Source organism: Meriones unguiculatus, chromosome 10 (assembly GCF_030254825.1).
Source record: "Meriones unguiculatus strain TT.TT164.6M chromosome 10, Bangor_MerUng_6.1, whole genome shotgun sequence".
Taxonomy (NCBI): domain Eukaryota; kingdom Metazoa; phylum Chordata; class Mammalia; order Rodentia; family Muridae; genus Meriones; species Meriones unguiculatus.
Window position 1 is genome coordinate 97,573,145 of NC_083358.1, and position 259,492 is coordinate 97,832,636.

At 45.2% G+C, this 259,492-nt stretch overlaps 4 protein-coding genes and 3 long non-coding RNA genes across 15 annotated transcripts; 5 read left to right on the forward strand and 2 right to left on the reverse strand.

Moving 5' to 3' along the window:
* Window positions 1–22,291: 22,291 nt before the first annotated feature.
* LOC132657063 (uncharacterized) lies at window positions 22,292–24,107 on the forward strand. Its single transcript, XR_009594906.1, has 2 exons — window positions 22,292–22,702; window positions 23,381–24,107. It is a non-coding gene; the product is annotated as an uncharacterized LOC132657063 (long non-coding RNA).
* A 4,332-nt stretch (window positions 24,108–28,439) lies between these two features.
* On the reverse strand, window positions 28,440–58,056 carry LOC132656933 (uncharacterized). 2 transcript variants are annotated; one of them, XR_009594757.1, is made up of 3 exons: window positions 57,927–58,056; window positions 36,637–37,926; window positions 28,440–33,098 (listed from the first exon to the last, which is right to left on the reverse strand). It is a non-coding gene; the product is annotated as an uncharacterized LOC132656933 (long non-coding RNA). The 2 variants fall into 2 exon arrangements; XR_009594756.1 differs by lacking the exon at window positions 57,927–58,056 and having other exon boundaries at window positions 36,637–36,723; window positions 37,608–39,378.
* Window positions 58,057–95,923: 37,867 nt separating this feature from the next.
* On the reverse strand, window positions 95,924–175,856 carry LOC110545506 (uncharacterized). 4 transcript variants are annotated; one of them, XR_009594760.1, is made up of 7 exons: window positions 175,693–175,856; window positions 158,655–158,790; window positions 157,168–157,304; window positions 109,007–109,311; window positions 100,108–100,215; window positions 99,753–99,929; window positions 95,924–96,855 (listed from the first exon to the last, which is right to left on the reverse strand). It is a non-coding gene; the product is annotated as an uncharacterized LOC110545506 (long non-coding RNA). The 4 variants fall into 4 exon arrangements; XR_009594761.1 differs by lacking the exon at window positions 100,108–100,215 and having other exon boundaries at window positions 95,926–96,855; window positions 157,178–157,304; XR_009594759.1 differs by lacking the exon at window positions 95,924–96,855 and having other exon boundaries at window positions 96,889–99,929; window positions 157,178–157,304.
* On the forward strand, window positions 110,788–130,295 carry Csf1 (colony stimulating factor 1). Of its 4 annotated transcripts, none has more exons than XM_060392907.1 (9): window positions 110,789–111,607; window positions 114,691–114,813; window positions 116,027–116,089; window positions 117,539–117,709; window positions 121,212–121,359; window positions 122,510–123,531; window positions 124,204–124,256; window positions 124,577–124,635; window positions 125,470–125,711. In XM_060392907.1, exons 1-8 carry the CDS (start codon window positions 111,569–111,571, stop codon window positions 124,620–124,622), a joined length of 1,665 nt encoding a protein of 554 aa, XP_060248890.1. In that variant the 5' UTR covers window positions 110,789–111,568; the 3' UTR covers window positions 124,623–124,635; window positions 125,470–125,711. The 4 variants fall into 4 exon arrangements, with proteins under 4 accessions (XP_021487342.1, XP_060248890.1, XP_021487341.1 ...); XM_021631666.2 differs by lacking the exon at window positions 125,470–125,711 and adding an exon at window positions 128,214–130,295 and having other exon boundaries at window positions 110,790–111,607; XM_021631668.2 differs by lacking the exon at window positions 125,470–125,711 and adding an exon at window positions 128,214–130,295 and having other exon boundaries at window positions 110,793–111,607; window positions 123,398–123,531.
* Window positions 175,857–176,143: 287 nt separating the features above from the next.
* On the forward strand, window positions 176,144–208,541 carry Ahcyl1 (adenosylhomocysteinase like 1). 2 transcript variants are annotated; one of them, XM_021631664.2, is made up of 17 exons: window positions 176,144–176,277; window positions 194,197–194,308; window positions 196,633–196,776; window positions 197,748–197,848; window positions 198,266–198,368; window positions 199,506–199,600; window positions 200,418–200,524; window positions 201,326–201,442; window positions 201,696–201,759; window positions 202,380–202,468; window positions 202,862–202,932; window positions 203,262–203,356; window positions 203,433–203,531; window positions 203,904–203,972; window positions 204,394–204,472; window positions 206,014–206,134; window positions 206,562–208,541. In XM_021631664.2, exons 1-17 carry the CDS (start codon window positions 176,158–176,160, stop codon window positions 206,566–206,568), a joined length of 1,593 nt encoding a protein of 530 aa, XP_021487339.1. In that variant the 5' UTR covers window positions 176,144–176,157; the 3' UTR covers window positions 206,569–208,541. The 2 variants fall into 2 exon arrangements, with proteins under 2 accessions (XP_021487339.1, XP_060248891.1); XM_060392908.1 differs by lacking the exons at window positions 176,144–176,277; window positions 194,197–194,308; window positions 196,633–196,776; ... (2 more) ...; window positions 200,418–200,524; window positions 206,562–208,541 and having other exon boundaries at window positions 199,542–199,600; window positions 206,014–206,138.
* A 1,238-nt stretch (window positions 208,542–209,779) lies between these two features.
* Window positions 209,780–217,804, forward strand: LOC132656934 (large ribosomal subunit protein eL27-like). The gene is made up of 2 exons (XM_060392909.1): window positions 209,780–212,557; window positions 217,551–217,804. The coding sequence occupies exon 1, from the start codon at window positions 210,376–210,378 to the stop codon at window positions 210,784–210,786; it is 411 nt and encodes a 136-aa protein (XP_060248892.1). The 5' UTR covers window positions 209,780–210,375; the 3' UTR covers window positions 210,787–212,557; window positions 217,551–217,804.
* A 19,816-nt stretch (window positions 217,805–237,620) lies between these two features.
* Strip1 (striatin interacting protein 1) lies at window positions 237,621–256,988 on the forward strand. The gene is made up of 21 exons (XM_021631663.2): window positions 237,621–237,833; window positions 241,159–241,228; window positions 241,823–241,897; window positions 242,227–242,361; window positions 242,459–242,579; window positions 243,575–243,643; window positions 244,653–244,759; window positions 244,868–244,995; window positions 247,537–247,719; window positions 248,107–248,324; window positions 249,173–249,238; window positions 249,344–249,407; window positions 250,314–250,385; window positions 250,912–250,986; window positions 251,169–251,266; window positions 252,392–252,518; window positions 252,731–252,831; window positions 253,547–253,613; window positions 254,054–254,158; window positions 254,703–254,907; window positions 256,072–256,988. Exons 1-21 carry the CDS (start codon window positions 237,654–237,656, stop codon window positions 256,317–256,319), a joined length of 2,514 nt encoding a protein of 837 aa, XP_021487338.1. The 5' UTR covers window positions 237,621–237,653; the 3' UTR covers window positions 256,320–256,988.
* Window positions 256,989–259,492: the final 2,504 nt, after the last annotated feature.

Below are 259,492 nucleotides of genomic sequence, written 5' to 3' on the forward strand. Positions count from 1 at the left end.
AAGCAGAAGTCTGACAGAATCCTCCTGGAATTACAAGGCTACAGAGACTGGAGGAATTCACTTTATTCGTCCATTAATTCATCTGTTCCTCAGCTTTCTGCCATGCACCGTGCCAGGTGTTTGAACACACCTGGAAGGCCACAGCCACCTCATAATGCAGCCTGAGTCCATCACCTCCCTCCAAACATCCCGGTCCCCTTCTGCCATGGTGTCACTTCTGTGTGTCCCAGTGGGGAACAGGAGTCAGTCCTTAGTCCTCCTTCAGGACTCTTGTGTGGGTCGTACCTCCCCAGTGCATGGCAGATCATCCTTCCTCGCCCATTCTGTGACCCTGTCAGACTTTTCTGCCTCTGCCAACAGCAGTCCGATAACTTGGCATTTCGCCTCCACCCTTGTTCTTATTCATTCTCCCTCTTGGCTGTGGAAGGATGAGGATTGCCCCTGAGTGGGAATTTGATTTTTCGTTTTTTTGAATAATCAAACCACTTCAGCTTTAGGATGAAACCTCAGCACCTCACAGCAGGTGAGGCTCTTCCTGAAGGCCCAGGCTCCTGCTGTAGATATGGCTTATCTCCCACTGCCCGCTGCCCCTTGCACTTTACCCTCCACTTGGAGGACATCTTGTAATCCCATTTGAGTCATGTCTCTGCACCTGACTGGGTGCTCTCAGCCTGACTGGGATGTTTACCGGAAACAACTGCTGTACTTCGAGTCTTCAGGTGACTCTTGCCTTCTGAGAAGCCTCCTTCTCCCTGCTGCTCTGAGCTGTGATGATTCTGGCCTTTGGCTCCTAGATGCCTTCGACATGTGTCATTCGATGACTGCTTGCATCACATCCAGGGCCACGCCCCCATATCTGGACCTCTAGGAAGACCCGGAGAAGAGGAGGACTCCAAAACAAATGTTGCATGTTGGTATGGGAGGCACCCATGGCCATGCTCTGTTTGGGTGTGTCAGAAAGACAATTTAAAGACACTGATGGGGTCAACCCTTCAGGTCAGATAGGAATCCAGCAAAAAGAGGAAATGGGAAGGGAATGCCAGGCAGAGGCTGTAACAATTCTTTTTCATGGAGGGGTGAAATGCCTGGTGAAAAGCTGGGTGTGACCTCATCCTAAAGCTACCCCGTGTGTGTGTGTGTGTGTGTGCTTGGGTTTGTGTGCGCGCACACACACACATCCAGTAGCCAATGACAAGATGATGTCTTCATCACTTATTAGTGATAGACTCTTGAAGAGATTTTGCAGAAGTAGATGATGAGGTGACATCTGCTGTAGCTCTGGAAGGCTTTGCCATTTGTGGGTGCTCATTATACAGAGAGGCTGCCGATGGCAACTTCAGCATGCTACACGGGTTTTCAGAATGAAAGGACCAAGAAGCCCCTCTGAGCCATCTTAGCTTTACCCAGGAAGGAAACCTGGTCTCATAGAAGTGCCAGAAGAGACTCTCCTCAGAGGTGGAAAACTCCAAGGGCTCTGGAGGAAAGAGATCTTTGCTACGGGGTGCGGCAGGGGTGGGGGGTGGGTAAGGGCAAGTCACTGCTCTGAACAAAGGAGTGGACAAGAGAGATGACGTTCCTTCCCCAGGATCCTACATTTCTGAGGTAGAAGAGACAAATCCACACAATGACAATGACCAGGGTCCTGACAAGTGATGGAAGGCAACAACGGAGCAGACAGGATGAGAGTGTGAGGGGGTGAAGGTTGGGAAGTGGCTGGGGCATGTGACCTCAGAGAAGAACCCTGGGAAGAGAGGTTTGAGCTTCGTGAGACAGAGCAGTGGGCAAGAGCCAGAAAAGGGAATCAGAGGCAAAGGTCGTGTGGCTAGGAAGGAAGCCAGGGCTGTTGTTAGACTGGGCAATGGGAGTAGCAGCCTGAGGTGGTAAGCAGTGGCCAGAGCATGTGGCCCGTGGGTCTTGAAGGAGTCAGGGTTCCGTTCAGGATTGTCAGAAGACTCTGAAGTTTGAAGGGGAGAGGTGGCATGTTCTGATCTGTGTCTCATGCAGACTTTGCCTTTGCCTGGGTTGGGGACAATGGGTTGTCATGAGGCGGGAGGGTGGACCAAGGCAAAGCATCAGCAGCTGGGACCTGGATGGTCAGTGGGACGTGAAGGCGGAGATTGGATCCAAGTGCACTGTAGACAAACATGCTGTGGTGGACTAGAGGACTGGGAGAGGGGAGTCTGGGGAACTGAGGTTTGGACCGGAAACACTGGGTTGTTATGGCCCTTTTGGTGCAGAAGTTTGGAAGATGGTCCAGCAGAGAGGCTCAGGCTCATCTCAGTGGCACTCACTTCCTTTTACGGGTTTCTTGGATCTCCAAACGGAAGCCTGAGGATGGCAGGGGCAAGATTAAATTGGGAGCTCAGCAGCAGGGATGTGCACAACACAGACATCCCAAATCACCAGGTAACCGCAGGTACTGATGGCCTGACTTCAGCCCTTGGAACCCAGACGGTGAAAGGACAGAGTTTGTTCCCGTAAGTTGTCCTCTGGCCTCCCACATGCCTGCACACACCACACCACACCACACCACACTAAACCAACAGCAACAAAAATGTGTGAAGATGTAATAAAAACATTTTAAAGGCTGTTTCAGACAAACAAATGAGAGCAAAACAAAACCCGGAAAACAAATAATAATAATAAAAAAATTACTAATATTCGTTAGAGGTCATGCTGCTGAGAAATAGATTCTGTCTCACACTAGCATTGCTGTGGATAGTGCCTCTGCCATGAGGGTTGGGATGATGGCCTTTGCCTTGGTTAGTTTCAGCAACTTGAAGGCAACTTCTGTCAAAAGAATGGGCCAGGGCTGGAGATGGCACAGTGGGTAAGAGCACTGTGGTCTCCAGAGGACCCAGGTTTAATACCTAGCACCCGTTTGACAGCTCACAGCCATCTCTAACTCCAGGTCCAAGGGAATCTGAAGCCCTCTGAGGGTAGTGTGCTCTCATGTAGTGCACAGGCACACACGCAGGAAAACACCCACCCACAGAAATAAATAAATAAATCATTTAAGAGAAGCATTGACTGTCCACCGGGGCTGGCAGATATTGACAAGATAATGAAGTGGGGTAAAAGGGTTGGCATCTCCATCTTCATATCACCTCTGAGTCATTTATTACCTGAGCATTGGTGTTTAGTTAGTTTCTATTGCTTTGATGAAACATCGTGACCAAAAAGGAAGCTGGGGAGGAAAGGGTTTATTTGGATTATGTTGCCATATCTACTCATCATCAAAGAAAGACAAGACAGGAACTCAAACAGGACAGGAGCCTGGAGTCAGGAGCTGAAACGGGCCATCAAGGAGTGCTGTTTACTGGCTTGCTCTTCATGGCTTGCCCAGCCTCCTTTCTTATAGAACCCAGGACCACCAGCCAGGGGTGACCCCACACAATGGACTGGGCCCTCCCTTATCAATTACTAAGAAAATGCCCTGCAGCCTTGCCTACAGCCATATCTTGAGGAAGCATTTCTTTTTTCAGTTGAGGTTTCCTCCTCTCTGGCGGCTCTGGCTTGTGTCAAACTGAAGCAAAACGAACCAACACAGTCATCAGGTTGGTTCTGCTCAACTTTGCCCAAAGCCATGTTCATCCTTAGGGAATGTTGGCCCAGAACTATATAACCCAAGGTCCTTCTGGATCTCTCCCCCCTCCTTGATTTATATGAGATATGTTAATATATTTTATTATTCCCTCTTATATTACATCCCAATTGCAGTTTACCGTCTCTCCCCTCCGAGAGGTCCCTCCTTGAACTTCCCCTCTCTCCAGATCCATACCCCCCCCCACACACACCTAAGAAAAGAGCAGAACTCCCAGGGACAACAGCCAAACATGGTGGCATAAGAAGCTACGATAAGACCAGGCACATACCATCCCAGCCAGGCTGGATAAGACAACCCAGTAGGAGGAGACGGGCCCCACAAGCAGGAAAAGAATCAGAGACGGCTCCTTCCAGCCCCACCCCACCCTGTTCCCACCATTAGGAATCCCATAAGAACACCACTCTACTCAGCCACAACATATATCCCTAGGTCAGACCCCTACAGGCTGCCTGATCTCTGTGCGCCCCAAGAGTTGATTCTGTGGGCTGTGTTCTTGTGGTGTCTCTAACCCCTCCACTTCCTCTAATCCTTCCTCCTCCTCCACGGCAGGACTCCCCAAGCTCAGCCTAATGTTTGGCTGTGGCAAACAAGTGTCTGGTCATCTGTCTTCTTCTTAACCTAAACTCCTCTCCTCATCGCCTAAGAGCAAAAGCAAAATTGCAGCAGGCTTAATGAAGACAGGCCTCAGGTGTAGACCTCCATCTTTTCTTTTGCCAGTGTAGGACTACATCTTTTTCCTTGCTCTTGACAATCTGTCCTTTTTGGACAATAGGTAAATAGAGTTAGGCTTAGAAACAGGCCTTGGGGTGTTCTTGGAAGCCACTGTCTAGGGATGGGAAATAGTGTCAGGATTCCCCCCCCCCAATTTCCTAGTTCACCCCAGGTCTCTGAGTCTCTAAAGCCCCCTAGCCAGAAGCCATAGCTGGGAACTAGCTCTCTTGCCATGTGGATCATGGGTGGCATGTCTGGGCCTCCCTTATCCTAACATGTAACTCCCGAGGGTGCCTCTCTCCTGCTTCCCAAGGCTCCGTGTCCCAGCTCTTATCTACACAGGGAATGCCTGAGTTCAGAATTCCCCAGACTCCCTCAAGCTGGCAGCCCTGGAGTTTCCAGGCCTCAGAGGCCTGGACCTTGGACTGTGATTCAAGGCAGACGTCTTAGGAGGCCCAGCAGGAGAGGAGGTCCAGCTGGGAAAGGGCCACTTCCGGAAACAAAATGTTCTCCGCGATCCTTGGGGGGAGGTGGTGCCTATGCCACCCCCACCTGTGTGGGAGAAGGGGAGAGGGATGATCCCATTATCATGTGGGCAGAGTGACCTGGCTGTCTGGTCAGAGCTAGTGACAACGAGGTGGCTCCCTCGTGACCTCTCCCTGGGCCTAGTCAGTTGTCGTGGGTATGGAGGGGTCCAGGTTTGGTCAGGCTGTATCCACACCTCTGTGCTGCCTTGCGTGTCATCCCCACACTGCAAACTGGCCAAGTCCATACAATGCAGCTCTATATCCCTGTGGTAAAAGAACACTCAAAGATGTAAGGAAAAGTTCACCTGTGACAACAGAAGGGAAAGGCAGGCTGTAAACCTAAGAACGGACTTTTGTAAAACAAACACTCAAGCAAAAGAACTGGAATCATATACAATTGAACATAAAAAAAATCGAAAGAAACCTCATAATCAAATAAACGTAAATTTAAAACATTGCAGTTATACAAACCTAAACAGAAAATATCTCTGAGATAGCATGAGGTGGAAAACAAGATTGCCACAAAATGGTCAGACTCAGTTTTGAAAATCTAAACGAAAAAAAAAAAAAGCCACATGCATCTGAGTTTTATTTGGTGTCTATATTCCCATCTATACGCTTCACAGTGGCCCTTTGAAACAGGTTCTGTGAATTTCATCTTCAATTTACAAATGAAGAAACTGAGGCATAGAGGGGTTAGTGATGTGCCCCAGTCCCATCCAGTATGTATCTGGAGCACAATTTGACCCTATTGGAATTATCACGCCCAGCTAAGGATGTTTTTACTTTGTTTTGTTTTAAAATAATTCATGCTTCTTTACTTCCATCCCACCCCACACAAAAGAAATAAATCTTAAAGTAGCAAAATAACTGTGTGCAGTGTGTATGTTCGTGTGTGCGTGTGTGCATGTGTGTGTGTGTGTATGTGCGTGTGTGTGTGTGTATGTGCGTGTGTGTGTGTGTGTGTGTGTGTGTGTGTGTCTACAGTCCCCACGGAGAAGCCTAGAAGGTTTTCGTGGTTGCTTGGTTCCTCCACGATTCCTATCTCATTTCCATGCAGAACAGTGTGTGCCCTGCAGCCCCAGCTGCTGCTGGAGCCCTCTCAGCGGAAACTCACCCTCCTTCCCCAAGCAAGGAGGCTTGGGGGGACACCACCGCAGTGCTCAGTGGGAGCCCTGGCTCTGGCTTCAGCTCTCTCACCTTGGAACTTCAGTTCTTTGAGGTTCACCATTGTTGAAAGGGCTGATGTAGGTCAGAGTCTGGAGCAGAAGAAGGGGCTCCAGAAATACCTCCCCAAAGCCAGCCTCAGGAGTCAGCTGACCTGCTGACCTGCTGCCAGCTCTGTGGGGAGCCGCTTAGGGCAGATCCTTTCACCCTGTGCCTCTCCTCCAGGCAGTCTCTCCCCAGCTCCCTCAGCTGCCCCACGGACCCCCGCAGGCTACTATGCCCTGGAGCTGTTTCTCACCGCACCACTGGACTCCCCAGGAAGCCTGCAGCTCCCCCACCCCGCAGGATCTGCCTGGGGATAAGGAAGGGTTCCCACAGTCTAGATTTCTGTAACTCCCCAAAGGGTTTTGATTATTGCGGGTGCTCTGTCACATAGACCCTCACCCCAAACTTCTCCTCAGAAGCCACGTTACAGACAGCCTGAAGAGCTCAGCTCTGAGAGGCGCTCTGACTTCTCAGTCTCCCAGCTGTGTCTCCCGCGGTTTGTTGGTACCACAGACATGTGGTCACTGTGGTGGGCCCTGGCCGTCCCAACTTGATCCTCGGTGACTTTTTCGTCCTTGACATCCACCTTGCAGGCCTCTTAGAAGGAGTATGACAAGCATGCCCTGTGGCTGTTCCTCCGTAGTCTGGTGTTATAGATCTCAAAAAAGAACACAGAATCCTGGTCATTGAAAACCCTGAACCATGGGCTCTATGCAGGATTCCCAGACAAGGCCTCATGGAAGAGAACAGCTGTGGAACACGGGGGTGGAGTGCCTCTTGGGCTGTGACTATCAAGAGGTCTGCAGAACTACCCTGGTGTTTATCTCTCGGAAGCTGACCATCCTAAGGATAGAATGGGCAGCTGTGACCCCCGAGCAGAGCCCAGCTGCTGCCAGGGTCCTGGCCTCTGTGACACAAGGCAGACTGTGCTGGCTCATCAGTTATTACTACATGTGGTCATCTGGGCTGGAGGGGGCCTTCGGGAGACCACTACTCTTCTACTTCTGACTGCCCATGACAGTCTCTCAGATGGAGTACTTAGTATAACCAAGGTGAGACCCTGGGTTCAAACGAGCCCATATCCTCATCCACAAAACACCGACAGGCACAGCTACTGTTTAGTGAATATGTGCCCTGGGTAGGCTCTTCAACTAAGCCGGCCTGTCACACCTGCACAGCCCTGGTAGCTTAAGGTTCTTTAGACCCTGGGTCCCTAAGACATGGCGCCTCTGCTTGTTTGAGGAGGTGTATGAGCTCCCTCTGCTGGAACGCAGGTGAATTGTAGCAAAGGAAGGCAAGGCAGAGGAAGAGCAGCAGGCCGTCGGGGTGGGCGGGGTTGTGGAGGTGCCTGCTCCTCCTGGCATTCAACAGAGGAGAAAACTAGGACCAAGCCACCTCACTGGAAGACCCTTTCAGGACTGCCTGCTGAAGAAGAGGTCCTCTGTGGCTTAGGACCTCCCGTTTGCAGGCAGGGCAGCCACACAGTCCAGTTCTAATGGCTTGTCCCCAAGCCCCATGCAGAGACCATCCCATCCCTTCCCTCTAGCACAGCCCTTTAGAACTGCCTGTTCCCCATGACCCCGCTTTTCAATTTTGATTCTACAGAGGATTGCAGTGAGACTCAGGGGAGACTTTGGACTTTTAAACAGAATTGACACTTTTTATAGACTATGGAGACTTTAGAAGTTAGACGGAATGCTTTTTTTTTTTTTATGATATGGCTACAAGCCTATGGGAGGCCAGGGAGTGAATTGTATTGGTTTGAATAGGAATGGCCTCCCTAGGTTCATATCTTTAATGCTTGGTCGTTAGGGTGTGGCAGTATGAGGAGGTTGAGGTAGGTGTGGCCTTGTTGGAGGAAGTGTGTCACTAGGGGCTGGCTTTGGGGTTTCAAATGCTCAAGCCAGACCCAGTCTCTCTCTCGCTCTCTGCCTTCTGCCTGCAGATATGCATGTAGAACTCTCAGCTACTCTCCAACACCATGTCTGCCGACATGTCAGCACACTTCCCTCTGGAAGGCTCCCGGGACCTCCCCATCCCTTAGCTGGATCAGGGGCTGTGATTTGAGACACTGTGTGTCTTCTGGCCCAGACCTTTTTGTGGGAGTATTGGTAAAATCTTAAGCGGTGAACTACTGTGAAGACAGGATCTGACGTCTTTTCTGGGTAATGCCTGTAGCTAAGCCAGTGTTTAGTGTCTACTGAGTGGTCACTGAGGGAAAGAAGGAAGGGAGGGAAGGAGGGACGGAGGGAGGAAGGGAGGGAGAAAGGGAGGAAGGAGGGAGGGAGGCAGGCAAAGGAGGAGAAAAGTAGGGAAGGTGAGAAGGAGGGAGGCTACATATCAGGGGATTCATCCCTGCCTTTCTTGGACAGCCAGTAACTATTCTTGTAAGGTCAAGAGGTCTAGGTATGACCAGAACAACCATACTACCTCTCTTGGAAGGACTCCATCAGGCTGCACAATGAAGCCACTTAGGGGCCAATGGGGGTGGGGCTGGGAATGGGGAAAGCTGGAATATGCTTTCCTTTCACAACTAGGCCACTAGGTCCTTTCACAACTAGGTCTGAGTGTGCCCAGACCCTGAGTCTATCTATACACACACCTGTTGCAGAATATTTATTAGACTCTAGAGGGTTTCTCTAGTTCCCAAATAATAAGACAGAGAACTTTTAGAGTTATGAGAAGCTTTAAAACGCAATAACTGGGCAGATATCAACCCTCTAAGCTATTTTGTTCTTTCCCAGCTACACACTCCAAGTTACTTGACATAATTGTTCCTTCTTGGGCTGTTTCCATTCCATCAGGCCAGCCCTCGTGGCCACGTGCTCACGGTCCACACTGCCCCATAGTGACTTCCTTTTCTCTGGCTTTCTCTCCTGCTTCTCTCCCTCTCCTCGTGGTCCCCATCTGACCCCAAGCTCAGGAACCTAAGCTCCATCTACTTCTCTTCTGCCCAGTTACAGGTTTGTAGCTATTTTTATTGGCCAATCAACCTTAAATTTGGGAACAAGGATTATACAACATCACCGGATGTACCAGATCTTGGAGACCAGCAACTAGCATTTGAACACATAGCACTAGACCAACCCCCAACACACTCCAACGCAACACGTATCTTTTAATATAGTTGAAATCAAGGCTGGAGAGGAGGTGAAATCTGAACCAGTCTTCAACATGGAGTAAAGACCAGCACAGTGTTGGCAGAAAGCTAGTGCATACAGGCTGGGTTCAGGCTCCATGAATCAGCATGTGAAGAAGTAGGGAATGATTGGTAAAGGACATTGGATCTAGACCCTGAAAGATTTTTCCATGCCAGAGGGTTTAAACTCGATCCAAAAGGTCAAAATGAGAGTCATGGATGTTGTGAGTGGGTTAACTTGTAAGAATGCTGGACAATACAGCCACTTTTGATGTGAACTGACAGACTAAGAACAGAAAGGAGAGGAGAACCTCCCCTATTAGTGGACTTGGGGAGTGGCATGCAAGCAGAGGGAGGAGGGAGGGTGGGATTGGGATGGGAGGAGGGAGGGGCTTATAGGGGGATGCAGAATGAATAAAGTGTAATTGATGAAAAAAAAAAAAAAAGAGACTCCAAAAGACAAAAAAAAAAAAAAAAAAAAAAAGAGAATGCTGCTTTCCAGCACCAGGGAAAGGGTAGTTCCCAGAAGTGGCCAGTAGAGGGCAGCTCCAACCCACATTTCCTTAGCCCCAAACCTGTTCACCAAGCATCTAAGGTCCTGTGAGAGGCCTGGCTCTTTGAGAGCGAAGAAAAGTACCGGTGGCAAAGGAAATAGGCCAGCTGTGCACAGCTGGAGAAGAGGGATGCTGGCCACTTATGGCTGGTGAAGTGAGGTCAGGTGATTGATACACCCCCACAGCCTGCTTCCTTCCCAGCTGTGCCTTTGATATTCTCAGCTGCTCTTTCCCAGTTGGGACCCTCAGCATCCCACTGGTGTCTGAACGGAGCTTCTGGGGGGCCTCCAGCCTCTTTGTAATCAAACCAAACAGAAGAATGCGTGTGGCTTAGGAGAAAGAAATGCAGGGCCCTGAATCTCTCCTTCCCTAAGAAGGCTGGGGGAATTGAATTGTCAGGGTGAGGGAAGGTGCTCTATCCTGTGGGCATTTCACAGATGTTTATCCAGCCAGCTCTGTGCTAGGGACAGAGAAGTAGAATGCCCACCTGCCAGTCTACAGAGCAAACACCTTCTGACCCAGCTGGTAAGGGCGGGAGGTGCCTCAGAGGCAATCAAGGGGAGAAAGGGCTGTCTCTCCTCTGGTCAGGAAGGGAGCGTTTTTAGATAGAGGAATCAGCACTGGAGGGAGGCCTTGGAATGTGTGTAGAGTTTTACCAGCTGGAGGAGGAAGGCCACCCCTGATAGGGACCCGCAGGAGCGGAGGCACCAGGCTGACGCTGCCTGTGGAGGACACTGATGATCGTGAGGGAATACGGTTAGAAGTGCTTTTAAATAACCTTTGGGCCTACGGCCAATATTAGTTCTCATTCTCAAACCACCTTGAAGTATCATCATCCCCACTTCACAGATGACGAGTCTGAGGGTCAGAGAGAAAAAGGGGCAGTCCGAGTAAGGAGCCCAGTAGCCCAGTAAGGAGCTGATGTCCCTATCCTGGCCCATGTGACCCCATGGCACATCTGCCGGTCTGAAGTTAGGGGTATACGGATGTGTACAGAGAACAAAGGTGGGAGTCTTGCTGTCCTGGGGCGTGGGGGGTGTCTTCCTTGTGTGAATTGTGTTCTCATGGGCCAGAGTGTTGTCTGGCCCCTCCTCCCCACCCAGGTAATGTCAGTTGAGGAATGTCCCCCATCAGATCGACCTGCAGGCAAGTCTGTGGGGGCATTTGGTTCATTAATATCTGATGTGGAAAGGAGGGCCCATCCTGTTATGGGCAACGGCATTCCCTAGGCAGGTGGTCCTGGACTGTAAAAGAAGCAAGCTGTGGGAGTCACGAGCCATGGAGAACAAGCCAGGAATCGGCTCCACAGTTCCTGCCTCTGTTCTTGCTTTGAGTTCCTGCCCTGACTTCCTCTGATGATGGATTCTAATCTGTAAGCCAAATAAACAAACCCTTTCCTCTCCAAGTTGCTTTAGATCATGGTGTTTATCAAAGCAAAAGAAAGCAAATGAATACAGTCTCCTTCCCCAGGAGGTATGTCTGACTGTTTGTCTGTTGGTCCATCTGTCCACCTGTCTGTCTGCCTGTCTGCCGAGAATGAAAGTGCTGAGAGGACATAGCCCTACATGACTTCTCGTCCAGGCTTGTTCCTCTGGCATTTCTCGCCCCTGCAGAACTCCTTCTGGGTCCTTCGGTTGTAAGCGAAGCCTTAGTCTTTACATGCTGAACCATCTTTCTACGCCCCTTCTGGGATTTGGTGTAGCACCCCCGTGCCTTCCCACAATCCCAGCTTGGTCTAGTCAGGCTTCCACAGCCCAGGCAGCCCGTGAAGAGGAGAGAGAGATGTATTCCTTTAGATTTGGAAACTGAGACATCTGTAACCCAGGTGTCAGCAAATTTACTGTCCCACGAGGGCTGCTCTCTAGTTCAGGTGCGGTGTCTTCGTGCTGTGTCCACACAGGGCTGAAGGTCCCTGGGGTCTCTTTTATAATACTCATGGTCACCTCACCAAAAAAAAAAAAAAAACAAAACAAAAAAAACAAAAAAAAAAAAAACAAAAAAACACTTCCTGATGCCACCACCTCTGGGGTTAGAGTTTTAGGATGTTTTGAGTTTTAGTAAATTTTTGGATAGTGAAAATAATCAAGCCAAAGCATTTTGTTCCCCAAGAACCCCTAAATTTATGTCGTTCTCATGTACAAAATACATTCATTTTAGCCTAATAACCTGGAACATTTTAACTAATTCCAGTAACAACTTTAAAGTCTAAGTCCCAAGCTTTACCTAATCGGATAAAAGTGACACACATACACACACACCTACACACACACAGTGTAAAACAAGACTATCATCTGTGGTTTGGCGGTCTGCTCCTAAACTCATTGGTCTCAATTGCTCTCCCAACTCTTCCTTCAAGCTTGCTGGGCACTGCCCATGCTGTGTTTCTAATGAGGAGGTTGGCTCTCTTGGGCTTAAACTGCATCTTGGTAACTCACTGGTCTGAGATCTCGAGTGTTGCCTCTAACCCTAAGGCTCCATTAGACATTCCCTAGTAAAGACGTCTGGGTAAACAAAAATGATTACAATCATGGTAAACAATGCAACAGCAGAGAGGCGTATGTAAAAATGCAGAGCTTTCTACCCACTCTTTGCCTTTATCCTATCCCATTTCTCACAGGATCACACCTCAAAATTTGTTTATCCCAAGAGACGTCTCTACAAAAACAAGTATATACAGCTATATGTCAGTATATATCACTGAACACACACACATAATCACTGAAGACACCCTATTTGGCAGCTTGTCACAGTTAATGTCAGGCCGTGACTGTGTTGATATAAGTAAAGCTACACATTCTTTGTGGTGACTTTGAAGTCTACTGTGGAGACACGAATGAGCCCAGCTTTTGTTTGGTTTTGATGGACATTTAGGTTGTTTATGATTGTTGTCACTGCAAACAGTGTTGAGATGACTAACCACATTTTCGAATTAGCTATCGTCTGACTAATAGTGTTCGGGTCCAAAATGTAAATACATGTTCTCAAATTTTCTTCCAAAGGCAGCATGGCAGTTCTAGTGCCAACAGAGTGGATACAAATACCGTGTCCTTATATTTGTGCCAACACCAGTATCATCGCCTTTTAAAATGTTTTGCTCATTTTGCTAGGTAAGACTGTGTAATTTTAAAATGTCAAAGGGCTTTGAATGCAAGGCTGAGCACTTTTCTACACAGCTGCTCCCCTTAGGCCAAGCAATTAGGTTCCAAGATCCCAGCGACTGCATGAAACTACAGATACCACCAAGCTCTATACACATACATATGTCCACAAATGAACGTCATTTCTAGCTCCTGATTCTAAGGATTGAACCCGGGGTCTTGAACACACTGAGAGAGGTCTGCCTACCAGTGAGCCCCACTCCGGGCCTGCCTTTTCCACCGTAAGCCAGCCCTTACTCCGCTGCTGTGGTTTCTGCTACTTAGGATGCAACAGCAAAACCACACAAATTCCTTTTCCCTTCTTTGCAAAGCCTCGTATGAAAGATTTGTCCTTCCCATGGGCCTCAGCAACCTCAACCAACGGCTGTTTTCTTGGTAGGTTGACACATCTCACCTTTCGGTTAAAGAGATCGATTTAACTTGAAGACTTCCCTTCCCCTTCCCTCCCCCCCGCCACACCCAAACTGCCAGCGCCACTGCTTGGGGGAATCTGTGGCCATTATCAGTAAACTAGGTAACTGAAACACAAAGGTTGTTAGCATCATAGCTCTTGATTACCAAGATGGCCTCTAAGTGATTAGCAGGGGAGTATCAGCCACAACATGGACATGTTACACAAAGGGGTGACTCACGTGCTGGTCAGTCTGGCTTGGGGGCATTGGGCGTCATTGAACAGCTCAGGACAGTATATGATTTAAGACTTCCAGATAGTGTTTATTTGTGGAATTCTCCATTTAATACTCTTAGATTGCGGCTCGCCACAGGTAACTAAAACCTTGGAAAGCAAAAAACCACAGATAAGACTACTGTATTTGTGGACAATCTGAACTCTTTCCCTGCTTCTCCGTGAATCCCACATGGTTGACCATTTCGGGGTATGTTAGCCTTTTCCTTTTCTATTCATAGGGGTTTTAAGATTAAGCAAATAAGCTTCTAAAATTGACTTTACTATTTCCGTCACTACCGAGTCCATGTTTGGAACGATTTTGTTAAACTGCAGTTTAAGTTATTACTGCTTTCTTCATTTTCTCCATCGGATCCACAATACTTCCTTCCAATGTTTATTAGCACAAGATGGCCAGCGTTTCTGCTCTGAGTTGTATAAGAATTCCAGCCAAAAGCAAAGGCTGGAATTTCTGTTAATCCCAGAAAACTTGCCCTGACTGAATACAGAACAGCCATTGGCTTTCTCAGAATTTTAAGTGGCTTGAGAAACCGCAGTGATCTGGGGCCATTGAGTGGGAGCTGGGGTCTTGGATTTGACCTTTGGGCTGGGGCCGCCTTTGTCCAGCCCAGCTCATGCAAACCGGCCGTGTGGCCTGCACCTGTGTGCACCCCTTCGTCCAGCTGTGGCTCTTTCTGCTCTGGAGAGTGGGCCAAGTGTTTACATAGTTTCCCCCTCTGTTTATAGGCCCATGTGGGTGTGGGTCCCTCTTGCTTGCTGCAGCTCGGTGGGGCTTAATGGAGTTTTGGGCCCTGGGAGCCACAAGAGATACAAATGGAGAGGGTCAGAAAGCCACTCACTCAGGGAGCCATGAACTGGCCCCAAGCCCTTCTGCTCCCCTACTGTGGCCTTCCTTGGTGGATCTCCAGGACTGTTTCAGTCCCCTTAGACAGTGGCCAATGGCTTTGAAGTAAGACCGGTTTGCAGAATCCCGGACTGGGAAGAAGGAGCTTGACCATAGAAATGGACCTGAGTGTTCAAAGCAGGGGTACAGTGGGAGGAGGAGTGGTTTCAGGTTTCTGAGCGACCTCTTCTCATTTAGGAGGCAATTCAAGTAACTACTAAATTAAGCTTAACCATTAAATTAAGATCAAACAGGAAGAGCTGCAGTCCAGACTTGGCTATTGGCAGGTGACTTCTGCCTGTGGGAGGAGGGGAGGAATCCGTAGGTCCTGAGTTGGGGCTCACTGGGTCACAAATTGCCACTGTGGTGGCACTCTAGGGATGCCAGAGGCAGGAGAGATGAGGAGAGTGGTTAGGAAACTGGTAGACAAGCTACATTCTTTATCCACTGGTTTGGTAAATATTTATTAAGCGCACGCTGTGTGCCAGGCACTATTCTAGGAAGGCTCTATTTTAGGAAGCTCTTCCTCATTGGCCCTACCTCCAGGACAAGGTCCAGGCTCACTCAGCTGTTCCTTCCCAGCATCCTTGGCCATTCACTGTATTCTGACACCACACCTTATGGTACCAGTTCAGACCATCCCCCCACCACCAGGATCCCCTGAACCCTGCTGCTGCCTCTTCTCTGAAATTTGCTTTTTTCAGTTCACATCCCTTTCTCCTTTCTTTTCTCTTTCTTCCTTCCTTGCTTGCTTTCTCTCGTTCCTTTTTTTTTTTTTAAACTGGTGTCCCACACACTTACCTCCAGGTCCTGGGACACAGCTCTAGGCTTTGCTGGTCTTGTCACCAGTAGGAAATCAGCAGAGCTTTTGTTCTGGTCTAAGCATTTGCCTAGGAGCACTGGGGGATGGATACGAGGGTTCTTATTCTTAAAGAAACCATAGGTCAAAAGGAATAAACACCGCCCGCTTCCTGTTGTCCAGAAGATGGTCCCCATGAACCAATGGAGACCCTGGGAATGCACAGCCTGGTGCTTGGCACTAGACACTCTTTTTGGAAGCCTCACCATAGCCAGCCACGTTCATTTCTGTTATTGTCCATGCTCAGATAAGCCCCGTGGCTCAGAATGGCACACACCTGTCTGCCTGCCTAGCCATCATGGCAGCACTTGGGTGTGTCCCCAGGATGGTTGGCTGCAAAGCATGCTCCTCTCAGGGAGGAGAAACACTTCTCCCAGACGTGGAGGACCCCGCTGGAGGTGGTGGCACATGAGGCAATTCCCCTTCTCTTCCCTTTTCTCCATGTTCATACGTGTTCATTTCATGAGTAAGGTGTGAGAGCCGGGGAATACTAGAATAGTGGACACAAACAGTATGAAGTTATATCAGTTCTGAACTACAGGGCTGGGGATGCATCTCAGTGGTAGAACACGAATGAGCAAAGCCCTGGGTTCAATTCCCAACACCAGAAAACAACAACAAACCCCCAATTAACTACTAAGCCCACTCGCATCTAGCAAGACTGTTTAACAGAGAATGAAGACCAGGTCCGGAGATGAAGTAGGATCAAGGCCGAAACATGAGGGTTAGTTGGGTGCAGCAGAGAAAGAGCTGCTAGGGTGAGGGTACCAAGTCCTCAAGGGGTGGCAAGCCGGAGGCTTGCAGCAGGGCAGGGGCAGGAGGAGGCTGGGGGCTTGGCTGGAGCTGCCTTAGTCAGCTTTCTATCTCTGCACCAAACCCGTGGTAGAACTGGTCTTGACTCAGACCAACTGTTTTAGAGGCCTTGATCCTTTACGACCCCAATTACTGTGGACCTGTGGCGGAGTATAAAGGAGAGGGTAGTGGAGAGAAAACATTTGTCACATCACCCTCGAGGGTGCAAAAACAAAAACAAACAAACAAACAAACAAAAAAAACAAAGAGGGGGTGGCTCTAGGAGATTGCTGGGGTCCCACACTCCCTCATGATCTAAAGCTGTCCCATCAGACCCACCCTTAAAGGGGTACCACTTCACATTAGCACCTCACTGGGGATCAGGCTTTAAGGGCAGGGCTGGACTGGCTGTCACATGGCATAAGTAAGTTGGGTTGAAGTGACTCCACAAGCCTCTTTCAGGTCCTTTGCTCTTGGAACTGGTCCCTGGAGCATCTCCCTGCCTTCTTTACCCTCGGCATCCATTCTGTGTGAAAGGAAGCTGGGCCTGGCGAAGATGTCTTCCCACCCACTTCCAGGGCTGAGGAGCAGCTGATTGGAAGCAGATGGCATGCCCTGGTGGGGCTCCATGGGAGTGGCAAGGCCGTGGTGAGGCCTGGCTCCCCTGTGTTGACCTCAGACCTGCACCGCTGGCATGTCCAGGCCGCAGACTCTCAGTCAGCAAAGCCGCTTCCGTCCTGCAGAGAGATGGTCACTGTGGCTGCCCACACCCTGACCCGGCAATTTCCCTGCCATGGTGAGAAACCTCCTGCATTCCAACTGGGTCTTCAGCCTGGCTTGGGGAGGAGGAGATGCCAACTAGGTTCTTGGAAAGTCGCAAGGCTGGTAGAGGTCTCTGTCATCTTACCTGATTCTTCACGTCTCTGTGCCAGTGCAGTGCTAGGTAAAGCCACTGGAGTCCCCCTGGCCCTGCAACAGCCTGTGCTGACTGAGCTTGGAGTCTTCCCACTTGCTCCTCACTAATGGCTCCATGAGCTCCAGCTGTTAGGAAGACGTGTGACTGTGGCTCAGAGGGCACACCTTGTCATGTTACTGCTGAATACAGGAGTGGGAGCTGGTCCTCTGTGGTGTATGTTGCATCTGTCTCTCTCTGGTGCTCCCTGTAAACATTGGTCCTGGGGGAACTCAGGCTTCGCATGCCCTGGGGACCCCTGGGAATCTGTGAACAGTGCACCGTAGTGGATGCAGAGCATGGAACAGTCTCTAGGGGCTGAGCAGGACAGAGAGTTCTGTGCAGTGTGCTTGTGGGCTGGTTTCCTTTGGCCCTAGCCACAGCTGTCCACAGAGGGAGTTACATTCCGATTGCAGTTTCTGGATACCCTGGGAAGCCAGTGCCCACATGTCACCCCATCATGAACCATGTTTGCACAAGGCCCTGTCTTCCCAGCCCCAAGCCCCACAGGTACCTGGAAAGCCCAACAGGCTCCGGGGTTCACCCAGCAATCTCTCCTGTGTCCTTCTGCAGTCCCTGAGGCCACTTCCCTGACCACCATTTCTTGGGCCATCCATCCTCTACCCTGGACTCCTCTAGAAGCATCCAGTGCTTCTAGAGCACAAAGAGAAAGGGCAGCTCTCAAGTGTTGCCCCCTCTCCCTGCCTTGCCTTCTCCCTGCTATCTAGTTATCAGAAGGAAAATCACAACAGGGTGCACCCCCTTGGAGACCACCTCTTCTCTGCTCGGAGCCAGGGTTGCTTTGGTAATCCGTGGGCAGGTGGATGGACACTGAGGCTGACCATCAAGAGCAGCATCTGGAGGAGCAGGTGAGGGCAGCTGTCTAGGGACGATGAGGCCATTGTGTTGTAGCATCTAGAAAGGAGATGCAGCCCCACCTCAGCATGAGGGATGAAAAGGGACCAAAGCTCTATCGCAGTCTGAAGGACAGAGCAGGAGCTCAGCCCCGGAGGAATGGCCACAGTTGGTCCTGGGCAGTCTTGAGTGTGAGTGACAGCCTGGGAGTGGCTGAGAAAATGGGAAGCCTCTGTCGTCCTTGGCCATCTTTGGCGCCATCTGCAAGGTTCCCATGGCAGTGCTGTGCACTGGTTGGTGCAGGGCCCAGTTCCTCTTCTGACCACACTCAACTCCCTCAGTAAGGTCTTCACTCTGGTTCTCTAAGCGAGGTACCAAAGTTGGGATTTCCACCTCCCTATGTGCACATAGCCCTAGGTATTCTTGAACAGTCAAAGAGAGAAGCAGCGTTGAGAAGGTAAATCCTTTTGAATACATAGATACCTCTTGACTCCAATAAGTTGGTTCTTATAAGTTTGTCCTACATTGAAAATATCATTGAAGAGGCACCCAGCCTCCCCCAAATCATGGCTTAGCAATTCAGTACACTGTAGGGTCTCACTGTTACCCCACCCCCCAGTATCACATGGGAGGTGTGGCTGACTGTCACCACCTAGCCTCCTGAGAAAGGGCCAGGCTACATACCCAGAGCCACAGAAAAGACCCCAATTCAAAGTGTGTTTTCTGTTGAATACATATTGCTTTCACGGCACTAAGCCATACAGCCGTTGTAAGTATGGAACCATCTGTAGCAGACTGGATAGTTTTTAATTAAATTACAAGTCAAAGACATACAAGAATATCTACTTCTCATATTTCTTCTCATGGTTGCTGAGACAACTGGCCCTGTTGAGAGCATACTGTGTGCCAGGTACCTTAAAAAAATCTCCCGTCTCTGTTACTCTTAATGTTCACGATGCAAGTGTTTTTGTTTGTTTGTTTGTTTGTTTGTTTGTTTGGGTCACCATTTTAAAGGCAATAAAACCAGAACACAGAGAGGCACCTCTCTCAAAGTCAATCATGGAGCCAGCAAAGCTGGGAAAGGTGACTTCCAGCCATACCTTCCTCCTTCCAAAGGCCTTCAGCGACAGATTCTGCTTTTTTGCAGCATCTGGAATCTACACATGCAGAGCCCAGGACCCAGGCTTACAGGGAGGAGTTGTGGAAGGCCCAGGCCTCAGGAGATGCTAGCCTCCATCAAGTACCTTCTCCTGCCCCAGCTGGGTCCCATGGCAGTATGGATGGATTCTAGGGCAACAAGTGAGCAGGGTGACCACAGCCCACGAACCCTAGTTGCCCGTGAGTTTCCACTGCCCACCAGCAGGTTTCACAAGCCTACTGACGTTGACAGGGCGTCCTAAGTGGAGAGAGCAGGAAGCTCAGGGCCCTGTGGTCTGCCAGCATTGCTCAGAGTTTCCTGGGCTGAGACTCTCTGTGGGGCTTCCTCGGGGCTCTGCCAGCACCCCCATCCTGAGGCATTGTGGATCCCATCTGGCTCTGAGAGACTCACTCCACCGTCTCCAAGCCAGCAGGCCCTTTATCTGGGTGCTAATCCTTGGCAGCCCCTGAGACTGCCAGTGGTCTCGGTGTGTCTGACAGTTTACAGGAACCAGTTTTAGCAGGTGGAGAGGGACTTGGAGTCAACAGACGGGAATCTTTCTCTCAGATTCAATGTGACTGGCATTGCACTCAAGGGCAGCGGTCTTACCCCCCGACCCCAGTCTCCTGCCCTCATCCACTTTCCAGGACAGTTGTAGAACACTCAGCAACAAAGAAATGCCTCAAGAGCTCATGGCTCTCTCAGAATCCTGGCCTGCCCCCCGAAAACTGTCCCCGAGTTGGTCTTCCCTCTGAAAACTTCTAAAAGTCTAGATTTCTAGGTCTCTGCAGAAGAGAGGAAAGGCATGCGAGGGGAGGCTGGAGGCAAGCCATAGGGAGTGTTTCAGTCTCTCTGAGGTAGGGCTCCTTACCTCTACTCTATAGCAGCCGAGGCCCAGAGCTCAGTGTTACATTGCTAGACAGTCTGAATGTAGGCAATCTGGGATGAGAGGGTAAGAGGAGGCAGGGGTGGTAACACTGGAAAAGATGGGAGAGGTACCAGAAGCTGGGCACATCCATCCAGGGCGGCGCCCAGGGCAGGGCCTGGCACACACTGGGTTCTCTACACGTGTTCCTGAGGTGTTTACCCTGCAGAAGGTGTGTCTCCATTACTGGTCTGCGGCCACATTTCCCTCAGGAAAGAGATGCTGGAAGTCGTTGGGTTAGAGGTCAGTATGGGACTAGGGATGAGGCTATCTGCACTGCAGTCCTGAGGCAGCGAGGCTCCTTTTCACTGGGGCTTCTGATCCCACAGCTAGGGCCCAGTGGGAAGTCGGGGCTGTTCTGTTTTTGTGTCTTGGGTATGTATGTGGTGTGTGTGGATTATGTGTGTGTGTTCATGCAGATGGGAGCCCGTGCACACGTGTGTAGCTGTGGGTGGAGACCACATATGTCTGTGTCTTCCTCGACCATGCTCCACCTTTTTGAGACAGTCTGTCATTGCACCAGAAGACCATTGGTTTGACAAGACTAGCCAGTGACCTCCAGGGACCCTCCTGCCTCTGCTTCCTCAGTTCCGGGGCTACAGGTAGACACCATCACTCTTATTCACCAGATGCTGGGAATCCGAACTCATGTCCTCACGCTTGCACAGAAAGCCTTTCATGGACCAAGCCATCTCTCCAGCCCCAGGCAGGCTTTTGGTTTTATGTTTCTGTAGGTATGTGTGCACACACGTGTAGGCCATGACACACATGTGGAGGTCAGTGGACAACTTTCAGGAGTCGGTCCTCTCCTTCCACTGTGTGGGTTCCCAGGATTAAACTCAGGTTGGCAGTTTTCATAGCAAGTGCTCTTTCTAGCTGAGTCATCTCTCACCTCCAACCCTGCAGGGTTGTAAACAGTCTCTATATCTCCCTGGGACCCTGCTCCCAATAGGTCATCCCCTCCTCCCACAACACTGCCTGACTACCTCCCTGCACCGGAGGTCTGGGTGCACGGAGGGCCAGAGTCTACAGAACCTGGACAAAGTGGGAGGCGACTGCCTTACCGCCAGTGGAGGCTACTGGGAAACCATCTTGTCCCAGAGCTGCGGTGCTGGGGGTGGGTAAGACAGGATGCTTCCGGTCCCTGCCGCATTCAGACCCCACCAGGAATGTGGCTTTGGGCCAGAATCCCTCTGGACAAGAAAGGATGACTCTGCAGAAACCGTGTCCTGGCCCCGGGGATGAGTGGAGCCGCTGTGCTGGAGGCTGGAGCCAACTGGCCTTGGAAGAATTAATGACCCTCCACCCCTGCCTCTAGCCCCACCCTCCCTTCCCAGCAGTCCCCCCCACCCCCCGTAGAAGAGTCCTCTGGGCTGAGGTTTTAAGACCCTTTGTAGCAAGAGCTGGTCTCCTTCATCAAGTTTGAGACATCTAGAAGGGGTTCTGGGGAGGGCTGGCATTGATAACAGTGGGGGAGAAGCTGGCAGCCTTTCAGGCTTCCGGGCCTGGGCCCAGGGAGTGCAGATCCCAGCTTGACTGCAGGGGGTGGAGGCCACAGGGGGAGTGAGCCTCTGTAGGCTGCTCTTGGGGAATTCCAGCCTTGGCCAGCCACTTGGCAGCCCGTGTGTTTAACCAGGCACAGAAACCCACAAAGCTGCTTCTTCATCCTTCCAGGCCTGCTTCTGAAAAGTAGGGATGGGGAACCTTGGGCAATCTTTGTCACCAGAAGTACCTCCTATAAGGCACAGGCCAGTCACACACACACCCCGGGGCTGTGATGCCCCTGCAGTAGCTCCAGCCTTCTGCACACCTGTAGATGACTGCACAGATGCCGATGATGATGATGATGATGGGGGTGTGACCGTCTCATCGAAGGGATGTCGATGGCTGCTGTCGTTTGTTGAGCGTTCCCCACGCGCCCTCCTAACCACTGTGACTAATGTCAAGCCATCCTCCCAACAGTCCCATCATGGAAGTCTTCTTGTCTAGCGAAAAAAAAACCCTTAACAGCAGGTAAAGTACTCTGCCCAAGGTCACCCAAATGATGAAGGGCTGAGTAAATTCTAAGGCTGCTTGGCACACGCCCTCCTGCCCCTAGCCTAGGAGGAGGGAAGGATAGCGTCCCTCCAGCCTTGCCTCCTCCTCTGTGTATCACACAGTGATTAAAGGTCACCAGGGTCAGTCTATGGAAACTCTGACCCCTTCCTAGGAAACATTGCAACATCCTGAGTTCGCTGTGTCACACATCACAGGATGCTTGGAGCTCTCAAACAGAAAAAGACTGCGACCTAAGGCTAGGTGACCTGAGCAGGTCTCCTGACTTACTGCGGGTGTGACTTGGACTCCTCCGGGTCTCTCTTCCCAGTTCTCAGTCCCACATCTGCCGAATGGGAGAGAGGACTGGGTGACTGTGCTCTGTCACCTCCAAGATGGAAATGGCACATGAGGTCACTGCAGCCAGGGACCTGGCCAGAAAAGACAGCAGAGGGGCAGCCTGGGGGGCGAACTCAGCAAGTCTGGGGCTGGCATCATGCTGCTAGGATGCCAGCTCAGGAAAGAGGCCAGCACAGGGGAGGGGACAGGTGCGTGACACTAGTCAACCTGTATGACTGAGGCCACCTGAAAGCCTTTCTTTGGTGAGGCCAAAAGCAGATCTTCCTGTGTCTTTCCAGGAAGATCCCATGTGCAAAAAGTGTGGTAGACAGGTATGTGTGTGGCGGACGGGTGAGGAGGGGAGGGGGACAGCGGGACAGCCCTGCAAGTGTCCTGTTTGCCGACTTCCTTCTGTTTTGCTCTAACCTGGTTTCTGTTGGTTGACTGCTTCCTGTTGCCGCAGCAACAGAGCAATCGTGGGGGTGGCTGGGAATGGCTGTGCGAGGTCACTTAATTATCACAGACAGGCACTGTGCCAAGCAAGGGTGGTTATAGCTGTGGTAGACTTAGTCACTCCTGCAAGCAACCGTGGCCCCGAGATGGTCATAAACATGCAGGAAACAATAGGCATCTGAAGGATGCACCTTGGTTAACTGAGGGACCTTTGAAGTGATGAAGGCATTATATCATTCTACCACCGAGTCGATTTTATTATATTCTGCTGGCAAACCAGTGGCAGTCTCCCAGCTGCTCCATTCCCGAACTCTTTATACAGATTTATCAACAACAGCAAGTCCATTCTGTTTAGGTTGTGATTAGGGCCCGAATCTGGAACATCCTGTGGTGGTTTTTCCTTTTGGAAAGACTGTCTGTCTCGTAACCTCTTAGTAACTGGACTTGGAGGGCTAACGGCCGATGCGCTATCCCAGCAAATTATTATGACTCGTGGGTAAGCGAGCCCACAGCAGCCAAGCCGCGGCACCCTCTGATTATGGGTTTATTTATTTTAGGTCATTGGACGTCACCAGAAGCCACCACGGGCCACACTTGCTTTGTTAGATGCCTGCTGCAGCCACACACCCAAGGCCTGGGGAGACTTTCAGAATCATCCAGTACTCAAGGTTCTCAAAATATCGTTTCCTTTTCTCAGGCAGCCCCTGGAGGGTTCGTTGGCTTTTTTTTTTTTTTTTTTTTTTTCCCCCTGCTCTACAGGACCCTTCAGATCTGCCTTGGAGAGCACTGATCAGGCTATCATCCTGTCAGGCTGCAAGTGAGGTACCAGCAGCTCAGATGGTGGAACCCTCGGTTGTAGTTCCACGCCTGCTGGAAGCCTGCAGCCTCTGCTCTTCATGCTGGTTGCATCCAAGCGTTGGTGCCTGAGAGGCAATTGCATCCTGAAGGGATGTTTGGTCTCCTTAAAGCTCTGCTTCAGAGGGTCATTGACACAGGCTAATTCTTCGGGTCAAAAGCCGCAGAGACAGTATATACATCCGGTGCCACTAAGCCCAGCACCCACAGGCCGTGTGGGGCTTGCCTGTCATCCAGGACCAAAACGCTCTTTTTCCCTCCCTCAAGTGCTGGGGATAGAACCCTGGGCCTCACAAATGTTAAGCTCTACCCTGGAGCCATATGTTCTGACTCATTTTTGGATTCTAGTTCTTTCTGGTCCTTTCCAGAAGAGGAGATTGCTGGTTCTCCTTCTGTGTGGGGTAGGAATAAAATGTTTAAAAATCGGTATCATTTATTCCTGAGACTTGGCCAAGCACTTTACTTCTATGTCTTTATTCGTCCTTTAAAACCATAGAAAGACACGCTAATACTCCCATCTACAGATCGGGAAATGGCTGGCCGGCCGGCATAATGGCTTCTTGCTCTTTGTCACACAGTTTCTTACTATGGCACATGCCTACCCTCTACTTCCCACAGTTTATTGCTCACGAGGGACTCTGCAGTCTGTGCTGGGAATCACCAACTGGCTGACACCGGCTCCTTCTAACGGAGATTTCTTCAGAATGTAACCCCTTTGTAAAATTTGCAAGAATATGATTTTTTAAAATACTCTTTTTCCAAAGAGGAGCTCGCTCAGCCTGAATAAACCTACGATGCCTCTGAGAATCTTGATCCAACTTGCTTGGATGAATGCCCTACCTACAAATGACTGTTCTCTTCTATGACCTCCTAACTCTCGTTTCTTTCTCCTTAGATTCTCCACTAATCCACCGCACACCTTATGTAATAACTTATCTATTATACTTTGCAAGCATTGCTCAACGTTTTTTGTCTGTGTGAATAGATATAGCCGTTATCTGTACTCTTACACCATCCTGTGTAGAAATGGAGCTGTGGACCTGTGCTGTGCTCAAAGGAACCCACAACTTTCTATGCTCTATGCTTGAACTTGGCCCTGGCCATGCTTCTCTAGACATAACATTATTATTTACTCACGGAGTAGACATCATCCATTGGTGCCTCATCTTTGACTCTTCTGCCCCTCAGCCAGCTTCCCTGGTCACTCAGACCTTACCTGTCCCCTTCCAAATATTTCCCCAAATTAATCACTTCCACCAGAGACTAGATCTTTACAAGTGCCCTGCCCCAATCCCATTACATCAATCTCCTGCTGGAAGTGGGCTTGGCTCTTCACTTCCCACAGATCTGAAGTCTTCAGACTAGCCCACAGTGGCCTCTTTTTTGTGTACCCCTCAGCCTTCCTAACTCAACCTTCCCAACTCAAGCCTTTACACTTATTACACCCCTCTGGTTCCAGAACATTCTTTCCCTCCCTCCCTCCCATCCTTCTTGATTTTCACTCATCCCTCCGGTGTGAAAGCAAGCATCGTTTCTTTGGGTTCACCTTTCATGTCTACCTGGTTTGCACCAGAACCTGAGACAAACTCCGTCTGTGGCTTCTCAGGGGCAGAGAGAAATCCTCCCTTCCTTGTCAAGGCGTACAATTAGATTTATTTACAAAAAAGGAAAGTTCACTACACTTTCATTGAAAAGGATACCTAGCCCACTCAGCATCTAGACTTGATTCCTGATGAACCAAAGATTCAACTGTTAAAAAAAAAAGAAAAGAAAATATAAAATTCTGGTGAGAAAGCATAGAAACCAACAGTTCACAGAAAATAAACAAAAGGCCAACAGCGGTACAAGTAGCTGGTTCTTGAAGACGTGAGGAGACAAAAGCTCCCCTGTGATCTAAGTAGGTGTTCAAGTTGCTCACTTTTAGAAGACAAGTTGACAATTTTTTTCAAGATGGCAAATGTTCAGTATACTTTCCTCCAGAACCTGCACTTCTCGGTAAAATGTTTTACAGCAAGCAGGATTCCCACAAGTGACCAGAATGCTGTGGCAGAAGTGTTGTGTAGGCTTGTTTAGAATAACACAGCAACTGGAAACCACCTAAGTGCCTGCCTGTGGGAAACAGGACATAGAACGGAGCCTCCGACAGATGTGTAAGAGAATACTGTACATTTACAAGTATTCACATGGTGAGATGTAAAAACAACAGCAACGAAAACACTGATAAGTTGCAGAAAATGTCAAGTTGAAGAACAGTATGTGTAGAGCAGTTCTGTTAAGGAAGCAAGGTAGCTTGATTAATTAAGTTTGAAGTCAGCCTGGGATACAGGAGGAGAGGAAGGGTGAGGGGGAGAAGGAAGAACTAAAAGTTCTAGAGAGCAGGTGATGACATTTCCTATCAATTTCTGAATATTTGAGACATTCCACAACTTCCAAAGATTTTTCAGAAAGAAGGATATATTCAACATAACAAGATAAAACAAATAAAGATGAAATCAATGGAAACTGCAGATAGTAAAATAAACAGCTTCAAGTCCACCCCACATCACATGCAGTAGATAACCATCTCGCAAGCCACTCAGAGCATTTCATCGCAGTCTCGTTGGAGATAGGGAAATGTGATGTTTCCCATTTTCAGCTCTAGAAGGCACCTCAGATGGACCAGAGCAGATATGACTGTCCACAGAACAACCCTGCTCAGAGGCTGTATGGTGGTGTGGCCAGCCTGAGGGAGGAAAGGTGGGGAAATGAGGCCAGCATTCTGTACCTAAGCAGTTCAGGGACAGGGGGCTCAACCACACTGGCTTCAAGTCCTTTCAGTCTCTCTAGGCAAAGAGGCCACCAGACAAGGGGAAGGTATTAGTTACAGGGCAGGACAGGCCTCATCAAATATCTCCATGCCAATATAAACACATACCCTTTGACCTTTCTGCTTCTGAGTAAGGAGGCTGGGGAGAAGGTGTCCCTTTGGTGCCCACACCCTTTGCTCAAGCCCTTCCCTCCATAACTAATGCCTTAGCCTGCTGCACCTGCGCTTCTTCCTGTTCTTCTGGTTTCCTTTCTCTTGAAAAAAAAAAAATGCTAACCTCAGTGCAGCTTTGACTCTGAGGTTTTGAAACCCTCTTCCTGTAAACTCTGATGTGGGTGATAAGAAGTAAAGGAAAGAGGCCTGTGGGTCTCACCAGGAACCTTTGTTTTGGGCACTGGTAGATTAGGGGTGGGGCAGATCTGATGAGACTCTGGGGGTATTGAACCTCTCTTCGCATTGGAGACCCCGGGAGATCCAAGGCAGGCTGTTGCTTTCTAATAACCAGCTGTCTAGCTGCCTTGGGTACCTGTGAAGCTGTGGGCTCCTTATTTATACATGCCCAAATCTAGAATACAGAAGTGTGGGAGCCTGGGAGGGACTCTATCCTGCCAATAGTCCTTAGAGCTGGACCCATGCTGATCTCCATTCCTCCATCCAACTCACTCATTCGCTAAGGGCCAGCCCTGGAGTTCTGAGGGACCAGGAAACAAGGCACCCTCCTTCTGCTGCTGCAGGTCTGGGCACACATGTGGAGAGAGGCTCTAAGGCACAAGTCCTGGCAAGGATGCTGAGGCTTCTGAGCCAGGCTGTCATTATTGTACGCAGTGGGTTCCCTCATTTAGAGCTCACTTTACAGCTGATATCTGGCTTCTCAGCAGGCCAGCGCTTGCTTTTCTTTTAAGATTTTAAGGTTGTGGATACATAAAATTAGTTGGGTGTCATATGTTGTTGAAAATAAAATGGTGTTGGGCTATATAGTGTTGTTATTATTATTATTTGCCCTATAATTATTACAGTGGTATTATTTAACCCACTACCACAATCAAATAAAACATAGACACCTGCTAGATTTTATAATTGCCTTAAAATCCCTTGGGCTGGGCAGATAATTCCTATCTCAATATCTCAATAACTTCACCATCCACCGTCCAGTCCCCATTCAATGCTATCCTACCTTCCATCCATAATCTTATAAATACTTGCTTGTACTCTGCGTCTGGGCCTTTCCACACCGTTATTGGAGTCCTTCCTCCCAGTCCACATGATTTCTTCTCCACACTAACCCATCATGGAGTCCTCCTTCCTCCTCTCTTCCTGTCTCTGTTTCCTATCTGTCTGTCTGTTTTTCCCATGATTCTTCTATCCCCCAAGGCCTGAGGACCTTAACCACACCTACTCCATTCTGCACTGCCCAGGTTTTAGGCTTTTTAATCAACCAATCAGGAATAATGCCTCACACAACAAGGATAGGTGTAGCCAGGTAGTACTAGATCTTGAGGGCCAGAAATTAACATCAAAATACAAGACCAACCCCCAACACTTAGAGCTTTGTGGCTGGTATCTATCTGGCTTTTCAAAGGTCCAGAGCTTGCTTTTCTTGTTGCTGACTCTTAGCATATGCTAGCAGTCAGTCCTATGTGTTCCAGAGTCCAATCAGGGACCCATAAGCATGTGAAATTATTTCAAAGGATACTCACCATTCCTTTAACAGAGAAAGGAACTGAGGCCTGAAAAAGTTGAATGGGTTGTCCAGAATTCTCAAGTCAGAAGGGTGAAGTTAAGAGTGGATCCCTCCTTCTCCTCCTCCTTCTTTTTCCGTAATAAATCACAAATAAATATCGTTTAAAATAATTTTATATACGTATGATTTTCCATTTATTAGCGATAAAAAGAAAATTTGTATATTAATGAGACAGTTGTATCTGGTTGTTTTTACATTAAAATGTAAATCTTGGACTAATATTTGTTCTTGCAGGATATAAAGCATGTTGAATGTTTTTCAGAGTTGACTAATATTTTATCAGTGCTGAGAATGCCTCTTCACATGACTGTGTAGTAGTGCAAAGTGGCCGAGGGATGTTTAAGGCTTTTTTTGAATTTGTTGGGAAATCTGTCTTATCTTACAACAGGGTCTGTGTGCACTGGTGTCCACCAACAATGATTTTCAATCTTCCTAATGCTGAAACCCTTTATTCCAGTTCTTCATGTTGGGGGACCTGCAACCTAAAAATTATTTTCATTGCTACATCATGACTGTAAGTTTGCTACCATTATGAATTGTAATGTAAATAGTTTTGGAGGTAGAGGTTTGCGAAATGAGCTGTTAATCATAGTTTAAGAGGTGCTGATCATGAGCATGGAAGAACACTGCCAAAAAAAACCAGGCGTTTTTCCTGCCTCTGGGTAGTGTTTGACTACTACCTTGCCACAGTAAGCCTCAATCTTTGCTCTGCCCTGTTCCACAGGAGGTGCCCTGAGGGAGCTGTGCCAGCAGGTGCCTCTCACTGTCCTGACACTCTCAGTCTGTGGGAGGGAGGCAGAGACAGGGCAAGGTTAGGACATACAACGCTTCCTTCAGGGTGCCACAGCCTGGCTGTACACCCAAGTGGAACCACCTTCATGCCTGATGCCCTCTCCACTCAGCTCAAGCTCCCTGCTGCTCTGATAATATCCTGTGGCTCGTGAGGCTGGCAGTGGGATGGGTTACCAATCTTGGTCCAGGTTCTTACAAGCTTTTGTATATCCCCCAGGACTTAGTGTCTTCATGGAATGCTCTTCAAATGCCCAATTTGTGTGTGCTGTCTGCTTCCTGCTAGGAACCTGTCTGATGTATACTAGCCAGCCAGCTCACTGGCAAAGACCTGTGGAGCTGCTGAGTCATCATAGGCTAAAACTTGGCACATGGAGGTCCCCTTGTCATGCCTGCCCTCTGCTCTGTTCATTTCCTCCCTGCTAAATGTCTGGAGAATAAGATCCCAGCTACCCAGTCCCATGCCAATCATAGCCACCTGTGACAAACGCAGTATGGTCTCCAATGAAGTCTAATGTCTTTGAGCATCACTAGTTAGAGGCCCTGGATCCTTGCAGCAGGCGTTTTAGAAGCCAAACACTTGGAAGTGGGGTAATCTCACATTGCCTGACTGCTAGCAAGACTAGGTCTTTGATAATATAAAATAGTAATGGCACTGACAACCCCCACTTTTTTCCTTATTCTATTGGCTAGAAGGGATGCGTGGGTCCACTTTTACCACACTGAAGGGGAGTAGTCACAAAAATGTGAGAATGCAGGCTAATGGGAGCCAACTTAAATCTGTCTCTGGAAAGCTGACTTTTGACCCAAATGGCTCATAAGGGGCTGAGGTATGAGATGGAAGAATACTCTTGCATCTAGCACTCAGTAAAGACTCCAGAAATGTCACAGAAGGCAGCAAGGAGCAGCTGTCTTTCTTTGGCCCATTTTGAGATGTTGGCCAGTAGTTGGTCCTCAGGACCCACTCACTATACACAATCGCTTCTACTAACCTAGTCCTGTCATTTCTACTACTTTTTTGGACATTGATGTCAGTGGGGTTTTTCATGTGGCATTGAGCAGGGTGATCAATAGACATTCTTCCTGTTGTAACTGACTGCTTTTAGAAAATAAGACCAGTGGTGTCTTGATAAATATCAAGCCTCTCTGTTGACCTCCCCATGGGGAGGATGCTGGTTTGGTTCAGATAGTCTATGAATGTTGAACTGTAATGCTTACCAGGTGTTTTTAACTAAAGCCAAAACTGCAGCCCCAGGGGACCTGAGGTAGTTGAACAGCAGTGGGGAGGAGGGATGGGCTGGGAGGAGAGGATAACTTAGATGACAGAGCTGGGAGGAGTGAGAAAAGTCTTGTTAGGTACTAGCGTCTAAGAGCTGACATGGGAGGCACCACAGTCCTGGCGGTCATGTTCACCTTCACACTTCCCCCCATGGACTTTCTTCAGTCTTTCCTGCCCAGCTCTTTCTCCATCCTTTCTAAGTAGAGTCTCCATGGGCTCTTCTGAAGGGGTAAGAGAAGAGTAACCCTTCCAGAAATGTAGACCGTCTAGGCCGGGAAAGACCTTGGACTTGGAGTCAAAATTGTCTTCAGGTTGCTGGTGGAAGCCATCAAGCGCTTCACATATTTCACTTCCATGATCTTTTTTTCAGTCTTTGAGGTGGCTAAACTGAAGCCCAGGGAATGAAATTAGCCTTCGCTATTCACACAGCTTTGGGACAGGGAGTTAGGATACCGCTGGTCTAGGAACTGCTTTTCCAGGAGCCCCCCCCCATCTGTGAGTTCACTGGTGTTGGCAAGGCAGGCATGCCCTGACTCCAGTCCAGCCCTTCATACCGAGTACTCTGACTCCTGACCCTGGGTTTCTTTGTTCCTGCCCTTCCTCTCCTCAAGGTACTGAAGACTCCTGTTCACCCTGTTCTCAATCTGTCCAGCATCCACACGAGGATTTTTTTCTCAGCAGGGACAGAAGCAGTGTGGGGCTTGCATACCCACACAGCTGGGAGCTACAGAAAATAAATCAGATGAATAAGTCCTGTCATTTCTGGACAAGGTCACAGTCCTGTGAGTCTTCTCAGAGAAGCAGAGGAGGCCGTAGCTACAAGAGGGGCTGGTGGGGAGTTGCTTGGAGCTGAGGCTGTGGCTCCCCTGTACGGAGGAGGGAACAGGCCTGGAAGCTCTTAGGTGAAAAGGTCCCTCCACCAAAGGTTCTAATGAAGTAGCCTGGCAGTCAAAAATGTAAGCATGCAGACATGGAAAGCATTGTATAGTCCTTGCTGGGGAGGTTTTCGTCATCCCTGAAAGAGTTAGTGGTCAACTCCTGGAAAGTCTGTCTTCAGGGCTGTGAGGTGGGGAACTAGGCACCTATATTTCTTCTGCAGCCAGATGAAGGGTAGAGAGAAATGACCACGGGTGGCCAGGCTGAGAGATGAAGGCCATCTCTGCAGGGCTGGGAAGCAGCCTGGGCCAGGGTGGAGTCTATACCGTGACATTGTGAGCCTGGGGTCAGCTGTTGTGAGAGCTCAGCTGGGCTGGCATTACTCGGAAGCTCAGCGTGACTTCCAAGAAAACACTCTAAAAATGGTCAGTGACCCAGGGGAAGAGCATCCTGCAGCCTGTTCTGAGTCCTTTCATTAAGTGGAGGCTTTTGGCCTCCTCAGGGATAGGAATTAGGAGAGAACATACAAAACTCTCTCCCTCTCTCTCTCCCCCTCTCCCTCTCTCTCTCAGACACACACACACACCCCACCTCCTCTCCCTACCATAGCATACAGGCTGCAGACCAGTGATCTCTTTGGGCCTAGGCCTTGGGACACACATGGATATATGAAGGATCACACAAAGCCCCACCCACCTACACACAGCTACTTATTGGCACATCCACCACATACTGTACTCGGCAGCACGAAGCTACTTGGAACACGTGTAACCACAGGCAAGCAAGCACCCACGGGCTGCAGCACACCATCGCACAAATGAACACAGTAAGATGTAACCACATGCAAGCACAAGCAACCATTTCTTCTGTGTGTAATCAGAGCCAGCTGCACGCAATTACACAGTGATTCTGAGTCACTCATGGACTGGCACCATTGTACTTGACCACACTTGTTGGCACATTGTAGCACACTCACAGGCAATCACACTAGATTATCACAGCTGGGAACATAGGTAATGATCAGGCCAGCTGTGGAGGGGCTTTAACTCAGGAGCAGGGGCTAGAGGGAGCTGGTTCTCTGAGTGGGAGGTGGTGAGGCCTGGCTGAGTCAGGGATGGAGAAGAAGTCCACTTTGGCCTCCAGGAAGTCCACTTCCTGATCACCCCTTCAAAACAGCAGAAACAGGAAGGTGCCTCTCTCTCCTGACAGAATCCTTGATCCTGTGCTTTTCACCCTGTTCTCCTCTGGCTCCTGCTGGCCTCCTGCCCGAAGCTAGATCAATCATGTTGTAGTGAGTCAGCAGGAATAGGGTCAGGAATGTCAGGCAGTGGGGAACCATAGAGCCTGTCATTGCTGGGGCTGTTCACTGGAGGTTGCCCATCCGGGGGCAAGAGGGAGACACAGTAGTGGCCATTTCTCAGCCAACATGTGTTCTCCAGGCCTCTGCTTTTGGCATACTCTTAGGAATGGGAGGGGCTGTCCTATGTGGTCCCCAGCTAGACGTGAGAAGATCAGTCCTGTTTCCCAGACCCCTGGCACATGCATTTAGGTGGCCCTCATGGAATATCTACCACACAAGGTGCACGTCCATGCCTTCCGGTAGTTCTAGAATATGAACATGTAGGATCAGGTGAGTTCACGCTGCTGCCATGCTGAGCAGCGAGGGGCAGCTGTTTCGTGGGCCCTCCGCATCCAGCCCCTGCTGTGGGGCTCAGCTATTGTCCCCAAGCTGCATCCACTTCTCTGGAGTCCAGGATTACTTTTTCGGCTCTGAAGATGTTAAATTAGATGTGTGAAAAGAATCTTTTAAAAATGATAGCTTTCTGGCATCTGCAGCAGAGCAGATTCTCCTGCTGTCTCGGGGTCAGGCTGGCTTCCATTATCACTGAACCAGGATGTGGTGGTCCTTTCCAGGGCTCAAAAATCCTTCTGCAATAAACACATGCACACTAATGAAGCCACCCTGTTAGGTGGGGAAAACAATGCTCCCTTGTAAATAGAACTTTTACTCTCCTGTTTCAATTGTTATCTGGGAGGCTTCCTGTCTCCTTCTGCTAACCTAGGCCTAGTCCTGGAAGCTTCTAGCCTCCATACAATCTAACCTAAGTCTAGAATGTTTTCAGCCTCTGAGACTTACTGCTTAATAAGCTTACCCTTTCTTGTTCTTACTGAGCTCTGGGCTGCCTGGTTCAACTCAACTGTTGTGGCTCAAACTCCACTCCCAGCTTACTTGTTCAATTTGGCTCTTCTCTCAGCCTCTGAATTGTTCTGTTTGGCCTCAAACTAACTCCAGCAGTATTTTCTAATCTTCTGGCTCCTTCTCGTTCTCTGGTTTGTTCTGTCTTCACCTGAATTCTCTCTCTCTCTGCAATCTGTCTTTCTATTGCTGTCTTGGTAAAACTTCCTCGCTTTCTTATTGTCCCTCTACGTAGCTTCCCTTTCCTCTATCTTCTCATGAGAGTTGGGCGTATCCTGTTCTGTCGAATCTTTCACTTTTTTCTGACATTCAATTAGGCAGCACTTTCAAACACGGTGCTTCCTTTTAAAATTTCACCTTCATTATTTGGGATTAAAGGCATGTGGCACCACACCTAGGTCTAAACTTTTCTTTACTTGAAACTTGCTCTATACCAGGCTGGCCTTGAACTCAGATCTGCTTGGCTCTGTCTCCTGGATTAAAGGTGTGTCTGTATCCCAGCTGGATTTACACAGGCCTAGAAGGTCTTTGGAGGTGATTTTTTGCCAGAACAGCCACGTTCTGAATTAAAATTCCTCTATACTTCCTGGTGTCCCATCCTTTAGATGGACTCCCCCGCATCCCTGTCAAGATTCTTCCTAAGATGAAGGTAGCTTTTTCACCATCCTTTCTTCTTTGCTGCAGGGCTAAGCCTGTCTCTGGAGTACCTACATCAGAAGTTGCTTCCTGTTCCCATTTGATTCCTTTTCTGGCTGTCTCTGAAATTAAAGAAGCATCAGCTTTCCTTCTAATCCCTCTAGTTGCTTCTTGGAAAGAAGATGCTAACAAAAGACATCTCTGTAGGAAAAAGCTGCAGAGGTTCTGCAATGCACAAAGTTATTCTGTCCTACCCATTAGTTAGTCTGCCTCCAACTATAATGCAGTAACTCCCAGATAGAGAAGGTGTTAAACTATAAAAACCCACAGAAAATATGAAAGAAAACAGGGGACATTGTGTCCATCGTTGTTATTATTATTGATTTTTCAATTTTTCTGTGTAGCTCTGTTGTCTCTGAACTCACTCTGTTGATCAGGCTGGCTTTGAACTCAGAGGTCTGACTGCCTCTGCCTCTCAAGTGCTGAAATTAAAGGTGTTAAGCACAACTGACTGGCTCATATTGGTTTTTAATTTAGAGCAGAGAAGACAGATCTTTCTAAGCAGAAACCCATGGAAGCCTGACATATTTAAGTACATGAGATTAGCCCAGTTTAGGAAACAAAAGTACTCTCTCTACAAAATTAAAACATAAAAGACAAGCTGGGGAAAATGTCTGTGACAGATGAAACAAAGAGTCTGTATCCATGTATTACAAAGAGCTTTCACAAGTCACCAAGAAAAAGGAAAAGATAAACAAACCAATACAGAGCTGAACAAAGGACCAGGGCAAGTGATTCCTAGATTTATGATTGTCTGATAAGTAGGAGAAGAGATGCTAGCCCTTGTAATTTCAAAAAGCCAGATCAGATCAGTGAGGGCAGAAAGTATGAAAAAGATGAAGAGTGTTTACATGCTAGGAGATACTAGACATTTCCAGAGCTTACAAACAGCACCGTCTCTTTAAAGTTGGAAATGTGTAAGCCCTTTGACCCAGTGATTCTATTTCTAGGAATTTATTCTAGAATAAAGACAGACTATCAGATCTCAATATTCATAGTGCTTTTGGGAAGGCACCGGGTTGTTGTTGGGATTTAGGTGGTGGAACTGTGCAGCAGAATCCAAAAGGTCATGTGGGAGGTTTTTTAAGGGAGGGGACACAGAGGATGTCTGTGGGTGAGGGTGGAGTAAGGAAACAGGTCCTTTTTTTTTTTTTTTTTTAAATAAAGGGGAGGACATGTGGCTCGCTTCTTGGCAGCAAAGTGATGCTGCGTCCTGCTGACGCTAAGTCCCTGGGGCTGCCCAATTGCAAACAGTTGTATTGGGTTCTCTCTACTCCCTTGGGGTTCTATAGGACCCCAGGCATGGGGTTTCATGGTCCAGAGCTTCTGCTTGGTTCTCCTTGAACCCACATACCCTTCCACTCTCTTGTAGGTCCCTACCTACCTACTTACCCTTTCCCAACAAGTCAGGTTTCTTTGGAAAATACCCCTAACTTTGGGAAAGCCATCTACTCCTCAACTCCAAATTGAGGTTGACATGAACCCAGTCCTTCAGGACTTTCTGTTTTCCCTGGCAACAGTTGGCCTGAATGTGGGCACGTGATCTAAACCTATGCTTTCATGATGTACCTCCAGAGTTTGGAAATCCCAGGTCGGATTTCTTTTTCCCCTGTAGTGTAGATAAATGTATGCCTCTGACTGCTTTAGCTATTTTTAATACAAGAATGAAGAAGGCTGAGCCAAAAGGATCTTTGGATCAAATTACACTCAAATTCCATGCAGTCCCCAGGCTTTGTGATGCAGGAGGCGATGTATGTTCTCTGATATCTGAACTGGTTTGGGAGTGGTGTTTTGTGGGCTTGCCATGGAAGCTTCTCTGCAAGTACATAATCTCTCCCTCTGACAGACTCTTGTCTCTAAGAGGCTCAGCCACAGAGAACAAAGTTCTCTCATTTCTGAGGAGCTAGGGAAGACCAGACTTCCTTCACCCAAGACTTGGTTGCTTTGGAGTAGGTTTGATGTGAAGAGACAGAAGAATGCCTCTTCAAGCCTCCTGTAGCAAAGTGAACGAGCCAGACAGGACTACATTACTTCACCATAGTGGTTTCGGTTGAAATCCATTGGCAGAGTAATCTATCCATGTGGAGGATTCTCTGAAGCCTTGAAAAAAAAGATGGAGATTGGACACAGGAGCACATCTGGAATCCCAGCACTCCTAGTACCACAAAGACAGAGGTAGGAGGATTGCTGTAAATTTAAGGCTAGCCTAGGCGACATAGAGAAAGTTCCAGGACAGCCCAGGCTTCAATAGCAAGACCTGTCTCAAAAAATAAAACAAACCAAAAAAAAAAAAAAAAAAAAAAAAAAATGAAGAAAATGCCCTTACATACTGGCAAGAAAACTAGCCCCAACTACCCTGAAGTTATCACTGAGGCCCTTGACTTCACCTCCTAAAAAGGTATTTCAGGGCAGGACAAGCCAGTATGAAGCACAGTTGGGGGGTTATTAAAGGAATTTTAAACCGTAATAGAAAGAGAGGCACCCAGGGAAAGCAACCGATACACCTAAGGGCACTAACTACAGGATGGAGCTTACTGCCTTAAAGAAGGTTTTGGTGAGTTTTGAAGTAATTACCTCCAAGGGTTGCTAAGCCATTGTGCTGAGACCGCAGGGTGGTTCTTGGAGTGCGCTGGTCAGAATTAGTGTTGATAAGGTTAAAGCCTGCATCACAGGAATGTGGGGAGTTAGGATGTTTTTACTATAAACAATTAACAGTCTCTTGTGAGATTCCTAGAAAGTATTCAGGAGGAGTGAGGCCACACTGAAGGCCACTGGTCTTAAGCATGGCTCACTGCTATTTTAACATTACTATTTGAAAACAAAACAAAAAAACAACTCTACATTAAAAAAAAAAAAATTGTCTCTCCAGAGGCAGTCTTCACAGCAAATGCTAATCGTGCTGGAATTTTTGACTATGCAGAGGCTATGCAGAGACTTCAAGCAGACTCTGGAGTGCGAGGCTCCTTTCCTTTCCCAGATCATTTAATTTTCCTTGTTTTTCCCATCTGTCATCTTTTATTTCATTAAAATTAAAATTCTGATTCCAGGGCTGCAGAGATAGCTCAGTCAGTAAAATGCTGAGGCCACAGGTTCAGACCCCAGCATCCATGTTAAAAAAAAAAAAGAAAAAAAGAATAAAAACAAAACAAACAAACAACATAAACAGGCATGACCCTATCCTCCTATAGCCCTCAGCGCTGGGAGACAGAGACAGGAGGATTCTGGGGGCTCACTGGCTTCCTCATGTGCCCACACACTTGAGCACACATGCATACACATGCACACACATTTACACACACACACACACACACACACACACACACATACACACACACAAACTGTGCTTCTACCGCTGAAGAACAAGATCTAGAAGGAAGGAAACTTTATACAACAATTCTTCTTCTAGCTCTGGAGGCTTCTGAAGGATTTCTATTTTCTACCTCCTTCATGTATTTACTGATTTATTTATCTTTCTGTGTTACTCTTATTCGAGCATTTGTGTGCATGTGGAGGCTAAAGAACAACTTGTGCGGGTGAGTTCTTACCTTCTACCGTGTGTATCCATGGGACTGAGGTCATTGGGCCGATCAGTGAGGGTCATTACCTGATGAGACACCTCGATGCCCCGGAAGAGAAGTTACTACAGTCCAGGACCCCAGTCTGTAACATCCTGCTTCTTTTCGTGACGGTAACTAGAGGTTTTGAGGGAGTGCTTAGGGGTATCCCCACACCCCTGCCTCTGTGGAATGCAGGTCCCAGTTGTTCAGAGGTCCATGCGCGGAGACTTCAGGATGGGTGGCTATGTGCGCAGTCAGGTTGGGCTGATGAATGATGCCCAGTGCTCGGTGACGATCCACTGGTGAACTTTGTTAGAAGAAAACAGTTGGGGAACTGGAGAGATGTGTCAGCACTTAAGAGCATTTACTGCTTCTGCAGAGAACCAAAGGTTGGGTCCTAGCACCCACATGGTAGGTCACAACCACCTGTAACTCCAGTTCTAGGGGGTCTGAAGTCCTCTTCTGACCTCTATATGCAGCAGGCACACTTACCATGTATGTATATACTTCCTGGAAAATGCATTGTTGTATAGCAGTTGCCTCCTAGAACAAAACATTTCACCCTGCCCTGGTGCTAGCTCCTTAAGGTAGAAGGCAAACAACTCAAAATAGCTTCAGGAAGTCCCTGAAATTGAGCAGATTCACTAGGCCCCTCCTGCCCAAAGGGAAAGGTTCTTCAGACTCACTTTAAGACAAGCCTAGCTGCTTGGAAGAAGCAAAGGTCAGCAAAGTAGACTAAAAGGAAACAAAACATCAAGCTTCCTGAAAGAGGCTTAGTTCAATTGAGCCATATGAAAATGATACTCCTTACCCTGTGGAGCTGCCTACCGTCTTTGAGTCATTTCTGCTCTTATAATTCCCCCTTGGGCTGGAGAGATGGCACAGAGGTTAAGAATACACTGGTTGTTCTTCCAAAGGACCTGAGTTAAATTCCCAGCAAACCACATGGTGGCTCATAACCATCTACAGTGAGATCTGGTGCCCTCTTCTGGTGTGTAGGCAGAACGTTGTATAAATAATAAATAAATGTTGTATAAATAAATACATTCTTTTTAAAAAAAAATGCACATAAGAAACCCCTCCCCCCAATTCCTTAAAAGTTTAATCCCACTATGACTAATTGGTTCACTGAGCTGGACTTTAATGGTGTCTGGGCTTTGGTCTGTTGTGGTAGGATCCCTATCTGGGGGAGCAGTTGTGTTGCATCTCTGCTGGAAATGTCTACCACACAACACACATACATGAAATGAAAATAAATCTTATGAAGAAAAAGAGGAGAACAACAATGAAGACAGTGGCTAGGGCAGTAGGCTAAATAATGACTCCCAAAGATAGGATCTCCTGAAATCTTGGCACCCAAGTAGCAGATATAACCAAGCTAAGGCTCTGTGAGGTATTGAGACTATTGAATTATCACAGCAGGACTGCAAGAGGAAGGCCTAGGGCTATCTGACATGGATGCCAGGACTTGAGGAGTTCAGCTGCTAGCCAAAGGAGGCCAGCAGCCAGTAGAACTTAAAATAGGCATCAGTGAATTGTCCCCTACCTAGGGGGCAGCTTAATTTTAACCAGCACTTATGCACTTATGCCCTTTAGAAAGCATGCTGGCAGCTGGGCTCGGTGGAGCACTCCTGTAATCCCACACTCTGGGAGGCAGAGGCAGGTGAATCTCTGTGAGTTCAAGGCCAGCCTGGTCTATGAGGTGAGTCCAGGACAGGCAAAGCTACACAGAGAAACCCTATCTTGAAAAAAAAATAAGAAAGAAAGAGAGGAGAGAAGAGGAGAGGAGAGGAGAGGAGAGGGGAGGGGAGGGGAGGGGGGGAGGGGAGGGGAGGGGGGAGGGGAGGGGAGGGAAGGGAAGGGAAGGGAAGGGAAGGGAAGGGAAGGGAAGGGAAGGGAAGGGAAGGGAAGAGAAGGCAAGTCTGCAAAAGCCAGGCACGGGAGCAAGCATCTTTAATCTCAACACAGGGAAGAGAAGAGAAGAGAAGAGAAGAGAAGAGAAGAGAAGAGAAGAGAAGAGAAGAGAAGAGAAGAGAAGAGAAGAGAAGAGAAGAGAAAGAGAAGAGAAAGAGAAGAGAAAGAGAAGAGAAGAGAAGAGAAAGAGAAGAGAAAGAGAAGAGAAGAGAAGAGAAGAGAAGAGAAAGAGAAGAGAAAGAGAAGAGAAAGAGAAGAGAAAGAGAAGAGAAGAGAAAGAGAAGAGAAAGAGAAGAGAAGAGAAGAGAAGAGAAGAGAAGAGAAGAGAAGAGAAGAGAAGAGAAGAGAAGAGAAGGCATGTCTGCAAAAGCCAGGCACGGGAGCAAGCATCTTTAATCTCAACACTTGGAAGGTAGAGGTAGTGTATCTCTGTAAGTTGGAGGCCAGCCTGGTCTACATAGAGTGTTCTAGGACAGCCAAGGATGCATTGAGAGACACTCTCTTGTTTCAAATTAAAACCAAACCAAACCAAAACAGAAACAGAAAGCATGCCAGCAGCTGTACAGAAGGTGTTTGATGGCTTTTGGGTCCCACATTGTCAAGGCTGAGAAGAAATTACAGTTCCTTTCCCTGGATACTTCTGAGAGGGACTTTGAGCTGGCTAATGAGCTCTGGCACCTAGGGTGGGTAGAGGCATGGCGCCTACCCTGGCTCTAGCCCAGCTGGGGAAGGGGAGAATGTTGCCTAGCAACCTGGATGTCTGATGAGGCTTCCTACTGTGCCCTGATTTCCCTGCAATGGGGCATGCATGCGGGAGATTGTTAGAATGCTGGAGGCTATGTAAAAGAGACCAGAAAACACCACGCCTCCATTCAGAATAACTTTCTGGGTTCTAAAAATGGAACCTGCCCCAGTAGTCAAATTTGCCTCTCCAACAGTAGTAAAATTTCTCATTCCCTCAGGCTCTGTAGGTTTCTGCCTGGCTGTAGGGGAAATTGCTATTAATGGTTATTGCTACCTGAGATAACCCCCTTGGTAAGCTGCTTGAGAGGAGAATGGCAACCCCTCCTTGCTCAACAGGCTTGGCTGTGTGGAGAGTAACAGTCCCTCCTTGCACAACACGCTTGCTGTGTCTCACTGACCTTCCTCGAGGAAGTGAAGATTTTGCCGGCCCTGATATTCATAGTCTGTTGGCTAACAAAATAATTATTATAAGTATTATAATAATTATCATTAAGTAACAATTATATATATATATATATATATATATATATATATGTCAGACGTCCTATCTATGTATGAACACTTATAACAATCATCTAACAGGGTAGGTACTAGTACTATCATGACCTACTTTTGATATTTGGGTTAAGGCACTCTATAGCCCAGGCTGGCTTCAAGCTTGGCATGTAGCCCTTGCTGGTCTCAAACTTGTGGTCCTCCTGTTTCAATCTCCTGAGTGCTGAGTTTACAGGAGTGGGCCTGTCAACTCAGTGCCTGGCCACTGCCTACATTTTACAGCTATCCAAGGCAAGGAGGTCAAGAACTTCCTCAGACACAGATTTAAACCCAGCCTGCAGGGCTCCGGGATCTGTGTTCTTACCTCCTGCACTATCTTGGTTACTTACTTGTAGTGGGTGTTGGGGAGGCTTTTTCTCTATCCAAAGTCAGGGACCTAGAAGAGACTTGGATTTTGATAGTGAATGGTCCCCACAGAAATCTTGTGATCAGGGTTGTGGGAGCCTAGAAGTTTATGTCCAGCCTTAGTCCCTTCGCTGATTGTCAGGGCCTTTGCAAGTCTGTCAGAGTGAGCTGCAGGCTGCGGAAAATTCTTCAGTTTCTGCAGTGACTTCAGGTATGTCAGTGGGAAAGGTATATGAAGTCCCCTATGTCCATCCATCGCAGGTAGGAAAGGTCAGTGGCCCTGAATCTCAGGGCAGCTCGGGTGCAAAGCCGTGGGGTAACCAAAGAGCCTCAGCCTCCTCTTTCCTGAGGGTGGAAGAGGGGGAGGAAGGGTACCCCCTGGGCTGTGGGTGAAATACACAGGTACCTCTGCTGTCTCTGCATTTGCAGGTTGGTGTTCTGAGGTGAGTGCTGAGGTGAAAGGGGCGTGCCACATGTTACAAGAGCACAGAAAAGGTGGTTTGTTGAGTTTCCTCTGCACAGGGAGTTGAACAAAGGCCCTGACAGCTTCGTGGCCTTGTCAACTTGCTTGCCCTTGCCAGTGAAGGAGGTTTAAAAACACACTTCTCTCAGAGACAGAAAGGCTCGCTGGGGGAAGTTCTTCTTTGCCCCTGAAGGGCTTACCAGTGAAGATTCAGAGGAGCAGATACTGGGAGCCTTCACCTGTGAAGGGCTTGTTGCCAGCAGATAACTCTGATCTGGACAGGCTCATGCCGCCTCCGCCCCCTCCAAACCTCAGCAAAAAAAAAAAAAAAAAAAAAAAAAAGCACACTTAGAAAACATACTGTGTGCTGGGGATGAGAAAGAACGGCTCTGCTCTCCACCCTCCGTCAGAGCCCACCCTCTCCATTATCTTGCGCATTGCTAGGTATGCCAGGCTTGTGAGCTGTCTCATTCTGCCTTCAAATAGTCTGGATCAGTAGTAAGTCTGGGTGTCCCCAAGAGCCAGGATGGTTTCAGCTTCCAAGCCCTCCCCCTCCCAAGTCGCACCAAGCCTGAGTAGAGACCCTGGGGGAGGGGTCAAAAGTGATCTGCACCTGCCTTACCTGTTCCCAGAGATGGGAACTCCAGGTTTAGCCCCGCCCGATGCTATCACCCTTCTGTCCTGGTGTCCCCAAACATTTCTTTCACCAGAGAGGGTCAAGGCAGAGGGAGGCAGTGAATGAAACTTCTGGCCTCTGCAGAAGGCTGAGAGCTGGGTGTACCCTGGCTAGCAGCCCAGCCAAGCTGGAGCGTGTCATGCAAAGATAATATCTGCTCTCCTCTGCCTCTTGGACAAAGGCTCCTGGTGTTGTCCTCGCCCTGTGACCTCTGCCTGGGCACTGTGTCCCCTGGATCTGCTCTCTCTTCAGGTCTGTTCTGAACTGAGACCCGGCGACAGCCCTCCACAGGGTGATGGCTGGACCTTCCCTTCACAGACCCCATCTCTGTGGGACAGCAGAGTGGAATCCATCCTTTGGATAGTGACCTAGTTTCATGTGGTGAGCAAGCCTCGGGCACACAACTGCTGTGGGTGAAACCATGTGCTCCCCTACACCTAGTCTGTCTTCCTCCACAGAAAGGGCCATGGGAGCTTGCCATTGAGAGACAGGCAGTGAGACACAGCTCAGCCTGGAGAGAAATCCCTCCCCTCTGTGCCTGCTAGACTGTGGGTTCAGGGAACCCAAACAGTTAGGGCATACTTTGGCCTTTACAAGTGAGTCCAGAACACAGGGACACTGGTCACTCCGGGCCACCTCATGAGTAACAAGCAGCCTTACTAGACAGAAGGAAATGAAGCAGACAAGCATACTCAGAAGAGAACACCAGATTCTGGACACCAAGAAGGCAGAGGTCAAGGGTCAAGAGCCTGGGTGTCTGGGCAGTGGGAAACATGCTCAGGTTGACTATGGTAAGCCGTCTTTCCTCTTCTCTGTGGCTGACAGTGGGTACAGAGGCTAAGTGGGGGTTAGGGAGCCCCAGCCTAGGATTTCTGTTCTAGTCCTTGGGAGAAGGGGTATGTGACATCATCTTACCACCTAGGCTTGATGGCTGCAGCCTGAGGAGACAGTCTGGTCTTGGTCTTCCATGCTGAGGAAGAAGAAGTGACTCTTTCATGGAACACTTCTTTCCCTAGCTACGTGCTGGGAACTTTGGGAGCATCATTGTTAGTGCGGCTTACAGATGTGAAGACCAAGATTCTGGGAAAAGGCTTCATTCAAGGCCAGTGTCAGGAGCCAAATGGAGCCAGAGAACCTGCTTTTCCCAGCATTTGGGTGATTCTTACTTTTTGGCCCTATGGACTATTAGGCCGCTTTTAACCTCTTGATCACAGGACTCCTTCTAGAACGAAGCCATAAGCCTCAGTCACTCAATCTCCATGCCTCAAGACTTCTATAGCCTTCTCTCTGCCACTTCGTACTCAGGCCTCCAGTGGCTGGCCCCGTGGCCTGCCTGGATCTTACAGTGTAAGACCTTCTGGCCTCTTGAAATCATGACGGGATGCAAGTGTCCCGCCTTCCCAAGAGTGGCCTTGCCCTTTGAGGAGTCCTGGAGAAAACATGACTTGCTAGAAGGTCATGGAGGGCCTAGAGAGAACATCCTAGGGAGTAGGAGTGAGTGCAATGTATTATGGGAATGCAGATAGGACTGGACAATGGCATCCAGGTTCCAGTGAGCATTCTGGGGGACAGAACAGATAAAAAGTAGGGAAGGGGTAGATCATGTCACAACCATCTGAATATAGACTACATACAAAACATGGGCTCCATGCCAGGGCAAAGAGGACGAGCGAAAGTGGGAGCAACCTGAGCGTGGTGGTACATACCCAAGAGGATAAGACAGGAGGATTGATGAAGTTCTAGTCCAGCCAGACCCTTTCTTGGTATGTGTGGGAGGGTGAAGACTGTGGCCACCCTTCAGGATTAGCGCCGGGGGAGCAGCTGTGAGGCACCAGTTGGTGCACACAGCGCCCACGGCACTGTGGAGGAATTCTGTGATGAGCACCCTGAGCAGCTGTGTCCTGTGGGGCAATAGGTCTGGCCTGGACATAGTAGTCATCTTCCCGCAGCTGGAGTGAGGCCCGCTGGCTGGAGAAGTGAGCAGGACGGACACAAGGGATGCACACATGTGAGTGCGGTTACAGAGGCTGCTGCCGCCGCCGCCACTGATGAGTCAGTGGTCTGTGTCCCGTGCCAGCACTGCTTCCTGGGATTGGGATTCAGGGAAAGGCAGGGTGTGAGGGAGCAGGCGGGGTGATGCTCCAGCTTTTTGGAGGCTGCAGGGGAGAAGCCTCGGCCAGCTTTTCTTCCTGCATCAACTTACACCCAGAGGAGCAGCTCCCAAAGCTGCTATAAGCCTGACAGCCAGCTTAGCATCCCACAGGCACATAGCCTCGTGCCCAGTCCTCCGTGGCCCATGCCCTCTTACTTCAAACCTTAGCACCCAGGGGTGACTTGGAGGGATAAGGAGATCATGGAGGGATTAGGAGATGAAAGTCTGTGTTTCCTTTCTCTCTGAGGTGAATGGGCCGTTGTCTTCCAGCTGTTTTTGCTTAAAGATCCTAAAGCCCTCTTGGTCCTAATGCCCTGCCCTGAAGCCAGAGCCCTCCTGTAACCTGCATATTCTAGAAGACTCCTTCACTGCCACAGGCTCTTCTGAGAAATGTCAGGGATTGATCAATGCTAGTGGTCCTTCTGCTAAAGACCTGGGACTTCCTCGAAGAAAGGACCACTGGGTAGGGGAGTCAAATATGCAGATAAGGACCAACTGAGGTTCCTCAGAAGACAGCTCTGAAATCCCCCACAGGTCCAGATCCCAGCAAGGGAACCTTCCTTTGGAGAATCCTTTGACTCTATTCCAGGAGCCTTTGTGGAGTGGGTGGGCTGCTTCTGTGGAAGGGAAGGCCCGGCATTGACTCAGTTCTAGAGAGTGAGGGCTATTGACCCCATGGCCCTTATCCTACCCAGGCCCCCAGCACAGCATGGATCACAAGGTCAGGCATGTTGCACCCCCATCCCTAGCTGAAGTTTATGGGAGGTCTGCAGGAAATGCAAGGGCAGGCTCCTTGGGGACACTGATGAGGGGACAGTGGTGAGATAGTAGGCACCTCTAGGGAAATTCCAGACAGAGGAACAAAGGACAGAGGCAGGCAGGAATGGTTATCCCATGAGTTGTCCCTCCCCAAAGAGAGTGGGTGGAGCTGAAGAGTCTGAGTAATATCCTCAAGGAACTGCCAAAATGAGGAGAATGTGTGGCCCTTGATGGGCTCAAAGGCCACCAATGAAATCACTCTCCTTGTCTCAGCTTCTCTAGGGGTCCGTTCGTTCCTGCATTCATTCACAGGCAGTTGGATGCAGTTCTTGGGGAGCCTGGAGGTGAGGACAGCACTGACACATAACATCATCCAATCATGTGTCAGCATGCAGACATGGGACACAGACAGGATCTGGCCCTGCTGGTTTCTGAAAGGGAGGATAGCACAGAGAAGGTGGTCTTTCTTGAAGAGAGAATGAGAAAGGACATTCCATGCAAAGGCCAGGTGACACTGCAGGGCAACTGAAAGAGACAGATGGAGACAGGACCTGCAAATGAGGTGCAGCCTATGACACACAGGCTTTGCCAGCCCTTTTGATGTTGGGTGAAGAGGAAGGAGGAACCTTAGTCTCCTGTGGCGAGTGAAAGCCTGAGTCATGCAGGGCTGGGCTCATACCTCAGTTTCCTCATCTGTGTAATGGGGTGACCGTGGTCCTGGAGTTTCTGTGAGAACATGGTGTGACAGTGCTTTGTAAACTGTAAGTAGCTTTACGAACTGGCAGCAGCCACTGGGTAACACTTCGGCAAGCAGCCTTAGCACCTAGGCGCCCTCACCATTGACCTTTCTGAACGCTATTTCCTGAGGAAAGGCCATGTGAGGCCACGCTCACCCAGCCATGTTAGTTCTCAGGCACTGGATGACGTTGTTGCTTTGACATTTTGCATTCGCTCTTTGGGGTTCTTTTGTTTGAAACTAGGTACCACCAACGTGAGGTCTTAGAACCTGTTTGGGGGAAAAGTCAGGGGCAAGAGGCAGAGACTAAACTGACTCTGCAGGCTTGGTGCAGAGGGGTGCAAGAGTCGGGTTAGCCTGCTCACAGTGGGGCAAAGAGGGACCTGTGGCAAAGCAGGAGAGTGAGTAGCCAGTGAGCGAGGCCAGGAGCAGTTAACGACACAGTCAGACCATAAGGATGTGGAGAAAAGGGCAAGAGAAATTAGAATCAGGAAGAAGTCTTCCTCCCCAAGCTCAGCATCTTCAGCAATGGCACTGAATGCAGAGTAGAGATTTAAAGTGTGGTGGTTGCACTCCTTTAACCCCAGCACTTGGGAGGCAGAGGCATACCTGGTCTATAGAGTGAGTTCCAGGACAGCTAGGGCTACACAGAGAAACCCTGCCCCTCACCCCCACCCCCCACAAACAAACCAGGAAGGAAGGAAGGAAGGGAGGAAGGGAGGGAGAAGGAAAGGGCCCATGCCTCCACATGACTGTTGAAGCCTCGTTTCAGACCAGCTTGCCCCACACCATAGTTATTAGAGCAGATTTTGTTCTCTCTTAGCTCCGGGAGTCACTGGGCATGTCCCCAGTGGTCAGTGACTCAGCCACCATTTTTTTTTCCTCTCATTTTTTGTTAGAGGGCTGGGTCTACTTTCTGTTGGACTCTAGTTCCCAGGGGGTCATCCCTCTACATGTGACCAGGTCCTTGGTACCTAGTCGGGCTCCTGCAGTCTTCCTTGCCTGTAGCACCGGCCCCAAATTTCCTTTGTTAGTAGCACCACAGCACCACGACAGACCTGGACCCAGTGACTCTTTGCACTGAGTAGGGGCCATAAATATTTGTTGAATGAAATTCTTGCCTCTGGTTGGAATTTTCCACTGTAGCCGAAAGGCTGCCGCAGCCTTGCCATTCCAGGACTGTTTTGGAGTCCACCTTAGATGTATGTTCACCATTACTTCTTACCACACCCATCCTTCCTCACAGACATCACTTCAGAATGCTCCTCGGAGCCACAGGCTCCCTGTGGGCCCAAAGCTGTCTGAGAACTGTCGCCCCACCCACCGTGGGCTTCTTGACCTCTGTCTTCTGTTTATTCCTTGTTTTTCCTTTTCTGCACATGCTTCAGTGGCAGTGGCTGAAGAAAACAGGCCCAAAGCATAAGCTACCAGAGCCCCACCGAACCCGGGCACAGAGAGATGAGAGATCTCACCAATGCCGTGGCTAGTTTTCAAGCCCCAGTGATCTGGCTCTCCGTGCTTTTAACCCTTATGGTTTCCTACATCCAACGTTTGAGGAACGCCTCCACAGAGATTTGGTGAGGCCTCAAAACTATAAAAATGCCGCGTAAGCATTAATTGGTGCTAAAATACTTCAGAAATAGCCCAATTGTGCTAGTTGATAAGGGACTTGCAAGCTAACAATGAACTGATTTGCCTTTCTTTTTCTCCTTTTCAGTTGACTTTGGCTTGGTGGTCAAGCTCCTGGCTTATCACAGTGATCATCATTGCCACACCCATTCTCCTCTGCCTACACGGTGTCTTCCCTGGAGCCCCTCCTTTCTGTTTTCTAGGCTCTCACACCACGTGATGGCTTCTCAGCCGCACCACGCTGCTTCTCGCCACCTTTTATTTCACATCCCTCCTTCCCAAAGCTGCTAGAAAACTGTTTGGTGATCGCCATTCCATCGAGTGCCCGAGAGCCTCTATCATAGCCAACGGGATTCAGCAGGAAGTAAAAATAGGAAGTGGGATTACGGGAAGAAAAACTGCCAAATCCGTTGTTATTCACCGATGATACAATCGCATACCTAGCAAACCCCGGGAGAATTCACTGAAAGGCAAATATAGCTCATGACTTTTTTACTTGGCTGCAGAATAACAATTGACACTTATGTAGAATGGAACTCTTGCCAGCCCTGTCCTAAGAGCTCCCTCGCTGCTCCCTCATCCCACTCTCACTGTCTTCATTTTGCAGCAGTTGGGAGGCTGGGCCCAGACCAAGCGGTCTGGCTGTTCTGCCTGTGTGCTCTGTTGCTCTGCCATCAACAAATGAGCTGTGCGCCAGCAATTCTTCCTCACAAAACACCAATGTTAGGAGGGAAAGATGTGGTCACTGCAGTCGTCAGAGAGGCTGGCATTTCAGCAGGTGCCTCATTGTAACCTATGTTCCCAGGCAGCTGTGCTGTTCCTACCCCCTTACCACCCTGCCCCCCACCCCAGTCAAGTGAAGCTTCACTTTTGCAGAGTTGTTATCAATTTCTGACCTTTGTACCACTAACAATGAGGGTCCTAGATTCTATTGGGTCCTAGTGGTTCCTCAATAGAAAGGAACGCTACAATAATCTCCAAACCCCATCTCTTTCTTCCAGGATCAAATTTTGTGCAGAGCAGTCTGTTTTACAGAGGTCAGCTCTGCCTTCAACAGCCTTTGACTTACACTTTCATGTGGAAAGTCCCGCCCCTAACTGAGGAATTATTGGCAACCGATAGCTGATGAGAGAGAGATGGTCCATTTGTTTTTAAGTTTTTGGCTCCTGGGAGGTTGGCCACACTACAGTAGGTAGGCCCACAGGAGTAGCCCAAATTAGAGCAGGTTTTTGTTTTGGTTTTTAAAGAGGACTCAAAATTGGGTGCGTGTGGAAGAGGGTTGTGGATCTGGAAAGAGTTGGGTGAATTTTACACTGTGTAAAATTCTCTGAGAACAAAACTCATTTTAAAAAACATAAAATATTTAAAAAGACTTCTTAAAGCTAGATGTTGCAGGCAAAGAGCAGCAGCAGAGACTGGCCAATGTCTGCTGGGTTCCAGGGTGACCCTGATGGCACCATTTTGGGTTGCCAATGGAGCACATTTTGTGTTTTCCTCACCATCTGAGAATTTCTCTGGGGGTACCATCTCAGTAAGGTACCTCTCCTCCCCCTAGTCAATTTTAGGGCATGAATAGCATACTGAAAGAAGTAGGTCACTTATTGCCTAAGTGATTAGATTCTGGCCTGTGACTTTTCTGTCCAGGAGACATGGAGGAAACATTTCTCAAGAGCGTTGAACATGTGCCCAGAGCATTAGGAAGCTCCCTCTGTAAGTCATCTTACTTAATCCCTGCTATAACCTTATAGAATAACTGCTATCAAACCCACTCTGATGGGAGGAAATTGAGGTTTCCAGGCTCCAGGAGCTCTTGGCAGATCAAATGTTGGGCTAGAACACACACAGTCTGTTGGCTCCAAAGCTCATGGTCTTTGTTTTGCATCACACTTCCCCAAGGTGGAATACCATCGCTGCAGTCTAAATCTGGATGGGGATTGGAGTAAGGTGTCTCCTCAAAAATAACAGAAAAGTGGCTGGGGTGGGATGCTAATGGGGTTGGAGGATTCTGGGGCATGGGTTAGGGAAAGAGTCAGGACCTCTAACGAATACTGTCATCCTCTAGGATGTCACGAGCCTACTAATAGCAGCATACTGAATCCCCATCAGACTGAGCAGTTATAGAACGCCTCTGTTCAGGGCCCATCTGCAGCATGGCTTGGCCCACTGGGACCCAGACCAGTGGCTTCCCTGGCTAAGAGCCTTTGCTGCATCTGAGGACTAAAGCTGAACATCAGCACCTGTCTCTTGGGCCAAGTTAGATGGCAGGGATACCGATGAAATAAACAGAGAAGAGGAAGTTTGGATTTGGTCCCTGATGCTGGCCTTGTCTTCCGTGAGGCACAGAGGTGGTAGGGAATGGCCTAGCTATCTCTGATTCACAAGTAAATCCCAGTGGCCTCTTCAAGAATGGAAGCTGGGCCAGAGCAGGACTGGGTGAGAAAAGAAGCTGGAGAGAGACATACAGTAGGACTGGAGACATGAGTTATGACAGTGACGCAGAGAAGGGCTTAACTAGCCAGCACAACATTTATGGGAATGGTATACAGAGCACCTTTTTTTGTTTTTTCTGTTTAAGTGATAGGTGTGTATGCACCCATACATGTGTGTGTGCTCATGTATCCATTGGTATGTGTACATGTGAGTTCATATGCCTACTGAGTCCAGAAAAGGGTGTTGGATTCCCCTGGAACTGAAGTTACAGCCTGATGTGGGTGCTGGGAACTGAACTTGGTCCTTTATAAGTGCAGTATGGGCTCTTAACTGCTGAGTCACCTCTGCAGTCCCAGGGTGTTAAGTATCTTAGGAGCATTCTTATTCTGAATCCTCACCACTACTTCAGTGCACTGATGAAGAACCAAAGGCTTATCAGAAACTTAAGCCTGTATCTTCTGGCCCCTAAACCAGTGTGTCTGCTACATCACAGACTCACAGTCCAGTGACATCAGGCAGGGCAGACGGGCTATTTCAGGACTGAGATCACCTAGCTCTGTGTTCCTCCATTCCTGTACTGATTCATTCAACCTGCCATTCACAGCTGCGCACACCGCTGTTGGCTGGGCCTGTCCCTTGTGGACAGTCTCCTGCAATGCTCTTTTCTCTGCTTTCTGGAAGAGAGCTGGTGTTTCACCCTGAGATGAAAATGACTCAGGAAGGACCTGAGATGCTCAGGTCCCTACATGCAAGCTCCAGTTCCTGATTGCCTGGGTCACTTAGTAGATGGAAGAAGGCAACCGGTGAAAGAGTCTAGATTAGTGATGTGCTTGGTGAGACGCTGGCCTCCTTAAAAGTCCTCCCCCAGGCTCACGTGTTAAAGGTTTGGTCCCCAGGTGATGTGATGGTGCCAATGGGACCTGGTGGAGGGAAGTTAATTCAGCGTGGGTATATTCTTGACAGAGCCATTGGATCTTGATTCTTCCTTCTTTGCTTCCTGGCTACCACAGAGTAAGCAGCTTTCCTCGGCCATGTGTGTTCACCATGATGTGTTTTCTTACCAAGGGTCCAGTGGCAGTAGGGCAAAACGGCCATGGACTGAAACCGCGAGGCAAAACAATTTTTTTTTCCTTCTTGTAAGTCAGTCTCAGGTATTTTCTTATAGTGACAGAAAATGTTCACTGACTGAAAAGGCTCATGATCATAACCTCAACACTCCCATTTTGCTAAAGTTGAATGTTGTGTTTTTTTTTTGGTTTTTTTTTGATGTGGAAGTTCTTAGGAAATAGTAAGGTTATTTAATTATAAGAGTATTCGTATGATTTCAGGAATGTGTGTTTTATGAGAGAACAAAGCCTTGAGCCAAGGGATGAGGCTTTAGCTAGCAAGGGCGTCTTCCTGGGCACAAAAAGTCCCTACTGCTTTTCCAGAAAAATACCTAACATCCCACAGCTGGCCTCTGGATGCCTCCCACGAGGCTAGAAACCACAATGATCTGCTAAAAGACCCTTGTGAGGAACCTCAAAGGCTGGGCCCTGGCGCTCCAGAGGATTGTTTCAGAGCAGTAAATCCTGTCTTCAGAGACTGTGACTGAACCTGTAGTGGAGGCTGTCTCCTAAGAGGGGCTTCCTGCGATTGACAGAACACTCAGTCCATGTCACCACAGCTGTACAAGCTGGTCTCTGCAGACCAGTGGGCAGACAGATGGACTACAACAGGAAAGGGCTGAACTACACCTGAAAGGAACAGCTTTCTGCTTTCCCTGAATGCCCAGGGGCCCATCCTGGCAGCACAGAGACCACGTAGCTCTCAAATAGGCACAGTGGGTCTTTATATCCAGCTTTGTCAGGGCCAGCACACATCTGCATGTGTGTGCATGCACATACAAAAAAAAAAAGAACACATTCAACCGTGTGCATATACATACCCACCAAGAGTAGAATAGCCTGCCTTTGGGTGTGTCTCTTCATCTTCTTATCTATCTATCTATCTATCTAATTTGTTTTATTTTCGCTTTGTTCATTTGAGGAAAGGTCTGGCTAATAGCCTTGGCTCACTCTGTAGACCAGGGTGGCCTCAAACTCACAGAGTTTTGGGAGTAACATCTGTGTCACTGTACCCAGTATCATTTTGCTCTTAAGGCAGGGTATTACTACACAGACACAAACTTGTAATTTTCCTGCCTCAGCCTCTCCTGAGTGCTGGGATTACACGTGTGTCCTGCCATGCCTGGAAAAGTATAGAGGTATTTTATTTTTAATGAGCGAGTTGCTTGCATGTATATATGTGCTCCATGTCGTCCCTATTTCCTGAAGATGACAGAAGAGGGCATTAGATTGCCTGAAACTGTGAATGGTTGTGAACCACCATGTGAGTTCTAGAAGTCAAACCTGGATCTTGTGTCAGAACAACAGATGCTCTTAAACCCTAAACCATCTCCGCAGTCCCAAATTGACTATTTTAAATAACCCTGTTTTCATGAAACAATGTAAGATTAAAAAAAATAGTTTATCAGACCAAGTGTCAAAATATAATGAAAATATTTTAAAGCTTATTATTATTATTAATTATTACTATATTATTATTTTACCAAGTCCCAAATAAGCTGTTGCATTAATTAAACTGGCTTGGGACTTAGGTATATTTAAAAATTAGGTTCATTTTTGGAGCTCCCAGGCAGTTTTCTTCAGGGCTTACTTAGCCCGTGGTCCTTTGCTATAAGACTGGCTTTTACCGTAGATGTGTTTGTTTGGTAGGACAATGTCTCTCTTCAAGGATGCTTTGTTCTATTCTGACCAATGATGGATGTCAGGGGAGCTTTAGGCCAGAGGCTTGCAGTAGTAAGAATACAAATGTTTTTACATTACAATCCAGGACACATGAACACATGCATCCAACTGCTATGGTTTGGATCTAGCATGTTTCCCACAGGTCCCTGTGCTCAGGCTTCTAGGTTGCCACAGCGGCAACTTGAAGAGGTTGGTCCTAGCGAGAAGCCTTCATGTCATTGGAAAGTGACCTCCAAGGGAGTTTTAGGACCGCAGACTGCTTCTGTGGTGATGCACTGTTATGAAAATCATTCTGACATTCAAAGGGACTGGAACTTTCACTGGACTTCACAGTTAGTGCAAGGAACACACCTAGAAGTCATTTGATGCTTCAGGCTCTATCCTACTATGGTCTTGTTTGGTTAACCTGCCTTGAAGAGAGCAGTGTAACAACCAATTTTACTTGCCTGGGATTTCCCACGTGATGAACACTTACAACCTAAGCTAATGCTTAGCTGTAATCTTAAGCTATATACTCTCCCATGTGACCCAGAGAGCCATGTGTGTGTTTGTATGTGTGCTATGCTAGCTATTTGTTGAAAACAACATATAGGTTGAAAAGCAACCTTATAAAAGAAATATCCTCCCCCACAAATGCTAGATGCAGCATTTGAATATTTTGTGACAGTGTTTGTTCGCTTGGTGTTAGTTATCTGGGTCGGTTGGAAGTCACTGTTGGCAGTGACTTAATTCCTTGCTAAACTCTGTTAAAGATTTCTATAAAGTACCACATTCCTTCCCCATGAGATGCTTTATATGCTGTTCAAGAAACACAGAGCAAAGCCCTTTGTTGGAGCTAGACACAGACAGACACAAAGACAGACAGATCCACAAGACACATTCAGGCAGGCACAGATTCCGACCCATACAACAGACAGACTGGAGAGAGAAGAAGACACAGGGGAGACAAGTAGAGGATCCAAATCCAGCTTCGCTCTTGGTTAAGTGAGTCCAAGTGTAAGTGCTTTTAATTTCAATATATTATCAGTGGCTCTGCGTTTATGATGAACCCCTTTAAGCCAATGTACCTTTCTCTCTCTTTTCCTGGCTGTAAGGTAGGTGCTCTCATTTTACCACATACTTGCATTGTGGTATGCTGCCTCACGATAAGCCTGAAGACAGTGGGGCCCCATCAGCAACAAACAAGAGATTTTCAAAGTGTCAGTCAGTGTATTCACAGGGTCATGCAGCCATCAGCACAGTGAATTCCAGAACACTTTTATCCTTCCTAAAGCAAACTTTCTACCCATTGGCAATGCATATTTTTTTTCCCTCCAGGACACCCCTTCCATTTCTAAAGAATCAGCATTCTATTTTCTATTTCCATGTTTGTCACAGGGCAAATAAGTTCTTTCTCTTTCTAAGTGACTTATTCCCAGTATTTGCTGCAGTGGTAGGAAGCCAACTCACATACCAGCTGAAGCAAATGCTCATGAACTGACACTCAGCCCTCCTCTGTGTGACACAGTCATACTTTCCAGCTACTCAAATGATGGCAGCTGAACCGCTTACTACCAGGCAGGGAACAGATAAGTCAGAAATGAAGAGTGGGGGTATAGCACATGAATCGTTAATCACAGGGGGAATGGAAACCCAAACCACACTACAGGAAAAGCACTGATAGTAACAAGTGTTGACAAGAATACAGAGAAGCCAGAAAGTCTGTCCTGCTGATGGAATGGGATGGTTGCAGATTCTGTGGAAACCGGCCTAGCAGTTCCTCAAAAAGATAAACATAGAGTTATCATATGACCTGTAAGTTCCACTCCTGAGTGGACACCCTGGAGAAGTCACTCTTTATTTTCACTTCAGACCCAATGTGTGAGTATTCATAGGAGCATTACTCATAAAGCCAGCAAGAGAAAACATATTACATGTCCATCAACCAGATAAACAAAATGTGGTATGTCTACACAGTGGAATACTAGTCGGCAATAAAAATCTATGACCGACTCATTTCAAGGTTGGGGAGCTTTGAAAATGATGCCACCAAGGCTGCAAAAGGTGGACCACATGGATGGCGCTGTAAGTGGTCTGTGGGCCAGGGAGCCATGGAGGCAGAGGAGACCCTGGGCTATAGGGGAATAGGGGGCCAGTAATCAAAGGAGACAGTTACTCATTAGAAAGATCAATGGACATCTACATCTGCAGACTTCTTTCTGAGTCCCTGCTCAGAAAAGAAAAACTGGAGCACCTGCTTAGCCACTGGAAACAAATGCTGTTACCTTGGAGACACAGAACAGGGCATGACCCTTGCTATGGACAGATGCACATTTGGGGGTGTTGTCATCACAAGCACCATGGAGAGTTTTCCCCGGTCTTGGTGTAAATGGCTATCCAGCCATGGGCCTTCTAGGGTGCTGAGACTCAGGGTGAGCTCTAAGAGAATGGGGCTCCTGGGAGCCCAGGCTGCAATGCTTCTCCAGCTCATGAGGAACATGACTTTCAACCAGAAGCTCATAACAAATGTTTGCTGCCTCCTTCCTGGTCCCCTGCTGAGCCTTATTGACAGTGTGGACATTGTCTCTTCTACAGCCCATTCAAGAGCTCCCTCTGTCCCGTTGTCTACAGAGTTCTGTGCTTAGCAGATGTCAGAATTCTTCAGCCCTGCCTCCTCCAGTCAGGAACTTGCTTCATCACCCATCCACCCCTATCCCAAGAGTCAGACTCAACTTCCCTTCTCCATCCAGGACTTGCCTCTGCCATCCTTATGGATGCGAATACCAGCTCCTTCTCCATCCTTTGCTCCCATCCAGATCTCCCCTACCTTCTTTCCTGCAGGTCAGTTGCCTGTGCCATTTCCATGCAGCAATAAAGCAATGCTTTTAGTGTTCATTTCCTGAGAGCTGCCTGAAGAGTCTGGGCCCAGCCTCTGAGAATGTGTGCTGATGTCCACAAACTGGCTTGACCTACAGATAGTGCTCTTTGCCTTGCACGCTCTGTACTTCATTTATATCATTTTTTAAAAAGAAAAAAAAAACCCATCTCATTTTGGGGGATAGTGAGCCAGCCCAGAAAGCCATCCTAAAGAATCTGGTAAGGACTGTGTGGCTGACCTGGGGCTCGCGAGTTACACTTGTCACTTCTGTCTGACTTCTTTTCTGCCTTCCTTCTGATGGGGAGAAGCAAGGCAGCCAGTCTTCATTTGTAAGACAGGGGTGGGAGGGGACAGAAGGCTAGGAGGGGAGGCAGTTCCTCAGGATTACTTGGGAGCAAGACAGGCATTTGGCATATGGTGTTCTTCCTGTGTCTTGGCTGCAGCAGAAGCCCAGGTTGCTTGTTACCAAGGACACCACTGAGGCTGAGATGCAGAAAGAGCTGTGTGAAGGGAATCCCAAGGGGATTCAAGTTGTCTACTGTAGAGCTCTGGCCCACAGGAAATCACCATGTGTGCTAGGAACTGAGGGAAAGATGTGTAAGGAAGGGTCTTTTTCTCTTGCCTCCCTGTGGGAAGGTAGTGGACAGTTCAAATGCACCCAGGATGTCAGTGACAAACTGCACTGCATAGAGACCACTGAAGGCACACTGGAAATAAACTGCATAGAGACAACACTGCATAGAGACCACTGGAGGCACACTGGAAATAAAGCAGGGTCCTCACTACATATGCTTCTTCGGGAAGTGGAGAGACTTGGGGAAGTCCTGTGCATTCAATGCAATTTAGATTTTACAGTTTCAGTAGCTATTTCCAGGCAAGAGAGACCTTCAATCCATCCCTGGTGACTTGGGGATGAGGTATGCCAGGAATTTGGTGGTATGGGTGCCAAGCAGTATGATGGACTTGTCTAATGCTCGCTACTCACCCACCCTTATGGTGGCAATAATTGACTATGCTCTCTTGTTGAGCTTTAAGATAACTCTGAGCAGTTCCACTGAGGCCTTTGGAAATGGCCCTTACTTGGAATTCACTGGAATCTCTTTCAAGTGCTAACAAGAATTTACTTGAAATTAAAAATTATGTTTAAAAAGAAAATTCACTCACAAAAGGCCACACCTTGAGCCAGCCCAGTTCTATGAAGTGCCCAGAATGGACAATTCTATAGAAACAGAAAGTAGGTTAGTGACTGCCTCAAGCTTGGGGGTTGGGAGCCTGGAGGAAAGGGGAGAATGACGGAGAATGGGTAGGAAGTTTGTTTCTAGAGGACTAGAATCATTCTAGAATTGACTGTAGTGTAGTGTATGCATGACTATATATATATACCAAGAATCATTGACTCATACACACTAGATGGGTGAGTACAGTATGTGAACTTTCTCCCAAGAAAACTGTTAGAAAACAAATACTTTAGCAACTTACAGAAGTCTAACGTGACTGTAACATCTAAGCATGCGATCTTTTTCTTTAGTTCACTGTTGCTGTTTATTGTATTTTTACCAAAGGATCCAGTCCACAGCAGAGTGAAAAAGACAAAAACCAGATCCCCAAGACCACCAAGGCAGCGCTCAAGTATATTTAGCTATTGAAAAATGTGAATTTTTCATCACTTAGAAAGAATCTAGTCTTCAAAAACAAAATTGATTTTGTTACCTGCTAATGGGTTGTGATCTGGATTTTGACAAATATGGTAGCAACCATATCTATGGTTCTATTCTATAGAGTTAACCAATTGTGAATAAGAGGAAAAAAATACATCTGTGCTGAATACACGCAGACTTTCATTCTTTTCTCAGCTCCCTAAATAGTACAATGTAACAATTATCTACTTAGCATTTACACCGTATTGGATATTATGGGTAATTGAGAGAAGAATAAAAGCATCTGGGAGGATGCGCAAATGCAAAATGCAAATTCTGTGTCACTCAGTGTAAGGAACGTGAGTGACCTGTAGTATTCACTGGGAGGTCGTGGAACCTATGACCCTCAGAGGCTGGGAGGACCATAGATAGTGGAAAACACTGCCCTGGAGCATAGCACCCCAACAAGAGATCTTTACAAATCATCAGAGGCAAGTAGAGCCTTCAGGATACACTAAATCCTTAACTGGACTCCTGCGATGCTGTACTTCCTCCATCACATGTCCCCACTGAGGTCCTCCACTCCAGCTATGCCAACAGCGCTTTACCAAACGCACCTACCCAGCATTCTGATTCAGCATTCTGCAAATAGAGCCTGCTCTGTCCAGAAGTGATAGCACTCCATCGCCATCCGCCTGAGAAACACCAAGCTCTTCTCCAAGCTGTAGCCTGCGCCTTCCTGCTACTGCACCAGCTTCCTCTTTGTTGCTTCAACCCACGCTCCAGCCAAGTCTATAAAAAAAGTCATTAGGCAGCATGGCAATCACATGCCCGTCAGTCTGTCCCAGGGGACCCATGAACTTCCTGAGACAGCTGTGACTTCACCCCTGCATCCCAGAGATGCACGGCCATTGGTTGAAGCACAAGTGTGGTGTAGCTCACCGCAGTCTGAGTGACAACTTGGATGCATCTCATCAGCCAAGCAGGGCCAGCTCTCCAGGTAAAATCTGCCCATCTACGTCCTTGGCCTGGACGTCCCCATTCCACTTTTGTTTCTGAACCACATCACCCAACACGGTAGGCTTCCAGGGCAACCCCCATTTCCATGCAACTCAGAACTTCAACCGTCCACTTTGGTACCAGCTGTTACCTCATTTAAAATTTAACAGCCATCCTATCATTTCTAAGCTCCTTTGACTTATAAAAATTCTCATTTTAGGGGCGAAATGCTAGCTTCCAAACCTTGTACTCTAAAAGGATCTCCCATCCTCTGCCATATTTGGCCTAAAACATTTGTATCAAGCTGAACCCAAGCTAAAACCCATCTATGTATTAACTAGTAACACAGTACTATGTTAATCTGGTCACACACAACCCTTTCTTGCACACACATCCATTTAGCGATATCAAATTAAAAGATTAAATTACCTGTGACTTGAAAAGCAGATGGAACTATGCCCCATTTGGCCACAATTTTGCCCTACATTTCAAAATTACCGTTACTCAATTTCAGGCCGAGTGGGGGTTGGGTTTGTTTCCATAGAGGTATGGTTCTATATGGTAGAACGCTTAGGAGCAGGGCCTTCTGGGGTCGAGCACGTGAGTTAGGGATTGACATTCCCAGCTGTGTGAGCCTGCGCACTTCTACTCTTTGGGCTTTCTCATTTTTTGCAAATAGTGACAGTATTTGTACACACGCCGGGGAGCTTCTGTAAGGATTGAGTGAATCAACTCACCACCACCAAAATGAAAAGGACCCCGGCCACGTGGTGCCTGATTAAAACCAAGTTCCCAGTAAACTTAAGCTGTACCCCAGCTGTGTCCAATACCTCCCCTGCATGAGATCCCTAAAGATCTGAGGAAGGCAAGCAGAAATTGATTTCTTGGACCAGGCCTTGCTTTTTGGTGATACCTGCTACCTCATTTAATTTTTATAGCCATCCTATGAGGTGCGTTTTCCTACCCATTTTATAGGATTTCTTTTTTTTTTTTTTTTTTTTTTGGTTTGTTTCTATCTTGTTTTTGAGACAAGGTCACACGCATGTTAACCCAGGTTGGCTTTAAACTTGCAGAGATCCTCCTGCCTCGGCCTCCTGAGTGCTGGGATGATAGGGGTGAGCCACCATACGAGATCCTGTTTTGTAGTTTTAAGCTTAGAAACATTAGTTAGAAACAAATATCAAAGAATGCCATTGTCTAATGTAGGACAAAACAATTGATGACAGACAGTTCTGCCAAGTTTCTCCCACCTAAGAACAAAGAGCCAGCAAGTAGGGGATGATGCTTGGCTGCCCTCGGCTACCCACCAGAGGCCCTGAAAGCGCTGGCTGGTGTGGCCTCCTGAGTTGGCTCTCTCCATTTACAGAGACTCTTGTCCTGTGTCTGCTCACTTTAGCCTTTAAACCTCTAGAAAGCCCTGCTGAGAAAGCAATTTTAATGCCTCCAAATTATAACCAGGGACCTCCACCAAGCCAGTTAACCAGTAAATGATTCCTGGAACTCAGGTCCTCTGCGGTCATTGCTGTTGACCCCAGGTAGTCCCTTCCGGCCCTCTGCAGCCTGGTACCACACGGCAGACCTGTGTGGACCTTGGTGATTTTCCAAGGGAAGGCGCTGCCAGGGTGCAGTGCTGAGCTCAGCCCGGAAAGCTCCAGCCACGCATCTGCATACTTTGTTACGGGAGCTGGGCTGAGCGATCCCAAAATTCACCCCTTCATATTCTCATACTCTCTTTATATGGGTGAGGTGGTGTTCATAGTTATTCCCAGATATTTTACTAGACTGAGGCAGAAAGAGTGTAAGTTCAACGCCTGCCTGGGCTATATAGCAAGTTCGGAGCTACCATGTATTTCTTAAAATTATATATCACAATGCAATGTCCGGATTGAAACCAGATAGTGGGGTAGAGAAATCAGCATTTGAATGAACAAGGGCAAATTGTGTACATTCCACAAGAACATTATGCCAATATCACAGTCTTTCTTCTCCCATCTTCTGCAATGTTCCTTGAGCCTTAAGTATGGGAATGTTTTGTAGATGCATCCATTGGATATGGGCTTCACAGCTTTCATATTGATTGGTTGTGGTTTTCTGTAGTGGTCTCTGATGCAAAGAGAAGTTTCCTTGATGAGGGATGAAGACTGCCTATCTGTGGGTATTAGGACAAATGTGTATAGATTGTTGTTAGGGACTCTGCTTGTTTAGTGAAATGGTGGCTATAGATTCTCCTCCAATAACCATGAAATATGAGCACTTAATAGTAAGGATTCCAGTATCAGGCAATGTATCCCTCTTGTTGAGCAGGTCTTAAGGCCAGTGAGCCATTGGTTACTGCTAAGATCTGTGTGGCACTGTTGCACCTGAGTAGGGCTTTTTGACCATGCTGGTGGTTGATATGGTTCATAGGCATCGTGGCTGAGACACACTGTTAGTTGCCTCTCTCCTATGGAAGCTTGCACGGCACCTTCAGAAAGCTAGTCTGAAGGGAGGGGGCATTCACGTCAGTTCCAGCAGAGGGGCCTCTGGGCCTGTTTCTGAAGTGCATCGTCTCTTTAGTAATAGGGACTTACCGTCCACCTTTAGAGGACGGGAGTGACCAAGTACAACAAAAATAGGTTGTGTGTTTGGGAAGCAAATACAAGCGACTTCAGCAGAGGTGGCTCACTATTTCAGATGTATCAATCTGCCCATGGTTATTTGGTATGTTATTCTTGGGCCTGCGGCAAGGTAGCACATCATGGGAAAAGCACAGGGCAGAAGGAGTCACTTTAGCAACCAACCTGTTAGAAGAGGTGTCCCCTGCCCTAGCTGCTGGCTTTCTAACCTTCTCCAAGAGAGAGTCTGAATCTTCTATTCTCTGCCCTGTGCTAGAAATCCCCAAGTCATGTGACACTGAACAGATGCCGTACCACTGGCCTGCCTCTACCTGGCTTCTTTCTTACTACGAAAGTCTGTCTGTCTGTCTGTCTGTCCAGTCGATCCAGTGTCCTGTCTTGTACCAAGCTGAATGCTTCCTAGGCTACACCTACTTATTTCTTATGCGTCCAACCACTGGGGAAGCACAGAGTGAGTCTTCTTGGTCATAAAACCACCCAGTGTTGAAGTTGCTTTGAATGCAATGAATGTGTCCCTCTAAGCCTTTTCTCTAGGCTGGCAGAGCCAACAGCGGCTCCTCCTGTCTGTGCAGACTCACTACTCAAGAGACATTTACTTGTTATTTACTCATGAAGAGTTTTTTTGTTTTGCTTTTTTGATTCTTCAAGAAGAGAAATGTTGCAGAAGCCTAAAAAGATCTGAAAACAAAATGCTACATAAGTGTGTAAGATTCTGAACCAAAAAAAAAAAAAAAAAAAAAGTGTGATTACTGGGACAATGGACTTAATTTGAATTCAATCTATAAGTGTGCTAAAAGCATTCAAGGTCAAGTTGCTGGATTGCACTACAGTTTTGTCAGACATTAATATCTGAGAAACTAAGTGAAAGATCTAAGGAAAAGGTTTGTGCAAATTTTTAAAATCTAACATTTAAAAGTGAAAATTCCATCTGGGTGTGGTGGCACACACCTGTAATCACAGGACTTGAGGAGGCAGAGGCAGGTGGATTTCTGTGAGTTTGAAGCTAGCCCAGTCTACAAAGTGAGACCAGGACAGCCAAGGCTACACAGAGAAACCCTGTCTCAAAAAACTTAAAAAAAAACCCAAACAAACAAAACAAAACAAAATCCTTCTTTGGTATGTGTGTGTCTGGGGAACAAACTCATGCAAAACATTCACCCTGTTGCTAAACTACGCACCCTGCAGCATAATGAGAACTAGTCTTACAGGTGCTTTATGCAACTTCTCTGCTGGTTCACCTTGAAGCAAAGGCCCATGGCCACTGCATCTGCTGATCCATTTCTGTCTCGCCATCTCCTCCAACAGCGCATACTTAGCGCTTTCTGTGAGGAAAGGCACTCCTGGGAAGGAGCAGTTTGGAAACTTGAGGCTCTGCAGCCATATTTAATATGAGTCAGGCATTCCCCCGGAAACTTCTCTTAGTATATTGGGCATCTCCCCTGCATATCACTTAGTACTCATCAGATGATTTTCCCATTAAAAACTTTGGGGGCCTGCGCTGTTTTCTACGGTAGGGGCCTTGATTAGTGAGCTGTGTCACCAGCGCATCTTTGTCCACAGTTGCCTTGGTTGCCTTTTTGAATCACCACAACTTATTGGATTCAGCATCAGCGTCAAAACTCCCAACCTTTCCCCATTGGGAGCTGCTCTCAAGCCAAATCCTCCAGTTCATTCTTAGGATGGTTTTTGCAGCCGAAGCTTTAACTTCACATTCCTCTTGATGATAGTTCATCTTTGGGTTTCTGGGTTCATTGTGCCATCTGTCCTGGTGACCTTGAACATGGGACTTGATTCCTAAAAGACGAGATGTCTCCACCCAGTTGGCGTCATTTGTACATTTGACAAACAAACAAAACAATGTTCAGTGACTAACTCAGATTGGTGTGACGGACAGACTCCTGTAACTTTCCCCTAGGCCAGCACTTTATGTCTAACTAGACATAAAGCTACCTGGAGACCCTCACACTTTAACTGTAGACAAGGTCACAGTTTTTCAGCTGGAGCCAGAGAAATATGGTTAGGTTCCATCAGTGTACCATTTTCCTGACTCATCACAAGAAACGAGACACCTGTGTAGTGAACCTAACCGGTGTAACTTGCCTTACAAGTTCCGGATTCCCATCAGAGTCCCATAATTTATCTTCCAGATTAATCTCTTAAACCCAAGCATGCTCACATCAAGTAGTTGTTTGGCGGCTGCTATACAAAAACATCACAAGCTTGACAAAAACAAAAACAAACAAAAAACCATGAACACATGATCCTGAAGTTCTGGAGCCTGGGTGTAGGCAGCTCGCTTCCTTCTGGAGGCTTCAAGCAACACCTGTCCTCGGCCCCTGCCTTGCTCTGGGCTGCTGGCAGCCCTTGGCATTCCTTGGCCTGCAACTCTTCGCAATCAGTATCTCTGCCTCTGCTCGGAAGGTCTTCTTTTGACAGAGAAAGTGCTGAGCCTCCGTCCGGGTAGTGGTGCAGCTGCCATCCCTCACCCTGCTGAAGAAGGCTGTCAGTTCAACTGTTTTGGGGACGAACTTCCTCCAAAGGAACTAACTGGCTGTCTTCATCTTGCTTGCTGGCAACTTTGAAATGGAAGCTTATTAAGGCAGAAAAAGTTTAAAAATTCCACTTTCTAGGCACTCTGTCACAAATCTAGTCCAGATTCCCAGCATTAATTAACTTCAAGCTTGGAAGTCAGAGGTCATTAGATTTACCCCATTTGCTCAGTCTTGCTTTTTGAAAGCTGACAAACATTTCACACATCCTGGGTATTGGGCCTCTTGCCCAAGGTTCTCAGAAATTGTGGATGATGGCTCTGCAGTCGTGTTCCCAAGTTCTAATGAGATTCATGTGAAGCTGGAGTGTAATCAGTCTGACCAGAGCCTCCCCCTCACCCCACCTCGGTGCTGACCTCCAGTCTGATGTCCTCCCTCTGGAATTGCCTTTACTGCCTCCAGTTGGAGAATTACTCCTCTTGAGCGAAAACAAGCCGATGCAGTAAAAACGCTGCCTCCTCTAATACGTGTGGGGCCTGGCTTGTCCTGGCTGTTTTCTTGCTTCAGATAATTTCCAAAAGAAAAAAAAAAAAAAAAAAGCTTTTCTATCATTTGTTTATGTCTCGGCTCAGCTTACACATTAGTATTCCTGACACTGGTCTGTGGCTTTGGTTGTACTGCTTTGGTAATCACTGTTGGCCCTCCGCCCCTCACACTGTCTTTGGACTCTCCCTGTACTGGAGGTGTTCGCTGCAAGAGGACCTCTCTCCCCTAGTCCCAGCCTCACCCTAGGTGAGGTTAATAGGTACCCTGCCTTCTGTCAGTGGAGTTCCTGCTGTGTGTTAGGGCCAGCACTGGCCTTCTCGGAAGTTAGTCCAGGAAACGAGGCTGGATGTGCTGCCTGCTCTTACAGACTCAAGAACAACAGACCATTATTCAAATTGTTATATGAATATGTATAAGATCACAGTTCCAGACATGTGCAGGCGCAGTTATCACCCTAAGAGCTCATAAAAGGGAAAAATAACTGGGATCTAAGAGATGAATGGAGTATTTACTGAAGTCATAAAAGGAAAGGAAACAACCCGGTTAAAAAAAAAAAAAGGGGGCTTTGGATGTCAACGGAACACACATCAAAGAAGATGAATTGATGGCCAATAAGGGTAAAAAGGTGTTTATGTGAAATCCTTAGGAATTTGCTAATTAAAACAGTAATGGTGGGGCTGGAAGTGTAGCTTAGTGACAGAGAACTTGCCTAGCATGCAAGATTCTATTTCTAGACACAAAACCCACAATGTTATACACCAAGTAGAACCGCTAAAACCCCAAATGCTGACAACGCCAATGCGGAGAGGTGAGGCAGCGACACTCCGGCTTTCTGTTGGGGAGAATGAAAAATGGCACAGCCACTTGGAGAGACAGTTTGGTCTCTTACAAAACCAAACACACTCTTGCCAAATGACCTGACCCAGCAGGCTTGCTCCTTGGTATTTACTCAAGGGAGTTGAAAACTTACATCCGTAAAAAAAAAAACCTACACACAGATGTTTACAGCAGCTGTGTTTATAATAGTTAAGACCTGAAAGCAGCCGAAATGTCCTTTAATAGGAGGAAAAAATAAACAAATGTACCAACTATTATTCAGATGACAAAGGAATGAGTTACCAAGTCATAGAGATAAGAAGGAATCTTAAAGACATACTGCTCAGTGCCAACCTGGAAAGCTATATAGTATATTATTCCAATGATGAATGCTTTAGAAAAAGCAAAAACTTTGGAGATAGTAAAAAGATCACTACTCATCAGTGTTCTGAGGAGAAGGAAGAGTACAGATGTGGAGAGCAAAGAACTTTTAGAACAGTGAAAGATTCTGTACTAGACCACGGTTCTTGACCTGTGTCTTGTGACCCCTTTGGTGGGGTCGGCTAAGCCCATCCCACATCTCAGGTATTTGCATTATGAGTCATAACAGTAGCAAAATTTCTGTCATGAAGTAGCAACAAAAATAATTTTATGGTTGGGGGTCACCACAACATGAGGAACTGTATTAAGGGGTCAAAGGATTAGGAAGGTTGAGAACCACCACTATAGGGTGTGTGCCGTAGTCCAGTTGTTAAACCCACAGAATGTAAATACAGTCAGCATTGTAAATTAAACTGTGTTTGGTTGGTGTTTAGGTGGTAAGCAATGTGGTAACATGAGCTCACTGACTGTAACAAACGGCAGTGTTTTTTAGTTTTGGTGGAGGTAGAGGTTGTGTATGGAATAGGAGTGGGCGAGAAGATTTCATTTTGTGTTTGTGTGTGTATGTGTGTGAAACTTCTCTGAAAAAATTAAATCTATTAACTTTTTTAAGTGGGCAAAGGAAGGAGAGAACAAGGTGCAGAAAGAGATTAATACATACAGAGGCCCTCTGGCCTGGGGAAGTTCGTCGTTACACAGGACTGAAGGAAAGCATCATGAGTGAAACAGGTTAAGACGGGGCTTGGTGGGGATAGAGACACAAGTGTGGCCCAGCCTCTGCAGGATCTGGTGAGATGCAAAGACTTATTTCATTCTGAAAGTGATGAGACCCTCCTGAGTAGTATTAAGGTTATGGCCATAGGATATCAATTGTGAGAATACAATTAGATTTGCATCTCAGATTTGTAGCATGTATTTATTTATTGTGGGTGGGGCGTTGTGCGAACCACCAATGCACGTGTGGAGGTTAGGAAACACCGTGGGAGTTGTTTCTGTCCTTCTGTCTGTCATGTGGGACACACAGACTGAACTCATCACACTCAGTGACAGATACCTTTGCCTGCTGAGTCATCTCGCTGGCCTGCATATATACCCCTGGCTACTGTGTGGAGAGGGGAGAAGGCACTGGGTTACTGAAGAGACCAGAGCAGACAGGAGAGCGAGCGCAGCTGAGGAGCTGCTGCCATGGCTCAGTGGGAAAAGGATGGATGGTAGCCTGAATGGAAGTGGGTATTGCAGGAATGGAAAGAAGAAATAAGACAAAGTCAAAGTGTTTACTGAGACATAAATTGAAGGAAATGGGGAGGAGGAAGTCGCCAGGACTGTTTCCTTGGTGAATCTATGATTGTCCAATGAGAATTTCATGTTTTGGAAATTTCTCTCCCTTTTTAGCCATATTCTTTTTTCAGGTTTTCGACTCATGCAAATTTCTTACCTTCTTATAATCTCTTTCCAGTAAAAGCAGCGAGTCCCTTCTGAACTACAAAGAACTCTAGTCACTATAATTGCTTTCATAAAGCAAATTAAGTATTTCTGTGACATCTGCAGGATGGGGAACTGCCACCCTTACCATATAGTCTAGCTCTGTGTATCTGGGATGGAGTTGGTTCCATAACCCCACCTACCGACCCCAATCCATGGGTGTGCATGTCCCTTATACTAAAGAGCACAGATAACCCATGTAAAGGCTCCTGCAAACTTTATATCATCTCTAGATAAATTAGGATCCCTGTGATTGTTAATATTGTGGACTTGACAGGACCCAAGACTGTCATGGAGACAAATCTCTGGGCATGTCTGTGGGGGATTACCATGATTAGGTTAACTGAGGTGGAAAGACTCGCCTCAAATATGGGCAGCACCATTCCCTAGGTTTGGGTCCTTGACTGAATACAGGAGAAAGCTGGCTGAGCACCACATTCTTTGCCTCCTTACTGTGGATGTAATGTCATCGGCTGAGCTTGAGCCCCTACACCAGGATTACCCCCACCATGATGGAACTTTGAGTCCAGAGAAACCCCCTCTCCATTATGTTGCTTCTGTTGGGGTATTTTATCAAAACAACAGAAAAATAACTAATTAGATACCTTATTCAATGTAAATGCTATGTGGAGTTGTTATCCTGCATTGCTTAGTAAATAGCAAGAAGGTTTGTGTATCACTGTTGAGTGTAGCTTCAATTTAGAAACTATTCATGATGAGTTTGGAGATGGCTCAACAGTGAAAGTGCCTCCCTGAAAGCATGAGGATCTGAGTTCAGATCTCCAGCAATCACCAAAAAGCCAGGTGTAAGAATGCACATCTGTAACCTCAGCACTGGGGGGGAGGGAGGGAGGGAAGAGGCAGGCAGATCTTTGGAGCTCATTGGCTAACCAGTCAAGGCAAATTGGTGAGCTCCAGGTTCGGTGAAACCCGGGTTCAGTGAAATCCTGCCTCAAAAAAAAATAAGATGGACAATTATAGAAGAAAAGATTCAACATTGCCCTCAGGCTCCTACATGCACTCACCCACAGGGACACATATGTACATACTACATGCATACATACAAATACTTTCAAGCCAAGGTTGGTTGAGTCCATGGACATGGAACCCATAGCTCTGGCCCAAGTACTGTCCTGAACTGATCATCATCCTCCCTGACAAGCAAGAAACTGAGGCACAGAAATAATATGATTTACCTATGATCACTCAGCCAGGATCTGAACTCTCACTCTGTAATCCTGGCTCCTGGCCATTGTGCTCATTATCTCTTAAATATGTTCTTTCTTTAAGATTTTTTCTAATTGATCTTGAAGACAAAACTTCTTTTAATCTAGTGGGTCTCAAAAGTGGATGGATATAACCTGCATAATCCAAGAGAACCATGCATAAACCAGTGGCTAATTGCAAAGGGGAAAAGAGAAGAAATGAGCAAAGCTGCCCCGTGGGCTCATCTGAATAGGATGCAGAGGAAATGGAGAGAAAAAGACAAAAACACAGAAGGAAGCGATCTAACGTAGCTGCGGGGGTTGCTGAAATCCAGCCGATGCCAGCAGCTCTCAAGGGCATCTGGCTATTTTTTAAGAAGAGGAGTGCCAATCTACTGGGAAGCATGATAAAACAAGACATGAACACTTGGTTCCTGACACAGAATGCCAAAAAGAATCTGGAGAGAACCAAGATAGGGGTGGGCCCTGGCCAGACTTCTGATGCTGTGATTCTGAATGGAGAGAGCTTGTGGTGTTTCAAGGGATTGTTTTAACTTGCCTGACACAGCCTTATGGAATCTCCTGGGGGGGTGGGGGTGGGGGTGACCAGACCCTAGGCATCTGCATTTTAATAAAATTCCTCTAATGAATTCTGGCAGGTATCTTCAGAAGGAAGACTGGTCCAGGGTCAGACAGCTTAGAGCATCCTTCTGGTGGTGATGTGTTAGTATAAGTGTGTGTGTGTACACATGCATGAATATTTGTATGTGTGAATGCATTTACACGGAGGTCAGAAGACAATCTCAGCTGTCAGTCTCACCTTCTACCCTGTTCAGACAGCTCTTTTTGTGTGCACAGACTGGATGTTTCACGAGCTTCTGAAGAGTCTGTCTTCCATATCTCTCCCCAGGAGCACTGCAATTACAAGCCCTCGCTATCAAGCTGGGTGGTGGTGGCACGTGGGCAGAGGCAGGTGGAACCCTGAGTTCGAAGCCAGCCTGGCCTACAGAGTGAGCTCCAGGACAGCCAGAACTGCACAGAGAAACCCTGTCTCTCAAAAACCCAAAACCAAACCAACTAACCAACAACAACAAAAAACCCACAAAAACAAAAAAAAGCCCCAAACCAAAAAAAAAAAACCATCCAAAACAAAACAAAACAAAAACAAATTCACATCCAACTTTACATGAACTTCAGGCCCTAACACCTAACCTCCCCAGCTCTGACCTAGTGAAAGGTTTACCTAGTGTTTAAGAAATAAGAAAACATGCAAACACAAAGGTCAACCTGGAATTCCTAGAATTCTTAGGCCCAGATGAAGCTAGTGCTAGACGGCCTGACTTTTCTCTTCTAGGCTCCAGGTAGGACTACTGAGTCCTACAAGGAAGATACTTCAGACAGAAGAGAGATTAGGAAGGCCAGCACCACTCCATTCCCCTTACCAAGACACCTCTGGAACCAACTGTGGAGAATATCAAAATGAGCGTAGTCGGCGTGATAATTAATCTTCACTGTCAGCTTGACTGGATTGGGAACCACCTCTGTGAGACACTTCTGGGCATGTCTGTGATGGTGTTTTCCAGAGAGGTTTAGCTGAGTCTGGAGGCCCTCTATAGGTGGGAGGCACCAGTCCATGGACTGGAAAGTTGAGCTGAATAAGGAGGAAAAAGAGGAGGAAGCCAACTGAGTGTTAGTGTATCTCCTCTTGCTGCTTACTGACACAGAGGGAGCAGCTCCCTTACATTCCTGGAAGTCATGCCTTCCTCACCATGATGGACTGTGCCCGAAAGCTATAAGCCAAAATAAACCCTTCTGTCTTAGGTTGTTTTCTGTTTTGTCACAGTAATTAGAAACAAACAAAAAAAAAAAAAAACCAAAAACCAAAACAAAACAACAACAACTAAAAAACCCCAGCTAATATAGATAAATTTTTGGTGTTCCAATCACTATGATACCAACATTAAGAATTCCTTCAGTCTAGCATTGAAAACCCTTTCCTCACACCATTCCCTCCTCACATAACCCTCAGGAAAACGTAAGATGAGAGGACTTTACAAGGTTTATATAGTATATATTCTTGTGACACACACAATGGAGCTATTTAGAAAGAAAAATCGAAGGAATTAGACCCACCATGTCATAGTTTTATCTTGACTGCAGAAAGCTATGGGGTTAGAACAGGGATGAACATATGGAAGGGAATGGGGTTCTGGGTACTTTATTCCATGATCAAAAATACCTAGCAAAGTATCTAACCAATAAATGCACATGCCACACTGGAAAGGACTGGAAGTGTGCCAGGAGGTGAGCATGACAAACACAACTTGAAAATAATTAAAATTATATAAAAAGTACATATATAGAGAGGGAAAAATTACCCATAAATAATCCCACCAGTCATAGCTAACCTCCATGGCTAATCACATTTTCCTTCCCAAGCTTTTCTTTGTAATCTATTTTTACATATAGTTGAACTCATACTGAGTCTATGATTATTTTATGTCCCTTTCTGCCTTTCATAAAATTTATTTTATTTTTTGTATCTGTCCACAACAAAATTAAGTTAGACTTAATATTAAAACATACACATATTTTTATTTCATAAAAAGCTGCATGAATATAATTTTTACTGTCAGGCTGCTGTGTCTGTACATGGACACAGTAGCCTTTCTACCACTGGACAGTAAGGTTATTTCCAGTTTGGGGGGAAAAACGGTAATGAGTAAAGCAATGATGAGCAGGACAGTGCGTAACTGAGCACACACCCACACGCATTTGCAAGCACATAGTTAGCATTACTTCTTGAGAAGTGAACCCAAACCACCAATTTGCTTTATAGAAGCTTCATGAAATTTACATCCTTCCTGAGAACTTGAGAGGTTCCACACAATATACTCCTACTAATTGTGGTAGAGAGAGCACTTGCTCCCTCTTTCTATCCATCCCCTCAAAGACACTGTGTCAGTAAGTTTTCCATTACTGTGACAAAATACTCAAAGCTGTGTTTGTTTTTGTTTTAAGAGAGAGGTTTATTTAGCTAACAGTTTTAGAGTCTAGAAGTCTAGAGGTCCAACACTGGGTGACTATATTGATTTGGCCTCTGGTAGGGGCTCTTTGACAGGGTCACATCATGAATAATATCATGGTGGGAGTTTATGTAACAGATAGAGACCAACAGTGAGGCAAGAAACCAGTCCTATGGTCCTTATAAGAACTATATAATTCCTCAATGAAGGCACAACCCAAGGCTTCACTCCTCTCATCGGGTTTCACAGCCTAACAGGCCCACCGTGTCTCAGCTTTGACACTGGAGGTCAAGCTTCTAACATATGGGGTCATAATTAAAGGTCTTTCAAAGGAGAAGACAGAGTCTGAAGAGACCCATTGAGATAGAGCTTAGAAAACTTTCAACTGGGTAGCTGGTTATAAAGATGAACAAAAGGGCCAGGAGCCAAGGGATGTGGAAAAGCTTCAAAAACTAGAAATAGGAAGTAGATTCTGCCCAGGAGCCTCCAAAAAAAGTACCTGGGCACATGAGACCTCTATTGGATTTCTGATCACAGAGCTGGAAGATATTAAGTTTGTGTTGTTTGAAACCAGTAAATTGGTGATAACTTGTTACCGCAGGAACAGAACAACAGAGCAATATGCCAACATTGGGAGTTTTTATTTCATTTCATTCTAATAGTATCTATTGTCATTTTACTGTGTATTTTTGACTGGGGATAGAATATATTTATTGTTTGTTTACTCAGAAAGTATCTCTTCCTAGGAAATGCTTCTTCTAAACATGTGGGCAAAATAGAGCTAAATAAAGAGCCACGGTGGTGCACACCTGTAATCCCAGCACTCGGATAGACAGAGGCAGGCAGATCTCTGTGAGTTCAAGGCCAGGATGGTCTACAAAGCAAGTCCAAGACAACCAAGGCTACACAGAGAAACCCTGTCTCGAAAAACCAAAACAATAATAATAACTAAATAAGGATCCCAACTCAGCCCTGCAGAGCATTTCCTTGTCATTTAAAATCCTGCAAGTAGAGGAGGAAAAGTCCCCAGTCAGGTAGCCCTGCTGGTGCACAGGGAAGAGGTGAGTCAGCGCACCTTCCAGAAGGGTCACAGTCCTGCTCTCTGAACCAAGCCTGTCCGAGAACTGGGTGGGGAGAACAGAAGGAAGCAAGGATGGAGGTGGGAGACTGCTTTTCTGGCTGTCGCCCTTCCACTGAACATCTTTCGCCAAAAGCATTTCGGTTCTGTTTCTACCACTTACCACTAAGAGGCGTTTTTGTTTTTGTTCTTCGGCAGTCTCCTGTAGCCTAGACTAGCCTCAAATTCCACGTGTAGCTAAAGATGACCTTAGACTTTTGATCCTCCTGCTTGCACGTTCCAATGCTGGGATTGCAAGTGTGAGCCATCATGCCAAGCGCTGGAGTATACAGTGTAGAGTGCTGGAGAAGGCCGAGTAAGCAAGCAAGCTCTGTACCCGCTGAGCCACAGCCAGAGGTCCTTCTAACGCAGTGCTTTTAAAGGAAAGATCTATCTATCTAGCTATCTAGCTATCTATCTACTTACTTGTGTATGTGAGAGAGAGAGACAGACACAGAGACAGACAAGGGTGAGGGAGAGGAAGAGACATGTACCTTTTGAGGCCCGAGGGGTCCAATCCTCTGGAACTGGGTTTACAGGCAGTTGTGACCCATCCATTGCAAGTGCAGGGAGCTGGAGTTGGGTCCTCTGGAAGAGAGCAAGAGCTCCTAATCTCTGATCTGCATCTCCAGCCCACTGCCCTCGTACTGACCCACTGCCCCTCGTACTGGTGTAGCCTTAATACAGAAACAGGATCTTATTATGGAGTGTGAAAATCGACAAGCCCCACATGACTGAATCATGATAGGGAAAAAGGGCTAGCCATGACCATCCCCACATCCTGAATTATGTGCCTTAGCAGACCTGGTATGAAAATAAAGGGAGAAAGAAGGATCACTCCCAAAGAAGCAAGAGTCAGTTACCCTCTGGACAAATACAGTTTTAAGAAAGGTCTTTTTGTTAGCAGCTAACAGCCATAAATGACTAAGTCCTGTCATTGGTTTATAGCCACATCTTCTACTGAATAGCCAAGTTCTAATTCCCTCCATACGTTGCAAATCTGCACCCATGAAGATGCCACAGAATCCTGGAACTTGGGGTAATGATACCTAGGAAAGAGTGCAACCAGACACAATGCTGTACCCTCCCTTTCCTCCAGGGAATTACCGTCCTGTTCCCACCCCCACTGCAGTGAGCAAAAGTCCCAGTCCTGGCGACAGCCCTGCCTTTCCTTGACACTATTTCCTGCTGATCCCCAGAGGATGGGTGCAACCCCTAAAGCCACTCTCACTGGCCGGTGCAGATATGGCTCTCAGGTCAACTATTTGTAGAGCTGGTTACCGGCCAGGAGCTCACCCCATCACCACCACAAATAAAATCCACAGCCACACGGCGAAAGATTTAAGGGTTTAAATCCCAAGGCTGCCAAACTGAAGTGTGTGGTGCTCAGCTACGGAGGTGGTTATTTCCTAAACTTTCCCAGATCATCATTAAAAATGCAGATGTCAAGGCACCTCCCTCGAAGTGTCGGTGGATCTGGAGTCTGATTGGAAATCTGTATTTTTATCAGATTCCTTCCCCCCCCCCCCAGGAGATTTCTATTATGAAGCAAATTTGGAAAACTCCATCCTGAGGGAATTTAAAAGTACCCAGACCAACAGGGAGTGGTTTTGGTTTGTGAGGGAGGGCAGCCCTGGACAAGGGAGCTTTCACCGTCAAACACATGAGAGGTCTTCTAGATATGAGCGAAGGAAATTATCTCAGTAAGAGACACCTGGAGGGCCCTTCTGGCTGACCTAAGGAATCACTCCTTGCCTGGGATACTGTAATGCTCAGACTATGGCTGGATCTCTCCTTCCCAACCCAGCTGGGTGTACTTAAAGGTTGGACGGAGAGCCGCTGACAGTAGTTTTCTTCTCACGAATTGTAAAGGCTGGCACGTGTGACAACTTCCTGGCTCTCACCAGCATTGTACCCATGTGTTAAGAGGAAGTTGGTGGTTGTAATGATCTTACAATGAATGAAGTCAAGTCATGAGAAGCCACACAAAAACTGACCCAGAGACACAAGCATACCCAGGGAACATGGACTTGAGCTTGTTACCAAATGATCCTCTGTGCTCATGCCTTAAGCACTACTTCCATATACACCAAAACTCACTCATTTCTCCCATCCTCTTATTTCATTCACTTCCCCCAACAGAAATATATCCAGTAGGTGTTTAGATAAGGAAACTAAGGCCCAAACAGATGAAGAAAACTGCCAAGAGATAGGTACAATGCTGCACACCTGTAATCCCAGTACTCAAGAGGCTGAGATGGGCAGGAAGATCTCAAGTTCAATGCCAGGCAGAGCTACTTAGTGAATTTCAGGTCAGCCTGGCCTAAGTAGTGAGATTATGTCAATGCCTGCATGCGCTCGTGTGCACGCATGTACACACACACACACACACACACACACACACACACGCTTAGTCTATTTAGTCAGAAGTCACAAAGCCAAAATTTGAGCATGGAGCTGTTGTAGCTCTGGAACCAGAGCTCCAAACCATCACTCCAAACCACTTCCCTAATGAAAGAGAAAAGAATCACACGGCCACATTTCACTTCAAAAGAAACAAACATCTCCATGGAAAAGAAACAGGAAAATGTGAAACCTGCCAACAAAAGCAACAAGACAGCTCCCTCCAGATGAAAGGAAAGTTGTAGAACAACTTGAAAATGGTTATAAAACAACCAAGAGCTGAACAAAGGAGTTAAGGAAAATATGTGAACAGAAAGAGAACCATACAGAAGCCTTGACGTAAGGACTGCAGGAGCTGATGGGAACAGACGGAAAGGCCCTGGGCAGAAAACAGTTGAGCAGATCATTCATGCTTTGGAAAGTGGAACTGAGGAATTTTCTCAGAATACAGCGCAAAAGGTTAAAAAAAATTATGAAACTCTAAGCTCACGATTCACATACAGGCTCCATTCTGTCCCTAGAGCCTTTATATTAATATTGGCTAAAAGAAGGATACACAGTGAGCAACCTTCACAGCTCACCCTCTGGCAACAGCTGATTGACAGGGGTTGATCAGAGCCTTTCCCTGAGATTTCTGACCTTCAGTACAAAAATAGGTTTTAGTAGCTGTGCTGGCTAGTTTTATGTTAACTTGACAAAAGCTAGAGTAGTCCCAGAAGGGGAACCTCAATTAAGAAAAACACTCCCACCACACCGGCCAATAGGAAAACCTGTGAAACATTTTTTTGATTGATGTTAATGTAAGAAAGCCCAGCTTTCTGTGGGTGGTGCCACTCCCGGGCTGGTGGTCCTGGATGCTGTAAGAAAGCAAGTTGAGCAAGCCATGGGGAGCAAGCCAGGAGGCAGCATTCCTCTGTGGCTTTTGCTCCACTTCCTGCCTCCCGGTTCCTGCCCTGACTTCCTTCGATGGTGGATTGTTGTGTGGAACCATTAGCTGAAATAAACAGACCGTTTTCTCCCCAAGTTGCTTTAGGTCATGGTGTTTTATCACAGCACCAGAAACCCTAACTAAGGCACTAACCCTTTTGAAAGGTGAGTCATAAGCTATTAAGCCTGTTTCCTACCATATGACAATGCCGTAGAATAAAGTGATTTGTAGAGGGGAAAAAAAGAAATGAAAAGACAAGATGAGACTGTTGTCAGAAGATAAGGCTCTCTTCCACATCTCTGTCCTTCCAGGCTTTATATGACTCACTCCCGAGTCCTCTCTTTAAAGTTGTAAAAATTTTGAATTCTATGATTTTCTTCCAGTGGAATGAATGAAATGCTGGAACTGACATTTGGTTATTCTTTAACTATTTGCAGGTTTTCTTCAGAGAAAAAAAAAATTTGTGTGTATTTATCCACTGGGTCCTACGTGGGGTTTTGTTTGCTCTGAATGTGCAATATTTCCAAGCCCAGTTTCTAGCCTCCTGATCTCAAGCCCCCTTTTCCCTTTTTTAACAGCTAAAAACTTTTCTGTCTCAACTAAGCTGGGTTCAGAGATGCGCTCTTGAAATCTCAGTACCCAGGAAGGTAAAGCAAGGGATCAAGGGTTTCAGGCCAGTTTAGGCTATCCGGTGAGACCCTGGGCCTAGGGATGCAGCACGTGTGGACCACGTAGCAAAAGTCTGATCCATTCTCTACACTAAAGCTCTGCACCCATGAAGACACTAAAAAATCCTGGAACCTGAACTAGTGATAGCTGGAGAGGATACAGCCAGGCAAGCATCCCATAATGTTGTACCTTCCTTTTCTGTCAAGAAATTCTCCACCTCCTCCTCCCTCTTCCCTCTCCCTCTTCTTCTTCCTTCCCTCTCTCTCCCTCTTCCATTCCCCCCTCATACCACCACCGTCAACCAACCAAAAATACAAAATGTTGCAGTAATGGCATGCTTCAAAATATTTGGAGCTGAAGAAATGGAGCAACAGGTAAAGTGCTTGCTCTATAGGCATGAGGGCCTGATATCAAATCCTCAGACCTGTATAAAAATCCAGGCATGGTGGTGAATGCTCTGTTAACCCCAAAACTAGAAAGTAGAGATGGGGGAGACAGGGGTCTCCTGCAAGCCAGACTAACGAAAACAATGAACTTCAGGTTCATTGAGAAACTCTGTCTCAAGATAGTAAGATGATTCCTCCTTGTTACTTAGCTTCTTTAGGTCTGTGGGTTGTAGCATGGTTATCCTGTATTTTTTTTTGGCTAATATCCGCTTATAAGTGAGTATAGACCATATGCTTCTTTCTGAGTCTGGGTTACCTCAATGAGGATGATCTTTTTCAGGTTTATCCTTTTGCTTGCAAATTTCATGATGTCCTTGTTTTTTATAGCTGAATAGTATTCCATCGTGTAGGTATACCACAGTATCGTCATTCATTCTTCGGTTGAGGGATATCTGGGTTGTTTTCGGTTTCTGGCTGTTACAAATAAAGCTGCTATGAACATAGTTGAGCAAATATCCTTGTTGAATGGTAGAACATCTTTTGGGTATATGCCCAAGAGTGTATAGCTGGGTCTTGAGCTAGAGCTGTTCTCATTTTCTAAGAAAGTGCCAGATTGATTTCTAATCTGGTTGTACAAGTTTGCCCATCAGCAATGGAGGGGTGTTTCTGTTTCCCTTTCTCTACATCCTTGCCAGCATGTGCTGTCACTTGAGTTTTTTATCTTGGCCATTCTGATAGGTGGGACTAGGAGGAAATGAGGGAGGGGACTACGATTGCAATGTAAAATGAATAAATTAATTTTTAAAAAGATAATAATATGGAGAAGCAATTGTGGATGACACCTGATATCACCCACACAAAAACACACACACACAAAGAAAGTGATTAATGGAGAGTTGCTTTAGATAGCATCAAAGAAGAAAAGACATATATAATATTTAAGTTCATTAAAAGTATGTGTAAAATATGCTGAGTGTGTAAAATTAGACCTACTGTTCCCCTGCCTTCACTCTCAGAGCAGCCAGGGCTCTCCCTTCCTGAGAGCCAGGTGGGTGAGGTTAGGAAGAGACAGCTCTGTTGTCATTGGGGGACTTCTCCCCATTTAGTACAGAGTTCTAAGTGTGTGTCATCAGACTCTCCACAACTACATCAAAACCGCCAACACCATCACCTTAAGAGGAAAGATTTCTCATAGCTCACAGTTTCATAGTCTTCGGTCCACAGTCTTTGATTCTGTTGGTGCTGAGCTGTGGTGAGTGAGAGCCACCACTGTTTTTAGCGTGGGAGGCTGCTAGCTGTGGCAAACAGGAAACAGAGAGGGAAGGATGGAGTGGGGACCAAGTTAAGGCATGTCTCCTTAACTTCTTTCCAGAAGCCTGCTTTTTCCTGTTAGATCTCTCCTCCTAAGGTACTTGGAACCTCCCAGAATACAACAGACAAAGCACTGAACATATAACCCTCTGGAAACATTTCATTTTCAGGCTAACCCGTTGTGAAATGTTCAGTGTCTCTGTATCATACTCTTCATGATAATACAGCCTTACACCTACGCTCTAAAGGCTGTTTTCTCTTCCATGATGCTATGACCTCCACATTTAATCCAGCTGACTAGTTATCTCCACACATCACATATTGGAGGATCTTACTATACTATATATAGTCTACACAGAAAATAAGCAAACACTAAAACAGTGATAGTGGCTAGTAGGGATTTGCTAATTTAAATATTTCTTATCTTTTAGTGTTTTTGAAAATGAAACTGCCAGTAGCGTTCTGACATGTGGAGCATGAGGGTGCACTCTCACTTATTGAATAAATTTTTGTTCTTCAACATGTATATAATTTGCCATTTTCCTCTGCTTTAAACAATGCTGCAGTGAACAACTTGGTATCTGGATCTCTTGCCAGCTGGACCCTGCTAGATTCTTCAGATATGGACCAAAAAGGATCCTACTTTCCCTTCTTGTCTGATAGAAGGCAGACATTTCTAGAAACAGCAACACGTGAGTTATAATGTAAGTGCCTACAGGTGCTGACAGGTGGATTTCAACCCAGGCAGGGAGCTGGCTTCCTGGAGGAGGTGGCATATCAGCCAGTATCTGCCAGAATCAAGCAGGGATGGCGGCGGGGGATGGGGGTTATCTCCTTGGCAACCACAGAAGTCTAGAAGGGAGTGAGATACTCCCGTTCCTCCTGACAACTGTGGAAAAAAGGGGGGGAGGGCTGTGCACAGAGACAGAGAGTTTGGGTTCCCAGGCTCTGACTGGCTTAGAAACATGGCAGCTCCCCCGTTGGGGAGGGCAAGAACTTCAAACCCCTACCCTATCCCTCATCCCCCAAGGGAGTAGGGCAGAGGGGCTAACCCCTCCCCCCTGGCTGTGCTGGCCTTACTGCAGGACACACCCACAGGCTCCCATTCCTTCGGGCTTTCACTGGCTGCTGCCAAACTCCCGCTCCTGGAGTCAAAGGAATGTTGAGCAATCTTTGGAATTTTTTCTGCTGAGAAACAAGTACTTTCGAATTCCGAGTCCCATTCAGGCCTCCTGAGCCGGCACATAGTCTGCAGGAGTCTGCAAAACCCTGGGCTTCCTCAGCAAGCTCGGAAAGTACAGGGAGACTTTTCCCTGTTTGTATTCTTCTCCTGCTGGCAGGGCTGTAAGACACCATAGCGATGAGGTCATGGGGCCCTGCCCTGCTGCGTCCACGGGTGGCTGAGCTGCCAGAACCTTGCTGTCCTGTCCCAGTGGCTCAGTGTGTTCAAGGGTATGCTGGGGGGGTGGGCGGGGGGGTCAAAGGGCAGCCCTCAGATTGCTGAAGCCCCCCCCTCCCCGCCTCAGCTGCACTCCCAGGACATCCCACCCCCATGCCTGCCCCTTCCTTGTAGCCCTATGTAACCTAGGGATTGCAGGCCACGCTGTCCAGTTTCCTGGGTATTGCATGTGTGTGGGGCACCCACTTGGCATCTGGGAATTTTTAGTTAATCAATGCCTTGCCAATAGTTCTCAGCTCGAATGCACCTCCTCAGAGAAGCCCTGTGTGATGCCCCTCCAGTAAGCCACATTCTGCTGATGTGTGTCCTTGTGGTACCCTAGGCTTCTCCCCCTAAGCATTGCCTTGTTATTAATAACTGGCTGTGACCTTGCTTAACATGTTTTCCTCCTTGGGCCTTGCTTTCAGACAATGTTCCAGCTTCTTTGGTCCCTATTTCTTTTACCTGGTAGGTAAAAGACCAATTAAAGATCAATGTTTAACACAGACAGTTTAAGAACCGTAGAGCTGGGGCTGGAGAGATGACTCAAAAGTTAATAGCCTATGCTGCTCTTCCAAAGGACCCAAGTTCATTGCAAGCTTATATTTACGTCATGTGGTTCACAATCACCTGTAACTCCAGTTCCAGAGGATCTGACACGTTCTTCTAGAATGCGTGTGTAGTGTACACGCTCTCTGTCTCTGTCTCTGACTCTGTCTCTGTCTCTGTCTCTCTCTCTCTCTTTCACACACACACACACACATGAGTAGATACACAGATACATACACATAAGTAAAAATGAATCTTAGATGATATCCTAGTGCTGTCTGGTAGATAAAGTGGAGGTTTCTGATCCGCTCTGGTCAGATTGCAAGTCCCTAAGAAAAGTGACCTTTCCACATACTGGTCAGGTTAACTACCCCTTTGGCCCTCTAGTTTGGGTTTCTTTGTTATGCTGGCTCTGGGTAGGCCCTGATCCCAACTGTACAGTGTTAATGTTATTTTTATAAAATTGTGTTTGTTCCTCAGTTTCTCTCTTAACCCGGTTGTCACACAAATAACTGAGACTCTTTTATATTTGTTTAATAATAAGCTTCACAACACAGTAACTGAGCAGTTATTACTCTCTTCTTAACCCTCTGACCTAATCTGGTTTCCTCCCAGCATACATCTGAGAGATACTTGCACTTTGTAGCTTTTCTGCTCCAGCTCCTTGCCTGAGGTCATCTTGACTGCTCCTGAGGCTGAATCCCCTACTTTCTTTCTCTAACTCCTCCTCCCTTAGCTGACAGCAAGTCCAGGCCTAACCTCTCTCCTGTTCAGTGATTAGGTATAAGCTGCTTTATTGGCATATTAGGGGACAGTTGGGGGGGTAGTGTTTATAAAACATTGAGACAGGAGATTTTCAGAACAAGGATTTCAACCAGATTGGGGGTACAGAAACCAGCATTTGAATCACACAATAACTTTATGCCTATGGCACAGCCTCCCATTTAGTGTCAAAGACCATTACATCCATTATCCTGTCCATACTTCAAGGCTAAAAGTACTATTTCCATAAATGAAACTATTGTCCCAAAGAAGTGGACCTCAGATGTATGGCTCCTAGTACCAGGGGCAGGAAGAGAAGGCAGGAGATAGGCATCAGGTGGAAGATGGAGTCTTGGGGAAAAAGAAACAGACTAGAGATCCTGGCTAGGCCTCAGATACAAGAACGTGGCCTCTTCAAAAGGCATTGGAAATAAGACAGTGTGTTTGCTCTGAGGATTTGATCAAAAACTTGAACTTCAGCCAGGCAGTGAGTGCATGCCTTTAGTCCTAGCATAAGGGAGGCAGAGGCAGGCAGATCTCAGAGTTTGAGGCCAGCCTGGTCTATAGAGCAAGTTCCAGGACAGCCAGGGCTACACGGAGAAACCTGTCTCAGAAAAACAATTACAAAAATCCTGCCTTCTTTTCCACTATCCAGGATCCTTCCTCTTCCCATGGCTTGTGGTTAGTCCCCAGGCACGCCTAAGCTGTCACCCTCTCATCCAAGCTCTCATAGAAGCTTCCCGGCATATTTCCTATTGCCTGTCAATCCTTTCTCAATATATAATCCAGAGGAATACAGCCCTCTCTGGCTCCCTAGTTCCTTCTTGAAAGCCTGTTCAGTATCTGGGAAAACAGCTCATAATCTGTCCACTGCTCATCTCCATGACACTCCCAACTCCTCTGTCCCCACCTTTGCTGCCATTTTCTCTTCCTCAACACTCAGGATAGGTCTTCTGGGTATGGGGCACATGTTTCGAAATGCCAGTTTGATTCAGTCTCCCCTTCCCTACACAGTGGGCCTTTGCCATTGAAGTTTCTACTGCTGTCTGCCTCAACCCAGACAGACCCCTCCTGCTTTTCTCACACCGTGGAAATTCCTGATATTATCTTTGTATTGTTGTCTGACGCATCTCCTAGATCTCACAAGGATCCAGTGTGTGAATGAGGTAATCTCACAAGAAGTCTGGGAAGTGGTTTAGGCAACCTACTCCCAATGGCAAAACCCCCAGGTTTTCTACAGAAAAGGCGTGATCACAACCGTAGTGGCACAGGGTTGAGGAGGAAATGAATGAACAACGGCTGTACTGTCCCTCTGTGCCCTGCTCTTTAAAGTCTTCTTACCTGGGAGCCAGATACACACTTAGCTACAAACCCATGGGATAGGTCCCCAGTCAAAGCCTCTGTACTCTCATCTTCAATCCTCACAACCCCAGGAGGCAGGAGTCGGTCCTGTCAATCCAAGGAGGCCAACAATCTGACTACTATTGAAGTATTTTTTTATGCTAATTTATTTGGGTTCTTGTATCTACCATCTTCTCTACCCCAATCCCTTCCAACACCCAAACACCAGGTAGGAGAGACAGGAGAGGGGTCTCTTTAGATAAATAGATAGATCTCTTTATTCCTGCTGGTTAGGATCATCGGGTTCCTTGGGTCAAGCCCAATCTTTGTAGTCAGGAGATCTCCAACTTCTCGTCAAATTGCAACAACAGCAACCAGGAGCAGCAGGTGGAAGCAGCAGCTGCCTTCCTCTTCTTCAGAGCTCCCCCATCCCTCCCTGGGCTCTGGCGTTTATTCTCTCTCCAGAGTCCCCAGAATTAAACTATCTGCATCTGGCAAAGATCACACCCCTGCTACTGCACAAGACAATCATAGTTAACAGCTGTGGACAAACTGAAGCAGCCTCATATCCCACACCTGGGATTAAAACAAAAACATATTCACGTAACATAAGTGGGTTTTTAAGAAACCAAAGCTCTCAGTACAGACTACAGCCACTTGTATATGAGTGTGGAGCTCGGATGCCCTGAGTGAGTTTGACCCCATAAAGCAGATGTGCACAGCTGACTTCAAGGGTCCAGACACTGTTTCCTTTGCCTCACAGGACTGGGCCTGGACCTTCATTTTGCATACCACCAACACAAAACATTCTGCACCCTGTCCTCACCTATAATCAATCTATCTCAAGCTATAGTTTTCCGAAGGCCCCGTGTCTCCCTATGTGGATTGGGACTTCTCTTGGCTAATTATTTGGATATTTGAAAATGAATAGAGGAGTAATCAGAACCAGACTGTTTGGAGGTTCCCTCGAAGGCCTTGAGCAGATGGCGGTAGAGACAGGAGGGTGAGAATTCAGGGAGGCTCAGCAGCCGTCCAGTTGTTAATGGTACCAGTATTGCCCACTCTTAGACAGGCTTCTCCAATGGCAGCAGGCTGGAGCTGTTGCTGCCCTGTCCTCAGGATTGCTTTCCCCCTTCTACGGCACCAAGTCCTACTTCTAGGCAAAGCACACAACTTTGAAACTGATCTAATTGAGGTAGGGTTTCGGTGCTTGTGTCTGTGTCTGTTGGGGGGCGTGGCAGAGTGTGACTTCAGGGTCTGAGTACTATCACGCCAACCCAAAGATGTCCTGGACCTCTTCTGTAGAGTGGAAAAGAAGGCTGCAACCTGTTGAGGTAGCTCCTGCCCGGCCGGAGCCAGTCCTTAGGCTCAGTGTCTGGCACCAGGCTGCTAAGAACTGACTTAGCAATGAGGCTGAATTAGTGAACTGTTCCTAGCCAGATGTGCAGGAGAGTTGGGGATATAGCCCTGTTCCCTTCCCGAGTCCAGGGCTTTAAACATTTATAAGCACTGCTCCATGCTGGGCATTTTCACACCATTACCTGCTTCGATTTTCTTAACTATCAATCAGGTCCAGATGAAACAAGTTCAGAGTGGCTCAGAGAGGCTGGGCTTTTTGTGGACTGCCCAGTGCTGATAGGCCCCAGATTTGAGATGCAGTTGGAACTATGGAGCTGCGGAGACAGCCAGAGGCATGTTTCTGGGGTTGTGACAGACACATACTTCCTGCCTGACATACTGCTGAGTGTCCCCAACGCTATAGCGCACCCCTTCCACACTCTCAAGTCGTGCTGCCTTCTCTACCTATCTTAGTGCTGAGTCTGTGCTGACTGCAGGGATGGAGAGCCAGTGCAGAGATCAGGGGACATAGACAGGCATGGAGCCCCGTGGAGGCCAGAGATGGAGCCTGTGACAGGGAGGGGCTGAGGCACAGACAGCCTCTGTTGGTCCAGAAGACACAAGCACAGTGTCCCAGGAAAACACTGCTGTTTGCAAACAAATGCCACAAGCTGGAGAGACAGCACATCTTTGTCTGTCCTGGCTGCTGCTCATGTGGCTTTTTTGCCCCCACCCCATCCCCCTTTTCTAGCAAGGCTCCTTTTCTTTGTTATTAAAGCCTTGGAACTGAGTAAAAGGGGTGAGCTGAAGCCCAGGCTTAAGGCACCTGGTCTCCAGCCTTCAAGATACAGTTCCGGCCCATGGCCTGTCAGGTCTCTCCAAGCCAAAGGTCATGGAAAGAAGATAGGCTTTGGGATGACAGGCTCCCTGTCCAGCCTGCTGGCCTGGGCCTCTTCTGCAAGGCCAACAAATGCTCAGAGCACTCCAGCAACAAGGCTGGCTACACTTTTGTGCCATGTCTACCCAGAATCTCAGGTGCTCAGAGAACTGCAGTAATAGAGACAGATTAGATGATTTACCTGAAGTCACACAGCTAATAACTAGCTGAACTAGTTTGCATGGTTCTTGGAAGAATCTTCATCCTATTCTTCCTAGTCCCTCCCTCCCTCTCTCTGTCTCTGTCTTTCTCTCTGTTTCTCTTTCTGTCTCTGTCTCTCTCTGTCTCTCTGTCTCTCTCTGTCTCTCTCTCTCTCTCTCACACACACACACACACACACACACGAGAGAGAGAGAGAGAGAGAGAGAGAGAGAGAGAGAGAGAGACTGGGGTCGGGTTTGAAGCTAGCGCCTTGTACAAGCTAGCCAAGCACTCCAGCACTGAGCCGCATGCTCAGCCCCCCTCTACTTCCTTATGCGGGTCCCTCCCAGACCCCAGCCCACCCAGGCAAACCCAGACAGGGCTGGGCTGAGCTTTCTCCACACATGTGGTGCTTATCACGCAAGCATTGCCTTGGAGGGTTTCGCAATAAGCCTTGTGTTCTGGTCACCCCAGTGGGCTTGAAGCTACAGGAGAGCAGGGGGCCTCTCGTGCTTTTCTCAAACCACTGCCCAGCTCCCCACCTTATCCATGCTCAGAGTTGGGGCTCACCAAGTCCCCTGCTTAGTGCAAGAGGAAATGCATGAAGGTCTTGAGAATGGACCAGATGTTTTGCCCCTGAAGGAGGCAAGGAGATGTTTGCAGGACCCAGCTCAGAAACAGTACTTATAAAACAGGGAGGTGGCCAAATCACTCACACTGGTCTTGGAACAGGCTCTGTTCACAGGGCCAACTGAAATACAACGAATTGAAGGCCAACCATGTTCCCCAGAGGCTACAGGGGCATGGCCCAGCCTAGAGCTGGCAGTGGAAGGACCAGGCCAAAGAGGGAATGGGTGCCCCGGATTCGTTGTTGGCTCTCAGAAAGGCATCTAGGGCTTTCCCAGGATACCCTTCTCCTAGAATTAATTTACCCCTCCTTCTCTCCATTCTGCCACTTAATCAGCTAGGTCGCCCCATTGTATCCCGCTTCCCATAAGCCCCTAAGGAGCCTGGTGTGGAGCAAGGGAGGCAGACCCTGTAAACAGGACTCAGTCTGCCTTCAAAACGCCGGTGAAATAGGAGCGAGAAACCCAGCATACCCAGTGCAGACTGCAGCTGAGAATGAAAGCATGGCAAGAGGTGGGTGACCGAACACAAGGGAGGGGGACAGTCATTCAGCAGACTAAGCATCCTGTCTTTCCAGCAACCATCCCCCACCCCACGCAGAGTCCGGTGGAGAGCAGGGATCACAGCCAGCAGCAGCGGCTGGGGGAATAGCCGCCTAGCCAATCAGCAGCTGGCGAAGCTTCTGAGGCATCCACAGGGACAGTCCTGGATTTATACTACTTTCAGGGAATTCACTCTGCTCTGGGGACACTCACACTGCTGACATCAGCTCTGGGACATCAACGACATTAGGCTGTAAGTGACCGGGCAGGCTAATAATTCTCAGTGGCTGCCAATACTGATTGTCTCAGTGAAGATGCCACATGAGTTGGAAAGACAGTGTGACCTGGCTGGGTAGAGACAGTCCCGTGCTGGAGGCGCAGAGAGGACTCGGGCTGCTGCCAGTGACATTTTCCAGAGCAGATTCTTTGGTTGTCAGTCCTGAACCTTCACACTTTTCTTACCAGCTGGAACTTTACCACCTCCTCTCCACAGAAGCCCCACCCTTATTTTGAAACCAGACCCTAAGGAACCGGTTGTGGGTCTGGCTCTTTGGCTAAAGCCTAGTGGACCTGCCTGAAGATGTCTGGTGTGGGCGACCCAACGGCCTGTCCCTCCCCACTGGCAGCATCTCACACTCTGGCCCATTCTCTGTGTTCAGTGAAGCTTTTACACTCGGCAAAGCATTCTGAGTACCGACAGCAGACTTTCTTCTGTGATACATCATCAGGAGACAGAGTAGCACTGTTACTGCCATGACAGGCTTGCCTCCCTACAGAGCAGAGATAAACAAACAAACAAACAAAAACAAAAGAAACCCCTTCTTTTCTTAAGTTCCTTCTTTTCAGGGATTTCATCACTGCCTCAAGAAAATAAACCAATCACAGCCTGGAGCCACCTGGGAAGAAGCTCAGCAAGGGACTGTTGGCCCATGGGCATGTCTGTGGGAGATTGCCTTGATTGCTCTAACTGATGTGGGAAGACCCTGCATCTTAGGATTCCCCACTGCTGGGATAAGAGGGCAATGAGGAAGAAAAGGCTTGTTTAATATTCATCTTATAACTCTCAGGTCACACTCCATCACTTGGGAAGTCAGGGCAGCAACCTGGAGGCAGGAACTGAAGCAGAAGCCATAGAGGGGCGCTGCTTACTGGCTTGCTCCCCATGGCTTGCTCAGGCTGCTTTCTATACAACCCTGGACCACTTACCCAGGGTGGCACCACCCATGGTGAGCTAGGCCCTCCCACATCAATCCACTAATCAGGAAATGCCCAGTAGACTTGCCCATTGGCAATCTGATAGAGACATTTTTCTCAACTGAGAAAACCTCAGGCTAGAGGTTCTTCTAGATGGTGTCAAAACAAAAACAAAACAGATGGAGTGGGGACCAAACAGGACACACAGCCTAAAAGCTTTGGGGCCTTGGACTATATAAGAGTAGAGAAAGCTAGCTGGGCACTAAGCATACATGCAATCGTTTCTCTTTGTACCTGTGATATGATTGTGATGCCTTGACTTCCCCTAAATGAAATACTGTAATCTGGAATTGTGCACTAAAATAAATCCTTTCTCCCCAGCATTGTTTGTTTTGTTTTGTTTTTGTTTTTGTTTTGTTTGTTTTGTTTTCCTCAGGGCATTTTATCACAGCCACAGGGAAGGAAAAAAAAAAAGCTAAAAGGAGTGCTAAGCCTCAGGTCTTACTGTTCCACCCCAAAGCTTCAATAGGAAGGGCACATACACGCCTGCCAAGATGAACCTCCCCAGACAACCCCCAGTCGATGTCACAGGAGCAGAGGCGTCATTACTTCCCATGTTCAGATTTTGTGTAGTTACCTTTTGGTGATAGCAGCTGTAGTCATAATTTCTAAAAATAGAAAAGAGGAAAGGAACTGATATATGGGTCATCTCATGTAGCTAGTGCCCAACATTCTGCCCTGTAGCAAGAATAGCTTTAATATGCTCCTAAACAAAATGCCTGACTACAAATACAATATTATGAACCAGGAGTTTCTATGCACTGGAAAAGTATTGTAACTTCTTCAAGAATTTGGACTGCAGAAGAATTGGGACAAGTGAGAAAAAGAAAGACAGATTTCGGAAAGAGGAAATTGCTTCAGTCAAGTGTGGAAGGCTGAAAGAGTATAAGCCAATGTAAGGCACACATGACATGACTCTTGTCACATGTCATGACTCTTGTGTCTTTCCCACAGCAGACATTGCTAATTGTAGTACCTTTTCCCACCAACTCAGGATGTAGGCTCCTCAATGCAGCCGTTCCAAATCAATGGTGGGAGAAAGCTGACTTTCCCTCCTGTCTAGTGTTGAGAAGGTGTAAGAAAATAGATCAGGCTGGAGCAGATTTGTGCTTTGGAGGAGAGAGAGAGAAAAAAAAGAAGAAAGACCAACTAAGAATGGACCACAGGATATACTTCCATCATTTTCTCTTAAAGAGTGTTAAGTCTATAGGGAAAAGGTCCTTGCCCAAGGTCCACAGAGGCCAAAGCCAATGGTGTTGGATTCAAGCCTCCTATCCTTTGGGCAATAGTTTTGAGGCCAGACATTTGGAAGCTGCAGTTGACAAATGCTTCTGTGTGATATGGGGCTGGCCACACAGGGGGTGAGGTCTCACAGGAAGGTCTTCCTAAAACTCCTCCTTGCCCATTCCCATGCTTCGTGGATTGGAAGCCTGTGTGGGTGGTGAGTGGGGGATAGTAAAGAGGGAGGCATGCCCAAGTGCACAGGGACTTTGGGGCAGACATAGAAGACCTACTCCCACATTCTCCAGGACCTAACCCAAGGGAGTTAAACCCAATGAAGGATCCTTTCTCCCTAGCTTTCAGGTACAGGGAGATGCCAAACGGTTCTGAGCATAGCCGTGTTATGATTTTAAAAGTGATATTTATAAAACATAATTATGAGATACTGGTATGTCCTGAGTCGTGTCAAGAGAAAATATCTCCTGGTAGGCTATCTTTGAGTAAGTATGGAGCTGTGTAGAACAGAGACCCTCATAGCCTGAGAGCTCCGAGGGATAGATTACCCACAAATGACAAGAGCTCTTGAAGGGGTTCAATGTGGCTGAATTAAGATGATAACAAAAAGGAGATTTTACCAAAGATCCAAAAGGTCAAAGGCCAAAAAAGCTCCTGGGGAGGGGCCAGGAATACAGACACGGATGTAGGCACAGCTGTCAGCACTTGTCAGGATTTCCAGGTCCTCACCAGGGTGGCCTTCTTGCTTGTTTTGGTCTTCGTTGGTTTTCCTAAAAGAGGCATGAATAAAGTGTACTACTATTTTTTTTTCTAGAATTTTGGAGAATTAGGAAAACTGTGGCTCTTTTTGAAGTCAGGCTCTCGGGCTCATAGGTGGGAAAGGTGGGAGGCAAACTTTATACAGAAGAGCGGATGGCGGGTACAGCGGGCCAGTGAGATGGCTCAGCGAGGAAAGACGCTTGCTGCCAGGCCTGACAACATGAACTCAATCTCAAGAGCCCATACAGTGGAAGGAGAGAATGAACTCCTACTCCTGCAAGTTGTCCTCTGACCTCTACACACACTCACATAATCAATGTGATATAAATATTTTGAAAAGAGAGCACAGGAGAATAGTGCAGTCTTCGAGAGCACTCTCAGGATAAGGATCATCCCATAGCTGACAAAGGGCAAAACTGAACCGTAGACATGTCAGACACTCCCATTGCATCTCTACCCTACAAAGATGGGAACCTCACCCATATCAGTCTATAGTTCTAGGTTCTGAAGACTAGACTAGGCTGTGGCCCACAGAATGGACTTTCCCCAGAGGGGCTATTGCCCAAGTCAGAAACCAGTTTTCCAGGTGCAGACCATGATGGGGGTGGGGAAGAAAAAGAGGACCTGATCATAGCGGGTCCATAGAGTGATAACAGAGGCAGTGAACCCAAGAAATGAGCTAATGTTCCTCTTTGGGCTACTGCTGACATCCTTTTTTCCAACCCCAGTAGCCACTTCTCAGAGCTCCCCTTTCTGGGGCAGCTGACTGTTGCTCAACCTTTGCTTCTCAAGTGCTACCCCCTGGTTTCCGGCCTTCATACCTCCATGGTTCTCTTTCCACCTCCATGAAACTAGTTCCTCTTCAGTGTTTTGTTTTGTTTATTCACTTCTCTTCCTACAGCAAACCATGCATCAGTGCTTAACATGTTCTTATTAGTCACTTCTCCTTGGACAGCACCCTGTTCTCCAAGAGGACTCTTTCCTCACAGAGTTGTGATTGCTTGCTTACAGTGGTTTCCAAACTTACTTTGGCCCTAAAAAATCCATAATTTTAGGACCCCTCCACACATACACACACACACACACACACACACACACACACACACACACACACAAAACCTGCCAAGCAGGTGTCCTGGACACCTCCCTTAATCCCCAAGTGTTACATACACCTTGCTGGGCCAGTCTTCACTGAAGGCGGGACAGTCATGTTGGGAAGCCTCACATCAGTAGCTAGGCCTGGAGATCAAGCTGCTCTAGTCGTTGATTTTTCACTTCCGCTGATCAGCATCATGCTGCCAGAGGCTGCCAGGCCCCTTTAGCCAACTGTTCTGCCTCTCTCATGTGGTTATGCATGATTCAAAGAATACCAGGAAGGGGCTGAGCTGTTGACATTGCACCTAGAAGACTGAGACACTCCACCTGAAGACAACGAGATATACAATCTAACCATCTTTTTTTTCCTTTTCTAGGCAAGAACTGAATAGTGCTACTGACAGCATCAAAAGACTCGGGGAGCTGATGTACACAAAACTGTCCCTCTCTGTCAAGGGAAATTTTCTCATGTTGCATCCTCAGGCAGAATTCTCAGTGCTAATGGAGTACATCCACTGTTGGAAGGCCCTCTGGGAATTTGGTGACCATTTTTTTGTCAGTACAGGGCCTCATCCCCTGAGAATCCTCAGAAGGAGCGATGATATACCAAAAGGAAAGGTGAGGCTAGGGACTCTGTTCAGAAAGTACTCCCTGGGGTCCCTACCCAGGGCTCAGAAACCTCAGGGAAAAAGGCCAGTATTTGGGAGCTTTCTGTCATGGTATTGGTTAACACTCAGCTGTATGGCAGCCTCCACAACGAGGATCTTGGGGCATTGACCTGGTGATTTGCTGGGCCTTCCTGTTGGGGATTCCACTGATGGTGGAACAGCTAATGTAAGTCATGGTCCATGTTCACAAAGTCATCCGTGCACTCTACATTCAGTTAATACGGCCTCCTCCTCTTTGCAAAGTATTGGCAGAGCTCACTGGTAATTCCATATTGTTCAGGTGACATTCTCCTTCAGTTCCCTTCAACTCCATCTGTTCCTCTTCTTCAACTCCATCTGTTCCTCTTCAGACAGTTTAGTCTTCACTTAAGAATGCCTGCATCCTACTGCTGTCATTCAAAGGCTGCCCAGACCTTTTGAGATATGAAGAACTGTAGTGATGATCCTTCCAAGCCATGGGATGGTCACGGAAGTCCTGAGAATGCCCAGCCTTGTATTCAGAGCATGAGGGAAGAGCTTTCTGAGAGAAGTACCATGGGAAAACAAAATGGACTCCCATGGACCTCCTTCTGTAGGTATTCTGGTGGCTTCACATCTAAGCCTCTTCAGTATGATAATGTTGCTAGTGTCGTATATACACTGAATGAAAATATCAAAATGTGCTAGCTCTTCATCAGGATATCCCTGCTGTTATCTCTGATTGTGTGTCCAAATGGACACTTGTCAACGCAACAGGCCGATCTCAGGGCATGCATGGGTCTGGTTTTTAAACCATCGTTTCTTAGGGCTATTTTGTTCTGGAGTTCATGAGAATATGAAAGGAGCTCTCTGAGGATGGATGAGGAAAAGGTTCAGGCTCTCTTTCTTGCAATATTAACTGCACTCTTTGCCTGTGCCAGGAACTATGTTAAGGGTTCAGGATACAAAGGGGAAGACAGACAAGGTCCTGGTCAACGAGTACCAGGTGTTGGCCAAGTTAGAAGATGACAAATTCTCCGAGAAGGAAGGAAAGGATTGAAGGATAATAAAGGATAGTGGCCACAGCCTAAAGGGCTATCCTGAGCTAAGAACAAAAAGAGGGGAAAAGATTGTTCCAAGCAAGGGAATGCATGTGGGAAAACTCAAGGCAAGAACAAACTGAGAACTCCCAAGGAACAGCTGGAAAGTTGGAATGGCTGTAGAGAGAGGAACCGTGGCTCACAAAGAGGGGAGAAACAGCTGTGCTATGCAGGGCATTTGAATTTTGGAATTCAAACTAATAAGAGTCACAACAAAATATGAATTTAAGTAAAATCACTTAGCCCATGTGTGATAATCACACAACAAACATTAGGAAGGACACCATGGCAGGTAGAAGATTCAGATGATCTTGGCTGGAATGATTACAAGGCTAGGCATTCTTGGGCCTTCTGTGGGCATCACATGACCTGGAGGATCTACACTGCAGTTATTTGTACTTCATGTTAGGACTATTTAGGAGGGCTTAGGAACAAAGATGACCAAAGGAGTCAAGGACACTGTTTACTTGTATAACCCAGCAGATGGTCGAAAATGGTTCTTAGGAAGTTCACCTATGGCTTTAATTGTGTGGGCCCTCCTGTAAGGTCTCAGATAAAAACGCCAAGTCACTAAGAGTTGCCAGATCAAACAAGGATGCTCAGTTAAATTTGAATTTTAGATGAACAACCAGTGATTTTTAGTATAAATAATTCCTAAACAGTATGCCAGTATGCGGGGGTGGGGGAGTCTACTCATGTTTTTAAAAATCACTCATTGTTAACCTGAAACTCAAATTTAGCCAGATATTCTAAAAGCTTGTCTTCCAAGTCTAACAACCCTATGGCTAATTGATTATGCAGATCTGAAGCTCAGGAAGGAGAACTAGACAGAGGAGCACACGGGATAAGGTCAGCACAGAGGGCACTTGAGCTTTCAGACATATTAGGGCCACTGCCAGTTAATATTTGAAAGAGACAAAGCCACAGTGAGTATCGTATTGGCTCCAGTATTAAGTGTTTGAAAGAGGAGGAAAAACAGAAAAACACCACAGAAGCTAAGGTAGAAGAAAGAAGTGACTCATGTGGCAGGGAGCGGGGGGGGGGGGGGTGTCAAAATCACACATCCAAGAGCTAAAGCATTCTCCATATGGAGAAAATCATTAGCGGTACTGGAGAGTACAGCTCACTAACCTTGTGTTAGAGGGAGAACATCCCAGCTAGCCGTAGGGCCAGTGGTGCGTGTTTGAGATGTTTTTCTAGGAAAGAGGGGGTGGTAATAGAAGGAAGGGGTTGGAGCAAACAAGGACTTGATTTGATAGTGGGGGAGAGGAAATCATTTAAAAGTAAGGAAAATAGGGGGAAGTCCCAAGAAAGAAGAGTTAAGATTAGAAGAAAATTGACATATACCTTCCATTGGCATATATCCTCCATTAATCCAGGAGGCCAAACGCAGAGGAAGGGCCCAGCAGGTTGGTTTATGGGACAATTGGAGGAGTTCCTGTCTCCAGGCTCTGACCTTATTTTATTTAATCACTTGTTTTGTGATAGCGGGGATTAAATACCAGGCTTTGCACATGCGAGGCAAGTGCTCTGTCACTGAGCCACATCCCTGTCCTTTAGATTTGTGGAACTGGTCTTTATATATGGCCAGGCTAGACTGATGGTAGCATGCACCACCATACCTGGCCCATTTTATTGTTGGAATAAGAATCTTTATCATCTGCTGAGAATTCAGATGCTGAAGACTTAAGAACAAAGAAACGGGATTTTCAAAGGCAATTTTTCATGGAGAAGAACAGATGTTCCTGAAGAAAGCATAGCAGGTTTTTTCTGAGGCTCAGGCTGAAGAAGAGACCATGATGGTCCCAGGCAACTTTCTCCAGCAGACACTGTTCCAAGGAAGAGGAGAGCTGTTGCATCCATGTTTGGGATTGTGCCAGAGAGTGCAACCAAGGACTTGTGTAAGGAGGAGATTCTGAGCTATGACAGAGGACAGGGAATAAAGATAGGCTTCAGACTTGAGGAAGAAGAGGGGTGAGAGCTCAGATAAAGACAGAGATTGAATCGAGATGCCGAGGATGTCAGGATGAGTAATTTCAGAGCTGAGGTAGTTCTGGGTGGCCACAAGATCTAGAAAGTGTAATGGTAACAAGTAGCCAAGATGCGGTAGGACAGAGATGGAGATACAAAGTATCTAAAAGGTTAGGATGTGGGTTGGGCCACTGAGGTCATTCATGATGACATCAGAGCTTCCCTGTGTCCTTTGCACAATCCCACCTCTCCTGACATCATTTTCCTGTTGTTCAACATAAGAGTTACCATGATGGTGAGTGGGGAAAAAAAGAGGGGGTTGTAGCTAAAACTGGGTGAGGTCTGTGAAACATTTTCACAAGATAAAAAGATGTCATTTGTGGAAGCTTTGAATCCCTCTGCACACTCAGGCAGGAGGCATCCATAGCTTATTGTCAAGATGCCCTGGAAAGCAGGATGGCATCTAAAACTCCTTTTCTCTCCTCACTGTGGTATCAAAGTCTAAGAACTACTTCCCTAGTACTAACAACTCAGAATGCCGTGCTTGTCTCCCCCTGCCTTGACATCTGCCCTTCTGCACCCCTTTGGCCACTCAGATTAGACAACGTGGTCTCACCTCCCATACCCAGCTGCCACTAATTTTGCTTCTGTCTTTCTGTTTTCACTGGTATTTATTTCCTCACATTACTTCTGACTTCTCTGCTAATTCCCTACTGGGGTCTTCATCGTTCCCAGGAGGCACAGGAGATAACTTCACTAGTGATTCATTCCCCAAACAGATCCATCACATCAGTTCCAGTTTCATCTACCTCAAAGTCTGGTCTGCTTCAGCGAGCCCATTCTTAAAATTTCTTAGAGGAGCTCTGAGTCTATAGGACAAAGAATAGACTCCTTGGCATGGAATGAAGACTCGCCTTGATCTGAGGAGGGCTATTTATTGCCCCCATTTTCAGTTCCTTCTTCTAGCACCTATGCACCAGATCCTGTAGTAGACCTTATACACACTGGCTCTAGGCCTTTGCCCCTGCTGCTCCCTCACTCTGGGATGCCCTTGTCCTGTTTTTCTTAGGGACCCGGATACCCCCAAAGGGCCTGCTTGCAATTGCACTTTCTCCTGCCTCTTTTGATCCTCCTCATTCAGGCTCAATCATTTCTTCCTCTCCAACAAAACAAACATGCTGCCAGCATCTCTGGTATGTATTACAATAAGATGTTTCAAAGTCATCATGTTAAACTTATTCTGAAAGTGTGTGCAATTGTGTAAGACACCAAGGATGCAATAGAGACCAGCTGTTCCTCTAGATACTCAAGTTCTGCCTGGAATATGGAAATGGGGTGCAGGTAGGCTGAAGGGTAACAATGAAGCCTTGTAGTATATGCCACTAAAGTACATTATGTCATTGTTAGGATGAGCCTGGGAGCTACTGAATGGCAGGGCTGTGAGGTCCTCATTCTGTTGCTCCTCCCCCATCCAGTACCTTGCCTGGTAGAGACAACATTTGCTGAAATAAATTAAGAAAATGCTCCAGAGAAGTAGCAGGTGCTCTGAGACCCATGAGTCAACAGCTGGCCTGGGACATGTCTCAGACCAGACACATACTCAAGATTCATGTGGGCTGCTGTCTAGACCCTAGACACCAGCCAAATGACACTTCCTCCACTGGGGTCCCTGAGGCCACTGCTTAACCAGGTCTTCTTAGCCTAACCTTGGTGTCCTTCCTTCCGGTGTAGGACCAGGAGGAGGAAAAGAACACTTTAGAGCAAGCAGAGGCAGGATGAAGAACTGTGTGGCGGTGCTGGAGTGAATCATGCGGCAGACAGCACGAGGCCATTTGAGTGCACCAGCAGAGTCTGAGCAAAAGCCTCCTCCCTAGCCAGAAACAGGGACCTTCAGGGCTTTGGGGGTTGTAGGTTCAACAGCCTGGGAGTATCAGCAGATGAGTGACCAGAGTCATTCTCTATGTGTGATCTCCAAAGTAGCTTCTGAGGCAATGAGGGGAGAAAATCTGCTCCAGGGTGTATGTGTGTATGCGTGCATGTGAGTGTATGTGTGTGTGTGTGTGTGCGTGTGCATGTGTGTGTTTGAGGGTCGGAGGTCAGTATGGGAAAAGTAAAGGCATTATAGTGAAATTTAAAATGTGTCCTAAACTCCAAGGCTGAGGAAAATCCCACCAAGGCTCTGTTCTTCCTATCAGGAAGTGGGGAATTCCCAGCAGCTTGAAGGGCAAGCAGACTGAGCAGATTCCAAGGGGAGGGTTTCATTAACAAGGGACCTTCCCTCCTGAGGCAAGTCCCTGCTTTTCCCCTGGAAGTTTAACTGTTGGGACCCAGACTGCCCCTTGGAGATCCAGAATGAAGTTCAGAGATACTCAGTCGTCAGAGGGGAGTCCCGGCAGCCTCTCTCAGCTCCCTACAAGCCAAGCTCCTCTCCCTGGCTCCTTGAGGGAGGTCTTCCATTGCCTTTCAGAGCCCATCTCCTGACAATGTCCTCCTCTGGCTAGTTTCCTATAATCATCCTCACCTAATCTAGGAAAAAGCCTGAAGGGAGGACCCTGGGCCTGTTTTGCTTTCTCTGGACTGGGTGTGTCTCCAGAGTGGCAGGAACACCTGGCCCATGCTTCCTGCCACTGCTGCCATGAGCTCTGTCTTAGGACTAGTCTCTGAAGTTCAAGCCCATACATGCTCCTCTGTCCCCTGGGGATGCCCCTTCGCAGCTGGTACCGTCACGGCTCTGCCAGTTTGCCAGAGATAATATCACTCATGTATTCAAATACCAATAATATGCTCTGTAAAGGTTTGGATGTACTGGTGAGAAAAACTCCATGCCTTCATAGAGCCTCCACCTTGGTGGGGAAAACGAGAAACAAACAAGCAATTAAATAAGTGTTTAATATATAAGGAACATAATTGTTCTACCATGCAAAGAGAGTATAACAAGGTAAGGAGATGCCAGAGGACGAAACACTCCTATCGTAGCAGGGTCATGGAAAATTTAGAGGAGGTAACTTTTGGTCAGAGACCTGAAAATGATGTTGGAGGGAGAAGGTGACAACTTTAGAAGAGCCTTTCCAGCGGAAGGATGCTCTCAGACAAGTGTGGCTGTGAGGTTGAAGGGAGGAGGTATGGGAGGTTGGGAAAATGAGATCAGAGATCCCCTAGGGCCTTATGTCTCCAGGGAGTTTGCTTTTTAGTTTTGCGCAGGGAAGTAACATGATCTGAGTTGCACTTTGACAAGACTGCTCTGTGTGGAGAATTCTCTGCCGACGTGGGGGTCAGAAGAACAGTTAGGAAGCTGTGGTTGTTGTTCATTGCCATCGAGGGACATCGCTCCAAACTCATCGTCACCTCTCTCCTTCTAATCCAGTCTCAGACTTCTCCCTCAAGTGTAGCTCTTGGGGCCTGCCCTAAGGAGGGATTTCACGTGATGCCATAATCCACTTCTTAAGAATTAGCCAAGGCTCCTGGGAAGACACAAAATGCAAACTCCTATGAAGGTAGGGGCCCAGGGACCACCCTCTGAACTGTCCTCTTCCTCCCCCTTTCTGAGGTATTGGCGTTATAACTCCCAAGCTGTGCCCCAGGAGCCCTCTCCTCCCTCTGTCCAGACATTTGCTGTCAAGCTTTCCCCTCCCCCAGCCCCGACACAGGCACACCCCCCTATCAGTCAAGTTGCTTTAGGCCAGCAGTTAACAGGGGATCCATTCCCTGCACTTCTCAGATACCTCCTCAGCGAAGGTGAACAGACCAAAAACTTGCTGAGGGAAATTGAATTCTACTGTGGAAACTTTTTTATTTTTGCAATTTATTCACAGTATATCCAAGCTGTAGCATCCTCCTATCATCTCCTCCCATCCCATCACCCTCACTATTCACCCTCAGTGCCTTTGCTCTGATCCACTGATAGGGGAGGACTTCCTCCCCTTCTATCTGATCTTAGCCTATAAGGTCTCATCAATACTGGCTACATAATCTTCATCTGTGACCTGGCAAGGTTGCACCTGTGAGGGAGAGGTTATCAGCCAGGCACTGAGTTCATGTCAAAGCCAGGCCCAAAAACATGGCAAAAAAACACGGCAGAAAACTTTATGATCCGGTTTTTAAGAGTTATAAATGAATACGGAGTAAGGGAAAAAAATAGCCAATTCTAGGCAGGACCCTGAGTTATGTAACTCCAGACTCAGACCCCAATGTCCAGTGACCAGCACTCCTCCAGCTACCAAACTCTCAGCTGTCACTAGGAACTTAGTGAGTCTGCAACTTAACTCTTCTTACTCTCTCTTCTTTCTCTTTTCTCGCACTGCTTTGGGGGTTGGGAAGTGGAGGCAGGCCTAGAGAATCAACATAGGACCTTATCTAGGATAAGGGCTGCACTGCTAAGCTGTATTGTCACCTCATTGACCAATCTCTTAATCCCTGAACCTGCTCCTCTGACTAATCCCTCCCAGTCAACACTATCACCCACAGTGATAAGCGATATGTGGACCTGGCTGTTCTTACTTTACCAGTTATTCCTGGTAGTCTCACTCGGCCGGGTAAATCAGGGAGTCGGTTTCACTCATCAACACCCCCTTAAAGTGTTTTTAAATCTCCACTCTTTCTGGGCAAGCCCTTATCCCTATCATGACGACCATAAATGGACAGGGTCTCTTCACTGATGAACCTCTGATAGCTGCCCTGTTGCAAATATGGTCATTCACAGAGAAAGCTGAGTAACAAAGGGCAGAATGCAGTTGGCTGGGAAGAGCCAGGCACAGTGAGCTGGGGATATTCTCTCCTCAGAGACACAGATAGTTGTCCTGGACTGGCCCTCAGGCAGCTCAAATGAATACATTCATGCTTGAGCTCACCATCCTCCTGTTCCAGGACTTGCTTGATCACAAACCAGGAAGCCACGCTTGTCCCTCCTCGCCACCCCACACCCCGGCAACCACCAGTCCTCTTTACTAGAGTGTGCCCAGATCTCTCCTCGTTGACTCTGCTTCCTGACTTCACTTGGACTAAGGCGCCATTGCCTCCACATACATCATGTCATTTGCCTTCTGAGGCACCTTCCAGGCCTCTTCCAGCCTGTGCTCTACACTCGGGTTGCTCTAGAATCTCCAAGGAGTAAACCTACTCGCTTCAAGTCACAGCTACCAATTCTTCTTTGGCTTCCTGTGACTCTTCCGTTAGCTTACAAGCTACAGAGGGCCCCTGGATAACCCAGTCTCTCTCCACCCAGTTTACACCCTCTACTCCAGGCTGTGACAGTCTCTCTGTTCCTAGAATGCATTGTCTTCCTACTTTCTGTTTCCTCCTGTCAACACCCATGCTGCCACCCTAGTTCCCTTGCCTACCCAACTTCTACTCATGCCACACACACACACACAAAAAAAGCTATTCCTTCCTCCTCTCATCTTTTCTGATCTCTCTACACTGGGGAAGGTATTCTCCCACCATAGCAGCACCTTGCAAGTGTGTGGAATATCTGCTCCTTGGGCCTGACAGCCCTGAGTGTGTCTAAGTAGGACCTTCAGGGCAAGGTGTAGGACTGGCACACAAGCTCAATGGCATCTCCCCTCCCTGGAAATAAGGCCTCAAATTTAAGATCTTCCTGCCTCCACCTCCTCAGTACTAAGATGACAGGCTTGTTTCATCATGTCTGACCAATACATATTTTTCCAACAGATGGATGAGTGATATGCGAGTGGAGAAGGAGTGTGAACTCTGGGTGCATCTGGAAAGCAAGAGGTATTCCAGGGCAGGAAGCGATGCAGAAAGGGGGCCTGAGAAAGGCACAAGTGTGGGAACGGCCATTGTACCATGTCACATTCGGCGTGCCTACTGGGGCAAAGGTCATCAGGGTAGGAAAGGGTGATGAGGACAGACGTTAAAGCCAAGCTAAGGAATCTGAGCTTTCTCACAGTCACGTTAAAGAGCATCGCAGCCGGGATGCAGCACAATCCGTGGCTAAGGGCATCAGTCTTCAGCAGTCTGCAGTCTGACTTGTGTGGAGAGAGAAGAGGAATTTGGAGAGTATCTGCACTCTGAGGGTCAGCAGAGAGCCTGTTCTCAGCTCCTTCTTCAGCCAGAAGACCTTTCTTCAGCTGGAAAATCCTGGCCATTGTGGTGGTGGAGGGAAGGCAAGCTCCTTTTGCCAGCGCTTGCTTCCTAATTGGGCAGAGGTAGGTTGCCCTTCCTGATGACTCACCCTGGAAGGGTCAGCTCCCAGCAGAATGTCATTGTTGACAGGAAGGGGGGGGGCAGTTTTTCCCTTCTCCAGCCAGCTTTCTGAGTACCAAGACAGCAGCACACAACAGAGTATGTGGACCGGAGAACACATCCACATCATGCCACCCGCCTACATGCTTGGACTCACAGTGCCATGTGTCAGCTGGCCTAACACAGTTGTCGATGACTCAGGCAGCTGTAGAAACTCTCAAGAAGTGTGATGCAAGGCCACGAAGGAGAGAAGCCGTGCCACTTCCCCGCTATTCTCAGGCAAGGGAGCAAGGCAGACACACTGTGCGATCGATGGTGGTTGTGAGAGCCATACCTGGAAGAATGACAGAGTCAGAAAGTGTAGCCTAATTGGGGACAGCATCTGGTGAGGCTTCTTTCGAAGTGCGAAATGAAGAAATGAAGAAGTGAAGGAAAAGGGACACAATCCCCCCAGAAGGTTATGGCCTGGGTCAAAAAAGCTATCATTTTGATGTGGGAGCTGCAAGAATTACCTTGACGAGCTGGCGGCAGCCATAACAGTCATCAGAGTTTATGATTTGTCCTCTCTAGAAGAGCGATGGCATATGGGTGGCCTTCCTGGGCTAGGCCATCCTAGATGTCTGTATCAGCAGAAAAGGTAAAATAATGAGAGAAGGCTACAGACCTGAAGGGCGAGGAAGAAAGAGGGCGTGGATCATGTGCAGAGCCCAGCGACCACATGCTCACCTGCGTCTTTCTCAATTCCAGAAGAGACTAGGAATTGCTGAGACAAAGAGCAATAGAAGTAAATGTCTTCCCAGGGTGTGTGGTGTTCAGCCTGCCCTGTCCCGGAGTGGGGCGGGGGCGGGAGGGGGAGGTTGGGGGTATGAGTCAGGCTTTCCTCACCTGCAGAAAGCAGGAAGGGAAGGCTCTGGCTTCAGGTGGTTGTCAGCTGGCCTTAGCAAGCCTAGTGCTTAAAGATGGATGTGAGGGATAGAAATGATTCCATATCTGGGCTGGTGGCTAAGACACTGAGTGAGGAAAAGAAAGATCCTGGGAGAAGGGCTGAGGGCCAAGAGGAAGGAAGAAGCACTTCCCTTCCAAAGCCTCTGTGCACCCTGATGCACAAGATCCCCAAGAAGCAGGGCTTCCTTCCTGGCCATTGCTCCTCCTCCTTGCTCTCTTCTCCCTTGCAGTCCTCCTGGCCTTTCCTGCAAAGCTCTGCTGCTGGCCCAGAGCTGGGTTGAGAGCACAAATGAGAAGCAGACTAGCTTATTCTCTGCCTGGAATCCTCTTCTGGCCACAGCCTCAGGGCTGGCTCCTCCTGGTCACACTGTCACACCCTCCAAGAGGCCTTCCCTGACTTCTCCTTTGATTCAGCCAGCACTGGTGTCTCTATTGTTTTTATATCCTTGTAGCACTCACCGCTACCTGGTATTATGCCCTGTTTCCTTGTTTTGTTTTTCCTCTGTCTCTTCATGCAGAATGGACACTCCTTGAGCACAGGGACCTGGTCTGTGTTGTGTGTGGTTAGATTCCCAGCACATAGAGCAATGCCTGGTTCCAAGCAGGCGCTCACATGTTTAGTTTATTTGTGAGTAATAACTGCTAGCATTTGTTGAGTGCTGACCACCTGCCAAGCACTTTTTTTCATGTATGACCTCAAGAGTCAGCAAACTGTGACAGGTTTCAAGGCAAATACGGATCTCTAAAAGTTTCACAAATAAATCTTAATGGAACACGTCCATTCGGGCATGTGTTGTCTACAGCTACTTTTCGTAATACAATGATAAAACTGAGCATGGATACAAGAACAGCATGGCCAACAAGCTAAAAATGTTTACAGCCTGGCACTTTACAGAAAAGGCCTGCTGGCGCCACATTAACTCACTTAATTCCTATCAGCACCACTGAGGTCAGTACTGTTACTGATGCCATTTTACAAAGAAGGCAACCATGGCACAGACAGTGTGGCGCAGGATACAAAGCTACCAAGCGCGCAGGCTGGATTTGGACCCAGACAGTTTCGATCTATGCTCCTTGCTAGTTACAATGTTTCCTGGCTTTTCTAGGAATGAAGACGGGGGAGGAGAACTGAGCCTCTCCTAGAGTTCTGGAAGTAGCCTATGAAAGGGAGGAAACAGAGAATAAAGAAACCTGCGACTACAGAGCCCTCTGGACTTCAAGCCATCAGAATTTGTTAATTGTTCTGGGATTTTGTTGCTGCTGCTGCTCAGGTATTGTTTGTTTGTTCCATTTATAGGCAGGGCTTTGTTATGTAGCCCAGGCTGACCCCAAACTCCCATTTCCCCTGCTTCCATCGTCAAAGTGCCAGGATGACTGGTATGGTCCACCACACCTGATTTTGGGCCATTGATTTGCTTTATTAGGGTTTTTGTTTGTTTATTTTTAACAGTACTAGGGAATGAACCTAAGGACTCACCCAGTTAGTTAGGTGCTCTACTACTGTGTTGCATCCTCTCGCTGGAGCATTGTTTTTGAGGTTTCATCCTGCTCTGAGACCCATACCTCTCAGGGTCTGTCTGCTAGAGCAGAACCCCACCCCTAAATGTGAACAGAGGTACTCTCTTCCTTCACTGAGATGAAGTGCCGAATATCCTTCATTTAGGACTTGGAATGTCAACATTTTTCTTAAATCTTCAATGCCTGGTCTGGCCTGCCTACATAAAAAGCAAGGTTCTAGCAGTCTCTGATGTGCAGCTGATGTACTATTTTTAAAAATTGTTTTTGTAGCCACACACACACACACACACACACACAGAGAGAGAGAGAGAGAGAGAGAGAGAGGTTTAAGCTGCTAGAGGCTTCACTGTTGGAACATGTTTGAGAATTTCTCATTCCTCCGATGTTGAAATGTGGATGCAGTTCAATTCCGTGGTTAAAGAAACCCAGAATTAGAGAATCGGTGGGTAAATTGCAGTCTCAGAAAAACACAGCCCCACACAGAGAGCCTCCCAGAACTGCTGCAAGTTTCTCATGGCCTTAAGAAATGCAAAGAAAGGGGTTGGGGGGGAGGATGAGGCGAGCTGCAGGGAGAGTTGAGCCTGGAATGGCAGTCTAGGCGGAGAGTTCTGGAAGGTACACAGCACAGGAAGCAGGGAGAAGCACTTTCCCCAGTGGGTCTGGCTTTGAAAGCTGCTTTAAGATTTACCAAGCACTTTCACATTTCATGAAACATTTCCTCATGGCAAGGTCCCGAGAGGAAAATTATTTCTATCCCAATCACTGATGTTACACAGTTGGGTGAGAGTCATACAGTTAGGGGTACCATATAGGGGGGCTGACTTCCTTTTAGTCAGATTGCTTGATCCTTTGAAGCAGTCTCTGAGGACTCTCTGGGAAGCCTGATCCAGGGACATCAGGAAAGGGCTTAGCTATTTAATTCAATTTGTCCATCTCATTCTCTGCTATATCTCAGTGCCCTAAAACCTGGCCCAGAGTAGACAAGTGTGCAGGGAAGTGAAATGCCATCTCCTGCTCTACAAGTGTTCCTAGCCTGGTGGAGGTGGTAGGACAAGAATGGACATAAGGCTAAAATAAGCTGAACCATGAAGAGGGCCAGGAGAAGGTACAGAGCGCCTCAGGGCTCCAACAAAGACACTGCTATAGGGGTTGGAGAAATGCGGGATCTGCCTGGAGGCAATGGCCGCAGACAGCCTTGTGTTGGGTTGCCTCTGCCTGCAGAGAAGGAGCCATGGAGCACCTGTAAGGCCTGTCTCTGCCACCTTGATGTATCCTCCAGCCATCTGTCTTAGGCTCAGCCACAGTCACATAGAACCCCTCTTCCTGCTGTCCCTTGGCCCTGTTGCTCACTCTCCCTGGGATACTCTACTGTTCTTTGCCTTTCTCTTTTTCCTTGGTGTACCCAGGGCTAGAAACTTCCACTGAAAGCTGTCCCTATCCATGCCCCCTTAATGGTGGTATGCAGTAATTGACTGCTTGCTTGTCTAATTGGCTGCAGCCCTTATGGGACTGTAACCTTCTTGACAGTAGACTGGCTATCTTTATATTTGGGAGAGTCCAGCAATTAACCTTGAGTAAACTTGAGCCAAGACATAGTAAACTTTTAGTGAGGCTATAGCCAATGGGCAAATATCCAGTTTATAAGGATATGTAATAGAAGAAAAGGCTGCAGCTGAAGGTTGGGACCACTCTAAAAGTGCCAATGTTGACAAGTGATGTTGACAAGGGGGGGCTGCCAGCAGCACCAGCAGGGTGTGGCTGGTAGTGCTAAGAGTGACTGTGCCACGTGAGGGCTAGCATGGAGCAAAGGCAGATTAAGAAGAGAGGATGATGTTTTCCCCAGAATCTTGGTACACAAACAGGTCTCAGAAGACTTTGGAGGAGCCCGGGCATGCTACCCAGGTTCGGCCTGAACATTGGGTCACAGACAGTGTGAGTTTCAGCCCATATATTTGGTATTCTGCCAGAATTTATGATTTCACCCAAGTGGTAGAGGGCCCGTGACAAGCATGTGACTCTACAGCCAGCCTGGGACAGGCCACAGTGAAATGGCCAGAGCTCTATGTTGAAGCCAGGGAAGAAAAAAGGTCATTTCTGACTTTTGGAAATGACTTGAGTTCTTGGACTCCATTCATTCATCTACTTGGCAAAGCTGTACTAAGCACCAAATAAGAAAAACGAGTTCTATGGGAGATAAAAAGCTGCCTTGGGAGATGGAGGCACGGCTCAGTCAGTAAAGTGGAAAGCGTCGTTCCTCAGTCACTCTCGACATGTTTTTGAGTCAGCACCTAAGGGCAGTATCCTATTCTCAAAAATATTTGCTGAATGGATGGCTGGATCTGATCCTGCCATGTGACCCATGACTTCCCAGCAGCCTGCAAGGCAAAGTCAAATGTCACATGGATGACCTGCAGGTGAGTTGGTGGTGCTGATGCCGCCTCCTTCGCCAGCTCCAGTTATTCCAGAGTGTTTGCGTTCCTTGGAGCCCATCACACTGCCGCCACCTCCTCCCGACTTCTGCGCATGCTGCTGCCTCTCTCTGAAATGCTTGCTTCCTACTTCCATGCTGGGGCCATATTTGCTCCCCATGTACCTGCAGGATCTCCCCCTCAGGAAGCGTCTCTCTCTCTCTCTCTCTCTCTCTCTCTCTCTCTCCAAGCACCTCTCACTGTGTGAGAACAATGTGCTACAGGTTGGCCTCCTCCACTGTGGGCTCTCTAAAAGCTAGGATGGTTTCCCCCACCCCAGCCACCTGGTGTGTAGGGCCTTCCCATGGGCACTCAAGACATACTTGTGAAGTGAGTGGTGTGGGTGACTCAGGGAGACTGCCAGTGACTCCAGAAGCTCTCTTTGGCAGTTGTAGTTCTCTCTTGCAGAAAGGAGTTTTGCCCCCTTGGAGGCACAACGTATCCAAGTTGGCATGAGTATACGATAGAGAAGCCCCCAAAATTCAGCTCTGGGAAGGTCCCCTCTTTGAATTTTAGAGTTTTACTTTTTTAACTTTAAAAATTAGGCATATAATCCACAAATTTATTTTTAAAACTCTAGGGAGAACAGGAATATGATTTCTATTGTTGGGTTCTAAAAATACATTTTCTAATCTTCTGTTTTCTTCACAATAAGATAGCTTTGGCATGATAATCTCCTTGCAAAAGTGAAATCACATAGTAATGAAATAGCACTTTATGAGCTTTGAGGGAAGTAGATATTTGACCTAAGCTGGGGTGAAGGGGAGGAAATAGGGCTCTAAAGAGGCCCTGCCAATCTAGAAAAGGCCCAGAGCCAGGCAAGGCTTGGGGCCTCAGAATTACTGGGGTTTGGTATTTCAAGAAATTTGGCACCAAAGGTCAGTGTCAACCATCCTCAGTTAATCAACAAATATTTACTGACTGATTACAGCATGGAGAGCTATGGCAGAGAGGAATAGAAGACATGTGTACCTCTGGTTTGCCTTTGGTGGTGTGCACTAGTGGACCACACTATTGCCATGATTTTAAGGAAAACCTGTAGCTAGCAGTCACTGGGCCCCCAGTCTATAATAAGGGCTCTGCTAGAAATTGTTTTGACCTTCTATCATGCTCTGAGTCAAGCTGTACAGTTTCTACCTAGTGAATGAGGAAACTGAAGCTCCAAAAAGTTTCACGAACTATCCCTGGTCTCACAGCCAGGAAATAGCAGATCTGGGATCTCAGGGTATATGGTTCTGATTTCAGAGAACACTGGCACATGGCTTCCAAGGTAATAGAGCCTTTTATGGTAAATTTCCAATTTGATCTGATCATTGATATATGAGATTCAAATTATGATGATCCTTGTTTTACACATTTGAGAAAAACAAACTGAGGTTTGGAAAATTCAACTTACCAAACGTTCTAATAATTAGGTGGATAAAGTTAAGATTTAGGCTAAAGCCAAATCTTCAATTCCTGTTGCTACATTATAGAAGGGACTGGCTTATCCACCCTCGGTTCTTCAGCTACTTGTAGCACAGAGTGATATGGTGAATCCTAAAAAGAATTTAATTCCAAGATATAGTTGTCACCTAAGAGCCCCAAAGGCCTAGAGACCATGCAGTGGGCCCTGCCTGGACTTTGCCTCTGGATCCTGTCCTGGGAGGAGAGAAGAAGAGGTTGCTCCAGGGTGAATGGCCTGTTGCTCTAGCAGCTCTGAGCTGAATGCCAGCGTGGAAGAGAGGAAGACTCAGAGCTGTTTGGGGCTCCAGCAATCAAGAGTCTTTCTAATGAACGGACAAAATGGTGGTTATGGGTTTTGTGGGTCCAGTGTGGTTAGGAAAAAAGAGAATGTTCTCAAGAAACAGAGCATTCCTGCTCCTGTCAGCAACTCTGAAAATTCTACAACAGGGAGTAGGGATGGAAACCTTTCCCACTCCTCTTGTCTTCAGGAATTAGCCCATACCCCAGGCCCTTTCTCCAAGAGAAGGTATCTTCCCCACATGACATCCAGAGGTGGCATTCCTGACTACACCCTGTGTTGGTCATACATTAGCCTCTTCCCCAGTATTCCTTGGTTGAGGAGCCACTCTAGAATTCTCCTTTAGGGGAACCTGTGGTGGCCCTGCCTGGACAGCAGATGCCATACCCTTTTAGCCTAAACCCTAAACCTTTAGGGTTTATTCATCAACCCTTGAATAATGACAGCTCTTCCTTACCAGACTTACTGTAGTCCCAGTGACGATGTGGGCATTGTGCAGAAAACTCAACTGCTCCTCACAGCAGTTTCATAAGGAAGGTACCACTGTTTATCCTCATTGTATGAATGGGGAAACTGGGGCACAGAAGGACATCCATATCCAGGGTCATGCAGAGCTAGCACGGCGTGAGATTTTTTTCACCCAGGCATGCTGACTGCATGGCTACCGGACTTCCTTGCCATATTCCACCTCTGAGGAATGTTATGGCATTTCCTTTTTCCTGGGGAGAGATGCACAGCACTGGCAAACAGACAGGAGATTTTCCAGCTGGCTGAAGGCCCTAGGGCTGGCTGGCCAGGGAAACCACAGGTTAGAGTGGGGATCTCCTAGCCCTCACATGCGGCAATCCTAAAAAGGTGTCCTCTGTCCTCTTATTTCCTCAGCTCCACTCAGCCCAGCTTTACATGGAGAACCCTCTTCATGATTTTCCTACTTAACACTGAGCAAAACAGCTTAGGAGAACCAAGACAAGGGAATCACATGATGTAAAATAGAGAGATCTGCGTGCCTGGCTCTCTCTGGACTTGAACTCATCCAGTTCTCCATCTCTGCTCTGTTATGGGCTTCTGGTTACACTGGGTAACTCTGGGAACTCGGACATTTCTCCACCATCACTGCCTCTTATTAAATTGTCCCTTGAAATGTCTGTCACTGGTAGCCTGGAAGCAGGAAGGGCATTCAACTCACCTGGCCATGAACAAGCACAAGCCAGCACTCGGCAGGCACTCAGAAATGTTTATTGCATTAGCAGACAAGTTCCTCACATCCTCATTCCAGGTAATTCTTTGCTTCATTTGCTCTGAAGCTACACAAGGCCAATGGTATGAAGCAAGCTTGGTCATGGCCTAGACTCCTCTTAGTGATTCCCTTTTTCCAAAGAAGGTTAGAAACTTTCAAGAAGGTTCCTCTGTTATGGGTTTTGACTTTAAACTATGCAGAGGTCACCAGATAAGTCAAAGTTGAACTGTTGGTAAACTGTCTTAATTTTGGGTTAGATGCATCAGATCTAAGGAGTTCAGGAGACAAAAGTCAGGCAAGGGCAGGAGCCTGGAGCCTGGAGAAGCAGCTGGGCTCATGAGTAGACAGGCTTCATAGTAGAGACTGTCCTCCTGGGGCAAGGAGCCTGCATCATGAGCCTGGAAGCCAGCAGGTCTTTCAGTAATGACAGGAACAAGGGGGACAATTGGCTTCTTCCCAGCAGTGAGAGCTTGGATAGGCAAAGGTCGGTAGCTTTTCCAAATGACAGTTATTGGCTCTTTGTAACTACAAAAATTACAAAGTCTTCACTGTAGCCCTAAGCACCAGAAGATTGGAAGCTACCATTCCTATTTAAATGATGAGGAAACTGGGTCCAGAGGGTTCCTCTATTATGGCTGCTCCGATTGTCTTCCAGCTAATCTCTACTATGAATACCGGGATGTGTGACTTAAAGGATAGTGGGCATCGCCATAGATCTGGAGATCTCTACTTTCCTAATCCGGTTAGCCTGGTGTGTGGGGTCTAACATAATCTGACCTACAGGTTGCCAAGAACGATGGGACTCAGAACAGCGTTGTACAACTCCAGGTTCTATCCCTACTGTGGCCTACTTCCACAGACCCACTTTTGTAGGAAAGAGAAGGTATAAAGACAAGAAAAGATGGAAAAAAATAAGGGAGAGATAAGGGTGGGAGGAACAGCCTGTGTGATAGAAATCAAGTCACTAGAAACATTTCCAGAGGAAATTGCCTGACAAATAGTTTCAGAACAATCTACAAACGAGGTTTCCTCCCATTTCCTGCTATCCATCTCAATTTCTCTCTTTTCAATCACCCGCCTTTCCATTGGTTCATCCCTCTAGCAAGGAGGGTCTCTCCCAAACTCCCTCTGCCCTCCCGTGGGGTCAGCTCAGTGCTGCCTCCTTGGTGATGCTGCAGTTTGGAAATCACTGGAACCCCAAACCTCAGATAGTGCCAAATTCCTCTCTCCCTCCCCCAGGACCCGGCTCCGGACATGACTCTACCAGTAGTCAGCATGGAAGGCTGCATATGATCTGACCAACCACATGGAGCCAAGAGTCTTCTCATTCCAGACTTCACTCCCAACATCCCTGTCCCAGACTCCCATAATTCTTGTGTGACTCTGGAAGAGGTGGCTTAGCCTGCCTGGGTCTACATTTTCCTCATCTTAGGCAGCTCAGGGGCTTAAAAAGGTTTTAGTTCTGTAATTTCACCCTTCCCTTGCATGGATGGGCTTACCCTGGTCTGCCTGGATCCACAGGACCCCCAAACCCTGACAAGACTCTAGGCAGTCAGACACCAGGATCAGTCCCTTCGGGCGATCAGAAGCGATGATATGGAGCAGCCACTTCAAATACAGCACCGTCTCTTCCACGCTCGACTTCCTTGTGCGTGGAGGTAATGCTTGTCTGGCCAGCAGAAGCACAATGCAATGAGGTGGCTCTGAGTCCCGCTGTGGAAGTCCAGTTATGGATGGTCCTGTTTACCTCTCTGCAGCTCCACACCAACAGAGACCTTATTATTGCCTCTGGGATATAATAGGCCTGAGGAAAGACCAGGAAGGAGATGAGATTTGCCTACATACATAGCAAGTGAGAGACAGGAGGTCGAAGAAAATTCTTGCATTGAGATTCCCAAGTCCACAATACCACTGTTGCATCATTACTAGAGAATAAAAAGAGAATAAAGTTAAAAATAATAAAATGGGAGCTGGTGAGATGGTTGTTGGCTAAAGATGCCTGCTACCAAGCCTGATAACCTGAGTTCAATCCCCGGGACTTGCACAGCGGAAGGAGAGCCCCAACTCCCACTAGTTGTCCTCTAATTCCTACACAGATGCCATGGGATGTTCTGTGGTAGGGACCATACCATCTCGTTCACTGTTACACCTCCAGGGTCCAGCGAGGGGCCTGGCCTGTTGTTGGCAGGGAACATTGGCCAGATGACTCAGTCAGTCCATCTGCCCAGTTAAATGAATTCCTATTATGTGCTGCGGCTGTCAGTTCAGAGCTAAGTGAAATGGGGTGCCACCTAGAGGAAGTCTCCGTCTCAGGGTGTAGGGCCAAGCTGTGACCACAAGGATCACCTGAAACACTGCAGCAGTTCTCAACCTTCCTAGTGCTGCCATCCTTCAATATAGCTCTTCACAGTGTGGTGACCTTCAAGCATAAAATTGTTCTGTTGCTACTTCATAACTGTGATTTTACTACTTCTGTGACTTGTAACATAAAAATATCTGATATACAGGATATCTGATATGAGACCCCTCAAAGAGGGTGTCAGCGGTGGTTGAGAAGCACTGGTTTAAAATGATATGAAGAATGAAGGAATTCCAACTTGTGGGGGAGAAATTGGGTTGAGTCCAGTGGGAATACAGAAAGAAGGAACTCTCTACCAGCCTGAAGCATCCCAGAAGGCTTTGCTGGATAAGGATTACAACCTTAAGTGATGAGGCATTCGCCTTCGAACTGATGGGGAGAAGAAGCCTTCCCATTAGAGGAGCCAGCCTGAGCAAAGGCATATGAGAATAAAATGATTCGCTCAGAGCTAGAGCAAGGGATGTGTAGGCTAAGTGACAAAAGGTGCTTCTTTGAGAGCAGGCCACTCATCTGAGCATTGAGGGATTGAAACGCATTGAATCACAATGAATGAAAGGAAGGAAAACGTCCTGATATTGGCAATATAATTAATAGCCTCCTCTTACAGACTCATTTAGCTCCATTCTCACGTAAAGACAAAATGCGATTGTCTCCATAAATGCATTTCCAACAGCTCTGAGGGAAATCCAGGGTCCAGGGCACCAGCCTTTCCACTTCAGCTGGCTTTGGCAGCCCAGGAGCAGGGGACCAGCCAGCCTTGGTATCATGCACGGGTCAAGCACCTGAGGTGCCTGTTGGCACAGAGTACAGAACCTCCCAGCTCGTTGTCACAGGGCTAGGTCCCGCCTCTCCCGGCCAGGGAGCTGGAATGCTCCCCACTGCTCCCCACAGCCAGGGGACAGGGTGTTTAGCCGATTCCTTGAATGGTGCATAGGAAGGAGCAAGCCAACCTGCAAACTTGATGCCCTGGGCTCCATGAGGGGGTTGAATGGAGCTGCAGTAGAGACCTCAGGATTCCGGGGCTGGCCCATGCCTATTCAAGTCTGTCCGTCTGTTTCCTGCTCAGATCTGAGGATTTTTTCGGGCCTAGAGGGAAAGTCCCTAGGGACCAGCATTCGACAGAGGGCAATCACACGGGATTGACAGAGTGGGCGAGTACAGAAGGAAAGGCTGTGTCTTGTCCAGAGCTCAAGAAGGGAGGGGGAGGGCGGTGGAGCCCTGGTTACTTTGCTAAATCCTGCGGAGCTAGCACAGCCACAGCGCGACTGGAAGAGAGAAGAGAGCTAGCTAGCAGGGACGACCAGGCGGCCCGCTTGGGGGAAGGGAGGCAGCGGCTCAGTGGGCCTCTGGGGTGCAGTATGTGTCAGTGTCTGTGAGTGTGCGCGTGTTTGTGTGTGCGTGTGTCTGTGTGTCTGTGTGTGCGTGTGTGTGTGTGTGTCTGGCGGAGGGCCAGGGTGATTTCCCATAAACCACATGCCGCGCCAGCCCGCCCGCTTAAAAGGCTGTGCCGAGGGCTGGCCAGCGAAGCTCGGCCAGGGGAAAGTGAAAGTTTGCCTTGGTGCTCCCGGTGTCGCTGCAGCTCTCTGCATCCCAGGACAGCGGCGTGGCCCTCGGCCGGAGCGCAGGCTCACCAGCCACCAGCGAGCGAGGGAGCGAGCGAACCAGGGCGGCCAGCACGCCGGGCCGGGACCCAGTTGCCCGTATGACCGCGCGGGGCGCCGCGGGGCGCTGCCCTTCATCGGTAAGCTGCGACCGCGGCGCGGCGCGGGGCCCGGGCCGGGCTGGGGCGGGAGCACGGCAGCAAGCAGCAGGCGGCTCGGCGCGGACAACCCTCTCACGCCAGCAGCCCAGGCTCCCCGGCCCTGGGCTCCGGCTTCCTAACGGCTCCTACGCTAGGGCTGAGGCCCGCCGCACTTCAGCAGCCGCTCCGGGGACTACTGCGCTTTGCAGGGTACAGGGAAAGCTGCTCACCCCATTGCACGGAGGAGAACACTGAGCCGCCCACAGGCAGGAGAGAGAGAGGTTCACAGCGATTGGCACAGGCACAGTGTGCGCCAGGATGATCAACCGGTCTCCAGGTTCCGAGTGGCAGAGACCCGAGCGCAGCATCATCCCTCCTAGCATCTTCTTTGGGCTCTTGCACACGTTTGTAGGCCTCAGCTAGCAGTGGGCCTTCTCGGGAGGGAAAATTCAGGGTCACTCAGCTTTATGCCAGGACCAGTGCTAAGCAACCTGTTGACAGAAGCGGGGAGATGGGCATGTTGCTACTTGCTCCAGCCAGTGGATGTGCAGGAGCTGTTAGGGACTTGGGTGGCTGTCTGAGGGCAAGGGAACCTGAATCTTAATTCTTGAAGAATGTGGTTCAATGAGATGGGGCTATGCTGGGCTCTGCCGCTGCTGGGGAAAGTGCAGTGAGAGTTCATAGCTGCAGAGCTGGTGATGGGCTGCTCAGAAGTGTCTCCAATAGTGACAGATGATGCTGTGGCTCCTATGGGGTGTAGGGTGGCACTTTCAATGAACAGTTTGCTTCTGAGGAGAATGAAAGAAAAAAAAAAAAAAAACCCACAGGGCAGGAACAGAAAAACGTGATGGGAGGAGAGAGTTGCAGGTGTTTGGGAGGAGAGAAAAGGAGATCCATAGGGAGGGAGGGCCCAGCTGAGAGGCAGGAGATGGGTTTGTGGGGGGGGGAGAGAAGAAGAATTATACAATAAGCAACAAGTGAAAAGAAGGATTTAGAAGGGAAAACAAGAGGACGGAAAGGAAGCCAGAATTAGACAAGATCAGTCGGCGGGTCCAGTCAGGCCAGGTCTCTGCAGAGACCTGAGAAAGGGAACATGATGTCTTGAAGTGCTCTGAGACCGGAGCAGCTTCCTTCCAGGGCTGCTCCCATCCTCAGAGGCTGGAGCAGTGGGTGGGAGGAAGAAGCCAGCCGGGAAGAGCCTGTCCAGCCAGATGCAAGCTAGGAGTATTAACCCTTAGGCTTCCATCTGTACCATCTTTGAAGCCAGTCTCTTATATAGTAGCTGTGCAGGCAGTATTCCTACACATGCTTGAAGTGTCACCCAAACCCAGGTAGCCCTGAAGCAGTGTCTCCACCTCGCTACCTTCAAATACCAATGCCCTGAAGTTCTAGAATTGAGGTCTTCTTGAACGTCTTCATGTGCAGGTCCTTATACCATATACACCATGGGCAGACAGCATGAGTGACAGCCGGCCTAGGCCAGAGTTACCTTCTGCACAGTCATTTCCTTGAACAGGCCCTGAGCTTGAGGTTCTGGATGTCTAGGCTACCATTCCTACTCAGGGAGGGCTTTCCAATTGCCCAGCAGTGCATTATCATCCCATGGCTGCCTGCACCTTCTTCCGCACTTTCCCTCTGGGGTCAGGCCAGGATCTTAATAGCCCTGTGCTTAACAGAACTGGGCAACCCCGCACCTCTTCTCGCAACCCCCATCACCATCTGCCACCCTTCAGACCTCACTGCAGACTCCCTTCCTTCCCTGTTGCCCGGCCAATGCTGCCTTTCCTCCCTGGTACGCCCTGGCAAGGCTTTGGGCTTTTAGATGTAAACCAGTGTTGTTATGCACTGTTTCATAGTCTCCCTGTGTTTTTCCAATGCGTTCCTATTTACAGCATTTGTCTCATCATCTGGACTATTGGGGGAGAGCCCAGATCCAGGAAGGTGCCAGCCATCACTCCACCCTGCCAGCCTTTCCCTGAATTGGGGAACATTAGCTGCCAGGATGCTCATGTTGGTAGCTTCAGGCCAGGGAAAGGAAGCCCAAGATCCTCTCTGCCCCAGGCTGGCTTCTCCAGGGATGCTCTATTAGCACCTGCAGGGTTGAGAGGATCTTGGGGAGGAGGAGGAAGGAAGAAAGGAGAAAGGAAAGACCAAATCAGTTGTCAGAAGCCAGATCTGTTACTCTAGAGATGAGCAGCTATTGGGCCAGATGGATGTCGATGAAAGGGAGAGAACTTCCTTGCTGTACTAAGTTTGCTGTCTAGGAGTACAACAGCCGGATGGGTCTCAGATGGGCAAATGTCAGCCATTGAAACACACCATTGTCTTTGATTATTCAGTTGGACTCTTCTTGAAATGCAAGTTCAAGGCTCCAGGAGGTCTCCCACTTGGGTTGAGTTCCCATTGTTTGGTCCTAGTCTATAGTTTCACCCTATAGAGCCAGATCTGTGGAACTAGGTAGGAGGGAAGGTGGGAGCCAGGGGCAATGAGTGTTCCTGGCTTGTAATCTGAAAGCTACTGTCTGACCACAAACTTGAAGTCACCTTACAAGGTGACTTCATATTTGTCTCATAATTAAAGTTGAAAGGACAGAAATCCTACCCTTGAATTCCTCAGTCACTAAAACTTACACTGGTATTTTCACTAGATGTTCTCTGTAAGCTGGAAAGATGGCTCAGCATTTAAGAACATTTGTTGGCCTTGCAGTAGACCCAGGTTCAAATCCCAGCACCCACATGATGGTTCACAACCACAGTCGCAGAGGATTCCAAGAATCATGCACATAGTGTGCATGCATGCAAAATATTCATAAACACAAAACAAAAATAAGTAAGCCTCTTTAGATTGCCTTTTAAGGAAAGTTCTCTCTGTTGTTGGTCTGGCCTGGATTAACCTAGGAAGACTTCTTGGAGACGATGGCATTTGAGTTATTACCAAGGGAAGAGTGAGGTGGTGCCCTGGCTGATGAGAATCTGTTCTGGGGAGTGGTGCATTATGGGAATGGGTTTTTTTTTTCCTTAGTGGGACATGGGGGTAGCTGGGGAGAGGAAGCTCTGGAGAGACATGACTCCCTTCTGTCATAGACATGGCTGGGCCCCCGGCTGCTGCTCGTCTGTCTCCTGGTGAGCAGGAGTATTGCCAAGGAGGTGTCGGAACACTGTAGCCACATGATTGGGAACGGACACCTGCAGATCCTGCAGCAGCTGGTGAGTATGAGACCATGCCTTCTCCTCACTGAGAAGAAGACCATGCCTTCTCTACCGAGGCAGCAGCTGGAAAGCAGAGTCAAAGAGATGGCTTCCGGGAAATAGAGCCTATCTGGATAATAGCCATCCTGATACTGCTCTCATTGACCTGCTCAAGGTGGTAACCTTAGGTCCTCCCACTCCTAAAGCCTTGTCTGGGTCCCTTATAGGCAGTGAGTAGGATGGGTTTTAAACTGGCTGCTGGTCTGAGTTAATGGCAGCCCGGGAATGTCCGCTATGGGTTCTAAATGGCTCCTTGACCCTGCTCTGACTCAGAGAATCCCTCCTTTGGGAAGTCAGCCCGGTCTGCCTGCTGGGTCCAGATGGTTCATCCAGCTCCTGGAGAGCCAAGATCCCCTGACAGCCTGGCACCAGGGCCGCACCCATATTTCGATGGGAGGCTCCAGCCTAACTCCCAGACTTCTGCCTTTACTTCCCTGACCCTTACCCCTGAGGTTGGGGTACCCTGTTCATCTGGGACAGGAAGAAACCCAGATGAAACCAGATCTCATTCTAATAGGGTCAACAAAATCATCAACAATTCTAAGTGCCATGTAGCCAGGCAGGAGCCAGTTGTCATGGCTTCTGCTCCTCTCAGTAAAGAATGCATCATCTTCCAACAAGCTCAGCAGGGCAGAGCACTAGTGGGTGAGGTCAGCTCCAGAGACCTGAAGTTGGGCCCTGGAGCTGAACCTCCCAATCTAGCTTCTCAACACCACTCTATTTGTATGCTGTTCCTGTGGCAGGCCAAGGTACATGAGTGCCATGGTGTTCCCTGAGGTTTAGAACCTTCATCCAGGGACAGGGGCTAGAGATCCAGACTCCTCAGAGTTTGGCCAGCTTCTCCTTGAATTCTTTTCATGATAGGGTGCTTACCAACCCCCCTCCTCAAAAAGATTACATTCTATAGTTTCTTAAAGATAAGTCTTTCTTATACAGACTGGATGTGAAATTCCATAGGTCAAAGTAGAAGGCTTTTTGTTTTTTTAAAGTCCTCTGGGAAGGTACAGCTTCCTCCCTCCGCCCCCCCCCCAGCTGTGGCTCTGTCATCCTGGCACTGTTTTATGAAGGTAGATAAAGTTAGAACATCATTCACCCCAAAACCAGTGTTCCCATCTCGAAGCTGAGTTGCCCTGTAGGTACCATGTAACCATTGGTCTGTTCTTTCTTACAGATTGACAGTCAAATGGAGACCTCATGCCAGATTGCCTTTGAGTTTGTAGACCAGGAACAGCTGGTAAGTAGCAAGTAGCTGAAAGGCCCCAGGTGCTTCAGTGAGTGCTCACAGCCTACTCAGGGTGGTGCATGGAACAGCATGAAGGCAGCAGAGAACCTAGAGCAGGCCTGAATGAGTATGCGAGGGTCCCCAGGTACTCAAGTGTCAAGTACCAGCTTGCAGGAATGGTAGGGTCCAGAGCTTAAACCATTTGCTGTTTCCTTTGACCTGGTATAAACCAGGCACGTGCTAAATATTAGGCATGTTCCCCAGTAAATCCTAACAGTACCACTATGAGGTCAACAAATATGGCTTATTGCCCACAAAGAGAATAAGGAGCATAGCTAGTTAAGTGATAGAGGCCTAATTTGAACCCAGGAATGTCATCCCATGGGTTTGTGTGTTTGGCTGGTTGGTTTGGTTTGTTTTATTTTAGAAGATCACAGCCCTTCCTTCCACTAGAGACAGAAAGGTAGTCTAGCCTGGCTTTCCACCCCCACCTAACTGACCAGCCATCTAATGCACCTAATACTACCTCCCTGCACCCTGATTCTAGGGCGTCCTGCATCTTACCACTAGGGGGAGTGCTCTGAAACCCCAAAGCCTTTACTCATTTTTGCCTACCTGTCAGGAAGCCCAGGGCTCGAGGAGAAAGCACAGGCAGTCTAGTTCCAAGTCTCCAGTGCCCCCTCCCACTCTAGTCTCTTTTCCCTTCCTTGCTGTATTCTGCCTCCCAGCTTTTGCATTGGCTCTTTGTGATGTCCCTCACACCTTTCCCTGCCCCGCTGACCCCTGTGCCACACCTCTCAATCTCTGTGCCTCGTGAGGAGCAAGAATTGCTTCTGTCTGTGAGTCTCACGCACCAGGCCCATACACCTCTGTGAAAATGCCACGGCCTGCATAGCCACGTGGTTTCGTCCATTCGTTCTTTTACTCCTTCACTTGGACCATGGCACCTATCTACTGGATCGGGCACTAGAGATACAGAGATAAAAGTCGTTTCTGTCCTTATCCTTGGCGATAAAACCTAAGGCTACACTTCTGACAATGAGGTAGCCCTCCGTATCTCCATGTTCTGGAGGATTTGAAGGGGCTATATGGCAAAGGACCTTTGTAGAAATAAGCTGGAAGGAAAGAAGAGGGAGAAAGCTGAGGGGCGGAGAGGCTGAAACCCACTCTTCCTGTGTGTATCCACCTTGCTAAAGGTGGACTTTCAGAAGTCCAAAGCTCTCTCTAATCATAATCCACATTTCATTCACTCTCAGTTGTGGTTTCTTTAAAGAAAGAGAATAAAAGACAATCCAAGAGTATCATTATCCTCATCACCAGGATGGTGTGTCCTGTCCTCAAGAATACAGGGTGGCAGGCTGCAGGGTGCCTCTATCTGTTTAGGGTGCAAAAATATCATATAAAGCCTGGGTTCCCAGGCCACCTTGGCCAGGTCCTAAGCTCCTGGTTCCTGTGTTCCAGGATGATCCTGTTTGCTACCTTAAGAAGGCATTTTTTTTGGTACAAGACATAATGGAGTACACCATGCGATTTAAAGACAACACCCCCAATGCCAATGCTGCCGAGAGGCTCCAGGAACTCTCTCTGAGACTGAAGAGCTGCTTCACTAAGGACTATGAAGAGCAGAACAAGGTAGGGTGGTTCTGGGGCTAGAGCATCAAGGAGGGGGTGTGGGAGTGTGGGGGTCCCACCCTGCCCCCCATATGCTTGCCTTGCCTGAACCTCACTCACTTCCTCACTCACCCCATTCATTTCTTTACTTCATCCACCTTCACCAAGCATTTGTTAGATAGAAGGCACAGCGCTGGACCCTGATGATATCCTTGGAGTGAGAAATTCCTGGTCCCCTCCCTTACAGAGCTTAGAGTCAAGTGGGGTAGGCAGCTGTTAAATGATGACACCTGTACATATAATCAGAAGGACTGTTCATCCGTTTAGCAAAACCTTCCTGAGTGACCACTGTGTATCAAGTGCTGTTCTGAACACCAGGAAATAACTTTAATCAAAAATGGACATCAGGAAATAGCTGTGATCAAAAAGGCAAAAATCCCCACAGTCCTGAAGACAGAGGGGAGAAGAGGGTGCTGAGGTAGCTAAAATAAACAAGTAAGTGAATGGATGCTGGTAACAATAGCATTGAGTAAGTGCAGACGAGGTAGGGGAGACCTCAGCGAGAGGAGCAAGAACCTGAGACGCTGAGGATGCAATAGGGAATGCTAACTTAGCGAGGATGCAGAGGGGGAGAAACAACGTTTAAAGGCGGGCTATAAGGAAACTTGAACTGGAGCTCCAGCATGAGTAAGAGCAGTAAGAGCCACGATGGAAAAAAAAAAAAAAATCCCAGAGCGAGGAGTGCTGTGTTCAAGCGTGAGGGTGACCAGAAAGCTTTGCATTCAGGAACCCAAAGGGGGTCAGTCATGGGAAGTGGAGGGGAAGGAAGAAAAGTCAGGAAGCACACACAATTCAGGGTGTCAAAGATGTGGGCTTTTTGTCTTAAATGCAAAAGAAGCTGCCATAGGCCAGTGAATGACGTGGTGTCATGTACGGTGTAAGACCGTTCCGGTGGTGGACTGGAAGGCAGGTTAACAAGAGCAGGAGTGGAGATGGTGGTGGCTTGAATATGAATGGTGCAGGAAAAATGAAGGTGAGGAGATGTGCTCTGGCCAGACAGATGGGGCTTGATGCTGCCTGGATCTAGAAAGGGGAAGGGGGGCTGGAGAGATGGTTCAGCGGTTAAAAGCACTTAAGTACTCTTGCAGGGATCTTGAGTTCAATTCCCAGCAACCACATGGTGGCTCACAACCATCTGTAATGGGATCTCATTCCTTCTACTGAACATGAAGACAAAGCACTCATATATATATAAAATATATGGATAAATCTTAGGAAAAAAGAAAAGACCAGGTAAATTTAAAAAAAAAGAAAAAGAAAAAAAGAAAGAAAGGGAAAGGGTGAGTCAGGAAGCTTTCATCTTGAGGCCTGGAGATCTCACTGATGTCAAAATAAGGATGACCACAGGCGGCCTAGGTTTGGGGGAAGAACTCAGTTTAGTGTTGGGGCACATCAGACAGGTGCAGGAGCGGGTCATGATTGTGACTGCTGGATACATAGATGCTGCTTGTGGGGCCACAGAACTATGCAGCCCTGTCCACTGTGAGAAGAAAAATGGGTTCAAGGACCCAGAATGAAGAGTAGCCTGAGGTAGGAGGAAAACCAAGAGAGGGTAGCACCTCAGGGTTTCTGGATGAAAAGAGCCAGTAGCTTTCATCAGATGAGGCTGAGAAGTCAAATAAGATAAGGGGTGAATGTGTCCACTGGTCCATTTGACTTGGCAGCATGGTGATTGCTGTTGGAGGGAGAGCAGGGATAAAAGAAAGAGAGGAAATAAAGACCACATTTCATTTGAAACTTAGATACAAAGGGGGACAGAAAGCCAGATTATCTGGAGTGGCTGTGTGTTTGAGGAAGGGATGGCTCTTTACCATGCAGTAGTAAATCTATGCTTCCCCAACATTAAAGTGCCAGCAAATCACCTAGAGAGCTTATTTAAAATGCAGAGTCCCAGCATACACCATCAGGGACTTTCCTGAGCCCATGAGTAAGCCTGGGAATTTGCATCTTGAAGAGCTGCTCCACCAGTGGTTGAGGTAGAAGGTCCTCAGACTCCCTTGAGTATTCACTCTGCATACTCAGGGGAAGGGCAGGGTGTGAGAGCAAGGAGCCAAGTCCAGCCACACTGCTCAGAAAAGGATTCTGAGCCCCTGACCCAGAGGGCACCTCCATATTGAGAAAGCTTGGGCGTCAGGATGAAGGTGAGGATATAACCGCATGTAAATTCAGGTTTAAGGGAAACACAGGCAGGACAGAGCCAGCTGGCCTCCCTTAACAGCTCCTGGGAGAGGCTGTTGTTCTGACATCACAGACAAGGAGAGGAATCCATTTGTCTGTTCTCACTTGGCTGCTGAGATGAAACCAAGCCCAGGTCTTTCATTCATTTACTTGTCTAGTACCTGTTTGTTATAAGTCTGCTATGGGCAGGCTGGGGAGATGCAGTGATGTAATCGAGGTCTTTACAGAAGCCTTGGAAAACCTCTTGTTCTCCCTTGAATAGCTCAGAAAGTTTAAGGGAAAACTTGGCATTCTGGAAATAGGCGATAGATGATACTGTAATCATACAGACAACAGCTTGCTGTGAAAGGTAAAGTGGGCCCAGAATAGAATAGTGGCCAAGCACAGTATTTAGAAGGAACAGTCTTATTGCAGAGCCTAAAGGAGCAAGCTGGTGAGGTGGGAAGAACCCCGGAGGGGGTGGCTTCTCAGAGCTGTGGTGGGTGTGGGTGTGAGCCCCTGGGCCAAATGCAGAAGAGAGAAACCACTCGGCAGTTAGCAGTCGGCAGTCGGGCTGGGGCATCCTCAGCGCCTCCTCCAACACTCAGCCTCATCAACTCTGGCCTCCTCAGCTCTGTTCTCTACGTAATACCAAAATGATTTTTTTCTGAAATTTAAGTTTTATTCAATGGTCCACCTCTCCAGTAGTTTTTCAGTTTCCCATTGGCTCTGTGGATAAAATTACAAGTTTTTGGCCGGGTCAACAAGTTCCTGGCCTTGGCAGAGCTCTTTCCAGCTGCATCTTTTGCTGCTTTGCTCCTAGATGGCAGGACTGCAGCCACTCCAGCCTTCTTCCAGTCTTTTGGCATTTCATGCTCTCCCCTCCTCAGGGCCCTTGCATGTTCTGTCTTTCCCACCCCCACCTCCTTCCCTTCCCTTGATCATCTTTTAGCTGTTCCTTTGGAGATCTCCCTGGGCCCTTATTTAGTGCCCTTCAGATGGTCCAGGACTCTCTTGGGTCCTGTAACAATGTGTTAGGAACCATTCTCTTTTGTTCATTACACGATGCCCAGGCAAATTCCCATACACCTGGCACTTAAAGATATATTAGATGGATCTGTGAATGAATGGCAAATCTCTCAGCCTCAGGACTGACGCTGCTGCAGAGCAGAGGAAATGTGAGGGAGGAAAACAAAGTGGCAAAGAAAACCCATGGGAGAAAGCCCAAGAGAATCTGACAGAGGGAATAATGGTGAGAGGAGGCCCATGTTCACACTTACCAAAGGGGGCTCCACTCTCTTTCCAGTCCTGTGTCCGAACTTTCCATGAGACTCCTCTCCAGCTGCTGGAGAAGATCAAGAACGTCTTTAATGAAACAAAGAAGCTCCTTGAAAAGGACTGGAATGTTTTTAGCAAGAACTGCAACAACAGCTTTGCTAAGTGCTCCAGCCAAGGTAAGCGTGGAAGGGGCCAGCTGTGGGGAGGGTGTAGTCAGTGGCAAGGTGAGCTATGAGGCGAGGGTAATCCCAGAGGCAGCCTGGCTGCTAAGTGTGTTTCTGTGTTTTTTGTGTACTCACGTGGCTTCATGTACCTCAGGGTCCTGGGCACATGTCTTTGCTGACATGTGTGTGCATGTACACTGACTTATGCCTGCATGTACTGTCTCACTGCCTTACTTCATGTGACAGCATCAAGGAGGCCCATGCTGGTCACTGTGATGGTAGTGAGTGGGAAAGGGGACCTTTCTCAGAAAACCATGTAGGCATGGTGGCTTTCCCTACTCGGCTCTGCAGACTGGCTGAATGAATGGGGATTTCATGGAATGAGCAGGTGCTCCGTCTGGCACTCAGGCTATTGCTCCAGGAGCCCTGCTGCAAAGCACCAGGATAACCTGGCTCCAGAAGTCCCCCGGATGCCTTGGATGTCCCCTCAAGGGACAAGGCTGAACTGAAGTCTGAACATCAGTCCAACTCTCTCTACCTGCTCACTCTGCGTGTTCTCGTCTCTGCATCCTGTGCCACGTGTGTCCTACGTTCAGCCTCACTCCCCAAGGCAGGAGCTGGGGTCCTGCAACCGGACTATAGCCAAATTCAGCCTTAGTGCTTCAATCCCGAAGTCCCAAACTTTGGCTGCTTCCCACTCCCAGCCTTCTCCTGCCTGTGGCTGTGACTGTGGTGGTCCAGCTCCTGGCTGTGCATGCAACTGGGATCTTGGGGGCTTCCGAGTGTCTTGTGTTAGTCCAGGAACTGTTTATTGCTCAGCCTCTGGCCTGGCAGCTGCTTACCTCTGGCTTGGTATCTGGCCAGCTAGAGCCCCAATACATTGTCCTGTTGTCTTTCTCACCCCAAGTCCTGTTCTATTTGTCTGTTCCTTGCTTTTGGTTTCTTGTCCAATGACACCCTGCCTGAGTTCTGTGTCACGAGCATTTAATACTGTCCTCCTCTCCCCTCCCCCAGTCCTAGGGCTGCATTATCTGAAGAGAGACCCCTTCCTGTGCCCCAGGGCCATGTCTCCCTCTTAGCCCCTCTGGGGGAGCTGTGCTGGAGGCTGGTGACTCTATCTCCTCCCCATCTTTCTCTCTCCCCCTCTCTGTGGTTCTTTCAGATGTGGTGACCAAGCCTGATTGCAACTGCCTGTACCCTAAAGCCACCCCTAGCAGTGACCTGACCTCTGCCTCCCCTCACCAGCCCCCTGCCCCCTCCATGGCCCCTCTGGCTGGCTTGGCTTGGGAGGACTCTCAGAGGACAGAGGGCAACTCCCTTTTACCCAGTGAGCAGCCCCTTCGCACGGAGGACCCAGGCAGTGCCAAGCAGCGACCACCCAGGAGCACCTGCCAGAGCCTCGAGTCAGCAGAGACTCCAAATCAAGAGGACGGACTCACTGGGGGCTCACAGCCTCATCTTTCTGCAGGGGTCCCCAGCTCTGGGGTGGAAGCCAGTCCTGAATCTTCACTGGGCCCTAACTGGGTCCTAGAAGAAGCTTCTGGAGAGGCTAGTGAGGGGTTTTTGACCCAGGAAGCAAAGCTTTCCCTCTCCAAGCCTGTAGGAGGCAGCACCCAGGCAGAGACTGGCAGACCCAGTGGCCTCTCAGCACCTTCTCCATTCCCTAAATCAACAGAGGACCAACAGCCATCGGATGTAACAGATACCCCATTGCTAGAGGTGAACCCTATGAGACCCACAGGCCAGACACCGAATCATCCTCCTGAGAAGACGAAGATGGATGGTTCATCTATGCTGCCTGGAGACCACCAGGAGCCAGGCTCTCCCCACATTGCGACATTGAGTCCCCCAGGCCTCAGCAACCCAGCCACCCCTTCTGCTCAGTTGCCGCTTCCCAGAAGCCACTCTTGGGGCAGTGTGCTGCCCCTTGGGGGGCTTGCGGGCAAGAGAAGTACCAGGGATCGAAGGAGCCCCACAGAGCTAGAAGGAAGACCAGCAAGAGAGGGGGCAGCCAGACCTGTGGCCCATTTTAACTCCATTCCTTTGACAGACACAGGCCATGCGGAACAGCATCTACCCTCTGACCCCCAGATCCCCGAGTCTGTCTTCCACCTACTGGTGCCGGGCATCATCCTAGTCTTGCTGGCTGTCGGGGGCCTCCTGTTCTACAGGTGGAAGCGGAGGGTAAGGAGAACCCCAGGAGAGGAGGGCATCCTATGGGTCAGGGCAAAGGCTGGGTAGGGTGCAGGCTAGAGGACAACCAGCTTCCAACATGTTCTACAGTTGCTGGAAGGTGGGAATGATGGCCCAGAGGGTAGAAAGTGGTACTGTAGTGTGGCTATGAGAATCAGAAGGTGCCAGATATGGTGGTGGCATGTGCATTTAACCCCGGCAATCCAGGGGCAGAGCTGGCCACATCTCTGTGTGTGTAAGGCCAGCCTGATCTACTGGTTTACATAGTGAGTTCTAGGCTATCCAGGCCTACATGGAGAGTTCCTGTCTCAAAAGTAAATAAATAAATACAAACAAAATCAAGAGGTCTCCAGCCTCAAGATCACTGAAAAGGGATGAGAACAGAATGGTGCAGAAAAGAGAACTCTTGAACAACCAAGTGAGAGAGGAAAGGAAGAGGAGAGGAAAGGAAGAGGAGAGGAGGGCTATTCTGGGATCTTGAGGATCCATAGGGGATGTTCTGTATGAGAGGGAATAGGAGGAGGAGCACCCATCCTCAAGAGGCCCAGGATGCTCCCTCAGTTGTTCATGGCTTTGGGGTAGTAGGAAGAATTCTTGCAATTCTCTCAGTAATGCCTGAGGGCTTGTCAGCACTTCAGTAAGACAACTCTTTCTTATCCCCAGAGCCACCGAGAGCCTCAGACATTGGATTCTTCTGTGGGGCGACCAGAGGGCAGGTGAGCAGTAGAGTGGGGCTGTGGAAGGCACCGGCTGTCTGTCTTGGGACCTGTTTGCCCTCTAGATTGGAAGAGGGGTGGCTCCCCCTTGCCCTAAGGCAATAGAGCTGCAGAGCAGGGTGGGTACAAAGAAAGAAGGGCCTCTCTTCTTTCCATGACAGCTGGGCTTTCTCCTGATTTCTGCCTAGAGTTGGGCAGTTCTGGGTCTTCTTAATGTCACAGAGATGAAACCCATTTGCAGGGGTGGGGATAAGCTAGGAGGTCCCCTCAGTCCCATACTCCTGCTCAAGTCTTATGTCAACCCTGTGTTCTGCCTGCAGCCCCCTGACCCAGGATGAGGACAGACAGGTGGAGCTGCCAGTGTAGAAAGCATTCTAAGGTACGGTTCTGACTTTGATATCTCTCTATCCCTTAAAAAGAACTATCTCCAGCCGCTCTCCCCTGTGGTAGAAGCCACCCAACTCCCAGAAGGCCCAACACATTTGACTTCTCCTCTGACCCACTCCCAATCCCATTCATTCATCATCAGGTCTAGCTAGGACCCTTTCTTCCAGGCTTCATTCAGGTCTCCCTTTGCTCCTGCACCCCCTCCCCCACCTCTGCATTGTGTTTCTTGCTGTTGCTACATTCAATCCCAGAGCAACCACATTCCTCATCCTCTAATGAGGCTTTTACAAGGTCTTTACCACCCTGGGGGAATTTTCATTAGCTTCTGCATGGCCGCCAGCCTCTTCAAACACGAGCATTCCCAGCTTGGTGCTGGGCCCTGACCTCCTCAGCATCCACTTCTTGCCAGACTGTGCCTCATCTGGTCCTGCTTCCCAGCCAAGGTTATTGCCTCCTCCCTGTTTTAGAATCATGGTGCCATAGAAATTTAGTCTTGGGAGAGCTGTCAAGAGGTCAGTTGGCCCAGTGTCCCAACCTAAAAGGGCTACTCTGCATCCCCAACAGGGAGTCAGCCAGCTTCCTGTCACACAGTCCCAGTTCCAGGCAAGTGCCCTGCATGCCAGTCTGTTCAGCTACACACAAAGTGGGGAAACTCCTTACTTATGGGGCAAAACTGCCTTCCCTTCTCCACTTCCCCGACCAGTCCTCGCAAGGACTTCTCACAAGGCCTGGTATTTAAAGCAAGCTATTCATGTCCCCTTTAAGAATTCTCTGTGTTAAGTGTGGCCAATCCCCTCAAACATTCCTTATATGATATGGTTTTCAGACCCCTCACCATCCTGGACACACTCGTTTGTCAATGTCCCTCTGAAAATGTGGCGCCCCGCCCTGGACACAGTACTCCAGATGTTGTCTGACCAGCTCAGAGTACAGTGGGACTGTTGCCTTCCTTGATCTGGACAGTACTCTTCTACTCGTGCAGATTAAGATCATATTAGTTTTACCAGCTGCATCATATATCGTCACATGTTGAGCTTGTGGTTTATTAAAAACCCCAGTTATATTTCCTGTGAGCCTCTGTCCAGCAGAACTTCGCCATCCCATACTTGGACCTTCTTAGCCAAAGTGTAGTTTATGGTCACCTTTGTTAAAACTGCTTGTTGTTTTCTGCCCATGCCTTGAGCCTACTGAAAGCGTTTTAACTTTTAGTTTGGTCACTTCATAATTCCCTGTTGTGTCCCCTGCACACTGATGAGTGTCTTTTGTTGTCCGTGCCCATAATCCTGATGAAGATTCAACCTGTATTCTTCCTCTCTGAGCCTAGCCCACACCGGCCTATGGAGAAGCCTTCCCTTCCTGAAGTTTCCACGTCCCTCTGGTTGCTCTTTTAGTTCATACCCCTTCTGCCCTTTTGTATATGGCTAATGCTATATATCAAGCTGCTCACATTTGGATGTTTTATATATTTAAAAATCATATTTTATGTGTATATGTAAATTTTGCACTACTAAGAAGATTGTAAGCCCCTAGAGGGCAGGAACTAGCTTCCTCTCCCCCACCCCCTGCACTTTATTTTCCATCCTAGATTCTAGTACAGACAGGGCTCCTCCATCCTTGTCAAAAACTTAACAAATGTTGGTAGCTGGTTTCAGGTCTGAGTTACCAACTAACCCTGGCCAGATTTCTCTAACTGACCAGCCTTCTGGTTGACCAATTAACCAGCTAACTAACCAACTCATCTTGCCAGCTGGTTGGCTGACTGACCACTCAAACTAGCTGGTGTCTACTTAATTGACTAGTTCTTGATTGATGAGCTGACTGGCTAATTAGCTGGCAGAGCACTTACTTAGTGATTTGCTGACTGACTGGAGAGCACACTAGTTGTATGACCATTTCAAATTTCCAGTTATACCCCTTGCCACATGTAAGCAAAGTGTCCTATGAATAAGATAATGTCTGGGCCCCTTCTTCAGACAGGAAATCTGACATGCTCACAGCCAAGGAAATTTATTTGGATAAAACCAAGCAGCAACCCATATCTAGAATCCTGGGGTCCTACTTGCCAGTAGGATGGGTGGAGATGGATGAAATGAAGTAGCTGGCTCATTGGAAAAGTTGTAGGAAGGACCCATAGTCCCTCAGAACTGAATCAGAGGGTGAGGGTTGCTGGGAACTTTGGGGCTCAGTACTGTGCCGCCTTACCAAGGGCCACCAGATTTCCTCCTCCCTGCCATTTGTATGACCTTGCCCTCTGCCCTGACCTCTCTGTCCCCAATTGTCCTTTTCCTGCCTCCTAACTCTCAGACCTACCCAAGATTTCAAGTTTCTTGCCTCACAATTTCAAGATTTTGCTCAGTTTGTCCAGCTCTAAATTGGTCCCCATGCCAGGCTCCTGGAGCCTATGGGAGCTCAGTCTATGGAAACCTGTCCAGAGTGACTGGAACTTTGATGAGGAGATGAGTGGGACAAACAGAAATGGGACATTAAGGTGGAACACTAAGGGAAGGACATTAAGCTGAAGAAAACTCAGGCCCCAACCTCAGGAAGCTGAGAGCTGGGTCATGGGCTAGTGCATGCCCTCTGGGGCCTTCTTCCCCAGTAGGTCCTGGCAGAGCCTGTGGCCTGGCTGTACCAGCATTGGCTCATATCCAGTTTATAGTTCCTTCTTGTTTCCTCTCCAGAGCATGGGAATGGGCTGGGAGCCAGAGGCTGGAGGTCTCATCTTCCTTCCTTACCCATCATAGGCTTGACCAGTGGGGCTGTGGACATCAGTGGGGAGGCGCCACACAGGGCCAAAGTCAAACTGTTGGATGGAGTCCAGGGGATTTCTGCTGTGGAACAAAGAGTTCCGAGGATGCTGGGCAAGGGGACAAAGATGGGGGTAGGGTGGGGAGAGGGCAGGGCCCTAGCTCCCATGGATGATAAGAAGCAAGTCCCTCATCCCATCTGGAGGGAGGCTGGGCTACTCAGAGTGACCATGCCTGTTGACAGGGCGAGCCCTCCCTTTTCCTGGCATTGCCTCTAGCCTCTACCCATCAAGCCTAAGTTCTTTCAATCCAGTTGCCTTTTCCCAAGAGTCTTCTGCGCAGACCCCGCTTTAAGGAATAGTGTGGAGGAGGATATGAAAAATTCTTTGCTAGAGTTGGCAGAAATCACCTTAGTTCACTGGTGTAGGAGTAGTGAAATGGACTTATCTGAGATGGGAGCTAGTAGGGACATTCAGGAGAGTGGTCCCTGCTTCCATCTACTTGAGCAGTATCCCCTCTCTACCTCTTGGCCTAGACCTCCTCCAGTCCCATCCCCTCATTTGTGGTTACTGGTCCCCCAGGAGGAGAGGTGGGAGGTAAGGCCAGTCTGGCCCGAGGCTTGGACTGCTGCCAGGCAAAGCTGCCTGGTTTTTCTGTGGTGTCTGGGGTGGCCTGGAGGACCAGGGAAAGGACCAGAGGAAGACTTAACTGAAGCCGGCCAACAGCCCACAGGAATGCCACCCCCCCCCCCCAGTAATGTCCTCAGTGACTCTCCCCACACTCCTACTTACTGATCAGCCCTCTTCCCTTCTCTTCCCTACAGCTGGGCACACAGGACTATCTCTTTATGGAAGGAGGCATTATGGGAACATCCACCACCACCCTCTCCTACCATCTTCCTGGGAACGTGGCCTGCCACTACCAGAGCTCCTGCTACCAAGACTGGATGAGAGCAGCTTTGATGGGGTCTTTCCATCTAAACCCTTAGACTCTCAACTAACTGAGAGAGGGCTGGAGGATGGCCCCCCACATGTACTGCCACTATTTATTGTGGGCCCTGGAGGCTCCCTGCATTCGAGGAAGGCCAGCTTGCCAGCTCGCCAGCTCAGGACCCTTTCTGTCAGAGCTGTACCCTCCTCTCAAAGCTAGAAGCTGGCGAGGGACCCACCAGCCTATGTGGCCCATGGGAGACCAGGGTAGAAGAGAAGAGCCCTGTGCCCAGGAGACCCAACTGGGGCCAAGGAATCCCAACATGGACAGGCAAGGACCTGTTTCCCAAGAGGAGAGCCTGAGATTCAAAGGGCGGGACAGTATCTGCCCAATTTCCCGTAAAGGCAGAAAGGCACAAAGCCCAAAAGATGGGAAGAGGAGGCCTTTGGCTGCTTGCGCTGACAGCTGAAAGGGGTCTACACCCTCAACTTGCCTAGTGCCCTCTGCTGATAGCCAGGAAGGAGGGAGATCAGCCCTGCTCTCAGGACCTGTCTGACCTGGCTCATGATGCCAAGAGAAGGACCAAGCTCTAGCTCATCTCCTTCTGCCTAGAGCCCCTGCAAGAGTTCTTTTGCCCAGCAGAGGCACCCCTCATGAAGGAAGCCATTGCACTGTGAATACTGAACCTGCCTGCTGAACAGCCTGTCTCATCCACCCCCCCCCCATAAGCGACCATCCGTCCGAATGTTCTCCCACCTCAGCCTCTCTCCTCAGCTTCCTGCGCTGAGCTGGCCTCACATGTCGACTGAGGGAGCCCCTAAGCCCTGACCTTCCCCTGCCCCAGCTTTCGATTATCCAGGGTGGAGCTGTGGGAGAACTACCTGGGCTGCCAGTCAGAGCTGGTCTTTAGGCTGTGTCCCTTGCCCGGGTTTCTGCATCTTGCACTTTGACATTCCCAGGAGGGAAGTGACTAGTGGAAGGGAGAAAGGGAGGGGAGGCAGAGGCAGAAAGGCCACAGGCATGAATGAAAATGGGTCTTGAAAACATGTGTGTACCCCTAAGGTTGAGAATGATGTCCATACTCCGGAACCTCAGCTAACCTCCTTCCCCTGTGGCCTGCAGCCTCGGCTGAGCAGTTTGTCCTGTCACGAGCTCTCGGGACTGAGCTACATGCTCCAGCCCCAGAAGCTTGGCTCTAACACCACCTTCTTCTGGCCTTTTTTCTCCAGATCTGACCCAGGTAGTGATACCCTTCCAGTCGCTGCCACCCAACCCTGCCATCTTTAGCCAAGCAAGCCAGGTCTAGAGAGAGGTCAAGAAATGGGTTGTCTTATTTCCAATTCTGCTCTACTTCCTGGGCCAGGCCTTATCTGTGGCGACCTGGGCATGGGTGACAGGGCTCTCACTTGTCCCTTGGTCTCTTTATGCTGCTGTGTCTCCCTTTCCTGCCCTCCCTGGCTACTGGGTCCATAATCTTTCAGGCCTTGGTGGGGAGGGGGGAGATTGGTCTGTAGGCTCCACCAGCCCTGTCCTGAGACAGCAGGGAAGGACACTGGAGACTTTTATGTGAGGCTTACTTAGCCTTCTAGTTACAGACGATTTCCACGCTAGAAAATACGTATTTTAAAATAGAAGGAAAAACACAGAGGAAAAAAAAGGCATTCTCTTACCCCTCCACCTTAAACATACATTATTAAAGATAAAAGAGCAAATCCAGCCCATTGCAAGAAGCTCTTTGTGGGTGCCTGGTTACATCGGAGCCGGAGGAGCCCCAAATTCACCTTTGGAGCTTCCACTGCACAGGAACCCCTTCTTTCCTCTGAGAAAGTCCAGAGGGAACATTGCCTCACGAACTGTGAGACTGCGTTTTTTTTATACTTGGAAGTGGTGAATTATTTTATATAAGGTCATTTAAATATCTATTTAAAAAATAGGAAGCTGCTTTTATATTTAATAATAAAAGAAGTGCACAAGCTGCCATGTGTGAGTCATGGGAAAAGTTGCTTTTGGGGTGTAGGCGGCTACAGTAAGTGGGAGGGTAGCAACTACTGGGTGAACCTTCCACTCTGAGATTCTTTGCAAGAGTGCATGGAAGTTTTCTCTGGGTTTCAGTCTCGTTAGTAAAACCTGTGCTATTGGTGTACAAAGGCATTTATCTGCATATCTGTTTAATAGGAACAGGACAGAAAGCCGCCAAACCTCAGGCCTGGCGGCTACCACCATCCCAACACCTCAAGCCCAGTCCAGCCCAGCCTGGGAAAAAGGCTGGTTGGGCTCTTTCCAAGGGCCCTAGAAGTCTGCAAGGAGGACTCTATCTCCAGGACCACTGATCCCTGCTGTCTAGGGGAGAGAGGACTAAAGAGAACTGGCAGCTCCTTTGGGGTGTGGAGGCATTTAGATGCTAGTAGGCTGGAAGGCGGACAAGCCTAGCAGCAGTTTATGTGCCAAGCATTAAACCTGTTCTTCTTACTAGAAGTGGAGGGAAAACAAAGATGTGGCCTTCCCAGGGAAGAGGTCTGTCAAGATAGACCAGAGGGAGTGAAGGCCCTGGTAGGCACGAACACACACACCCTTGGCAAAACTGAGACAGCAGAGGCCTTCCTGTTGTGGTCCGTGTAGTGGACAATGTTTCAGATGAGAGGCACTCAACCCTGCCTTAAAGCAGAATCATCTGGGTTGTTTCCAAAATCTGGATACTCAAGCCCTGCCCCATATCAATACAATCAGAATCTCAGGGTGAGGCAAAGGTACCAGGTGCCAGAGTTGAGATAACTCGGTGAGTTAAGCATGAGCCTCTGGGCTTGTACTGGGCCATCAGGGCCTGGCTGTTCTTCTACTAGGTGGCAGAGCTGGCATTCTACCTGTGAGGACGAACAATCTCATGTTGTGGAACCAACGACTTCCGGCTGCAGGTCGGAACCGAGTACATGCTGAAGGGTAAGATGCCCTTCGTTACAGCCATGACTATTGCACAGGCAGGGATTCTGAGCAGAAGGGCAGAGTTCTGAGCAGAAGGGCCCAGCCAAACCTCTAAACCTCTATCCGGCCAGAGGCAGGAAAATGAATCAGAAGCAACCAGGAAGAAACCTGAGGTTAACCTCTTGCATACTGTGGACCTCAGCAAGAGGGTAGCAGGGACACTGGTGAGTGTCCAATGGCCCCTTATACAACGTTCTGAAAGTCAGTGGAGGTAGTCAGTGACTATGCAAGCTCTGGAGGAAAGTCCCTATTTCTCAGGGTGGCCCCCCTGCCAGTGTAGTACATTTGTTTCTTGGGTTTCCTCTTCAGTTTCTTGAGGGTAGTGGGTGACCAGACTCTGTTGTCTTGGATGCTGGAACTGCTGAGGGAGCAGAGTAGCTCATGCCAGCTACTGAATATAGAGTGGCTGGCTCTCCCCTATCAGCTGCCACAGAACATAGAAAATCCCACAGGCCAACCCCCATGGCTCCGTCTAGAGCCCAGACTCTCAGCTCCATGACTGATAGCTGGATGTCAGAAGACATTGTGAATGGCGGCCACTGCAGTACACTGAGTTCCAGGGAGACGGTGCTGCAAGGGAAGAGTGGGTTCAGTGAAACAAAGAACCCTACGAAGCAAGGGCAAAGGGTCATAATGTGAAGTTGCCAAGGGGAGTGCAAAGAGAAGCACCCTATGCCTTTGTCACCAAAGTGCAAGCCATGTCCTCTAAAGAGAGGAAAAATCTGAAGACATAGCAAAGGCCACTGGGAAAGAGACACAAAAACTTGGGACTGGGCATGGTGATGTGTGCCTATAATCGCAGCACTGGGGAAACTGAGTCATGGGGATCACAAGCCAGCCTAGGCTACATTAGTGAGTTGAAAACATTAAAGAGAGAGAGGAGGAGGAAGAGAGGAAAGAGAAAGGCAGGGAGAAAGGAAGAAGGGGAAGACAGAGAGGGGAGGAATGAAGGAGAACTATATACCTCCTACATGGGAAGGCTGAGATTGTATGCCAGTGGCAAAACACCTGCCTCGTATGTACAAGGTCCTGGGTTTTGTCTTCAGTACTGCAGAAAGAAAGAAAGAAAGAAAGAAAGAAAGAAAGAAAGAAAGAAAGAAAGAAAGAAAGAAAGAAAGAAAGATCCCAGTATGTCAAAGAAATCTCCTCCTGCCTTCTTTTTCTATTCTGTGTCCAACTCGGAAATGAAAGAACATCCTGGCCTGTTTGTTGGTGATGCTGCCGCAATGATATGGAGCGATGTGGAAGAACTCTGCCTCCAGCGGCGAGCAGCCCCCTGAACAGAAGGCTCCTGAAATCAAGGCAAAAACACAGAGCCTAATGCTGCAGATCAAGGTGAAGGAAGAGCCGGTGCTGCAGAAAAGAACAGCCTCAAGCAGGTGTACGAGGCTGTACAGAAAGGTTACATGCAGTGAGGAAGCGGTTTATTCTTCCTCTTTCTCCAAGGTTGCCAACAAGATGAATCAGAACAGTACTTACTAATTACTAGGTATGTGTGACGCACTCTATAAAAATGCAATCCTATCCCCTACTACAGTCCTGCAGGCCAAAGGACACATACAGAAACTAAGGCTCAGAGAATCTTAAAAACTCAGCCAACTCAGCATAGCGGTTAAGTGGCAGGGCCTGTAGCCTGGCACTATTCAAATCCCACGGTCTTGCCACAACACTGCCCAGGGAGAAATTCCACCGGTGCTTCTTGCACAAATAGACAGCTTGGAGAAGCTGGAGGGTTGGAGGACCTTAGCATTGTCTTTGTGTTCCCCTCAGGTGAACTGTATGTACAGTCTGCAGAGGGCAGGAGCGACCTTTGACAGACCCCTGCGCTCTTCACCTTACTGCAAACCCTAAGTATACCAGGAAAGGAAGAGGAGCCCTCCCAGGTGGCGTGCCATTCCCTGGGAAAGGTCTCCCCTGACCAACAGTCCCTCCTTCTGGCTTCCTCTGGAGCTTTGGTGAACCGTTATAGTTTCTCTTTACCTGCCGCAGGCACCTCTGATACTCCTGGCTAATTATTGTCCCAGGTAACATCTGGGCACTGATCACTCCAGCTTGCAGCAGGTTTTGGCATTACTCTTGTTTTGTCTTGCTGGGATAGAAGCTGGCTTCAGTTTACCCAGCCAGTTCTCCAGACACGGCTGCCCAGGCCTGGGCTAGGATCCTTGAACTTGACATTTGGAGCACAACATACTCTAGTAATTCCAAGAAAACAAGACCAAAAAACTACAGATTTCAGGGCCTTGGGGGTAGAAGCAGAGCTTACGTATGGTATTTGGGGACCCTTAAAGGGCATGATTATCTCATTATCAAATACACTAGGGTCTCAAACTATTGGCTTTCCTGGGATGGGTTCCACATTGACATACAGGCAGTCTTCTCTGAAGAACTTCGGGCTTGAAGGCTATTTAGCTCAAGTCCTGTACTATGTTCAGAATATCTTATACAGCAGCAATAACAACAAACTTTGATTTCCCTCCACTATATTAAGTGTCTGGATTGGGGGCTAGTGAGAAGGCTTAGTGTGTGAAGGTTCTTGCTACCAGGCCTGACAATTTTAGCTCCGTTTCTGGACTACCCACATGGTGGAACGGGAGAACCAACTCCCAGAAGCTGCTCTTTGACCTCCATATTAGCATTTTGGCACATGAATACCTGTGTGCACGCACATAATAAATGTAAAAAAAAGAAAACAGTCTAGTTTTCAACAACAAAAAAAATGCAAGACATGTAAAAATGTAATAAAGAATGCCTATACACAAGAGCAAAAGCAAACAGTTGAAACTGTCCCCAAGGAAGTCTGGGCGCAGCCTTACTAAACAAAACTTCAAACCAGCACTTCAAATGTATTCAAAGACTAAAGGAAAACATATCTAAATGACTAAAAGAAAATTAGAGCATTGTCTCTTGCCAAATAAAGAATATTAATAATGACAGGAATCTTTTTAAATGAGACAAATAAATCATGGGATTGAAAAGAAAGATACAGTCGGGCGAGGCAGCACACACCTATAATCCCAGCACTTGGGAGGCAGAGGCAGGTGGAGCTCTGTGATTTAGAGGCTATCCTGGTCTACGAAGTCCAGGGCAGCCAAGCCTACACAGAGAAACCCTGTCTCAAAAAATAAAATAAAATAAAATAAAATAAAATAAAATAAAATAAAATAAAATAAAGGTACAACAATTTAAAATTGAGACTTAAGGTCCCAACAGCAGATAAGCAGCCAGAAGAAAGAATTGGCGAACTTGAAGGTAACTCAGCTGAACTCACCCAGGCTGAAGAAGGAAATAATGAAGACAAAAAGGAAAAAAAAAAAAAAGAACAGTCACAGAGGCTAATGGACATGATTCAGTATCCCAACACATTCATGATGGGACTCAAATAATAGAGAAAGGAGAGAAAAAAAAAGTGTTTTTTTTTTAAGTATTTGAAAACTTTACTTAATAAAGATTTTAATTTACACATATAAGCTCAGTATACTTCAAGGAGGATAAACTCAAAGTGTTCTAGACCTAGAAACATCATAACATTTAAAAGACAGACTCTTAAAAGAAAATGGCTTTTCCAGTATCAAGATCCTCAATTAGATTAATAGCTGATTTTCTTAAACCACATAGGCTAGAAGATAGCAAGATGGCATATTTGGAATTCTGAGATTAAAAAAAAAAAACAAAAAACTCTGTGCCCAGCAAAATTAGCCTTCAAACTGAATAATTGCAGACATTCTCAAAACGCACAGAGAGTTTATTACTAAGCCAACCTTATCTATAAGAAATGCCGAGGGAGTTTTCCAGGAGCAAATGAAAATACACTAAATAGTAAATTAAAACCATATGAAAAGATAAAGGAGTCCATAAGGGTGATGGCAGGGGTAAATATAAAATGCATTAATCACTTTTCTTATTTGATTTAAAAAGAAAATTCCCAGGCCTTGCATCACCAACCAAAGAGTGATGATGGGGGCTGGTGGGTAGGGGAAGCAGAAGTAATATTTTTGTATACTAACAAAATGCTGTGGATTTGTGATAATAGTAACTGCCAGAAAGCCTTCCATGGTCAACTTTGAGCTCATTTCTGGATATACAGATTTCCTGAGACCCAACAGTAACCAGTAGGTAAACAATTTATAAATATAAAATGAAAGAAATGATGAAGGAACTTAAGCAAGTGACAGAGTCACTCTCCAGCAATCCATAAAAGCTGAGGGCAAACCAGGTGTGGTGGTGCATACCTTTAATCCCAGAACTTGGGAGGCAAAGGCAGACAGATCTCTAAGTTCAAAGCGACCCTGGTTTACAAAGCAAATTCCAAGACAGCCAGGACTATACAGAGAAACCCTGTCTCAGGGTGGTGGAGAGCTGAGGACCTTCAACAATGAGGGGAAAAAGAGGTGCTTATGCTTGTCCTACCTTACTCCATTATCCACGGATACCTTAAAATACCCACTTCCCTCAGTTTCCCCAGTACTTTCCCAGACAGCATCATATTTCCTCCCCACAGCAACTGTGTGAGGACTTCGGGGCAGCAGGGAGATGGTTTAGTGGGTAGGAGTGCTTACTGAACAAGCATGAGGACCTGTGTTCAGTTCTCCAGCACCCAAGTAAAAAGCCAGGTGTGGCTGTCTGGTGAAAGGCAGAGGTAGAGGATACTTGGGGCTTGCTGACCAGATAGTCTAGCCAAAGCATCACATTCCAGTTTCAGTGAGAAACCCTGTATTAAGAATAACAGAGAAGTCTGGCTACACACACACACACACACACACACACACACACACCAGAAAAGAAAAAGAAGTGAAGACTGAGGTTCAGAGGTTAAGCAGCTCAGGGACTTTAGGAACTGTGACAGCTGAGACTGAGTTTTGTCCTATTCAGGGATCTTTCCCCACAGAGAAGATCAGGACCTGGCCCCAGAGATACTGACTTTCTGTTGTTTCATCCTAACTTTCACTTATGGAAAACATCACACCTATAGCAAAGTAAAGTGAGCAAAATGAACCTTTAGGCACCCATTACTTGTCTTTAGTTTATTTCCAGTCATGACACAAACTTTCCCATGTACGAGCCCTTATGTCACCAATTACATTTTGAATCAGATCCTAAAAACATCTATGCAAATGAAACCTTTTGGTATCTGTTTCTTAAAAATATCCATTTTGAAAAGTGCACACACAATGCTCTTATCACTTTTAAAGAGATTAAAAATGCATTAATGTAATAACCAAATTTCTAAGTATTTCACTTTCTGGAAAACACTGTTTTTAGAGTTTAAGTGTAAACCCAAGTATCATTCATACGTAACATCTGACTGGAGCCTCTTAAACTCCGTTTTGTTTAAAGTTTTATTCACTGGTAGTTTTTTTGCTAAACAAAGAAAAACAAAAATATAATCTATTTGTTTTGTAGAGCCTCCAAGGGTCTGTAGCTCCCTGGTGTCACTAACATGTTTTTCTGCTACTTGTATTTTCTATCATATTACTTGGAAGTTAGATTTAGAGAGTCAAGCAGATTTGTATTAATTTTTCTTACAAGAACATTTAATAGATGCTGTTGGTCCTCTGGTCTGGGGTATGTAGGACTGGGTGTCTACTTTTCCCCCACAATGTTTAAAACTTTCTAGCTGGGAAACAGATTAGTATCTGATGCTGCAAGAATTGTTGTAGAAGACTGGTTCATTACATTGGAATTTTATGCCGTCATTTTTCTTATATTTATGGTTGTGAGCCTAGTCTTTAGTGGCTGAGCTATCTCTCCAGTCCTGTGCAGTCATTACTAACCGGAGTTTTCGAAGAATATTGTGTGACACAAGGGAGTAAGTGCTTACAATGTTAAAGAAACAGTGGGAATCAACAATGCTTAAGGGGCTAGTGAGATGGCTCGGTTGTCAAAGGCGCTTACTGCAGCTGGTAACATGAGTTTGACCCTAGGGACCCAGGTAAAAATGGAAGGGGACAGTCAACACCATGAAGTTGTCTGGGACCTCCACATGCATACCACATACACACAGATTTCACACACACTAATAAAAAATACATACGTGTACCGTGTATTTTACACATAAAAGTTGGGCATGATGGTCTAGACCTGTAATCTCAGCACCTGGGAAACTAAGATATAAGGATTGGCATTTATTCAAAAGGCCATCCTGGGCTATCTGGTGATTTCCGTGTCAAGCATGATAAGAGAGTGAGACCCCCATCTCAGTTAAAAAAAAATACACATAGAAAAAAAGTAGAAGGAACTACAAAATTACAAGAAAAAGGAATTGTGTTAGCAGAGACAATTACCAAGATTTATAATTGTGGGTGATTCTTTTTCTTTATTCTTTCCATATTTTCCAACTAGCAATAATATGTTTGTATTCATTTCATAATCAACAAAAATATTCAAGAATTCTGTGAGTGAAGTTTGGAGTTTTCTGAATCATCTACAGGGCCACAAAATGTAACCTTGAGGTAATATTTCAGCATGCTAAGCAGTGTGACCATAGAACAAATTGCTAGTCAGTTTCTGGCTGGTCACTGGTTATTTGACTCCTCTGAGTGGTCATTTTGGTCACAGAAAAGTGCTGGTCACAAGGACCTTGCAGGAGTGGAGACAATTCAACAGAAAAGCCACACACACACACACACACACACACTCCATCATTCAGAAGTAACCAAAGCCAACCGTCGTATTTCCCTACTGTATTCAAGTGTGTTCACATTTTTACATAGGTAATACTATAATGTATACATAGTTTATTAAATGTTATAATTATGAGCACTTTTACAAACCTTCCCTGTTTCCTACAGCTAGCTATCTTTCTGTTTATATCTGCCCATGCTTTTCTGAGCTAATTAGCTAATCCATGATCACATACTAGGCTTCTATGTAGGAGACAGGCACAGAGGAGCATTCAATGGGTATATGACCATGACTGTTTCTATCTATTAGTGTGAAACAGATGTGGGCAAAGTTTTCAAAAAGAAAACATGTACATTTGAAGACTGGGAGAGAGATAACGGCTGGTTTTGAGGACTGTATCTTCTGAATCAAAACCTGGGTCACAAAATCTGACCAAAAGGACTTTAAGTCACTTAACCTTGACATACCTCACTTTGATTGTCCACGCTTAAATGAGCAGTAAATGATGCTATGTGAGTAGTCGCTGTTTATACTACCTGGAGAATACAAAACTATTTCAAAGGTATTGCTTATTTATTCAAATATTTACATTTCTACTACAATTTAATGAGAATGGAAGGCAAGATATTTGAAATTTGGACTCTTCTTGGAAATATAGAATAAAGGAAGTGAAGGAGGAGGAAGAGGCAGAGGAAGAAGAGGCTGACTTCAGCCAGTGATCAGGAAAAATACATAAAGGAGAAGAGAAGCAGGCTTTACAATTTTCTTTCAAAATCATAACCTTTAATTTCCAAGTTCCAATACCAAGGTGAAAGAACTTCACCGGATTCCCACAACTCTGAGCCTGCTCTGCCCTGTGCACTGGGCCTGCCTAGCCCTCCACACACATGGCACAGAGAAGGCATTCAGTAACCTCCTAGGCCCTTGGAGAAGGAGAATACAACTTTCAGATCAATTATGTCCCTCTTTATGTTTTTTTTTTTTTTTTTTTTAAACCAGGAACCAAACTGAACAGAGCCTTCTGTTCCAGTAAAAACATTCTCCAGCAACTTCTCAACATAATGTAACACGATATGGCAATATTAGCAGAGGTCAAATAGAACATAGTTTAAACAGCATTTGACTTTTGGGCTTAAAATGATACCCTGTCTCTCCAACAGCTATTCTCTTCATCTTTCACATGGTCTGACAATGAACGATTTCCTCATTAAAATAACAACAACAAAAAACTAATTTTAAGTACAGCAGGATGCCTTAAAGGGGAGAACAAGGACAGGATGGAAGCGGAAGTTCAGCTGTTAATTCCAGCCTGGTGTTGAAAAAGACGGCTGACTGCAGCCATGCAGCTGGGGCTCTTCTCCGGTTCATGATAGCAGCCAGGAGACACTTTCGGGGAGGGGCGTGGTTGAAACTGGGAAGCCAAGGAAAATATGAGGGCCAAGAATGAAGATGTCAGACACTTCCAACCAGGAGAAGTTGCATCTCGTTTCGGGGGGGGAGGGTGGACCAAGGTCACCTATGAAAATGGAGGCTGCTTCCAGTAGGTCCTCCCAGCCTCCCCTTCAGTCACACTCACATTTCTGTGGTGATTTTTTTTTCTTGTCCTTTCTCACCGTTTGCTCATGCCTCCCCATGGCCTGCTTAACTATGACTTCAGGAAGCACTCCTGATGCCCCTGGCTGAAGATGGTCTCATCTGTCACCTCTGTTACTCTCCAGGAATATTATGGCATTTATCTCTTTCTCATGTGCCTTGAAGCTATTTAGCTGCAAGTCTTATTTTTCTCACACATAATTTCTACGATACCTTTTACTATTATAATGCTTTACAGTTATAAAACAATTTCCCATTTATTTTATCATTCAGCTCTCATAACATCCAGTAAACCACCTCTTTATATGATTGACAGAGAGGGACTTGAACCCAGAGAGTTCATCTAGTCCAGTATGATACTAAGCCAGGAGTTTTACGACAAGTCTCCCTTTTGAACAGTCAGCTCCTTGAAGACATGAACTCTGCCTTTGTGGCCTTTAAATCCTGTAAACCTAATGGCAGGACCTAATTTAGAACAGATGCCCAAACAGGTTGGCTCAATGAACAAACATCCATGAACTTGCACAGTGCCTCAGTTTACCTCCTGAGAACAGCCTTCTTTATTGAAAGAGCTGGTGGCATCACTTCTCTGAACTCCCTTCTGACACCTGCCTACATTGTGTGACATTTCCCTGCAGTGTGATTGCTGCAGCATTCTATGACCTTACTTCACTGAGGCTTGCTGCAACAAAGTATCACAGGATTCGTGCCTTAACACTACTGTAGTTCTGGGAGCCAGGAATCTCAGGGGGTTAAATCCAGGGTGCCTCAGGGATGGTTATTCTAAGGAGGCTAGGGGAAGAATCTATTTCCTCATCTGTTCTCATTTCTAGAAGCCTACAGAATTTTTGTCTGTTGTGGGGCCTCTTCCTCCACTTCAGCGTGCACCACTCCAATCGCTGTTTCTTTAATTATACCATTTTCTCTCTGTGATCAAATCTCCGTCTTAAAATGTCCCTTGAGATAATACTGAATGCCTAAAGGGTATGATAGCATACCAGGTTACAGGGACTAGGACTCATACTATTTTTTTTTTATAGCATTCAGTTTACCACAGTGATTGTTGTACATGGAATTTCCCTTTCTGTATGTATTTGCCTGTCTTCTCCAATACACTGTGGACAACATGAGGGCAGGGCTGTACCTTAACTATGTCCATATCCCTATCTCTTATCATGGCCCCTCAATACAGGGGCATTTACCAAATTATTAGTACCAAAAAGCAAATGAGATGTTCAGCAGGTAAAAGTGCTTGCCATATAGGCCTGCTGACCTAGGGTATGACCCTAGGTCACCAGGAACTTATATAAAGAAGGAAGAAAAGAATCAACGCCACAAAATTATCTTCTGACCTCTACACATGAGCCATGGCACACATGCCCCCTCTACACATGTCACACACACACACACACACACACACACACACACACACAAGCTCCTCTTTCCTCTTCTTCAGGCACTAGGCACACAAAGAGTATGCATACATACATGCAATCAAAACACTGATATCTGCAAAATAAAAATAAACATTCTAAAGCTATTATATGAATAAACAACCTGATACCCATGGACTACTGCTGTGAATGCACTGAGGATTGTGACATTCTATGTAGCCCAAGATTCCAAGTGAATCTGAACCTGACTTCCGAAAGGAGTCTTAAAATAAATGGCAGTCTATAATGAAATCCTCTTGGGAATGTGGAAGAGGAAGTTCCACAGAACGTTATACAGCATGACTTCCTAAAAATGCCCAGGAGACACTTCTCATTCCCCTTCAGGCCCCTTCACTTGCTCTCTATATTTGCTAGCCCATTCACCGCCCAGACAGCCAAACTTCTAGTTGTTCCCAGGAAAAGTGCAAACACATGAGGGTTTAATTTTGACACCACCCACCCTGAGCCAATAGGCAAGCCTGGGAAGGGGACAGAAAGCACTAGCCACTTGCTAATTCTTGAATTTGTTTCTGAGCCTGTCTACCTCCCACACAGTGGGGTCCATAAGGCCCCATGGTCCAGTACCAGTGCTCTCGCGACTCTACTTGAGAACAGTCCTGTTTCACTCGAGCCAATTCAAAAGGAAGTGTCCCTGCCAGGGCCTATTGTCAGACTTCCGGCAAGAGGTACTGGCCAGGCAGCCCATGTGATACTTGCAGGCTCAGGATACACTCCCACATCTCCAGTATGAATGTCTTAAAGGCCCTCTTTTCCCCTTCTCCCAAGTTTAAAGTCTGGATAAAACCTTTACTGTTTCAGTAATGCTCAACTATAAATCTCTGAAAGAACTGATCCAACCTTTTCTGAATATCCCAGATGTATTCCTGGGCACTCTGCGAGGTGTGTAGTAATGACAAATTATGAAACAATATAACAATTTGCAGTTAATGGGTGTTCCAGGCATCTGATCCTCCCAGAACACAATAAAATAGGTAACACAAGTTGTTCCTGGAGGAAAATTGAGTCACAGCAAGACTGACTTGCTTGAGGTTATATAGCTAATAAGTGGTAGAATTAGAATTCAAACCCAGGCATTTAGGCACCCAAATTGGCACTACCGCTTGTCCTCCCATGCATGTGGAGTATGAGTGGGTATGGTGATTTGAATGATGATGGCCCCCATAGACCCATAGACTTGAATGCTTGTTTTCCAGTTAGTGGAACTGCTTGGGAAGGGTTAAGAGGTATGCCCTTGTTGAGGAAGTCCACTGGGGATGGGCTCTGATGTTTAAAAAGCCATCACCATTCCCAGTTAGCTCTCTCTGCCTCCTACTCGCAGATAAGGATGTAATCTCTCAGTTACTAGCCTAGCACCATTCCTGCCTACCTGTTGCCATGCTCCCTGGCCTATGGTCATTGACTCAGTCACTGAAACTGTAAGCCCCAGTAAATTCTTCTGTAAGTTGCCTTGGTCATGTTATTGAAAACTAAGCACAGCAATAGAAAAAGTAACTAAGAGAGTGGGACAAGTAACTCACAGCTGCTCTTCAACTCACCGTGTTCTCAGCAGGATCTTTGGCCATCCTACCTGCTTTGCAGAGTGCTCTAAGCTCTAAGGCCACAGCACAATCCCTCTGCACTGGGCTGTTAGTCTGAGTCAATACATTTCCAGGGCCTTGTTGTTTCCTACTTGTTCCTCTCAGGGCCCTTCCCCTGCTGACTATTCACTCCCTAGGTCCACCTGTATGGTGGTTTCTTGCTTCCTTCTCAGTCAGCACCAGTTTCTGATGAGGTTGGACCCTGACTCTGATGTTTCAGTCCTATCTGCTTAGGCATTTCCCTTGCCGCCTCCTTCCTGAAAGACAAGGGAATCCATCAGTCAAGGTTAGTTACATCTTTGAGGTTAAATTAAGCCCTGATTTCAAAATTCAAGCCTCACCAAGGGTTTTCTTAGAGCTTTCAGTCTAGAGGATGATCATAAACCAATGAAAGGTAAATTTTTTTTATCTTGCAAATTATTTCTGGATAGTGTTTTCTTCCAAATGTTGATATTGTTATCCCAAGGGTGACTGGCCTCTTTTGGCTTTGTGACAGGAAGATGACATTTCAGCTCAACATTTCATATAGAAGTTCTACGATGTTGACGCTCACATTCCCGCAGGTTGGAAAGTCCCCACACTGTCATTCTGAATAATCCAACAAGTTTTTAAAATTAATTTTGCTTAAACATCCCTCTACTACTTGAAATTTGCATCGTTTCCAATTTTTCACTGTTCTGCATGGCATAAAATAGATGGATTATTCTTTTGTTTCCTTCATTTTTGGCTTATTTACTTCCCTGTAGATAAGTTCCCTAAAGTTAGGAAAGTCCAGAAGATAGAACATTCTTATGCTTTTTGTTTGTTTAGAAGGTTCAACAACCTCTGCTGGCATGAGGGACATCATTTTTTATTTTGCTTTCTACTGGCTTGATAGTCCTAAAATCACAACCTTTTGCTTTTTTTTTTTTTTCGCATTTGTTTATTTATTTGCACATGTGGGTGGGGGTGCATGTGTGGATGGTGGAGGACAAGTTTCAGGAGACCGTGCTTTCCTTCCACCATGTGGGTCCCAGAGAAAGAATTCAGGTTGTCAGGTTGGTCGCAGGAGTCTTCACCTGCTGAACTGGATTTCTGTTGTCTCAGCAGTGTTTTGATATGAATTACTTTCAAGCTGTATGCTTTTTCATGTAACTATTGGCCTTCCCTTTTTTTTTTTTTCAACTTGTACTGAGGACTTTATTACCTGTTCAGATGACATACACTAAATGAGGAGAGCCAAGACGAAGGACAGAGCTCCAATTAGTCTTGTCAGTTCATATCTTGAACATTCTCTTGGGTACATTCTTCATTATATACACTATTCTGCATAGTTATTTGGAGGCTGATAAATTGTAATGGTGACAGCTTTGACATGGTTGCAGTGCAAGTTTCCTAAAGCTCAGTAGAATGTAGATACATTTCTTTTTTTTTATTAGTTTATTCATTTTGTATCCCAGCTGTAGCCCCCTCCCTTTCCCTCCCAACCCTACCTTCCCTCCCTCTTCTTCTCCTATGCCCCTCCCCTGGCCCAATGATAGGGAAGGTCCTCCTCCCCTTCCATCTGACCCTAGTCTACCAGGTCTCATCAGGACTGGCTTCTTTGTCTTCCTCTGTGGACTGGTAAGGCTACTCCCCCATCAGGTGGAGGTGATCAAAGAGCCAGCCCATGAGTTCATGTCAGAGATGGTCCCTGTTCCTACTGTTGGGGAATCCTCTTGGACACTTAGGTGCCATGGGCTACTTCTGTGCAGGGGTTCTAAGTTATCTTCATGTATGGTCCTTGTTTGGAGTATCAGTTTCAGAAAAGACCCCTGTGCCCAGACATTTTTGGTTCTATTGCTCTCCTTGTGGAGCTCTTGTTTCCTCCAGGTCTTTCTATCTCCCTCTTCTTTCCTAAGATTCCCTGCACTCTGCAAAAAGTTTGGCTATGAGTCTCAGCATATGTTTTGGTACCCTGCTGGGAAGAGTCTTTCAGAGGCCCTCTGTGATAGGCTCTTGTCCTGTTCCCTGTTTTCTCCCTCTTCTGATGTCCATCTCATTTGCCTTTCTGAATGAAGATTGAGCATCTTACCAGGGACCCAGTCTGTAGGCTGTCATTTTGTTCTGTTGACAGTGTCCTTTGCTTTACAGAAGCTTTTCAGTTTCATGGGGTCCCATTTATTGATTGCTGATCTTAAGAGCCTATGCTGTTGGTGTTCTGTTCAGGAAATTGTCTCCTGTGACCAAGAGTTCAAGGCTCTTCCCCACTTTTTCTTCTAACAGGTTTAATGTATCTGTTTTCATATTGAAGTCTTTGATCCACTTGGATATTAGTTTTTGTGCAGGGTGATAAGTATGAATCTATTTGCATTTTTCTACATGTAGATATCCAGTTAGACCAGTACCATTTGTTGAAGATGCTATCTTTTTTTCATTGTATGGTTTTAGCATCTTTGTCAAAAATCAGGTGTCCATAAGTGTGTGGATTTATTTCAGGGTCTTCTATTAGATTCCATTGATCCACCATTCTGTTTCTATGCCAGTACCATGCAGTTTTTATAACTGTTGCTCTATAGTACAGCTTGAGATCAGGGATGGAGATACCTCCAGAAGATCTTTTATTGTAGAGTATTGTTTTAGCAATTCTAGGTTTCTTGTTATTCCATATGAAGTTGGGAATTTTTCTTTCAAGGTCTGTAAAGAATTGTGTTGGTAATTTGACGAGAATTGCATTGAAACTGTAGATTGTTTTTGGTAAGATGGCCATTTTTACTATGTTAATCTTGCCAAGCCATGAGCATGGGAGATCTTTCCATCTTCTGATATCTTCTTCTATTTCTTCCTTCAGAGACTGAAAGTTTTTTCATACAAGTCTTTGACTTGTTTGGTTAGAGTTACACCAAAGTACTTTATGTCCTTTATGGCTATTGTGAAAGGTGTTGTCTCCCTAATTTCTTTCTCAGCCCTTTTGTCTTTTGCACACAGGAGGGCTACATTATTTTTTTGCGGGGAGGGAAGGTTAATTTTGTATCCAGCTACTTGGCCGAAAGTATTTATCAGCTATAGGAGTTCCCTCGTAGAATTATTGGGGTCATTCATGTATACTATCATATCATCTGCAAATAGTGATATTTTTGACTTCTTCTTTCCAATCTGAATCCCCTTGATCTTTTTTATTGTCTTATTGCTCTAGCAAGGACTTCAAATACTATATTAAGAGGTATGGAGAGAGTGGGCAGCCTTGCCTTGTCCCTGATTTCAGTGGGACTGATTTAAGTTTCTCTCCATTTAGTTCGATGTTGGTGGCCTTGCTTTCCCTTTTATTTGAGAATAAACTATTTGCCTCTTTTGGAAACTTGTGGAGTAGAAAACAGACACAGGGTGCTGAAACATATCAGATCTTTTCTTTGTTAGAATAACTTTCTAGCAATTATATATTTAATGTAACTTGTATTTTTATAGCTTTTATTATTTCACCTGTAAACTCCATAATAATCTACATATACTTGTTGTTTTTTAAAATATATTTTACACATTCTTTGAAATTTTCATATATACACACACACACACACCACATTCATTTTTAATACTGTTCACTCTTAAAATATTGTGAATCCTTTAATTATAAGATGTTCATGTTACATTTTTCCTGTTTTGAAATTTCCGGACTATTAAAACCTGTGCTTGCAAATGCTTTACTCTAATGCACCTTTTGAACTGTATTATTAAACATGACATGCTGCATTGCTCTAAGGCAGCAGTTCCCAACCTGAGCGTCACAACCTCTTTGGAGGATTATATATCAGATATCTTGCATATCAAATATTTACATATGAACAGCAAAATTACAGTTATGAAGAAGTGACAAAATAATTTTATGGTTGGGGGTCGCTACAACATCAGGAATTGTATTAGGGGGTCACAACATCAGGGAAGTTGAGAACCACTGCTCTGAGGTCGACACTTCCTTTCTGCTGCACTTTTTTCATGCAACAATTAGCAAGCTGTAGAATCTTTCTGAGATGTCTGTTGCTTCTGCTTAGTTGTGAGTTTAGAAAGTAGGACAGCTGTGATAGAAGCTGTTTTGGTCTATTTCATTTGCTTGCTAGTCAACAAATGTCAGACTCCTCAAGGTGATTGACACTAAAGATAAGCCGTTAAAAAAAAAACACGGCCTCATAAAAATAATATGCTGGCAAGAGAGAGGCAAGTTTAAAAATAGGTAATAGGTGGGTAAGTGAACAACAAAGAAGCAGAACTTTCCTGTGGAAGCTCAGGAGGACTCTGCTGAGGTGACATTTGCACAAGACCTGAAGGAGGGAAGGCAGTGAGGAACAAAAGAGAAGACTCCAGTAGAGAAAACAAGTGCCCAGGAGTGTGAATTTCCAAGACCAGGGAGATGGAGGTCACCACGAGTGAGCAAAGCATAAATGAAGAGAGGTCATCCAATAGAAAAGGGAAATGTCTACCAGAGTGCGGTGGAAGTCTTTGGATGGTTTAGCACAAAAGAAAGATAGTATCTGACATAAGAGCTTACCAGGGTCACTCTGGCTATGGCGAAGCAAAAACTGGCAAATGACTGGCAAAAGGATCTGTTAGAGGACCCTGACTGTGGTGTGGGCAAGGAGCTCTAACAGGTTAGGCCAGAGCTGTGAAAGGGTAGATTCTGGATCTATAGCTCTTAGGGTAGAAAGTCAAAGAAGAAAGATTCAGGAGGGCCCCATAAAATTTTGGCCAGGTCATTTATTGGAAAGGTAGTTGTATAGCCAGCTTTTGTATCAGTATAAGAAAGTACCTCAGGCAGTTTGACTTTATAAAGAAGTTTATTTAGTTCACAGTTTGGAGGTTCAAAGGCATGGTCACCTCCATCAGCCCAGTTCTGGTGAGGGCCCTTTCAGCTGTACCATATCATGATGGATGGCAAGAGCAGGAACATGTGTGTGACCAAATGATCACACTGGCAAACAGGAAGCCAGAGAGCCACTTTGAGAAAGACTCAGGCTTTCACATGAGTGCCTTCTTTACAAATTTCCAAGTGATCACAGAGGAATGACCTTTACCCCTTCCCAAAGATGCAATGATGTGGGTCCCATCACTTCACAGTCCATCAAGTCAACACCACTGCACCAATGACATGCAGAAGACCTTACTGTGGGGAGAGGCAAACCATAGCAGTTTCCCATAACAGTAGTTTTACTGGGATGGAGCTGTCTGTAGGAAGGGCAGAATTTGGTGTTGGTTCTATTAAGCATAAAAGGCTTAATCTACCAATCAATCCCACATCAAAGGCTCATGGAAAACTGCAGAAGAGGGGGGCAAAATGATTATAAGAGCCAGAGGATCTGCGAGTTTTCTGTGAGGTTGTGTCTCCTACTAATATTGGAAGCGACACCCGTAAAAATCTCACCAACATGTCCGCCCAACTATGATCTGGATAAGGATGACACCAATGGATGTGCCTAGGTGGATGGGGAAAGGTCCATGAAATTTCAATCCTGCCCAAAGAACTATAGGCAACTGAGGAAAGCTGGGAGTGGGAGGGGTAGTCTTCCCCAGGGAAGAACACACCAACTGGTTATCCGATAAGAAATGGTCAGCCCTGAAAGCATACACGCAATTAACATTATACAGAAGAAACAGGTTACAGTTAGGAATAGATGTGCATACACATATAAACATATGCAAGCAACTGGTGAGAAAGTAAACAATGAATTTAAAGAACGGGGAGGGGTATATGGTATATATATTTGGGGGAAGGAGAAGGAAGGAGAAAATATTGTAATTATATTATAACTTCAAAAATAATTTTAAAGGGCTATCCTAAGCAGACATGTTAAGCTGATTTTCCTCACATTTTAGAAACTGAGTATTTTGGTAAGTGTGGGTTTGTTTGTCACTTTTAATGTATTTTTAAATTCTGTGGTAGAGTTCTATTTTTCCTATTCTCTATGATTGGCACTCGTTACTCAGCTTCTATAATCATTGTGTAAATTCTTAAACTGCTTTCTATTCAATCTAGTAACTTTGAAACATGTCCACAGTCACTGAGTCTTGTCTTTCCAATGATGATCTAGTGTATCTCTCCATCTGTTTACATCACCCTTTACTTTTCCTGTTACAGTTTAAGTATTTTCTTGGAGTAAATCTTGAGGCTCAAGGAAAATTCTCAAGTAACTTACTTTTGGTTCGTGGCTATGAATGGAATCTCTCCCTTTATGCTTTTATTAATAAGCAGCTATTTTTTCACTGACAGAAACACAATGGTTCTGTGCGGGTTTCCTTTGGCTCAAGTCTTTGCTGTACTCGTTCATTATTTATAGCAGTCTAGAGGATGCTTTTCTTGGAACAGTTAGGCCTATCATCATGTCCAGTGGATTACTGCTTTTTACTCTTATATATTTTATGTCTTTCCCAAATAGTTATTACCAGCATTTCTAATACCATGCCAAGAAGTACAACCCTGAGGAATCTGCTAGGCTTTCGAGGAGTGGACCTCCATGGCTCTCAGTAAGCGTGGCCACGGTGCCTCAGATAAAGTATGTGTTTCTTCCCTGAACTTGTGAAGCTCCAGGCAAGGGAAATGATTTTACTGACTGTAAAAATGACTAAAATAGTTGTTTGTTTAAAAAATGCTTATCTTTGTGATTTAATTTCCCCTCTTTTGAAAATGAATATTTGCTAGTTAATAAAATGCCAAGGAATTCAAATGTAGCCCTATTTTTTTTCTCTTTTCAAATGTTTACCAGGTTTTTGCATGCCCTCAGTATTATATCCGTTGGCACCTAAAACTTGAGAATTGATCATCATTCTTTGCCCAATGTATGTTTTCATGATTCATGTACATAACTGTAAAATCTCTCTCTTTCTCTCTCTCTCTCAAAAGAAAAGTCTGGTTTTAATTATTTTTCTTGTTGGTGATGGTAATTATATATCTTTTCTAACTTAGTCTTTAAGTTTATTGTGTTCTCTGGGGAAATTTTATCTTATCTTCTTGGCGTTTAATATAAGTGATGCGCTGGTCCCTCACTTTATTGCTCTTTATATTCCCCTCCTCAGTGTTATTCTTGATACTTTATTTTCTCTGCCTGGTCTCTGTCAGGGAGGAGAAACATCAGACTTGTGTTTATATTTCAATGTTATGGAATTCTTTTTCCAAGTCTAGAATCTAGACACTAGATGGAATTTGACAAATATTTAAATTGCAGGCATATTTCTTGCCCAAGGCATCATTTATATGAACTAATGAATCCAGGCAGTGGACACCATATTCATCTGCAAACTTTGGGGATCAGGGAGGTTAAGTGTCTTGTCAATGTTTTACATCTTGTAAATGGGAGAACTGTCATTAAAACTTTACTTTTCTATTACCAGTTGTTTTACTTTCATTCATTAACCTTGCCTTTAAGCAATTATGCTGCATGACTTTCTCCTCAGATGCATCTGAAATAGCAACTATCTGCTGATGAAGAGATCTCAGAGCCCCACCTCAGACTTACTGAGTCAGAACTTCTAAGTGTGTTGATGTAATGCATACCTTTCAGCCTAGCACTCAGAAGGCAAGAAGTGTCACAAGTTCAAGGTCACTCAGGGATGTGTTGGCTAATTTGATGTCAGCTTGGCACAAGGTAGAGTCACCTGAGAGAAGGGAACCCTAAATGAGAAAATGTCTCCATAAGACTAGGCTATAGGCAAACCTATAATACATTTTCTTATCTAGTGTTTGATGGGGAAGGACCCAAGTTTGGTTTCCAACGGCCATGTTAAGTAGTTCACAGACACTTATAACTCAAGCCCCAGGGGACCTGAAGCCCTCTTCTGGCTTCTGCAGGTATCTGCATTCACAAGCACACACCCACCTATCCCACACCCCCACACACATAAACACACAATTTTAAATGCAATGGAATATTTATTTAGTTCAAATAATCTACACTGAAAATTTAAAGCTAGTCTGGAATACACGATCTCCTGACTCAAAAGTATTAAGAAGGAGGAAGAGGAGGAGGACATAACGAGAAGAGGAGCAGGAGGAGGAGGAGGAGAAGGAGGAGGAGGAGGAGGAGGAGGAGGAGGAGGAGGAGGAGGAGGAGGAGGAGGAGGAGGAAGAGGGATGCAATACCAGGAAACCCTTGTCATCTTCTAGAACCTTGAACAGACCACCCAGCAAAAAAGTCTCGCCTAGACTTCTGACTGACAGATAAGGTGAAAGAATGAATGTGTGGTATTCCACACTGCTAAATTTATTGTAATTTAATGCATAACAACAGAAAGTTAAAATACTTGCTGATACACCTTGAACCTAGAATGTTCCCCAAAGACGTATGTAGACTCTATACCCATTGTAGCAAAGACTTGGGACTCTTCATGCTGCTTCTGGAAGATAGTGAGAAATTTTAAAAGGAAGGGCCTAGTGGGAGTTTTAAGGTCACTGGGGGAAGGTCCTTGAGGAGGACTGAAGGAGACTGATTGCTTCCTCTATTTCTTATTCTCCCTACACTCTGAGGTGAGCAGCCTGCACCACATCCTCCTACCATAAGGTTCCCATAAGGTTGCTTTGACCCCAAAACAAAAAACATGGATGGAAACTCCTAAAACTGAGGAGCAAAATAAAGTTCTTTTCCATTTGATTACCTCAGGTATTCTGTTACAGTAATGGAAAGTAACACACCTCCCTACTCAAAAGTCCAACACCCAACTTTGTTATAGTATTATTTCCAGACTTGAGGGGAGAGATTGTAGTAATCATTCATTTATCTGTTTTTACTTTTAAATGTATCTTTCAAAGTAGTGAATACATTACCACATATTCATTATAACACTTTAAAACCCAACAGAACCAAGAATCAATGAGGATGTGGAACAGTTGGAATTCTCATACTGGGGGTAGAAAATGTTGCAATCATTCTGGGAAACTGGCATGTCTTGCAAAATTAACATCTACTTACCATACAGTCTAGCAATTGCACTTCTAAATATTTAGTCCCCTCCTCCCAAAAAAGTAATTTAAAATGTATTTCCATTCAAACTTCTAAACAAATGTTCCACATATTTACATAGTCTACATCTGTAAACAACCCAAATATTCCTCAACATTTGGAATATGGGCTGGGCTGGGCTGGTACATTCATAGAATAGGACAGAGCTAAATACATGTAAAACACAAATAAGTCTTGAAATCACATATACATCCTGTTTTAATGGTGGTGGTGGTTTTGCAGGAACACAAAATTTTTAAAAGTCATTGTATTGTGTACTTTAAAGGGCTGTGGTTTAACTGTATGCAAATTACTCCTCAATGATGTTGAAAAGCAGGTAATCCAACTTCATAGCACACGGTTGTGCAGGTACAGAAGATAGAAGTCTACTCAGCCTAGAGTCAGTCACTGTTACTAAATTCCTGCATATATTTCTAGAGACATTTTTGCTTATTGTAAATTTTAGATGTTTACCTATCAGTACATTTTTAAATCACCTTTAAAAACAGCATAATGGTCCATTTATGGATGTGCCTAATTTACTGAGCCACTGTCTCATGTGTGCTAGAATATTTAATGTCTCTGATGTGTGCTAGAATATTTCCATCCTTCTTATAAACAACAAACACAGAACTGCTGGGCTAAAGAGTGTGTGCGTGTTCTGAAGATATGTTCAATCACTCTCCATTGAAGCTATGTCACTGCAGATCCACCAGCGACGAGTGTCTGCTGACATGGTATGTGATAAAAGTGCTTCAAAAGCACACAGCACTCTAATATCGCTCTGTAGTTCTTATGAGTGTCATTGAACATCTTTCTACAGTTCTGAGAGTCAGTCACATTCCTGTTTAGGGTTTTTTCATAAACTACTCATCTATTTTCAATTTTTTATAGTTATTGGTCTTTCCATGTGGTTTTATAATAGTTCTTTATGATCTTGGCTCAGCCTCTCTAGGAAACAAAGCTTAGATGCTAATGGTTTATTGAGTGAGTGCAATCCCAAGATAACAAAAGTGAAGGGAAAATAAAAGTAAAGCCAAGAAAGGAGGAAAATCACAAGTTGTCACCTCATCAAGTGGACCGCAGTGTCACAAGCCACAAATGGCTCAGTTAAGTGAATGTCAAAGGTGAGGGAATGTGGTGAAGGAGTTGAGAACAATAGACTCCACAATGTGCTGCCCTGGCTTGCTGGGTACTTAAGGCTGATGCCACGGACAAACTGTCACTACAGCGAGTGCTAACCCTTCTTTTCATACTTTTACCAGGCTATAAAGAGTCCTTTGGTGTTCCCAAAACAAACAAACAAACAAACAAACAAACAAGCAGTGTTTATTACCAGACTGGGAATGTTGGAGCAAGAGAACTAATAAACCCAGTAAAGTGACTTTTCTCTCCGTTACCTTTGTACCTCCCCAATACAGTTCTCTTAGTGACCAGCCTAGAGTTCATGGCCTCTAACCCAGGTCCCTTATTCTGCTTTGTCCATCTCTTTGGATCTTTAGTTCCTATGATAATCCCATTGATAAAACACTAGTGCATCCCTCCGGAGAATCTGTCTTGTATTCATTTGACTGTTGGACCCAGATGAGGATTCTACCTAAGGTCTGAGATGGGCAGAGGATGATCAGTCCTTCCTACCATAGGAGTGGGGAGGAGAGGATTTCATTGCGGCTTCTTGTCAACATGCGTTTCGCAGGACAACAGCTGTGTTGCCGGTATGAGCTGCACTCCCCTGATCTGGTAGAAAAGCTGGAGCTCCCATTCAGGGGCAATCATCAGTGCAGTTGTTGTCCTTGCTCAGGCTTCATCCCAGTGCAGTACAGAATGATGATAAACATACAGATGCAGTAAAGCATAGTTAGTATGTACAACACTCATTTGTTGTCGTCAACATTTTTCAGCTCTTACTAAACCTATTGTTACCTACTGGGTCTGAGAAATGATTTCTAGAAGGGAGTCATACAATTGGAGAGCTAGACTTGATGTTGAGCTATTGTCCATTTCACAAAGGGCAATAACAGTCACGTAATCCACAGTTTGAATGCGATTAGTGATACACCCATCTCTTTAGTTTTACCAAGACGTTGTTAATTACGGAGACATCATCCTATCTTGATGTATTACGGTTTAAATTATAGCTTCTCTCCCTGGAAAATGTTGTAAAATACAATGTAGCTTTAGATGTGCAATTTTTACTTGGCATGGTCTGTGGGACATCCTCAGAGGTATTTAAAGAGGGGGAAAAATGTCCAGCAAGACAGGAATGAATAGAAAAAGCATGTTTAAAATAAACTGGACTTCCAAAACAACCTTTGCCCTATAGAATTAACCACTTCCTTAACGGTGGTCCATCCTCTCAACCATCTTAACCACCAAAGTAGCTCTTACATTCTTCCGCAATAATCCCCATACAGTTTTAATGGCATCTGGCTAATTATGGTCCTTCTTTCCTGTTTGGAATGTAAATTCCATGAGGGCACAAACTGGAAGAGACTATCTCAGTTTAGGCCTATGGCTTTGAATAAAACCTAAAATTTAAAAAAAAAAGTTGTTTAAACTTAAAACACATTTCTAGATGACTGATATAAAGAGCAACATAATGAATCAAATCCGACTGCCTCCTTTGAAAACCTTACTTGATACTGCCATAGCTCCCTTCACCCCACCATTCTGAACTCTGGGGTCCTCTTGTCCGATTCCCCCACTTCCCTATGTATGTGTCCATCTTGTCTACAAGAGAGGGAGCTCTTTGAAGACACAGGCTGTTTTAATCATTTTAAGATCCCTGGCACCGAATACAGACTCAGCAAACATTTGTTGAGTGCTAGGCAGTGGTGTTATAGGTCTTTCAGGAGCATCCTGTTATAGGTCTTTCATAGCATTCAGGAGGCAGAGGCAGGTGGATTTCTGAGTTCGAGGCTAGCCTGGTGTGCACAGCAAGTTCCAGGACGGCCAGTGATTCACAGGGAAAGCCTATCTCATTAGAAAAAAAGAAAAAAAAAAAAAGACTGTGGGACTGGAGAGATGGCTCAGTGGTTAAGAGCACTGTCTGCTCTTTCAAAGGACTCAGAATAAATTCTCATCACCTACATGGTAGTTCACAACAGTCTGTAACCCCAGTTCTAAGGGATTTGATACACTCACACCAATGCACATAAAATAAAATTAGTAAATTATTTAAAAAAAATTGTTGAGCAAGTGAACAAATGAATGAATGAATGAATGAAGTGCATTTATTGTGGCAGACTAAGTGAAAGAGCCTGAACATCATAGGAAGCAACTAGTGTGTTTTATCATCATGTTCAGAAAAGAGAGATATCTCTTTGGGGAGAAAATGTAGGTAAGTGGAAAGAGTGTGCTCTTTGGAAATCAATTACTTGAGTTGTGATTCTAAATCTGCCCTTGCTTTGGGTAAGTTCCTTCTCTTTTTCGAGCATCAGTTTCTTGGACTACAAGCAGAAACACATAGGTGGGTTTTAGCAATTGGAAGGTCCCACTACAGGACATGGGATGAGGTTACAGCTGTGCTCTACACTATGATTATTCACAGTTACTACTACTACGAGGTAGTGAGTGGATCTGGAGAGGTGGCTCAGCGGATAAGAGCACTGTCTTCCACAGGACCCAGGTTCAGTTCCCAGCACTCATGTGACCGTTTACAACAGTCTGTAACTCTAGTTGCAGGGGATCTGACTCCCTTATAAATGCAGGCAAACAAAACAAACAAACAAACCCAAAAAACAATGTACATAAAATTAAGAAATAAATAAAGTACTAAAAAATAATAATCATTTAGTTGGGACTGGAGAGATGGCTCAGAGGTTAAGAGCACTGGCTGTTCTTCCAAACATCCTGAATTCAATTCCCAGCAACCACATGGTGGCACACAACCATCCATGATACTCGGTGCTCTCTTCTGACATGCAGACATACATGCAGGCCGAACACTGCATACAGAATAAATAAATCTTTTTTTTTTTTTGGTAGCGCACATTTTAAATTTATTTTTAATTTCTTTTCACAATTTTCTCATTATATATCCCCATTAAGTCCCCTGCCTCAACCTCTCCCAGTCCTCTCTCTTCTCCTCTATCCCCTTCCCCTAGTCCACTGAAAGGGAGAGTTCACCACCATTACCATCTGCCCATAGCTTATCAAGCCTCTTCAGGACTGCCTGGATCCTCTTCCTCCATGGCCTGGCAAGGCTGCATCACCAGGGACAAGTGATCAAAGAGCAGGCAATCAAGTTCATGATAGAAGCAGCCCCTGCTCCTCTCACTCAGAGATCCACATGGAGACTGAGGTGCCAATAGGCCATATCTGAGCAAGGGGTCTAGGTCCTATCCATGCATGGTCCTCGGTTGGTGCATCAATCTCTGCAGGATCCTTTGAGCTCAGATCCTTTAGCTTTGTTGATCTCCTTGTGGGGCTCCTGTCCCCTCCATGTCCCTCTATTCCCAAACCCCTTTTTTTCTGTAAGATTCCCTGCGCTCTGCCCAAAGTTTGGCTGTGAATCTCAGTATCTGCTTCGATCTCCTGTAGGGTGGAGCTTTTCAGAGGACTGTCTATAGTAGGCTCTCATCCTGAGCAACAGTAATTAAAAACTGCATGGTACTAGCATAGAAACAGACCAGTAGATCAATGGAATCAAATAGAAGACCCAGAAATAAGCCCACACACCGACAGACACCTGGTTTTTTACAAAGATGCCAAAACCATACCATGTTGAAGAAAAGGTGCTGGTCTAACTGGAAGTCCACATGTACAAAAATGCAAATACCCCATATCTACCACCCTGCACAAAATTAAAGTCCAAGTGGATCAAAGATCTCAACATAAAACCAGACACACTAAATCTGTTGGGAAAAAAAAAAAAAGTGGGGAAGAGCCTCAAACCCATTGGCACAGGAGGCAATTTCCTGAACAGAACTCCAACAGCTCAGGCTCTAAGGTCTACAATTAATAAATGGGACCTCGTGAAACTGAAAAGCTTCTGTAAAACAAAGGACACCATCATCAAAACAAAACGACTGCCTACAGGCTGGGAAAAGATCTTCACCAACCCTACATTCGCTAGAGGGTAATATATAAAGAACTCAAGAAATTAAGACACCAACAAACCAAATAATCCAATTAAAAGATAAATAAATCTTAAAAAAATGAAAGGCAGTGAGTGAGGCTGAAGCACTATTATATTTGTAGTTGAATGGCTCTCAAGGAGATAATTTGGACAGAAAATGGAGTGGTATGGAAACATTCCCTCTGACAGGCACTCCACACACATCTTTCATTACACATGTATGGCACATCAGTACTACCACTCCACTTATGAAAACAAGTGTCGCTGAGTTCCAAGGTCACAGAGCTGGCCAGTGGTGGAGTCGATTTCAAAGTCCAATCCATCTGATTTCAGTGCATGCTCCAGGCTTAATACATCTTTCTCTGAGCAAATAAGAAGTCGAGCATATTGTGGGAATTAAATTGGATTAAAGCCTTTTTGACAACCTAGATTGTGTAAGTTAAGATAAGCTAAGATGCTGATAAATTACACAACTGTGTAAGCCTGTTTGTCATCTCCTATGCTTATCGCCTCTACTGTGTAAACATGCCTTAGCATTTTCAACAAGAGAGCTTGTTCTGAACCAGATACCCTTCCCTGCATGCAAACCCAGTAAAAACGTCTTTACCTGAACCCACCTCATTCTGCGGCAGTGGTGGAACACTACCCTCTGACCATCACAGTTGCTATTAATCAGAATCGCTGTGACTACTTGAGAGAGACCCTCGATGGAATCAAACAGGTGAAGTCTGTTGACATTTCCTCCTAGAAGAAGAGATTGAGGGTCACAAGAAGGTCACCTGAGGTTCCAGCCATTTCCTCCTATACTACCCCTCCTTGTTGTATGTACTTCTGCCCCATATTTACAAGCTTTCAGACGGTGCTTAGGGGACATACAGGATGAAACATTCACAGAAGGAGAGAAGCCCATCTATACATTCATGGGGAATGCACCATCCACCCTGGGGTAAGAGTCTTTGCTGACGGGCTGTTTTGTGGTCACCCACATTCCTGTAACTAAACCAGCACCTATGCTTTTTTAAATAACCCAATAAGCTCCTGGTTTGCCAAGCTAGACTAGGGTAGAACCGTTCCTTTCTCTGTCATTGGTGTCCTATCCACAGTGAGTAGACATGTGTTCATATCTGCTCAGGAAAGAGTCCAAAAGTAGACAGTGTCCTTGTCTTTGGGAAAGCTGTCTTTTAGGGGACTTTGTTAGGCTCATGTAACACACAAATAAAGAATTCTGCTGTTTGCCTTTTCCCAGCCCCTATCAGATATTTACTTTCTCATACCATACATTCTCAAAACACATAAGAAGCATCGATGCCCCCCAGGCCCCACTGGCCAGAGCTTCATCCTGCTTCAACCCCTTTCATCCTTTCTCCTAGGACACAGGCTTTCTTAGTCAGAGATTTTTTTTTCCTACTACAGCAAAATTTAGAAGCATATTCTGAATTCCTGTGCAATGTTTGCTGATGCTGCAGCTGTCCTCTACTCCAGCCAGAGGATCTTTAAAAGGCTCTGATCACCGCCGGTGTACCCCGGATTGAGAGGTCACTTGACACAGCCGGTCTAGCGCCGTCACTTACAGCAGTGCTGTTCAGGAAGAGGGCGGTAGAACAGGAAGGACTTCTTTGAAAATTGTCCATTTGTATACATGACTCCCCTACAGAGAGTCTGGCCAGAAATAAACATAACTTTCCCTGTGTTTCTCCTTCACAGGAGGAGCATATGGTTGGATACAACTGGCTTCTCTGAAAACCTTTCCAAAGAACACAATCTAGTTACTCAGCAAATATTTACTAAGCAACATGGAAGGAGAAAGAGCATTCCAGCAAGAGGCCGGTGAAAGGGAAGAGACTGAATGCATTACAGAGGAATAAAGCAACAAGGGTATGTCCGGGATACAGTGGGTAGTAAAATTCAAGAGAAAGGGGAACAATTGGGTACAGCTTCGGATGCCTGGGAAAGGGCTCCGAGTTTACTTCAGTAGGTAAGAGAGACTCAAGAAAGACTCTGAGCAAGTGATAGACATGATCAAAATGATCAGTAGAAGTAAGTGGGACCAACGTAAAGAATAATCCTAAAAATCAGCCATCAAAAGCTAACTACCTAAGTCTTGACATAGATTGCCTTGCTGAATAAAACTGCTAGTGTCCTTAAGGCACTGTGCTGACCCACATGTTTTTCAGTCCTCATGGCCATCTTCTAATTTGAGTGGTTACTTCCTCAGTTTGGTAGATAGTACCTGCAGTTAAAAGATTAAAAACACAGATATTGACATTACAATTCATAACAGCAGGAACACTACAGTTCTCAAGTAGCAATGAGGGGTTGGGGATTTAGCTCAGTGGGAGAGCGCTTGCCTAGCAAGCACAAGGCCCTGGGTTCAGTCCTCAGCTCTGGAAAAGAAAAAAACAAAAACAAAAACAGCCAAGAAGTAGCAATGAAAAAATAATCTTGTGGGGTCACCACAATGTGAGGCAGTGTATTAATGGGTCTCAGCGTCAGGAAGGTTGAGAACCACTGCTCTAGAGTAAAAAACCAAACCCTGACACTTGTAGGGAAGAACAGCCATTGTAAAAAACCAAGGCCAGACACTGTGTTTAAGGATTGCACCCTAGGGAACTATTTCCTCAGAGTCTCGCCTGATGAAGCTTTGCCAGCATCTAATAACATGGGGAAGGGAAATACTGAGCTACAGCCACAGGTGGTCTCCTGATAAGGATGTGTGGGTGGAGACTGAGAAGCACTGTGAGACAGCAGCTCAGACATCAGGCTGAATTATCTGGTATGCTACTGAATATTCGCTCCCACTGTAGGCATGTCTGCATGTATGAATGGTCTCTTTCCCAGAGTTCCTTTCACTAGGACATCCCATCTGAGAGAGAAAGAAAAGTGAATGGTAATGAATAAATTAACATCAGCAGTAACAAAACTATACCTATTTAAACTTCAGAAAAAAAAATTTTAAATGTCAGAAGATAAAAAGCCAAACCTATTCAGGAGGAAAGGCATGAAACCATGCAAATGAGAAAAGAGTGGAGTGAAATGCTTAGCATGTTGAGAGGGGAAGTCTAGAATTCTGAGAAAGGAGCCTTCAAAAGTGAACAAAGTGGACATTGGGACAGATGCCTGGAGCCAGCTACACCTGGCTGAGGCAGGTGAAATATAACTTGGACCCAGAAGTTCAAGACAAGCCTGGGCAACAGTCAAGATTCCATTTAAAAAAAGAAGAGCAAGTAAGAAATAAAGACTTATTTATCAGACAAACAAAAACTGAGGAAATCTGTTGCCTGCCTTGAATGAAATGTTAAAAAAACCTTCAGAGACAAGGCAAGGGGCAGAGATCACAGACAGACCTACCTGAAGAAAGGAAGAACATCATAGATGGATGTTCTCTGTGTGTAATTAGAGTAATTAAGGTGAAGGTAACTGAAACTTCAATTTTTAAAGTCTTAGCTGATTAACAGAGAACAATTTGCTCAAGATAATAGCAATAATGTATTAAGTATGCTTGATTGTATAAACGTATGAATCAAAGGATAGGAGGAAGAAATTAGGGATATTTTGTTGTTATGAAATATTACAATATGAAAAAAATTTAAAAAGTAATGAAATGTAAATATTTAAAATGAAGAAAAATAAAACATAGAAGAGATATAGTAAATATGAATTTGGATTAGCTGTAAATATGTATTGTAAACTCTTGGGCAACCACTGAAAATATATATTTTAGGGAAAGGTAAAAAAATTTTAAGTGTAATTTTTACAAGGGAAAAAAGGGGAATTTGCAGGGGACAAGCTCTAGAGATACGGTAGTGTGCACAAGGCCCTGGGTTCAATTCCTAGTACCACATCAACCAAGTATAGTAGCACATACCTGTAATTCCACCCCTTGGGAGGTTGATGCAGGAGGACCAGAAGTTCACAGACTTCAAATGAGGTCATGAAGGTAGAACATCCTCAATGATATGGTTCAGCAGATAAGAGCATTATCTATTCTTTTTTCTTTTCTCTTCTCTTTTTTTTTTTTTTTTTTTTTTAGGTTTACTTATTTGTGTATGCAGTGTTCTGCCGGCAGGCCAGAAGAGGGCACCACATCTCAGTATAGATGGTTGTGAGCCACCATGTGGTTGCTGGGAATTGAACTTAGGACCTTTGGAAGAGCAGCCAGTGCTCTTAACCTCTGAGCCATGTCTCCAGCCCCCCCTGTCTATTCTGCCAGAGGATCCAGGTTTAATTTCCAGCACCCATATGGCAGTTCAACACCTGTCTGAAACTCCAGTTCCAGGGCTTCTGACAACCTCACACAGACATACATGTAGGCAAAACACCCAATGAACATAAGATAAATATCAACTATATTTTTAAGAAAAATATTTTATATATTTATATATTTAAGATAATATATAATATATATATATTAAAAAAAAGAGAGAGACTCCAAAGCTTTCGCCACCATGTGAAGCTATGGGAAGGAGGAAACCAAGTGCAAGCCAGGAAAAGAATCCTCAGGAGAGCCCACCTGACCTTGAAGTTCCTCGTATCCAAAACTGAAAAATCACTGTACATTGTTTAAGTCACTTAGTTGATGGTATTTTGTCATTTTAGCCTAAAATGACCATGATAACTATCTAAGTTTCTACCCTGGAAAACTAGAAAATGCCAAGTTAAATATAGAGTAAGTAGACTAAAAGATACAATAAAAATAAGAGGCTAAGTCAATGAAACCCCAAACAGAAAATAAACATGGAGAAATCAGTGAAGTGAAGAGCTCACACACTCCTAGTCTGGTTAACAAAAAAATAAAGAAAGGAAAAGGAAGGAAAAAGAAGGAGAAGAAAAAAGGAAAGAGAAATGCAAGAGAGAAAACAGAGAAGGTACAAATTCTTAATGAAGAAATGAAAGAGGTGACATTACTAGAGTCCTATGGAAAAAGTTATGGAGGAATATATGAACAACTCTATATCCACAAATGTTTTGTTCAAGTGCTGGAACCAAAGGTGTGTGCCACCATGCCTGGCTATGTCCACAGATTAATAATCTAGACATAATGACTAATTACTGGAAAAACACAATCTTTCATAACTCATACAAAAAGAAAAAGAAACTGAATAAGTCTTTCTATGAAAGAAATTAAATCAATAATTAATAGCATTGCAAAACATAAAACCTCAGGCCCAGACAGTGAATACTATCAAACATTCAAGGTATAAAATTTATCATATTTCTACAACCTCTTTTAAAAGACAAAAGCAAAGAGAACAATTCTTGCCTTACCCCAGAAAACTGGCATATTCTAACGCCCAAACCAGACAGACATCATACGAAAAGAAAGCCACAGACAAATACATCTCCTGAACACAGATATAAAAATCCTCAATAAAATATAGATAAACTGTATCCTATAGTGTATTAAAAGAAGGATGCATCACAATGATGTAGGACACAGAAATATACAAGACTGGTTCAACATACAAAGTTAACCTACTGATTCACAAAACAACTGATGTGATCCATTACATAAATAGGCTAAGTAATAAAAACATATATCACCATTTGCAAACAAAATTCAACACTTACTTCTTATGGTTCACAAAAATCCAACCATAAAATAGCAATAAAGGAGAACTTTCTCAGCTTGATGGAGAATGAGTGTTGATAACCCAAACTAGCAATAAAGGAGAACTTTCTCAGCTTGATGGAGAATGAGTGTTCGTAACTCTACAAGCTTTCCGCCAAACCAGGAACAAACTAGTATGTCCCCTCTCATTGCTTTTCAGCATCATACTAGAAGTGCTAGCTCATAAAAAAAGACAAGAAAAAAATTAAAAGGTATTCATATTACAAAGGAGAGGGTAAAAACTTTTTGCTCACAGATGGCACAGTTGTGTTCAAAAACATGAAAGGCTCAAACACAGAGACAGAACCTTGGGAAGGAGTAAATGGCTGTCTTAAGGCTGCCAGACACATAGCTATGTAAAAGCCAGTGGCTCTCCTAGACACACGCAGCGAAAAGTGAGTTTGAAATGCAGAACAATTCCATTTTCTCTCACTTCTGTCAGAACAAAATACTTTGGAACAAATCTAATAAAATATATGTAAGATCTAAATGAGGAAAACTACAAAGCCCTGATGAAATAAAGGGCTTAAGAGATTTTGTAATTTTGGCAAAATACAAAAGTTGTCAGGGCAAGGAATGTGTTCTGTATGATACAATGGCATATGCATGTAACCATGCATTTTAGAAAACATATATACAATATTGAAAGTGAGTCCTGATTTAAACTGTAGGCAAGAGAGCACCTAAGGACCCATACCGAGTAACCTATTTGTCTAGTTAGGACTTACTTCCTAACATTTCCAGAACCTCCTAAAATGGGTTGAACAGCTGGAGCTAAGCCCCAGCACGTGGAACTTGTGGGGAACATTTTATATTCAAAACAAAACACTCATCAACTGGAACAAATGGACCACTTTGGTGGGTCGTAGTTGAGGAGAATGTATATGTAAGCGCAGGGGTCTTACAGAAAATCTCCTTGTCTTCTCCAGTTGTTCCTGCCTGCACCCGTCAGGTGGAAGTCGGTTCTCCCCTTCCACAGTGAGGGTTCAGAGGATTAAACTCAGGTTATCTTACCTGCTGAGCCAGCTCACCTGCTCCTGTGCCATTTTTCTGTGACACCAAAGCTTCTCTGAAAACTAATGTTTTTATGTTTAGCATTAGGTAGAATTGATGCACATGTGTATGAGATCTGTGTAACCATCATCATAGTCATTAGATAGAACACTGGTTTTCCCTGTCTCTAACACTTGCCTCAAACTGATATGCTCTGTATCACTGGAATCAGAAAATATGCAACTTTTAAAACCAGCTTCTTGCACTTAGCTTAATGACTTTAGTATATACCAAAGTTACATCATGTGTCAATGTGTTATTCCTCTTCAATGCATGGATGAACCAATTTTTTTTATCCATTTATTTTCTGAAGAACATTGGGTTGTATCAATCTGGTCAGTTATGAAAAGATTTGTTATATTGGTGAACAGGCTTTTGTAGGAATATAAAATTTCATTTACCTGGGATATTTGCCTGCAAATGCAACTGCTAGATCATATTGCAATCTATGTTTCATTGCATAAAAAGTTATCCAACTTCTCAGTAGCTGAGCCATTTTTGCATTCCCACCAGCAGGGTATGAGGGCTTCAGTATATGAGTGCATGTTTGTCATTTCATTTTAGTCATTCTAATATTTGTGTCATTATCTCATCAAGGTTTTTGTATTTTCCTAATGACTAATGAATGATGTTGAACATCTTTGTTTTACATATACTTTTTAGTAAACTGTCTGCTTATTTCTGACTCAGTTTTGATGGAATTGTTTGTTTTCTTACTGTCTAACATTGATAATTCTTTACATATTCTTCTTAAGATGTATCTAATTGTGTGTGTGTGTGTATGTGTGTTTGTACATTTCTTTGTACCACATGTTAGTAGGGGCATGTGGAGGCCAGAGGAGGGTTTAAAATCCCTAGAATTGAAGTTACAGGTGATTGTAAGCTGCCATTTAGGTGCTTTGCAAAAGCACGCATCCTTTGCAAAAGCAGTGGTCTTATCTTTGGCCTGGTTGGTAGATTTGGTTGTGGGGGTGAAATCAACACAGACAGAAAACAGCTTTTCTCAATCTTCTGTGCATCTATATATCTTTTAGGTTGGGTGTGTTTTTTAAAGGATTTTGCTTAAAACCACTGTAGGTGGCAGCACATGCTTATAACCCTGGCACTCAGGGAGGCAGAAGCAGGTGTATTTTTGTGAGTTTGAGGCCAGCCTGGTCTATGAAGTGAGTCCAGGACAGCCAAGGCTACACAGAAAAACCCTGTCTAGGAGGGTGGGGGGGGGATGTAAAAAAAAAAAAGAATAGTCCCCACAGGCTTATATATTTGAATGTTTAATCATCAGGGAGTGGCACTATTTGAGAAGGACTAGGAGGTGTGGCCTGTTGGAGTAGGTGTGGCCTTGTTGTTACTAGGGGTGGGCTTCCAGATTTCAAAGGCCCAAGCCAGGGCCAGTTCTCTCTCTTCCTGAGGCCTGCAGCTCTCAGCTACTGCTCCAGTGCCATGTGTGTGGCCATGCTTCCACTATGATGAAAATGGACTAAGTCTCTGAAACTGTAAGCAAGCCCTCAGTGAAATGCTAGCTTTTATAAGAGTGCCTGTGGTCATAACTCATCTTCACAGCAATAGAATAATGATGAAGACAACAAAGTTAAATTTAGTTATCAATTTTGAGAGCAATCTATTGAGTCTTCAAATCTCTTACATGATCTGTGATTTTTTTTTTTCTTTCAATGTTTTGTTATTTTCAGCTTCTAGTCCCTGGATTTTTTTCTAGGAGCTCTAAGGGAAATGTTGCATTATTTGCTATTTTAAATAGCTGTTGCTATTTTCTTGACTTTCACTTTCCAACTTTTACTGCCAGTATATAAAAATACCATTGATGACAAGGGTTCTGCAAATATCTCCGAGAAGATTTTTCCAGATCTGGGTTGGTCCCATTTGCTGGTCTGTGACCTGGACATGGCTTTATGATTGCTTCTAAATCTAAAACACAAGATGGAGTCAGATATTCTCAATGGAAACAGATTTTTGTTCTCTTGGTCTTTTTGCTGATTGCAAAAACATGTAAAAACATGTTTCAATGTTTGATGCAACACATGTTTACGTTTTCCTACAGCTTCACTATCAACTTGATCTGTTTTTCTTCTGTTTTGTTGCCACACCCATACTAAAATCTACAAAGCAGCCAGCCAAAACTACCAGAGTTCAGAACTGTGAAGAGTTCCAGGGAGCTCCGGGCATGCCTGTTTTCTTTTTCTCCAGAAAAATACAAAATGCAGCCCGGCATATGGCATATGCTAATAATCCCAATACCTGAAAGGCCAAGGCAGGAGGATTGCCATGAGCTTAAGGCAAGCCTAGACTATAGAAAGAGAGCCATATCAAAACCTACCTCCTCACAAAAACAAACCAAAACAACAACAAAAACCTACTTCCACAACAACAACACAAACTGAGTAACAAGGAATGGCCTGTGAATGGTCCTTCAGGTTAAGGCTGGTCCGAGTTGTCAGCTGAGGCAGAGGAAAGCAGAAAGAGGGGAAACCTTCACAAGAAAGCCTTGGCCAGAAAGTTAGTGGTTCACCTGTCCCACTGTATAGTACTACTGTCTAGTCAACAGGATGAGAGATAAGTAAATAAGTTAAAGTTCTACAGAGCATTTTACTTACCAAAAAGAGCTAATGCACACTTATTGCAGAAAAATTTAGAATATGGATAAAAGCAAAAAATGAGAAAAATGTGTGACCTGTAATCTCATCCAAGGAAACACCCATTTTGATTCTTACCTTTAGCTGCTCTTGCTTTTCCTTTATATAAACAACTAATTTTATGTTTACTCAGAAAGTAGGCTACACTGGGATGCTGTTTTAAAAGTTAAAAGTTTCCAAGTAAAATTATCCCACATGTCACTAATTACTGTCACCTTCTGTATGGCTGTCCCCAAATTTTTTGTCACTTGAATTTTTTTTTCTTTTGAAAGTGTAACAGAGATGATTAATTACACACTGCAGTAGAAAAACCTGATTGAGAAATCAACCATATCTAGTTTTCTTGGCTAGGGAACTCTTCAGAAAGGAATGTGAAGTATTTTCCCCACATCCTCCCAAGAGAATGGCCAGGACTTCAAGTCTGGTAGGTCAAAGAGGTTGAGAGGTAGCTTTTTAGTTGGGAAGTTGGTTTCCCTTGGGCAGTGGCTTTCAGCACCTGGGGAGAGGGTTAGAGATCATGAGTGACCACAGACAGCAGACACTGAGATCCAGATGGATCCCCTTCTCCTCCCTGAGGCTAGCAAAACCTGGTATGCAGATGGCTGTGAGGACCTGGAAGAAAGACTTTTAAGTGGCTTGCCACTGGGGAAGGGCATGCATAATAAGTGGGCAGCTCAGCAGTCTACCTGGTGAGGCTGCGCCCACAGAAAGGAAAGCTCAGCATCCCACAGGGAGCTATGGAGCTTCCTGCCCCAGCGCCTCTGAATTAGGGCCAGCTGTCCAGTTCTACCTTAATTTGCCTGCCTAGGGATTTCTGCTTTAGTTTACATTTAGAAAAACCAAATGAGTCATGGGGAAGATCCCTTAATAATTATATTAGACCTCTAGTTAACTAATTGTGAATCGTGTTTGGAAAATAAAGAATATGATCATTGGTTTCCCACCAACTGTCATGAAACTATTCCTTGCTCATTTTTTTGCTACATGCTACGCCATGACACACTTCTGATTTGATGTTCATCTATGATCACTGACTGTTCACCTCTGACGTCTTCTTGGTCCTTGAGGAATGGCAAGGTCTGCTGGGTCAGCCAACCATATGGCCTAAGCCCCTGGACTTGGAAACCTGAACTGGGCCAAGGCAGAAATGACAAGATAATCTTGTCATTATAATCTTGTCATGGCCCTAGCTTCCTCACAAACTTGCTTTATACCTCAGAGAAAGTTTCTTCATCCTCCTTGCCTTCCATCTTCCTGTCTGTAAAGCTCTGTAAACCAAAGATCTTTGCCACGTGGCAGTACTCAGTCAGTCTACATCAAATCTGGACAGACACACATCCACAGGTAGAAGCAGCTTGTAGTCTCCCATTCAAACCGGATGTTGTTACCTGTTCCTAGACAAATCGCAAATTTGGCACTTCTATGTTTCTACCCTTGCCAACCCCTCCATCCAGCATGGGTACACCTCTCTGCTCTTCAGATCTTACTTTAAGATTCAGCAAAATGATCCTTTTCACAAGGCTGCCTCAGTTTCTCCTGAGGGAATCCATCTTTCTTCTTCAACAGGCATCTAATAACAGTGCTCAGTCTGGGTAGAGTTTGCAAGCTTCCTGAAGGCAGGGGCTATGCTTTATCTGTGCACCCCACCCCCGGGCTCAGCTCAAGCTTCTGAGAGTTATTATCAGCCAAATGTTTGTGAACTAAAATTGGGACCTAGGCTTAGGCTTGGATGTAGTTCCAGACTATTTTAGGCTCTGGGTTGGGTGGGACAACAAAGGGAATGCTGGGAGTGGGAGATAAGACTTCTGAACACGAATGTGGCCTGCGCTTCAGTGCTTGGAATGGCCCCTACCAGCTTAGTGCTTCCTTGTCTAGCCCCTCCAGGAACAAAGAAACACTGTGTTCTCACGACTCTCTTTAAGTTGACCCTGGGGCCTTTGAGGGGCCTTACTTCACTCAACCCTTCCCTGTGACCCTACAAATAAGGCAAAGGCCTGAGCAGGCCTGCCGAAAATGGTTGGAAGTATTTTGGGGAAAGGCTAACGTCCAGGCTCCTGATCTCTGGCTTGAGCTTGATACTTGCTCTTAGCTCAAAATGTTGTTGACCCTTTGTCGGGACTCGGGAGTGTGGAAGTGGCATGAGCTCATGCTGGAGGACCAGGAGTTCTGTTCTCACCACTGCAGAATGGTACAAATGATGAGGGTGGGGATGAGGGAGGTTAACTCTTCTCCCAGGGAAGGGCCCAGGGTTGCACTGGTATGATGGAGCCTGCAACTGTTCAAAAGCTGTACAGGCAGAACCTCTTGTCATGATGGGGCATGAAGAGGGTTATCACCGTCAGGGCAGAGAGGTATGAAGGTTAGCCTTGGAAATCCAGTTTGGCATAATAAGAGTTAAGAGGGTGAAATGGTTAATGGTTTGTTGAAAAACAGGGAGAGTCCCTCCTCTAGGGGCCCAGCTGGCTGCAAAGCCAGGAGCAGAGGCTCCAAGGGTGATGCAATGGGGCCCGCCCTGCAAACCAGAGAGGGTAAGGAAGACTGACTCCCACCCAGCAGCGGCCTCCACACCAGCAGCAAAGGACCAGTCTCTTCTCTGGACCCAGGAAACCAGCCACAGGGTGGGTGGGACCTTGCAGGTAAAAAAGACCCCATCTGCTTGAGATGTGGGAAACTGCAGTTTCTGCAATCTACCCTATTCCATACAGCCTCTCAACCTTTCCAGCGAAGCCAACCTTTTCACTATCCCCACCATACATGTTCTGGAGTACAGCGTAGTTAACTGGTCTAGCCAACCATTATCTGTTTCAACCCCAGGATTACTTTCAGTCTTTGGGACAGGTGGCAGGCAGAGGGTGGAGGAGTCAAGACTGGGAGGCATAGACAGCCTCTGAACCTGGCACCTCCACCCTGCTAGCCCACTTGCCATCATCCTGGGAGAGGCTATGTTCCAGGCAGAAAACCTGAAGCTTCTAGAAAATTCACCAAGCATCAAGGGTGAATTCTAGAGTTTAGGCTGCTGTTCCCTTCCCACCTTTGAAATTGACACAGCCTCCTGAGAAATATTTCTCAACATGAGGCACAAAGAGATAGGAGACCTCTCTGAAAATATTGTGAGGGACGCAGATATTCTGACCAAATTCTGATCTTAAGCCCCATGAGGACAGGACTGTGGCTGGTTTGTTTTCTACAGGATCCCTAGCACATCTTCTGTCATAAGTCGAGGGTTATAAGTCATTTTACCACACACATGTGCACACACGGGCCTGCACACATGCACAAACAGAGGCACAGAAAAAAACACACAAAGAAGCACAACAAACTATCAGAGCAGATTCCACAATCACTGTTCACAATCTCGGGTTGCCTTCCCAGCCTTAATTTTAAAAGGTTGCAGCTTTAGAAACTGAAAAGAAGTCCAACAAGATCTTTGATACAGCTGTCATTTAAGGATGTTTCTAGCAGCCGTTGGACTCACAGTGGTCAGGGTTAGGACCCAGCTTGGGCAGAGAAGTGACAGTTATCCATTGAAACTGAGGCAGTTTCAGTCTTCTCTATCAGAAAAACACAATTTGCCTATAAACAAGTCCTCTGCAAGAGCAAAGACCATCCATTCAGGCTGCAGGTGAGTCTTATTCTTGTTATTCTGGAAGGCGAGGCACAGACAGAATTCCAAATTCTCAGCATTAGCTTCTTTAAAACTTCAGATTTTTTTTTCTGAGACTTACATCTTACTTATGTTTGTATAAATTACTTTCTGTGCTTGCTCCAAGCACCCTTGTATTTGTCATCTGACTGGATTAAGTCACCACAAGCACTGAATGGAAAGCAAGTTATTGTTTTGCGTGGGGAAACAGATCCAGAAAGACCTCAGATCTCTGTGACCAAGTTGGGAGCACAGTCAAGATCTGAGCCCTCATCTCCATCTACCCTGAACTCTGGTATGTACACACACGAACGCACGCACACACATGCTTGCACTCATCCCCACCCGAACAGCAGTCAGCCAGCAGTTCTTAAGTCCTCAGCACATAATCTCAAATTTCCTAAGGTGAAAAGGTACTTGATCCAATTCCTTTAGATCAACTATGACAGCCCCTGCCACTTACATTTTGTTCTTTCTCTGTGTTGTGATCCAACTTTGTCTGTTTTGCTTGAAAGCCAATCATGCCCGCCCACTACCCCTCCTCACTTCCAAATATGAAATTCATTTGCAGTGAGTTGGAAATGACTCAAAATGCCCAATAGCAGAAAAAAGTTAAACTCTTAAGGTGAATGATGAAATACCTGAGCAATATAAACAGTGGCATATATGTAAACCATCTCTGTGCATGGTAAGATTTTTTTTTTTGAAATACTGTAATTTGAACAGAGCAGAACACACTATGGCAGGCTCCTACCAAACACATGTGTACAAATGAGCATATGCAAATTACTAAGAAGCAGATGAACTGAGAAAGATGGATGAAAGATTTTCTCTTTCTAGATTTTCCCTAACGTTCAAATAATGACTAGTAATAACAATTTCCAATGTATATAGCAAATGTGATTATCATAATAAGCAGAGAGGGAGCTGTGAAGGAGGAAGAATTCTGGCTAGAGTTGCTGAAATGAAAGAAGCACAGTCTGGGAAACAGGGTGCTCAGGGAGCACAATAGGAAGCAAGAAGCAGGATTCTTCTATGGCCCTGCCCCTGGCGATCTGGAGTGCTCTTCCAAGGGGATCCATCTCTCTCTCTCTCTCTCTCTCTCTCTCTCTCTCTCTCTCTTTCACACACACACACACACACACACACACACACACACACACACAACATGTCAATGATGCCTCTCAGAGCTGTGCAACATAGCTTTCTTCCAGGTCAGAAAGAGGATAAGGGCAGGAAGGGTTTCTAGTATCACTACAATTATGGGACACTTAAAGTAAGGCCTGGCTGACAAGAGGCAAAAGGCCTACAGAGCAAGTATAGTCTTTCTTGGGTAGCTAGCAGTACAGCTAGGTAGGCAGCTGGCCAGGCTGGCTGGGAATACAGAGGCAAAAACTGGGCTTCCCTAAGACTTAGGGACACTGCCTTCCACAAACACATTAAACCCATATCTCATTAGTCTCTCCATGAAGACCGGCTCTTCTTTCTTTGTTCTTCATATTGGTGATTATGAGCACTACCTACCCATAGTGCAACAGGCCCTGTCAGATCTGTCTCCAGCTTCAGCCTTTCCTCTATGCAATTGTAAGCACACTAAAATAGGGACATTTCCCCTGTCATGCCAAGCTGTCTCCATTGCCCTGCCTTTCTTAAGGCTTCAGCCTGAATTCAGCCTTATCCAACTGTTTCCTGTCAAGACAGCACATGTAGCATCCCTGTCTGTGTTGCCCCTTCTGTTCATCCTGAGCCCCACAGCACCTGTACCCACCTACAAGCCAGTGTTATTAGTCTCTTAAATGGCATCTAGCACTGTTCTAGTACATCTTCAGCATTCAATAGTGGTGGAACGTAACCCTAGCTAGCCCTACATTCTGAGAACTGTATCACTGGGCAGTTTCAACACTGTGTGAACACCCTACATTATACCTTCGAGGGTTATAGGTCATATAGCCTGATATATAGTTTATATAGTATACCCATTGCATCTGGATATACAGTATGTTACTGTTGCTGAATACTGCAGGTGGCTGTAGTACAATGGTAAATACTTAAAAACTTAAACATAACAAAAAGGTATGTTTATATCAGTACCACCATGACATTTGAGGAATGTGTAGTACTAAAACACTACCATAGCTGCTTTGTTCACAGGATTATAGGACCCTTTCAATACCATTATAATCTTTGTTTTCAGTTTTTGTCTTGGTTTGCTTTCTATTGTTGTAATAAAGAATATGATCAAAAAAGCAACTTGCAGAGGAAAGGATTCCACTTACATGTCCTGATCACAGTCTATTACAAAAACAACTCAAGGCAGGAACCTAGAGGTAGGAATTAAAGCAGAGGTTATGGAGGAGTGCTGCTTACTGGCTTGCTCCCCATTACCTGCTCAGCTAGCATTTTTATACCACCCAGGACCACCACTTAATTATGAGACTGTATCTGTTGGGCTAGGCCCTCCCACATCAACCAACAGTCAAGAAGATGCCCCACAGATTTGGTCTACAGACCATCTGACAGAGGCATTTGCTCAATTGAGGCTCATGTCCCAGATCACTCCAGCCTGTGTCAGGCTGACAAAAATCTAACCAGGAGAGTTTGGGTGGTGGTGTTGTCTTTGCTGAGAGTGTCTCACAACATATCCCAGGCTAGACTCAAACACACACTGTAGCTCAGACTGGTCTTGAACTCTCGGTGATCCTCCTGCTTTAGCCTTCTGACTACCTGGACTACAGGTGTGTGCTACCACATGGCTCCATAATGATCCCATGGAACCACACTGTTGTATACTATCCGCCATTGGCTGAATCATCATGCACTGTATGACCATATTTTATAAAAGAATAAAATTAATTTGTAGGTAAACTTAGTCTATTTGATTAACCATAACAAGCCCATGTGAGACACTGCACATTATACTTTTAGTAAGTTTATACTTTTAGTAAGATGGTCTTCTACATCACCTTTATCTTCCAGCCACCCCTTTTTAGGGCAGGGTCCTCTCTGAGCTCCAGACCTATTGAAAACTCTCTACCACCACATACAACATGAAGTATTATCCTTAGACCCCACTTCCCAAACACTGACCCAGGGATGGTTCTCTAGTCTTTGTGCTTTGTGCTGTTCTGAGGAATTAGCTTGCTGATAGAGGTAGCGTCAGGTGAGGGAACAGGCACAGACAAGCCATTTGTTTGCATCTAGAAGTGGCAGTCTCCAGCTGAACTGTATGAGGCTGTCTTGGGATTGGGCATGAGGTAGGCAGCATGCAGTGGTTCTCACAGATGTTGTATTGGCATACTCCCTTGCTAGGTAAGCACTCTGATCTCCAGCCTACACCTGGGAGGTATGGCAGCTACCACTACTTTCCACAGTGGCTGGTTTTCAGGAATGCCCAGACCTTGGGCTGGATTGAATCTCAGAGACCTATTTTCTCTCCAGCATCACAGGGATGCCCTTTCCATCTTTAGACTAAGCATCCTTACCCATCTCTCCTGAGGCCAAATTAGCAGCCTCCCTTCTAGTCAGGCACTCGGGAAAGTGGAATTGCTTGCTGGTCTCTGTCTTGACCCATGCCACTCAATAAAGCTCTTTTCCCTCTAGGTCTTGTCTTGCCTTCTAGCACTAGGGCTAGTTCTGTGGAACTAGAAGGAGGTCCTCTATACCCTGACCCTGGAAGAATGTAAGAGAGGTACTCTTCAATCTCCAGGAAGCTAACCACCTGGAGGCTAAAATGCACAGAGAAAAAACAAAGCACATGTACACATGTACAATAAAAGTTAAAAAAAATCAAATCCAAAATATAGATACACCAGTGCTTGTTTAAAATGACTTGTCTCTGCTGAGCACAGTGGTGAATGCCTTTAATCCCAGCACAGAGGCAGGCAGATCACTGTGAGTTTGAGGCCAGCCAGGTCTACAAAGCAACTCCAGGACAGCCAAGGCTACACAGAGAACCCCTGTGTCAAAATAACAATAATAATAATAATAATAATAATAATAATAATAATAATAATAATTTGTCTCAAGACACATAATTTTTTACCCAAGGGACTTTGAGTTTCTTAGCTGATTTCTAAAGACTGCTGAATCCATGGGCACTGATAGCAGTTTGGACAAACCCAAAAAGATGAATGCTCCTGAGTGGGCCAGGTGTTGTTCCCAGGCCTTAGCTATAAGAAGAAAGGGGCCTTCCTGGCTCTGTATGGATAAGCCTAGTGTTCTGGTTTTATCTTTTGGCCCCATGGCCGTAGGATTCCCCAAGAGAGAAGTCTGAGTGCTCAGAAGACTGGGTACATTAGAGAACCCTAACATTTTAAGATATAGCGATTCTTTCAGGCACTTCAGCGCTCTTCAGATTATCTACATGACTATTTCCTGTGTAGTTAAGATCCAGGCTTCTCACAGGAAGAACTCAGTGCTTCCATAAATAACTATTTCACACTTTCCCCAACCTTGAACATAAACCGTTATAGGGGGAGAGATGTTGTCCTTTAAGACTACAACCTTCCTTTTTTTTTTTTTTTTCCTTGAAGGAGTTGATTCTTAAAAACCTGGTAAGGCCAGGAATTGTGGCACAGGATAAGTGTTCAAGGCCAAGCCAGGCAAGGTGGCACACACTTCTAATACCAGCACTCAGGGAAACAGAGGCAGAGGGATCTCTGTGAGTTCCAGGCTACATGATCTACAAGGGAGTCCAGGACAACCAAGGCTACACAGAGAAATCCTGTGTCTTAAAAAAAAAAAAAAAAAAAAAAGAGTTCAAGTCCAGCCTGGGCTACACAGTGAACTCCAATCACAAACAAACAAACAAATAAACATACCACAACACAGTGCTAAATAAAAAAGAATGGACTTGGAAAGGAATTTAGGGGAAAGGTCCTCTAGAAGACTTACTCTCAGCACAGTAGAGAAAAATCTGGCTTCTCAGAGTCCCCCAAAGAGAGAAGGGTCAAGCAAAGGGGTGAAAAAGGAGTGAGAGGAGGAAACGAGATGTGTAGTGTACGAGAGAGCTTTGTGGGACATTGTGGCCATTGAGAAATCCCAAGGTGGTGAGATGGGTGAAATAACTTTTCGGAACATTTCAGAAATGTGATTGAAGACTGTTTGCTATGTGATGTAACCTCTCCCCTGTGACCCACAAACCTTCATTAAAAGTTCTGCTTCATGTTATAGCCTCATTTTTGTGGTTTAAGAGTGGGAGTTGGAAAGAGAAAGGGGCTGATGTGACTGCAAGAGCTAAAGAAACAGTCATAAAAGTGGAATAGTGAATAAAATTTCAGATGAGGCAGCAAACTAGAGCCAGGGATGACCATGAAAACCTAAGTCCCCCTCGGCAATTCACAGAAATCCTGGGGACAACATTGTACTTTCCACAGGACATAGGAATTGGAGCCAATGTCATTTGAATGACCTTCAAAGGACAAGATACCTCAGCTGACCCCAGCTTACAAACAGGCTTTCCCTCTCCAAATGGACGAGTTATTGGGAAATACATAAGCGCGCGTCATGCACCTCTGCCATCCAGGGCCTTACCCGGGAGCCGTACAGTAGAATCCAGAAACTGTGAGGGCTGTATACATGAACGCCCTGCATAGCCACTGTGAGTGGAGCTGGCACGAACAGACTAATAATGCCTAGAGAAAGCATGGAGCAGCAGAGCCAGTATGGCCGGGTTTTTTTTTGTTTTTTTTTTTTTTTTTTTTGTTTCCTCAATCTGCCTGGTTGTCTGCCCTCTGAACCATCCACTCTATCTTAATGACCTCTTCACATCAGCACTGCAGCTTGAAGGTCTTGTAAACAGACAAGGCCAAGGAGGAGATGGGGATGGAGGTCACAAAGGGTTGTGTAAAAACCAGAGTGCTCTGAGCTTGTTCTGCCCCCTATGAAGTCAAAAAGCAAACACTGTCCCTTGGAAATGGGCTTCTGGTCCAAAGGGTCCAGGGTGTGGACCGTGAGTGAGTAGGTTGTCTCCAACACTGAATTTTCCCAGGGAGGGCCGCAAAATGTGTCCTGTGGGACTCTGGTTTTTGCTCTCAAGCATTGCTTTTGATAACCCCATCCTATGGTCTTCTGGGGAATTAATAGTCCAAAGACCCTCAGTCCTGTGGCATCCTTATAGGAACCACACACGGCTCAACAGGGCTGATGGCACCACCTGGCGGCGCACATGGTACAACTTACCCTCAGAAGCTCATCACCGGGGAGCAGGAGAGGGAGCAGGAGAAAGAGGAGGAGGGCGGGTTCCTGCGGCCGGGCCCAGCGTGGTGACGTCACCAGAATGCGCCCTTTCTCCCCACCTCTTTCCCCACCTTCCTTGGGGCTGCCAGTACTTGACGTGGCGTCTCCGCCCTCGACCCTTACTTTGCGTGCGTGCTTGCGTGTGGCGGAGGTGGCTGCGCGGGCAGGTCGTAGTTGCGTGCTGCTGCTTCTGCTTCTTCTGTGACCGCCGTCCCTGTCCGGCAGTGTGGGGTGGCCGAGCCGACGAGGCGCGCGGGTTCCAGCCCTTCGGAAGCCCAAGCAGCTGGGCGCGGGGCCTGGCGGGAAGGCGGGCGAGCGCGTGGCCGAGGGCGCCGCGCGGACGGGCGGGCGCCCGGGAGGGAAAGAGGCGGGGGCGGCGGGTTAGCCGCTGGCCGGGCCGGCCGGGGGATGTCGATGCCTGACGCGATGCCGCTGCCCGGTGTCGGGGAGGAGCTGAAACAGACCAAGGAGATCGAGGACGCTGAGAAGTACTCCTTCATGGCCACGGTCACCAAGGCTCCGAAGAAGGTGCGGGGCTCTGGGTGGCGGCAGGGGCCCCTCGCGGAAGGGGCGCGAGCAAGTCCCGGGCCTGGGCTCGGGTAGTTCGGGACTTCGGGCTAAGGTTTGGGGTGCTCAGGGACCACTGACACGATGTAGGTGGGTGGCTGTGAGCGGCCATGAGCCTATCTGGGGCCAGAGAGGCCGATCTGACCTCGGTTTTCTTTGTCCCTCGGCCGGAGTCCTCCTGGATCTTTCTGAAGCCCGAGAGGACCAGGCCTTAAATTTGCGGCTGAGTTTTCCTGGATGGAGAGGGCTTTGAAGACCAGATTGGGAGGGGGTGAACGACTCAGCTGCCCCATGTGACCTGTCCAGGGGATGAGGGTGTGCAGGAAATTTCCCCTCAGGTGAGTGGGGGAAGTCAGGCAGCGCCTTTCAACGCATCTCTTGGGGAGAATCGGCCGTTTAACCAACAACTGCGTGATAGCTTAGAGGCAAGAGGAAAGACTATGAACTGGCGCTTTTATGCAGCTGAAGGTTCCGAAAGCAACAAGAGATTGAAAGGTGAAATGATTTTCACCTTCCAGTCTTCCACTTGCTTAGAAGTTGTGCAAGAAAGGAAAATGTAGAGGTTGGTTGACAGTAGAACACTGCCGTGGATGCAGGTTGATTCCAGTCATGTGGATAGATCACTTAGACATCCCTCCAGAAAGAAGCTTGGGTGGGTTGGAGAGGTGGGTGGTAAGACATGATTGCTCATTTTTTTACTGCACTTACTGAGGCAGAACAAGTTCAGCCTATTGTGCTGTGGGTTGAGCTCAAAGGACATCCTTCTATTGATCTTGGAAAAGGTGATCTTTGGAGGGCTGAGTCTAACCAGCTCCCTCAGTGGGGGGATTTGGATCCCCAGTGCTTTCTGTCAGACATTCTCTGACTTTCCACTTGACTGCTACCCAATTAGCATTGCACCAAAAAACGTTTGCAAAGTGGTGATCTTTCTGAAGCCAATGATAAGGGGGACAAACATTTACCTTGTATAAAGTAATTTCAAAGCTAATTCTGTATACAGTATTTGTTGGCCTCAGGGATGGTATAAATTCAACAGAGCAAGATTTGCAGGAATAGTTAATCCCCAAGGTTCTTGCATCTGAGCTAGTTAAGCTGCTCTTAGTGCCTGAGAGGCTTTATGTATGTATGTATTTTCCTCCAGGAAACTAATTATTTGACAGGTCTAGAAAAGTCATCACTGTGTGCTTTAGTTTTCTTACAAAATTGAGATTGTTACCATTAATGCTTTTAAAGGGTTATGGAAGATCCCTTGATCCTGAGGGATCCAGTTGGCCTCATTTTTAGTGCTCTCATTCCCCTGATTGCTTGTTGGAGAAGTGACCTTTTGCAGTCTGCACTACTTGGAAACGAAGTTAGAGTTCTCACAAGCAAAATGCTTAATCTTAGTACCTCAGATGAGTTACAAGGAAGAATAGGAAACCCTGATGGCCTAATTCTCCTGACTCTATCTCTTTCCATAAGCCCACCTTCTTTTGTTTAAGTACTTGAGAGTGTTGGTCATTTTAGTTGTTCTTTTCCTTATTTCAGTGTAACTATATTCTTTCAAATAAATAGTGATAAGTCAAAATTGGTATTAAACATTGTAACTCCTAGAAGCAAGGACTCTTGTCTATGGAGCCTAGCTCTGTACCTTGCATATAGTACTAAGTTGTTAATTGTCAATCTGGCTAACTAGTTTAACTGAGATACTGAATGCCAAGGACAGTAACTACCCCTTTTCTTTTCCTCTTCCTGAGAGGAATATCACAAATGAATATTATTGTGAGGCCAAGTGCTAATGACTTTGGAGATTCACATTCCATTAGCTAAAATAAGCAAGTGTCTGCTGGGAATGTGGGAAGCCCTTGCTGTAAGTTTCCTTTTGCTACTGTTTGTATCCCTATGTTATTAATCTTGTTCTCTGAGCTTTATTGTGTGCCATTTATGTTGTTCTTGTATTAAAGTGCATTATCATGACTAATTACCCTTCCCTTAATGATGATAAAAGTCATGTATTTAGTTAATGGACCAGTTAAGGACTAGTCAAGGTCACTAAATTCTAGGTAGAGCTTGGTTTTGGTTGTTTTATTCCTTCTCAGAATTTCAGCAGGACTAGACATTATGAGTTAGGGCACTTTTGTACCTCTTTCATGTGTTGATAATGTGACAAAGTATGGGAAAGGTAAGGGTGGAGGAGAGCTTGGTACTGAATACTGTGAAAAAGGCCTCTTTCAAATGGCATAGTTCTTCAGCCAAGAGGATCCCAGTTTGACATTAAACCAGGTAATCTTTGGATCATTTCCATTCTGAGGCCCCTCTGGAATTGCGGACATTACTGGGGCCAGAGGATATAAGTGACTTCAGTGCTTCTCAGTCAGGTCATTTAAACATCTGACATCCAGAAGAATATGAAAAGAATCATAGTCTTGTTCCTTAATACACATGAGAAATAATGGAAGACTTTCTTTTCCTGACCTAGAATTGTAAAGGCAAATTTCGTGGGACCACAATAATTGTTATGGTATAACTCACATGATAAAACTTATTCATAGCTTATAGTGGTTTCAGATGCTATTCAGGAAAGCTTGAAGTGAGGAGGAGTCCTTGAGTTGTAAATATGTGTACATTGTATCACTGCTGAAGGAAAATCCTGTTTAATGTTACTCAAATGAATCCGCTACATTGTTGCAGTACAGACAGTAACTGTCTTTGTATCTTCAGAAATTGACATTGTGTCAGTTTATTGTTTTTCCATAGAATAAACCCCAATCTCCAGTTAATAAATTGAAATCTCCTCTGATGGACATGTTTCTCTACATACCTCCCAGAATTTTACCCTTTCTCTGAATTTCTGATATTGGAAGAGGAAGGACACAGGATTCTGCTGAATGGCATATTAAACCTAGGTTCTATGTAGTCTTTTTACCACTTAATTGCCATTTAATTAAATTGTTAGTGTTATCTTCATGTAGAAGAGAAGTTTATTTTGAATTTTCAAAATGCAAACCCTCATCTACAGTTCTAGAAGAGGTGACTACACACAGTTTGTGTAAAGGGCAGAGAATTGTAACTGTTCTGAGTTCAACCTGTCTGAGGAAATGCCTTTGGTAGTTGTGTATTAGAGACTGCATAATGGTTCTTAATCTTTTGAGCCTTAATCTCTGAAGAATTTCATAAAATCATAATTTCTGTCCTTAGGAAAGTTCAGAGGAACACAAAAATGCATATTTACTTCTAGAGGTTTTAATAGGACTGTCTGGATCTCATCCATAGATCCCTGACTTAAAATCCTGCTTTAAATAGGCTTCTAAGCATACTATTTTTTTTTCTTTCTTCACAGATGTAGAATCTGCTTTTAAAAACATGTTTCTAGCTTGCACTTTGTTCTTGTGGTTTGGAATAAAGCTGGGGCTGATGATATTGTCACCCTCCTCTTTGGGACTCCTTATGGCCTTAAGAGTATAACTTTAGAAACTTTTACATGCAGAAACCAGTATTTCAGCAACTTTGAATGCATATGATCTCAGCCTTACTGCTCTTTATAGGAAACTGTACTTTTCAAACTATTTTTAATACTGAGGTAATGAAATATGAATCTTATCATTTGATTTCTCTAGGTAGAGCTTTTTGAAGTTAAGGACCATGTTGCATATATAATGTCTTATATATAGTGTCTGACACATGATACTGTCTTTGAATCTTTATTAAATCAAGTACTATTAAAGTGGTTGTCCCCAGGAGAAAGTAAGTTGGATTCATATGGTGATTGCCTTGCCTTTTTTTTTTTTTCCTTCTGGCCAGAGCTATTTTTACTAACTTATACCTACCTTATGAATGGATAAGGCAGTGACTAGGGGCTGCAGGGGAGAGCTTAATGAGATTTTCCACTCATATCTTTCTAATGCTGGAAATAGAAGGGAAGCGAAGAGAAAGAGAATACACAATACACAGCCTCCTCATTTATTAGCTTAGTAGCATGGAAACATAAGGTGGCGGACTTCCATGTAGTGATGGATGCAGCCCTCACCATTGGAGCAAACATTTTAAGTCTTAACACTAGGAACCCTCTGCTCAAAGTTGAAACTGGTGTCCTGGACTTATAAGGAAACAGGGACTTTGGCCTAGGGAGTCACAAGGTTGAGGAATAGTGAAGAGTTGAACGCTGGATTTGGAATGTATGTTAGGGGTCTAAAAGTATTAACAGCCTTGTTGGCAATATGAACAAATTTCTCAGCTTTCTTACTCTACAACACTGGCTGAACCAAAAGCTGAACTTGACACCCAAAAGTCTGATGCACACTTGTCTTTGAAACACACCTTCTTCAGAATTACAGTCTTTTGGAAATGGGCCAGTGCTGTCTCAACCATGAGCTCTGTTTCTAGTTGGCATTAAATTTTGTCATGTTTACGTAAAGTGTGTGACTTTGGCAAAATTTGGGGGAAAGGGAGACTTTCAAAATTCCCTGTTTAGAAAGATGAACTAAGTGCTTTGTAGAGATCACAGATAATGTGCAGTTACTCTGGTAACAGATTCAGTTTCCTGTTAAGTGTCCAGGTGGTTCCAGCTTCTAATTCAGTACTTGAGTTTTTAGTGCCAGCATCAGTACCAGACTTCTTAGCAAGCAAGACAGGAAGATTCCCAGTGTTGGCTTATTATGAAGAGAGTGACCCAGCTGGCTTGTTATGCTGGACTTGATGAATTGTGAATCTTAATTACACTGATCAATACAGTGGCCTTGGTAACAGCCTTGTGGCTGCTGTAGAATCTGTTTGCTTCGGGGTTGTAACAGAAAGAGACTAAGTTGGTCAGGGACATCTTGTTCTCACTGTAATAAGCTGTAGGCTAAGTCCGAGGAAAAACAAATCCTGAAGAGGCTGACCTCACTACACCCTTTCTCCAGTATTTCCCAGGGGGAAACGTTATTCGGGAGGTGATTCCTGTTCTTATTTGCCAGTTGGAAGTAAATCAGGGTTGACAAAGACGTGGGTCCTAGTGTAAGTGGGGGAAAGGGTGCTTCCAGGTTACAGAGGGTGCATGGAAAACACCTGTGTGGACAAGTCCTCTGTCTGCTGGGTTATAATTGGGAATGGATGGTTGATGAGATTAATCTGACCCTTGCATTCAAGAATTAGAACTTTTCCTCTTTGGGGAATATGGGACACATAATTATATACATTGTTTTCTGATTCTATAGTGAAGGGATTAGCTGAGTGCTGGGCATGGTTAGAATAAGAGCATACTGCAGTTTTTGCTAAATTTGAACTAAACCATATTTAAAAATTAATAAACAAAAACCAGTCTGTCTTGTTTAGATAAACTGTCATGTTCTTCTAATCCCTTATGGATCCATCAGATGCATTGCCTGTACTGACAAGTATAGTTGGTATTAAAAGTAGCTTCTCCACTTCCTTTCCTTTATTTTAATTCAAAACAAAGCATATTTAACCTATTTGTTTACTGCATTATTTGAGGTGCTTTGTCAAGAGCCTGGCAAACTCAGTGTTTTTGTGTTTGCTTTTTAGGTCCTACTTAGATTGTTAAATCAGTACCTTTCATGGGGTGGTGGGAACATGGAAGATATCAGTTACAAGGGGAGTTTTTTTTTCTGAATAATAAATATCTAGGTTCTAAATTATACACACTTAGTCACAGTGGCAAAGGACCTGAAATAGAGCAGCTGGTGGAGAATGGGATTGCATTTTGAATGACCAAGCTATGGAAAATTATTTTGAAATTGAATATTTGGATGGGAGTGTAGCTACTATCTGTCTCCCAAGGAAGAACTTGTGCCCCATGTGAGCGATCAAAAAAATAACTTACTACCATTTTCCTCATATATTCAGAGTAAGTCTGCAGGAATCATAGAGCCTGTCAAGTCAAGTTTAGTAACCCCTGTCAACAGGCTCTGTGCTAGACACAGCTACAGATATGCACTATAGACTTTGGATTCCCATGAGATTAATTAGGTTATTTAAGTCTGCTATAGGCTCCCTTAACCATTGGAGTTGAGAGCACTCTTAGAGCTGTGTACATATCCCAGGCAGAAAAAAAAATGCAATAAATAAAACAATCTGTGTAGAAGGAAATTTGTTAACCTGAAGCCTGTCAGTGGACCCAGGCTAAGCAAGCACCTGGAATGATTGCTTATCTAGAATTAAGGATGTGTTAGGGTCAAAGAAAGCCCTGAGCTGTGTGCTTTGGACTTTATCTGCTAAACTGTCATCAAAACAGGAAGGCCATTTGCAAAAGAGTGCTGAAGATGATCTATAGAAAAACAGGGAACACTGGGCCTTTCTAAGCTGGTACCATTTCCTTAGTCTAAATTTTTTTTGAAATGCTAAGAATAATTCTAAATACTTTGTACATACCCTTACCTCTAGTTTCTGGATAGTCAAGTCAGATTATAAGAATTCTAATCTGTTTATATGAATTCCTAGACTAAAAATAGTACCATTTTAAAGATTTTAAGAAACATTTTGGTGAAATTCTGACTTGAAAAGAAAAGCCCAGAAAGGTATAGTTGACTGCTGAGGAGCTGTGGCGATAACTAAGGAACAAAGATCAGAAGCATGTGCTGGGAAGGAAAAGACAAAATTTAGGAAGATAGTTGATTAAGCTGATGGACTGTGTTACCAGGTAAAGCCAGTGTTAATAGGACTCTGGTGTTTGCCCTGAAAGAATGGCCAGACCTGCCACAGGCTAAGTGCTGCAGGAGCAAGGGTGGAACTTCTCTAGGGCACTGAGAAAGAACTCAGGAGTCCAGTGGAGGCTGGAGGTTATTTTGCATTTTCTTCCCTGAAAGCTGACCTTAGGCTCACCACAGCCAAAAATGTTCTTTACTTGAAGGTGAGTCTTACCAGATTGTTTTTTAAGGTCTTTGAAAAGTTTTCATGCCCAGACTGCCAGATTAGGGGTATTACAAGGGTGTTGTAAGCTAGCTTTGAACTCAGGTTCCATTAACAGAGCCTCATCCCTCCCTAGAGAAGTCAGGGGGCTCTACTTAGTTCCAGTTCTAACTGCTTTCCTGTGGGAAAACAGGAAGCCTGCTGTTAACATAAGGATATTTCATGGTTTGCTTAGTGATGCATTAAAGCTGAGGGGGTGTAACCATATACTGGTTATCTTTACTTACCGGCTGGAGTGGCGGCTCAGCAGTTAAAAGCTTCCAGTCTCTGCTGTTCCAGAGGACTGAGTTCCACTCCCAGTGCCTTAGGTCAGGCAGCTCACAACTGCCAGTAACTCGAGCTCCAAGAGCTCCAAGGCCCACATCTGTTCATACACACAAAAATAAAAATAAAGGTTTTTAAATGACCAAAAGAACTTTAAACCTCACTTCCTGAGACTTTTAAAATCTATTTTACAGTTCTGTTTAGCCTATAAAGGTATGTAGTTAAACCTAATACTCCAGTTTTTTATTTTTCTTCATTAATTTTTTTCTGCTTCTTAAAGATAAAATGGGCAAAATTACATGTACTCAAGGGGTATAATATAATATTGCAATATTTGTACTCATTGTCAAGATATTACTGTGATCAAGCCTGTTAACATAACTGTTTCCTTGGTTACCTTATGTAAAAATTTAGGGTACACTGCTAGTCATACTATTGTTGAAACAGTGCAGCCTAGCAGCTCTCTAGAAAGTACTCCCCTAGAGCACTCGTTCTCAACCTGTGGGCCGAAGACCCTCTTACAGGGTCTCCTGGACTATCCTGCACATCAGGTATTTACATCAAGATTCACACCAGTAGCAAAATTATAGTTATGAAATGGCAACGAAAATAATTCTGTGGTTGAGGGTCAACACAACATTAAAGGGTTGTTGCGTTAGGAAGGTTGAGAGTAGACCTAAATGAATTCCATCTATTCAGTTTAGGACATCAGCACTGTGCCCTTTAGCTGACATCTCCCGTTCTCTCAACCGGGCACCTTCCTGCTTTTCTCCCAGTGAGTGTGACTTTCCAGATTCTATGCAAGAGATTTAGAGAGCATGCCTAACATGGTGATGTTTAAAAAGTAAATGATCTCAACAAATGTGATAGCCTTATAACCTTTTAGATGTGTTTCTGTAGCATGGTGATAGTAAGAAGTAAGAATTCATTGGCGATGGGTTTTTTATTTTAACCATAATCAAAGTAAATAAAACTTTTTAAAAAAGATTTATTTATTTATTTGTTTGTTTGTTTATTTTATTTATATGAGTGCTCTGTCTTTGTGCACATCTGAAGGGAACCAGATCCGTAACAGATGGTTGTGGGCCACCATGGTTTTTCCTGGTAATTGAACTGATGATCTCTTTAAGACAGGGTCATCACGTAACTGGCTGGAACTTGATATGTAGTCCACAGTGTCCTAGGACTCACAGAGATCTGCCTGCCTCTGCTTCCCCAGCGCTGGGGTTACAGGTGAGTGCCACCACGCCCGACAGTGTGACTTTTTGTGTCCTGAAGTTTTAACTTCCCTGGAACTTTCAGACATATCTTATGGTTGAAAGTGGTTTGTACAGTGCGCTTTTGGGGTGGCTTACTGCAATTGTAAAGGAGTCCTTTAGTTTCAGGGACTGTTCTGCACTAAGCGTTAGTGTTTAAAAGAAAAGTTCCCCTATCATTTAAAAGCATTTTTAAATGCATTTAAAAATACACATTTTGTGCATTTTTTTAAAGTATGGTACCTCCTCCAGAAAATACTCAGTGAGTTTCTTAGGTGAACCCTCTTCCCATACACATACAAATCAGTAGTCAGTTTTAACCATGCCAAATTTGAATCCTCCCTGTACTAATATAGGGGGTTGAAATATAAACAGGAAATTATTTAGTTGGATTGCCCATACGTTATTCTTTACTCTGTAACAAGGAAGGAAGAATCATAGCAGAGCTTTTTGCTTCCATGGGGTTTAAATTTAAACCCTGCTGTTCTGCACAGTAGCATCTCAACAACAGGGCGTTAGCAACTTAGAACGTCGTGTGCGTGTGTATACACATACATAAGCATATATACATACATGTAATTTTTTGTCCCTGTCCTTTGACTTATTTCAGGTTCTGAAAGAATTGCTTGCCTTTCCCAGAGCTCACGATTGTTCTAGTATTATTCTCAGCCTTCCTGCAACCACAGGCTTGAGTAGACTAGTTCCTCAAAACAGCAACTGTCTGCTTTCCCCACTCAGCTTCAAAAGAAGGGAAATGCTGCTGAGCTTGCAGCTTGTTTGGGATTTTTGTTTTTGGTTTTTGCTTTTTTAAGTGTCATGTAAAGTTACCCTAAGCAAGTCACTTAACCCCAATTGCTACCCATCATGTCTCTTATCTGTGAGCATGCAGCCCTCAGGCGATGTGAGTCTTCGAAAATAACAAATCCTTTTGTAAAGGTAAACCACCAATTTGAGATGGACAGTGTAAACAAAAAGGTCAAGGAAATCTGGGTATTTAAGATCTTATTACCTTTTAGTTTTATTTCTTTGTATATATGTGGGTGGGTGTGCATGTAGGGTCAGAGGACAACTTGCAAGAGTTGGTTCTCTCCACCATGTTTGTCCCAGGATTGAACTCTCCTCCATCAGACTTGAGCCACTAGCAGGATTTTATTGTTTAACATACTAGTACATGCTGATTTTAAACTTCTTTTTTCATCAACTTTAAGTAAAAATTCTAATCTAGTGTTCCTGTGTATTAAGGCTTGTTTTTATATCAGGAGTTTGTTTTTTTTTTAAATTGAAAATTGTTAGATTACCCTGACAGTGTTACATATTGAGAAAATAGCTCTTCTTAAACAAAATTTAATTTTGATTTTGGTTTGCTATACAGTATTAGCAAGAGAACTTGATCTTTGTGCTCCTGTGCACTTTTTGGTTAGAAAACAAGTGCAGGAAAACCCAAACTTGTATATATTGAAGGTAGACTAGGTGGAAAACTGTACATTGTTGCTCCTGGAGTGCTGTTTTTAAATAACTCCAAAAAAGCCATAACAGACAGTGCTTTTCAGCTTTCTCGCTTCTTACAAACCACATGCAGTAGTAGTTTCATACTAAGATTTTTATGTAAACTTAAACTATGAAAACTAAAATCAGCTGAAACTGATCAGTAGGGGTCTCAATTTATTCTTTCAACTTGAAAACATGTAACCCAACTACAAGATGGATTTTGAAAGGTCCCATTCGCTCCTTTAGAAACGATTGCTGTTACTACATAGTTACTAGTTAACATGGGGTCCTAGGAGTCAGGTTTATTATATTTTGACAGCTTTATCCTCAAGCCTGTGAGCTTTGATAGGAAGCAACTAATGGGGCAACTTAAAAAAAAAAAAAAAAGTGACGTAGGTCCTGTCTTGTTAGACCAGGGTACAAAACACCAGTTGTTGACTTGACTGCCACATATTGGTAGTTGCTTGTGGTTCTGCCGCTCATACACTACTTGGCAAAGACTTTCTATTTCTTTCATCTCCGGTTAGACATAGTCTAGCCTTCCCAAATGCCGAGCTGACTCACAGCACTTACTCACTCAACAAATGCATGAATTTAAAATGTAATTGGCTTTTAAACCTCACATCAGCTATACTTCAGGCCAAGGAAAAACTTGTTTTTAAATATATATCTTCCTCTTGTTAGGTTAGGACATTACTCACTTGTACCAGAGAACCAAGTGGGCATCGTTTTAGATCTGTCCACTATTTGTTCTCTTCGTGTTAAATTTTCATCCGATAAACATTTGTTTGAAGTGTGTAGATAGGCCTGTTGGTAAACAGTTGACAGACAGATGGTCTTAGAAAAAGACCATCTCCACATAGTTTGCAGGAGGATTTACCAGTTTAGCTTACAGGTATCACTTAGGATAGAGATTAGCATAGAGAAGAAGGTGAATTAGTAAGCTGTCTTGTTCTTTCCCAGGCTAGCTTGAAACTTGTGATTCTCCTGCCTCAGCTGGGATCACAGGTATGTGCTACCGTAACTGTCCTCTGACCTGATTTTTAACACATGCTCTGAATCTAAACAAAGTGGCTTCCGAAGAGGGGCAGAATGCACAGAATATTTTAGACATTTGCCACTGCCCCCATCTTCTTATTCTTACGTTTTGTAATGCCGTTGAGGTTTGTGTCTTTAATCTTCGATAAACTCTAAAGAATTTTGAAATTTTTATCTTTATAACTTTTTTTGCTTCAGTATATGAAAGTATGCATGCACATTATAGGTGTGTGTATGTATATACCACATGAAAAATTGAAAGACTGTAGATCAAGAGTATATACATGTTTATTATACTGTTCTTGTTTTTTTCTGTGTTAAAAATGATAATTAAAAATTTTGGGGAAATAAAAGATACAGCAGTGGTGCTGGGAGAAGAAAGTAAACATAGCTTTTTAACATGTTACTAAAGTAAAGAGTACTTTCTAAGGAACCGGAAACCGTCACTTGTGCTAGTTTTCCCTTAACATCTAGAGTTGAGTGTGAGGAGAGGATAATCTGTAGGCTAACTTGGTATGAGGGTAAGGTAATTAGGCAGTAGCAGGCTAAGTGACATAGAAACTTGGTCTGGATGTGTTTTACGTTATGTTGTAAATTGTGTTTTTCAGAAGATTAGGAAGGCTGCCCCTGTAGGTGCTTAACACCTTCAAAACACACAAAATAAAAAAAGCCACCAACGTGTTAATTTTACCTCTAGCTGGCAATTCCTTGGTTGATAGCAGCTGTTAGGGAAATAGTAGAGACCACTGAAGAGTTGCCTATTGAAGAGGTAAAAAACCACTGATGGCAAAACCACTTGGGTTTTGGGAATTTTTCAAGTGTTCTCTCTTACGGCTTCAGTGACTCAGCTGTGTGAGCCTGATAGTACCTCATTCTTCCTCACATTAACCTTCCTTGACAGAGTATCAATCACATTGAGTCTCATTTTGAAAGGAGTATTTTGTCTAACCGTGGAATTGGATTCTAGCAGTGTGTGTTTCTGGTGGCTGTTGAGACACAGAAGGGTAGAGCAGGAGGAAGGGTGTGTGTTGTGATTAGTCAGCCGGCCTACCCACTCCCTCTTAGGAACACAGGCCCCATCTGGGGAGACTGAGAACTTAAGCAACTTGAGACAGAAGGAGACAGGGAACAGCCAAAACCTACCGAGTCTCGGAAAACTGGTTTCTGTACCAGGAAATGAAAGAAGAGGCTGAAAGTACCTACTTTGGCTCCGTAGCTCAAAGATGATCTTATTTTTATCCACATTCTCTGGTTGATATGTCTGAGGGCTGGGTACTGGGGTGGGGGGGAAGACCCTTCTTTAGAAAACTATTTTTATCTAATTGAGGTGAAAGATACTAGACTTGGGTATTTCTTATTTCATGATATTGATGTTTATTATTTATTAGATACATCTAAAATGGGAATCAGACTGATATCTGCTAAGAATCAGGAAAAGGTGCTGCATCTGTTTGGGCTGACTGTTACGACCTCTTTCCTCTGACAAGGGAGTGGTGGGGGTAGAATTGTAACAGAGAGAAGTAGTTGGGATATGTGTGGGAAGGGATTATAAGAGATGTAGTGACCTTAAAAGGTGTTTTAATGTCCATCTTAGTATTTGACCTTGTTAAAATTCTCCAGTTTCTGGGCTGGAGAGTTGGCTCAGAGGTTAAGAGCACTGGCTGTTCTTCCAAAGGTCCTGAGTTCAATTCCCAGCAACCACATGGTGGCTAATAGCCATCTATCATGAGATCTAGTATCTTCTTCTGGCTTGCAGGCAGAATACAATCTAAGTAATAAATAAATCTTAAAAAATATTTTTCCAATTTCTGATGGTCTTTTTGGCTCTGTTGTTACCTAAAAAATGGTACCCCTAATTTCTAAACAGCAAAATTCTGTGCACAATATGCCAGAAATGGCAATCGGGTGGAATATATGTGTTTAAATGGCTCGGAAAACCAAAGGAGGAGTTGTGATCCCTCAGAGAATCTCAGGGCTAAGGTGGGTCCTTCCATGCCTAGTAACTTGTTTTCCTGTACTTGCTGTTTACCTTTGAGCCTAGTCCTTCACCCTTCGGAGTACACCTTCCTGAGGAAGTTGAAAGCTGTAAGATAGGTTTGTGAAATAACAAGGTAAATAAGATGCCTGGTTTTAAAGATAAAACAAATAGGCTTCAGTCTTTGTGTATATCACAGTAGCCAGTATATTTATTCCTAGAGTAGTGAAAGTTCATGGCAAAGCCATCTGTTACCATTGCACAGGAAGTCAGAGTGCATGTGCAGATTTAGAGGGCTTTATTTCTTGCATAGATCGTTCCTAGGGTGACGTGGATACTTAGTACCAAGCAAATGTGTTGACCAAAATAATATAATGCACTATGTATATTGTCCTGAGCATTGTCCCGTAACCATAGAGTTATAGGGGGGTTCTGATAGCTTTTTATTTCCTCTAATTGAAGAGAGAGAAGAAAAATTTTGAATAAGGTATGGGAAGGAGGGAGGATAGCCGAGCTATTTACTTATGAGTGTGTTGGCTGTTCATTTTCAGAAGTAAACTCAACTTCTGATGGTAAAAAGTATTAAAATCAATTAAATAATTAACAATTATTTTCCTTTTGAGGTTTATAACTTGTTTTGGGTTGTCTGTGTCCCCCTTGTCTTGGTAAGTTCTGTACCATTCTTGTAGCTTGCTCTGTCACTACACCGTCTTCTAAGGGGAATGTGTAAAGTACCCAGATTATTAGGTCAGGCTTTTCCTAAATAAACCTCAGAAGTCAGTCAGCCATCATAAGTAGTGCTTTAAAATAGCTCACTCTCCTGGCCTGACAGGTAATAATCGGATTAAGACTCGGGAAGGAGACGTCTGTGTTTGGGTGTGCTATTTGGAGAGTGGGTTGATCTGGCCTTTCTTAGATGTGCTGTTAGTCCAAGAGTCGAGCTGTATGGATTCTGGCTGCTTTTCCTTCTTCCCTTCCCCATACTTAACACCTTATGCTAAAGGACCCCAGTGAAAACCTGATGGTTGGAAGAAGTCATGATAAGTCATACAAACCACACTCTTTCAATTGTCTTTAAACCTTATTTCATCCAAATCACCACATTTTCCCACTTAAATATGCTGAGTTTAACCCAAAGCTGCTATTAGATCTGGTTTCACTAGACACTGTGGCAACCAGAACTTTTTTTCTGGCAGCAGTATTCTAATTTACAGCATAAAGGAGAGCAAACATAGGAGGATTCTTTGCACCAAGGGAGAAACAGCTGCGAGCTGGAAAGAACCTGTAGAGTTAGACCCTGGAGGAAACTGGCAGGGTGACAGCATTATGTAGCCACTGCTGCGAGACCAGTCTCTGCAGCTCGTAGTTGAGGGTAGCAGAGGGAACAAGGTTACATGCATAACCTTGCTACATGCATCTGTATAGTGCCGGGCCGCCTTATAGACACTGTCCGCTGTGCCATGGCTTGAGTTGACACTGTCTGCTTTAATGTGGACCATTATTTGAGAGATGGGATGTTAGGAGCACTGAACACAGTAGTAAGCTGCTTGCTACAGCCTAATATTTTTAGATAGGAAAGATTTTGCTAAGCTTTATGCTGCTGATAAGCTTTATTAGTACAAGGAGAGATTATGCATATTAATCTTAGGTTGGTGAAGAAATATTTCTAGCATGCTACAACTACTTCTATATTTTTTATCTAAAAATCGGCAAATGTTAATGAAGTTCCCTCCCCCCACCTCACCACCATGTAGGTGGTATCTGGAAACATGCCCAGAACCTTTTGAAGAAAAAAAAAAAAGGATGAACAGGAGAGGGAATCTAACAGCCAAGAGAAGGGAACACTTCCGAACAGGCTGCTCATGCCAGCAGCAGGGAGCCTGGTGGAGGAAGTGCTGCCTCTGGAAGCTGTTAAGAGCCACTGATGGGCTCTTAACTCTGCTTTTTTCAATGCCAAAGTAACTGCATATTAGGTTGAAATTCATTACTTTGGTCATCTCTCCTTGACTTGCGTCGTGCTGACTGTAGAGGTCATGTGAACATGTAATTGGAAATCCTATTTAGAAGGCAAATACTGACTTGTGCCCATCTCAGGGAGTTGAGGATTTAGTTTTTTGTTTTTCTTTCTGAAAAGCAGTTTTGTGTTTGACATTTAAGGTACATTTAATAATTAAAGTAAAAAATGTCTTGGGCTGCATGAAGATACTCGTTAATCGTATTCTAAAATGGTGTATGTGGCTCAGCTTGGTTTGATACTACATGAGAGAGGGGTTTTAAAGCCACTCATTCTGCAGATGTTTACCAAAGGCCTTTCTGCATATGAGGCCATGGCTTTCTGTCTGGACATCTAGCTCTTCGGTATGCCTTCAGCATCTGTTTTTGTTTTTAGATTTTATTTATTTATTATGTACACAATGTCCTGTCTGCATGTACACCTGCACGCCAGAAGAGGGCACCAGATCTCATTATAGATGGCTGTGATTCACCATGTGGTTGCTGGGAATTGAACTCAGGACCTCTAGAAGAGCATCCAGTGCTCTTAATCTCTGAGTCATCTCTCCAGTCCCCAGTATCTGTTTTTAGACTTAATGAAACAGGCTGTGGACTTTTCTCCCTTCCTTTTGTCAGAGTCTCCTAAAGAAAAAACTTCCCCAGTTAGACATTGAACCAGATGAGTTCTAAACACCCAGGTTTCTGTCTCTGGTCTGCTATTTGATTCTGTCTTCTACATCCATTCTTAGTTGGAACCGTGCTAGATAGAAAGTTCAGAACACAAACTAGTGTCCTCTTGTTTGCTACGCTATGACTATAGAGTCCTAGCAGTTCTGGTTTTTGTTTGCTTATACTAATTGCCTGTGCCAAAACTACAGACGAAAGCTTGATTCCTACACTACAGTGTGGGGCTACCCCAGCACAGGATGGATGTGTCGGAAGAAGATTGTGCAGCTGTAACTAACGTAGAGTTTACTCTTTTAATGTATTTGAGTGGTTTGTCTGTCTGCATGTATGTGCACAGCTTAAGTTCAGTGCCTTCAAAGGTCAGAAAAGGGAGTCAGACCACCTTAGGCTGGGATTACAGAAGGTTGTAACTGTCATATGGGTACTGGGTATCAAACCCAGGTCTTCTGGAAGAGCAGCAGTGTTTTTAACCACTGAGCTATTGCTCCAGATCCTGATTTACTCTTTCTAGCTTGAAAGTGGTGATCAGGCTCTTATATTAGTATTGTGTATGAAAGTTTTTTACATATTTTTATACATTTCCAGAGATGTTCTTTGCTAAAGATGTAGTTTAATGGCTTCTCCATAGGAACCTTTTTCAGAGTCAGTCAAAATGTGAGGAGAATCTGAATCTGGATTCTCAATTTATACTGTTCTTTTTCAGGAATGTGGGTTTATTTTAAATTTTGAAGAATGAGTTTATCAGAATTTACCTGAGAGTTCAAGAGGAAAGGTTTAAGCCAGCAGTTCTCAATGGCAAACATGTGTTTCCAAGGTCTGTTTGCTTGTTTGTTTTTGCGATTATTTGCATAATAAATAATTTTATGGTTGGCGGCTCACCACAACAGGAGGAACTGTTTTAAAGGGTCAAAACAGTAGGAAGGTTCAGAACCACCAGTTTAAGCTATATAATTCTGTATTTTCACACATTGATTTGTTTATAAAGAACACTGATTGCAAATTATTTTCAGTTTCTTAAAGCCAGTGGTCTTGTGTTATACAGTGTTGCTATGGTGACACATACATATAGCCCTAACACTCAGACTAATGGGCTGATGCAGAATGTGAGATCTGAGCTAGCCTAGGTCTTTTAAAAGATTTTTTTTAGAGTGCCCTACAAACATCTAGTTTTAATTTCTTCTACTTACAAAGACTTTTAAAACTTCTCATTATTTTCTTTTTCGTTTAAGTTCATCCTGATTAGTTAGAATTTAATTAATGGAGAATTTAGAATTTGTTTTAAAACTTATCTTTCATTAAAGTCAGGGGATGTCAGGTGAGGTGACACAAGCTTGTAATCTCAGCACTCAGGGAGTCAGAGTCAGGTGGATCTCTGTGATTTCAAGGCCAGCCTGGTCTACAAAGCCAGTCCAAGGCAGCCAGGGCTACACAGAGAAACCCTGTCTCAACACCAATCTCCCCCCCCCCACCCCCGTCCAAAAAAAAAATACTCTGAGGATACTATGTTGGTTTTATGAAATCCTGGTACATAGCTGGCTATGGTAGTAACACTAATATGTTATGCCATTGCCAGGCATCCTATCCAAAAGTAAGGCCACTGCTATGTTCAGAAGAATATGCTACAAAAGAGTATACTTGGAGGGAAAAAAAAACAAAACAAAACAGATTATGAGGTTGTATCTGTTTTCTGATAGAATTGGGCAAAAGGGTAGAGTTTTGTGTTAAGGTTATAAAAAAGGGAAGGGAGAAACTTAATGAGATAAAGAAAATTTGGCAAAATTGAATAGTGACTAAAATAAATGGTTTATCAGAATTACCATCCTTCCTCTCCTAACCAAGTCTTACTGAAATAACTGGGAAGAGGCAGTAGTTGGGGTTTTTTGTTTATTTGTTTGTTTGTTTTTGTTGTTGTTTTTCAAGATAGGGTTTCTCTGTGTAGCCTTGGCTGTCCTGGACTTGCTTTGTAGATCAGGCTGGCCTCAAACTCACAAGAGATCCACCTGCCTCTGCCTCCCTGAGTGTTTGGATCAAAGGCTTGCACCATTACACTGACGGTAGTTGGTTTTTAAGAGTTCAGAAAGCAGCCTTTTCTCAAAACTATTTTGGTACAGCAAGATGACACTGAGGGTAAAGATGCCTACTGGCCAGCCTGACAGCTTACGTTCTGTCCTCTTTGCCCTCTGACTCCATGTGTGCCTTGGTATGTGCGTGTACACACACACGCACAGACACGATAAGTAAAATCTGTAGAATTTCCTTGTTCTAAGTTTTCAGCTTTCTACCTTTCTCTTATAGCAAATCCAGTTTGCTGATGACATGCAGGAGTTCACCAAATTCCCTACTAAGACTGGCCGGAGATCTTTGTCTCGCTCTATCTCACAGTCGTCCACAGACAGCTATAGTTCCGGTAGGTGTGACCTTCAAGGCCCCTCTGTTGTCTCTTCCTGTTCACTACCTGCTGTTCTTCACTTACTTTGAATGTAAAAATCCATCAGCGCAGGACTTGTGGCTAAGGATGCTTTTGTTGAGACTTTCTTTCCCAAGCTGTTTCTGGGTGGTCTGTGACCACAGCCTAGTTGGTGGCACTGGAAAGTTCCTATATCCACATTTGCGGGGGGGGGGGGGGGAGAATCAGTGGTATTTTTGCTTTCAGAACTGGTATTTAAAAAAAATGTACTTTTAAACTTCAGTTCTTTGTATAAAATATCCTCTTCCATCTGTTGCTAAGACAGCTTGAATTATGACAAAATTAGTATTTTGTCCCCTTTTATTTACAAGATTACCCTTTATGTTTACATATCTCCCCGTTAATTTCTGGAATGTGAAGATCTAAAGGACTGTACTGTAACTCCAGCTGGTTCCTCCCCTCTGTAGTAAGTCAAGTCTTTATTCTGGTTAAATGTGCCTGCCTGAGCCACAGAGAAGGTATTAGAAAGTAACTGGAAAGAGTGTTAAGAGGCTGAGGGGTTGACTCAGTTAATAAAGAACTTTCTGTGCAAGCTAAGGACCTGAGTTTAGTCCCTAGCACTCACATAAAAACCTGGGTGGGGCAGTACATTCTTGTAGTCCCAGTACTGGGAAGACAAGCAGATTCCTAGAGTTCAGTGCCTGGCCAGCTGCCTGTCCTATCCTAGTCACTGAGCTCCAGTTCCCAGTAAAGGGACTTTGTGTCCAAAAAAAAAAAAAAAAAAAAAGGTGAATGGCACTTGGGATGAAATACCTGAGGTTGACCTCTGACTTCCATATGCGTGTGCACATACACACATTCACAGAAGCTTATGAATGATAGAAAATGAGTACTGGAGGAAACATTCAGAGGCACCAGTACACCTCCATCATTCAGCAGAAGAAATAGTTAAAGGGGAAGAGGCTTGCCCAAGGTCCAGATTGCTGTTAATGTTAATGAAGGATTTATAAGAAAAGCCCTTCATTGTTTCTTACTAGTATTGTTTGCATTGTATTATTAACATCAAGGGCCAGGTGTGAGGTTTAATGAATGTAATACAATTGTAAAGAAAATTTTATCTCTTGTCTAAGCCACTGTTAAATATAGGCACCCAACCAATATAGGCAGAAATAGGCAAACAAGAAAAAATGTAGGTACACAGGGTAAACTGAAAATAAATGGTTATATGGATTCTGTGGGGCTGAAGCACACAAGAAACAATCCCAAATATAATGGCTGTCATAACTGAAAAGATGCCTTGATATGACAAGCTAAATTAGTGTATGATAAGCAGAGCAGTTGTAGATAAACAGAAAAGGAAATTTTATGTGGAAAAATTGAATTCTGGGAAGAAGAGATGGAATGAGTGAAGTTTTCAAAGTTTTCTTGATGGTCATCTTATAGAAACCCATTAGAACGTTTTCAAGAGCTTAGTGATAGAGCTGAATTGTTAGACTGGAGATCATGACCTTTAGTAGGACTCAGGATGCTCACACTCCTGTCTGTTTGGAGGACGTATCTCTGGAAGTCAGTAAGAGACTTAGAGCAATGACCAGGAAGCATTCATTTCAGAGAGGAAAGACGTGACTGCAGACCCTCATGCATATCCATTGAAGGGTGGATTTAAACTGTATGTGAAGTTTTTATCTCACATTTATCTTCTTGACAGACTTTTTCCCAAAGCTGTCAGAGAGATCGGTTTGTTTTCTGTCCTTTTCTATATTCTTGAGCACAGCCAGGTATAAAATACCTTAGTTATTACTTTTCGTCTATATCAGTGGTTCTCAGAAGCATCACCTGGGAACTTGTTGGAAGTGCCATCCTGAATACCTCCTGAGACCTGCCATTTGGGAACTTTAGCCAGGGAGCCCGCAATCTGTTCTTTAACAAGCAGGTCATCCTCATAGATGTGTAAGTGAGAACCTGTGACTTATAGAAACAGCATTCTTTATCCCTGTTACTCAATTTCTGTAGGGTCTGGTTACAGTCCAGATGGGCCAAGAGTGTGACATACGATCGCCACAGGTGGTGTAGGATTAGGCTCTGCAGTTGTCTATCACAGACACTAGTGGCAAAATATCATTAGGATGGGTGGAAGAGCTGCGGTGCTAAGAGATGTAGTTTCATTCACAACGGCTGTTAGCGCCTGAAGGAACAGAGTTGATGATGTAAAGGGACCTGCAATTAAAAGTGTTCGCTTCACTTAAATAATAGTCTCTTGGGGAATGCAGTTAGTGGAGTCTGGACCAATGAGGTTTTTCTCTCTATTTCTTTGCTGGCTCTAGCTGCATCTTATACAGATAGTTCTGATGATGAAGTTTCCCCCCGAGAGAAGCAGCAAACCAACTCGAAGGGCAGCAGCAACTTCTGTGTGAAGAACATCAAGCAGGCAGAGTTTGGACGCCGTGAGATTGAGATTGCAGAGCAAGGTAAAGAAGGGCGTGAGTGGAGGCCCAGAAGCACTGCTCATCAAGACCTGGGCAGTTTACCTTCCTGGAAAAGGCAGTTGCTCACAGTCTGGATAAACACTTCTCCCTATATAGAAACTGAGCCTTAGGATTCTTGGGTTTTTTGTTGTTGTTGTTGTTGTTGTTTTGTTTTTTTCCTGTTTCCAGCGTATGGTAATTACAGAGTGGTTTGTTTTCCTCATCATAACAACCATATTCACAGGTCTACAGTGCATAGGCAGCAAGTGTTGGATCACAACATAGTGGTTAGTTGTATGGGATACTTGTAGCTACCAGTACCAGAGACCCAGCTTTCCCAGAAGCAAGTGGCAGGTTTCTAACCTAAGGTTGTGGTAGCCTGGGGTCTTGTTAAGTCCTAGGCACCCTCTGCTGGAGCACAGTAAGGGTGACTGACAGTCAGCTGCATCTTGATTTCTCTATTCCTCTACACTACTCCCAAGGATATCTGCTCTTCTGTTTTTTCATCTTGAAGGTGTGTTTCATCTGCAAGATTGACAGGCTCAGGTAAGACAGCAGAGAAAAATAGATGCAAATGTCTTCCACTGAGTTCAGAGCCATTCCTTCTGGTGTGATAAGGACATACGTAACTCTGTCTATAACTGCTTCCCTCTCCTCTTGATGACACTCACTTTGCCCAGTTTGGAAAGTTTGATACATTCTTTCTTCAGGCCTTTGTGTGTATGAAGCAGAAGCAAGGTTTGTTGATTGCTTACATTATAACTCCAGGTAGTTCATTGGTGATGATTCTAGTCATCAGGGAACTGTGTTTAGCATGTTGTGCCCCGACTCCCTGTGCCTCAGCAGAGCCGACCCCGCCTGTGGCCGGTGGGGCGGCCAGTGCTGGTGCGGACCTGGTTCAGACCTCCCACCTGTGGCTGGTGGGGTGGCTGGTGTTGGTGCGGACCTGGCTCAGACCCCCTGTTCTTCCACAGACATGTCCGCTCTGATTTCACTCAGGAAACGCGCGCAGGGGGAGAAGCCTTTGGCGGGTGCTAAGATAGTGGGCTGCACACACATCACGGCCCAGACAGCGGTGAGTTTGCTGCAAGAAAATAGAGGGGCTTCTGACTTCAGGGAAAGAAAACATGGTTTTTATTAAAGTAAACATGCTTTTCCCTCCTACCTAGCTGACCTACAAAAGCTATTAGATAGAACCTCCCTGTTCAGTAATGTAGCTTGTTTTACTTTTGTTCATATACTAAACCCATTTCTACTACACCTGACTTAGGAGGACGTAAATGGATTTTGTAAAACTTTGTGAATACTTTAAGGAGCATGTCTTTCAGACATAGATAAGCAGCTGCCGCCACACAGCTGAATTGTACCTTTACGTGACTCTCCAGTGCAGCGTCAGCTCTGTGATGCTACAGCTACCATGTTCTTGCTGAGGTTTGTCCCCTGCTCCTGGGTAGCCCCCCTCTCCCTCACCTATCTTTCTGTACTTCCGTAGGTATTGATTGAGACACTTTGCGCCTTGGGGGCTCAGTGCCGCTGGTCTGCTTGCAACATCTATTCAACTCAGAATGAAGTAGCTGCAGCCCTGGCTGAGGCTGGTAAGCTTCACTTTTTTTTTTTTTAACCAACTTTGCCTCAAGTAAATACAGTATATCAAAGTTGTCCTTATATCATGTATATCTGGGGAACATAAATTTGAACAGTCTTAAAACAACAGAGCTGAAGATGAAGCTCAATGATCGGATATTTTCCTAGCATGCAACACAACAGTGAATTCGACAGTAAACCACAACAGGGGTGAGGAGAACAGGAGGAAATTTATATTAAACCCAAAGTATAGTTTCAAAACAAAAAACAAACAAACAAACAAAAAAAAAACAAAAAAAGGAAATGCCCAATTCTAATGTTAAATGGATGAAGAATATTGAACTATGAGCTCAGCTGGTCTCTTTTCCCCAAAAGTCTTACCAATCTTAAGAACACTGTAAATAGTCTTTTATATTAATACTTAATTATCTGGTATTCTGTAGTGCACGAAAATGTGTGTGCTAATGATTTTAGCTAATTAAAAATAAAATAATTTTTACTGTTAAAATGGTCAGAAGAACATCACCATGAACTTTTGTCTGAGGACCTTCCACCTTCATAGCTCAAGAAAGTTACACTAGACTTTGTCTAATTCTTTCCTAATAAGTGTTTATTATAGAAGATTTAGGAAATTCAAAATAATCAAAGATTTGACAAGCTTCTTTATGCATTATGATGGTGAACCAAATCTTAGTATGTACACATTTTTATAACCTTAAACATCACATTTCAGAAGTAATTTCTCGTATCACTGAAAAGTGACCACATTGTCCATTCACATGGCCACATAATTTTACTTCCTCTTTTTCCTAGAATTGAACATTTAAATTATTTCAAGATGTTTGCTGATGTTCAGTGCTCTAGAAGGAGGTTTGCGTTACATTATTTTACCTCCTTAAGATGCAGCATAAAATGTAAAATTGGCCTAAAGACAATAATATTTTATGACTCTAAGGTGTTTTTTAAAGCAGAAATCTCCTAATTTCTAAACTAAGGTAATTTCTGAACTAAAACTACAATTTTGACTTTTATTTTTTACTCTTTAAGTTTTCTCGCTTCAGTATTGTTTTTTTGCCTTTCATTCTTCGTATGGATCTCAGAAACTGGTACTGCCGTGATAAAAAACTGATTTATTTCTGTATCCATAGGAGTTGCAGTGTTCGCCTGGAAGGGCGAGTCAGAAGATGACTTCTGGTGGTGCATTGACCGCTGTGTCAACATGGATGGGTGGCAGGCTAACATGGTAATGATTCATGTCCATTCCATACTTGTGACTATGGAGTTATTGCCTTTTCTCCGTTAAAGCATGGTTCCCTAAATATATTTTTGTATGTTTGGTCTTATTTAATGACTATATTGCTAAAGTGTTTATAACACAATACCTACTCGGTATGGGTCTAAGATGCACAAGGCTCTGGATTCAATCTTCAGCACCAAAAATACAAACAAAAAAAGGAAAAAAAAAAAAGGAAAAAAGAAAGAAAGAAGGCAGGTGCTAAGTCTTGAAAGATGGGGGAAGGGTAAGCTTAGATGGACACTTGGCTCAAACACAGCAGAATAAACAGAAGGAAATGATGTGGTCCCTCTTTGGAGTAGGAGTCTTATTTCTTTCTGTCCTGCTCCAGTTCTCCTTTTGTGTTCAAAGGAGCTGTATATTTCAACAAAACTGAAGATGAGCCCATGATTTGTAATGCTTGTTTACTATAGCTGGGCATGGTGGTACATGCCTGTGAGTCAGCATTTGAGAGGCTAAAGCAGGAAGAGTACTCAGCTCAGGAGTTTTAGAATAGCCTGAGCAATGTAGTAAAATCCAGTCTCAAAAAAAAAAAAAAAAAAAAAAAGCTTTCTACTGTAGCCTAGAACACATTTAAGAATTCTTTTAACCATTTTACACCAACAGACTTAACTATATTTCCACTGTCTAAGCCTACTCTGTGGAGCTTTAAGAAATGCTCTTCCAAAACATACAGGGCTTTCTCACTAGTGTAGAAAGTGGGCTCAAAGTTCCCCCTAGCTCTAGCAGCCTGAATGCCCATAGAAGTCTTCTGGCTGTTCTGTAGATCCTGGATGATGGGGGAGACTTAACCCACTGGGTTTATAAGAAGTATCCAAACGTGTTTAAGAAGATCCGAGGCATTGTGGAAGAGAGCGTGACTGGTGTTCACAGGTAACAGATTCTGGAGTAGCTGCCCCTTGTGTTCTTGCCTCATCAAATTCTTCTGGTCTCTCCTAGGCTCTAGGGCTGTGTTTCAGACTTAAAAGTAACTAAGTGGGAGTATCTTCATTAGATACAACTGAGTTTTTACTTTTGAAAAATCAAAATGACCATAGAAGGAATTTTTCAATTCTAATTCACATGTTTTTATCTCTCCCATTTACTCCACTGAGTAATTAACAATTGTTTGGGGGAATGGGGTAGGGAGGAGTGTGTCTTGGAACACTTGCACTAAATGTTATATTATAATCATATTTTAAATATGGAGGGAAAAGCCAATTGAAAAACCATATGTGATGCAACAAAAATAAAACTGGAGACATAGTAGTGATTTGGTGGTGGAAATAACTAAATGATATTGAGGAGTATTGCTCTACTGAGGGTACATTGCGCGTGATTTCTCTCACAGACACAGTAAACCACATCAAAACCGTTGTAATCTTTGTTTACCAGAAGTGGACATGAGTGTTGAAAGTTAGAAAAATGCTGGCCTAAGGTTATAATGTTCCCTTTGCGGAAGAGCAATAAATTATTTCAACCGAAAAAAAAAATTATTTTCCTTCCAAAATTAAAGGATAAAGGTAGAAGAAAATTACTTGAGAGATGACAAGAGAGTAATCGTGTTTCCAGATAACTCTGAGCAATAAATAAGACTAAGGAGGGCAGCATGGAACTTGAAGTAAGAGATTTTATTGTGTACTGTTTTATCACCTAACTTGGTGTGTTTGTTTTTGTGGCTTCTTCTCCCCTTAGGCTGTATCAGCTCTCCAAAGCTGGGAAGCTCTGTGTTCCAGCCATGAATGTCAATGATTCTGTTACCAAACAGAAGTTTGATAACTTGTACTGCTGCCGAGAATCCATTTTGGATGGGTATGTTGAAGCGTATACGTTAGACTTGCAACGAACCAGTGGGAGTTGTTTGACATATTAGTCTGATGCCTACAGCTTGCTCTGTAGTCTCCCTCTTTTACATGCTATTAAAGAGCCCCATTTCACACCAATTTCACACCAATTTCAGCCAGCTTCAATTGAATTTCTCTTGGGCTTGCCCTACACTTTAATTTGGTATGAAGGGACTGAGTTGCTAATAATGTTTGAGTTGAGCCCTTGTCTGTTTCCACAGCCTGAAGAGGACTACAGATGTGATGTTTGGTGGGAAGCAAGTGGTGGTGTGTGGCTATGGTGAGGTAAATAGCCGGGCCCCGTGTCTCTGTCTTTTTTACTAGGAGGCTTAATAGAAACATTAGATGAAGGAGACAGTCTTGTTTTATTAATTGATGTCACTCTTATTGCCTTCCACTTACAACCTTTTATGAAATACAATTCAAGTGAATAAGTAACGTTTTATTTCCATTTTATGACTTGCATTATAATGGAGAAATGGAAGTGACATTAGAGTTGAATGTCTCTAACCTGGAATAGGCCCTAGGAAGTTTCACTGCCTTCAGCAGTGGCCCACTGATGTTCTTAGGCTGCTGCTGTTCAATAGACCCATTGCAAGTGAGTTGTACCAGGTTTTTATGGAGTTAAGAAATCAGAGTTATTCTTGTTTGATCTTGTTTCCATAATGGAAACTGTTACCCAAAGGCTCCCTCTCCCCAACCCTTGTTATGACATGTCTGCTAAATTATCTCTAATTGAGGTTTGCCGTCTGGTTTGGGTTTCTTTCTGCTGCAGTTGGGGTTGGAGTGTTTGCTAGATGATGAGTGATTTAAAGAAGGCTAATTCTTAGCTCCTCAGAAGCTTGTCTGTCCCAATGATTATGTCTTATTAGACCTGGCAACTTGGCTTTTCCTATGTTCTGCAGGTAGGAAAGGGCTGCTGTGCTGCTCTCAAGGCTCTTGGAGCAATTGTCTACATCACAGAAATTGACCCCATCTGTGCTCTGCAGGCCTGGTAAGGATAGAGTAATGATAAATAATGATAGAGTAGTGATACTATTAGATTTGATGTAGGTGCTTTATATCTCTCAGAGTTGGTGGTTGATTCACATAATTGTTTTTGTAAAAATCTCACAGGAAGAGAAGAGTAAGATGATTAGTTCACTTTCTTCTAATTCTGAGGATTTTCTAGGGCCCCTTGGCATTTTCGCTTCCAGTGTAGACTCTGGAGGTTCTGCAGAAGCCGGTGTGTAGTTTGGTATACCGTAGCACTTTCCGGTTGTAGCATTAATTTTTACTTCAGAAGGGGATTTTATTTGTTTTCTAATTTTGTGACCATTTCAGAAAGTGTTATGGTGTGAGACACACACACACTCTTTGCTTACAGTGTTGCTTTCTTTTCTTCCAGCATGGATGGGTTCAGGGTGGTGAAGCTAAATGAAGTCATCCGGCAGGTGGATGTTGTAATAACTTGCACAGGTAAGTGTCAGCGCTCTGGTACATGTAGAGCAGTGCTAACTGTCAGGCTAAATCTCAAAAGTGATAACGTAAGACCTGTGCTCAGTGTGAATTGTCACACTTAGAGTGAGTTCTCAGAATTTTTAGTGTTTTCCGGAAGGAAGAGCTTTTTTTCCCCTGGTGATTTTTCATATTAACTGGTCTTAAAGCCGGTGGTTAAGCTTAAGCATTTGCTGTACACATCTTTCTCACAATGGGGACAGTTCTTTAATGGTAACATACAACCCCCAGGTTCCAGCACCTCTAGGCGCCCTGCACCTCTGTCATCAGCCACTCTTCTTTACTTTTAGGAAATAAGAATGTAGTGACACGGGAGCATCTGGACCGAATGAAAAATAGTTGCATTGTATGCAATATGGGCCACTCCAACACGGAAATCGATGTGGTAAGCTTTCTCTCCAGTATAGCTAGGCCTTTCTCTGCATTTCACTAGAGCCACAACCGTCTGTTCTTCCTTCCAGACCAGTCTCCGCACTCCAGAGCTAACATGGGAGCGAGTACGTTCTCAAGTGGACCATGTCATCTGGCCTGATGGCAAACGTGTCGTCCTTCTAGCAGAGGTAACACATACGAAAGACTGGTTGGGTGCTAGATCCACACAGTGAGGAAGAGGAAGCAGCGGAAATGCTAGGGTCTGTGTTCCGATGAATTCTGTCTTTGGACAGAAGCAGGTTTCCCAGTCGTGTATCCTCTATAAGAGAAGCACTCTAAGAAAACCTCCTTTTTGCTAAGTACATACATTGTTGCTGCCCGTAGCTGGTTTCAGCCTTCACACAGATTTGAAAAGAGGGTAAATCCTGGAGTCCCAATGTTAAACTATAATTCTTTTTCTTCAAGTGAAGCACAGAGAGGTGTAAAGCCTTTCCTGTGAGTGCCTTTAGAACCTGGAAGAAAGGCATCTTTTTCAAACCATCTCTCTCTTCTCTTCTCAGGGTCGTTTACTCAATTTGAGCTGCTCCACAGTTCCTACCTTTGTTCTTTCCATCACAGCTACAACACAGGTATGTGGCAAGATGCCTGCTTTCCCTACCCTGAGATGTGTAGAGCTGGGAACAGCACAGACGAGGGCTCTGATGAGTGTGCTTACATTCTGACTGACCTCTTAACCTTTTTCACGTCCTAAGTTGTTGAGGCTCACACTTTTTCCTTTAAAGAGGTATTAGTGATTGTGTCCCTGAATTTTTCTGCTCAGATGAAATTATAGTGTTCCAGCTTAGTTATATTTAGTTTGTTCTTTTGTTACAAACTAAACAAAAACATCGCTTTCTCTTAGGTCAGCTAGCCTTTGTTTCAAGGCAGAGTCCTGGATGCTCTCAGATGACCAATCACTGTCATCCTTATCATAAAGTGCCATTAAACCTAGTTTATTTTATGTCCCTGTCTAAGAAGTGCTTTGCTCTCCTGCCCTCTTTCTCACCTTAGGCTTTGGCACTGATAGAACTTTATAATGCACCTGAGGGACGCTACAAGCAGGATGTATACTTGCTTCCTAAGAAAATGGGTAAGTGAAAGACTGAAACCTGCATTGATCCTAGTCAGCTACATGGTTTTCTAAAAGACTTTTCTTAAAAGCACTAGTGTCAAGTCAGGGTTCTGATTGTTCTTCTGGTACTTGGAAGATGCCTGGTCTCAGACAACATTCTATTAGCACATGAACCTCCGTTTTTGTGAGTAGTTGTGTGAGAATAATACTGTGTACTTTACAGAATTGTAAGAATCTGAGGTAAATAAGATGCTCTTATTCCCAAGTTCCTTCCAAAACTAAGCCGACTTCCCAGTGTAACAAGTACAGCCTAGACCAAAGTGTGAGAAATAGAAACAAGTTGTATTATCCATCTTCTGTTTTATTGACAAATCACCTCCAAACCAGCCTTCTGCACCTCATAGACTTTGTGTGGCATAAACTATCTCTTGTCCTTTGTACCCACCCCATACTTACAGCCAGTCCAAATGCCTGGCTTTACACTAAAAAACAACTTGCGGACTGGAGAGATGCTAATGGTTAAAAGCACTTGCTGTTTTGGCAGAGGACCCAGGCTCAGGTCTCAGCACCCATTTGGTTGATCACAACCATCTTACAGTGGGCAAGGGACCCCGTGTCCTCTTCTGGGCTCGATGAACACCACGCTCAGCAGGACACATGTGTTCCAAATATATACATGCAGAAAAACATGCATACATATGAAATTTTCTTGCGTTGGTTTCTTCAAATGGCTTACCTCACACTGCTCTTGGATATTTTTTGTTGTTTTAATGTTTTGAGGTGTTGTGCTCACATGTGTATCTGACCACAGGTATGCCTGTTAGAAGAGGGTATCAAAAAGCCTGGAACTGGAGTTACAGATAGATGGTTTGAGCTGCTTCATGGATGCTGGGAATCTTACCCGGTTCTTCTAAAAGAACACCCAGTGCCTTTAACTGTTGAGTAATGTCTCTACCCTGTAGATTTTTTTTTTTTTAAAGAAATTGTATTCATAAAAATTAGGGAACAGTACTAAACATGTGCCTTAGAAGCCCATGAGCCTAAGACTTGTGGCTTTAGGGAGCCTATCCTAAATAACTGTCAATGATGGGAGGCTCTTTTGAGCCCTACTGGACTCATTTTTGTGATTCATGATTTGATGATAGTTTAATCTAGTTAAGGAAGTTGCCACAAGAAACTAGGGGTAGTATATGACTTGGTAACCACTTCTTTATTTTTCATTTATTTTTTTTTATTTTTATTATTAGTAACATTTTATTAACTCTGTATCCCCGCTATATCCCGCTCCCTCATTCCCTTGGTAACCACTTCTGACAGGAAGTCCAAGACACCCATTCACCAAGCTGATAGATGGCCCTCTGCTTGTCCTTTGTAGGTGCTTAAAAGAAGTAATTTTCCAGAAATGCAGCTTTGAAAGCTTTCTTAATTAAGCAAATATTTCAAGTTGTGGATTCTATTCTCTTCTTAAACAGTTTTAAAAATGAAAATAAAATGTACCCTAAAGGCATATCTGACAAGAAGTCTATTGCTTTCCCCTGCCACTTTTTTCCTCTTCCTAGATGAATATGTTGCCAGCTTGCACCTGCCGTCATTTGATGCCCACCTGACAGAGCTGACAGATGACCAAGCAAAGTATCTGGGACTCAACAAAAATGGGCCATTCAAACCTAATTATTACAGGTAACTGGGAAGAAAGCAATGAAGTTCTTTTCCCCAGTGTTAGACCAGCCAGCCTAGTCAGATTTCTTCAGTAATGATAAGTGTCATGCCTGCTGCTATTAAAGAAAGAATATAAGGCCCACGCTGCAGATTATCAGGACAGTGACTAGATTGATCAGTATTGGAGTGTTTGGCTAGTAGAGTGAGCTTTAGTCCCCAGCTCTGCAGAAAACCAGATTGACAAGGTAGTAAGGGGAAATATATATCCACCAATAAATGTAAAGAACTAAGAGTATTTTAAGGTTTTAGAAGGTGAGCCTCACCCCAGGAGGAACCCACACAAGAATCCCCCTAGTCTAGGCTAGGAGGAAGTTTGGAGAAGATGCTGTGCTGATCTCCTGACTCTCATATAGAAAACGTGTTAACTAGTCCATCTCTCTCTTTTCAGATACTAATGGGCGTTTTACAGTGACCAGTCTACATGAACCACGCAACTCTAATAGAGTATTTTTTAAGATAACTTTTATTTTCTTCTTATTACTTTCCTTTGAATTTTTTCTATAATTTCATTTTTTGTTTTCTCATCTCATCATTTGAGTTTTGCAGAGCACACAGGAACTTGCTCATGGCTCTTTAAGTGAAATTGAGGTTGAAGGATTCTCACCCTAGTCACTAAAGAAGGGTTTAACTCTGCAGCCCCGAAAATTGCTTCTTTAACCATTTCTGGGGACTTTGGTCGTATTTAGTCACCTTATTAACAGAAAATGCTAAGATATCTTCTATGTGGAATAATCTACAGTGTATCAATTGCCTTAAAAGAGCCTGTTTCCTAGCTGCTGGAACTAGTGCTCTTTCCCTTCTTCAGGTGAGCCAGGATGCTACTTCCCACCCAGGTAGGTTAGCTGTAGGTGGTGCATGTCAACCTCCCTTAGAAACGCTAAGCCCTGTTTCCTGTATAAGGTGGCATGTCTGGCACAGAGATGTGTTGCTTGTTAAGCTCAGTAGGTTCACTTGGATTTGTAGTTCAGCCCTTCCACCAGTCTCTCTCATTGTTCTAGCTTTAACTAAACTGCATTCTATCAAGTTGAATTTTGTCCCGTAGCATTTATTTCTGTTTCATTTCTTTTAATTAAGGAAAAATTTTAGTGTTAACCCTGAGGAACAGCTCAGGTGTTTAGTTACCAATATATCTTTTGAACCTTTGAAGCAAAGCGTGAAGAGTTGAGGCTAGAAAAATCCTAGTCTTAGACTCTGATGTTTCCAGCCCATAGTTTATAGCATCAGTGAACTGGAGCCATAAGCAGAATTTCTCAGCTCTGCCTCATGCAGCTTATGCTGACGGCCAATTTCTTGAGCCATTACTCAGTATAATACACTGAACCCTGTCTTTAGGGTTTATCCTTTAAGAGCAAACTTGTGGGCAGCTGTGCTTCTGCAACCCAAACTATTTGAAGGGAAGTCTGTGTAGATGGAACAAAGAATGACAAATTGGGCCAAGGTGAAACAAATGTAACTATATGACCTGTTCAGAACGGTAGGCCTTGTCTGGTGTTAGTTTTATAGACATGGTACCACTTTTCATTGACACTTGCCACAAAAATAAAAATTATAAACTGAGATCTTAAAGAAGAGTTGGTGGAGAAAGTATATCCTAATTCATGCTCTAAGAGAATTCCAAGAGGCCCTCTAAAGATCAGAGAGTCATTCCCAGGCCAGGCACCCTGCTTGCCAGCACCTCTGCATGGTCAAACGAGCTTCATGCTCACAAGCTTTAAGTATATAATTATCCAGGATTTTAAGTCCTCAACGTGTTCTAGCTTGTGATCCTTCAAAGATGGGTTATGCGTTAATGCTAGGTACTAGAAATGTTTACTTCTCTCTTTCCACTGATCAGAAAAACAGGCATTAAAAACAGAAATAGAAGAAAGGAAAGCTTTTACCCTGCACCTTCCTAGCAGGGAACAATTATATTGCCAAAACCCTTTCCCTTTCCTCTCCCTACCCAGTTCCTTCCTGTTCCTTGCCAACATGATCATGCTTTCTTCTCTATAGATGCTAACATTTGAAGACCCCTTTCCTAGGGCACTTAACCAGCCAGTCAGAACATCACTTTGAGTAGATCTTGGCCAACAACAGTATATCCATCTGGTCAGCTCTGCTAGAGGGAAAGGGCCCAGGTTCTGCTGCCCTCTGATTTGCCCTCTGGTCCTGTGTCTATTACTATATCCATAGGAATAATAGGTAAGGGCTAGTCTCTGCCAAGCCATGTAACAAAGGGCACTGGAAAATGTCTGGCATCAGAGGGAACATGTGGAGACCAACTTGGGAGGAAAATACTCATTTTGTATTGAATGATTTTTAATGAATGCAATATTAATCCTTGCAGATGAGCAATAATCATTAAAGTCAATTAAAATGATAAAACTTATTGATAGTCTGGTGTCTTTTTTTGTTAAATAGCAAAACTTCACTAGACTCTGTTTGCTATATGAGACAAGCCATTTGAAGACAGGGTCTGTTCTTACATAAGCAGACTTCTTGGCTCAAATCATCCTGACTCAATCTTCCCAGTAGCGGTGACTATAGGCTGAAACCTGTGCACCGCGTATAGTTATGAATATCTTAAGTTGCTGTGACACAGATGTTGAATAACCTTCTAAAATCTGTGTGTTAAGACAGAGAGCTGCACTGGGACCTTTAGGAAGTAGGACCGAATGGAAGGTGCTTGGAATACTGGAAGTGTGCCCTTGGAAGGAATGGGTGCCATCACCCATTGTTCTTTTTGCTTCCTGGCTACTGAGATGAGCAGTTTCGTTTCCACCTTGAATTTTTGGCTTAACTGTTCTGCCTTACATAGACGCAAGGTAATGTAGCTAATCAGTCATGGACTGAAACCTGCCTTCAGCACTGTAAGGCAAAATACTGTTTTTATCTTTATAAGTTAATTATCTCGGGTATTCATCATAATGATGGAAAGCTGACCAATGCATGTGGATATCTAAGTCCTTGCTGCGTAAAAGAGCGTGTCATGACTCAGCTGATAAAGTTCTTGCCTTCCAAGTATGAGGACCAGCATTTCTTTTCCAGAACCCAAGTAAAAAATTGTAGGCTGTATTGGCACATACTTGTAATGCCAGCACTGGCGAGACAGAGACAAGGAGAACTGGCACTCAGTAGCCAGGCAGTCTAGCTATTGATGAGCTCCAGGCCAGTGAGCTTCCCTGTAACAAAGGGCCTTTGTAGGAGGAAGATTCTGTACCTAAGGATGACACCCAGGGTTATTCTTTGGCCAACAAATGAACACATGCATATAGACCTGCATGTGCGCACACATGCAAAACATTTTGTGAAACTGGCTGTTCTATAGAGAATAGAAATTTACTGTCAACATTTCTGGAAGCTGGGATGTCCAGGATCAAGTAATCAGCAGATTGGTGTCAGAAACTGGCTGTTCTTTGTAATAAAAAGCCCCATATCTAATATCCCATTGTTGAATCAGTTTCAACCAATCAATTGGAGAGAGTACATTCAGGCCACAGCATTCTGCCCAAGCCTCCAAGATTTATGGGTTGGTTTTGTTGTTTTTAATCTAAAAAATAATCTAATAGCTCCAAAAGTCTTTTTTTTTTTTTTTTTTTTTTTTTTTTGGAGCACCAGTTCCAAAATCCAAATCCACATGCTCATCTAAATCAGAGATAGTAATAAGATACAATTCATCCTGAGACCAGCTGCTCTCCATCTGTGAGCCTGCAGACCTTATCTGCTGAGCCTCCCTAATGTAAAACATCATTCACCTTAGTTGCTAAGAGGCAATGGATTACTTTCAGATACTGACCCCCAAAACCACAATGGACTGTGGCTTGTTTCTCAAAGCAACTAGGCATTTGTTCTAGCTGCCTCCAGGCTGTAGCATCCCTCCACTTCTAGTTGAAAAGGCTCTAAGTTGACTGGGACAGCCTCTCCAGGTTCAGACCCTTCATCAAATACAAAGGATCTTAGAAGTAAAAGACCAGCAGTGACTAACGGAAGGATGCCTAACCAGATGTCAGGTTCTCTTGAGGCCTAACTCCCAGTTATAATCTGTCAGATCTTAAATCTGCCCTCAGACCTGCCCAGGAAAATGGATTAGCTCACTCGTGTGGAAACAACAAACATGATCTAAGAGATGAGCTGTTAGAGTAAGAATGGTTTAGTAACAGTAGAAGCTTTATAAAAAGTGACTGACACGCCTTTCTGCTGGGTGCCGGCTGCCTGCTGTCGAAATGGGCAAGTTCATGAAACCCGGGAAAGTGGTGCTGGTCCTGGCTGAACGCTACTCTGGATGCAAAGCCATCATCGTGAAGAATATTGATGATGGCACCTCAGACTGCCCTTACAGCCATGTCCTGGTGGCTGGAATTGACCGCTGTCCCCGAAAAGTCACAGCTGCCATGGGCAAGAAGAAAATCGCCAAGAGATCAAAGATCAAGTCCTTTGTGAAAGTTTATAACTACAATCGCCTCATGCCCACAAGGTACTCTGTGGACATCCCCTTGGACAAAACTGTTGTCAATAAGGATATTTTTAGAGACCCAGCTATGAAATGTAAGGCCAGGCAGGAGGCCAAGGTCAAAGTTGAGGAACGATACAAGACAGGGAAGAACAAATGGTTATTCCAGAAGCTTCACTTTTAGGTATATTTTTGTTTCTCTCATTAAAAATTTTTTAAAAAGTGACAGACACAACAAGCACACAAAAACAAGCTCAAAACAGCCTGTAATTTTAGCTTGGGGATCTTCAGGCATCTGCACACACGTGTACATAGATAGATGCAAACAGACAAAAATATTTTTAAAAAAGATTATTACTCTTGCTTGGGGAGGGATGCCATGAGTGTCCTATTTGGCAAGGGACTTTCTTGAATTATTCAAATGACAACCTATTTCATTTACCAACCCAATAATATTGTGGGAGGACTTGACTCCAGTCCAAATAGGTGCCTCTCTGGGTAAGGATTGGCAGATGGACTACGCCTACATGCCACCAACACAAAGCTGTACTTACCTCCTAGTTACTGACACCTTGTGGTATGGACCAAAGCTTCCCCTACATGAATTGAAAAGGCAAAAGAAGACTCTGAGGGCTTCATTGTCCTTCTGCCTTGGCCTCCCAATTGCTGGAACTACAGGCATGTGTCATCCTACCTGACTTTTTTTTTTTTTTTTTTTTTTTGAGACAGGGTTTCTCTGTGTAGCCTTGGCTGTTCTGGACTAATGTAGACCAGGCAGGCCTCCCAATTTACAGAAATCCACCTGCCTCTGCCTCTCAGAGTGCTGGGATTACAGGCATGAGCCACTGCACCTGTCTCCTACCAGACATTTAAAGAGATTTTTTTTCCCCTACAAAGTAGTAATAGCCTTTTACAGCAAAATAACCCAACAGATGTCTTCTGTACTGAGGATCACCAATCACCTTTGTGTAATATGTGATAACATATCAAGAATGTTAGACATATCAAAAATCATAGACTTAAAAAACCCTGGCCCAGTTATTTCGGAGAATTCAGGCCTCACTGAAACCCACATTCTTTTTCTGCATATGAAAAGCTCCTGATTCCTTAAAATTTAGTCCTTATGAAATGCTTTAGAGTTGTTTTTATGAAAATCTTACCAGCTCCAGAGACATAAGGACTCTACTTTGGTAGTGCTGGGAGAAACGGCCCTATTAAAAACTTGAAATATCTAGGTGAGGTTGCTCAGTAGTTAAGAGCACTGACTATTTTTCCAAAGGTCCTGAGTTCAATTCCCAGCAATTACATAATGGCTCATAACCATCTATAATTGGATCTGATGCCTCTTCTGGCGTGCAGGAATATATGCACTCGTATATAAAAAATAGATAAAAAACAAAACAGCTTGAAGGCTCACCCTCTGATCAGTTCTGTTATAAGTGGAAGGGTATCCCAGCCCTGTTGCTCCCACTATTGTGATTCTTTCTTAAGTGTTCACAGGAAACAAAGATGGCAGGCTACTCTGACCTGCAACCCTAGAGAAAGCTTCTCTTCAAAGGGGGCAATAAAAGCCAATTATCAGATAAGTAATATGATTAAATAAGATGTAATATGATTAAATATTTAATATGGTTAAATATGACTTATGCCTGGAAGTCCCTCTTGGAGGTTTACTTGTTAACAGTTTTGCTTAACTGGCTCTTCTATTGCAAGTCATGCTAGCCCACTTCACCTTGAACTAACCTCTTTTCCAAATCATGTTATTCCCAATTCTCCCTAACACACAGATGATGAAATAAAACTTTCATCCTCCTCACCTGTTACAGTCTGGGTTTTCTCCATAGGTCTGTGTGTCTGAACACTTGGTCTCCAGCTGGTGGCACTGTGTTGGGAAGTTGTGGAACCTTTGGGGCATGAGCTCCAACTGCTGTCAGCACTGTAGATAAGCTGTCAAGGTAATCTGTCTCCAGTTCATGTCTGCTGAGGTAGCAGGCTCCACCATGTATTCCTGTTGACATGTGTTCCGACACTCTGCCATTGGTGTTGGACTGAAGCCATGAGTGAAAAATCAGTCCTTCCTCCCTTAGGTTGCTTCTGCCTGGTATTTTATCACAGAATGGAGAGAAAAGTAAACATAAGCTAGAACATAAACCAAGAACATAAACATAAACATCACATAAGCTTTAGGGGCCAAAGTCTGGCCAGTTGCTGGGTTTGCCACCAACACCCACATCTGGGAATCTGGCTCTTTTTACTTGAAATACCTGCAAACATAAAGGATGTGTCTTTAGAGAGATTCTTCCCATCAAAGCTTACCCACCCTAACCCTACAGTGCCCCTAGCCAGCCAAATAAAAGAAAAAAAAATCATTTCTAATCCAAATCTATGGTCTGGCTTACTAATATTGTGACAGACTTGAGTTTTATCAGAGACCAGTTATGTAAAGGAACTCATGCCATGAGAATGACCCCAGGAGATCAAACCATTTTTCCCAAGTACTGAGGGATGGAATTTTATTTGCTATTACAACCAGTTCTCTGGAAAAACAAACACACAAAAATAGCCTTCTCCAACTCTATGAAGCTTCCTTCACAAGGCCTCAGGTAAATGTCTGCAGTCTCCTGTTAAACTGTTCTTTATCAAAAGAGACCCGTTTGCCATGGCCAGCAGAATGGTTCATCTGATAACGACACTTGCCACCAAGCCTGATGACCTGAGTTCCTGGAACCCACAAGGTAGAAGGAGGGAACCAACTCCCCTAGTTATTAACTGACCTCCATGTACACTCAGCAAATTTCTAAAGTTTTTGAATCATAGCAGAAAGGCAAATAGCAAGTGATCATCAGACCAAGAACACAAAGCACCAAAGAAGGAATACCTCAGGCTGATAGCTGGACGGGGCTTTCTTCCCTTCATATCATCCTCTCTGAAAACCCCACCTTAAGAAAAATCCTAATGTAAACCAGAGAGTAGCCTGGTTTACATTACATTACATTCTTTTCCTTGAGCCTGGCCCAAGGCTCAAGGATGTTTCTTGCCCAATTCCAGGATAAGGGTTAGTGTAGGCAATGTGTCAATTGGAATCAAGTAGCAGAACATTCACCTCAAACAAAACCCTGTTTCTAACCATGACTTTTTCATGCTGTGACCATCAGTGAATAATTGCTAGAGTTCTATTACAAAAGCCATTATTTTACCTCTAGTTTTTGGTCTCTGTATTTTTAACCTTGTATACTAGTTTGCTTTCTATTGTTATGATAAACAAGATGACCAAAAAGTAACTTGGGGAAGAAAGGGTGTACTTAGTTTATATTATATATCCTGATCACAGTCTATCAGAAGTCCCTGCAGGAGCTGAAGCTGGGACCATGGAGGATTACTGCTTACTGACTTGTTGCTCATAGCTTGCTCAGCCTGGTTTCTCCAGCTCAGGACCACCCACCAAGGGGCTGGGCCTTCCCACACCAGTCATTAAACAAGAAAATGCTGCAGAGACTGGCCCACAGGCCAGTCTGACGTAGACCTTTTCCCAACTGATACACTCTCTTCCCAGATGACTCTAGTCTGTATCAGATTGACAGAAAACTAACCAGCACACCTTGTAAAGTTGGTGCCTTTGGAGGCGGAGCATTTCCACACTAAAACAATGATTCTGCCAAGTTTTTAAGTTCATCCAAACTTGAAAACCTCCATGTATGCTTCCGGCTGTTCTAGAGGAGACAACCAGAGAGTTCTACCCTCAAAGCAAGCAAAGTCAGCTGCCTTAATGTCAGCAGAAAGAAGTCCTGAGGGCCACATGTCTGACCTACAACCTTTAAATCTGAAGGGTGGAAGGCTCTGGAGCAGCAATTCTCAACCCCAAGGTTGGACAACCCTTCTCACAGGGGTCACCTAAGACTATCAGAAAACACAGATATTTACATCACAGTTAATACCAGTAGCAAAATTACAGTTATAGGAAAATAGTTTTATAGTTGGGGGTCCATAACATGAGGAACTGTGTTAAAGGATCCCAGCATTAGGAAGGTTGAGAACACCACTGTGACATGAGACAGTCACGATAGCACAATCTAACCAAAGCAACAGCAGAGCACATTACATCAGGGCGTCATGTGACTGCTTAATGAAAACAAAACAAAACTTTGCCATAGACCAATGTGCTCAACAGACAAGCTCTTCCTGTGCTTTGCTTTGTTATCATGGCATTTCCATATTATTAGCACTGTGATTTTGACCACTCCCATCATACATCTGATGCTGTGAGACATCTAAAAACCACATATAAGGAACAGAAGAGGGGAGCAAATCCTATTTCTGGAAAATTGCAGTCCATCTGGAAACTCACCATCTTAGTCCATGAATAAGCCTTCCCTCCATTGTCCATAAAATGTATTTCTTAGGGCCTGGAGAGATGGCTCAGTGGTTAAGAGCATGGATTGCTCTTGAAGACCTGGATTTGGTTCCCAGCACCTACATGCTCACTCACAACTGCCTGTAACTTCAGTTCCAGGGGACTTAGTGGCTCTTTTGACTCTCACAAGCTCCCACACACACATGATACATGGACTATAGTCAAGTACATACCCATATACACAAAGTATTTTAACGTGTACTACCTAGGGACAGTGAGGTCACTCAGAGGGTCAGGGGACATGATTCTGATCACAGCAACCCACATGAATGGAAGGAGAGAGCCAACTCTGCAAGCTGTCCTCTGACCTTGACGGCGTGCGCATAAACACAACTTTTTAAATGTACTGTCCTTAGCCCTTGAGAGTGTGCTAGGAGCTGTTGTTTTGTTTTTGTGGTGCTGGGAATTGAACCCACGACTTCACAGAGACTGAGAAAGTTTGTGATTTATTATTGTATCAGCATGAGTAAAATACATGACAAACAACTTCAGAGAGGAGAGCTGTATTTTGACTCACAGTTTCAGAGAGGTTTCAGTCCATCCTGTGGGGAAGGCATGCTGAAATGGCGCAGTCCAATAGCAGTGGGAGAATGTGGTAGCAGCTGTTTACATGACAGTGAACCAGGTGACAGAGTGAGCAACCGGAGCCAAGGCCTTAGGTGCAGCTTGGTAGTAGAGTGGTTGCCTAGAGTGCACAAGATCCTGTGTTTGAGTCTCAGTGCCATGAAAAGGAAAGGAAATGAACTACCACAACCCAGGCCTACTGAGACAAACTGTTGTTGTTTTGAGACAGGGTTTCTCTGTGTAGCTCTGGCCATCCTGGAACTCATTTTGTAGACCAGCCTGGCCTCAAACCTCCCAAGTACTGGGATTAAAGGTGTGCGCCACCACCGCTCTGCATCTGAAACAAGTTTTCAAAGGCATTAAATTTTTAGAATTAGTGCCTCTCGCAAATGAACATGTATTTGATAAGGGGGTGCTAGGACTTAACCCCTAGTCTTTTGGGTTCCTCCTGGCCTTTCTTATATGCTGCTTTGTACCTATGATATTGTTCCCTACTCCCTTTAATATGATACCTGTGTTCTGTATTGATAGTTTGGGCACCCAATGTGGAGCTCCAAAATACATTCACAGTCACCAGAGTGTATACCCAAGCATCCCTGTTACCTCGTCATGTGAATGCCTCTCAGGGCTGGTTGTTGACAACCGGTATATGCCTCAGAACATTTGTTTACATCAGTATATTTTGGGCAGGGCAGTTTTTTGATAGCATTGCCTTTTTTTTTTTTTTTTTTTTTTTGGCTTTTGGCTTTTGGCTTTTGGCTTTTCTCATGTTGCACCTACAATATCTAACTGCATGGTTTTTGTACATCCTTTCATATTTATTGAAAATGAGTCTTTTAGTTTAGAAATCCCAAATCAGGGATCATAAAGGTGATGATGATAATGATGATGAACCAGGCATGGTGGTGCACACCGTTAATCCCAGCACTCAGGGAGACAGAAGCAGTCGGATTGATGTGAGTTCAAGGCCAGCCTGGACTGCAAAGTGAATTCAGGACATCCAAGGCTACACAGAGAAAATTTGTCTTGAAACAAACAAACAAAAAAGATGATGATGATGACAATGATGATAGGTACATGTAAGGTGAAGGTGTCAGGGCGAACTCCTCAGGACATGCAGTGGCCTTATAGGGAAACCCAAAACAACATATGCTATACTTACATGAGAGAAGCCTTATTTCCTGCGCGAGGAAGAGTTGCTTACCCAGTGCCCTGGGCTTTCATATTCCCAGAACTGTACGGGATAAACCCAAAGTGCAGTGGGAGAAACCAACCTTGCACTGGCACCTACAGGAGTTACATAAGCAGTAATAAATCGGATCCAAAACACAAATCTTAGCTAACACAGAAGGCTGCAATTTTCAGGAAAAAAAATTTAAAACATTAAAATAGGAAACCAAAATTCAAGGAAGAAAAAACTGCTTGAAGAAAAATTGCCATTTGGTTTTCCAGATGGTTTTATTTCTGGAAATTGTGATAATTTAGCTTGTAATTTTTTTAAATGGGGAACATTATCAGAGAGTGTATATGTGCGCACCTACATGTGTGTATGTGTGCGCATGTGCCCACACACACTTGCTAAACTAGAAACTAAACTAGAAATCCTGGGCAATAGAATTGAATACTATGAAAAGTTAGCCTATTTAAGTAGCATCTAAGAAAAAGATAAAATTTCTGATTTTCGAAGAATTTTGAGAGGCAGAGACAAGAGGAGGATTGCTTTGTGTTCCAGGGCATCAAAGACTACATGTAGTGACCTTCTCTCACAAAAACAATACAAATGAACAAAGATGAATTTGGACTGTATCAAATGTTTTAAAGAGAGCTGTTAAAGAATAGCAAATTAACTTAGATATTTTAGAGACTGTATCTGAACTAAAAATGAATTCTGAGGAATCAAAATTATTCTCATCTTGTTGCGTCTCATCTCATCTTGGCTCTTCCATTCCTTCTCTCTGCTCTAATGATCCTAGGGAAGAACACTGATCAAAGAAGAAAGTTGTGGGGCTGCTGAGTTACACAGCCAGTAAAGGCTCAACCGAGCCTGATGACCCTCATGGTAGAAGACAAGAACTGACTCTTCTAGGTTGTCCTCTGACCTCTACATGTACACCATAATATGTGTGCATATGCATGAACACATGCACTCGTTACATAAATAAATGTAATTTTTAAAAAAGAAAAATGTTGTAGCCTTTTTATGGTTCAGTCCTGGAAGGACTAGAGAGATGATTCATTGATTAAGAGCAGTGGCTGCTCTTCCAGAGAGCCCAGCACTCACTCAATACCCTGTAACCAGTTCCAGGGTATCAGGCATTCTTCCTCTGGCCTCTGTGGGTACCAGGCACACACATGGTGCTCAGGAATACATGTAGGCAAATCACCTGTCTTAGTTAAGGATACTATTGCTGTAGTGAAACAACATGACCAAAAGCAAGTTGGGGAATAAAGGGTTTATTTCGCTCACACTTCAGGGCAATAGTCCATCACCTGAGGGAAGTCAGGGCAGGGACTCAAACAAGGCAAGAACTTGGAGGCAGGAACTGAAACAGAAGCCATGTAGGGGTGCTGCTTACTGGCTTGCTCATTATGGATTTCTTATAGAATCCTGGACCACTAGCCCAAGCATGGCACCACCCATGAGCTGAGCCCTCTTCCATAAATCACTAGTTAAGAGAGTAGGATTAGTTAATTAAAATTTGTTAGTTAAAAAAAAAAAAAGTGTTCGAGAGCTGATAACTTATTTGCCTGTGTCAACATCATTCGATATTTAAGATAAAATACCCACATCTTATATATTTCAAATAGAGCCTTCAGGGGTTTTATTAAAACATAAAGTTATTTTATTGTCCTAAGAAAATATTTTTTATAAATTCAGAGATTTTTAAGGAAAAATAAGATAATGAAAAGTGATATAGAAAGTTATAGGTGTAGGATATTATTTTGGTTTTAAAAAAAGGTTTAAAGAAAAAAAAATGCTTCTAGATGAGGAAAGACTTTGTAGGTAATAATAAGATTTTGTCCTAGAGTTAAGGGTTCCAAAATGGAAAAGGAAAGATTTAGACAAAACTAAAACGTTAAAGTATGTCATAAGAAAGTTTGTGAAAGATAAAACTTAAGATATGTAAAATATTAACTTCATTATAATTAAGGGTTATTAAAATTATTGTGGTTGGAGAGATGACTCGGTGGTTAAGAGTACTTCTTGTTCTTCTAGAGAACCCAAATTTGTTTCCCAGCACATGTTGAGTAGCTCAGAACTTTCTGCAACTCCAGCTCCACGGGACCCAGTGCCTTCTTGTGGCCTCTTTGGGCATCTGAATACTCATGGCATATATTCACAAAGACATATCAACAGAAAAAAATTATTTTTTAAAGTTAGCATTAAAAAACCCCCTAAGATCAAAAGTAAACACAGATATAAAACTAAAACTTAATTTTCTACTTATAGCAATAAGCCTTTACATTTACAAAAAAAAAAAAAAAAAAAACTTGCACAAAAAAACAGAGATCTTGTGTTTTATGCCCTTATTGAATGGGCCATTAAAACCTCGCAATTAGATTTTAGCCCAGATTCCTCTGGCATAAGGATATAAGTGTGTCTGTGTGCGCGCACGCACGTGTGTGTGTGTGTGTGTGTGTGTGTGTGTGTGTGCGCGTGCATGCATGTATGTGTGTGTGTGTGTTCTCATGGGTTGAAATTTTCCCTTGAGAGAAGGCCAGAGCCTGACAAGTATGAAAAATTTGTTAGAAATAATTGTTCCTACTTGGGGCATTTCTGCTAAATTACGTAAGTATGGAACTTATCTTACTGGGAAAATGTTTAAGTTTTTTTCTTGTAAAATTTGGGCTACTGTGCAACATTGCCACTGTGTCTACAATGATCTTCAGTCCTCTGGTTTGGTAGTTAAGTGAACGTATGGCAACATAAAAATCAGTTGCCCTTGATATGCTATGCTTGACGTCCATGGGAGGCCTGCTCTTTTCTGAACAGATGGAACAGGAGTGGATGGGCTGTGGGGAGAGACTGGGAGGAGACAAGGGAGGGAGAACTATGGTAAGGATTTAAAAAAAAATAATAGAAGGATGAAAGAAAAGAAAAAATCGGTTGCTAAAATTAATTAAAGCACTCATCCAAAAAGAATTCCAATTAATTCTAAATTTAATATTTACTTCTTTTGGAAAACATCAATTGTTTCCTTGTAAAATAATTAATGGGTATACTGGTTAGTTTTTATTGTCAACTTGACATGAGCTAGCAAACTCCTGGAGGAGGGAACATCAAATGAAGAAATTGCATGGATCATTATGGTCTGTGGCTAGGACTATGGGATATTTTCTCGATTGTTAATGGATGTAGGAGGGCCCAGCCCACTGTGGATGGTACCATCCCGAGGCAGGTAGTATAAGAAAACTAGCATAGCAGAAGCCAGAGAGCCAGCCAGTAAGCAGAATTCCTCTGTGGTTTCTGTTTCAGTACCTGCCCTGACCTCCCTGGTTGTAACCTGTAAGTGTAGGATGAAATAAACCCTTTTCTGCCTGAAGTTGCTTTTGGTCATAGTGCTTATCAAAGAAATAGAAAGGACAATAGGACAAAAGACTGGACCATGGCCCAGTGGGAAACATTTCACTATATTAGAAGAGAGTTTTAAAATAATACCTACGGGATGGAGAAATGACTCAGCAGTTGAAAGTACTGAGTTTGATTCTCATCAACCATAAGGTGGCTGATAAAGCAACTATAATGGGATCCGATGTCCTCTTCTGGCATGCATATATATATATATATATACTTATATATACATATATGCATATATATATATACACAGAGCACTCATACATAAAATACATAAATAAATAACCTTTAAAATAATAACAGCAATTTAAAAATAGTTACAGAGGCTTTCCACAATGAGCTCCCAGTAGGTAACCAACTAAAAGAACGAGAACTAGAGCCAGATTATGTCGTCAATTTAAAAAGACAGCACATACAAGTGGAAAGGATCCTGTTGGCTGCATCTCAGCATCCCTAAAACTTCAAGATTTGTATATCTTACCTGTAACTTGTGCCAGTCTCTTCTAAGGACATGTCCAGGTGGGTGTATCTTCAACTCCTTAAGCAATTAAAAGCCACAAGTAACTTAATTCAAAAGTCCCCCAACAGTTCTACCAAGTCTTTTATAACATATTTAAGCACTTACACATTTAGATCTTATTTTTAAAAGCTATTCCCCCCGCCCCTGGTTTTTCCAGACAAGGTTTCTTTGTGTAGGCCTGTCTGTCCTGGAACTAGCTCAGTAGACCAGGCTGGCCCAAACTCACAGCGATCTGCCTGCTTCTGCCTCCCAAGTGCTGGGATTAAACAAATGTGCTGCCTCCACCTGACCAGAAGATTTGCTTTTTAATCTCATGTGTATGGATGCTTGCCTGCATAGATGTCTGTGCACCATGTGCCTGCAGCGTGCCCTTAAAGGAAGCACAGGTGTTGGATCCACTGGAACTGGGGTTACAGGCAGTTGTGAGCCACCACGTGGGTGCTGGGAATGGAACCCAGGTCCTCATCAATTGTTCTTAATCACTGAGCCATCTCTTCAGCCTCCTAGAATGCCTCTATTTTAGGCGCAATCTCCTAGAACCAAAATAATAAACTTTTTTTTCTCTACACCCGCCTGCCCCCCGCCCCCCGCACAAAAACAAAAAGAAAGAAAGAAAAAAAAAAACACAAACAGAAAAGAATTTAGCTGGATTTAATCAATCATTTGGATTACTATGCTGTTCTGATAGGGGAAATGTTAAGCTATAACAGATTCTTCTTGGTCAATGTGTTAGAGCTGGCTGTATTTCCCGTCACACCACAATCCTGACTTCCTTCTGCATTGTAAATGTGGGCATGCAACCCATAGTATGGGTCCTAACCTTTCCTATCAGCCACACAAACTCTAATTTGTAAGAGTGACTTGGTGAACTCAGAGTCTAGATGCTACACACACTACCATGAGGCCTGGAAAGTTCTGGAAACCCTCTGGCACACTAAGACTTTTGGTTGGTTAGGAGGCCTGCTTCCTTCATCTGCTACCTTTACTTCCTTAGGACATAGAACAGTCTTGATTTTTTTAACTTTAGGTATAACAGCTCCTATCAGATAGGAGGTAGCCTGAATCAGAGTTCCTAAACAATGGGAATTCATATTTGGCCAAGAATAATCTACCCTGTATTCCCTTTGGTAGCTGTGTTTTGCATTGGCACTGTAATCAGAATTGAGCCAGCACTCTCTCTGGAAGTGCAATATTTTTGTTTTGTTTATTGTCACCTGCTGCAACTGTCCTTAATGACTTCCTTTTGGTTGTTGTAACACGTGTCACATCATGTTACAATATATGTCAGCATGTTTTTCATCAACATGTTATGAGTGTCAGCATGTTTTTCATCAACAAGTTTGAGTTAGAGGCATCCACAAAAGAAATCCCCAGATTCTTGACTAATAGAAACTGTGAGGTAATGTCTGTTGTTTTAAACACTTACGTGTTAGGGTATCTGACTTCTTATGCCAGCTACTAGGTGCTGCACAGGGTACGCTGGTTGGTGGGTACATGGCCACGCTCCCCTCCAGCACTGCCATTGCTCTCTTGCTACCATGAGCATCTTGAAGTTTTTCTCCAGTTACTTCCTCTAGTAAAAGAGCTACCTGACCCCTTCTCCAAGGAGGCCTAGTCCATGTAGAAGTATAAAGGCCCCCACTTGGCTTCTGGTATGGGTAGATCTGAGGGTCATTTCATTACAACTGTGTCATGGTTTGACACATCTTTGCTCCATTATCTTTCTCACTCCCATAGACACTACCAAGGACACTGTGTGACAATGAGCAAATATTCCATGTCCTGGTCTCTTCCATCTGCAAAGGGAGAAATGCCAGTACCCAGTTCTTACTCTGTTGAGAGGACTGAGTGAGTTTAGGTTTATAGGCTTGGATTTTTCAAACTTAAGGTTCTTAAATTCCTCCACCTCCCTTCCCATGCCCCAAACTTAGGTAGGAGATTAGTAAGGGAAGGAGCTGTAGACCTCTTTTATCTAATTCCTACTATTTAGGCTCATGGGTTCTTTGGGAGATTGCCAAATTCAGTCCTCAGGAAACCAGCAGTCTCGTCAAACACCTAAGCAGCAGCCCCAACACACATCAGCAAATGCAGAGAAACAGCTAGACTCTGTCCAAGTGGCAAAAGCTTACCAAAGATGAAAGACTCTGTCAAAGCAGCCAGAGAAGTTCTCTGGAGCGATTCTCTCTGAGAAGACCAGTGAGGGATGTAACATTGAAAAGAGGAGCAATACAAAAGCGTAGAGAAGCAAAAAACATTATCTCATTGCCTGTGGGCTTCTATTTAACCCTTCTCAAAGTCCACATGAAGATGTTTTGCATCTCAGGAAAACCACACTCCTAGCAGGAGAGAGGTTTTAGCTGACCAATATCATACACCCTCTCACGGGGGGGGGCTGGTTTCTACAGGTGAAAAAGTTCCTACATCCCACACATAGTCACAGGACACAACTGAGCTTCCAAAGAAACCAGAAACTTCCACTTTGTAGACCCTTGATGGTGGTGCCTGCCATACTAACAGCCCACATCAATGTTTGCCATTGTCATTGTTATTATCTATAGAAATCGCAAGTCAAGCCTCCATAGACAGCATCCCCTAAAAGACAGTATTGCAACCCAGTAAGCATGGCCTGGGAGAGAATGGCCGTGGGGGCTCAGGGAGCACACTGAGAGATGGACAGACAGATGCAAGCAGGGCCCTGTGAGGGCCACAGATCTGCTGGGATCAGTAGAAGAATGATTGGCAGATTAGGGATGAAGGGTGAAGTTAAGGATGCAGCTAGGTTTGGGTTTTAAAAAATAGAGATTTGTCAGCATTATTTGTTAAAATAAGGAAGAGAAGGTTTGGGATGAGAGATAGAACTCAGTAACAAACCACATTTGAAATATCCATGACATCTGGGAGACCAAGTCAGCCACTTGGTGTGTATGTGGGTCCTCTTGACTACTCCATGTTGAATGGAAAAACTTGGGAGGCCTTGACTCAACCCGACCCAGGTTAGGGAGGTAGCTGATTTGTAGAGTGCTTACTTAGCATGCAAGAAGCACTGGTTCAATTCCCAGTACTGCAAAAAACAGGCGTGGTGGTTAGTGCATGCCTATAATCCCAGCACTTGTGAGGTAGAGGCAGGGAGGTCAGAAATTCAAGGCCATCCTCAGGTCCATAGCAAGTTTATCTAATGAAAATATTATTACTCTCTTATTCTTCTCATAGCTACTAATGGAAAGACTTGCATGTACCACCATGAGAGCACAGAACCAGATCCAGAGATGCTCCATAGCTCATAGCTTGTACTGAGCACTTCAGTGAACAGGAACATCCCAGCCAGGGCATAAGATGGAAATCAGTAGAAACAAGCTGATTCTGTCTTCTAGCAGCAGTTGCTTCCAAGCACATTGGCCAGCACCTGACACCCTACACATATATAACCCAGACCAGTGTCCTTCTATAGAGCCCCACAGGGACAGCCACCAGATTTAGGCAGCTTGCATGATGCTGGGAGGGTTTAACTATGAACTTTTGCCTCCTCCAGATTCCTGGACCAGGATTCCTTGTAAGGTTGGGAAAGCTTCCTATCTTAGGCACCCCTTCTTCGTAACAATCATCACTCTCCCATTTAACAACAAATGGCTGCCATTTTCAGAATAATTTCACAAATCTGAGTTGATCCGTAGCTTCAGGAGGTGCAGGTGGATTGTCTCCATTTTTTTTTCAGACCAGGCAAAAAGAGAAACACTTGAGGACACTTCCATTCTCCTCTAGGTTGTGCCTTCCTGGAGGCTTCCTTACAAACTGGCACCATGAGCTCTGCAGCTGCATTGTGGCTCCCTCGTGTCTGGAATCCTTCACCCATTTTCTGATGCTAAAAGCAAAGCACCACTGGATGAGTCATAAAGGAAATGGCTGATTTTGTCTCACAGTTCTTTCTTGCTAGGTATGCCATGGCAAGAAATGGGTTACTTGCTGGAGAGATGGCTCAGTGGTTAAGAGTACTGTCTGCTCTTCCAGAGGTTCTGAGTTCAATTCCCAGAAAACACATGGTGGCTCACAACCATCTATACTGGAATCTGATGCCCCCTTCTGGCATGCAAGTGACCTACAGATAGAGCACTCATATATGTAAAATAAATAAATAAATGAAGGAAGGAAGGAAGCAAGGAAGGAAGGAAAGGTGTTACTAAAATACCATCCGAGAGCTGACTGTGGTGGTGCTTGCCTATAATCCTAGCATTTAGGAGGCTGAGGCAGGAGGATTACCACAAGTTCAAGGCCAGCCTGGCCTATGTAGTGAGTTCTGGGCCAGCCTGCCCTGTGGAATAAGAACCTGTTTAAAACAAACAAGCATTCATGCTAAACAGAAACGCTAGATGCGTCTGTGTTTCCTAGCTTACATATCCTAGCTACTTTCTTCCTGTTTTTTCATATTAGGTATTATGCTATAGCATGGAGAATGCTCTGCCTGGAACATATCTGCACATATATTTATCAAAATCTCTGTTTTTTTTTTTGGATCTATGATATTACTGGGAAAGGAATTACTGAAACAAAATCTAGCATATGATAATAATGTAGTAAGATTCATAATCTGCTATTCTCACTGTTAACTGAAATGGTCAAGCGCGTTTGTTTCAAGGTTTAAGATGTTTTTCCCTATTGATAGAACTTATAGCAAGACAGTCTTAAAACCTGACCAAGGTATGGCCACTAAAATGATGTCATTTGTGTGTTGGAGCCTGTGTGGCTTGCTGCTTTGTAAGTGTGTGTGCGTGCGTGCATGCAGGAGAGAGAACCCTCTAGATATGTGGTTAACTTCCTAATGTTGCAATCCTTTAATACAGGTCCTCACATTGTGGTGACCCTCTAACCATAAAATTATTTGGTTGCTACTTCATAACTGTAATTTTGCTACTGTTATGAATCAATTTATAAATATCTTATATGCAGGATATCTGATATGCAACCTCCTCAAAGGGCTTGAGACCCACAGGCTGAGAACAGTGGTTCTACATATTGATACATGTCCTTCAAATACCTTAGTTTATCCCACCTGCTTGGCCTAACCCAGCATGGGTGAAATGTTGATTTAGAGAATGTACTTATTGGATATGAGGGGGGCATAATGACAAAGTAGAGGATGGCAGGAAGGAGAAAGTAGCAGATGGTGGCTTGGGTTTATTCATTAACTTACAGCAGCAGAGCCTTACAGCACCTACTAGGCGTGACCCTATTGAAATCACACAAGAGTCACACCACAGGAACTTTAAGACACTTCTGCCTGGGGTATGGAGCAGCAAAGATGCAGCACTGGAGCCACAAAGATGGACAAGTTGCCTGGGAGAATTTTACTGAGGAGCAACAGGGAACAGCAGCCAATAATTATTAACCAGTTCCTCCAGACTTATAATGGCCACCTCAGTGTGACACATCCGAAACAGAAGTCTAGACCTTCCACTGGAACCTGTTCTTTCCCTTCTGCCTTCTGTATTTGTTAAAGTGATACAAACCATCTATCCAGTTGCTCCTAAGATACCTAGGAGTTCTCATTCTGTTGGCAAATCTGGCCAACTCTGTTGTCCCAGTTTTGTTTCTCTTGCTGTGATAAAATACCTAAACAAAGGCACCTTTAAAGAATGTATTTGGCTCACAGCTCCAAATTGTTTCGAGGAAGCCAAGGAAGGAAAGTGAAGGCTAGCCCACACCACAATCAAGAGCAAAGAAGGAACGAATGTGTGCATGCTTACTGCTCAGCTCCCTTTCGGCTCTTAGGCAATTCATGACTCAGACCCAGGGAATGGTGTCAACTGCTTTAAGTCAGGTCAGTCCCCACAGACTTGCCCACAGTCCAGTTTTGACCTAGAAAATTCCTAATGGAGAATCTCTTGCCAGGGCGATTCTACATTGTGTCAAGTTGACATTTAAGCTAACCATTGTGCTGTCTACACAAAACAGAGACAGCATTTCAAGCCAATGTTCCACCCTGGTGCAAATGCCATCACCTCCACCAACAGAGTCTTCTGCCCTCACCCATTCTTGCCTCTGCTTCCTTTATCCCAAATGCCAGGCTTAGTTGTAAGCATCAGGCCACGATGTCTGCTTAGTTAACACTTAGAGTAAAATAAAAGGCCAGTCCTTCAAGGCCATGTAACTTATAGCTCCTATAATTCTCTGAGTTCCATGGGCTTGTGCACTTAGCTGGCACCTCTACCCATGTTCCCTTCCTGGATCTTGACACAGCTCTCCGATGACCTTCCAGCATGCCTCCAACATCTCACGTTCAGGGTTGCCTCCCCTGGGCAGCCTCCCCTGATTCATAGCCATACATAGTACCATATTCTGATCCCTTACACTTCTTATTTCTTCTGAGAAAAACCTCTCTCTTTTGAGCTAAATTTCGTTCAGTGTGACAGCTAATCTTGGTTGTTAACTGGACTACATCTGAAATCAGCTAAAATCCAAGCAGCTGGGTGCACCTGTGAGGGATTTTTCTTAGGTTTTTTTGTTGTTGTTGTTGTTGTTGTTGTTGAGAAAGCGTCTCTCTTCATGATCTTGTCTGTCCTGGAGCTTGATAAATAGACCAGGCATGCCCTCAAACTCAAAGATATCCCCCTGCCCTGGCCTCCTGAGTGCTGGGATTGAAGGTGTATGCCACTATGCCTCATTTTTTTGTTGAATCATTTGCTGTGAGCCTTCTGGTGGCAGCCCTATAAAAGGACATGGAGATAGGAAGCTTTTCCTTTTTGCCTGCTTGTCCTCATTCTTTTTTTCATTTTTTTTATTTTTTGTTTTTTTTTGTTTGTTTGTTTGTTTGTTTTTTGTCCTCATTCTTGATGGTGTGATTATGTGTTCTGTTCCTGGAGCATTCCTTCGATGATGTAAGAACCTACTTATTTGGGATTCTACCATAGACTGAAGACTGGCAGCCCTCTAGAACTTCCCTGGGGCTCCAGCACCAGATTGGGACTGCTGAAGCAGTCTCATGGACTAACCAGCCACTAGCTCCTGATGCAGTCAGGCTCCTCCAAGTCCTCTGATTGACCAAGCCCAAGAGTGAGCCTCCTTCTTTTCTCTCCTTCAGTCTAATTTGAGTAACCTGCCAAGTGTTTCAGAGTTTTCTGTTTGTTCACATTTTTCAGGATTTTGACAATCCTGGCTTTTGTTTTGTTTTGTTTTATTACGTAGAGCCAATTTTTTCAGTCAGAGGCTATTACAAGACACAAGGACTCTGCAGTTAAATTACCAGTCATATTTAGAGGGCAGACAGTAGGAGATGTTTATGCAGGGCTAGGAATGTTTGCATTCGAATGCAGTAAAAGTATTAAGACAAGAGCTGCTATAGGACAGATGTACAATCTGATTGTGGTGATGTCCATGCACACTCTATTTAGAGTAATAGTGCATAAAGAAAGGCGTTACCTGGGAGACTTCAGGAACTTAGACTGCTCGATACAGAGATATAAACTTAAGTTTAAGTATTTCCCCTGCACACTTTGTTGTACACGTGTTTCTGTGCTGTGTGGTGTATGCGGTATATCTGTTACCATAGAGGTGTGCACGTGTGAGCACAAGTGTGTGTGCACTTGTGTTGCTCATGCAAGCGGAGGCCAGAAATCAATGCAATGCCTTCCCTTATTGCTACACACTTTTTTCTTTTTTGAGAGAGTCTCTCATTAAGGCTGAAGCTCATCGATTCCACGAGGCTGGCTGACCAATAAATTTGGAGATCTGTTTGTTGCTCCTTGTCTCAATTCTGGGGTGACAGGTCCACACTGGAATGACTGGACGTTTGTTTTTCTTTTTTTGCTGTGGGTGCTGGGGATGAAAATTCAGGCCCTCAAGCTTGCCAGCACTTTATGCCTAAAACATCCCCTCTTCCTCTTCCATTTTCTTTTTGCTATAGTTTCGTGTAGCCCAAGGTGGCCAATAAGCTATGTAACAAAGAGTGAACTTTAACTCTTGATCCTCCTGCTTCTACTTCCTGAGTGTCAACATAACTGGTTTTGCAGTCTTTCAACATGCGATGCTTATAATAGAATTCTAAAAATAAGAAATGCCTTGCTGGGCACTGTGGCCTGGACATGTGATCCTAGTAGAAGGGTGAAGCAGGAAGGTCAGAAGTTCAAGCACAACCTCAGCTGTGCTATCAAGTTCAAGACCAACTTGACTGTATGAGAACTTCTGTCCAAAAGATGTGTGTAGATAGCCACAATACAGAAATAACTGCCAAATGCCTTAAGAGACAAAGTGTCATGGTGTGGGGTCCTTTGAACCAGGAGGAGCCAATCCAGAGCAGGAGTGGGATTGAGTTGTGTCCAACCCCACATCCCCTGCCTGGGTCCTGGATGCTCCAGCCCACATGACCTTTCAGCCCTGACCTTTGCCACCCTTGAGGTGGTCAAGTTGCCCGGTGGTGAAATTACAGGTTAAATTTCCCCTCTTCTTATAAGGTCATGTCCAGCAAGCACCTGAAGTTCCTCTTTATGCAAATAAGGCATTCCCAGCACCTTATCCCCAGCCAATGATGTACATTCAACCCAAAAGCCTCTACTCATTCCCCAAAGGCTTACATAGCTTTTCTTCTTCCCAATTAAACAAGCTTCTGAATTTCTGAATGAAGCCTGACTCCTGAGAAGCCTTTTTCTTGCCTGAGGCCTTCAACATCCCCAGCTGTTCCTGCCTCAATTTCCTTCTCAGGCCCCTTCTCTGAACCAGGGTGATCGTGCACTTAGGGAAGGGAAGCAGAGTGGGATGACACCTTGGTTGTATAAAGAGAGTATTGAGAGAAATTTAGTTCACCATTGAAAATACAGTGTGCCTCTGGTTCTCACAAAAACAATTCGTTTTGCTAAGAATGGCATATACCATATGAACCTATGTGGTTTTATTTATCAGTAATGATACATTTTATATTTATAGACAATTGAAGTACTGCTGTAGGAAATACATTTTACTACCATGATTTTTTAATGAAAAATAAATACATTAGCAATTGAAAATTGAATCAATACAGTTAATAAAGTTTACTGCTTCATGTCTTGAAAAAATTGAAAAATTTCAGCAGTTCTACTGGAAATATGTTATTGCTATAACAAAAATATGACTCATTGCAATGAACATTTGCACGAAGAGAAGTGTGGACAAAAGGGTATACTGTGGGACACACTGTGACACGCTGCAGCTTCCACATGAGATTTTTTTTTTCTTTTGGGGAAAGATTGCAAGGGTGGAAAGCAGGGTATGAGAGGTTGGGGAGATGCATGGGATTGGGGTGTGTGATGTGAAATTCACAAAGAATCAATAAAAAGTTAAAAAAGAATGAAAGAAAGACAGTCCTGATTTCTATGCACCTGAAAAAAAATGAAGCCAGGTGTCACATACCTGTCACTCCAGCACTCTGGAGGCTGAAGCAGAAGGGTTTCTGTGAGTCTGAGGTTCAAACACTTTATTTTAAAAAGGAACTTACGTTAAAGGAATCTCTTGTGTCTGTATGGAATCATCACCTGTCATTTAAAAGCCAATAGCAGAGGCAGAAAATAGAAGGTGAGACATCCAGCAGGCAGAAAGGATTCTAAGATAGAGCCAGGCATGGAGAGTCACTGGCAAGATGTGAGGATGACAGATGCATGGTACCTGAGCACAGTTAACCAGCCACATGGCAGAATGTGGATTAGTATAAATGGGTTATTTTAAGTTATGAGCTAACCAGAGAAGAGCCTAGCTTTATGGCCTAGGTATTTATAAAAGTATTTTGAGTCTCATGAGTCACTATTCTGGGGCAGGAGGAAAAGCCACAACAAACTTGTTGTTTTTAATGGTTTATTCAGAAGGTTTTGGTTGATTTTTCTGGAACTAATTGTGGGAAAATTAAAAAGAAAAAAACATTTATGATTTACAAAGGTCTCAGGAGAAAACAACCTGTCAAGAAATTATTGTATCAGAACTGTGAGTCATTGAGAGAAAGTGTATTAGACTGTGTCCTAGCTTGCCTCCTATTGTTGTGATAAAACAACAACAAACAAACAAACAACAACAAAACACCAAGACCAAAAGCAACTGGAGGAGAAAAGGGTTTCTTTGGCTTACTCTTTCACATCACAGTCTATCATCAAAGGAAGCTAGAGCAGAAACTGAAGCAGAGACCACTGCTACTGTCTTGCTCCCCATGTCTAGTTCAGCCTGCTTTCCCAAGGGTGGCATTGTCAGCAATAGGCTTGTCACTTCTGTATCAATTATTAGTCAAGAAAATGACTTATAAACTTGCCTACAAGCAAATCTAATGGAGACATTTTCTCAATTGAGGCTCATCTTCTCAGACAGATAGCTCTTGCTATCATTTAGTCAAGCTGACAACAACAACAACAAAAACTAATTGGGACAGAATGCAACTGGCACCTGGCTGCTTCTGTTAGGCACTGCACACACTGGATAATCTTATCAAACAAATCATCCAGAAATCCCTATCCTTGATATTCCCACTGATCTCCACCCTGAGCCTTCAATATAAATCCCTACTTCTCTTGAACTCAGATTTAAGTCCAATTTCCCCATCCCCTTTCATTGCAAGACATAGTCACAGTAACTCCTACACCCCACCTCAAATGTCTTACCATCTTTTTAAGTTTTAAGAATATTTTAAAATTGAGATTATACTATTACATTATTTTCCCCTTCCTTTTCCTCCTTCTAAAACTGTCCCATGCATCCCTCTTTCAAATTTATAGATTTTTTCTTTTATTGTTGTTACATATATGTACATTGTATATATTCCTAAATATGAAAATATAACCTCTTCAGTTCATATGTTACTTGTATGTATCTATTTTCAAAGCTGGCCACTTAGTATTGAATAACCAATCAGTGTGCCCTTTCCTGTGGAAAACTATTGCTCCTGTTCTTAGCATTCCTTTGTTGCCTGTAGTTTTTTTTTTGTTGTTGTTGTTTTTGTTTGTTTGTTTGTTTTTCCCTAGGGTTTAGGCCTCATGAGTTTTCCCCTTTCTATGTTAGGATGTTTATTGCTTTCATCCTCATTCAGCTCATGTTTAGGCAGCCATGTTGTTGAGGCTGGCATTCCTAGGGGACAATCTTAAAGCAAACTATTTTTCTGGCTCTTACAATCTTTTTACCTGCTTTTCTACAATGATCCCTGGCCCTTAGGTGCAGGGGTTGTACTGTAGAGTTATCAGTTGGAACTGCTGCTGTCTATCTTTAAAAAAAATTCCTTGGTAATTTCATACATGTATACAATGTATTTTGATCATATCCTTCCCCATCTCCATTGCTTACCATCTTTAACAAGTGGCATAGATACATTTTAACAATTATGGTGCTGAGGCTCATACAAGAGCTGATTTATCATTCAATCCCAGGACCCCAGCTAGGAATGAAGCCTTTGTTTTAATTCCTGATGGACTGACTGGTGAAATGGATAATCTACCTGACTTGAATTTAGAATAACCTGAGTGGCAACCCCCTGGAAATGTCTGCCGGGGCATTTTTAGAGAGGATTAACTGACATGGGAAGATCTTCCTTAAACTGGGCAGTGCCATCCAGGAGATTGGGGTGACAGGTGGGGGAGGGCCAGCCAAGTGCCAGCAGTCCTTTTTCTCTGCTTCTTGACTGTGGGTGCAATGTGACCACAGCACACATTCCCACCACCAAATCTCTTTCGTGATAGACTGTACCCTCCAACTGTGAGTCAAAACAAACCCTTCTTTCCTTTAGTTGACTTTGTTAAGTATTTTGTTACTGTGGTGAGAAGAGTGATGGTTAAGGCCTTAATGAGTTGAACTGGTGTACATCCTTGGAGACAGCAAAGGGCAACCTGGATTCCCAAGATTCTGAGGATAGTTTCTGAAGCCGCTGCAGAGGGCCAAACTCCTTTTGAGAGGCACCTACAGGCGGGAAGGTCTTTCTGGGCCTGTTTCCTGAGTGGAGATTCCTCCCTGATTCCTCAGGCTGGAAGTCCTTCCTGGCTCTGTGTGAAGCCTTTCTGTTCTCTCCATTTATCCTTCAGCTCCCACGGGAACTTCTCCTTTGCTGGATGACCTTCTTAGGTCTTTTCTTGTTTCCCTGTTCTGTGCACTGCCGGACTTTTCCCTTTCCTAGTCCAGAACTCAAGTCATTTAAGCTTTAGGTCCGACTACTTTTAAAAGACACAGGAATCCCCAATATACTAATTACAAATAGACTGAATCTTTTATCTGTTCAGCTGTGCTTTGGAAACATTCAAACAGCCACTGCTTTACTCCCATCTTTCGCCTAAATTAAGTCTAAAGGCTTTATAAAACTGACCTCTATAAGACAAATATGACTTAGAACTTCTTCCTAGAAATAAAACACCAAAACCAAAAAATAAATCAACAAAAGTGGGTGGACAAAACAAAGCACGAATTTAGAAAGCAAACAGGGGTCTTGGAATGTATTTCAGTTGTCAAGTGGTTGCTCAATCATTGCAAAAGAACTGACAAGGAACATAAAAACCAACAAACACACAGAGAAAAAAAAAACCCAACTTACTTTTCTTCTGTGTTTTAAGATAATGAGTTTTCTACCTCACCATCTCTAGGACCTAAGGGGTACTGAATTCAGGGTTCAGGAAGAGTAGAAGGGGTGAAAAAGAGGGCCTTCCAACAGAACAAACATTTCCAAATCTTCAAAATTTTTGTCACAGATGCTAGTAAGAGAGCTTTCTTCTGCATGACTAACCTTAACTTATTCTACCTGTCAGGAGCATGGCTTTGATCTAAGTGTTCTGTAATAGTGGGCTTAGTTAATTACTCCTACCTAAAGACTCGAGTTTTTGAGTAAGAGCTTTGAGACTTCTGTTTGTAATCTGTTAATATGTTTATATGTGTCATATGTGTGGTAGCCTCTCCTAAAAGAACTTATAAGAGAGCTCTACTTAATCAGCTTAAAATAAATAAGCACTTATGTAATTAAGTATTTCTAAAACTCCCAGGAACTGACCCCAAAACTTAAGATTTTGAGTAATCTTTCTTAAATAAAAACATTGTGGGATTAGGGGAGAGTTTTTGCAGTTGGGTGTGGTAGTGCATACCTGACTCCAGCTCTCAGGAGGCTAAGACGGCAGGACAACCACAAGTTCAGATGTAGCCTGGAGCACATAGTGAGTTCCAAGCCAGCCTGAGCTACCTACTATCATCTTATCTCCAGAACAAAACACCAGCAACCCAGTAAAACAGAAGAAAAAGAAAGGATTTCCTTCCAGAGTTGTCAGCATTGAATATAATCAAGACATATGACTGATTCCTTTTAGGGTTACTTAGTCAGGTAAGCTCACGTAATCTCTGTCACAGAATTTTTAAGAATAAAATGCTACTTCAGTGATTAATATCTCATGGCATTTGTATTAGCAAACCAACCACAATTATTACAAACAAGTGAATTACTAGACAAAAGTACAGAAATAAATTGTTTAACTACGATTGTTTTGTAATATGTCTACTTACGGATAATTTCCTAAGCTTGGTGTGGTGGTTCACACTACAGGCTTTTAAATCCTAATGAAAAGGGAGGCTGAAGGATGCACACTGAAAACCAAATAACAAAACCTAAAATTATAAAGAAAGTTGTAGAGAGAAAAAAAGAGAAGTCAAACTAAGCTTAAATGCATCTATTATACGTTTTTTTTAAAGATTTATTTTGCATACAATGTTCTATCTGCAAGAGGGCACCAGATCTCATTACAGATGGTTGTGAGCCACCGTGTGGTTGCTGGGAATTGAACTCAGGACCTCTGGAAGAGCAGTCATTGCTCTTAACCTCTGAGCCATCTCTCCAGCCCTACTATGCATGTTTTTAAATAAGCTTTATTCTAAAAAATACATTGATTCAAAAGTAGAATTTGGTCTCATTTCTGTTAGATAACAAAGTTTCCCTGGAGATTTAAGGAACCAAGATAAAGTAATACCACCCCTTGGCAAAACTGGCTTTAAAATGTTCCCAGACTTATAGGTAAGTAAAAACATCCTTTCTGGCACTCACCAAAACTAACAAGTTTTTCAGAGATTCCCCCAAAGCAGAAGAATTCAACCAAATCAAAGTCTGACTTCGAGGATTGCTTGTGTTCCTGTCCTTGCGTTGACCTGGGACATTGCTGCACTTCTGTAAGCAATCAGGCCACATTTAGTGGCCCTAAAATTATTGTTAGAGATGGGTGTGACTGTAGAGAGAAAACTTGTGCTTTATTAGGAAACCAGGGCATAACCATTATGAGACTGTAGCCCTGTTCATTATCCCCAGGCTTTTGTTACCCACCAACAGCCTGGTTGACACCTGAATTCTTTCAGCGTCCTCCAACATCTGGGCTAAATATATCTCCAAACTAATGTTTTCAATGTTGCTGTCACCCTTTTGACTTCCTATCGCTGGAAACTAAATCTGGCTCCTGATGCCTTGAAAACTGAAGCTAAGACTTGATATAATCTTTTAAAAACTCACCCTCCGCCTTATAGACACCCTGGCTTATTTTTGGCAACAATCTTTCAGTTTAGATGGAAAACCCTTATCTTCAATGTCTCTGATTAGCAATTTTCCAATCACGGCCCCCCACCTTACTACTGTTATCAACTCTCCTCTACTCTACCCTATTCCACTTTGTTGAAAAAGAGTTAGGTCAAGTCTCTCTCGTCTACAAAAGACTGATACTAGTTGCCATGGTTCCTCTTGAACAAAGCCTGCTTTGCATCTTCATTGAGTATCATTGCAATACCAATTTTTATCTTTAATGCTTCTGAGTATGTATTAACCTTTTACATAACAAATGCATTTTAAATTAATGCAGTTGTTCATATTTATAGCGTAGCATTTCGATAAACATATGCTTTGTGTAATCATCAAATTAATTTGCTTATCTATCAGTTCATATTTTATCATTTCTTTGCACTGAGAACACTCAAAATCCTTTACAGTGTTGTCAATCATAGTTATCCTACTGTGTTAAAGAAAACACTAGCAGTTACTCTGTCCATTCTGAAGATACAGCTTGGTAGAGCCCTTGCCAAGCATGCACAAGCCCTGGGTTCAGTTTCAATTCCAGTAACACACAGAACATTATTCCATCAAACAACACTCCTGTACCTGTAAGGCGGAGGTTCTAGAGCAAAGGTGCAGACTTTTGCAGCTCTGCTGGTTCAGGTTCCATAACCTATCCCAGTATGCCCAATTAAGAGATAAATGATGGTTAAAGACAGACAGACAGAGAGAGATTTCATAGATATGCACATTGGAAAGGAAAACAGATAAAGGATGTACTGACCGCAAGTCTGTCTTTGGGGAACTTACAAGAGCTTTAGATTTAGTTAGAGAAAGAACTGAGGTTGGGGGCAAGAGGTAGGAACAATCAAGCAGGCCTGGCCAAGTGTGGTCTGGTTGGTCACTGTCTCAGTGCTGGTTCTGCAAGGTGGCAGAAGTCCTTTTCCTTGATGGACAAGCTAGTTCTCGGGATTATTTCTCCTCCAGGGTACACTCTTGCCATTATAGAAAGAGTCATCATCTGGGGCCTCATCATCCCATGAGGCTTTGCAATTCCTGATACCTAGAAGGCTGAAGCCAATGACCAGAGACTTTTAGGTGCCTCTTGGAGAGAAAGGTTTCTGGAAGAGGACACTGTAAAAAGTGACAGTATAAAGTCTTGGTTACTCCTACTGTTTGGCACCCAGACTTGAAAGAGAATGAGGTGAGACGCCACAGATTTTAGACAGGTGTTCCTTGAGTGAGTGCAGAGGTGAGCAGGTAACCCATCGTAACCTAGACAGCTACAAAATGTAGGCATAGATGCCATGGGCTTTCTGCTTTTGGTTACTCTTGGCCCAGGTAAGGAGTTAATCCTTTTTAGCAAGAGCAGTTTCAAAGTCCCTGTTACACACATCCCCCCTTCCCCCATGATTCTGCTAATATTCTACATATTTTCACTTACTGTTTTATTACTCATTTGTTTATCTTCCCCATGGTAATGCAAACTCCGTGGAGACTAGATTTCTATTTTGTTCATTATTATATCCTTAAAGTCTTTGTCAGTGGTTTGGGGACAGAGACACATTTTCATCCAGGGACATCAACTAGACCAAACCAGAATTCCTCCCACCCCTCCCCCCTCCCCCCCCCCCGCCACCCAAATACATGTATTTGCACCATGTGCATACCTCAATTTGTCTTCAATGCAGAAAAGAATTTAAAGATTATCCATTATGAAGCAGGGTTGGGGTTTTTAGTAAAAATAATATCATACAGACTTTAGGCATGAGGGTTAGGAGAAAGAAGGGTGCTTATAGGAAAGGAAGTAGTAAGACATATCCAAGTGTGGGTATGGTCTCAAGGGAAAGTTTTCATTGAGTGAGTCTTAGCCATACATACCATTTTGGTGGCTCTCAAATTAAAAGGCTAAGAAGAAATCCCCCACTTCACTCCCGTGCGTTTTATAATATCCCGTGGAAATATAATCAGATAAAGTAAAACCAGAAGTCCCTAGGGGTTCCGCAAGGAATTTCCCATAGAGTCCTACAAACAGGCAGCTTTTTCAGTTGGGGGTAGGGAGGAGATTTCTAGTAAGCCGCTTCAAATAGACCCATAGGTAAGGGATTCCTTATTCTACTGATACCTCCCTAATTTTCCCTCTCATCCTGCCTCACCACGAACAGGGCTGTGGCGACGGGGAAAGTGATGTTGGAGGAAGGAAGAAACAACTAAACTAAGCGAAGGTGTTAAGTCTCACAGATTAAAAAAGACACCTAAAGGGATCCCCGAGAGCGCAGCGGCACATCTCCTGCCTAGTTCCCCTGGAAGGAGGGAGGGGAAACTAAATGACAAAGAGGGAAAAGACCTTGGGAGGTGATTGGCAGTTGCGGCTTTCCACAAACGCCGGCACACTCAAAGTGGCGACTGGGGAAATTTCCGGGAGGAAATCACGCGAGAGTTGCCTGACGGAGGCCGTCCGCGAATTGAGCCGGGGGTGTGGAGCAGCCAAGATGGAGCCGGCGGCTGCCGGTCCCGGCCCTCTGATTGTGAACAACAAGCAGCCCCAGCCGCCACCTCCCCCGCCGCCCGCCACCGCACAGCCTCCACCCGGGGCGCCGAGGGCCGCCGGAGGCCTCCCGCCGGGGGGCAAAGCCCGCGAGTTCAACCGCAACCAGCGCAAAGACTCCGAGGTCAGAGCTGCAGGGGGGCGAGGCTGGCTCTGGGCGGGGGACGGAGAGGGTCCCGGGGCCGGGGCGGCTTCCGGGCTCAGCCGGGCTTCCGGGTGGCTTGACAGACGGACTGGGAGCTGCTTTGCCGAGAACCGGTGCAGCTAGCGAGGCTGGCAGCTCCCGCGGCCCCGGGGAGGGAAGCCCGGAGCCCTGCCACGAACTGTACTGCGGCCGAGGAGTCGGTCCTGGAGCGGGGGACACCGCCGGTCTGCTCCCGGGGGCGTGACCTGAGGCGCAGCCCTGGGGTGAATAGTCGGTGGTCTGCACGCGTTTTTAACCCCTCATCATTTCCGGCCTCTGGTCCTGGGTGGGTGGTGGGCGACGCCAGTTGGCAGCGATGGGACCAGGGAGAGTTTAGCGGGCGCTCAGAACGGCTTCTATCTCTACGGCTGCTCGGCCCCAGGTTGTGAGCAGAGCCGAGAGGGCACGCTGGGTTTCCTCCGAATTTTAGTCAGTGCAGGATGAAGCCGTGGGCAGACACTGCAAAGTATTTTTGTATGCCCAATGAGCCTAGTGCTGAACTGTGTACACAGTGCTGATCAGAAGTACACAAAAGGCGCAGGAGTCTCCTTGATAGTGTGCTGTAAGATTCCCTTTGCCCGCGCAGTCTGGAGCTATTCACCTCGCCCCAAGTTAAAATTCCTCCCACTGCTTCCGTTGGCAGAATTCATGAATGAACACACACCCGTCGCAGCATTTTAGGGCTTCTTAATCAGCACATTCATTCCCAGAGCACTTACTATGCAATCTCCTCCACCTGAGACAACTCCCAGTGTGATGAGCCGTCAGGCACTTACCGAGAGGGAATTCCTCCCTCGTTATTTAAACTTGATGCTCCAGCGTGTACCAGAGATTAACGATACTGTCTTGAAGTCGTTCCTTTGAAACATTTTTGTTGCACGCTCAAGCCCTGATAAAACATGGCACAAATGAACAAGCCCAGGAGGAGAGGCGGTGAGCTTAGAGTGGCCTTTTTGAAAAAGTAGAAGATGGACTTTTTAGAAATCTTTTCTTATGGACCAAAAGGTCATCAGTGGCTACTTCTCAGTCATCTCTCAAGTATGGAGGAGTATGAAAGTTTTAAGTCTGTGAGCATGCCCTCTTCAATAACCAGACTTGTTCCATTCTTTCCTGAAGAGGATGCTGAGAATTGAACTATATCCCCGACTTTCTTTTTAAAATGTTTTAGTTATCTGGAGAGATGGTTCAATGGTTAAAGCATTTGCTGCTCTCTCAAAGGTCCTGAGTTTGGATCCCAGCACTCATGTTGAGTGGCTCACAGCCAACTATTACTCCAGCTCCTGGGGGTCCAGTACCCTCCTTCTGACCTCCTGGGCACTTGCATGCACACATGCACTACACACAGAGATAGACATATAAATAAACCCTTTAAAAAATGTTTTAGGGCTGGCAACATGGCTCAGCAGGTAAAGAAGTTTTAAATTTTACTAAGGAGCCACAAAATAGATAAATACCCTTTCATACATTTTATTTTATTTTTTATTATTTTTATTTTTTTGAGGCAGGGTTTTTCTGTTTTGCTTTGACTGTCCTAGAACTTGCTCTGTAGGCCAAACTGGCCTCAAGCTCACAGAGATCCACCTGCCTCTCTACCTTCTTTGTGCTGGATCAAAGGCGTGGGCAGCTGCCACCTCCTCCATTGCCACGACTACCACTCCCCAGCCTCTTATTTTATGATGCTGAGCATCAAATTCAGAGCCCAGCTAAGCAAACACTGTCCTGCTGAGCTACATCCTCAGCCTCTATTATAATTTCTGTTTCTACCCTTGAATTTCACCAGAGTCAACATCTGGAAGGCCCATCGAGTAGATCCGTCTACTTGCATTAGAGGTGCTGATGCTGCACACTTCCTGTAGAGGCAGCTGAAGTCAGTCGTTTGGGAATATGATCAGTGCCAAGAGGACAAGGAGGCTGACTTTGGAGGAGAGCCCAATATGTGCTTCATAAATTTTATTAGTCCTCAAAAATAGCCAAAGCAGCCAAGTATGCTTCCAGCTTCAGCGTGCAGGAAGTTGAGGAAGGAGGGTCAGAGTTCAAGGCCAGCCTGGGCTTCAGAGTAAAGCTGTCTCTGTATAAATACATGGGGAAGGGATAAGGAACGGTTATGGATTTGGTGGTGAATATGATCATAATACATTGTATAATGGGTGTGAAACTGTAAAAAAAAAGTCTTAAGAAAAGTTCCAAGCAGATTTTTGTTGTTCTCATTCCGTAAATGAAAAATTCAACCTCAGTAATGTGTGCTACTATTGATTTTACTTGTGTTTTGGTGGTTCTGGAACTTGAACCCAGGACCCTACACATAGTAGGTAATCATTCTATACTGAACTATATCCCTAGCCTAGAAGCTCAGTAGCTTGTGAAAGTGTCCATTACTGTACATGAATAAGGAGTAGAGTTATTGCTTGTGGCTATATTATGTCATTTTTGTCAGTGGTCATCAGCTGTTGTAAGGCTCTCCCTGACCCCATCCTCCATCACACTCACCTCTTTTTCTCCTCAACTCCCCTTCCAGTGGTGAAGATTAAACCCAGGTCTAGCATGTACTAGGCAAGGTGCCCTACGCTGAACTGTACCCTCTGGTCTCCCAAGTACATTTTAATCAAGACTGGGTTCATCCTCTTTTTCTTGATGCTTCTCTTTTTCACAAGGCTTCTAAGGTGGTGAGGTCTCAGGGATCACCTATCCCTAACAGATTCTCATCACATTCTCTCTTGTGTGGGGGAGGGTGGCCAACCTGTTCCATTCTGCTTTCTCTGTCAGTTCTCACTGAAAACTGAGATAGGGGCAGGGTGGCTGAAGGTTACAAACAAAATACTCATTTTGTTTGTAGCTGTCTAAGTCTACAGTTCAGAAAGAAGTGAAATTTCTAGATATTTTGTAACTGTATGGACTGGTCAGTTACTGCACAAAATTGATAGAAACTTTGGGTTTATTGTTGAACAGATATGAAATAAATATCATTGGTCAGCAAAACAGAATCCCTGTTTCAAGGAACTTGCTGTCTCATGGAGAGGAAGATGGAAAAAAAAGGAATTCAATGAATAAGCAGTTTATAGTGGGTGCTTTGAAAGTGAAATACAGGGTGCTGGAAAGGGCTTAAAGGGGACTACAGTTAGTCTAGGAGACAAAATATTGTGATAAAACATCAAAAGAGTGGAGGCAGTGATGTCATATAGTGCACCAGGTCTTTGAGGCATTTGTGTTTATCCCTTAGTAAAACACTCAGGAAGGTCTTTTATGTGAAGCTTTTTTCATTCTCCAGGGCTATTCCGAGTCTCCAGACCTGGAGTTTGAGTATGCTGACACCGACAAGTGGGCAGCAGAGCTCGCAGGTAACGTCTAATAGACCCTTGTGTTATTTGACAGGAATTTTGACTGAGTTCTTAAGAAAATTAAGAGTGGATATAATTTTTCCCTAGTTATTTCTATTAATGATATATAAAACATAGGTTAGCTATTTAACTTGGACCACGTATCTCCAAATTTTGGATTGTCCTTTATTTCCATGAAGGGTCTTGTTTGGAGCCAGCTGAATTGGTGAGTTGCTACTGTTGATGTATAATATGAGGTTAGTATGAGCTGTTTCTCTAGCCTTCATGATCCTTATTCAGGAGGTGACACTGAAGACATACATTGAGAGCGATGGTCAGCCTCTGACATACCACAGTCTGATGCACATCTTACGAGAAATGCCAAGATTTATGCTCTTCAGTCGTTCCAGTTAGAGCTTCCAAGTGGCCAGTGTTACTCTTTGAGCACATCAGAACACTAAGGCCTTCCTGAGTAATTAGAAAGAATAGTCTGAGACTCACTGTGACTCGGGCCAGAATAGAGTTGGGGCTGGGAGCGAATGCCTTACTTTCTCTGTTGCATGTGAGACCTGATGTGGAGTGTGGTGATAGTGAGGAGACTTTGTCCTTTGACAGAACTTTACAGCTATACAGAAGGACCAGAATTCCTGATGAATCGGAAATGCTTTGAGGAGGACTTCCAGATTCACGGTGAGATCATTTCCCTCACTTCTTGGTTCCTATCACACTGCATCAGGGCAGTTCGGGGCTTCTCTTCATCATCTGACTAGGCTAAGCCATCCAGGAATATGAAAAAATTGTTGTGCTAGTTGTTCAATGCCAGATGTGACATGTAAAGTGGGCCTTCTGGGCCTTCTGATGTGAATTCCAATTCACAGGGTAGCAGGGTGGTCTTATTCCCTATGAAGGGGTAACTTGTCTTTCTGGTCTTGTGACTGTCCTGATTTGAAAGATTAACACAGTCCATTCCATTGTGAGGAACTGTGTGGGCTCAGTTATAAGTGTCTCTTGCCCTGCAGTGACAGACAAGAAGTGGACTGAGCTGGATACCAACCAGCACCGTACGCATGCTATGCGACTTCTGGATGGCTTGGAAGTCACTGCCCGGGAGAAAAGACTCAAGGTGGCCCGAGCAATTCTCTATGTTGCCCAAGGTATTGTGAGGATGTCCCCTTGGCACTTCTGAGGGGCACTCTGACAGAGCCTTGTTTTGTATGGAGGGGCACAGTAAGCTTTGCCCTGTGTTTGCAGGTACCTTTGGAGAGTGCAGCTCAGAGGCAGAAGTGCAGTTCTGGATGCGCTACAACATCTTTCTGCTCCTGGAGGTGGGCACGTTCAATGCCTTGGTGGAGCTTCTGAACATGGAAATAGAGTGAGCACTTCTGTCGAGGGGCTTATGTAGCGAAGGGGAGGGGAGGGAGAAGTGGGAAGGGGGCAGAGCTTACAGACCTAACAACATCTGAGACAGTTAAATAGGCCACTGAAGGTGCAAGATCTGTTCTCAGGCTGTTTGGAACATACAGGGTTGAATAATGGAGAAGCTGCTTAATGATTGCTTAGAAAATAATATAATAGAGAGAGATGAGAAAATAATCAAGAGGGTGAGAGGTTCCTACGTTGACAGAAAGTAATGATGGGTTCCTGTGCTGGGAACACACACTCTGTAATGTGGAGCATTGGTACATGGGCAGGTCCTGCCCAGGCCCAAAACATCCTCCAAAAGGAGACCTCTTATCTTGAACTCTTTGATTGTGTGGGCTCACCTCTGTTTTTCCCTTCAGAAGAACGCCACACCCAACTCTAACATATAGGCACTACAGAGCTTGTCACCTCTACACCTTTATCTCATGGGCAGGCTAGCTACTGCTCGTGTAAGAAAAACAGCCATCATAAATAAGGAAGATTGCTATGAGTCGGAGCCTAGCCTAGTCTACATAGGTAGCCAGGGTAGCCAGAACTACTTAGTGAGATTATATCCAAAACAAACAATAAAATTAAAATAAATGTAGTAGTAACTAAAACCACTCACTGAGAACTACATCCTCAGGCACTGTTCTTGGAACATTACCCATTTGTGTTAATAACTCAATGTTGTTATCACCCTGATTTTGTAGCTGAGGTACCTGGACACAGGAAAGTTGACTCTGCCTTGCCCACGTATACCTAACTAGTAAATGTTAGAGCCAGGATTCCCACTTCGAGACTTAACAGTCTGGTCTACAACTTAAGTTCTTAACCAGTGTGGTGTCCTAAGGTCTCATGTAGAGCCTAAGCACATACAGCATCTTGTTGCCCGATGGACAGTACTTGTCAAGGGCATCACTTACTTCCCTTGCCCTGTCAAGCTGATTCAGATCTCTCCTGCAGTAACAGTGCCGCATGCAGCAGTGCAGTGAGGAAGCCTGCCATCTCCCTGGCTGACAGCACAGACCTGAGGTGAGACGAGCTACAAGCCTGGTACCCTGAGCCAGAGAGTGAGCTTAGAGCAAGGATGAACGTTTTTTTTGTGGTGTCTGCATTTCTTTTGTACACACTAATCAGTGGTAGGCTCACTGGGAGGCATTAGTAGGCCTCCATCTTAGGGGAGGAGAGGAGCCTGGAAAATCCAAAAAAAAATCTAGGGTCAAGCCACTTCATAGAGATGCTAGGAAATTGGTTGTAGAATATCTTATGTGGACAAAGACCCGGGGCATTGCTCTTGTGCTCCCACAACCCGTTGTGCACAATTTGATCTCCTTATATATATAGTTATCCTAACAGTGCAGCCACAGTTCATCGCTGCACAGGAATAGCAACTGCTAAGCAATGGGGTCATATTTCCAATGTTTTAGAGTTAAATCTGGTTTGGAGGTTCTCATTGTAGTCATGGTCACTGCATTTCACCTCCTGTTTTCCACTCCATCATGGTAAACCATGTGTCCTTTATGTAATCCTGCCCTGCTTTGACCTTAGTAGCTTATGCTAATCAGTTTTGTTTTTTCTTTCCAGGAGGCTTAGGGCAGTGAATTCTTTAGGCCATTCATATTCATATCTGTCAGCTTTGAGTAAGCTCCTTTTAGACACTGGAGATACAGAATGAGTTACAGTCTCAGTCTTGGGAGGAAAGATTTAAACACCCCTTTGCTCTGCGGGGTCCTCGGGTGTCATTTCTCTTCTGGGGTTTTCTCTGTATTTCAGTCTTCCCCTACCATACACTCAGGTGTTTACGTCTTTGTCAGGAAGTGAGAATGCCAAGGGTTCCTCCCTCACATTTTTGCTTATTTAAGATTGTCTCCATGCATGACCTAAGCCAGCCTAGAGCCCACTATGTAGCCTAGGCTGACCTGATACTTGAAACCCTCCTGTCTCAGCTTTCCAAGAACTGCTATTTCAATCTTGTACCACCACTCCTGGCGAGAGTGCCCCTTGGTTCCCTGTCATATTCTGTTATGGTTCCTGTGCTCAGGGTCCTGCTCAACATCATGTATCTGATTGTGGAGACTGTTCACCAGGATTGTGATGGCGACAAGGCTGAGTGGAGAACAATGAGACAGACCTTCAGAGCTGAGTTGGGTAGGACCCTGGATCCTCTCTTAAGGCCTTGCCTGGGAGCTGAGACGGGAGGTCTTTGGGTGGGTCCTCTTGCTGCCTGGGGTCCTGATATCTTTGAGTCACTTCCAGGCTCCCCTCTGTACAACAATGAGCCATTTGCCATCATGCTGTTTGGGATGGTGACCAAATTTTGCAGCGGCCATGCCCCTCACTTTCCCATGAAGAAAGTTCTCTTGCTGCTCTGGAAGACCGTGTTGGTGAGCACCTTCTTGGGGGATACTCATACTCATGTGAGGAGATGGGGCAGGAAGGAGATGTCTTTGTACAGTTGGCCTCTGTACTTGTGGATTCACATTCGTATATGTATCCAAACACCGGTCACAGAAAGAGGTTTGCATCTATGCTGATTGTATGGACCTTGTTTTTATTCCCTAACTAGTGTAGCAATAATTTATGTAGCATTAGGTATTACAAATAATCTAGGGACGATTTCAAGCTTGCAGAAGGTTATGTATAGGTTATAAGCAAGTTCCGTTCAGTTTAATGAGGGATATGATACCTTCCTGTGAGAGGGGTGAGGTGACATTCCCAGAGCTGGTCTCCCATGGAGAATGATGAATAGCTACATTTCTTTTTGAATACTGAAGTATGTGAATATGTAGCTACTTGGTTTTAAAAGTATTTGATTAGTGTCATTACAGATTTAACCTAAGCCCTCTTGTGTGCCAGACAAACAGACTCCACTGAGTTACATCACTGGCACTCTTTTTTTTTTTTTAATGATTTATTTATTTTTATTTTATGTGCATTGGTGTTTTGCCTGCATGTATACCTGTGTGAGGATGCCAGATCTCTTGGAACTGAAGTTACAGAAAGCTCTGAGTGCTGGAAATTGAACCCAGGTCCTCTGGAAGAGCAGCCAGTGCTCCTAACTGCTGAGCCATCTCTTTGGCCCCCACACTGGTGTCCTTTTTACTTTGTTGTTTATTTCTTGTGCATGTGGGTATGCATTTAATATGTACATGTGGTACATGTATAGCTGCATACACCCGTGTGCAGAGACCAGAGGAGACATCAAGTTTCCCGCTCTGTCATTTCTGGTGGTATTCCCTTACAGCAGGGCCTCTAACTAAACCTGTTTCTAGACTGGCACCCAGCAAACAAACTCCTCACCTCTTCTACCAAGTCCTACTGTTCGTACCCAACTCTGGGGATTACAGGCTTACATGTGACTTGTCCAGCTTTTTACATGGGTACTGGAGGGTTTAAACTTAGATCCTCATCTTTTCCAAACAAGTGCTCTTACTTCCTCAATTTTTTACTTTTTATTTTTACACAAGATCTGGCCTTAAACTTGAAATATTCCTGCCTCAACCTCGTCCGTATCAGCAATTAGGCTAATTTTTTTTTTTTTTTTAAGTTCCAGAAAAGAGATGTAAAAGAAATACAGGGTATGGTGGTATATGCCTTTAATCTCAGCACTCAAGAAGCAGAGGCATGCAGCTCTCTGTGAGTTTGAGGCTGTTCTGGTCTACACAGTGGTTTCTAGGCCAGCAACGGCTACATGATAATAAAATTATCCCCCAAAAAGTCCAGGGGCAGGAGGTTAGGCCTTTTGAGTCAAACTCAGTTGGCTCCGTGGCTTTTGTTAAAGCCATTTTCTCAATTATACAACAGACAAGATGCCTCTTTGGAGGCTACCACACTTGTGTTTGTAAAGTGGTTAGAGGCAAAGAGAACTGACAGAGTTGTCGTCCACTGGGTGGATGACTTTTGCTACGTGGGTTGTGAGCTTAATCTTGAACATCAGAGCTCTCTCCCTAGGCAGTAAGAAGTCCTGAAGGAAGCAAGAATTAGTCTCTAGCTGCTCTATTTCCCAAGGGTCTGTTGTGAAATGGACTCTGTTTCTACTTGAGGGAATGGATGCTGGGTAAACTGGCCATCACACTTAGGATAGGGCATTGTCAGATACCAAACCCAGGGCAAACTCTCCAGGAGGAGTTCTGTGCTCAGTGGGGTCCCCCCTTCGCTCTGCAACCAGACCTTAGTGAGTTAAGAGCCTCATATAGCATGTACAAACGTTATCTTGACGAAACCTGCTGGTTCCTCGGGAAGCCTCATTCAGGCTGAGAGGAAAACTGAGTTACTCAGAGTCAGTGACACTGAGTAGCCACAAAGACCACAGGGTAGAGTTTTGGGCTTTTGGTGAGGACTCTAGACAGCTTTTTACTTTATTTTAATATATTATTTTGTTTGAGCAACAGTATGTTTTAATTTTATTAGAAGACTGACATGTATGGTTTAGAAGTGTTAGTCTGCTGACATTTGTAAGAACTGGCTCTACTCTACTGTTTGTTTGTTTGTTTGTTTGTTTGTTTGGGTTAAAGACATGTCTCTATGTAGCCTTGCCTAGCCTGGAACTTGCTATGTACACCAGGCTGGACTTAAAATTATCGTGATCCTCCTGCTTCTTCCTCAGAAGTGTCAGGATTATCAGTATGTGTCACCAGACCCTGCTCAATCTGCTTCTTTTTAAAATTAGAGACTGTATAATACCTACAGAAGTCTGTGTATCATGATCTAGCTTCCATCAGCTGGCGTTTCATTTTTTCCTTCCTCCTTTTTCTCTTGTTTCCTGTAGAAAGCACTGAATTCTCCTTGCATGGCTTTAGTTTTTTATCTAAGAGGCTGTGTGGATCTCTGTAAAGGCTTAGGTTCATAGTGTCATGCATGCTTTTTAGCATAATGATAGCAAAAAGGGCATGGAGACCTAGGCTCTGCATTCCCATTTTATACAGTGCACGTTGGGTGGCTTTGAGGAGCTGCAGAGTATGAAGGCTGAGAAGCGTACTCTCCTTGGCCTTCCCCCACTACCTGAGGACAGCATCAAGGTGATCCGCAACATGAGGGCTGCCTCCCCACCAGCCTCTGCCTCAGACCTGATTGAGCAGCAGCAGAAACGGGGCCGACGGGAACACAAGGTGAGGCCACAGAGGGCCCAGGCTTCCTAAGAGATCTTAAAAGTACATACTTAGGGTTTGGGGGGGGGGGGAGGCGGGATACTTGGTCGCTAGGGCAAGCAGGTTATTAGAAATCAGCTCCAATCAGGAGAAATGCCTCCACGGCAGGGACACTGTCCCCAGCCCCAGGCCCAGGCCCAGTGTATAGTGGATACTTGGATCATGGCAGCTTCTGAGGTGCGGAGCGAGAAGTGACTTGTCACTTCATCCTAGTCCTAAGTCCTTCTCTGTGTTTTCTGGTGTTCTCAGCTCCCTATCTAATGCCTTTCTGTTCCATTTGAATTGTTTCCATTGGCCGTCATCGCATTAGTTGGCTAGTTTTCTCAGCTCCCTTCCCTGTGCTTTCAGGCTCTGATAAAGCAGGACAATTTGGATGCCTTCAACGAGCGGGATCCCTATAAGGCTGATGACTCTCGAGAAGAGGAAGAAGAGACTGATGATGACAACAGCCTAGAGGGGGAGACATTTCCCCTTGAGCGAGATGAGGTGATGCCTCCCCCACTACAGCACCCTCAGACTGACAGACTCACCTGCCCAAAAGGGCTCCCTTGGGCTCCCAAGGTCAGGTGAGTCTCAGAATTCTAGAGTATTCTTGAAGGGAGAGCCCTCATATCCTCAGCCTTCATCTGTCCTCTGCAAGATTAAAATGACCTTACATTACCCTGTGCTGGGCACAGGACTTGCAGAAGTCCTGGGCACTTCTGTAAGGTTGGTTTTGTTGATGTCACACATGTATGCTTGTTTGGTTCCTGTGTCAGTAACTGAACTGGTCAAACTCGATAGTGAAGAAATATTAGGGGGGAAAATGAGTATTTAGACAAACCTATTTCTGTTCATCTTGGAGTTGTATATGGGTTTTTATATAGAAATGATAGATGAAGAGTTTAAAACAATCACTTAATGTATTAAACAATAGAATTGGGTGAGTCAATAGATGGGAAGTTAGCTGGAGATGTAAAAGTGGTATATCTTTTATAGGCAGCAGCTTAGTGAGTATAAAAGAGGGTAAGTCCTCAGCTTTCATGTTGTGTGAGAGTATAGAACAGGTTACCCAAAAAGCCAGTGTTTCTGTTGAGACAAGAAAATGACCCATTTGAAGTCAGTAGGTTAGTGTTTGAAAGTACTAAATATTACTATTGTTCAAATAAACTGTGTTTTTAAGTTTTATGGACCTCCCTGATTTTGACTCAGCTAGCCATAGATATTATAGAAATGAAAATATACTTCAAGTTTATGAACCCAACAAAATTATAAAATCAAAATAGCCAGAATTCAGATTTTCCCCGTTACTGTAAGAGACCTGTCTTGGAATCAATGTTTGGAGATGCTTTGTCTATTAGAACGCAGGCCTGCAACTGTGGTGTACCTTGAAACAGTACTTGATACAATCTGCCCCTCTGTCTTCCTTTGCTAGAGAGAAAGACATTGAGATGTTCCTTGAATCCAGCCGCAGCAAGTTCATAGGCTACACTCTAGGAAGGTAAGTATGATCTGAGGCCTTTTAGAAGTTCACTCGCCTGGCGCTGGGGCAGCAGGCAGGTGAGTGGATGTCTGTGCTCAGCATAAGGCTTTCTTTATTCTCCAGTGACACCAACACAGTGGTGGGGCTGCCAAGGCCAATCCACGAAAGCATCAAGACACTGAAACAAGTAAGTAGCTCTTAGTGAACTTTTGGCTTGGTTTGGTCCCGGGTGAATAAAGTGACCCTGGGCCAAGGGAGAAGCCTTTCAGGGGTATTATGTGCCAGCAGGAGCCTGGAAAGCACCTCTTCATAAGTGTGACATCGGTTAGGGATGTGTTACATACCAGTCTTCAGAGTGTTTAATACACTAAGCCTTTCCTTTTCCTTAGCCAAGTTCTAAGGCAGTTGAGGGAGGCCGGCAGATGGAGAGGACATTGTCAGCTTCATTCTTCATAGCATGGCTAGGGAGCAAGTCTTCACCATCGTGGGTGTGCTACTAGCATACTTAGAAATCAAGCAGGCTCAGTTACCCAGTTCCATACAGAGCAGGAGGGCAGGCAAGACTCAGGCTCTCAGTAGTCAGGCAGGTAGAGTCTAAAGGCAGGGTTGGGAATAAGACCATCTGGCTTTCCTCCTGTGTTCACTGCTGGGAGGGAGCTGAGGGAGCGGTGGGTGTAAGAATTGACAAGGAAAAGACTCTTAAGGGTCGGGAGGGGTGCTTCAATGTAACAGGACTGTACTATTTCTAAGTCCAGTCTTGACATTGGTAAGACCAAGTGGTCTCTGCAGCTAGGCCGTTTGAGTACACAGTTTTGTCTCTGATGGCTTTCTCCTGTCATTTCTGCTTCTGAAGGCCCTTTCCCTTACTTTGCTTTGCTCTTCGCTAATCTCCTATGGGCTTTTCACACAGGCTGTCAGAAGTAGATGCTTAGAAAGCTATTAAAGGTTCGCAGTTTTACTTAGGGATCTTTGTTGTGACTTCACCCTCAGAAGAACGAAATGAAATCTTGGATTTTTGCTAGGGTGAGGAGGGACTGTGGCTAGAGAAAAGGGGTGTTTTTCTCACCACCTTCTCTCCCGCTTCTCTCTTCAGCACAAGTACACGTCGATTGCAGAGGTCCAGGCACAGATGGAAGAGGAATACCTTCGCTCTCCTCTCTCAGGGGTGAGTTAGGAGGCCTACTGCCTGAGCCCCCAACTGCTCTCAGTCTCGGAGCCTGGCCCACAAAGCTGCTCCAGGCCCAGCCTGTCCTTGAAGAGATTGCCGTCCATGTCCAGCTCTGTCAGTCCATGAATGGCAACTTGATCATAAAACTTGATCTCGCTGTGCTTTGTTCCCTAACTGTAACAGAAGAACAGTGTTAGACTGGTGCCTTCTCTCTTAGTTGTGTCCTTGGTTATTTGTTTGTTTGAGATAACACCTGTCTGTAACCCGGATGGCCATCTGTAACTCAGGCTGGCCTCAAACACTTCTCTCAGCCTTACCGATGCTGGGGTACAGGTATTTGAAAACATGCACGACTGTGGTACCTTATGAAGAATTAACTGAACTATTCCAAGTGAAGTTCCTGGCATGCTGTAGCATCACTCTTCACTTTGATACTGGAGGGTCTACTCCAGCCAGCTACTAAGCTGGGTTAGGAGACAGTTGCCTGAACATAGGGTTTGTGTTTGTGATATTTGTGTTAAAGGGAGAAGAGGAAGTTGAGCAAGTTCCTGCAGAAACCCTCTACCAAGGCTTGCTCCCCAGTCTGCCTCAGTATATGGTGAGTGCTCTGTGTCTGGGACCTCGCTTGGGGGATCAGTAAGCATCTGTGTTGAGATACCCCAGGGGCTGGTCTCCCCCTAACAAGGTTCCTGCTTTCTGAGGATCTGCAGGAGTCTCCTTCTCAGGGCTTCATTATGGTTCTGAGCGCTGATGCCCATCTGAGTAGTCTGCTTTTCCCAGATTGCCCTCCTGAAGATCCTACTGGCTGCAGCTCCCACATCAAAAGCCAAAACAGACTCAATCAACATCTTGGCAGATGTTCTGCCTGAAGAGATGCCGTGAGTATCAGAGCGTGAATGGAGTACGTCACAGCGAGGGTAGAAGTAAAGGGGCCAGTGTTTTTCAGGTTGGTTTCTTTCATTGGCCTAGCCTTGCTACAGGTGAAGTTTAGGGTATTTCTGATTCAGACAAAGGAAACTTCTGGATAAAGTTCACTGGGTTGGAAGATGTCATGGCCTGAATCCCAGCACAGACTGTCACTGAGTGAACTAAGTGAGTTAGGAATGCCAGTTTTCCTTTGTAAAACAGATGAGCAGTAGACTTTCTCAGAGCCTTCCTTCTAGAGCCATTTGGTTGGCACACCCTTCATGGGAGGGCTAAGTTCTGGTCAGTTTGCCAGCCACCACAGAGCCTGTGCTGGTGTGGTCTCTCCTGCTGGCCAGTGGACTAGCAGGCAGAATCCTGGCAAATGTCTCAGGAGAGTAAAACTCTTAGGAGTTCTTTTTCTCTGGCTGCAGGTGTTTTCATGTAAGAGAAAAGCCAGAGGTCATATTCTACACCTAGAAAGGACGCAGGCCCACATCTGATCTGCCTGCTTGCCAGGGCTGCCTTTCTCTGAGCTGATTCCCAGGTCTGGTGATGATGGCCATGTGAGGGAGAAGGCAGGGATCGGCTCATGTCAGAGAGATGTTCACAGCTATCTTGGTGATCCTAAGAAATAAGATCAAATGCACGTTTCCTCTTCTGAAGATTTTCAGTGACAAGTCCTAAATTAAACAGATAGAACTCAGTGCTTGCTAAATGTATCTATCTTTGGCACCCCCAACCCCACCACTGTACAGTGAAACTTCCCCACGTACTGGTGTTCCACCAGACATACTTTGACGAGCTCAGGTTAATGGAGTGGCTAAAGCTTAGGGAGAATTTGGGGAAAAAAGAAAGTCCCTTTTGGAAAAGAAGCAGAGAAAGGGAATGAGGATGTATTGGGTGGCCTTACGGAGAAGATAGAAATTGTTCCAAGCTGAATCACTTGGGAGGTGGGCAGAAGGATCCCTAAGGCTGACCCCTGAAGTGTTTGTGGGGTGTGGGCTTTTGCCGGCCGGTTCTGGAATCCATCCCCTCTGTGGACACCTAGGAGGGAGGTGCTGTGTGCTGGTGACTCAGCTGGGCACTTGTGTTTCTAGCACCACAGTGCTGCAGAGCATGAAGCTGGGGGTGGATGTGAACCGACACAAAGAGGTCATCGTTAAGGCCATTTCTGCTGTGCTGCTGCTGCTGCTCAAGCACTTTAAATTGAACCACGTCTACCAGGTACCTGTAGGGTCTGTCTGCCTTCCTATGCCCTGGGCCAAGGCCCCAGGCAGTGTTATTCCCCTAGCCCCAAAGAGTAGGGCTTGGCTTTAGAGCCACTTGAGCACTGCATAAGCATTCTAATATGAGGTTTTCCAGCTGAGGCATTTTATCTCCAGGAAAAGAGAATAAGGTCCCAAGAGGCATGCTTATTTTTCTTTTGTTGGTTTCAGTTTGAATACATGGCCCAGCACCTGGTATTTGCCAACTGTATCCCTTTGATCCTGAAGTTCTTCAATCAGAACATCATGTCCTACATCACTGCCAAGAACAGGTGATCAGGACCAGAGACCAAGAAAGGGTGGTATAGAAAAATGGCAGGACTTCCCGCTTGTCTCTCAACTGAGACTATTTAGACTTTGTTTTTGCTTTTGTTTTAGCATCTATAAGTCAACACTTTGCCCAGCCTCAGGAGACAAAATGAATGACAGTGTATCAGTTATGAGGTTAGCTAGACTAGTGACTTTGTGTTTGGCTAGGAGGCTCTCATCCTAGGTGCTAGAATTGCCATTTCGATCCTTCCTCTTTTCCCCCTTCCATTCTCTGTAGGAGCTTGGCCTTGTACGCTGTAAAACTTTGTCGATGACTCTTATATACTCTTAACACCCACCTTGTACCCACTGTACCCAGTAGCACCTGCTTCTCAGTCTGAGACATCACAAGGGAAGCATCTGACCAGCTGTGGCCTCTAAGAGGGCTTGGCATAAAACAGGTGTCTTGAGCCCCACCTCCCAGATTGTGTTAAGGGAAAAGCTGCAATAGAGTCTCAGCCCCTTAGAGTTAACCGATTAGATTACAAACTGTTTCAGTCACAAGGGAATTTGCACACTGTCTTGTAGCATGTATTTCCTCATGTATTTCCTCATGTATGGGAAACCGGGTTAGAGCAAGGGAGGTAGATGCTGTTTCTGCTTCAACTCAATCACAGCTGCTCTGGCAGACTCTGCCTTTGCTCATGGTGACCATCTGGGTCTTCTTGCATTCTGCAGCATTTCTGTCCTGGATTACCCTCACTGTGTGGTGAATGAGCTTCCAGAGCTAACTGCAGAGAGTCTGGTGAGTGGCGTGACATCTCCCTGGCTCTCTTTGGTATGAGGTGTCTTCCAGAAGAGGTCACCTTTGGCTCTTAAAGTACCAGAAGTGGCCATAGAGTCAGAGGGAAGGATGTTGTGGAGCAGAACCACTGGGAATTGGGTTTAGGATTAGTCGGGGGCATGTTCTGCAGGGGGTGCTAACCTAAAACTTGCCCACTCAAGCTGCGTACAGCTTCTCACTGAAGTCTGGGGCCGTGCTCCCTGGTTTCATGGCCCATGTTTCCTACAGAAAAAGTCTGCCGAGTCCTTGATGCTCTGTTAACTTGTGGGGTGGAATTCCCTTTGACTGGCTGTGAGTCAGGGACCCAAGGTAGAAGCATTGATGTATTTGTCAAGGCCTTTGGACACTGCTGAGCAGCTGCAGCTGTGACAATTGTGATTGTCTCTGGCTTTTTCCTGCAGGAAGCTGGTGACAACAACCAGTTTTGCTGGAGGAATCTCTTCTCTTGCATCAATCTGCTTCGGATCTTGAACAAGCTAACAAAGTGGAAACATTCAAGGACCATGGTGAGTCAGTGCTGCAGCAAGCCTGGGAAGTCACAGAAGAATGCCACATGCTGTGCTTCCCCCAAACCTGGGACAGGGAGCCCTCAGGGTGGGGCTTGCAAAGCAACATAGTCTTCCATTCAGTTCTGCAGACTTCTGGTTCTTTGATGAGTGGTGCCAGAGGCTGAAAGAGACTCTCAGTCATGCTGTGAAACAAACTCACACTCAGATATTTTTTCTGTATTCTCTTGATCCTGGTTGGGAAATGTTAGTCAGGAGTCCAGGAGTTGCCTTAACCCTGGGATGCCTTTGCGACAGGCAAAGTACATGAATTTTCAGAAATTAAATTACAGGGTGGCCCATAATTAGGGTGACCAACCTTTGTGGTTTGTCTGTAGCTCTGCTAGTTTTAATGCTTAAAGCGCTGTGTACCAGCAAACAGGTGAGTGCGAGAAAAACTGCATGGCTTGTCACCCTGTTCCTTAACCTCAGAAGTGTTAAGTGACCATGTAGTGGCATACACCTTACTCCTTTCCTCGCCATGGCTGCCACTGTGTTCGCCCAGATGCTAGTGGTGTTCAAGTCGGCGCCCATCCTGAAGCGGGCCCTGAAGGTGAAACAAGCCATGATGCAGCTCTATGTGCTGAAGCTGCTCAAAGTGCAGACCAAGTACCTGGGGCGGCAGTGGCGCAAGAGCAACATGAAGACAATGTCTGCCATCTACCAGAAGGTGCGACACCGGCTGAACGATGACTGGGCTTACGGCAATGGTGAGGCCGCTTGTGAAGCAGGGTTGGGAGAGGGTGGGACAAGGGATGCCTTTGACTCCTTGCCTGTGGTACCTTAGTTTTCTCTGCCCTGAGGCACAGGAGAGGGCCTGGATCTAGTTTTTGTGGCACCAGGAAGAGCGCTCTAGGCAAGACTTTGGGAAGCTGCTCAGTATCTATGCTCATCTGTTTCATTATCTCTCTGCTGTAAATCTTGTCTATTCTAGAAACTGCTGAAATACTCTGCCCCTCTTCATCCCTACTACAGCTGCCTTCTGGCTGCCTAAATCCAATAGTTCCTGACAGGCTCCACCTCTAGTTTCTTCCCCCCTGTCTGCCTCAAATTTTGTTCCTGTAATTTTTTTCAACACACCTATCCTATGGTTTTATCTCCTGAGTAACATCCCATCCCTGATGAGCTTTCTAGTTCCCTTAGGAATGAAGTCAAACAGGGAGGGGTCACTCTTTCACTTCCCCCTGGTCCCGTAGTCTCCAGCTTTCTTTTCGAGGCCATTGTTTACTGGTAGCCAGCCTCTCACACCCAGGACTCCAGGCACAGAGCACGATCCCTCGGTACCTACTGAGCATTGTTCAGATGCCAGTGTCCACAGTTGCCATGCTCTCCAGAGTGCCCTCTGTCAGGTACAGAGGGCAGCTCCACTTAGTCCCTGAGCATCAGCCATGTCACCTCAGCTTCTGGCTCTGGATACCGTTGGATACCTATGGTATCTTCTCCCAGCTTTTCTAACTGCTCTGTCTGGGTGTTGCCATGTTATATTGGTGCAGTTACAACACTCTAACTATACTCAGCATCTGGGCTCAAGGTGGCATATGACGTCTTGTCAGGTAGGTGAGAGGATGAGCCAGTGAGGTAGTCTTAGGCTTGTACTTCTGACCTTTGCAACCAAGGAAACTTTGTGCTTACAAAGTGCTTTATCCAGGGGCTCTCCCATGTGGGTCTTCATGTTTTGGGGGAACAAGCCTCTTTCTCAAAGATGAGGGTTTTCTTCTTGTATTTGACTCTCCTCTACTTCTTGGAAAGAATTTTTGTTCATCTTTCTAAGGATGGGGCTTGAAGATGATCTCCTGGTAAAAAAATCGTACGCTTCCTCATGGGGAGGTGCTATAGGGCTGGACTCCTTACTGAGTTTTTCTACTTTGCCCCAGATCTTGATGCCCGGCCTTGGGACTTCCAAGCAGAGGAGTGTGCCCTCCGTGCCAACATTGAACGATTCAATGCCCGGCGCTATGACCGGACCCACAGCAACCCTGACTTCTTGCCAGTGGACAATTGTCTGCAGAGTGTCTTGGGCCAGCGGGTAGAGCTACCTGAGGACTTCCAGATGAACTATGACCTGTGGCTAGAAAGGGAGGTTTTCTCTAAGCCCATTTCCTGGGAAGAGCTGCTACAGTGAGGAGGATGAAACTGCAACTTGATCTCATCATACCTGAGCGAACTGTCCTCATTGCTGCAGTGCTCTTAATTCCCTCCAGGTGGCAGCACAACTCCATTGACTCCTCCACAGCCAGCCCTGGGCCTGTGAGTGAGCCTAGGCCGGCCTCTGGCTGATTCCCAGCATCCTACTCAGGAGCAGCCATCTCCAAGCTGGAATCTACTCTTCCACTTCCCCAGTTTCTACCCTTCTTTCTTGGATGTGATTGATTGAAGCTCATTTCACAGTTAGTCCTAGGCTGGAAAAGCTGGGATGGACCTTGCATCCCTTCTCATCTACAGCTGTATCTTGAGGTCCCATTGACTCCTGAGCAGCTCTGGCATGCCAGTTGGTAAAGAAGGATGGGTTGGTATGAGGGCTAAGAACAGAAGGTTGGCACTTTGGTTGTGCTCTGGGCTTGTCTCATGCCATTCCAGCATCCTGCTAAGTTTTGTCCGGAAGTGATAGGTACCAACCACAGCCTCTGCACCCTTGTCAAAGCTAGAGTGAAGCTTCCCAAAGCCAGGGATGCCAGTTTCCTCTTGATTGGCGTGGTCTGTAAATATATAAAACTGTGTGTTCTCTAGTGTCATGGTGGGGTTTTTAATGTGTTCGTGTATTCAGTTTACATTAAAAGAAAGCAAAACTGTCTCTGTGCCTTGTCTGCAGATATAGGCTCTGGAGACTGTGGATGTAGCTCATGAGGTGGAATGCTTACTTAGCAGGTAAGAAGCCCTGGGCTTGATCCACAGCACCACATCAGCCAGGCATGGTGGCGCACAATTGTAATCTCAGCACTTGAGATTTGGAAGATGGAGAATCAGAAGTTCTAGGTCATCCTCAGCTACGTAGTTCAAAGCCAGCCTAGACTACATGAGATTTTTTTTCTCAGAAATATGGTCTGAAAATTCTTCCCACCAGCATGCTAGTCAACCTACCTAATCTCTTGTCTGCCTGCCTTCCTGCCTTTCCTATCTATTGTAGAGGGAAGGAAGAGGTAGTACCTTGGTCATCTGACTGTATCAGTTTGGAATTACTTTAGGGTTCTGGGTAGCTAAGGTTCAGTGGTCCTGAGCTACTGGACTTGCTGTAGTTTGTGTAGAAAGGATTATAGTCCTGAGCTGTCCTCGGTCAAATCAGTTAATGCTAGGTTTAAGAGAAGTCATTTGATTGGCTCTTTACTGGGACAGAGGTGTTTGGGACAAAAAGAAAAATTGGTGCTCCGAGCTATCAGAATCAGTTTCATGGTGAGAGAGTGATGAAGAGCACAGGTGTCTGTCCGTTTGAGTCCTCCTAGAACCTCACTTGGCTAACCTGTTCATGTGTGTATCAACCTCTTTTTCCCTCAGGTTTGGCCTCCTTGTGCCTTTAGTGACAGTACTGTTCTTTTTTATAATTCCTAGAGGCTGCCTATAGGCAACACACCTGAGTTCTTACATTTTAAGGGGGAAGTCTTGACTAATAGAGGAGATGTTCCAGGGCAAATATTAGGTTGGTATTTAGATTCAGTGCCTGTGGTGCCTGCCACCTGCTAAGCCCCGGGATGTGGCAGCATGGTTAGTAATAGCCAGGCGGAAGGGTCAGAATGTGAAAGTCACAGAGCATCATGGATGGGAAGTCCTTATGACTGGCCCTTTTACCCCAAAGTAACTTGCGTAGGGCAAAGAAGTCCCCCCATTCTGGTCTTCAGGGTGGATCTAGTGCTGCCTGCCTGAACTGATGGAAGCATAGATGCTGAGAGTTCTATCTGTGGAAGGCAGGCTTCACACTCTTCTGGCGGGCTTCACGCTCTTCTTCCACCATGCGTCTAGCTCTCTGAAATTGCTTAGCCAGAGGCTTTGACCTCCCCTGCTCCTCTTTGTAGACCTCCCCAGACTCTCTGCCATGCAGAAACAACAGCAAACATCAGACCATTAAACCTGGGCAGAAGAATCCCTTCATCTTGAGATCCAGGCTCTGGCCCCAAGGAGGGGAGCAAAATAGCTTCTCCAATATGTTATTGTCATGTTGCCCTAAGAACCCAAGTCCTTGTATGTAAACGTCTTGGAGACACCGAATTTCTGGCTTTCTCATTTGTGTGATGAGACATACATCAGGGCACTCTGGGAAGGGCTGAGTTACATGGAAGGGTTCAGTGCTCCTTAATGTACAAGGGATGAGTTACCCCGAGGCTCACATCATCGCAAAGATTCGCAGGGACCAGACGCACCACGAGGCGTCTCCTAGTCGAGTTTTCTACATAGTAGTTAGCAGATAACAGGACATCTGCTCCGACAGCCCTGTGTGACAGTAGCTCTTCACTGTCAGCTTGACTGGATGTCGAATCAACTAAGAAATACTCCTCTGGGTGTTCTGTGGGGACAGTTGCAGAGAGGTTTAACTGAGGAGGGACAACGTAGCACAAATGTGAGTGGCACTACTACATAGCCTGAATAGAAGAAGGACTGAGCACTGGCGCTTGTCTGTCCACAGAAAACGGACAAAAAGCGACCAGCCACCTCGCATTCCTTTCGCCGTGCCTCCTCCGCGATGGCTGTATCCCCTAAAACTATGAGCCAGGCAAACCCTTCTTTAAGTTGCTCTTGCCAGGTATGTTGCCACAGCAACAAGAAGAGTAGCTAATACACCATGAAAAGCAAATGCCACCGCAGTCCCTGTTTTGCAGACGCGCAAACTGGCACGGAAGGGGTAAAGAATCTGCCCAAGGGCATACAAAAATAAGGGATAGAGCCAGGATTCAAACGCAGTATCCATGTGCCCCCCACCCCCAACCGTGTTAATCATTGCCATCCCTTGGCATTCGTTGCCACGGCTCTCAGTTGTTCATTTGTTTACTGTGCTTCCTTGGCATTGGCTCTGACATGGTCGCAAGCACAGAAGATCTATGGCAAATGTCCCTTGCTTTAGGCTCTAACTGGGCCACCCAGGCTTTGTCTTGTCTTCACTGTTGGCTTACCCTGAGTGTACCCTCAAAGTAACTTGGGTTACTGCTCTGTTTCTGTGTTTTGGTCTTGGCTTGTCTGACGCATTAGGGGTTGAAGCCAGGGCTTTATACACACGAGACAAGCACTCCCACTAAGCTACATCCCAGCAACTTTTTAGTTTTTATTTTGAGGCAAGGTGTTCGTAAGTCAACCCAGTCTGGCCTTGAACTG

Coding starts and splice junctions, on each gene's coding strand:
- Csf1 (XM_060392907.1), top strand. CDS start 111,569: ATGACCGCGCGGGGCGCCGCGGGGCGCTGCCCTTCATCG. Junction 114,814..116,026: donor TGCAGATCCTGCAGCAGCTG/GTGAGTATGAGA, acceptor TCTTTCTTACAG/ATTGACAGTCAAATGGAGAC. Junction 124,257..124,576: donor GTGGGGCGACCAGAGGGCAG/GTGAGCAGTAGA, acceptor TTCTGCCTGCAG/CCCCCTGACCCAGGATGAGG.
- Ahcyl1 (XM_021631664.2), top strand. CDS start 176,158: ATGTCGATGCCTGACGCGATGCCGCTGCCCGGTGTCGGGGAGGAGCTG. Junction 176,278..194,196: donor TCACCAAGGCTCCGAAGAAG/GTGCGGGGCTCT, acceptor TTTCTCTTATAG/CAAATCCAGTTTGCTGATGA. Junction 203,357..203,432: donor CCAACACGGAAATCGATGTG/GTAAGCTTTCTC, acceptor TCTTCCTTCCAG/ACCAGTCTCCGCACTCCAGA.
- Strip1 (XM_021631663.2), top strand. CDS start 237,654: ATGGAGCCGGCGGCTGCCGGTCCCGGCCCTCTGATTGTGAACAACAAG. Junction 244,996..247,536: donor TGCTCTGGAAGACCGTGTTG/GTGAGCACCTTC, acceptor CATTTTATACAG/TGCACGTTGGGTGGCTTTGA. Junction 254,159..254,702: donor GGAAACATTCAAGGACCATG/GTGAGTCAGTGC, acceptor GTGTTCGCCCAG/ATGCTAGTGGTGTTCAAGTC.
- LOC132656934 (XM_060392909.1), top strand. CDS start 210,376: ATGGGCAAGTTCATGAAACCCGGGAAAGTGGTGCTGGTCCTGGCTGAA.